Source organism: Giraffa tippelskirchi, chromosome 11, assembly GCF_054371585.1.
Source record: "Giraffa tippelskirchi isolate mGirTip1 chromosome 11, T2T-mGirTip1v1.2.pri, whole genome shotgun sequence".
In the NCBI taxonomy this organism is placed as follows: Eukaryota; Metazoa; Chordata; class Mammalia; order Artiodactyla; family Giraffidae; genus Giraffa; species Giraffa tippelskirchi.
In genome coordinates, this window is record NC_137285.1 from 122,530,658 (window position 1) to 122,777,375 (window position 246,718).

Consider the following 246,718-nt stretch of genomic DNA (forward strand, 5'->3'; position numbering starts at 1 on the left):
CTCCAGTATTCTTGCCTAGAGAATCCCATGGACAGAGGAGCCTGGTAGTTTCCTCACTCCCAAAAAACCCCTACTTGATCCTTACCAGGTTTCTTAGACCAAAGATTCCTCATATACTTTTCTTCCTCCTAATCAAGAATCTTCTGCATCCTTTTTAGTGCCTCTAGGCCATCACTCCTTTTTCTTCTCTCCTACACCATACCTACTTTCCTCCGGACCTTTTTACTCAGTGATCAAATATCAGGAATATCACAGAAAGAGTATCTTTTTAAAAAATTTATTTTATTTGGTTGTACTAAGTCTTTGGAGAAGGCAATGGCACCCCACTCCAGTACTCTTGCATGGAAAATCCCATGGACAGAGGAGCCTGATAGGCTGCAGTCCATGGGGTCGCTAAGAGTCAGACACGACTGAGCGACTTCACTTTCACTTTCCACTTTCATGCATTGGAGAAGGAAATGGCAACCCACTCGTGTTCTTGCCTGGAGAATCCCAGGGATGGGGGAGCCTGGTGGGCTTCCATCTATGGAGTCGCACAGAGTCGGACACGACTGAAGCGACTTAGCAGTAGCAGCAATACTAAGTCTTAGTTGTGGTATATGGGATCTAGTTCACAGTTCAGTTCAGTCGCTCGGTCGTGTCTGACTCTTTGCGACCCCATGAATCGCAGCACGCCAGGCCTCCCTGTCCATCACCAACTCCCGGAGTCCACTCAAACTCATGTCCATCGAGTTGGTGATGCCATCCAACCATCTCATCCTCTGTCGTCCCCTTCTCTTCCTGCCCTCAGTCCTTCCCCGCATCAGGGTCTTTTCCAACGAGTCAACTCTTCACATGAGGTGGCCAAAGTATTGGAGTTTCAGCTTCAACATCAGTCCTTCCAATGAACACCCAGGACTGATCTCCTTTAGGATGGACTGGTTGGATCTCCTTGCAGTCCAAGGGACTCTCAAGAGTCTTCTCCAACACCACAGTTCAAAAGCATCCATTCTAAGGTGCTCAGCTTTCTTCACAGTCCAACTCTCATCCATACATGACCACTGGAAAAACCATAGCATTGACTAGACAGATCTTTGTTGGCAAAGTAATGTCTCTGCTTTTTAATATGCTATCTAGGTTGGCCATAACTTTCCTTCCAAGGAGTAAGCGTCTTTTGGCTGCAATCACCATCTGCAGTGATTTTGGAGCCCCCAAAAATGTGCCGCCGTGGTCTGAGTTCTCTGTGACAGCTAGTTCCCAGACCAGGGATCAAACTTGGGCCCCCTGCATTGGAAGCTCAGTCTTAGCCAATGGACCACCAGGGAAGTCCCAGTAAACAGTATCTTGTAAGTTTACACCTCATGTACATAAGCTAAGAGCTCCCTGAAGACAAAGAATGTCTTGTTCATCTTTGTAGCTCCCATTACACCTGACACAATACCTGTCTATACCCTCAAAGAGTGGCCAAAGATATGGCCATAGATACACGAAGAGATGGATCTTCATCACAAACCCCTCAGGCCCCGAAATAGCAATAGAAGCAGGTTTTCTTCCACTGACTGTTTTGTTCTAACAGTCTCTGATCCCCACTTCTGGGTCCAGCCCAGGGCCAAAGCCAATGGGTGAGGATGGAAATACCAGCACATTCAACGTTTCCTACACCAACTTCTTCCTGGTGGGCTTTCCTGGATTGTCCGAGTGGAGGCCCTTCTTGGTCCTGCCTCTTACTTTCCTCTATGTGACCATCATCTCTGCGAATGCCCTGGTCATCCACACAGTGGCAGCCCAGCGGAGCCTGCACCAGCCCATGTACGTGCTCATTGCCCTGCTCCTGGCTGTTAACATCTGTGCTGCTACAGCAGTGATGCCCAAAATGCTGGAGGGCTTTGTGCATTATGCTAACCCCATATCACTGCACGGCTGCCTGGCCCAGATGTTCTTCATCTACTTCACTCTCCTTCTGGACTACAATCTCCTGCTGGCCATGGCCCTAGACCGCTATGTGGCCATCTGCCATCCACTCCGCTACAGTGACCTCATGACCTCCCACTTGCTGGGTGTGCTGGCCTTTTTTGCCCTGACACGGAGCCTGGGAGTGGCAGTGCCCTTGGTGGTGCTAACCTCACAAGCTCGATTTTGCCGGACAGCAGTGATCCGACATTTCACCTGCGAGTACATTGCACTGCTGAGTATAGCTTGTGGAGACTTGACCTTCAACAACCATTTGGGGCTGGCCATGCGGTTGGCCACTGTGAGCTTTGATCTAGCCTTGCTGGGGACCTCCTACAGCCGCATCATCTACGCTGCCTTCTGGATATCTTCCAGGGGAGCTCGAGCCAAGGCCTTGCACACGTGCGGCTCCCACTTACTGGTCATCCTCACCATCTACCTCTCTGGTCTCTCCACTTCCATCGTTTTCCGAGTAGCCAAGACTGTGTCTCAGGATGTCCAGAACCTCCTCAGTGCCATCTATTTGCTGCTCCCAGGAGCCTTGAATCCAGTCATTTATGGGGTGAGGACCAGAGAGATCCGGCAACATATAGAAAAGACGCTCTGTGGAAAGGAACTAGCCCGGGAAGTTAGGGAGAAGCCAGAGAGGCTGCAAAATACAAGAGTGAAAGGGAAACTGCCAGGGTGAACTTCCTCAATATGGGAGATTGGGGCTGTGACCTCTGGGAACAAGAGATAAACAGGCAGTACTGAGGGACAGGCTGGAATTTCCTGGGATTACAGGCTCAACAGCGGGTTCACTGTTGGTAAACTATTCCTTTTTGAATCCTTAGAATGCTGTTTTCAATACAATAATAAAATTGTTTTTCCCTATTTATCCGTTAGTTTCGTTTCTCTGTCCTCTTCTCCCTGACTCCTGAGAAAGTCCCCAATAAATACCTGGATATATGGAGCTCCACTGGAAGTTATATAAAGTCATGCAGGCGATCATTTGCCCTGAACACACAGTTTGAAACAAGTAATACAGGACAGACCCTTACCTGGTGCCCAATCTGTCCCAAATGTGGGATAAGACTTGACATGAAGCCCAGTCTGACCAAATATCCTGGTCAGTCTTGATGCCTAGGTCCAGTCTAATGCAAGCACACAGGCTGGATTCGAGTTCAGGCAGTTCCAAACACAGGTGAGGCTCTGCCTAATATCCCCATCTGACACAGGCACACAGGTCAGGCCTATCCCAGGTGTCCAGTCTAGCCCAAACAGTTCAAGTCCAGCCAAGGGGCCCAGCAGTCTGAGACACCCAAACCAGGTCTTCTCTTGGGACTCAATCTCATCCAAATGCCAGACTAGGCCTTTATCTGTACTTGAGCTTGATCCAAACCCATTGGTCAGGACACTTCCCATCGTAGCCAGTGTGATTTACCTAAGTCACCTCTACTTGAAAGATCTCCATAACTGTCATCTCTGGAATGGAGTGTCCTTCAGGGATGTCCTCAAAAGAAGTGTCCTGTGCAGAACTGTCTGTCCTGTGCAGAACCATCTATCCTGTGCAGAACCGTCTGTAAACAACCCAAGTTTTCTCTTCCTCTGTCAACTGATTATATGGAATGTCCCATGAGGCCATGGGTGCAGGCTGGGAAAGAAGCAGGAGTGAGAACCATAGGCATTTGGGCCATTTCTTCAATAGATTACTTGTGCATCCAGGGCCTGCTTGAGCCCAGGCTTGTACATACAACTTCCGTTTGATGATGCTACTATGGAATGCTACTATGTATGCCAATTTTAGGTTTAGTGGGCAGATAATACCCAGTTCATGACAGCAGTTCAGGTTGCATAGGAACTTGATGGTCTTTAGTTAAGCAGTCTCGAGGCACAGTAAGTAGCAGCCAAAAGCTGTCTCTCTCAAGGGATCGAAAGAGGATGGTCACTGATACTTGAGTAGGTTGCATGACAGGCTGGACATGTTGCAGAGACTTCTTTGTTCTGGGCCCCACACAAAACTAGCAGCTTTTAGGGTCATATGGTAAATGGGTCAAAATAACACACTCAAATAAGGAGTATGTTAACATTTTGCCTCCAAAATCCAGAGGACCACTAGGCTTTATGCCTCTCTTTTGGTTTTAAGAGCAGTCAGAACAATATATCCCTCACCATAGAAGGAATATCTCAACATGCCTCATACTACCACTGACCCCTAGAAATTTCACTGATAGAAGGTGCCTTAATTTTTGTCAGACTTATTTACTCTCTGATACACAAACGTCATACTGGTAAGTCTATAGTAGCTGTTTCTTCTTGCTCACTAGGTCCAACTTGTACCTCAATGTAATGGAGCAGTGTGATGTACAGTGGAAAGGAAAAGTGATTAAGATGAACTATAAATTATGATACTGGGCTGGAGAGCTGATATATCCCCGAGGTAGAACACATACATGGTAACCCAGACCCTTGTCTCTTGTATTTGATTAGGAATATCCAGTGATGGTATTCTACATGTCTCTATTGCCACATCACCCCATGGGCTATCAGAGGTCTCTTTACTACTGAAAAGTCATGCTTCAGTTGAGTTCAGTTGCTCAGTCGTGTCCAACTCTTTGCGACCCCATGAATTGCAGCACGCCAGGCCTCCCTGTCCATCACTAACTCCTGGAGTTTACCCAAACCCATGTCCATTGAGTCAGTGATACCATCCAACCATCTCATCCTCTGTCGTCCCCTTCTCCTCCTGCCCCCAATCCTACCCAGCATTAGGGTCTTTTCCAATGAGTCAACTCTTTACATGAGGTGGCCCAAGAATTGGAGTTTCAGCTTCAACATCAGTCCTTCCAATGAACACCCAGGACTGATCTTCTTTAGGATGGATTGATTGGATCTCCTTGCAGTCCAAGGGACTCTCAAAAGAGTCTTGTCCAACACCACAGTTCAAAAGCATCAATTCTGCAGCGCTCAGCTTTCGAACGTTGAGCTTTAAGCCAACTTTTTCACTCTCCTCTTTCACTTTCATCAAGAGGCTCTTTAGTTCTTCTTCACTTTCTGCCATAAGGGTGGTGTCATCTGCATATCTGAGGTTATTGATATTTCTCCCGGCAATCTTGATTCCAGCTTGTGTTTCTTCCAGCCCAGCGTTTCTCATGATGTACTCTGCATAGAAGTTAAATAAGCAGGGTGACAATATACAGCCTTGACGTACTCCTTTTCCTATTAGGAACCAGTCTGTTGTTCCATGTCCAGTTCTAACTGTTGCTTCTAACTGTTGCTTCCTGACCTGCATACAGGTTTCTCAAGAGACAGGTCAGATGGTCTGGTATTCCCATCTCTTTCAGAATTTTCCACAGTTTATTGTGATCCACACAGTCAAAGGCTTTGGCATAGTCAATAAAGCAGAAATGGATGTTTTTCTGGAACTCTCTTGCTTTTTGGATGATCCAGCAGATATTGGCAATTTGATCTCTGGTTCCTCTGCCTTTTCTAAAACCAGCTTGAACATCTGGAAAAGGCATGCTTAAATCTCATCAAATTAGACAACCAATTCAGGAAATTTATCCTTAGGATTCCATTCCAACAGAACCATTCTCAGTACCAAAACCTTTATTAGTCAGGGTTCTCATTCTCCAGAGAAAATAAGGTGTGTGTATATATATATATGCACACCTATACTATCTTATCTATATATTCCCTTGACCCTTGAACAATACACGGATTGGTTCTAGGACACACTAAGGGTATGAAAATCCATGGATGCTCAAGCCCCATGATACATCCATGGTTCCACATCCAGATTCAACCAATCAGATTGTGCAGTACTGTCATATTTACTGAAGAAACCCCAATATAAGTGGGTTCATGCACTTAAAACTCATGTTGTTCAATGGTCAACCATCTCTCTCCCCCCTCTCTATATATACACATATATAAAATTGTGGAACTGGGAAATCCAAAGTTGGCAGAGTAAGCCACCAGGATGGGGGCCCAGAGAAGAGCAAATATTGCAGATCAGTCCAATGGCAGTCTGGAAGCAGAAGTCCTCCTTTCTCAGGGGACCACAGTCTTCTTCCTTTTAAGGACTTTAACTAATTGGATGAGGCCACCCACATTTTGGAGGATGATCTGATTTACTCAATGAATTTAAATGCTAATTTCATCTAAAGAAACACCTTCATAGTTCTATTTAGTGTTTGATCAAATATCTAGATACTATGGCCTAGCCAGCTGACACATAAAATCAACCATCACATTGCTTAGGCTCAGAGCAAGCCTAGAGAAGTATGGGCGTGTCCTAGCACAGAGCCAATCTGCAAAGACCAAGGAAAGCTGTCAGAACATTAACTGAACATACTCTGAAGAGCAGACTTCACTGCAAAAACCTTTTGGAAACGTCTCAGAATATTTCAACAACAAAAATCACAAGCATTATAAAGAAACAGGAAAACATACACCATTCAAAGGAACAAGATAAACTGACAAAAACCACTCCAGAGAAAGCTCAGTCATCAGACTTTCCAGACAGACATTAAAACTGTCTTAAACGTAACCGAAGAGCTAAAGGAAAACAATGTAATAACAAAATCAGACTATCAACAAAGACTTAGAAATAATTAAAAGGAATCAGACATTCTAGAGCTGGAAAGAGCAAGAAGTGAAATGAAAATTTACTGGAGGGGTTCAACAGCAAAGTTGAGGAAGAAGAAAGAATAAATGAACCAGAAGATAAGACAACTGAGAGGACTGAGACCAGAGGAAAAAACAGGATGAAGAAAAGTGAACAAAGCCTAAAGGACCTGTTGAGACACTAATAAAGTGGACTGATAAATGCAACATAGAAATCCCAGAAGGAAAAGAGAGAAAGGGGCAAAATCATTATCTAAAGTAATAACGGCTGAAAACTTCCCCAATTTAACAAAAGATGTGAATCTATTATACCAAGCAGCTCAATAAAACCCTATTTAGGATAAATTCAGGGATCCACACCAAGACACATTATAATCAAACTGTCAAAAGTCATTAGTACAGTTAAACAGAAGATTACCATATATTCCAATCATTGAACTTCTAGTACATATCCAAAAGAATGGAAAGCAGGAATTCAAACAGACACTTGTGCATCAATGTTAACAGCAGCATTATTCACAATAGCCAAAAGGTGGGAACAACCCAAATGTCCATTAAGAGATGAATGGATAAACAAAATGGGGTATATGTATATATATATATACATACACAATGGGGTATTACTCAGCCTTAAAAAGATATGAAATTCTGATATGTGATACATAAATGAACCTTGAAAACATTAAGTGAAATAAGCCAGATAGAAAAGGACACATATTACGGTCCCTTCTACTTGAGATACCTAGAATAAGCAAATTGAGAGAGAGAAAGTAGAATAGAAGTTACCAGGCAATGATAGGAGAAGGGGATCAGGAATTCATTGTTTTATATATAAACTTTCTGTTTGGGATGACGAAAAAGTTCTGGAAATAGATAGTGGTAATGGCTGTACTTTGTATATGTACTTAATGTCACTAAATTGTACACTTTAAAATGGGTAAAATGGTAACATTTAGTTATGCTTATTTCACCAGTTTTTTAAAAAGAGGAAAAAGGCACACATTAAAATCAGAATTCTATATGGTATCTAAGTAATTTGTCTTAAAATTTCTTCCCTGAACTCTCAAAGAACAAAAAATGCTTTTACAAATTTGACCTTTGAAAGAAAATAAGTGACAAAATTAGTCTCACACAGTCATTCAGAAATGTTTATTATCTTTATTTCAGAATGACCTATTAAGACCTTACCCAGATAAAGGCTCCATCAGCACTTCTCACAGGTTATGACTCATTTTGTTTCTATGCACACACCAAAGTTTCCTTACCAAAACTGAAGTCACCAGAAAAGGGGTGCCATATGGGTGATAAAAACCCTACTTAATCACTCCCTATTTGCAAAATGACTTCTTTTGCATTCCTAAAACGTCTACTTTGATTCCCAATATATCAATTAAAAAAAAAATCATTACTTTCACACTTATATAGAAACAGTACTTTAAACCAATTGATCTTTCTGCTGCAAAAAGGTCCAGCAAAGCCTTACCACTTCAAGCAAACCTACTGCACCTATCTATGCTCAAGCAGTAGTTTGGCTACTGAAGAAGTGCTGGTCTCTTCTAAGCCCTTCCTCAGGACCCACACATCAGACATTCATCTCTGTTCTCCAAAGAGCACACCATGGATGCTGTGTTCCTCTCCTTTTCTTCTTCTTTTGATACCTTTTCCTTATCTTTCAGCTTTTCTTTATTTAGAGTAAACTGGATTGGATTAGCAGCTGGTCTTGTCCTTAAATAATACATCCCAGTCTTCAAACCCTAAAAGGGAAGTAAGTACAACTAATTAGGAGAAGCTGTGAGAACATTAAACATTCAAGACCAATGTTTAAAATACATTTCCATAGACCAGGTCAAACTGCTTTATCAATTTGGAATTATATCTTCTCTAGGAAGCCCCAGCTGTTTTTTTATGGGCTTCCCTGGTGGCTCAGATGGTAAAGAATCCGCCTGCAATGCGGGAGACCTGGGTTCGATCCCTGGGTTGGGAAGATCCCCTGGAAAAGGGAAAGGCTACCCACTCCAGTATTCTTGCCTGGAGAATCCCATGGACAAAGAAACCTGCTGGGCTGCAGTCCATGGGGTCGCAAAGAGTCAGACATGACTGAGTGACTAGGCATGGCACAAACACAGCACAGGAAGCCCTCTCAAAAACAATTAAAGAGAGAGGAGACAGACAGTACACGCTATCCTTCACCACTAAAACAAGCTTATCTGTTTCAAAATGTCAAATGTTTTTGTTCTCTAGTCTTTTTTTGTTTGTTTATGTGTATGACTTCCAAGTGTACCTAAGAAAACGTGTCTGCTTTAGATTATAACTATTTAGAGGTCTAGACCATTTCTCTGTTTAAGAACAGATAACGACTATTTCATGGATAAGAACCATCAGCTTCTATTCAGCACCCCCAGTCCTGGAACACAGTACAAGTTCAATAAAAGTTTGTTAAATAAAAGGAAAAAATGATAATCCTATATGGAGAAGGCAATGGCAACCCACTCCAGTACTCTTGCCCGGAAAATCCCATGGATGGAGGAGCCTGGTAGGCTGCAGTCCATGGGGTCGCTAAGAGTCAGACACGACTGAGCGACTTCACTTTCACTTTTCACTTTCATGCATTGGAAAAGAAAATGGCAACCCACTCCAGTGTTCTTGCCTGGAGAATCCCAGGGACGGTGGACCCTGGTGGGCTGCCGTCTATGGGGTCGCACAGAGTCGGACACGACTGAAGTGACAGCAGCAGCAGCATAATCCTATATAAATACCTAGAATATTGTTAGGGAATACGAATACATTAGGGACTTCCCTGATTGTTCAGTGGTTAAGAATCTGCCTCACAATGCAGGAGACATGGATTTGACCCCTGGTTCGGGAACTAAGATCCTACATGCTGCAGGGCAACTAAGCCTGCACCACAACTACTGAGCCAGCACACTCCAGAGTCCAAGCACCACAACTAGAGGGTCTGCGTGCCCCAACAAAAAAGAACCTGCATGCCACAACTAAGACCTGATCCAAGTCAAATAAATAAAAATAAATATTTTTTTTTAAAAAAAGAATACATTATAGACTCACAGGTCCTTACAGCTGGCAGTGACTAGCTAAATGATTGGCTTTTATCCTGTTTTTAAGCTGGGAAACAATGGATATTTTTGAATAGTGGGTTTATGTATAGTTTTATTTTAGGAATGGTAGCAGGACACAAGCTGGCCTAGAGTGGAGATACCAGAAGCAAAGAGATCAGTTAAGAACTTAAGAATAAAGGTGGTGGTGGCCATGGAATAGAAAGAAAGGCATTCAAGAAATAGTACAAAGGAACAATCAACAGCACACAGTGAATGACTACATGGGAAGTAAAGCAAGGATCACAAATAACTCCTATGAGGTTTCAAGCTTCGAATAAAATAATCCCACCCAAAATAAGAAAATTCAAAGCGAGAACTTCATCTAGTATAAACCTATGCGTTAGTTTTAACATATTGGACTTAAAGTGAAAGAACTTCCAGGTGGCAATATTTAATAGGTAGCTAGAATATAAAACTCTGTCCCAATTCTAAAATATTCCTTGTTGGTTGACTTCCTCCACCAACCTGTTTCCAGCCGTAGAAGTGCATACTAGTGAGTTTGCCATAGTTAGGCTCAGCAATATGTATGTTCAAAGATTGGCTTTGATCAATGAAAGCACCTCTCTCGGCTGCCATCTTGAGTACAGTTTTCTGAGAGATTTCCCACACGGTCTTATAAAGCTGCTTCAGGTCATCAGGAATTTCTGGTATGCTCTGAAGAAGGTAAAGCAGATGCTATTGTACTCTGGTTGAAGAAAGCAGTATGATTAATAGAATGATGACCCCCAGGGTCTGGCCGTGATTCTACTTCCAGCTGGATCTGATCCTAGCCATTCCATTTAATACAGTATGATCCTTATCAAGTTTCCTAAGACTACTCACTTCCCACTTGCAAAGTCCAATAAAACCCCATCTAATCAACAAAATATCAATCTGGTGGTAGTTATGTAAGATTCATCTTTAATCGGTTAATGGCCAAAACATTCACTGTTTTAGAGGCACTTAATAAAGGAAGGACAGATGAAAGCTAAGCAATAAATGACCCTTGAGTTTTGCAGAAAATACAAAAACTCAGGGCTGTAACTCACAGAAACATGACCCAAGGAAGCAATGAGACAAAAACCCTTTAAATATGGTAGGACTCCACAAACTCCACTCGAAGTCAATAGAAATAAGGCTTTCTTATTTCTTAGGTCTAGGGTTAGCGTGCATCAAAACATAGACTGGCTAATGCTATAGTTTCCATCAGCAAATACAGAAATGTTACAGGAATCTTTATCTGTGTTGTTGAGCAGACCAATATCTAATAAGTGGCCTCTATCTACAAATAAATGCTTCTTGATTCTCAATTGCAAATACTTTATTGTTAAACACTATTTGTGGCTCTGTCTTTTGAACTATCAGTCTTCAATCTCCATCAAACTTTTTAATTAAGTTTGACTCTAATTTCAGGCTTTACATCACTGGTCACCAAACTCTGATGCACTTTGGAATTATCTAGAGACTCTTTAAAAAATACTGATGCCTGAACTCTCATTCCCAGACATTTAATTGGTATGGGTACAACCTAAGCTTCAGCTTTAATAGCTCTTTAATGTATTCTAATGTGCAGAGAAGTTGGGAACCACTGCTTTATACTGCTGCACAAACAAGAGGGTAAGGCCTAGATATATGACCAGAGTGAACAGCCATTCTTTCTCTGTATTGCCTGGGATAATTGAGAAGGTACCAATGTTCAAGTTAGCTCCTGAAGAGCACATTGTCTTTTTTTGGGTCATTCTGTACCTGGATGGAGCCATTGCATGCAATAATCTGATTTTTCATCTCTTCATTCCACAAGCCCCGCTCAGTAAGATCTTTTAGTAAGTGAGGATTTACAATCTGAAAGGAAAAGGAGAAAAAATGTGAAAGAACAAACAACAACAGGGCCTGAAGAGGATTACAGACTTGGAGTTTAACACTGGATTGCTTGGTAAATTCTATTTTTCGTGAAACTGAGAGACATGTCCCATCACATGAAAGCTATATTCCTCTAAAATCCTGATACCTGTTATTTAAAACATAACATACGGTACTTGCAAAAGTGAAAGAAGCTAACTGCCTAAGCTGGGTATGTAGAATGATTCTTTTCTTGTTTTAAGTATGGACACAATAAATACTTGAGAAAATTATAAATGTACCCAACCCAAACCTTACAGAAATTTACTTCAGAATATTTGTAAATTGACAAATAAATATCTTTTAAATTGAGTGGTTCTCAACCTGCACATGAGAATTACTTGGGAACCTCAAAAAAAAAAAAACAACAACAACAAACAACACTGGTCCTTCCCATCAGAAATTCTAATTTGTAACCAAGGCTGAGAACCACTATCTTAAAAGATACTTCTATACATCTTGAGTATCATCAGCTTAAGCATTTGAGGCTATAGTATATGTATTATAGTTTAGCACACAACATATAGTGTAATATATGACATATACTACATGATTAAAGAATGGTTGCACATTACATGAACTCTAATATCAACAAGTTGCTTTCATACTCAACCCTCAATCCTTTGTTCTTTTTACAGATATTTGTAAAATGTCTACTATATGCTGAAATAACATAAATAATATTAGAGATGACAGCTCACTTTATCAAAACTTTGCCCCCATTCTAAGATAGAGGGGCATCCTAGATATGAGTAGCATTTACTCCTAACATCAGGCTTCTAAGAGACTTTCCAGTAGGTCTGGCTGAAATCTTCTCACCTGAAATTCTCCTGACAAGACTCTGCGAGTGTAGATGTTACTGGTATAAGGTTCAATTGACTCATTATTTCCCAGTATCTGAGCAGTTGAAGCAGTAGGCATCGGGGCAATAAGTAAACTGTTTCTTATACCATACCTGAAGAAAAGGAGATTATTAGGTGTTGGTCCTCATGCCACTATCTGTCAGGAAGACAGCTACTTTAAGTATTGTAGTAAAGCAGTTGCTGTAATACCATACATGCACTACACTCACATGCTGACGTTTGCATTTAACCCCTACAGGGATGCAGCTCTACAGTTTGCCCCTCTCCTAAATGAATGACTGATTCCTAAACAGAATTAGCACAATTTTTACTGCTGACAATCCTTATCATGCCGTGACTTATGTCACTTAAGAATCACAGCACTTGATACACCATCTTGCCCAAAGAAACACTCAAATGGCTGTTGGAGAGTCCCCACCTGTTTCGGGTACACTCATTTAACCCTCACTCTTTTCTAAGAGACTATGTGATCACTGTGCCAGGCTCTTTAAGGAAACTTCATAATGTGAAAGTGGTAAGAACCAAACATCTAGCACCATAATTCTTCATTATACTGAATAGGATAATGAATAGAGAAAATGACACTCAAAGTATAATATTCCTGACTTCCTCTATCACCTAGTTAATTAAAGTTCCTAGAAGAACGCTAACACCTTTTGACTCTATTCAGTGCCAAAGAGTGTGCTTAAAAATGTAGTACCTGAGCTCTGAAAATCTTCAAACTGTCCTAAGCACATCTTTCAAAGCTCAGCCTAGGGACTTCCCTGGTGGTCCAGTGGTTAAGAATCTGCCTTCCAATGCAAGAGATGTGGGTTTGCTCTCTGGTTGAGAAACTAAGATCCTACATGCCTCAGGGCAACTAAGCCCATGTGCCTCAGTGAAGAACCAGCACGGCCAAAATAAGTTAACAATAATAGTAGTAATAAAATAGTAATAATAAAAACCTCAGCTGAAGAGATATCTATGCTAGAACATCTTTTCTGACCAGGCAGACAACACTAAGTAAAACTGTCAAATACAAGTATTTGCATTGCAAATATTTTTTATGACCTGTACCTTTACATATATTTTATTTGTGTACATGTCTTACCTTAGTTTCTCAAGCACAAAGAGCTTGCCTTTGCTACATTCCATACCTCTAGATTCACACAGTACTTAGCATAGAGCCTCATATCCTAATGGAGTGTGTACAACTGAAATTTCAACTTCTCTATGTCACTTTCTAATTGTGAGACATCAAGTAAACCACCAACTATCTCCATGTCTTTATTTCCTCAGTAAAGTGGACAGTGGTTTCCTGTCCACAGAAAGGAAAATGTTTTGAAAAGTCACATACATCCGAACTATGGAATCATCTGTAATCACTAAAAACATTAGGTAGATTTGCATATACTAAAAGAGAAAGATCTCCAAAATAAATCACTAAATAAAAAGTCTTAGAATGTGTCAAGTTTGATCACATCTGCAAACGAAATGAAAAAGGTCTAGAAATATACACACCATTCATGCTGGTGATCTCTGAGAAAAGAAATAAGCTGGTTTTTTGTTTGTTTTGTAGGACAAGTGGTTGGCAGAAGAGGTATAAAAAACGGCTTTTACTTTCTATTTTATTTCCGTACTTGAACTTTATTAACAATGAATGTGTATGTTGAAATTTTTATTTTAATTTTGAAACTTTAAAAAGTTATACATAAAAAACATTTAAACTACAGTATTTTGAGAAAAAAACAAAGTAAAAAAATAGAGTTCAGGGGTATTTTTGTAAAAATTGAATTTGCATGTAAATACACACGTATATACAAACCCAGAAGAAAATCTGAGGATGACAGACAGAAAAATACAAACAGGTTTTTTAGGGGGAGGTGGTATTGGGACCATTTTCATTTTACTCCCTTTTCACTTGTATGTTTTTCTATTGTCTAACATATATTATTTGAGCAATGAAACAATCTGAAGGTAAACGGGTATTTTCAAAGAGCATTTTAAAGCTACTGCTTCCTTCTGCAAACATTAAACACTATGTATATTCATTAACCTGGACATGTCAGACAGTCATGATAGAAAGCAAAAGCAACTTGTTTCATTATGGACTCAGTAAAACATTCTGCCTGCACTCAAATTTCTTATGTTTATCAATTGAAAAGGCCTACAAAGACTCAATTTTTACATTTTTCTTTCCAACAGTTTAATATATTAAGCCCTCCAAAAGCTCTTTAAATTCCCTAATGTAGTCCTATGATAATTAGTTCAGTGAAAGCCATTTATATGCTCAATGTAATTAAGCAGTAAATAAAAGTGGAAAACATTTAAAAAGCAAACACACTTGGAAATATGAATGCTTAATGAGAAAAAGAATTACCTGTTCTTGCTAGTTAAGCCCCTAAAACAAGATCAACTAATAATACCTCCCAGGTATTAAAATGCTTTCACTGCAGGCTGCTGTACATATATTGTCCTAGGAAGTATTTTCACAATAACAGTTCTATAGATAGGTCCTTTTAGTCCCATTTAAAAAAGATGAATTTCAGAAGCTAAAATAACATACCTAGGTTCAAAAGAGCCAGGATGAAGACCCGAACCCTCTTCACTTCAAAGCTACTTTACATCTCTACTTACTTTGCAATCTTCTCCTTGAGAAGGTTCCAGTCCCACAGGTCTGTTGGAGTAACATTCCACATATCATACTGAAGGATCTAAGTAACAAACAACCCAAATTGATGATAAATCATTCGATGACCATCTGAAACTATGACAAAAACCAAGCAAATGACTAACTGCCATGTCCCCATATCCCAACAAATGCTGTCTAGTAAGGAGTATAAGGCCCAGAGATTTTCCTAGACAAATTGCTATGAGTCATATTGATTCAAAGCAGGCTGATTAAGGCTTACCTCTTCCCCTTATCCCTGCTGAGTCCTCTCACAAGACCCATATCATCTCTACAAACCAGGAAATTTTAACAAATGAAAGCGTGTTGCTGAAATGTATTCCCTTTTTATACAATAAAAGAATTACTCTACCCTCTACCTTCACCTTTCTTTACAGCCTTGATCTATCCTATCTCTAAATATTATCTACTTAGCTAATTAACACCTATTTTCAAACAATGTAGAGTTCCTAAATATCAGCAGGAACTATGAGAACTAAATCTAACATCTTATTTTACAGGGAAGAGAATCATCCTACTGGGGATAAAGGCAGTGTGATGGCAGAAGGCTAGGACAGCACTCAGATTCCCACTTCCTGGGGTATAGGCCCTCATACTCGCCTCCTCTTTAGTATATACAGGACCTGGAAACACGATGGACGTCACTCACACAACTGTGACAAATGTGAAGGGTTTCTAAAGATGCAATTGAGGTTGAGAATCATTTTAATTTTTTAGCAAAAAGGGAGATTATCCTGGGTGGCCCTGACCTGACAAATGAAAATGCCCCAAATGGTGACTGGACTGGGCTCTTCTTTAAATGAGGGACTCTCCCTCCTATTGACTTTGAAGAAGCAAGATGCCATGAGCTCGAGAACTGCAAGGAAATGAACAACCAGGTGAGCTTGGAGGAGGACTGAGCCTGAGATGAGACCACAGCCTCTACTGACATCTAGACTGTAGCTTTGCGAGACCCAGAGATTAAGCTAACCCAAGTCTGCACTCCTGACCCATGGAAATTGATACTGAATGTTATGTTGTTTTAATCTGCTAAGTTTAGTTATAGAAAACTAATACCTGGGAGTTCCCTGGTGATCTAGTAGTTAGGATTCAGTGTTTTCACTACTGTGGGCTCAGGATCCCTGGTCAGGGAACTAAGATCCTGCAAGCTATGCATGGCACTGCTCCCTTCCCCACCCATCCAAAAAGAAAAAAAAACTAACTCAGCATTCTTCCTACGTCTTTTAGCAACAATTAGTTTTAAATAAAAGAGATTAAAATAGAATATACTTTTTACTCCAGAGGACAGAAGGACCATATGAGCTTCAGATGTCTGGTGTAACAAACTACAACTTTAGTGGCTTAAAATAACAAAAATTTATTCTCTTGCAGTCTTGAAGGCCGGAAGCCCAAACTCAGTATGTTGGGAAGGCCCCCTCCGTCCCCAGGCTCTAGAGGAGATTCTCTTCTTTGCCTCTCCCAGCTTCTAGTGGCTTCAGTTCTCCTGGGCTGTGGCTACATCTCTCCAACCTCTGCCTCTATGGTTGTGTTGCTCCTTCTTCTCTGTGTCTTTTGTAAGGAAAACTGTCACTGGATTTAGGGCCTGCCTGGAAAATCCAGGATAATCTCCTCAATTATATCTGCAAAGACCCTTTTTAAACCAAATAATTTAACAGTCAGAGGTCCCAGACATTAGGATGTGAGCATCTTTTTGAAGGCTACCATTAAGCCTACTACAGGAACTCACAGGCAAAGAGAAATTTCATCCATATACTTACTCCTTTGCTGACTGGAGAGCCCTCATAGGTTTCATATGGGCCATACTCCTTGGCCAGGTCACAGCTGGCTTCCAAGGCTCCATAATAAATGGTTTCAAAGATCTGCTTATTCAATAACTGGGCCTCTGGACTCTCAAAAGGGTACCTCATCAGAATAAAAGCATCTGCCAGACCTTGTACCCCAATTCCAATGGGGCGATGGCGTTTATTCGATAAGCTTGCCTTTGTGCCAACAGATTTAGAAAAGAAAGAAATGACATTAATGAACAGTAAAACCAACATTCTGTACCAAATGACACACACGCTCTCTCTATTTCAGTCTTCTCACACCATTCCAATGATAACCATTTACATAATGACTAGAAGACTATGATAAACTCCTTCCACCTTGGATTTCAACTATTACCAATAAGCAGAGAAATCTATTCATACCTCTGGGATAGGGTAGTAGTTAATATCAATAATTTTATTCAAGTTTCGGACAATGACTTTGGTGACTTCAGCCAACTTTGTAAAGTCATATGTGTGTTCTGATGTGACATACATATTCAGGGCCAGGGAAGCCAAGTTACAGACTGCAACCTAGAATTTGAAGAAAAAGGGTCAAGAATCACATGATTTTTATTTCAATGACACTACCCTGTAAACCTCTAACCCTTGCTGACATTAAAGTTTTAGTTTCTATCTTTGACTGTTCCTCTTCACCATTCACCAGTTCATTTCTAAATCCCAGTACCTATTCACATGTGTGAACTGTTACATGCACCAGTGAAACAGGTTAAGATGCGGGAAGAACCATATGCTCCATAGTACAATGCTCTATTACCAGACATATGTCACACTGTGCTATAATTTTTTATGTATGTCAGTAGATGTGCACCGTCTAATACAACAGCCACTAAATAAAAACTACATGAAATTTAAAATTCAGTTTCTTAATTGCACTAGTTATATTTCAAATGCTCAGTAGCCACCCAATACAGAACATTTCTATCACTGTAAAAAGCTGTTCCAAATTACACATGTCTACCTCATCCTCACTGAGACTCCAACAGCCCATAACAAAGGATCCAAGCTTGAATTTTAAAAAAACTCTTTAGGTGATTCTTACTGCACTAAATGGTGAGCTTTTTCAGGTTAGGGATATCTTTTTTATCCTTATATTTTCAGGACTAGCACCACCACACCTGGCATATAGCAAATGCTTAATAATATTTAATGAATATACTTCCTTCGCCATTTTGATTATGACTATCCCAATCCAAACTCTCAACTCCTCTCACTTAGACTCCCTCATGCCTTTCATACCTAATCAATTCTACACATGGTGACAAAGTACCCATTTTAAAACATAGCTCGAATCACATAAGCCTGATAAAAGCAAGGGAGAAAAATAAGGCAGAAAATTGGGGCTAAGGATGGAAGGAGTGCCATTTTTAAATAGAGTCGTCAAGGGAGATACCACTGAGAATGTGACATATGAAGAAAGAACTGAAGAAGTTAGAAAGCAAGTCACATGGCTCTCTGGGGAAAAGAGCATTTTACCACTCAAAACTCCTGCAGCAGGAGTATGCTTGATATGTTTGAGAAATGGCAGTGAAATTAGTAGGGTTGGAGTACAGTGAGCAAGGGGAAAAATAAGAACAGATGAGGTGGGATACTCAGTTGTGTACCATCTCACAGGGCATTATAAGGACAGAAATGAGGTAAAGATACATACTACAGCATGGACAAAAGGCCCAGTATTACAAGATTCCATTCATATGGAATGCCCACAACAGACAAATCCAGAGACATAAAATAGATCAGTGTTGCCAGGGGCTGGGTGAAGAGGGGGACAGAGAGTGAATGCTAACAGGTACAAAGTTTCTTTCTAGGGTGATGACAGTGTTCTAGAATTAGTTATCAGTGATATTTGTACAACCTTGTGAATATACTAATAAAAAACCATGGAATTGCATCCTTTAGAAGGGTGAAATTTATGGTATGTGACTTATATCTCAATTTTTAAAAAATGAACAAAGTCTGGAAGTTGGAAAGTCAAAGATAACTATTGTGCTGAGAATGGTATGATCTGATTTTTTGTTTTTAAAAAAGGTCATTTTATTTTCCGTAATAGTCTATCTTATATAACAATATAAGTATATGTCAATTTCCTCCAACTGAATTGTAAGTTTCTAGAGGGCAAGGACTGAGACACGTTTATTTATATCTCAGAGCACCTAGTCCAGTGTCTTACACATGGCTGGTGGTCAGTAAACTTTGTTAAATCAAACTGCAAGCTCAGCAATATGTTCAGCTCACTTACCATGTTCTTTGACTTTTCATCTGTCATGTTTTTAGGTCCTAGAATTCAGGATCTGTTCCTTCCTCCTCATTTTCATAGCTACATCCAATATCCACACAGTCCGTCATCTGACTAACGCAACAATCTCCATAAAACTGCTTCTCACACTAAGCCATTCTATAACCAGAATCAAGAGCTAGCCTTCCCATCCTAGCAACGCTATTTTCCTTTCAGAAATCTAAAAGGGCTTTCCTATGTCTGAGATATTCCAGCTTTCATGTACTTTCTCTCTTCCCTCAACCACAGCCATCCTTCCATACACCAAACCTTAATGTATCTGTTCCATCAAAATAAACTTACTTTCCACTCACTGCACAAAACCTATCCCTGTCTCTGATCTGTCATACCAGCGGTTCTTCCCAAATAGAAAGCTTTTTCATAAACTTCTTTTTAAAATAACCAAATCTACATCCCATTTCCAGCCTTGCCTCTTCTGTGAATGGCCTTAAAGATTTGAGATGAGAATTTTGTCTTGTATTCACTGAAAGGACTTTCATGCTTACATACTTTAAACTGAACGCGCACTCTAACACGTTACTGTGTTTGTCCTAACTCTAACCTAAAGAATTATGTACTGCTATTTTTCTCAAGAAAAGATTATTACAACAATGTGTGTGTAAGAAAAAGTCGACAGTCTTTTCTATATGGCTCAGACTAAAAGATTTTTAAGGGCACACATCACACCTCTTCCTTTCTTTATAGTCTATTTCAGTGCCCTTCTGCTTATAGCAAGCTATGAACACTCCCTTCACTCAACTCAAGGGAAATCAAGCAAGAGATTCACAAACAATTCACAAACTCCTAAGATTCTTCTCTCAGTACCCAAGACAGAAGTTTTTCTACCTACCTCATCTTTGCTGGTATACTCCACTATTTCTGTACACAGGTTGCTGCATTTGATGGTTCCCAAGTTCTGCTGGTTGCTCTTCCGATTACAGGAATCTTTGTAGAGCATGTACGGGGTGCCTGTCTCTGTCTGAGACTCAATGATGGCATACCAAAGCTGCTGAGCTTTTATAACTTTGCGGACATGACCTTCTTTCTCATACCTGGAAGGCAAAGCTAGTATTATTTTAATGTTCCCTAAGAAAATCTTTATTGCAGACAACATGAAGAGAAACACCAAAATATAAAATATTGAAAACTCTTTAATTTCTTACTAAGTTTTGCTAAGGGAAAAAAATTAGGAATGTGATACACATTTTACTATGGCTAAAGCCAGATCCACTAAATCAATAATACCTTTCATGATAAAAAGGAACAAAGACTGAAGTAGTTAAATAGTGCCATTGTGCTACAGCAGTACTCTGGTGCTACTACTTAATGAACTACTGGCACCTGCATCCCAGTTGCTCTCAATTCCTGTGTACAATACAAAAGCATAACTTGCTTTATCAAATGTACTTTATAACAAAGCAAATTAATAACCCTGCTAAATAACTCTGCATTATTTTTTTAGAGGATCAATTAAAACATGATTTAACTTGAACACCTATTTACATGTCCCAAAGATTTCTGTTCTGTTTTTTAATAATTATCTTTTGTTATATTAAAAAAGAAATATTTCCAGGGCCCACCTGGTCTGCTCCTGCACAGAAAGGGTTAACTTTCAATATTTGATTATCAGGGTACTGGGATGCGGGTGGTAAGGAGAGGCAGACTGGGAAGAGGGAGGGAGCTGAACAACAGAGAGGGACAAGCCAATGTGTAACTGGGGCCCTCCAAAACATCCAAAACAGAAAAGGGGGATGGTGCCTGTCAGAGACAGAACCAGTGCTGTCCCAAGGGTTGTCACACTTCTGTTCCCCCTGTGTCTAATGCTCTGGAGTGATCTGTCCTTTCAGACACCTCTGTGAGGTTCCAATGTCAGGATCCATCCTTTCCTCACAGTCCCAGCACATTCAACTCACAACCCAGCTTTTAAGGAGCAGCCCCTCCCCAAGTTAGAGGAAAGCTGGAGGTCCTTCCTGAGCGGAGGGTTTTCTGGGGATGAGCCACTTCTGGGGTCCCCCTTCAGTCCCTAACCAGGTGGTAAATGTGGTGCTGGACACCCCGCTCACTGGTGAAGACCTCGAAGATGTAGGTGGTGCAGAGCAGCAGTTCCCAGGTGTCTCTGGTTGTCACCACCTGGAGGATGGTGAAGTTCTCCAGGATGCTGTTCACTGCATGGCACTCCAGCAGCTGCCGCAGCTCGTGCAGAAAATTCACCAGGTGCTTGCACATGGGTGAGTGCAACATGTGGTACACAAACCTCCCATCCTCCAGCAGGGAATGTTCCGTCTCCACCTTCTCTACCATCTGCTTGCCAAAGGAATAGACCTTGAAGGAACGGGCGAGGATCATGTGCTCCAGGCTCTCATACTGGCTGCTCTCTCCACAGAAGCCACTGCTGCCGCCGGTGGCCCCACCTCCTCACCACGTGGGCCCCAGGTCAGGTCCACCCAGAACCTGACCAGGAAGAAAGTGTGGGTGGCCCCACAGTTATACACCTCCTATATCCCCTCTTTTTTCAGGGAATTTGTCATAGATCTGTCAGATGTCCACACTCTCGAGGCAGGGCACTCCAGGGTTGGGGCAGTGCAGAATGATGTGTACAAACAGGTGCTGTGACCGAGCAGTGCCCAGACCCCAAGCCTACCAGGCTGGGGGTGATGTGGCAGGTGGGGGCAAAGCAAGGGGTGAGAGGGCTTAGGAAGCTCATACCCTGGCAGAGCAGTAGATGGAGGAGTCAGTGACAAGGAGAACAGTGTCTTTGAGAATGGCTTCACATCTGGAACATTCCAGGAGGGCCCAGAAGCCCCGACCAAAACTGGAAAGGTTCTGGGGCCTGAGGGTTGGTGGGACACAGTCTGGCCTGCAGGGAAGGTGCTGAGATGAGCTGGGCAAAGGACACAGTAGTCATTGTCTGGAAAGCCTTGTCCTTGGAAACCTGGTCCACATTCAGCGCCTTGAGCATCAACTGGATTTCCCCAGATTTCTCTTGGGCCAAAGCCTGGACATGACTAGAGACTGTTTGAGAGTTTAGGTCTTCCATGTTCTCAGTTTGATGTCGCAGGCAATCAGTTTATCACAACCATACAACTTGCCTCCACTGAATAGGATTTTCCACTGGCCACAGGGTAGGTAAGTGGCAGTGGCCTCCTGGAAGCTCTGCTCGATGTCTGTACTCCAGACACCTTCTGCATCTGTCAGGGCCCTCATCGCCCCCCACCCCCTCACTGCCCTCCTCATTTCCTTCCGTACTTCCTGTCCAGTCACTGCCATTGGGAGTGTTCCCTTCCCTGGGCATCCTGGCCAGGGGAGTGGAGGTAGGTTTGTCAAGAGTAATTTTTTGGCCACACCACACAGCATGCTGGATCTTAGTTCCCCAATTGGGGATCAAATCTGTGGCCCCGGCAGTGGTAGAGTGGAGTCTTAACCACTGGACAGCCAGGGAAGTCCCTCCAAAGTTTTAAGAAAGACAAACCAAAATTTTGGTGAAGATTCAGGAAGAAAACATACTAAAACAAAATTACTAGTCACATTCTCTTCTAGATGCTTCTGAAGAATCCTAGAAACTAGCTAACGACTGACATAGTTTTGAAATTTACATCGTGTAAATAAGGTTAAAACATTATTACTTTTATATTTTTCCCATACCTTTCATACAGCTTCTCAAACTCTTCTCCCCAAACCTCATCCAGACCAGGACACTCGTTTGGACACATCAAAGACCAGTCCTGCAAAGGGAAGAAGAGTACCAACCATAAGAAATTTCAAATAACCAATCACACATGGTCCATTAGGAATACTGCAAGGGAGAGGGTGGCCTCCAGAGACTGTCTTAAAATTCTTCTTTAGAAATAATATTTAGGCTCAAGTCCAAACATCTAGTTCTGCCTATTTGTTCATGACTTTTCAAGCATTTATAGCATCTGCTTTAGAGAATAAAAATCCAAGAAGGTGAGAATGGCATCTCTTGCTCAGCATGCCTTGCTGTTGCATAACATATAAGTAGATTCTTCCTAAGCATGATTTAAGATGACTGAGGAGAAAACTCATATGAATCAAATTGTTATTACCAACAAGTACCTATCTCTCACCTGATTAGTCTCCACTCGCTTCATGAAGAGATCTGGAATCCAAAGGGCAAAGAAAAGGTCCCTGGCACGCTGCTCTTCCTTTCCTGTGTTCTTCTTTAAATCAAGGAACTCAAAGATGTCTAAATGCCAAGGTTCCAGGTAAATAGCAAATGCCCCAGGTCGCTAAGGGTAAATAAATCATCATTCTTTTCAGAATCAGAATGAAATAAAGGAACTTCATATTTTCCAAAGCACTTCAATAATATCTTCTTGGATCTTCACTACAATTAATGAATTACATGAGATAATACAAATAAAAGTACTATAAAAATATAAAGTAGTAGTATTTCTCTTACAATCCTAGGTGTAAAAAAGAACAATTAACACAAAGAAAATGTAGAACAAGAAAGACTAAATAATTTACCCAAAGTGACACAGTGAACTAGAGATGGAGCTTCCTCTTCAGCTGTCATGCAGCTCACTTTACACTTCGTGACGTGTATGTAAAGCCCAAAAAATTGCTTTAACTTTGACAATAAGTTGTGCTTCTATTAAAGATCACAAAAAGGTGGTATGTCTTATCAAGGTCCTCACAGATTCCATTAGATAGGCTAGATGGTTGCAAAGTATCCTGCTGATAACATTGGAAAAATGGCCCAATACTCTCTATTTTCCCTCTATAAAACAGGCCAAGTTTTGCTTTTTGTTGCTTTTTGCTTTTTTTTTTTTAAATAAAAACCTAGAAAACATATTACAACCCCTTTGCACGGTTAGGTATCAGTATGTGCTTAATCGCTCAGACGTGTCCAACTCTTGCGACCTCATGGACTATAGGCTGCCAGGTTCCTATGTCTATGGGGATTCTCCAGGCAAGAATGCTGGAGTGGGTTGCCATGCCCTCCTCCAAGGTATCAATATGAGTCACTACTTGAGAAATTTTTGGCAAATAAACTGTCTTGTAAGAAAGCTGACTAGATCATTGGCTGCCTGCAGCCAAGGATAAAGTATGTATGTGTAGGAGTGATGGATGATTAATACAAAGGTACACAAGGAAACACATTGGTGTGGCAATGTTCTATGGCTTGACTGGTGTGATTATACAAGTATATAATGATCAAACTGTATACTTCAAGTGTCTATACTTTAAAATAAGTAAAAATTATGCACATTAAATTGATCATAAAAGTGGAAAAAGACAGAGTTGCTAGAAACACACACAGTGAGCTATCTTACTATGAGCTTATATGAGATTTTCAGTTCTGATTTCTAGGACTTTCAATCACAAAGCTTACCTTGTTTCCACCTTGATCCACATATCGAGCTGTGTTGTTATATACTCTCAGCATCGGCACAAGACCATTAGAATTGCCATTAGTCTGAAAAAGAAACAGGATAAAGGCATCTGGAGGAGCAAGAGGGGTTCAGCAAGGAAAAGAAGAAAATGGCTCAACAGCAGGCAAATTACTCTCTCCCAGTCTAGCTTCATCTGCTCCCCATCTCCACCTCTGCTTTGAAAACATAATGCCTAACATAAAATAAAACTGTGGAATAAATTACAAATATGTACAACATTATTTCATGGCATCTCTAGCTTACAATGAGAAATAACAACTATAAGTCAAACAAATCCAAAATCAGGATAGCTGAATTTAAACCCCCATACTTTCAAAAGGTCATCATATAATGAAATACTTTGGGTAGGGTAAAAATCTACTACGGTATATTTTTCCCAAAAGAATTCAAGGCAATTTATAGTAAGAATTAAATGCAGTGGATAAATCAAGACAATAAGGCAAATGGAGATTCTCCAATAAATAAATTCTAGAATGAAGATGAGATACCTATCAAATTTTTAAAATAATCATTCTAACCCAAGGCAAGCCTTTAAACAGCCTAGAAAGACAATGAACACCATATAACAGAATGGTTTTCTTCTGGACTCTCTTTCTATAGGGTGAGATATTGTCTTCATCTTATAAAGGAGGGAACAAACTCAGAGAAGTAAAATAACTTGTACTAGGCCACACTACTAGTAATTAGTAGAGACAGGATTTAAATCCAGGTCTTACTCAAAATCATTACCTTTTTTTTCTTTTGTTTTTTCAATTGAAGTATGGTTGATTTACAATATTGTTATTAGTTTCAGGTATACAGCATAGTGATTCAGTATTTTATACTGAATGTGATTTCAGCATATTATACTCCATTATACGTTATTACAACATAATGGGTATAATTCCCTATTCTATACAGTATATCCTTGCTGCTTAAATATTTTATATATAGTAGTTCATATATCAGTTAATGCCATATCCCTAATTTGTCACTCCCTGCTTTCCTGACCGTTTGGTAACCACAAGTTTGTCTTCTTTATCTGTGAGTCTGTTCTGTCATACATACACATCCATTTGCATTATTTTTAAGATTCCACCCAAAACCATGATTTTGACTCCCAGTGAATAGTGAACTAAAAGAGCTGAAATTTACCTCATAAAGTATTAATGATTAAGCTTGAATCCTGACTCTATCACATATTAAATGACTAATCTCTGGAAGTAATTTAACTTTGTAAGCTTCAGCTTCCTCACTTGTAAAATGAAGACAACAGTGGCTATACTCACAAAGTTACTATAAGGAGTAAAGTTTACTGTGTTTGTAATATCTATCTATCTCATAAGGTTGTAGTAATTCACATAAAACTTTTACAACATTTAGCATATAGTAAGCAATGAATAATAAAAGTTACTATTATTATTGCTAAAGTAAATCAGAATTCCAAAATCTGAGCTAAAAAGGAGCCTAGAGCCCATCTAATCAACCTCTAATAAGAGAGAAGTAGTGAAATCACTCATTCTAAGTTGCATAGCCAGCTATTGATTAACAGAGATCCACGTCTCCCACGCCCCAGCTAATGCTGTCTCACCCACAACCCTGGTTGTTTATGGACTTAAATCCCTCTAGCCCACATATTTTTAGTCACACAACAGAAGCTTACCCCAGCAATGTAGCTGCCAGTAGCTCGAATACAACTCACAGCAACACCAATTCCGCCAGCGGACTTGGAAATCAATGCACACTGCTTTAGAGTGTCATAAATGCCTTCAATGCTATCATCTTTCATACTCAGAAGGAAACAGCTACAGGGGGAAAAGTCATAACTCAGCAAGGAAATGAAGGAGAGTCAAAAAACTACTATATAATTCAAAGAGAGTAAGTTAGGTAAATAAACAATCTAAAACTTACAAATTTTTTTTTTAGAAGGAAAAAAAAATTTTTTTTAGATGTTTTTAGAAGGAAAAAGAACCAAAACCTTCACTGGATATGACACAATAAAACATATCAACATACATTGTTTTATTTTTTTTCTTTTTTTTTTAATTTTTATTTTAACATTTATTTTTTTTTAAATAAATTTATTTATTTTAGTTGGGGGCTAATTACTTTACAATATTGTAGTGGTTTTTGCCTTACACTGACATCAATCAGCCATGGGTTTACATGTGTTCCCCATCCTGAACCCCCCTCCCACCTCCCTCCCCATCCCATCCCTCTGGGTCATCCCATTGCCCCAGCCCTGAGCATTTGTCTCATGCATTGAACCTGGAATGGTGTTCTGTTTCACATATGATAATATACATGTTTCAATGCTATTTTCTCAGAACGTCCCACCCTCACCTTCTCCCTCAGAGTCTGTAAGACTGTTCTATGCATCTGTGTCTCTTATTCTGTCTCGCATATAGGGTTATCGTTACCATCTTTCAAATTCCATATATATGCATTAGTATACTGTATTGGTGTTTTTCTTTCTGGCTTACTTCACTCCGTATAATGGGCTCCAGTTTCATCCATCTTAATAGAACTGATTTAAATGTATTCTTTTTAATGGCTGAGTAATATTCCATTGTGTATATGTACCACAGCTTCCTTATCCATTCGTCTGCTGATGGACATCTAGGTTGCTTCCATGTCCTGGCTATTGTAAACAGTGCTGCGATGAACATTGGGGTACACGCGTCTCTTTCAATTCTGGTTTCCTCAGTGTGTATGCCCAGGAGTGGGATTGCTGGGTCATATGGCAGTTCTATTCCCAGTTTTTTAAGGAATCTCCACACTGTTCTCCACAGTGGCTGTACTAGTTTGCATTCCCACCAACAGTGTAAGAGGGTTCCCTTTTCTCCACACCGTCTCCAGCATTTATTACTAGTAGACTTTTGGATAGCAGCCATTCTGACTGGCGTGAAATGGTACCTCATTGTGGCTTTGGTTTGCATTTCTCTAACAATGAGTGATGTTGAGCATCTTTTCATGTGTTTGTTAGCCATCTGTATGTCTTCTTTGGAGAAGTGTCTGTTTAGTTCTTTGGCCCATTTCTTGATTGGGTCATTTATTTTTCTGGAATTCAGCTGCAGTAGTTGCTTGTATATTTTTGAGATTAATTGTTTGTCTGTTGCTTTGTTTGCTATTATTTTCTCCCATTCTGAAGGCTGTCTTTTCACCTTGTTTATAGTTTCCTTTGTTGTGCAAAAGCTTTTAAGTTTAATTAGGTCCCATTTGTTTATTTTTGCTTTTATTTCCAATATTCTGGGAGGTGGGTCATGGAGGATCCTGCTGTAATTTATGTTGGAGAGTGTTTTGCCTATGTTTTCCTCTAGGAGTTTTATAGTTTCTGGTCTTACGTTTAGATCTTTAATCCATTTTGAGTTTATTTTTGTGTATGGTGTTAGAAAGTGTTCTAGTTTCATTCTTTTACAAGTAGTTCACCAGTTTTCCCAGCAACATTTGTTAAAGAGATTGTCTTTTCTCCATTGTATATTCTTGCCTCCTTTGTCGAAGATAAGGTGTCCATAGGTGCGTGGATTTATCTCTGGGCTTTCTATTTTGCTCCATTGATCTATATTTCTATCTTTGTGCCAGTACCATACTGTCTTGATGACTGTGGCTTTGTAGTAGAGCCTGAAGTCAGGAAGGTTGATTCCTCCAGTTCCATTCTTCTTTCTCAAGATTGCTTTGGCTATTCGAGGTTTTTCATATTTCCATACAAATTGTGAAATTATTTGTTCTAGTTCTGTGAAAAATACCGTTGGTAGCTTGATAGGGATTGCATTGAATCTATAGATTGCTTTGGGTAGTATACTCATTTTCACTATATTAATTCTTCCAATCCATGAACACGGTATATTTCCCCATCTGTTTGTGTCCTCTTTGATTTCTTTTATCAGTGTTTTATAGTTTTCTATATATAAGTCTTTTGTTTCTTTAGGTAGATATATTCCTAAGTATTTTATTCTTTTTGTTGCAATGGTGAATGGTATTGTTTCCTTAATTTCTCTGTTTTCTCATTATTAGTGTATAGGAATGCAAGGGATTTCTATGTGTTAATTTTATATCCTGCAACTTTACTATATTCATTGATTAGCTCTAGTAATTTTCTGGTAGAATCTTTAGGGTTTTCTATGTAGAGGATCATGTCATCTGCAAACAGTGAGAGTTTTACTTCTTCTTTTCCTATCTGGATTCCTTTTATTTCTTTTTCAGCTCTGATTGCTGTGGCCAAAACTTCCAAAACTATGTTGAATAGTAGTGGTGAAAGTGGGCACCCTTACCTTGTTCCTGACTTTAGGGGAAATGCTTTCAATTTTTCACCATTGAGGATAATGTTTGCTGTGGGTTTGTCATATATAGCTTTTATTATGTTGAGGTATGTTCCTTCTATTCCTGCTTTCTGGAGGGTTTTTATCATAAATGGATGTTGAATTTTGTCAAAGGCTTTTTCCGCATCTATTGAGATAATCATATGGTTTTCATCTTTCAATTTGTTAATGTGGTGTATTACACTGATTGAATCATCTTACCGTCTACCCTAGATGCTGAGCCTAGATGAAAGTCTTAGGGATAAGTAAAAATATTAACTTACCTATTCACCAGATTACAAATGTGCCATTATAACATTTTCTGATGTAAATTCCTAACCACATTTATCTTTTCAAGCCAAGAAAAATTAAACATTTATAAAAAAAAAAAAACCCACCAATCCAATAATGAACCAAATTTGATATGTCCATCAAAATTTAGCTCCCTTACAGTCTTTTTGTAGACAATCCTTCTACCTGTGATTTGGCTCTCATCCTCCTACTCCAGGACCCTTATTCTACCAATGATTCCTTTTACCAACTTTAATATTCATCCAAACAAATGGACTTTATCTTTTGACTTTTTCTATTGAATATTCAGACATTCAGAAATAACAGAGAATTTATAACATATACTTTGTACTTACCATCTGCCTCAAGAAATTTGATACTACAAATATAACCTAATATATAATATATAATATATATATATAAAAAATACATGCTGTTTCCATGCTTTCTACATTCCTTTAGCATTTACACATGTTCCACATTTTTTAAAAATTTCTGGTTTCATACTATCTTTCTGCAACCTGCTTTTATTTAACTCAGTATTGTTTTAGAGAGTCATTCCTACTGATACATATAGGACTAGTTTATTTTCATTGCTGTAAGGTATTCCATTGTATGAATATACCAATATATTTGTCCATTTGCCTGCTGGTGGACATTTAGATTATTTCCAACTTGTTTACTATTCTAAACAATGTTCCTGTGAAAGTTGTTAAACATATCTCCTTGTGTTTATATCTAAGGATTGTCTATAGGGTGTAAACCTAGGAAAGGAATTTCTGAGTCAAAAGATATGCCTGTGTTCCACTTTACTAAAGATTCTCCAAAGTGAATGGTAAGTATACTCCATCAATCAATGCATGAGCATGCCCATATGCTTACCAATACTTAGGTCATCAGTCTTTTAATTTGTATCAATCTGTTGGGTATGAAATATCTCATTATGATGTTAACTTTCACTTTCTTAATTAAAAGCAAAGTTTATCATCATCTCATGTGTTTATCAGCCAATCAGTTTCTTTTACAAATTAGCCCATGTTTCTATTCGGTTTTGTGTCTTTTTCTTACAATCTTTCAACAGTTAACATACATTGCAAGTTTTCTCTCACCATCTGAAACCTTTTTCACTGTATTGGGTTTGCCGAAGTTTAAGAAACCCTTCACTCCTCTAAGGTCATATATATTCTATCAAGATGTAGGTTAATAGTTATGATGTCTGCAACTCACTGTCAAATGACTTAGCCAAAATTATTTTTAATTTTAAAGACAAAAATAAAAAAATACATGTATATGACAAAATATCAGTAATTTTTTAAATCTAGGCATAAGTGGGTGTATGAGTGGAGTTCACTCCTTTTCTGCAAATTTTTCTGAATGTTTGAAATTCATGTTAAAAAGCTGGGGAGGAAAATATTTATTTTCTCTCCATGTTCTTCTAAAAAATGTTACTTTCATATTTATATTTTTCTCTTGAATTTATTTCTGTATATGACATGAAGAAAGGAAATCTAATTATACATTTCCCTATAGGATAACCGATTTTCCTAGTACTGTTTTCCCAATGAAATGCAATGACATCTGTTACTCATCAAGTTCTCATATACTCCACAAAGTAGGGTATTTACTCTAGGATAGATAAACACAGCTTTATAGTAGTCTTGATTCTAGCAAGACTTTTTCTTCAAAACTATCTTGCTATTTATATTAATTTCTTGTGGCTGCCCTAACAAATGCCACTAACTTGGTGGCTTAAAATAGAAATTAATTCTCTCACAGTTTAGGAGATAAGAAGCTCAGCATCAGTTTCACTGGGCCAAAATCAAAAACATTTCTCCAGAGGCTCTAGTGGAGAACATTCCTAGAGGAGCCAGTTTCTGGGCTCCTCTGCTTGTAGCTACCTGACTCAAATTTGTCTCTATCTACACACTTTCTTCTTTTCTTCTGTATGTCTTATATTTCCCTTAGCCTCTGTCTTATAAGGATATTTTTTATTAGATTCAGGGCCCACCTGAATAATTTGGGATAATCTCCCTATGTCAAGATCTTTCTTGGAGGGGGGAAAATGACAACCCACTCCAATATTCTTGCCTGGAAAATACCATGGACAGAGAAGCTTGGTGGGCCACAGTCCATGGATTTGCAAAAGAGTCAGAAACAACTATCTGACTAAATAACAACATGGATTTGTCAGCTTCTGTTATGTGGATACTCTAAGAAGCTAAATAATTAAAAGCATTATTTGTGATTAAAAAAAAAGATCTTTCTTAATCATACCTGCAAAGACTGTTTTTCCTTATAAGGTAACATTTATAAATTTTAGGGATTAGGATCTGGTGTATTTGAGCAGCACTAGATATTCTTAGCCATTTGCTCCTCCATATAAACTTAAGAATCAGCATGTTAAATTCTGACTAGAATTACACTGAATCTGTCGATTAACTTGGGAAAAACTGACACTGTTATAACATTAAATCCATTTATGAATATTCAATCACCCTTCCTTTGTTTTATAACATCCTTCAATTACATTTTAGAATGTTTTTCCTTAAAAGCCTTACACATCTTTCATTAGATTTATTCCTGAGTACCTTCCAGTATTATACATTTTAAAATTTAAATCTTCTTTTTTTGGTTTTGTTTTTTAGTTGCTGTGTCCAACTCTCTTGCAACCCCATGGACTGTAGCCCACCAGGCTCCTCTGTCCATGGGATTTCATAGGCAAGAACACTAGAATGGGTTGCCATATCCTTCTTCAGGAGATCTTCCCAACCCAGGGATTGAACCCACATCCTCTGCATTGGCAGGTGAATTCTTTACCGCGGAGTCACCAGGGAAGCTCCTTAAATCTTCTAACAGCTAAAGTACAAAAATTCAATTAATTAATTTATGTTGAATTTATATCCAGATATTCGACTGAAGGGCTTCTCTGGTGTCTCAGATGGTAAAGAATCTGCCTGCAATGCAGGAGACCCAGGTTTGATACCTGGGTCGGGAAGATCCCCTGGAGAAGGGAATGGCTACCCACTCCAGTATTCCTGCCTGGAGAATCCCATGGACAGAAGAGCCTGGCAGGCTACAGTCCATGGGGTTGCAAAGAGTTGGACACAACTGAGCAATTAACACACACACACACACACACACACACACACACACACACACACACACACTCTGCTGAAATCCTTTTACTTCTAATAACTTGTCTGTAGATGCTCTTGAGGAATCATTAGTTTCATTCCCTCATTTTCAACCATTTTTTTTTCTTATCTTACAATTACAATGCTGGTTCAGGCCTCCACTACAATGCTAAAAATAGAGGTCCAACAGATCTAAGTTTTTAGTGGCTATCTTTTACCAAAGAAAGGAAGTTATTTTCTACATCTATTTTGCTATTTTTTTTATGAAAATACTAAATGATATAAAATGTTAGGGCAATGAATTACATTAATACACTTTTTGATGTTAGCATATCCTTGAATTCCTGGGATAAACCAACTTGCTTAGGGTGTATAGCTTTTTTTTTTTTTTAATAAATTACTGGACTCTGTTCCAGTGTTTCCTTTCTCAGAAAATGACACCATAATAAATCCTGTTACTTTACCCATAAACTCAGGAACCACTCTTGACTCATATTCAAATCACCGATTCTATCAATTTTACCTCCCAAATCTCTTGAATCAGTCTACTCTCAACCTCTACTTTCACTTCCCTAACCCAAAATACTACACTCTCTCATACAGACTATTGGAATCCTCTAATTATTATCAGAAAATACTTTAGTGAGATATAATTCACATACCATTCTATTTCCCATTTAAAGTGTACAACTGATGGGTTTTAGTATATTTACAGAGTTGTACAACCATCACCAGAAACAAGCTTAAAATTTCACTACTGGCATTTGTCTCTCGTCAATTTGTTTACCACAATGCAATAAGAGAGTTTTTCAGAAAGTAAATCTCATTTAATGACTAAATGTTTATCAAATTAATTTATTCTAGTTTCTTCAGGTCAAGGTTTATTTCCCTAGTCAAAAGTGTTTTAGAATGTTAAAAATGACTATGGATGACACATACCTAGAAAGTTGTGGGCGGTTGGTACCAGCATTGAAGAGAGTGGGAGAGGCATGGGTAAACCACTTCTCAGAAAGAAGGTTGTATGTTTCAATAGCAGCATCAATATCTTCTTTGTGAATCCCCACAGATACCCTCATCAACATGTGTTGTGGTCTTTCAGCCACTAAAAACAAGAGAAATTTTTCACATGAAAACTAGGCTGAGATACGTACTTGAGTCTAAAAAAAGGAACAACAAAAGACAATTCAAAAAATTTCATACCAATAAGCAGCAAGATTATTCATAAACTAAACCTAAAGTTTAAAGTGTTACTTTGAGTTTAAATAGAAATATTAAGACAAATAGCTTGAAGTTCTATTTTCAACATAATGAACAGAAAATATAACACACAAACACATTCATGTCTCACCCTTCCCATTGATCTTCAACAAATAGGATCGCTCCAGTGTCTAGAAAAAGCAAAACAACTGAAAAACTTCCAGAGCATAGTTTTTAAGACATAGCAGATATATCATTCACAATATGCAACTATTTAAATCTACCCAGTTTTTAAAATAATCTTAAATGATAAGAACATCATATTTAGATTTACTAGCTTTAGCTTAGAACAATATCAATTGACTATTTTTTTCAGAAAAGAATGTCCGAAAATTTCTGGAAAAAGCCAATTCTACATTAATATGTATAATGTTAAGAGCAGAAGTTGTGGTATTCATCATATCATAATGGTTCATATCATATCATTAACATTTATAAAATGCTTATAACAGGCTAGGTTGATCAAAGCGACATACACACATTCACTTAAACTTTAAGAGCATTTGATGTTGAAATTTTATTATTATCCCCATTCTAAAGATGAGAAGACTGAAGGACAAAGGGATTAAGTACCTTGCTAATAAGAAATGAAGCAATGATTTGAACCCAGGTGGTCTGACATCAGCATTCACATTCTCAATCACTACATTAACACTGTTTACCAAAACAAAAGTACCTAGAAAACCACTTAGCACATAGTAGGAATTCAATAAATAGTTGTTGCATAAACAGAATAATATTGAATCATTCTGGCAAATTACCTGCATAACTCCACAAGTATCCAGAAATAGTATTTGGAAAATTTGAAAACTGCAAATGAATAAGCTATCTTTCCTTAATTCAAACAATCACCACTACCCTAACCCCACTAATCCCTCAGGACCATCCCAACTCCCAGCAAATTACTACCTTTAAAATTACATCACTAAAACATAAACAAAAACCTGTATTTCCTAACTGAAGAAGGAATTCCCACTTATTTGAAACCCATTATTTACCTTAAAGCCAAAGTAATTATAAGAGAAATCTCGGTCATAGATAATTGCAGAATTCAGGCGCTGGTGAAGGTTTAAAAAAAAAACACAAAACCCCATAATTAAGATAATTAGACTTATTTTCACAAAATTTGCTACTTTTCAGCCCTGATTTCAGAACTAAAATTGATACAGGATACACGAGATAACACTAAGTATTATTGTTGTAGAATAGAAATCCATACCAAATGTTAAGGAAAAAAATTATACAAATTGAGTATCCTAACTAGGTTTAAAAACACATACATTAAAAGACTAGAAGAAAACATAAGTTGTACATAAGTAAAAATGTAAATGAGACTTTCTAAACTTTCCCTGTTGTGTTTACAGTATCTCTAAAAAGGGAAAGAATATGAGCATAAAAGGGACTATATTATCATCCTAAAACATATTTTTAGATTAGCTATTAATCCAAAAGTATTAGAGCCATATAAATACTAATACATATCTTTATTTTCCATTTTAAACTGCACATAACAATATATGATAAACAATTACATTAATTCTAAGGCTAATCAAACCCATAGTCCTTTAACAGGTTTTAAACAAAATATTACTGTAACAGTGATGTTTTAAAGCAGAACTGGTCATTGTTACAGAGCTTTTGTAGGCTATAAAGCCATTTAAAGGAAACAAAGCAATTAGGTACAAATAATCATTTTGGATAGAGGAACATAGAGCCAATTTTTCAAAATACTATCAGTGTTTCCATATAACGATCCATGTCCAAGGACTAGAAAAATCTATACAAAACTCCTCACTTTCTTTTAAACTTTTAAGGGCATCTTTGTTGCCAAAGGCAGGTAGGGGCTTTGCATGATTAATGGAGAACTGAGATACTTGATTATCAAAATTTATATTTTAGATACAGGTTTTTGATGTCATTTATTTTTGTTTCTCACCTGTCTTCAAGATTATACCCACGAACGAACACACAAACAACTCACTCAGTTTTCTCTCAGTCTCTTTAACATCACATACATATTTAGAGATAGCCAACTAATCACTGTATTACCTACAGTTAAAATTGATTTCTAATCTGTGCAGATATGCATGGTAAATAAATTCTGTGTGCAAAAGGGCTGGCTGGATCTACCCATCTTTCCCTCTGTCCTCTGGGATGTAGTTAAGAAAGGAACTGAAACACAAATGGATAATTTTTAAGTTGCTGAGCAAGAAGATCTTCCAAAATTTTACCTGAGCAACCTTTTTGGAAGTCTGTTTGGCAATGTCTACCAAAATTTTGAATGCATATACTTTTTGGCTCAGCAATTCCACTTAAGGGATTTACCTCACCAACATATTCATCTATGAGCAACACACTACCATATGAGAATACTGACTGCAGCGATAAATGGAAAACAAATATTCATCCCTAGAACAATTCTTACATATATATATAATGATGATATGGCTATAGGATATAATGTTATGCAGGTGTTAGAAAGAATAAGGTAAATTCATAAATGCTAATAAAGAACTATTTCTAAGATATACCTGTAAGTGAAAAAATATTAGAAAGAATAGTATGCACAGTACATTACCGCTAAAAGGAAAAATAAAGGTACACATACTATGTGTTACAGAACAATTCTGGAAAGATACATTTTAAAATGACAAAGTGCTATTCTTTCTAGACAAGAAAACTAGGATTCAGAGAAGGAGAATTACTTTTTACCTCTATCTCTTATCACAGTGTTTAAATTTTTTAAAATGTGTTCATTGCCTTAAAAAAAACCTATAAAAATTTTTTCACCAGAAAAGCATTATACATACATCTTTATTTGCCAAAACAATATCCAATGTTGACTTGGCCACCATGGGAGAGTGTTTGCCATTGTGTGGGTTTATATAGTTGAAGAGGTCTTCCATTACATCTAAAAACAAAACAACAGAAAATTAAAATACCAAAATCACTTAACAGCAAATTCAACCTTCAGGTTAACAATTTAAAACAGTGGTTCTCAACTGTTTTTCATCCCAACTCACCTTAGTACCTAGCAAAGACAGTGCTCAATGGACAAATATATGTTATATAAATATACGTTAAAACTTACGTAAGTAAAATAAAGAAACTCTTAAAGAAATAACTTTCTAGAGTTGGAGTGAGCATATGCTCTTATAGTTTGAAAAAGACTGCCAGATGATTCTAACACCATACCCCATTAAGGATTTATTAGGTGAAAATAAAAAAAGCATAAATTATAATCTCAAGTTTTCTTATCCTAACAAAACAGAAACTCAACTTAAAATTCAAAATCTATCATCTCAAGGATTTTACTTCTATAAATGCACATTGAGCAATAAGCTCTCTCTCTTTCAGACATCATAACAGATATTTGGTCCTCTGCGTTTACATATAATACAGACACATACAAAGCTGGCATTCTGACACTGACTTGAATCCATGGAGCAATTTTGGAAGATCTGATATCTTTACTCTTACAAATCTACTGAAGAGGGAGATATAATGTTTAAAGTCCCACACAAAAGATCTGGAATTGAAAGCCAAAATATTTCTACTCTCAGTCTACCAGCTGACTTCTTACATATCACTTTTTATATACTTAACAACTTATTTAACCTTCTTTTGCCCACATTCGCTGAGCTGTAAAATGGGATTGATGACTAATGATGACAAAAGACTGATGGTAACATTTTGTTTAACCTAGGAATTATCAATAACTTTTTTTTTCCAACCACACTACCACCAAGCATCTAAAGAGGGGCTTCAAAAAAAAAACAAAAATAGAGAGAGAACAAAAAGATAAAGAAAAGTTTTCACTGACCCTTCCATACAGCAGATGAGCAGCATGGAGAAACAGGAAGTTCTAGTCTCCCTCTGCCACCAACCTGCACACTTTGCTTTTTTAAACAAGGTATAACTTTTCTTTTGATACTCAAGGTTTCATTCTAGTACGCTTATACATTTTCTGAGAATACTAAATTCTTTCTTTTTCTTCTAGACTCACCACTGAATACTTTCTTGGTTTCTTTGTGCAAGTTAGAGACGGCAATTCTTGCTGCCAGGATGGCATAGTCAGGGTGCTTAGTAGTCAAGGTTGCGGCTGTCTCAGCAGCCAAAGTATCCAGTTCCACAGTAGTGACCCCACTGTATAAGCCTTGGATTACTTTCATGGTGATCTGAGCCTATAAAAGCAAAGCTAAGAATTACTTGTGCTTTTCCAAGAACCAACATCTTCCTTAAAAGAGCAAAGAAGAAAACAATCAAATTTATTATCAAAATAAAAGACAATTTCCTTATATGAAAAATCATCTTTTAGAATTGTACATTGTGGAAAATTTAGTAATGAGACTTCATAAGTGAATAGAGCTGCTAGAAAATGCATACTACATATACAATGAAGCGTCCAAAGAAAGAAGGAAAGGGGGAGGGAGAGAAGAGAGGGGAGAGAGGCAGGAAGTAGGCAAGGAAGGAAGGGGTGAAGAAAAGAAGGAAGTTAGTTTTAAAATCTAAGTAGAGTTTTACAAAGATTAACAGACACATAGGGAAACAGCTGAAAACAGACCAATTTTTCTATAAGTATTTTCCCATCTTTCATTCAAATTTTATGTAATAATGGTTCAGGCCATATACTTACCTATTTTCCCCCAATTATTCCTAAGGACAAGTACAGGAAAGCAAACAAATCAAACTTGAATCAGTCTAGTGAAAGGAGATGAAAGTGTAAGTTAGACTTGGGGCTGATCAGAGATAAATCCACATACCTATGGACACCTTACCTTCCACAAAGGAGGCAAGAATATACAATGGAGAAAAGACATGTGGTGCTGGGAAAACTGGTCAACCACTTGTAAAAGAATGAAACTAGAACACTAACACCATACACAAAAATAAACTCAAAATGGATTAAAGATCTAAACGTAAGACCAGAAACTATAAAACTCCTAGAGGAAAACATAGGCAAAACACTCTCTGACATAAATCACAGCAGGATCCTCTATGACCCACCTCCCAGAATACTGGAAATAAAAGCAAAAATAAACAAATGGGACCTAATTAAACTTGCACAACAAAGGAAACTATAAACAAGGTGAAAAGACAGCCTTCAGAATGGGATAAAATAATAGCAAACGAAGCAACGGACAAAGAATTAATCTCAAAAATATACAAGCAACTCCTGCAGCTCAATTCCAGAAAAATAAATGACCCAATCAAGAAATGAGCCAAAGAACTAAACAGACATTTCTCCAAAGAAGACATACAGATGGCTAACAAACACATGAAAAGATGCTCAACATCACTCATTATTAGAGAAATGCAAATCAAAACCACAATGAGGTATCATTTCACGCCATTTCACTTTTGGCTGCTATCCAAAAGTCTACAAGCAATAAATGCTGGAGAGGGTGTGGAGAAAAGGGAACCCTCTTACACTGTTGGTGGGAATGCAAACTAGTACAGCCACTATGGAGAACAGTGTGGAGATTCCTTAAAAAACTGGGAATAGAACTGCCATATGACCCAGCAATTCCACTCCTGGGCATACACACCGAGGAAACCAGAATTGAAAGAGACACGTGTACCCCAATGTTCATCGCAGCACTGTTTATAATAGCCAGGACATGGAAGCAACCTAGATGTCCATCAGCAGACGAATAGATAAGAAAGCTGTGGTACATATACACAATGGAATATTACTCAGCCACTAAAAAGAACACATTTGAATCAGTTCTAATGAGGTGGATGAAACTGGAGCCCATTATACAGAGTGAAGTAAGCCAGAAAGAAGAACACCAATACAGTATACTAACGCATATATATGGAACTTAGAAAGATGGTGACAATACCCCTATATGCGAGACAGAAAAAGAGACACAGATGCATAGAACAGTCTTTTGGATTCTGTGGGAGAAGGCGAGGGTGGGATGATCTGAGAGAATAGCATTGAAACATGTATATTATCATATGTGAAAATAACACATAAAAAAAAAAGAATTGGGGCTGAGCCACTGGATAATGTAATGGCTACTCTTTAACACCTCCCTGGTGTGAATGGCTTCCCTGGTAGCTCAGACAGTAAAGAATCTGCCTGCAATGCAGGAGACGGGTTCCATTCCTGGGTCAGGAAGATCCCCTGGAGAAAGGCATGGCAACCCACTCCAGTATTCTTGCCTGGAGAATTCCACGGACAGAGGAGCCTCGCAGGCTATAGTCCGTGGTGTCGCAAAGAGTCGGACACGACTGAACGCCTTTCACTTCACTTCTTTAACACTTCACAAAATATCTCAACTTTCATAATCTTCTCTGACATTTCACAATTACCTGTGAGATGGGTATTATAATTATCACCATTTTACATGAGGAACCAGGTTACTGGGACTTGCCCAAGGTTTTTAATGTCTAAGTCTTCTGGCTCCATATCCCATTCAACCTCACTACATTTCACTGTTTTCAGGACCATACTGTAAGAGTCACCCCTTTTAAAAATACACAATGTCCAAGTCAAGAAAGACAAATTCTAAGTTGTATGTTGCTGCCGTTCAGTCACCTAGTTGTATTCGACTCTTTGCAACACCATGGACTACAGCACACCAATCTAAGTTGTATATATGAATGTATTTACTGAATCTTGAAAAAAAAAAAAACAGATCAGGGAATTCCCTGAATGTCCAGTGGTTGGGACTCCGAGCTTCCACTGCAGGGGTTCAATCTCTGGTGGGAACTAAGGCTGCACAAGCTGTGTGGCCGCAAAGGAAAAAAAAAAAGATAAATCCCACAGAAAATGAATGCCATTTCAAGTTGACCAAAGCATGCCCCTCTCAAAAAAAAAAAAAAAAAGTGTAATTACTAGTTTAAAATTTATCCCAATTACATTTTAGACCTAAACTCAAGTTTCTCCTGATCACTTTCTTCTCAGAAGCTAAGTCATGTTCAGTAAAAGAGTAGTGAAGTCTTCTAAACACTTTCTGGTGCTACAAGGCAAGTAATCAGAACTCAGAATAAAACAACATCCATGTGCTAATAACCACTCCAGATTTAAAACATGCAGATTTGTTCATCTACCCTAGAACACTCATGTTGGCTCCAGCACCCTTGCACTCTGAAATGTATGCAAGTGGCAACAGAACACCTAGGAGTCAAGATACCAATATTCTTCTTCCTACACTCTCACTCACTTGTACAAGTCATCCCCCTTCTCTTTGAACCTTTCTTATCTATAAAACAAGGGAGATAAAATAAGATGATCTCTCAGGTTTGTTCCAACTCTAATATTCTAGTATTCTAATTATTGTGTAGTATTCTAATTATTGTGTAGTATTCTAAATGTAAAAGGGAAATGATAATAAATATATCTTAAAGCTGTATAAAATTATTTTCTTTTGACCATTTGGTCAATTCAGTATTTATCAAGCATCTAATTATATATGTGTTAAGCATTGTGGATATCGCAAGAACAAGATACAGGCCTCCCCAACAATTCTAGGGTAGGATAGGAACATATAGTTAAATTCTATACTAGGTGGTTAATATTATGAGGCCAGTGCAAGGGCTACAGTAATACAGATGTTGTTGTTCAATTGCTAAGTCATATCCAACTCTTTGCGACCCCATGAACTGCAGCATGCCAGGCTTCCCTGTGCTTCACCATCTCCCAGAGTTTGCTCAAACTCATGTTCATTGAATCAGTGACGCCATCCAACAATCTCATCCTTTGTTACCCCCTTCTCCTCCTGCCCTCAACCTTTCCAGAATCAGGATCTTTTCCAATGAGTCAGCTCTTCGAATCAAGTGGTCAAAGTATTGGAGCTTCAGCTTCAGCATCACTCCTTCCAATGACTATTCGGGGTAGTAATATAGATAAAATATCTAAATAAGGATGGGGCAATATGGGTTTTAAGAAAAAGACTAGTAGAGACTCTATTTAGTAAGATCATTTTGAAAGTCATGTGGAATATGGATTGGAAGATGGCAAGGTGAGGAAGACCTGGAGGACACTTTAGAGACCACTATGGACAGCAGTCTAGATAAGGGATGCTGCAGGTCTAGAGTAGAGGAGTTATAGAAGCTGAGGAGAAAAGCAAAGCAACTTGCTTATGGCTCTCCTGAATTTAAAGGTTGGCTGTGAACTCTATATTACTTTAATGTATCCTTTCCATATGGATAACAAAAAAGCAAATTTCAAACCAATTTCTACCCAAATGACCACAATTTCAAACAAGTTTTATTACAGATTTTTCCACTTGTGAATAAAATAATTTACTCAAAGAAGCCCCTGAAATGTTTATGTCAAGTTTTCCTCTTTTCTCAGCTTTATAGTTCTCTGAGAAGTCAGAACTCACAGCATAGACCAAAATTTAGGGGAAAAAGTGAGTTTTTTGTTTGTTTGTTGTCTTTTTGTTTTGTTTTTTTGCCATGCCACATGGCTTGTGGGATCTTAGTTCCCCAACCAGGGACTGAACCCGGGCCACAGCAGTGAAAGCCCAGAGTCCTAATCACTGGATCGCCAGGGAATTCCCAGAATAAAAAAAAAGTTTTAAACAATAATTCACATTTTACATCGAAGGCTGTAAGAGAATACCAAACCAAAATATGTATATATAGCAAGAGAGTGAAGGGGAAGAGAAAAGAGACAAGTAAATGGAATCACATGAAACAAGCAACCTAAGATATAAATCCTATTTACTCACAGGATCAACAAAGTCCATATTGAGTCCATAACAAAGCTTCTGGATTCGGGATGTAATTTTGTCGAACATAACTCGCTCTTGGCGGCCATCTAAAGAATCAAACCATACAATTCATATTAGCACTTACTAAGACAGCAACACCAAAGAATCAAACATAATCAGCATGTAAACTTTTTAAACTGGCCAAAATGAAATGCTATTTCGTAAATAAAAGGCTCAGACCCCCAAGAGATTCATTGGGAGATTATTTTTTCATCTTCAAAAAGGAGAGATTCTATACTGAGTCTTCCCTTACATTACATGTCAGATGGATTCTTGCAATAAATTTCCCTAATGATCTGTTCCCTCCCACCCTTGTCCCAAATGACAGGCATAATTATTCTTTAAAACTTAAGTCAAAACAATGTCATTACTCCCCTCCCAAGAGTGGTTTATAGTCTGTTTCAGAATCAAAGTCAAAATCATTACAATAGTCCACAGAATCCTACATAACCTGCCCTGTGAGCCCCCTCCCCCACGTCACTTCCTACACTCCCACCTGACCCTGGCAACACTGACTGCTTACTATGTATACCTCTATTAGATCATTGCTCAGTGTCAACTTCTCAATAAGGTTTTCCTTAATCACTCTATTTTAAATTGCAATGCCCCAAACACAGCCTTGCCCCTCTTACTCTCCTATGCTTTATTTTTCTTCAGAGCACTTCTGATCATCTAACATGCTCTATATTTTACCTACGTATTTGTTTATTGTATGACTCTTTCACTCATTCACTAGAATACATTTTCCAAAAGGAAAAAGATTTTGTGATTTATTTATCAATGTATTTATTCCCCAGTGCCCAGACCAAAGCTCAAGGCCTAGCACATAGCAGGTACTCAAATAATTATTGAATGCTAAATGATTTATAAACCTGTCTCCGTCCTAACACCTTCATGATAAATACAGCTTATGTACTCTCCTAGAGTAATTAATGATTTGAATTTCCTTCATACCATGTAAAGAAGTACTTCTTTCTACTTGTAACTCAAAACAATCTTCCAGAGGCAACCTCTTATTTTTTATTTTGGGGATGCTGCTGCTGCTGCCAAGTCGCCTCAGTCGTGTCCGACTCTGTGCGACCCCATAGACGGCAGCCCACCAGGCTCCTCCGTCCCTGGGATTCTCCAGGCAAGAATACTGGAGTGGGTTGCCATTTCCTTCTCCAGTGCATGAAAGTGAAAAGTGGAAGTGAAGTCGCTCAGTCGTGTCCAACTCTTTGCGACCCCATGGGCTGCAGCCTACCAGGCTCCTCCGTCCATGGGGTTTCCCAGGCAAGAGTACTGGAGTGGGGTGCCATTGCCTTCTCTGATTTTGGGGATATGGAAGCACATACATATGGACCTTTTATATAGTTAGTCCTTTCAAGATTTGGACTTATATCCTATAGCTCTTTCTTCTTCCTAACAAAAAGTCCAGCTGGCCCAAGGACTTTCTCAAATGTTTGATAAAGAATAATGAACAATAAGATACTGCTAGTAACCCATCATCAATAAAAGAAGTTAATTTTTCTTAAACACTAATACATTAACTAAGATAGCCCTTCTCTTTCTGATTACCATTGTGATCTCCTTTTCTAACCAGACTCACATATGCATTGTTTAACTCTGGAATAGAGTAAATTAGCTGGCACACAACAGGACTGAGCCCTTAATGCTCTACTAACTGGTTAGGCAGATAGGTGACCACAAGGCAGTATTAGCAAACTCAAAATCTGCAGCTGTCAAATTAATCAGGAAACTGACAAAAAATACAAAAGCAACTCTCTAAATTCACACTGGGAAGGGGAGGCACACTAAAGGGCTAAAGGATCAGTGATCTACTGTTCTCTAGCCTATCATTCCACTTGATCATTTTTTTTCAACCCATAAACTGATTTATCATATCACTAATCCCTGCTTACATTATCCTCTTCTCTCAAACAAGGCCTTCCTTAATTTGGTCCCACATCTCTTCTACTGATCCTTGTGAAATATCCTACATCCCAATAAGGCCTCCCATTCCCACATCCATATAACTGCTTATACCTTACTCTGCCCAAAAGTCCTTCTTCCGCCTTTCCATACATCTAACTCCTACCCACTCTCTCTCACCAAATCCATGAAACCTGCCCCAAACACTGTAACTCACATTGCCCTCTTCCTCCTTTGAAATCCTCTAAAACACTACTTGTCTGATTTCCTCTTGGATATAAGCTGTCTTTTTAAATTCCTCTCTTCAGGAAGACTTTGCTAATACTGTTAAGACTGAGTATATGCCTCTTCTGCAAGACATGAACTTTCTATTCCCTCTACCTACAAAGTTCAGCTCACATATCTTCACACAGCTGGCTCTTAGTATTATTCAGAGCTCAGCTGAAATATCACCTCCCTACCTGAGGATCCAATCCAAGGTTACCTTCTCATTCATCTTTATCACATTACCCCGTTTTACCACCATCATCTCACAAACCACTATCTGGAATTAACTCATTCTTACTTGTTTCTTGCATAAATTTAACTACTGTCACTCACACCAGAATGTAAACTCCAATGAGAAAAGGAATTTAGCTTGTTTTGTTCACTGCTGAATCCGTAGTACCTAACACAGTTCCCAGCATAAAAGAGATGCTGAATATAGTCAGTCCTCTGAATCCATGGGTTCCACATACATAAATAGTACATGATCTGTGATTGGTTGAAGCCCTGGATGCTAAACTGGAATTTGCACATGAATCCACAGAGACTGAGGGATGACCATGAGACTTGAGCATACATGGATTTTGGTATCCACAGCAGGTCCTGGAACCAAATGCCCCATGGATACTGAGGAACGACTGTAAATACTTTCTGAATAATTGAATGCATGAGCTGCTATAGCCTGTATTTTACATATTAGAATACTGATCATATTATGTTAATGTTTTTGTCTATTTTTCTCAATTGATTGTAAGATCTTTGAAAGCCAGAACTACTTCTGCCTACTCACAACTGTAACCTCAGTGCCAAGCACAGGAGCACTGTAAAATAATACAGTGGGCTGTAAAGGGAATTAGAAAGGGTGGGAAGGAAGAAGGGAGAGGAAGGGTGGTTCGGGAGAGAGAGGATCTGGGATAGAAGAGATTATCAGAGTGCAAATAGATGCTTTAGAAAGTATTATTTTGCAAACTTTGTTGCAGTTTTACGTAAATACTTATATATACATGTGTGTACTCAGTCATAATGGAAAATAATTTTTATTGTAGGTTACAACCCAAAGTTTTGAAAACACTATACTGAATTTCAAAGCACACTTTACAACTCGGCTACATTGCATTGATTCCAATGGTTCTCAACTTTTAATCTTAACCTCCTTGAGCAATATGATGCTGTCCCACCAAGAATAACAAGACAGCAGATAAGAAAAATTCATCTACCATTCCCTTCTGTTATCTAACACTTTTCATATAGACTATTCCTATATCCCTAACAGCCCTAAGATAATGGAAGATGGAGATGCCTTCTCCCTCTGCTATTTACCTCATGGTGCTTGACAAGACATTAGTACATTCAGTAAGCATTTTAAGTTTACTGCAGTTGCCCTCCTGAATAATTACACTATGATTAGCAAAAACTGCATGTGTTAGTCTGCTTCTATACTATCATCCCAAAAATAAGGGGAGGAGAGAATATCCTAAACAAATTAAAGATCAAAAATAAAATAAATCTAAGTACAACTTTGTATATGAACAAGCCTTGCTGAATGTTACTGGCAGTCCAGCAGCAAACCATCTGGATCAAATTATGTTCTCTGAAGGAATGAGAAACAAAATAAGACCTGCCTTTTGTTGTAGGTAGTACTTTCTAAACCACAGTATTTGAAAGTGGACCCAAAAGGTTAAAAATGCAATACAGAGGTGTTACCCACTCCAGAGATTTATGACCACAAGTTTTTGATTCATCTGTTACAGATGTAGCTTAAGAGCTTCTCATCCTTCCATATCTTTTTCTAAAGGTCTAAAAAAACTGAATCGTTCCCTCTCACTTACAGGAATCAACCAACAAAAGTGCACGTGTTTCGGTCTTTGGTCTCAACAGCTAACATGGGAAACTAGAGAAATGTAGAGAATGATGTTTCAAAGATACTAATGACAAGAAGGGCCATAACTCTATCTCTAGGCTGTAAACCAACTAGTTACAACCAAATCAACTACCTTCCTACTTACAACACTCATCATATTCTATATTTTAAAGTATTAGGTTGGTACAAAAGTAATTGCAGTTTCGGACTGTAAATTTTAAATCATTATAACTAGGCTCAAACACATCTTTATTAATCAAAATAGGAACCATTACAATCAACACATTTTTGCTAATGAGAAATAAGTTCCTTTATTCCTGTAGTGTAAAAATCTGTGCTTAGATTCGATGAACTCTTGGAAAGCATTTTCTGCCTCCTCAGGTTGTGGAAGCATTTTGCATGAAAAAAGCTATCAAGATGCTTTAAGAAGTGGTAGTCAGTTGGCGAGAGGTCAGGTAAAAATGGTGGATGAGGCAAAGCTTTGTAGCCCAATTCATTCAACTTCTGAAGTGTTGGTTGTGTGACGTGCAGTTGGGCATTGTAGTGGAGAAGAATTGGGCCCACTCTGTTGACCAATGCCAGCTGTAGGCGTTGCAGTTTTCGGTACATCTCATCGATTTGCTGAGCATACTTCTCAGATGTAATGGTTTCACCAAGATTCAGAAAGCTACAGTGCACCAGATCAGCAGCAGATCACCCAATAGTGACCATGACCATTTTCTGGTGCAAGTTTGGCTTTGGAGCTTCTCCATTCAACCACTGAGCCGTATAAAATCACCAGTTGCCGTATAAAATCCACTTTTCATCACATTTCAGTCTGATCGAGAAATGGTCATTGTTGCATAGAATAAGAGATGACAACACTTCAAAATGATTTTTTTTTAAAATTTTTGGTCAGCTCACGAGGCATCCACTTACCAAGCTTTTACACCTTTTCAATTTGCTTCAAATGCCAAACGACCACAGAATGGTTGACTTTGAGTTCTTCAGCAACTTCTTGAGTGGTTGTCTAAGAGGATCAGCTTCGATGATGGCTCTCAATTGTCATCAACTTCCAATGGCTGGCCACTAAACTCATCTCCAAGACTCTCTTTGCAAAACTTCTTTAATCACCACTGCACTGTACATTCATTAGCAGTTCCTGGGCCAAATGCGTTGTTGATGTTGCAAGCTGTCTTTGCTGTTTTACAACCATTTTGAACTCAAAAAAAACGCTCAAATTTACTTTTTCTCTAATATCATTTCTATAGTCTAAAATAAACAGCAAATAATCCTCAGCAAAAAAAAGCACAAAGTGAGAAATATGCATTAAAATGATGTATAACATAACCACATTTATTTAACAATGTATTCCAATACCAAACAGTAAAGTCAAAAATGTAAAACCGCAATTACTTCTGCACCAACCTAATAATTATCTCATCCACTTTTGGAGCATCTATTCACAGCAGGTTCCGTACTAAGTTTGGGCATACAGTCCCCATCTTTGAAACACTCACACCTAGTGGACAAACAGTCAGTCAACCAGTATTTACTAAGTGCCTACAATTTTGAAATAACGTTAATGCTTTAACAGAGGCATATTGAGTAGACTCAAAACTTGTTCCTATCTGTTCCATATGGTTCTCTGTTAAAAGTATGCTTTGCTCTTGTTTTTCCAACCTGATTATAAACCTTTTCCTGAGGCAAGTCTGTCTCCTCTTAAAATTAATTTCACAGAATCAAACAAAGGACTGACACAAAGGAAGTCCTCAGCAAGTCTAACGGAAAATGTGTCGAGGAAGAACACAAGTCCTTGGCTCTCCCTGGTCCCCACCCTGTCAGAAGATGTCTTGGCCACCCTACCCTAATTCCCTATCGCTTCCTTCAAAGGTAAAGCCAACTAGTCCCGATCCCAAACTCCTCTGGGACTACTCTTCCCAACAACGGGAACACGGAGCGACAACTCTGTGGAGATGTCTGTGTCTGAGACTGAGTTTTTCACCCGACAAAAAGAGATCAGGAAGCTGGTAGGTGCCCGTGTAGAATGCAGAGCCCCTGATTACCTAGCTTCCCCCGGGCCTAGGCTAGGACAGGTGACCAAGCTTTTTTTTATTGTTGTGGCCAAAAACAATAAAACTGTTGTTGGCTACGGGTTCGAAGTCCGGCATCACCAGCATCCAACTGGGTGACCGTGCAGTCCGGAAGCCGCTCTCTGCGAGAAACGGAGCTAATAACCCCTACCACCGTGGCTCGCGGAGAGGAATAAAGTACCTCCTGCAAAGTGCTGGGCGCACACAGTTACAACTCGCTAAGGGAAAGGTGTTACTACTCTTTAGAAATGCGGCTGGATGACAGAGCCGGGGGGCGCAGATTGAAGCTCAGAGGGGGGTTGGGGACAGACTGACGAAAGGGCAGGAGGCCGAGCAGCTGACAGGGCGGGAAACCGCTGCCGGTAGCGCGGGAAGCGGTAGAGGCGGGCGGGCGCCACTAACTACAGGGCGGCGGCAGCCCGCATCCCTCACCCGCCGCCCCGTCCCCGGCCTCTCACCTCGCTTGATCACATGCATCGCAGCCAGTAACAGGCGCTGAGGGATGCGACACGAGACTGCAGCTCTGAGGCTCCGGTGCGATCGAGAAGGTGGCCGAGCACGGAGGGTCAGGCTCGAAGGTTTGCTCGGGTGCAGGGCCTGGAATTAGGACCAGAGAGCACTTTGTTCCACAGAGCAGAGGAAGGCAATCCGAATCCCGTTCCCGCTCCCGCCAGCCGCGACGCAAAAGTAGCGCGACCAAGCTCGAGTGACGTCACGAGACGCAGCCAGCGCCGCGGCCGGTGGGCAGGGCTAGCGTAGCAGAGAGTCGGCCTGGCCCCACAGCCGCCATGTTGAGTGTGGGCAGGGCCGAGGAGATGGCGCCTCTCTTACGACTGCGTTGGAAGTGAACGCGCCTGGCGGGAACGCAGATATCCCGCCGCCATGTTGGATGTGGGCACAGCGGAATCCGGGGGCCAGCTCGCCAGGTCTTGCTCCGCCGCTCTCGCCGGCAGTTCCCGCGGAGGTCAAGAAGGTTCGAGTGTATTGGAAATAGCAAAACTCCAACCATCCACTCTTTCTTGTCTTGATGGTTGTTACATTATGATAACCCAAGACCGCCGTCTAAGGTGGGCTCTAGCCAGAGATACGTAGACGGAGGCTGGGAGCCGCAGAGCCCTTCTTAGGTGGGCCTGAGTCAGGTTGGGCGAGAGCCTTGCTATGCCAAGGAAGGGCCTTTGGGTTTTATCCTGATAGAAATGGGAGCGAGCTTTGGCACAGTTTGAATCGGGCAAGGCTATGATCCGTTTGCTTTTAGAATTATCAAGTTGGTGGTGGCAGAGATAGGGTCAGCAGTAAGGCCTTGGGGAGGTAGAATGGACAGGACTTGGTGACCGAACATGGGGAGTAAGCATAGGTGAGACATGACTCACACGTCTGGTGTAGAACCTTCAGTTTGGGGCTAGGCAGACTAATTTTTATGAAATCTCATGTGGCACCTCCACTGTAAAACCTTTCATTGGTTCCTTACTGCCGTCAAGGTGATCCCAAGGTTCCTGTGAGGCATAGCAATCAATACCTCAAAGATACTGGTGATTTGGTTCTCATAGGGACAGAGTTAAGGGACGAAATAGGTAATTAGTTAATCCCACTAGGGGACTGTAAGTAGAATAATTATGGGAGACCCCTATAAGTTAATGATTACTCAAGAAAGCAGACTTGCTTAGCAACAAAACCATGCAACACAAGCATGAGACATGTCCCCAAACAATAAAACAATGATGGCAGAGCCCCACATCCTGCCCCATGAGCTCAGTAAGTTAATGATCCCTAGGACATGCTCTCTGCACACATTAAAAAAAAAAAAATGTTGGACCTAGCTTGACTATGTAGGAAAACACTCCCCTGCTCAACTTGGAGGAGGAGCTAATGATGTGTACTCAAGAAAGACAAAAAAGTTCTCCTCCTCCCAGCTTTTCCTTTGATTATAAAACTGTAGCCCAGTAAGTTCTTAGGGCATGGCACCCCCCTCACCAGCCGGCTTGTAAGCCTCACAAGCACCCTATTTTAGTAAATCACCTCTTATATTATCACTTTGCCTCTTGCTGAGTTCTTTCTGCACTGAGACATAAAGCACCAGGAGTTCTTCAGAGCCCCCTGAAATGACACCGAATGGTTTCAGTTCCAGACCACTGCAATACAGCAAATATCATCATAAAGCAAGTCACGAAATTTTTGGTTTTCCGGTGCATATAAAAGTTATGTTTACACTATACTGTAGTCTTTTATGTGTGCAATAGCATTGTCTAAAAAAAGTGCACAGCTTAATAAAAAATAATTAGTGCTAAAAAACATTAACCACCATCTGAGCCATCAGCAGTGGTAATATTTTTGCAGGTGGAGGGTTTGAACTACTGCAAGAATTACCAAATGTGACACAGAAACATGAAGGGAGTAAATGCTGTTGGGAAAAAAATAAGACTCCCTTGCCACAAATCTTCAACTTGTAAAAAGTGCAACACTTGCAAAGTGCAATAAAATGAGATATGCCTGTAATTCTAAAAGTCATAGGTGATCAGTGAAGCTATATGATAGACAGGATCAAATAGGCTAGAGGTAGGGTTGCCAGGTTAAGCTAATACAAATTTATCCCTAACATTTCATAGGACATAATTATATTTTAAAAAGTTATTTGTCTAATATTCAAATGTAACTGAGTATCCTGTATTTCATCTGATAACCCCACCAGAGAGTTTTGGATAAGTGTATCAGAGTTTCATTTTCCCTTGACAGAAATGTCCCTTCATCCTATCTGCTATGCCACAAAGCACAGAGAACACAATGAGAGTCAAAGCCAGCAGAGGTTAAAATCTCCTACATGCTTTATTGGACTTCAAAGAGTCTTATGAAATAACACAGAAAAACCCATGTGAGGTTGTCCAGGGGGTACAAGGCAGTCTGCAGCCTAGACCCTCCTAAGACCAGCCCCAGGTGCCCCCACCCCAGGCCCAAAATAGGATCCCAGAGTAAAGACGGCAGGGAGTGGGGCAGAGGGAAAATACCTTTACAGCCATAGCAAAAACAGGTAAGGGAGAGAGTTGTCTAGAGGGTGGGAAGGGTGAGGGGGAAGCGGTCACACAGCCACCTTGACCTACACCAGCTTCCTCAGCCACCCCCATCCCTAAACCGGCTGTGTCCTTGAGCCTCTGGCCCAGGCTATGCAGTAACATGAACACGGGTCTGACAGGGGGAGTATGTGGTGCAGGCACTTGGGAAATTCAGGAGATTTCATTTTTCAATTTTAAAATGTCTTTTGGTTCAAATGTAACACCCTGCCCAACAGCTTCGGGGCCCCATTAGAGCCCTCTATCATAGCTGAGGCTCCTATGGTTGGGGAGCTGACTGTCCTGAGCCTTAGGAGTAATGATGCTTGGGGAACATTTGGGCAGCATCTCTTACAGACAAACCCTCCTGCAGTGTGGGGCAGTGGGGATAAGAGAGAAGGTGTGGGTGAGAGAAGAGAGAAAAGGTGACTGCCTTGTAGCCCACATCTCTGGCTCCTGCTCATCCTCAGACTAGAAGTTGCTTCCAATCTATCCCTGAGCCTAGCCTCTCTTCAAAACTCAAGTGACTTTGTTCTCTGGGAATTGATTTTACTCCCCCATGGACCCCTGGAGTCCTAGTAAGCTCCAAGCCGAGGTTACCTCTGGCCCGCCACACTTCCAGAGAACAAACCTCAAATATTAGGTCCTAGGCCCCAGTCTGGGGCAAAGAGAACCATCGTCAGTGGCGGGATGGGGGGGTGCGGGGGGGGTGCGGGGGGTGGAAGAGACCTGAGGTACAGGTGTCAGAAGTTACTCCCCCTTTCTCCCCCACAAGCTGCTAGGGGAAGTTGGGGAGTGGTGGGAGGGAGAAGCCTGAAAGCAGGAGACAGAGAGTAACAAGAAACCAAACCTCAAAACTGGGACAGCAGAGACACGGAAGCTGAACCCCAGAGGTGGAGCTGGGAGCTGAGGGGACAGCAACTAAGACATGCACTGAAGTGGAGAGGGAGTGACAGCAGCAGCCCATGGTTGAGAGGGAGGCAGGCCATGGTGGTCAGTTAATAAATAATGTTGAAGGACCCAAGGATGTGGGAGGCAGGTATGTACAGTGCCCAGGCCCTGGAGCCAGCCCCTCCCAGGCCCTGTGCTGGGGGCCAGGTATCTTGGAAGGGAGGGGAGGGGAAGCAGAAGACCAGGGAAGGACAAGTTGTCCCACCACTGCCACCCCCATCCTGCCTACTTCTTAAGAGGCTTCTTAAAAATTTTGAGGGGAAACTTCTTCCGGCCTGGGCTGGAGTCTGTCTCCTCGCCTATGGAGCCATTATCCTCCTCAGCCGCAGCCTTCTTGCCAGCCAGGTGGGGGATACGTGTATTTCGGCTAGCCTGGAGGGCTCGGCTGTCCCCAGCTGGAGATGGTGTGTCTGGGTCTGGGGGACTTGGGCTGTGAGAACGGGAAGAATCCAAATGTGGAGAACCACTAGGTAGGGCCGGGGAACTCAGCTCCATCAGGCTGTGGGCCTTGTCCAGCCCGTGGTTCAGCGCCAGCAGTGCTTTCTTGGCCAGGGCAGGGCTGTCAGGCAGTTTCTCCACCAGAGAGCCAGGGTGGACCCCCTCAATCAGCCGGTGGCTGCCATTGGAGGTCATGGCACTGAGAGCCTCATCTGCAGCACGGATCATCTGAGGAGGCTTGGGGGCCAGACGCTGGCGGTCACTCATATGGAGGGAGGACTCCGAATCGGAATGGGTCAAATCCCTGCAAGACAGGTCAGAAAGGAAGAAAGGGACACACAGAGGATGGGGGGCAGGGGGGAATTTGAAGAGGAGAGAGGGACCACGTAGGAAGACAAGAGCAGGGTAGGAAAATGGGGATGGAGAGAGAGGCAGGAGAGAGAAAATAGGGTGACCAGCAGGTGGGAGAGGGAAGAATGGGAAACAGGGAAGTTGACATGGCACAAGAGAGGAGGTAGGAATAGGGAAAAAGGATAGATTGGAGAAGAGATAAGGAGAAAAGAGTAATATGGGGGGGGGCATGGGGAACAAAAGGAGAAGCAGGTAGAAATACAGAGGACCAAGGGAAAGAAAAAAAAAGAGGGAAAAGTGATGGAGAGAAGAGAGAGATAAGAAGCAAAAACAAACGTCATTATACCATTATCTCTCTGGCTAAGGGCTTTCTAAGGTCTGGGCCCCACCCCTGATGAACAGCCAGGCCTTAAACTGATGCAGCCTTAAGGCTTCAGTGCTACAGGCATCCTCCTCAGCAAAATCTCTGCTTCCAGAGCTGGTTAGACTTCTTAGGACTCAACCCTAAGCTAACATACATAACTCCTGTCCCACCTGGGGACACATCCAGTCTGGGCCAGGCCCCGAGGAACAGGGAAACATGCAATCAGTGGCCCTGACCCAGACTGGGGAGAAAAAGACTATAACAGCCTTGCAAACAACCCCTCATCCCCCAGAAAGGCCAAGATGCTGCCTCTTCCAACCCTCTCAGGATTCAAAGAAGGTCACAGAGAAGTGTTTTGGAGTTCAAAGTTGGCTGGCAGTAGGAAGACTGGGGTCTTTTTCAGAGCTCTGCTGACAGGGAGAATGTATGGAGGTGCAGAAAGACAAGATGTTGGCCTTTAAGGAGCAGTGGTTCAGAAGAGCTGCCCACTGGAAGTCCTAAGGTCTATGCCTGAGACTTGCTGTGTGACCTTGGACAAGTCATATAACCTTGCTGGTCCTCAATTTTGGCCAAATGACGATAACATCATTTTGCAAGACTGTTTAGAGGCCCAAGTATGTTGGCAAAGCACTTGAAAATGTAGAAAGAATTGTGGGAATGAAGATGATGAGGCCAGTCAAGCAGGAAGACCCTTCCATGGGCCACTCACAAGAGGCTTCTTTGCAAGGCTGAGCTATGGGGACATGGCATTGCACACTGGACATGCACACAGAGGTGGTCCATCATAGTCGAGACCCTTTAAAGGGCTGGCTATTCCTAAGAAGACCATGAACTAATTCTGGATGCCACTCCTCCTGCCTTACAGACAAAAAGGTAGATACAGGAGTCCCCTGCCAAAACTTTAATCCTTCCACTTTCCCAGAGGCCCTAGAGCCCATGGCAGAGGCAGAGGAGAGGGCTAAGGGAAATGTTTAAACATCCACATCAGAAAACTAAAGGGAAAGGGTCATGAGTGGGAGGGGAGAGGACAGCACAGCAGGACCTGGAAAGGAGAAGGCTGTGGGTAAAAAATTAGGGAGGGCACCAGGTTCCAAAAACAGGCAAAAGCAGGAGGCTGGCTAATAGTTATTATAGGTTTAATTCTCAGTTGGAAACAATTAACCAAGCAGCCACTCTGTGGGCCAGTACCTTCCTAGAGACATGGAACAGCAGAGAACAATCTCAACTCCAACTTCCATTCCAAATACTGTTCCAGCCACCTACTCTAGTACTTTACCAAGTGTCTCCCATTTGCTTCCATATTTCTGATGGTGCCCTCTCTTCTATCTAAATGTGTCCTTGTTTCTCTAAGTCCCAAGAGGATCCTCTCCATATCCTGCCTTTTCCACACAGATATGAACCTCTGAGCAAGGTGCCAAGGAAATTCTGGGGAGCAGTCACACTGGGACAAGGGGCCTTCTAGACCGAGGAGGTGAGAATTCTAGGAGACTGCCTTTTCAATGACAAGGAAGGAAGAGAGGTCAAGAGGTTGGGGTCCACTCAGACTCACTCCTCCTGGCCTATTGCCCTACTTGGTCGTGATTCCCAGCCCTCCATGCCTCCATCATCAACAAAAGCTGAGACTTCCAAAGCAAGAAAAGAACCTAGGAGGAAGCCTGGGTGGACATGTGAGGGAAAGGGCCCACTGAGCAAGCTCACTTTCCCTCTCTGAATCTCTGAGACAATCCAGGTCAGGGGTGTCCCTCCCCAAAGGCTGGGCTGCCTTGGGCTCCCGTCCCAAGCTACTAACCTTACTAGAGAGCCTGTTTGCCTTTAGAGATGATCCTCTGATGCATGGTGTGAAAGAAAATTCAGTAGTGAACAGGCCAGGCAGATGCAGGTACTTCTCCCCTCCCCCACCCCACTGCCCTCAGCCTGGGCCTTTGAGCATGAGATTCACAGCATCCTCTAGTACCCCCAAACCACTTTGATCCTGCCCATCTGTACTGGGAAGGGCAGTCTCCCTGCCTAGGCTTCTGGATGAAAATGAGGATGAGGATGAAAATGAGCAACTCTGCTGAGTGATAACACTAGGAAAGGCTGTCCTTTTGTGAAAGAGAAAGGAACAGACTTCAAGGATAACCATCCAGAGGTCCGAGGGGCAGAGCTAGAAAGACTGGTGTCCAGAGTGACGCAGGACCAAAAGGAAGCAACAAGGTAAGCTGCAGCTCAGAGGCCAGGACTAAACCGTGGTCACAACTTCAGAGATGAGAGGTGCTTTCTGAAGATCTTTCTGAGGGTCCTCTAAGCTTGTTCAGGCAGGGTCAAGGCTACTATCTCTTACCGTAGCCTGTCACCTTGAGGTGTGAGCAGGGCAAGTCCCTGCAGCTGCCAGACCAGGCTGTGGGAGAAAGCCTGTCATCAGTTCTTACACAGTTTACTTACTGAGACCTTGTGGAAGCACAAACATAACTAACAGAACATCCTGGAATGGAAAGCCAAGTCCTAGTCTGTGTTCTGCTTCTAATTAGCTTTGGGACCTGGGGAAAATTACTTAACCTGCAGAATCTTAACTCCTTCTCTGAACAGGAGTGTTTTTATGCCTACCTGACATAAACCTAGCTTGTCCAAAATCCTTAAATCTGTTTCCTCCTCCCTTCTGAAGAGTAATTTTATGAAGGGTACTACAGTTTTCCTGTCACCCAAGCTAGAAACCTGGACATCATCCTAGACGCCTCCTCCTCCACCCCTCAAAGTCAGTTACCAAATTAATATTCTTGTTTTTACCCCAAAACCTCATTACCTCCCCTGGTGGCCTACTGCAGTGACTTCCAAGTTCCTCTAGTCTCTCCGTTCTTTCCTTTATACAGGCTATAAAATGTTATTTCTAAAATGCAAATATGACCAGTTCATTTCGTTCTCAAAGCCCCTTTGCAGTTCTGCGTCTCTTAAAGGGTAATGGCCAAAGCTCCTAACCTTTCAGAGCCCTGCATCATTCTAGCCTCCTTTGCTACCCTGTCCCATCAACACATAGCTAATGTTCTAACCACACATAGATCAGATCCTCGTGAACCTCCAAGCCTATATATGTGTTCCCTGTGCCTAGAATACCCAATCTTCTTTTCCTGCACACAGGGTGTTGGCACAAATGTCATCTCTTTCGTGAAGCATTCCACCCAGGTTCACACTGTTAGTTATTCCCTCTTCAACACCCCATAGCACTTATCAACTGTTCCAGAATCATTTATGTACCTCCCCCAGACCAGACCATAATTCTTGATGGCTGGGATTGTATCTTATCATCTACGAATCCCCACGCCCAGCAGAGTCTGGCAGAGAGTAGGTATCCATAAATGTTTGTTGAGGGGATAAAGGAAGTGAGGACTCCACTGAGATAACAGATGTGAAAGTTTAGGCCAAAGTGCTATAGGACCGTGAGGGAGGGGGTCTGTTACTCATTTTTAGAGTCAGCAAACCCCAAGGACAGAAGGCAAGAAAGATGTAGGGCATTAGGCTGATCTCAAGGAGGGGTCCCAGGCTGGGAAAAGACAGGACAAGGAGAAGGTACCCCATTGCACAGCCCCCACAGCCCACCAAGCAGCAGCCAGCAGGCAAAGGCCAAGGTAAAGGCAGCAGAGAGGCACGGACGGGAAAAAGGGGAGAGAAGAGAGACAGCTGATACCCCAAGCTCTCTGAGTGCCAAGGCATCACAGCGGTGCTGTCAAAAGGGGGTGGGTCAGGATAAGGCTCCATCTGGAGGAAATAGGAAGTGCTGTGGTGGTAATAGACAGGGTGGACATGGACGGTGGTGATGGAGGTGGTGGTGGTGGTAGTGGTGGTAGTGGTGGTGGTGGTGGTGGTGGTGGTGGTGGCAGAGGAGCAGGAAGAAGAAGCAGAGGCAGGTGGAGCGCTGGTCCCGAGGCCTTCAGAACTGAAAGACTGTCCAGATGAAAGGCTGCGCATTCGCCGCAGAGAGACCCGGCTTGTCAAGAAGTGGCCAGCCTCGCCCTCTACCAACCTCTGAGACCCCAGGCCATGCTGCGGCTCCGTCAGGCGCTGCCGGACACTGCTCTGCAGGCTGGGAGCTGCAAGGAGAGAGAAAGAAGAGAGTGTAAGGAAGGGCCACCTGCTCTGGGCTGGCTGGGAAGCAAGTTTGCCTATGGAGAGATGCTTGCTGGAGACCACTCTGGGTCTTCGGTGCTCAGTCTGGAGAATGGGGCACCTCCTCCCAAGAACCTCCCACAAGGGATCCTAAAGGAGGGGCCAGTTGAAAATGAAGTGCCCAGGTCAATTTCGATGGCAATTCCAATGGAAGGAGACCTAGGGCCAACATTACTAGGAAGGGAGATGGTAAGGCAGTTAGTGGGAGGACACAGGCAGGACAGGGTAGGACAGGGGTTTGGGACAAGGTCCGGGACGGCACAAAGAACCAGCCTTTTTAGCAAGCCAAAGTCGGGAAATATTCACAGTTCGGAAAAGGATTTATACATAAACATGTTCATCACACCTTTATTAATAATCATATGAAAGCAAAAATAAAGGTGGAATGACAGGAAAATGATAACAATCCAGTTACTGGAAGGTTATACAGCTATTAAAAATGCTACTAATGCGAATTCCCTGGTGCTCCAGTGGTTAGGACTTGACACTTTCACTGCCAGGACTCGGGTTCAACCCCTGGGAAACTAAGATCCCGTAAGACCTGCAGTGTGGCCCAAAAAAAGTGCTGCTTATGAGAAGACTTTTAAAACACAGAAAAAGGCCTATTAAAATGCTCAGGGGAAACAAAAGGATACAGATTTTCATGTACAAGGAATACAATACAATAGAATACAAAAGACAGGAGTTTGAAACCAGGTCTTTCTATTTCTGGCTGTGACCTTGAGTAACTTACTTCCCTATTTTAATTCCTAATTTATAAAATCCTGCAGAGTTGTCGTGAGGCTTCAAGATAATATTTTTAAAGTAACTGACACAGTCCATGGCACTCAGTAAATGAGAGTGGTTATCATTATCTTGACTACATAAAAAATTACTTAAAAATTCACAAACAAAAGACTGCTCAAATATAGTGGGAACTACAGGTGCCTTTTAAAGCCCATATTTACCCTTTTTACTTTCCAAACTTCCTCTAGTAAGCATTTACACAACAAAGAACCAGCTCTTGGATCAATGCTGCAAATCAGGCTCTTAGAAGATGGTGGCCACCATGCCAAGAGAAGGGGTATATGGGTACCGGGTAACTTAGAGACGTGCTAGAGCATTCCTCTTGGGCTCACTGCCAGCTCCAGTTGAAAATGGAATTCACACCTTTGTTTTTCTCCTCTGCCCTGATAGATGGGCCTCCCTGCCTTCTCCCTAAAGATGGGAGAAAGGGCCAGGTTACACGGATGGCAGAAGCCTTGGAAGGGCCACCAGGAAGAGAGCACAGTTCCACGGTGATGGAGAGCTAGTGAGGTAGGGCCTCTAATGGCTGGTGGCTTTCAAAACATGAAAGGGAGGCTTAAGGGGAAGAGGAAACGTGGAATAGGGATGGAGAAAGAGAGACAGAAGGGGAAGCAGAGAAAGAGAAAGGAGGAGGAGGCTCTCTCATTTCTTCTTTCCATCTCAGCCCAGCTAGATGAAGGGCCACTGGGACATCAGTGGAGCTGGGCTGAAAGGAGAAGCCGAAGCTTCCCATCACCACAGCTGTTCCCTCTCCAGGCCTCAGCTGAGCAGGCTGATTCTTCTCATCCCCGAACCCTTCCCTGAAGTTAGTAGGGACTGCAGTGAGGGAACAGGCAGGGGAGTGATGCAGGCAGGAGAAGGGGCCCGTGGGGTGGGTGTGCTGGTTTAATCCCCAAAGTCAGAAAAACAAAAGCCCCGAAGGGGCTCCTCAAACCCGGGTATTTCCAGAGGGACTGATCGTCTGAGCCGGCGGATGCTGAGCAGAGAGAGCGGTCACTGAACCTACGCCCCATCAGCCAGGCAGCATCTAGGGTCCAACAACCAGGCCGAAAGGAGAAGAGAATCGGATTCACTGAGGGCTTCACCCTGCCCCCGTGGGGTAAGGGAAGGGCCAGGGGCAAGGAGGGAGTGGCTCAGGGCTCATGAAGGTCCCTCCCAACCTGGAGAACACAGGAGTCTTTAGAGCAATACGTCAAAATCAAGTTCTACCTGCTAGTGACCTTAACCTTGTTGGGCCTTTGATGAAAGCCTTGCAAGGCATCAGTCCACAGAAAGAAGAGGCTTGGCCAGAGGCAAACTATGGCTGAAGAAACTTACAAAAACATCCAGCCTGATAAAAGATGTGGCTATCTCAAAGTGAGCCCCTAACCCAGCCCAGCTTTCTGCCATCCGCCCTGCATTCATGGTATATGGGCCCAGGACAAGAGCTTTTCCATAAAAGTCTATTCTGCTTATCTAGAAGAGACTCTGATCCAGAGAAAAATTCAGCGGGTCAGTAGGGGGTGTGTCCCTTCCTTCACTGAAGAATTCCCACAGAGTGCTGTCTCCCTTGACTCTGCTCTACTCAGCTCTCACCACTCACAGGGAGAATGGGGAGAGGGAAGACCCAGGACAGAGGTGGGGGGGGCGGCGATGGCTGAGTTCAGGTGGAAAGCTGGACATGCTTGTGCAGGAGATCCCTCCTGGACAAGAATGTCTTTCTGGCTTGGAGGATTTGGGGCTATGTCACTGTAAGGGACTATTGCTTCCTGGGGTCTCACATGAAAAAACAGAAAGAGACATCATTTATCTACTTAGCAATTAAAAATAAGGAATATAAAATTAAAACAAGTAAAAGCAACAGTCAAAAATGAATGCCATTTTTATGTTATGAACCACTAAAGGAGGTTATTTTTATAAAGGTAGACAGGAACAGAAGGGGGGAAGGAGAATGAAAGGATTAAAAAAACACAAAGAGTGAGGGAGACACACTTAACACAATAGACCCATAGGGCAGATGGAGCATATAGCAAGGGAAAACCACTAACAGGACAACTAGAAAGGAATACCTTGACGCAGGTTGTGCTTTATGAACCCAAGTAATGAGTTAAACCATCTTGGCTTCTGCCCCGTATCTGGCTTAAGCATGGCAGAGGCCGGCAGACTTCCCAATCTGCACATCAAAGCCTCCTTCCCTCGTCCCCACCCAAGAGGTCACCTACACTGCATGGACAAGGGTGACACAATCTCCTCATCCATGTCATCCACATCGTCAGTCATGATGAAGTGGGCGGGGTTGGGGCGCGTACTACCCATCCAGCTGGGGTCTATGTTGAGGGCAGCCACGAGGGAATGGATGCCGGGGTTATTGACAATCTGGAAGCCACAGAGGATCTCAATCTGTTGCCAGCGGTGCAGGCGCTCCCTCAGTGCTGCTGTCACCTCGCTCAGAGCTTGCCTGAAGACAGAAGAAAGAAAATGGAAGGCATGGGCTGGGCCTAAGCCCCAGGAGAAAGGAAGCATCTTCTCAGAGGAACAAGTTGCAGGGCCAGGGTGGGGGTGGGGGCCGGGGGGCAGTATGTGTATGTAAGAAACACACTTAAATCATAGACTTAAGAGCAATGTTTGAGGTAGTTAAGGGCTGGGGCAGGAGACCAGAGCTGTACCTCTTCCAGTGAAGAAACAGAATCGGGACTGGAGGCCCTGGACACCCTCCAACTCTGAGGATGGGATGGACATCGCCAGAGCTGGGCAGCAGGTGCGACTTACTTAGCTGTTAAGATTTTGTGATCCACATCATCCAGGGAAGAGCTGTGGGCCACATGGAAGGTGCCAAAGAGTGTGTTTCTCTTCTTTTTTATCTTCTCAGCCTGCAAAGATGAGGCCCTCAGCTTAAAAAGAGTAGGGAGCAGAGGTTGGAAAAATGAAAAACGTTATTTTGTGGCTGGCTCCCCCTCCTCCTAGCACAGTTTAGGCGGCACAAGAAAAAGGAAGAGAATATGGGAAAGAAAAATGGAAGCCAACGGGAGAGGAAAGAGTAGGGAAAGAAAAAAAACAGAAGCAATGAGAGGAGCCAAGGGACCCTGACTCCAGGAGGAGTCTGTCCCTGTGTCAGTCTGGGGCCAGCAGAGGCTTCCCTCTACCTGCCTCCACTTCATCTTTTCCAGAAGGCAGGTGGGAGTAGCCCTGTGCCCTCGTTCCCTTCTCCAGAAGCTTGAGGACATTCTTAGAAACTGTGCGTCAGGAAAAGAAACAAAACCCAACACCAGGATGTCTCTTTGTCCAACAGAGGGATATAGAGAGGCAGAGAGGAGGAAAAGGGGCAAGTGAAGGGGGTTGGGCAGGGAGGAGGGAAGAGCGCAGCAGGAGGGCAGGTCTCACCCCCTCCTTGGCCACCAGCAGCTGCTTCTCAGCATTTTGCTTCTTGATGTTGTAGTACTGCACCTCCACCTCATGGGTCAGCTGCAGCCACTTCTGAAGGGCCTCTGGAGCGTACCATGAGCTATGCGATTCCAGCTCCTTCTCTGCTTTCCTCAAGGCCTCCCGTACCTGTGAGCCAAGAGGATATGAGTCCTTACTGTTGCCAAGGCCCTCTCCAATGCCTCCGTGTGATACATCAGCCTTCTTTTCTTCCATCTCATCTAAGCTTCACCACTCTCACAAGAGGGAGAAAGGGCAAGGATTATTTTCTGTATTTTATATATAAGAAACCCAGCTTGGAGAAGGAAAGTAACCTACTCAAGGTCAACATATTTAGTGTCAGCCAGAAGTCAAATGGAGATTTTTCTTTCTTTCTTTCTTTTATTTATTTATTTTTTTTGCTGCCAGACTGGAGCATTCTTTTCTCACATATGAGTCACTTCTGGTCATACAGCCAACCTCAGCAATTTTCCCTGCTCTCATGAGGTAGAGGTTATCTCAGTGAATCCTCTTCTTTCTGAGAGATGGGGTCTGTTCTTGGACCCAAGACCTCACAATGTGGCAAAAGCACTTGGGTGGGAGTCTGGAAATCTGACCTGGTCCCTGGTCTGTCACTCAACTGGCTATGTGACCATGTGCTTCCTAAAGCAGATCTTGCTCAGTGTAAGGCCTTGCCCCAGGCAAATCCAAACTGTAAGCAAAGGGATGATCTCAGGAGAGAGTGAGCGCCCCATCCTGAGAGGTATGGAAACAGCTTATGTCAGAAAGACCTTCAAAATGATTGCTACTCCAGGGGGCAACTGGCCTGAACACTCTCCAAAGGCTCCTCTAGCCCAGAGACTTTGTGATTCCCTCATTGAGCAGGGTGGGTAGGCTGTAATGGGCACTCTCTACAAGGCAAGAGAACAACAAGCAAGATTACACCTAACGTGGGTATTGCCAACAGAGGCCAAGATCAGAAAGGACCAATGTGTAAGCAGACATCTCCTCACTGACTTCTAAGCAAGGAGCATAAAATGAAGCAGATGGCCACAAAGTACTGAAACATGAAAGGTCTGGAAAGTACTGTACATACAGAACCCATTATATATGCTGAATTCCTTCTATCTCACCCAGGCTACCAGTATAAACAATCCCCAACTCCCCCATCTGAACACTGACTTTTCACTGTTCAGAATCCCAGAGAAAGGGGATTGAGAGCAGTCTAATGTCCAACTTTAGCCCATGAGGAAGTATCCCACAGCAGGTCTGGGGTCCTCCCCTGAGCCTAACATAGACCAGGAAGGAGGGCCTTAGCTAAGGACAAAACACAAGCTTCCTTGGCTTTTTGTTCCTTGAAAAGGAAACTACAAAATAGCCCACTCCTGGCTTTATAGATTTAAAATGAGCGACTAATACACTGAGTCTGGAAATGTAGGATCAAGTTCTACATTAAAAGCGTTGAAGGAATGGGATCAGCTAAAGGGAGAATGGAGAGAGAAGAGAGAGCAAGTAGAAGGAAGTATGACAGTTGGGGAGGCACATGAAAGAGCTGGTCAAACACGCTCAAAAATTGTGTAATGAGAGAAACAATTACAAAACAGGGAACAAGGGAATCAGAGGTAAAGAGATAGAGACAGACACACCCATTTTCTTTATTGAGCATTTACTGCACTCTGGGGCTGTGCAAGAGAATAGGTAGCTAGGCCAAAGAGTGGAATAAAATCTCCCATAATGTCACAATGCTTAGGAGACAAGGCATTGCAAGAAAGAAGGGATCTGCCTCAAGCACACAGCCAGTCCTCTCCTCAAGAGAGCTGCAAAACTTTAAAGTTATGAGGAGCAGGAGGCCAAAGAGCTAACTTAAAAACATCCAAGGGGCAGAAATGAAATCTCATAGTCATTCAGGACTGGGGAGAAATAAATTCATCAGATCTCAATAAAAAGTCAGGAAGCGGCATGCCTAAACACAGGGACAAATGAGGCTTGGACCAACTCTTACTAAACTACAATCCAGTTCCAACACATTTCAGTCTCTCATTGGCTTGAGGTGACCAGATCCTCACCCAGCATACCTAACTAAACCCCATATCTGATGGAAGATGAAAATCAACTGTGGCCTCTATTATTCTTTATGCACACTATCGAACATTTACTAAATTACTAGACATGAGAAGAGGCAGGCAAATAGAAGTAACAATCAAGAGGAAAAACAAGCAGTGCCACAAATGATCCAGATGTTAAGAGTTACCCATCAAGGACTTTAAGACAACTATGTCTAAAATGTTAAAGAAAAATATGGGAAAATTCTGGACAAGGAACAGAATCAATAAAAGAGAAAAATGAGCATTCTAGAAAAATACATTATCTGAGAGTAGGATTCCACTGTATGAGCTAAATACCACAATGTTCTTGGCAAAATACAGGATTAGGGAACTCAAAGACAGATTAATATAAAATAACCAAACCAAAGCACAGAGGGAGGGAAAAAGGAACAGAACAAAGCATAAGAGACATGTGGAATAGAGTTAAAAGGTCTAACATAAATACTGGATACCCAGAAGGAGAGGCGAGAATGGAGCAGAAGCAACATATGAACACTGCAGAGAATGTATATTCTGCAATTGTTGGGTGAAATGCTCTATATGCAGCAATGAGGTCAAATTGATCAATCATGTTTAAATTTTTATATCCTTACTGATACTTTTGGCTGCTTATTATTGGGAGAGGGATGATAAAAATCTCTAACTTTGATTATGAATTTGTCTATTATCCTTTTAGTTTTTTTTAACTTTTGCTTTATATATATATTTATTTATTTATTATTTATTTATACATATATTTTAAACTATATTATTAGGTGTATCCAAATTAAAAGTTGTTATATATTACTGTTTAATTCACACATTTATCTTACATGAAATGTCCATTTTTATCTCTAGTAATACTTTTTTCTCTAAGTCTATTTTGTCTGACATTAATATAGCTACCCCTGCTTTATTTCCCTTAGTGTTTATCATATATTAATATCTTTTCTCATCTTTTTACTTTTAACCATTTTGTATCCTTATTTCTAAAGCATGTCTGTTGTAAACAGCATATAGTTGGGTTTTGTTTTTTATCCAGTCTGACACTCTTTGCCTTTTAATTGTTTTCTGTAGTCTGCTTACATCATCCAAGTTTCAACATATTTGAAAGGACTGGAACCTGTGGCCAAAGCACATGTTCTCTGAACACAGCAAAGTTAAACTGGAAATCAATGAGAAAGATAAACAGAAAAGTCCCCAAGTGTTTGACAATTAGGCAACACACTTTTATATAACTATGGGTCAAAAAGAAATAACAATGGAAGTTAGGAAATGTTTTTAACTGAATGTGATAATGAAAATATGAAATATCAAAATTTAGTAAATGCAGCTAAAGCAGTACTGATGTCTGGAATTTATAGCTCTAAATGCATGTATTAGAAAAGATTAAAGGTTTAAAATCTATAATGCAATCTTCTATTTCACAGCTAGAAAAATAAGAGCAAGTTTAAAAAAAAAATTTAAGTGCAAGACTTCTATACTGAAAATTACAAAACACTGTTGAAAGAAAATTTAAAAGACCTAAATAGGTGACATGATAAAATGTCAACTCCCCCCCACATTAATCTATAGATTCAATGTAAAAACAGTAACAATCCCAGCAGACCATACTGTAACTAGCCAACACAGAAACAAGAAGAACCTAAAATAGCGTAGGCCATTCTGCAGAAGGACAAGCTGGAGAACCCCAATGCCAGTTATCAAGACTTGCTGTAAAACAATGTGAGGTAAAGATAGACAAATAGACCACAGAACAGAGTATCTACCTAGGAAAATATTAATCTGAAATAAGTCATCTTCCTAAATGTGAAAAGTAAAACAATAAAGCTTCTAGAGAAAAATTTAGGAAAATATCTTGGAGTTAGGGAAACATTTCATAAACAGGCTACAAAAAAGCACCAACCATTAATAAAAAAAGATGGACTAACTGGTCTTCGTTAAAATCAAGAACATCTGCTCATTAAGACACAACTAAGATAGCAAAAGAGCAAGCCACAGTCAGGGAGAAAATATTTGCAATATATATGTATATATATTACATCTATTTTAAAACTCTTACAAATAAATTAATAAAAAATACAACCCAATTTTTTAAATTAGAAGATTCCCAAATAAAGTCATCAATACATTTATAAAAAGGTATTCAATATTATTGGTCAATAGGAAAATTAAAATTAAAATCACAATAAGATACCATTACATCCATATCATAATGTATAAAATGAAAATGCCTAAAAATACTGAGGCTGTAGCTCAACTAGAACTCTCACGCTATCACTGGTGGCAGTACAGATTGGTACAATCATTTTGGAAAATCGCCAATTTCTGAAAACTAAATTTATGAATGCCCTGTTACATATCCAAAAGAAATAAGTGATGCCCACAAAGAAGTTTAAAAAAAATGCAAACAACCCAAATGTCTATCAATAGGAGAATGGATAAATAATTTATAGTATATCCATACAATGGATTAACACTCAGCAATAGAAATAAACTAATTATCACTACATGCAATAATATGGTTGCCTCTCACAGACATAATGTTCAATGAAAGAAAGCAAACACAAAAGAATACATATTGTATAATGCTATTTCCATGATGTTAAAAATCAGGTGAAGCTAATCTGGTTTAGAGGTTATGACTGTAGTTACCTTTTGGGTGGAGTATTGACAGGGAGAAAGGGGAAGCAAAAGTGAGCCCTCTGAGTGCTTACGAGATTCTGTACCTTGATGTGGATGGTGGTTACACAGGTACATGCGTATGTAAAGCGTGCCAGGTGTATACTTACGATCTGTATATGTAAATACCTCAACTAAAAAGGTATTCACTGTGCTTTCACAACCGTAGTGATCATTTTCGCAACTTTTCCACTACTCTTGACCAGACCTTTGGCTCCTGCCCTTTGACCCCAGCCCCTCGGGATGTCCAGGATTTGTAGACTTGCCTACCTGCTCCAACTCCTCCTCTGCATATTTCTGGCGGCTCCGCTCATTCTCCGTTCCCTCCCGCAGCTCCTTCAGCCTCTGGGCTTCCTGCTTGGCAAGGTTGATCTCATCGCGCAGCTTCTTCTCCAGGTGCACCTTTTCCACCTCCACTGTCCGGTGCTCCTCCTGGGCTTTGTGCAGCCTGGAGACAATGCAGGGAGCTGGAGAAGGCCAGGCAAGGCGGTGCCAGCTGACTTGCCATCAGGCATGGCATCCAAGAGGAAGATGAAGCCTCCAGCACTCAGAATATATTCCCCTTACTCTGCCACCTCCCTGGCCCTGGTGAGGCAGCTCAGGACCAACAGAAACCACGTCATTACCCTTCATCATTCTGCTGCCAGTAACAAAGGCTGTGAAGCCAAGGTTCCGGGGTATCTGAATCCTTCCTTCTAAAGTATCAGGGAGACAGTGAAGGACAAGAGAGCCTGGTGTGCTGCAGTCCATGGGATCGCAAAGAGTCAGACACGACTTATTGACTGAACAACAAGATGTCTCACATACTCAGATCATAACAACTACTATTTTACAAGGTCTTCCACATTTGTCCTCTCTGCAGATAATGATATATTGTACAGTTATCAGCCTGGGACAGGTATGGACACAAAGCCTTAGGAAACAAACGGCAGACAGAACTGAGACCAGAATTCTAATCTTTATGTGTTCAAATTGCACAGTTACTACCCTTATACCAAGGTATCTGGAAGGTGCAATCAATGTAGAATACCCTGCAACCTAGACCAAAGACCCAGGGAAAGCCTGATGGTGAAATATGCTGAGGGTGATAGTCATGGGGAGATTTAAGGAAGATGAGAAGGGAACTATTGAGCTGTACCTCTTGGACTCCTGAGTACCTAATTCCAAAAGCACAGAAACATGAAATTCATGCCAAAGGGGCTGGGCAGGATTTGGGGGAGCCCCTCGTGTCCCTGACCTTAAGTTCCCTTCCTAAGCACATTCCTTCTAAAGGACATCACTTACTAATGAAAATGTGCCCTTGGACCCACCCACACATTCCCTCTGTTTACTGACAAAATCCTTCATCCTCCAGCTAAGCTTCCTTCCTTCTTCCCTTTCTTTGCACTACATATCTATGTTTATTCATTCATTCCTTCACCTATTCCTTCACCTAGTACTTTAAGGTGTCTACTAAATGCCAAGCCCTGTGTGCCTGCTAGATATATGGAGATGAGTGAGAAGACTGTCCCTGCCACTGAGGTGCTCGTGGCCTAGTCCAATATAGACAAGTAAACAGATAGGTGCACACAGTGTGATAAGTTCTATAATAGAGAAATAAAGTGTTGGGTAGGCCCAAAGGATGGGATGATCAACTCTGCCTGAAAGGAGTAGGGAAAGGTGAGGCCTGGGTTAGACCCAGAAGAAAGAATAAGCATTAGCTGGTCCCTCTGGAAGAGGGAAAGGACGTAGCTACTGTCAGGTCTTCCTACCTTAGCAGGAACCACTGTGTTACAGGATAAGAGGGGAAAGGAAGAGGAAGAAAACAAGTGATATATGGCTTAGACTTGAGATACAGAAGAGGGAGGATAGGCTGCAGAACAAGTAGGGCCCACAGAAAAGAGCACTGACCACTGAGTTAATTAAGCAGGGAAACGGAAGAGGCAGAAACAGAACTGAACCTCTAACAAAATCCCAAGTCCAGATTTGTCAGTGACTGAAGCCTCAAAAGATGTGGTGACAAGTAAGGAGGGAAGAGGAAAAATGCCTAAGCTGCAAGCTTTCTGCAGACAAATTTCAGCCTTCTGTGCACTTTGTCCCTGGAGTGAAAAGGAATTGAACCTCATCAAGGCACTCAGCAGGTGGCGCTATGTGCGCAGCTAAAAACAAGTCAGGGGCGCCATTTCCAGCACAGTCTCCTTGCCCTGAATATCCTCCTTTATTGTACCCTCCCATGACTCAACTGCTTGAGATTAGAGATTCAATTCTTCACTGAAATATTATCCTCTCTGAAAGCAGCCTCTTCAGAAAAGTCTATGATATGCCTGTCTTCTTCATACAATAGGGAGTTCCTTTAAAAGTAGAATCAAAACTGACCCACTTTGGATGTAATAGAGATGAAGATCAATAAATACTACTGGATGAAGAAATGAGCTAATAAATGTACAATCAAGCCTGGGCCCACCCCGTCTCCTTCACAGAAGACTGAGCATCCTGAAGGCAGCAATCAGTTACCATCACAAGTAAGAAAAGCAGGCAGTCTGACCATAGCTCGGCTCCTCGCAGCTGTGTGACTGTGGACAAGTCTGTTCCCTGGACCAGGCCCGTTTCTTCCTTTTTGAATGAGACTCAAAATTCCTGCCTGCCTCAAAGAATTATCCTGAAACCCAGTGAAATCCTAACTGGAATGCACATGTAGCATTACATTTATTCACCTAAAGCATCAGGAACTCTGGAAAAAGCTCTTTGGTGACTGGCAAGGTAGGCGTGCCAAAGTAAGGAGGCACAAAGAGGCACATGGGCCCCTGTGTCAGAGAAGGATATGTGTGCACACAGGTGTGAGCCTGTCTTGGGTTGGGAGGAGTATGCCTTCGTTTCTCAAAGTGCCACAGTGGCCAGTTAGCTCTGGAGGCCTTGGGGAGCAGGGACGGCTGGGAGTTTAGTTTTATCCCCAAACTTGGAATGCCTCCTGCCTAGATTCTTTGCCTTTGGAATGAAAACAGTACATGTTTTTCAGACAAATGAAGAATGGGGACTGCCCACATAGCAGCATTTAGCCCCCAGTTGGAAAAGGGCCCGGGAACAAGGGGCCCAGCAAAGTAGCCAGGAATCAGCTCAAAGATAAAACTCCTCTTGCCTCCTAAAAGCCCATGGAAACGAATCTGCTAGGGCTGCCTTTACTGAGGCAGCACCCCGTGATTAAAGAAATTCCTAACTTACCACTTACTGACACTCACCCTCTCCGAGGCTTCATTTCTTCAACTCTAAAATTGGGATAACAATACCTACCTAAGAGGGTTGTGGTGATTACAAACAATAATGCTTAAATGTACTTAACAATATCCAGTTCTTAAGAAAACACTTCCCCATCCCTCCAAAGAAAATAGTATCTATCATTTAAAAGTAACAGAAAAGAGAGACTTCACTTCCTTTTCGTAGATTCCTGCAAAGACTTCCCAACAGGAGTCTCTAGGCTGTCAGAATCATTTTCTAACAAACACTCCTGAAGTAGGCCTCTCCTTTTCTCAAAATCAAAATGAAGCAAAAAAGTCAAATACCCACATTGATTCTCTATTGCCTTTTGCATCCTACTCACTTTTCCATGTGAGTCCGAAGGTACCAGGGATCTGGCCTCACTCAACCACAACTACCAGGTTAATCTTTCCTACCCATCTTTCAAGGCCACATCCTCAGACTCCACATCCACTCATCTCCTGCCTCTGTGCCATTCCAGTCCTTGGAGCCCTCTTCCCATAGGCTGGCACTGAGTCACTGCTCCTTCTTAAGCATGGGCTCTGTGGCCCAGGAGCAGTGACTTCCTTCCAATTACCCACACAGACCTGGTTCCTAGCTGTCAGGAAGTACTTAGGTCGGCTGGCTGACTGTCACCTTCCCTTCACAGCTAGATCTTCTACAGTAGTTTCTAAGCCATGCTTTATTCAAACAGAATCTCAGACTATCAGAGCTAAAATGTCCTGGTATGCTCCTAGTTCAACTCCTTTACATTAAAATATGTCCCAGAAAGGAAAGGGATTTACCCAGTCATACAACAGTGGGTGCTTCCCAGGTGGTGCTAGTGGTAAAGAATCCACCTGCCAACACAGGAGATGCAAGAGACATGGGTTCAATCCCTGGGTTGGGAAGATCCCCTGGAGTAGCAAATGGCACCCCATTCCAGAATTCTTGCCTGGAAGATTCCATGGGCAGAGGAGTCTGGCAGGTTACAGTCCATGGGCTGCAAAGAGTCAGACTGAGCACAGCACACATACAACAAGTGAGTACTCATGAGACTTAGATGCCATGCAAGACAGCATGAAAGGTATTAGGAAGACAGATTTGTGAGGTTTCTTTGGGAGACAGGGAAGGACAGTTAATTATGTCTACTTCTATGGAAAGGGAAGCAGTCAAGAGGTGGAATGGAGGACGGAATGACCCAGACAAGCCATCCAACCAGGGAAGCTCAAGACTTTCCAGCAGCTCCATACTTCTCCCTCTGAAGCTCCGGGGGGGAAAGGATAGAAATAAGCTTCTGCTCTGGGGAGGAACACTTGCCTGTGTGACTGGAATGGCAGGAACCTAGGCTTCGACGCGGGTTTGGGAGGATGACACAGCCTGGGCCGCCATGTCAGCAGGGTCTCGTGAGCCAGACGGCCCACATCTCAGGTGGAAACTGGAGGCTCCCGAGAGCTGGCAGCACCAAGGTCAGGGGGAAGGGACAGGGCCTTACCTTTCCTGAAGGTCATGTAGACTCTGCTCAGCTCGGTGTAGGCCCTCCAGGTCCTTCATCATCTTCTTCATGTGCTCCTTGGAGTAACGGTTCTGGATATAGGCAAACCAGCAGCCACCCACACCGATAACGATAGACACCACCAGCATGAAGTCCTTGAGGTGGTTATGGCGGGTCACTGCCAGAGAGGAAGGGCACAGTGAGTCAGGTTGCCCACTGCCTGCTCAGCCTCGCACACTCTGTGTCCCCTCCTCCACGAAGCCTTCCCACTCAGGAGGAATTGGTTTCTTAGATACACACTCACCACACTCTGCTTATTTTTCTGCCAAGGCCTAGTTTGGAAAGGATGAGAAACCTTAGAGCAATACAGGAAGCTCACTGGATCACACTTCCCTAATGTGCAGTGAAGAGCACTAGTGCCTCCTCAGTATATCCCAGCCATTCTGGGCTGCAGTGAGCCCACGTGCCCAGATGCAGTGGCTTCTACCTTACAAGGTAAGAAACACTAGGATACTACAGTAGGCAGAAGCAGGGTGGCTGGTACGGGTATAAGCAAAGTCAATTAAGCCTGAGGATTGGCTGTGGGGCTGAGGTTACTGTAGGAACTGGGTCTCCTAGACCACGAGGCTATCCTACATGCAAGGTACAAAGACTAAATCATACAGGGGTCTGCAAGTCTCATCTACAAAGAGCATTTCTATCTAGGCTGTGGTTCAACCAGAGACCAGGTAGAATAGGAGTAGCATCAGGATGTCCAGGAACAGAGGGACAGGTCTAGCTCCAGAGAACACCTGGCAGCTATTGGTGAAGTGCCAGGGCCCTGTCCACCAGCTGGGGTTCAAAGCAATGCTTTGCTCTGGAGAGAGCAAAACTGAAAAGCTAAATAAGGAATAACATCAGAAGATAAGAACAAACGCCATGTCCCAAGAACCGAGCTGACCAGAAGAGGGGCAGTCCTAGAGCCTGAGACTGGTCCTCAGTGTGCCAGACCTAGGCTCTGGGCCACAGCACAGAAGACTGAAAGAGATACCAAGAGGGAAAGAGGCTGCTATTGTACGCCCTGCCTGCATTGTACTCCACTAGAAATAGAGCAGCGATGGCTCAGAAAAGCCCCAGACAAGGGGAAAGAGGTGATACCTCCTGTGCACAGTGGGTCACCTGGTGTTGGGGAAGGGGCGAGGGGACTGACAGGATCTCAGTGCCCGGTAAGGGGCTGAGGGAGACCCAAAAGGACCCAGTGGAGCCACCAAGTTGGGGCAGAGTCTAGACAGCAGGAAAAGACACACGTAGCTGAAATTCCACCTCATGAAGCTGATGCCCACTTTGACAAAAAGGGTTATATTCATAGCTCCTCATAGCACATGCTATTTCCATCCATGAGAGGGGAGTTACTAGGTCCAGGGTGTAGCCATGTCCTTCACATGTCTATGCCAGACTATACAGAGGAACTGGTGGCTTCCTTGGTGGCTCAGATGGTAAAGAATCTGCCTGTAATGCAGGAGACCAGGTTCGATCCCTGGGTCAAGAAGATCCCCTGCAGAAGGGAATGACAACTCACTCCAGGATTCTCGCCTGGAGAATCCCATGGACAGAGGAGACTGGTGGGCTACAGTCCAAGAGGTCGCAAATAGGCAGACATGACTGAGAGACTAACACCTTCACAGAGCAACTGAGGGCCCTCCAGCAGCCACCCTCCAGGTTCCTGGCAGGTCTACACTTGCAGCCATGTTCACATCCCCACTTCCCTGTCCTTAGATCACAAGAAGCAATATCTCTGCAGCATAGTGAGTTGCCTTCCTTTCTGGAACACACCTACTTCCTATTCTGCCTCCACCACAGGCTAGGGTACTCTTTGTCTCCCCTGTTTATTAAGGACTTTTCATCTTGGATTCCCAGGGTTTCTCACCTCCAACATCCCCAACATTCCTACCCAAAGTCAAAGGTACTACGTTCCAACAATTCTTCATGTGACTAGCACCCTCCCCCTATTGCCTCTAACACTTCAAAGCCCTTGAGGTGGGCATACAGATCAGGTGCCAATCAATTCTACTCAGTCCCTTATTCTACCTTGTCGAGATCAATTTGAAACAAGATCCTATTTTTTCCAGCTTCATATTCTCATCCAGCTCATGAATAAACATATTGAATTACCAGGGACAAGGATAGGATCTATCCATCATGTCCTCTTCTAAGGTAATACTATTCCACCTATCAGTACCCTCTGCATCTCTTCAGTGAGTTTTGACTCCACTTAAATACATAAGCATTCATCCCCTCTATCCTTCTGCCTTGTCAGATGCATAGCTGAAACTCGGACATGCTGCCTGTCAACATCTTGTGGGCTACCAAGCTTGGTGGGAAGAAAATGAGTCTAATCTGGTTGATTTACTCTGTGGCCCCTACCGATCATCACTTCTCTGTAGGCCAGCGCCAAGCACAGCACCGACCAGCACATAGAAGCCACTCAACAAATATTTGTGGGGTTGAATCTTCACTGATAAGCCTTAAGTGTGATATTTCCCTCTTTTTAATCCACATAAAAAGGAATTTTTTTTTTTTTTTTTGGCCTGGAGGCATGTGGGGTTTAACTCCCTGCCAGGGATCGAACCCTCACCCCCTGCATTGGAAGGCGAAGTCTTAACCACTGGACCGCCAGGGAAGTCCCAAGGAATTTTTTTTTAAAAAAAGAAGGGAAATAGAGAAAACATAAAATGTATCAGGTATTTATATTAATATTTCAAATTCTCACAACTAATCTATACAGTAGAGTATTCTCGTGTTGTAGACCAGAAAAGTGAGGTTCTATAGAGGTACTGACTTGTCAGAGTCCATAAAAAGTGACAGAGCTGGAATTCAAATCCAGATTTGCCTGACTGCATGGTCTTTCTCCTACACCCCACTTTCTCATACTTATGTAGCAAGTATTGTTTCTGCTTTATTACATGCAAACATGTCTCACCAGGGGACGCCTATATCCCCTGATGAGTGCAACTATAAGAATTACACGGCCTAAGTTTCCCCCCTCAACCCACTGGGAGCTGACTGTGGCACTGCCATCAGAGAGTGAAGATCCAAAGGCTGAATGGCCAGGCCTTTGAGGTTAAATATAAGGCCTCGTGTAGAGAAATTCTTACTTCAACAAAGGAAGCATCTTGCACGAAGTATTAGGAAGTCTGAGTTCTATCCTTGCCTCTGCCTCAATTTGTTATGAAATTCACTTCCCCCATCTCGGTCTCAGCTTCCTCAGCTGCAAAATGCATTATCACAGAATTGCTAAAAGATTAAATGCCTAGTTGTAAATGAAAATACTTTGAGGTGTTAAGAGAAATAGATGTGAGAATTGTCAGTTCCCTTCAGTGGGATCCACAGTCCTAGTTCAATTAGTTCAGTCACTCAGTAGTGTCCAACTTTTTGTGACCCCATGGACTGCAGCACACCAGGTCTCCCTGTCTATTGCCAACTCCCAGAGTTTACTCAAATTCATGTCCATTGAATCGGTAATGCCATCCAACCATCTCATCCTCTGTTGTCCCCTTCTCCTCCTGCCTTCGATATTTCCCAACATCAGGATCTTTTCAAATGAGTCAGTTCTTCACATCAGGTGGCCAAAGTATTGGAGCTTCAGCATCAGTCCTTCCAGTGAATATTCAGGACTGATCTCCTTTAGGATGGACTGGTTGGATCTCCTTGCAGTCCAACGGACTCTCAAGAGTCGTCTCCAACACCACAGTTCAAAAGCATCAATTCTTTGGCCCTCAGCTTTCTTTATAGTCCAACTCTCACATCCATACATGACTACTGGAAAAACCATAGCTTTGACTAGATGGACCTTTGTTGGCAAGTAATGTCTCTGTTTTTTAATATGCAGTCTAGATTGGTCATAACTTTTCTTCCAAGGAGCAAGCGTCTTAATTTCATGGCTGCAGTCACCATCTGCAGTGATTTTGGAGCCCCCCAAAATAAAGTCTCTCACTGCTTCCACTGTCTCCTCATCTATTTGCCATGAAGTGATGGGACCAGATGCCATGATCTTAGTTGTCTGAATGTTGAGCTTTAAGCCAACTTTTTCATTCTCTTCTTTCACTTTCATTAAGAGGCTCTTTAGTTCTTCTTCACTTTCTGCCATAAGGGTGGTGTCATCTGCATATCTGAGGCAATTGATATTTCTCCTGGCAATCTTGATTCCAGCTTGTGCTTCTTCCAGCCCAGTGTTTCTCATGATGTACTCTGCATATAAGTTAAATAAGCACGGTGACAATATACAGCCTTGACGTACTCCTTTTCCAGATTTGGAATCAGTCTGTTGTTCCATGTCCAATTCTAACTGTTGTTTCCTGACCTGCATACAGATTTCTTAAGAGGCAGGTCAGGTGGTATTCCCATCTCTTTCAGAATTTTCCAGAGTTTGTTGTAGTCCACACAGTCAAAGGCTTTGGCATAGTCAATAAAGCAAAAGTAGATATTTTTCTGGAACTCTCTTGCTTTTTTGATGATCCAACAAATGTTGGCAATTTGATCTCTGGTTCCTCTGCCTTTTCTAAATCCAGCTTGAACATCTGGAATTTCACAGTTCACATACTGCTGAAGCCTGGCTTGGAGAATTTTGAGTTCTAAGGGAATCCCTAATGGTTAACTCTATGTGTCACCTTGAGTGGGCTAAGGGGTCTGGATAGATGGTAAGAATTATTTCTGGGTGTGTCTGTGGAGTTGTCTTCATATGAAATTAATATTTGAATCAGTAGACTGAGTTAAGAAGGTCATCTTCATTAATGAGACTGGGCATCAACCAGTTGTCCACATGGCACTAAAGGTCCGAGCAGAATCAAAAGGCAGAGGAAAGGCAAATATGCTCTCCAGCTTGAGTTTTACACATCCATTTTCCTCTGCCCACCTACATCAGCACTCCCGGCTCTTGGTCTTCAGACTCACAGGGATTCACACCATCAGTTCCCCTGGTCCTCAGCCTGCAGACTCAGATTGAATTATAACCCCCACCTTTCTTGAGTTCCAGCTTATATACGGAAGACTGTGGGACTTCTTGGCCTCCAAGATAGCATGAATCAATTTTCATAATAAATCTCCTCATATATATATCTATATACATATCCTATTGGTTCTGTTTCTCTGGAGAACCCTGCCGCTGCTGCCGCTGCTAAGTCATTTCAGTCATGTCTGACACTCTGTGACCCCATAGACGGCAGCCCACCAGGCTCCTCCGTCCCTGGGATTCTCCAGGCAAGAATACTGGAGTGGGTTGCCATTTCCTCCTCCAACGCATGCATGCATGCTAAGTTGCTTCAGTTGTGTCCGACTCTGTGTGACCCTATGGACAGCAGACCACCAGGCTCCTCTGTCCACGGGATTCTCTAGGCAAGAATACTGGAGTGGGCTGCCATTTCCTTCTCCGGAGAACCCTGACTAATGCAAAAACCTATAAACTATTGTGTTAGGAAAAAAGAGGAAGAAATAGGGAAATTAAGAATCTAGTATGTGCCTTATTCATGATGTTCTTCCTATCATAACTCGAGTCCCATTCTTCAATTCCTACCACCTTCCCAGCCCACCACAGTTTACAGAGACCTGCTCATTCCTTCTCCTCTGGACTAGGATTCCCTGACTAACCCACTCTCTGCACAGCTAAAAACATGTATTGTCTCAAGGATTGCCCTGTGTGCTTTTCAGCTTTCATGACAGTCACTGTGGGTTCCTCGGGACCAGGGTACAAGACTTATTTATCTCTGTAGCCTCACACTTAGCATAGAGCCTGACCAGAGCAGGCACTTAGCAAAGGTGGAAAGGAGGCAAAAAGGAAGAAGAAAGGGAGGTTCTAGCAGGAAAGGGGAGGTACAATATAAAGTGCATACAGAAGGCAAATACCAGCTCCTGGGAACAAGAAGAGTCTGGTAAAGTGGGAGTCTGATGTATGATGCAGGGAACCCAGAGCCGGTGCTCTGTGACAACCTGGGGATAGGGTGGGGAAGGAGGTGGGAGCGGGGTTCAGGAGGAGGGGACACATGTATGCCTACGGCTGATTCACGTTGATGTATGGCAAAAAACATCACAATATTGTAAAGTAATTATCCCAAATTAAAATAAATTAATTAAAGAAAAGAAGAAGAGTCTGGCGAGCTCTCCTCACAGCCTCTACCGGAACTCAGCTCTCAGAATCCACCTGTCACCAGTGAACACAGCCACAGAGAAACCACACAGGTTTCATGAGAGCACACATGGCTGGCAAGATGAACAGAACTAACCCAGAGAAGCTGGTTAGGGCCTAGGGAGCCAGAGGGTGGCAAAATTCCCAGCCTGAGTGCTACAAATAGATTTTAGCAAAATGAGGTCAACTGTTAACACAATCAGGCCTGAGGCAAGGGAGGAGGGTGTAAACAAATGAGATGCTGACATGTGAACAGAGTGCGGAGTGATGGTGAGAATTTTCAGGGTGCCAGTTTTCAGGGTGAGAATGTGAGGCTCTAATAATTATCACTTTCTGGAATCCCCTCTCCCCATGTATTCTGTCTGCTTCTCTACTGCCCACAGTCCCCTGTGCCTGACAGATACAGATACTCACCCCTTACTGCCACAGGTATGTGCTAGGAATTTCTTTTGTCATTCACACAGTCTTCTATGCTGAGGTGTCTGTTTAACCTGTAAGAACTATTTCTGGGCCCTCCTTTCTTCTGGTTGTAGCCCCCCCAAAAATGCCTTAGCTGCCCCACCTGTACACAGACACTACACGGGGAGCAGTTCTCCCCACAGCTAAGCTGAGCCAGACCCTTCCCCTACTCCCCCAAGCCTGTAGCTCTGGAGAGGCCCAGCCTCCTTCTGTGTAACTTCCACCTCCTCCTTGCTGGGCCTTACGCTGGCGATGACAGATGAACAAAGCTGTGTCTACCCTCAAGGAGTTTCCAGTTTAAAGAGTAACAGAAAGGAAAACAGATCGTTATACAGAAAGCAGATACAATTACTTTTCTGTGCTCTTGAAACTAACACAATACTGTACTAGTATAATCAATTATACTTTCAATAAAAGGGAGGGAAATCTGAAATAAGAAACAAAAAAGCAGGTACAAAGGGCTGTGGATCCCCAGAGGAAAGTGGAAAGGAAGAGGGAAGGGTTGAGCATGCCCAGGAAGAGGCTGGAAAGGCATCTTAGAGCAGGAACATAACAAAAAGGAGAAAGTGGGTAAGAACAGAGCAAGCTGTGCCAGACAGGCAGCCCCTCCTGCTCACTGATGGCTTCCCCTATTACCTGAGCCACTGCGGAAGGAAGACAAGGTGCAGTCTTTGTCTTTTCCTCTGCACAAGTCCCCCCAACCCCCATGATTACTGTGCAGGCCTCTTTCTGCACCTTTCTCAGTACTCCTAACAGCGCAAAGGGCACCCAGCCCTGAGCCCAAGACAGTGATACACACTAACAACAGCACTACCACTCAGGGGAAACTGGGACACAGAGAACCTTAGGAATGAGCCCAAGGTCACCAAGTGACTGAGATATAGAGCCAGTCTGTTTGATTTCAGAGCTGGGACTCTTACATCTTGTCTCCTCTAACAGAAGTGGAGGGTAGGATAATATAGTAGAAGAGAGAGCTGAAATATAAGTTAAAAACCTAGGTTTGAGTCACGGCTCTGCTGTTTAAAACTCGCCTCATTTGAGCCTCAATTTCTCCCTCAGTGAATCATTTGCTGCCATAATGAGAGATCAGCTGAGACCCCAAACTGAACACTGTCTTTGGGCCTCTGGGTCTCAGAGCACACCTGACACCTGGCCACCGGCACTGTCAGGAGAGCCCCAGCTGGGCCAGCCTCGAGCCAGCTCTGCTGGCGGAAAAGACGGGAAACACCTGCACTGCTCTGTGGAGGGCCGAGCTGTCTTCCATGGTCAGGACTCCAGGCTGAGCCAGCCTGATCCTCCTTCCCTCTTCCCAAGCTCTGAGGCTGCTGCAGGCAGATGGATCCACTCACTCAGCAGACCCCCCGGCTACTGTAAACAAAATTGTGATTTGCAATTTCTCAAGCCTCAGACCAGCGGTGAGATTTCATTAAGACTGGGCAAGGTAGCCACAACTGGCAACTGAAACCAGCCCAGGTGCTCAGGGGGTGTTCAATGCAAGCCAGTGGGGAGGCCTGAGACCACAGCCTTAACAGCTCACCCTGGATGCAGAATCCAGGTCCAACCTAGCACAGGCCATCATTCTAAATCCTGCATGGGTGCTGGACAGGGAAGAGCACTGACTAGGGGTTTTAGTCCATGTGCAAATGGGAAAACACAACCTAGGGGACACAGGTCAAGGGATTCTCTGCAGGCACCCACCAGGGGCGGCCCACTCTTGCAGAAGTCTCCTGGCAAACAGCTTCCTAGTATTTTCCTTAGGTTCCAGCTGGCAATTTTCTAATTTTTCTTTAAGAAGCATCAGCAGGAAAGTATAAAAAACAATCTCTGCCATCAGAACACCTGCTGGATTCATCTTAGCTCCCAGAAAGACACCAATTCTATCTGAGTTCTTGAATGACCAAGACCATTTCACAGATGAGGGAAGCCAAATCTAGACAGGAGAAGTGCACTGCCAAAGGTCACATGATAAGACAAGGGCTGAACACAGAAGTCCTAAAAGTACAGGATACAGGCAGTAGGGGGAAAGAACAGGCCTCCTATCTTTTACACAGAATCCTTATCAACCTAAGGGTTTCTCCCCCAAATCATGGAACATCAGAGCTGAAAGGAGTCATAAGGATCCTTCAGTTAAGTTGTTTCATGATACAAATCAGCAAATACATACTGAGAAAAAGAACCTACGCAAGGTCACACAGTGAGTGGCAATTTTGAAAAGAGACCAAGGTGCTTCCCTAGGTTTATAAGAAGTTCTCTAAATGGAAGTCTAAAGGTTATAAAAAATCAAGTTGTAATAATGATGATGATGACAATGGGAGATATAATCCACATACTCTAAAATTCATTCTTTTAAATTAAACAATTCAGTGATTTTAGTGTATTCACAAGGTTGTGCAACCATCAGCACAATTAATTTTAGAACCTTAATCATTACCCCAAAAGAAATCCCATACCCATTACCAGCCACTTCCCATTTCCCACTCACTCTAGCCCCTGCCAGCCACCAACCTTAATTTGATCACTATGGATTTATCTATTCTGAATATTGCATATAAATGGAATCATACAATACATGTTCTTGTAGCATGTAATCAGAACTTCACTTCTTTTTATGGTTGAGTTATATTTCATTGTATTTATATACTATAACTATTTATCCATTCATCCATCAATGTATATATGGGTTGCTTCCACCTCAGCTATTGTGAATAATGCTGCTATGTACATGTACTTGTTTCAGTACCTGTTTTCAATTTTGGGGTACATTCCTAGGTATGGACTCACTGAGTTATATGGTAACTATGTTTAACTTTTTGAGGAACAATGAGACTATTTTCTAAAGTAGCTGAACCTTTCTCATTATCACTAGAAATGTACAAGTGTTCTAATTTCTCCACATCCCTGCCAATACTTACTTTCTGTTCTTCCCTCTGTTTTTGCTTTTATTGTACCTATTCTAGTGGGTGTGAAGTATCTTCTTAACTCTAGTACCTCTGCTCCGCCTACCTCAGAAAGAGTTTTCTGCTGACCTCTGATCTCCCTTAGATTAGGTCACAGGCAACCTAGAGGCTAAATGAAATGAATCTAGGAGAAGATACTCCTGTCCTGGTATCGGCCTAACCCAATTCACTGGGGCTCCCCTTGCTGGCTCTGACCTCCGGGACCGAGTACCATGTACCCAGGATTATGATTCTCATGCTCTCTAGACCTAGATGATTTTTCCATTTGCAATTCTTACTTACTTTAACTTGTTTTTAACACACCCTTTCAGATATGGCAAATACTATTTCGATAAAGACTGTGTGTGTGCTAAATTGCTTCAGTCGTGTCTGACTGTTTGCAACCCTATGGACTGTAGCCCGCCAGGTTCCTCTGTCCATGGGATTCTCCAGGCAAGAATACTGGAGTGGGTTGCCATTTCCTTTTCCAGGGGATGTTCCTGACCCAGGGATCAAACCCATATCTCTTACGTCTTACGTCTCCTGCACTGGCAGGTGGGTTCTTTACTGCTAGCACTAGCTGTGTTAACAGTCTATTAGTATATCTCAGAAGACTAAAGAAGATTTCAGGCTGCCAAAGGCCTCCCGTAACTGCAGGGTGACATGGGAGAGCCTCTGAAAAAATAACCTAGCTTTCACTGCTGGGTTTGATTCTTCTGGTATAAATGTTTTTGCTGGTGTATACAAAGAGAGGGGGGTAGGCTGTTAATAAAGAAAGTTTAATAAGGCCACTTCCCATTTTTCAAGAGTCAGCTCAAGAGTGATCCTCTCCATAAAACTTCTTGGTCTCCAACTGAAAACTCCTTCCTACTTTGTGCTCCCATCTGAACTATGGAATGACTTACACGACTGCTATACCACTGTATCTGTTGACCATTTACTGAATTTGTTGACACGCCAATCTTCATTTAGATGGAACTTCTTGAGAGAAGAGACTCTGTCATTTAGTGGTGCACAGTAGGTGCTTTAAAAATGTGGTAGATGAATAAAAGGCCAAAGCTCAGTACAGAGGGTGGGCCTCACATTAAGACTAGAGCCTTCATTGTGTCATTTATTCAAAACTTATAAATGAATGATAAGAAAAAATGTGTCCTAGGACCAAAAAGGCTTCCCTGGTGGCTTACACAGTAAAGAATCCGCCTACGATGTAGGAGAGCTGGGTTCGATCCCTGGGTTGGGAAGATCCCCTGGAGGAGGGCATGGCAACCCACTCCAGTATTCTTGCCTGGAGAATCCTCATAGACAGAGAGGCCTGGCGGGCTACAGTCCATGGGGTCACAAAGAGTTGGACATGACTGAGTGACTAAGCACATAGAACAGGACCAAAAAAGGCAACAAAGCAGATGAAAATGGTCTCCCATGTTGCTCTGTTTCACACTTACAAAAGGTATAGACCTTCTGAAGAAGACAAAACTATGGAGAGGTAAAGAAAAATCAGTGATTGCCAGGGGCTGAAGAAGAAAGGAGGGTAAATAGGTGGAGCACAGAGGATCTTGAGGGCAGTGAAAAACCATTCTGTCTGACACCGCACTGGTGGATACAAGTCATTACACATTTGTCCATACCCACAGACTGCACAACACCAAGAGTGAATCTTAACGTAAACTACGGGCTCTGGGTGATAATCTGTGTTGGTGTAGGTTCAGCAGTTGTTACAAATGTACCACTGTGATGAGGACGTTTTTAATGGAGGAAGGATATGCATGTATGGGGGCAGAAGTATATGGAAAATCTCTGTACCTTCCACTCAATTTTGATGTGAATCTAAATCTACTTAAAAAAATAAAGTCTAGGGACTTCCCCAGCGGTCCAGTGGTTAAGACTCTGTGCTTCCACTGCAGTGGCATGGGTTCAACCCCCGGTAAGGGAACTAGGATCCCACATGCCATGCAGCATGGCTAAAAGAAAAAAAAAATTTTTTTTAATGTTTTAAATTAAAAAACAAAAATTGGAATTTCTTGGTGGTTAGGACTCAGGCTTTCACTGCTGTGGGCCTGAGTTTGATCCCTGGTTGGGGAACTAAAATCCCACAAGCCCTGTGGCCAAAAACTAAAATAAATAAATCTTAAAAAATAATAAAATAAAAATAAAGTCTATTAAAGCTTTTTTAAACCAAAAAAGTATGGACCTATCCACCTCTATTGAGACATCAGCTTGGGCACTTGTCAAGCCACATGCACAGACAGGGAAATGTCACACTGCCACTGACCCTGCCTGCCGGCGGCTTCTCTGGACTGATGTTGGGCTTCATAGTATCCTGCTGCTGGCATCCTCCACTGGGGTCAGGCTGGTGCCAACAGCTCCCAAAGGACACAGAGTAGGCCCTAAGAGCCTTCCAGTCAAGGCGAATTTTCTAAAAAATCTTACTACTCTGTGTTGAGTTCACTTAGAATAAAAAAGGATAGCAAGGTTGATTATTCCCACCTCACAGATGTTCAGGAGCTGAAGCACCTAATCCCCTCAACTGACCCTTGGCTGAAGAGACCAACCTGCCCTAGTCTAAGCGTATCTCTGTTGCTTCAGTGAAACCTGGCTTAGCCCTGTTTGGTTGTTCAAGGACACGAAATGTTCAGCAATCAGTCCGTGGCTTCTGCACGTCCACAGTGACAGCAGGAACAGCTGGACAACACTCAGCCCCCTTCGGGTTGTTATCCCTGAGCATACCATTCATATTTAGTGTCTGTATTCTCACTCAGGTTGTTTTCTCCACCTAGACTGCCTTCTCCTGCCTCCTCCATGGAATAAAGCCCTACCCATCTTTAAAGGCAGAGGTCACATGCCACCTCTTTTATAGAACGCCTTCTTTAACCTTCCCATGTACCTCTCTAGAACATTCATTTTATCCCTTTGGGGCAGACCCAGGACCTCAACCCAGTCTTGGGGTCCATGGCACATCAGCAGCCTTCCCTCTTCCCAGGACTCACAGAGAGGAGGCCCAAAGAGCACCGTGTCCAGGGCCTTCAGCTGCAGCTTCTGCCGATGGCTCCGGTCTGTCATCTTCAACACAGTCCCTGTCATGGTGGTATTGGTTACAGCGAGCCTGTGGGGGCAAAGAGTAGGGGCTCAGTTCCCTGCCGGCAAAGCAGGAAAGATCCTGGTAGGATTACCCACCTCCCCCAGGAACACTTCCATGACTTCTAGCCCCCGGTGCTTGCTCCCCTCTGCACTCTAGCATACGGAGTCTACACCAGTGGGTCTCAACAAGCAGTAAAGAGAGCACGTAACATTCACCAAGAATTTGTTCACCTTTCTCCCCATGTCCATAATCTCCTGAATATCATATTTTCTAAGGATGAACTATCTGTGACCATTCCCATACTCAACTGTAAATTTTCTGTTGGGCTTCTCCTCCCAGGGATTATCCACCAAACACTTGTCTCCACACTCCCACCATCTGTAAATGCATTCTCCTATCCAGCCCAGATCAAAACATTACACCACATGACCCAGTGATTCTGAGGGCCTCTGAATTTACCTGATCCTAACTGTCATTAAATATAAATCTGCTGACAAAGAGCATTGCATTAGTCTTGTCATCTTGTATTTGAGTAACAGTAATTGACTCCCAATCACATTACTATATTTTTTATGTTCTTCAATCATACTGTTAATAATAACTTAATAAGAGAGGACCTATAAACAAGGAAATGGTGTAGGAAAAACTGGACTTTGTTTCTCTTCTGCTCGAATTTAGTGGGTATAGAGTGGAGAGGAGTACAAGACATGAAAGGTTGAAAAAACCACTGGTCTGGGTCCCACAAGTGAGCATGATCTACTATATTATGGTTTGTGTTCTTTTCTGATTCATAGCTTTGTTTCCCTAGATAAAGAGGAGCTTCTGACATCAGTGTGTCATTTACACTCCTGCCTGGGCATGCAGGCATAGCTACTTCTTTCTCTAGTCCTGGGAAGCAACCAAGCCCATCTATAAAACAGGCAGTGAGATACTGTGATGTGGGTGAGGGTGGGGTAGAGGTGGGGATGGTCAGGAGATCCAGCTTCTGGCCCCAGCTCCATCAATGACTCACTTGTCTGACATAAGCTGCTTAATCTCTTCCCTGGGGCCTCAGTTTCCTTCTGTGTAAATGTAAGTAAATCAGATGCTTCCTACAAACCTGGGAGTTCTTGGGGCTTGCTTTAGAGCACTTCTAGAGCACCCCGGGCAATGAAAGAGACAGCTGCTGGGGGGCAGCCAACAGAAGAAAAGAGAAGCAGCACAGGCTTTGAAGCCTACTCAGATCTAGGTTCAAATCACAGTTTTGCCTCTAACCAGCCATGTGACCTTAGAAAACTTACTTAGCCAGGTTTATCACCTAGACACAATAATACTACCTTACAGGACTGATGTAAGAATTAAATGATACTGTATATAAAGTGTTGAGTAGAGTGCCTGGCATGTACTAAGTACTCAGTAAATGGCAGCCATTAGTACTCTTCCCAGGATTGATAGAAATATTAAATAAGAGAATAGATGTGAAGTGCCCATTATGCTTTATAGCAAGTGCACAGTAAATATGAGAAGAGAAGTCTACAGATTCTGCCCTGAAAGGAGTGAAACTTCATTTAACACGTGAGAGCAACCTGAAGTCAGGCCAACCCCAGCCCATTCCCTACATCCCAAGTGAGAAAACCCACTCCCCTCCTGACCTCGGCATGGCATGGCCACTGAGCTGCAGCTTGCGGAAGGTCTCCTCATACTGAGGCAGCTCCACATATGTGATCAGCCACTGCACCACCTCATCCACGGTCCAGTTGTATACTGCAGGAAGAGATAAGTAAAGCCATGATTCCGGAATGCAAGCAATGCTTGCAACGTACTGTCATAGTCACAGTGACCTTAACATTCACCACATCTATGTGTTTTTTCCCATAAAATCCTAACTATGAAAGGAATACATACAGTACTTTTTGTTTTCTTGGGCTCCAAAATCTCTGCTGATGGTGACTGCAGTCATGAAATTAAAAGACGCTTGCTCCTTGGAAGAAAAGCTATGACCAATGACCAATCTAGACAGCATATTAAAAAGCAGAGACATTACTTTGCCAACAAAGGTCCATCTAGTAAAAGCTATAGTTTTTCCAGTAATCATGCATGGATGTGAGAGTTGGACCATTAAGAAAGCTGAGTGCCGAAGAATTGATGCTTTTGAACTGTGGTGTTGGAGAAGACTCTTGAGAGTCCCTTGGACTGCAAGGAGATCAAATCAGTCAATCCTAAAGGAAATCCACCCTGAATATTCACTGGAAGGACCGATACTGAACCTGAAGCTCCAATACTTTGGCCACCTGATGTGAAGAGCTGACTCCTTAGAAAAGACCCTGATGTTGGGGAAGATTGAAGGCTGGAGGAGAAGGGGATGACAGAGGATGAGATGGTTAGATGGCATCATTGACTCAATGGACATGAGTTTGAACAAGCTCCGGGAGTTGGTGATGGACAGGGAAGCCTGGAGTGCTGCAGTCAATGAGGTCGCAAAGAGTCAGACACGACTGAACAACTGAACTGAACTGAACTGATAGGGAATGGATTTTTTCTTGTACTATCCTGGTGCATCTGGGATAAAATAATCCTGAATTACTATATCATATATTATATTATATATTTTTATAATAATAATAAAATGATACAATAGAATCCATTGTTTACATAGCACTTACTTTATAACAGGCACTGTGCTAAGCACTTCACATATGTTAGCTCACTAATCTTTTCGACAACCATGTGAAGGATATATACCACTTTATCCCTATTTTACAGAGGAAGAAACTGAGGCACAAAAAGGTTATGTAACTTTCCCAAAATTATCCAGCCAGGAACTGGTAAAGCCAATATTGAACTCAAGCAGTCTGGCTTCATGACTTGCCCTGGCCATTATGTCATAAACATCACATGCATATGCTGCTGCTGCTGCTGCTGCTAAGTCGCTTCAGTCGTGTCCAACTCTGTGTGACCGCATAGACGGCAGCCCACCAGGCTCCGCCGTCCCTGGGATTCTCCAGGCAAGAACACTGGGGTCGGTTGCCACTTCCTTCTCCAATGCATGAAAGGAAAAGTGAAAGTGAAGTTGCTCAGTCGTGTCCAACTCTTAGCAACCCCATGGACTGAAGCCTACCAGGCTCCCTCATCCACGGGATTTTCCAGGTGAGAGTACTGGAGTGGGTTGCCATTGCCTTCTCCATCACATGTATATAACATTCTTTAATTTATATAAGAATATATATGGAGGATATATATACACATACAAACACATACATATATTCTCCCTGACACTGCAGGAAAGCTTCATACAAACTTGAGCCAAGAGATGGATCCAGGTGACATCACTTAAGCTCTGAATGAGATCGTACCTATAGATAGCCCTATTCGTATATTTTTCAGTTCTGTGCAAAAAATAAATTTCCCCTTTTGCTTATATCAGGTTGAAAAGATTTTATGTCACAACAGGAGTCAATTCTAACTGAAACAATTACTAAGTGATCATTTATAATATGGCAAATCACATCATATGGTAACATGTGGACCATTATACCTAATCATTTCCTCAATATTATAAGACTGTGATTTTTTTAAAAATGGAAAACCATAAAAATAATAGTTTAAAAATATTTTTAATAGTTGTGTGGTATTTAGGCACAGAGATAACAAATTTATCTCCATGTTTTGTCAAGAATCAACAATAAAGGAATAGAAGGGGACTTAATACGCAAGGAATATGTTCAAACCAAGTAAAGGTCAAATGAAATCATGATGCATTATATAAAACAAAGTTTCATAGGAGCTTGAATAGAGAAAAATAGTGGGAGGACTGAGTCACCCTATAGCACCCAGTAATACAGCCATGCTGAACTTAAAGAACCTTGGGTGGAAGCAGTTGGGTTTCGGCAAAAATGTGTCATTTTATTGGATTTGAAATGTGCTTTTATTTAAAGTATCAGTGTGTTTTTGTTTGTTTATATTTGTACACAAATTTTATATAGCAACTTAAACTTTTATTTTATGTTTGTACATATTTGAATGTTATTAAATAAAACCAGCTTTGCAGGCCCAAGATAAATGATTTCCCTTAAAAGGAATTTGTACATTCCTCAAGTTTGAAAACTACTGCTGTGAGCAGCAAGAAGCCAAAAAAGTTTTGAAGCAGAATGAAATGGTGAGATTTATTACCGTCCTCTTTTAAGATCTGTATCTTTCCCCAAAACTGTCCTGCATGAGAATGCTTTCTAATTTCCCCTTAATGGTCAGGAGAAATTGAAGGCAGGGACCATGTCCTCTTCATTTTTGCTCACCCCTTTTGTCTCTAAAATAGTGCTTTTTAAAATACAGTGGCATCAATAAGAATTTACTCAAAGAATAACTATCCTAAATGAGGCGTTCCAGAAATGTTCTGAATGTGTGCCACCAAACAGCAACAACAATCTTCCCAGACAAATATACAGCTCAGGTGGAGGTTAACTTCTGAAACGCTTGACCAAAAATCAGCTTTCCTGATTGTAGTTGTTCAGTCAGTCATGTACGACTCTGTGACCCCATGAACTGCAGCACTCCAGGCTTCCCTGTCCTTCACTGTCTCCCAGAGTTTGCTCAAACTCATGTCTACTGAGTCAATGATGCTACTGGTATTTCTCTGGTAGGCACACCTCAGATCTTAGGTTGCTTCTGCCACTCTATATAAACTAGAGAAGTTACAAGTCTGGGCCCTGTCCCTTTATCCTTCTCTTCCCCCACAGTGGAGCCCAGCACATGGTATAAAGCAGACACTCAGAAAGAACGAAACAGTGGAAGACAAAAATACTCTAATCTCTCTATGTCCCCCAAAAAACTGCTGGGGCTCAGGAGAAAAGTTCTAAAGCCAAGAGACTTTGGAGGTAGCTTAGACCATTCACAGACGCACAAGAAAGGTTCTGCGAGAGGAAATGAGGCAGATCTAGTGCACTCGACTGCATCCCAGAAAACAAGGTCCTGGAGGCCTAGGTGGAGACTGCTTAGTCACTGCCTGGTTGAATTTCTTATTTACAGACCAGAATACATTGGAAGGAAGAGAGAGATTAATTTCCAAGAGATATGCTCAAATCATAGGGCTTAGGAAAGGAGGGATGACAGAATAGGCATTAAAGACGTGTTGAGGAAAGTACAATGGATTGGCCTTTTATTCCTGAAAATAAATATATCTCCACATACTTTGTAAACATGATCACCTGCTATCGTCCAGAGTGTTAGGTAATGAAGACCTAGCAGAGTGGCACAAGATGTGAGGTGGACAGACAAGTGCCAACCTGCAAAGTGCAGGGAACACATTCCTGCCTGTATTGTCAAAGGAGCTTGGCCTCACCCAGCATGACGTATGGAGTAGAAAGGCCACGTCATGTCTTGTTGCTTCAAAGGTCCAAGGCCAGCAGTGTCACAAGAGTCTTTTGTCTACAGGGAAGACATCCTGATACAGGCCTGAGCATAGACCCTTGGCAGGCAGGAACTCCTCTGTTTACGCCCTACACTGCAGTGGAGACAAGCAGGAGTTAGTCTAGACCAGGGTTTCTCAGTCTCTGCAGCACTGACCTTTTGGACAGGTTAATTCTTTGTTGTAGGGGGCTGCCCTATGCACTGTACAACATTTAACTACCCTGGCATCTACCCACCAGATGCCAGTAGCATGCTGCCAGTCATAACAATCAAAACTGTCTCCAGATACTGCCAAATGTACTCTGGGGAACAAAACTGCCCCCAGCTGAGAACCACTGCTCTAAACACATGCCAGAGGGTCTATAAGGAGACCTCCAATGAGGATAGTCAGTCTCTATAGAGCTAAGCTTTGTGGAAAAGGACAAAGACTCTAACATGTTAGGACAAACCTCAAAGCAGCTGTTTTTTGGGCTTTGCGCCCACATATTATTCTGTTATCTGGCAGATGCCCTACCTAGGTAAGGCTTGGCAGTATGGTGTTGCCCACTCAGAATCACTGAGGTCTGAACAAAGGAAGCCCGAGTGAGCTGTGTCCTTGTCAGAGAGCAGACCTGTGTCCCAGCATGATATCTCACCAGTCAGTCAAGGCGGGGTGTCAGGACTTGTTCCTAAGGTTCAAGTGCCAAAAAGCTAAAAATCTTGTTCTGCTTTCTCATTCCAAAAGAGAAAATGGGAAGAATCCCCGGCCCAAAGTGAGGAAGAAGGCAACACCAAGTACAGAGAGCTGTGGCTGTCAGTAAGGGGAGACAGAATTTGGCCAGGAGAGCTTAGTACCGAGAGAGATGCCAAGTGATTCACATGACCAAATCCCAGGAGGACATGCAAGCAAGAGACAGTCTTCTAAAGTCATGATTCTCTCATCCCCTTAAGCCTGTCCATTTGGCTCCTAAAGACATCAAAGACTACATCTCTGAGCAAAATGACAAACAATATTACACAAAATCGGAGAAGGCCAACCCCTAGAGGTTTCAGCAACACATAGTCCTTCATAAAAGAGATGCACAAGGTGACTAACTTTGTAGTCTCCAACATTTTTAATGACATAATCTGCATGTAAAAAAATTCAAGTACACATTACCATATATGAATACACATTTATAAATTAGATATATGTACTGACATTAGGTATATTGTAAAAATATATAAAATTTAAAGAATGAGATAAAAATAAATGTAATATAAATACACACTATTATATTCTCCTGTTGACCTCAGTTGATTGTCTTGTGCAGTTGGAAACCACTAGTCTTTGAGCCATGTAGATGCTTGAGGGAAGGGCATTTCAGGCAGATGGAAGAGTAAGTATTACTCCCTAGCACATGAGCTATAGCAATACCTCCAGGGATACGCCAGAACAGATCTCTGGTCTTGGCTAATCCTTTTTCTTGTCAAAGAAAGAATAAGCAGTAAGAAATGGGCTCCTGAATCATAATGTCTTTCCCCTGATGAACCAGTGGTGCCTCCAGATAGAGCCCTCACTTACCTTTGTAGTTTCAAACTCACAACCTGAAGAACTATGTCTGGCAGAAGGGTTACCAGTACCTTCTCTGCCTCTCTTTCACACAGCTGTTAGTCACTTACTTAGTTACTCAGTCAGCCTTTGGTCAACTTTTTGGTCACCTCTAGCACCATGGTTAAGGATTTGGACTCTGGAACCAAGTGATTTGGATTGAATTTGAGATCTGCTACTGACTAGATGTAAGGTCATGGACAAGTTACTTAACTTTTTTCAACATCATTCTGTCACCTATAAAATGGTGAGAATCAGAGTTCCTACGTCATAAGAGTGTAGTGAAGCTATCAGAAGTTCCTAGCATATAGTAAGTGCTAAAAAAATAATTAGCTATTATTATCACCATTCATTCATTTACTAAGCTTTCACTGGCTTCTACTCTAATAGATCCCTGGTTGGTTACAAGATACAGAGATCAGTCTGAATGATCTCCATCATCAAGGGCTCTTTTCTAGAGAAGGAGACATACAGGAAATTAAATGAATATAATACAGTGTGACAAGTGCTAGGTAAGAGCAATGTATGGGATGATGTGGACGCACAGAGGAAGGAGTGACTGATTGCCAGAGTGAGTCAGAAAAGGCATCACAAAGCCTAGATTCTGATCTGGCTACTCAGGAGACAGCATTCCAAGACACCTACAGAATCTCATCAAAGGGGCCCTTCCTAAAGACAGTTTGTAGCCTAGACTTGTGATTTTTCTCTAAGTGGTTTCCTTCTGGCTCTTACCAGCAGTTTGCCATCTGAGCCTAGAATGAGGCAGATACCATGTTAGTTTTCTAACATGGTATCAATACCAAGCCTTAAACCATTATTGCAAAAAAGAACCTGGCCCTTTCACCTAAGACTCATGTGATAGACCCACTAGGCTGCCTGGCAAAAATCAGCTCTGCCAGTGTCCAAAAGAACATACTAGTGAACACCAAAAGAAGCTACTTGGCTAGCAGAGACCAGATTAGAGAAAGACTAGCAGCATGGCTGCAGAATATTAAGGGAACCTAAAGTTTGGAATGTTGAATGAGTCAAATAACTTGTATAAGATCACACAAAGGCAGACTTCTGTCTTCTACATCCCTGCTCTGGGCCAGCTCCTGTGCTGTGTGTTAAGATATGGAATCATATCTTTAGGGAATGGAATCATATAGGGACTTCCCTGGTGGTCCAATGGTTAACAATCTGCTTTGGAATGCAGGGCATTCAGGTTCCATCCCTGGTGGGGAAGTAAGATCCCACATGCCACAGAACAACTAAGCCTCCACACCGCAGAGTCCCTTGGACTGCAAGGAGATCAAACCAGTAAGTTCTAAAGGAAATCAGTCCTGAATATTCATTGGAAGGACTGATGCTAAAGCTGAAGCTCCAACACAATACTTTGGCCACCTGATGCAAACAGTTGACTCATTGGAAAAGACCCTGATGCTGGGAAAGATTGAGGGCAGGGGGAGAAGGGTGCAACAGAGGATGAGAAGGATGGACGGTATCATCGACTCAATGGACATGAGCTTGAGCAAAGTCCGGGAGTTAGTGATGAACAGGGAAGCCTGATGTGCTGCAGTCCATGGGGTTGCAAAGAGTCAGACATGACTGAGCGACTGAACAATAAATTAAAGAAATTGATACTGTAGTTTAAAAAAGAAAACAGAAAACCTTCCCACAAGGAAAACAGCAGGCTCAAATTGCTATACTGGTGAATTCTACCAAATATTCAAGGAAAAATACACCAGTTCTGCATGAAGTCTTATGAAAATTGACAAATACTTCCCAACTTATTTTATGAGGCCAGCATTATCCTGATATCAAAGATAAAACAAGAAAAGAAAATGACAAACCAATATCCCTAAACCCCTAACAAAGGTCCACAAGTTTGAAATAAAGTTTTAGCAAATATGAAATATTAGCTTTTAATGGAGACAATCTGTAAAAAAATACAAAATTGCTATGCTGTATGCCTGAAACTAATAAAATACTGTAAATCAACTATATCTCAATTTAAACATTTTAATAGAAAAATAAAAATAATAAATTTTTAACAAGTAAAATCCAACCATATATTTAGAAAATGGCCAAGTGGGTTTTATCCCAAGAATACAACTAGTTTAACATGGAAAAATCAGTCAATATAATTTGTCATATTAGCAAACAAAAGCAGAAAAACCAGGCAATCAACTCTGAAAACTCACCGGATAAAATCCAATATCCAGGACTTCCTTGGTGGCTCAGCGGTAAAGAATTTGCCCCCAACATAGGCGATGCGGGTTCCATCTCTGATCCAGGAAGACTCCACATGCTGCGGAGCAACTAAGCCCATGCGCCACAACTACTGAGCCTGTGCTCTAGAGCCTGGGAGCCACAACTACCGAAGCCCTCGAGCCCTAGAGCCATGTTCCTCAACAAGAGAATCCATCGCAATGAGAAGCCCACGAACCATATCTAGATAGTAGCGCCCACTCACCGCAACTAGAGAAAAGCCTATTCAGCAAACAAGACCCAGAACAACCAAAAATAAAATAAAGAAAATTTAAAAAGAAAATCCAACATCCATTCCTGATCAAAGTTCTCAGCAAACTAGGAATAGAAGGTAGCTTCCTTGATCTGACGAAAGGTTTTTATAGAACACAAACAAAAACAAAGAACAACAACTAATGTTTGAACAAAGCTAATGTTATATTTGAGGGCTTCCCTTGTAGCTCAGTTGGTAAAGTATCTGCCTCCAATGCAGGAGACCCAGGTTTGATTCTTGGGTCGGGAAGATCCCCTGGAAAAGGAAATGGCAACCCACTCCAGTATTCTTGCCTGGAGAATCCTATGGACAGAGGAGCCTGGCAGGCTACAGTCCATGGGGTCACAAGAGTTGGACACAACTTAGCATTATATTTAATGTTATATTTAATGGTGAAAGACTAAATGATTTCCCTTTAACATGAGAAACAAGATGAAGATGTCTGCTCTTACTGCTTCTCTTCAACACAGTATTGGAGATACTAACCAGGGCAATCTGATAAGAAAATTATTTTTTAAAGGCATCCAGGTTGGAAAAGAAAAAAATTAAACTTTCTTTACTAGCAGACACAACTGTCTAATTTGAAAATCTGATGGTATCCTACTAGTAAGTGAGTTTAACAAGATTGCAGAGTACAAGATCAATATATAAAATTAATTATGTTTTTCTCATAAAGCAACAATCAAAAATTAAATTTTTACCATCACTTAATAGTAAAATTTGGGGTGGCCAAGTGGCACAGTGGTAAAGAATCCACCTGCCAGTGAAGGAGACACAAGAGACAGGGGTTTGATCCCTGGGTTGGGAAGACCCCCTGGAGTAGGAAATAGCAACACATTCCAGTATTCTTGCCTGGAAAATTTCATGGACAGAGGAGCCTGGGAAGCTACAGTCTAAGGGGTCGCAAAGAGTCAGACATGACTGACTGACTGAGCATACACACACACAATAGTAAAATTTATGTTATGTATATTTTATGACAATTCAAAAAATACTACTCACAATACAATCAAAACCTGTGAAATACTTAGAAATAAATCCAACAAAAGATATGAAAGATTTGTATCCTGAAAACTGATCCTGAGAGGGACTTCCCTGGTGGTCTAGTGGCTAAGATTCCGAGCTCCCAATATAGGGGGCCCGGATTCAATTCTTGGTCAAGGAACTAGATCCCACATGCCACAACTAAGACCCGGCACAACCAAAGTAATTAATTTTAAAAAACATACTGAGAGAAAATGTACCTCCTAAACAAATGCAGCGATATACTCTGTCCATAGGTCAGAAAACTAAATGTTGTTAAGAGGTCAGCTCTCACAAACTGATCTACAGATAAAATCCCGTAGGGATTTTTTTGTAGAAATTGACAAGCTGAATTGAGGACAAACAGCCAAAACAATTTTGAAAAAGAAAAACAAAGTTGGAGGGCTAACACTATCTGACTGAAAGAGTTACTATAAGACTATTGTAATCAAAATACCATGGTACTGACATAAAGACAAATAGATCAGTAGACCAGAACAGAGTCCATAAGTAAACCCACACTTATATGGACAACTGATTTTTTACAAATAGTGCAAGGCAACGCAGTGGAGAAAAGACAGAATTTTCAACAAATGGTTCTAGAACAACTGGGACATCCATAAGCACGAAAATAACTAAAATCCATACTAACACCACGTACAAAAATTAATACAAAACAGATCATAAGCCTAAATGGAAAACTTAAAGCTATAAAACTTCTAGAAAGAAATATAGTAGAAAATGCTTGCATAAGTGTGGATTAAGCAAAAATTTCTTACAAATGACACCAAAAGCATGATCCATAAAAGAACTAACTGATAAATTGAAGTTCAGAAAAAGTAAAGCTTTCTGCTCTTTAAAAGATACTGTTAAGAGGATGATAAGACAAACCATAGACTCTTGGGTCAATGCCTTCGCTCACTACAAAGGGCATAGTTACTGTTTCCACTGGCTCAAACAAACAATTCTATTTCTCAAAGATTCTACAAAATTCACTCAACTTCTCTTCCATTAAAGAACTGCCACTCCCCTTACCTCAAGGATCTTAAAGGGATTCGAATTTATAGCACCCTCCAGCACCACCCCCCCCCACACACACATAACTCTCTATCACTATCGTACATAAGTCTGTGACCCAAACTATGCCAATCTGATTCTCCCTCCACCATATCTGACTCTTGAACAAAGACACTTAGAGATGAAAAATGAATATAGCTGAGTTATATGAGAGTTACCAATTAGAAGAGGCCAATTCCCCAATCCTGGATGCTGGGATTCCTGGAGTTGTCCTTATTCTCAATTCTTCCTCAGCCCTACTAGTTCAGCTCTCCCTTATTTAATGACTTAATTGTGTATAATAAAGAATTTGGCTGTTTTTTATCTTAAGGTCAATTTCCTTGATGATAGGAGTATCTTTGTTATTTGTGGTGGGCCCTGGATCACACTTGAGTTCATGCTAATAAGAGAACTCTGGATGGGGGCTGGTCACCAGAAAGATCAACCATGTGACTAGAGAATTGGGACTTTGAGTCAAGTGATATCAGCCCAACCTTTGGGGAAGAACAGGGAGCTGGAGATTGAATTCAATCATGTGGTCAATAAATCATGCTTATGTTATCAGTTCAGATCAGTCACTCAGTCGTGTCTGACTCTTTGTGACCCCGTGAAACGCAGCACACTAGGCCTCCCTGTCCATCACCAACTCCCAGAGTCCACCCAAATCCATGTCCATCGAGTCAGCGATGCCACCTAACCATCTCATCCTCTGTCGTCTCCTTCTCCTCCTGCCCTCAATCTTTCCCAGCATCAGGGTCCTTTCAAACGAGTCAGCTCTTCGCATCAGGTGGCCAAAGTATTGGAGTTTCAGCTTCAACATCAGTCCTTCCAGTGAATATTCAGGACTGATTTCCTTTAGGATGGACTGGTTGGATCTTCTTGCAGTCCAAGGGACTCTCAAGAGTCTTCTCCAACACCACACTTCAAAAGCATCAATTCTTCAGCACTCAGCTTTCTTTATAGTCCAACTCTCACATCCATACATGCATGACCACTGGAAAAACCACAGCCTTGACTAGACAGACCTTTGTTGGCAAAGTAATGTCTCTGCTTTTTAATATGCTATCTAGGTTGGTCACAACTTTCCTTCCAAGGAGTAAGCATCTTTTAATTTCATGGCTGCAATCACCATCTGCAGTGATTTTGGAGCCCAGAAAAATAAAGTCAGCCACTGTTTCCACTGTTTCCCCATCTATTTCCCATGAAATGATGGGATCAGATGCCATGATCTTAGTTTTCTGAATGTTGAGCTTTAAGCCAACTTTTTCACTCTCCTCCCTTCCTTTCACCAAGAGGCTCTTTAGTTCTTCTTCACTTTCTGCTATAAGGGTGGTGTCATCTGCATATCTGAGGTGATTGATATTTCTCCCGGCAATCTTGATTCCAGCTTGTGCTTCCTCCAGCCTGGCGTTTCTCATGATGTACTCTGCATATAAGTTAAACAAGCAACGTGACAATATACAGCCTTGATGTACTCCTTTTCCTATTGGAACCAGTCCATTGTTCCATGTCCAGTTTTAACTGTTGCTTCCTGACCTGCATACAAGTTTCTCAAAAGGCAGGTCAGGTGGTCTGGTATGCCCATCTCTTTCAGAATTTTCCACAGTTTATTGTGATCCACACAGTCAAAGGCTTTGGCATAGTCAATAAAGCAGAAATAGATGTTTTTCTGGAACTCTCTTGCTTTTTCGATGATCCAGCGGATATTGGCAATTTGATCTCTGGTTCCTCTGCCTTTTCTAAAACCAGCTTGAACATCTGGAATTTCATGGTTCACGTATTACTGAAGCCTGGCTTGGAGAATTTTAAGCATTACTTTACTAGCGTGTGAGATGAGTGCAATTGTGCGGTAGTTTGAGCATTCTTCGGCATTGCCTTTCTTTGGGATTGGAATGAAAACTGACCTTTTCCAGTCCTGTGGCCACTGCTGAGTTTTCCATATTTGCTGGCATATTGAGTGCAGCACTTTCACAGCATCATCTTTCAGGATTTGAAATAGCTCAACTGGAATTCTATCACCTCCACTAGCTTTGTTCGTACTGATGCTTCCTAAGGCCCACTTGACTTCACATTCCAGGATGTCTGGCTCTAGGTGAGTGATCACACCATCATGATTATCTGGGTCGTGAAGATCTTTTTTGTACAGGTCTTCTGTGAATTCTTGCCACCTCTTCTTAATATCTTCTGCTTCTGTTAGGTCCATACCATTTCTGTCCTTTATTGTGCCCATATTTGCATGAAATGTTCCCTTGGTATCTCTAATTTTCTTGAAGAGATCTCTAGTCTTTTCCACTCTGTTGTTTTCCTCTATTTCTTTGCATTGATCACTGAGGAAGGCTTTCTTATCTCTCCTTGCTAGTCTTTGGAACTCTGCATTCAAATGGGTATATCTTTCCTTTTCTCCTTTGCTTTTCGCTTCCCTTCTTTTCAGAGCTATTTGTAAGGCCTCCTCAGACAGCCATTTTGCTTTTTTGCATTTCTTTTTCTCAGGGATTGTCTTGATTCCTGTCTCCTGTACAATATCATGAACCTCCATCCATAGCTCATAAGGCACTCTATCAGATCTAGTCCCTTAAATCTATTTCTCACTTCCACTGTATAGTCATAAGGGATTTGATTTAGGTCATACCTGAATGTTCTAGTGGTTTTCTCCACTTTCTTCAATTTCAGTCTGAATTTGGCAATAAGGAGATAGGAGACCCCAATAAAAAATCTGGACAATGAAGCTCAGTTGAGCTTCATGGTTGCATTATGACTCATGTGCCAGGAGGCTGATATGTTCTGATTCCATGGGGAGAGGGCACAGAAGCTCCACATTCAGGACCCTACAAGACCTTGCCATATGGGTGTCTGTCTTCCTTTTGCTGATCCTAATTTTTATCCTTTATAATAAAATTGTAATCATAGGCATAACACTTCCCTGAATACTGACAGTCATTTAATAAATTATTAAACCTGAGGGGATTGTGGGAACCCCTGCTTTTGTAGCCAGTTAGTCAGAGCACAGGTGGTCTGGAAATACCTAAAGCTTACAGCTATTAATAGTTTGATGTCTGAAGTGAGAGTAGTCTTGTTAGGTACTGTGCTCTTTTCTTATGAAGTCTGCACTAACCCTGGATAGTGAGTGGCAAAATTGCATTACATTATTTCACTTAATGACTCTCTCTGCTTCATCTTCCTCATCTGTAAATGGAGACAATTGTAATAAGTGTACTTCATAAGCTTTTTGTAAGAAATAAATGAGTTAATATACATAAAGCACTCAGAACATTGCCTAGCACATGTTAAATATCAGTTTTTTAGTTGTTATTGTTGTTTTTATTATTAAAGTTCAGAGCTGGCTAATGTAGAAATTATCAGACTTTTTGGCTTAAATCTAAATAACACAGAGAAAAGACTGGCTCCAACATTAGTCAGAAAATGTTAACAACACTAATCACATAGACAGTACTGACATTAGTCAGCTAACGTTCTGAATAGAAATGACCACTGCTGATAACTACATCATCTAGCAAAACCCAGGCGGCAAGTTTGAGCCAGTGCCAGAATAGTACATGCTTTTTGTAGCCCTGGAAATTGTAACTCTAGAGAAATTAGGAGCTTTACTTGGAATAATGAAACAAATTGTTTGGAGAAATAGTACATAAGATTCTCACTTTTAGTTTGTCAAATCATCAGGCATGACACATGGTGAGCAAATCCAAAAATTGTATGTATGTATCATTTCTAGCTTAGCTATGAGCAACATCACTGTGCATTGAAATATTTTTCTCTGCTCATCAGTGATGGGTACCAACTCTTAAAAACTCACTCCATCGTCTTTCATCTTCCTGTCATTTAGAACATGTTTGGAAGTGTTCCAATTAGTTGCTAAGTCCAGAAATAAAGTCCTTTCCAGAAAATTGCCTTGAGCTGTTTTCCAATATTATGATTTAGTCCCTCTGTTTCTGCACTCTCTCGGTCACTTTTCCTTCCCAGTTCTTCTCTGTGGCTTTCAGAGAAGGCCAGGAATGTTCTCCCTGCCATCTTTCATTCTAAGTTCTTACTTATGACATCCACTCTTAACACCCAGGCGCCATGGCCTCAAGTTATTACAGAAAAAGAAGAAAACTAAAATTAAATGGTAGTGTTAGAAGATTTTTCCTGGCAGTGCTGGTATCATTCCAAAGATCATTTCTGTGCTTGATCTCTCATCAGTAGACAGCCTGAGTTGCTCAGGTGCTATTAAACAAAAGCGCCCCAAGGAACTCAACTTCTAATGATTTCCAGTAAGCTGTGTATATAGCTAAGTTATGATTCTTCTAAACTGATTTAAAAAAAAATAGAGCTAACAGGAAGCATCAGCCTATCCATCCTACAATCAGGATTAGCATCTAGGTCTTACTGTTTAAATGTAATGTTTTCCATCTACATTATAGATGATCCCTTCCAGAACTGAAATTCCATAATTCTAGGTAAGAATTTAAACAAAAACAGAAACTGCCTCATTCCTACCAAAACTGATCTTCTCTACAGCCAGATCAGTGCTTTCAATCAAGGTGGTATGGAAAAACAATGGCCTAGAGAGCAGAAGGCCCAGGTCTAAGTCCTGGCTCCACTATTTACTAAATACAATGAACAAATAACTTTATAAATCTAGGCCTAAGATTCCTCATCTGAAAAACCAGGGAGCTGGTGGTCACTTATGTTTAATTCTTCTTAGCATCAAGACCTACCCTCAGAGAGCCAAGGGAGAGATTGCTTCCATTCTTGTTCATATCAAAGGACACTTTAGCCACAGACACAAATGGAAAGGAGGCTAAAGCACTTTTTTTCCCTTCCCTGTCAAGTCTCACACAGTTAGACATGCTCATTCATTTGGAACTCTGAAGCAAATGCTCTAGGAAAAACAACCCTTCCCCAAAGAAAAGGCACTCTTAGTTTTGTGGGGTTTCCCAAGTGGCCCAGGGGTAAAGAATCCACTTGTCAATAAAGGAGATGCAAGAGATGAGAGTTCAATTCCTGGGTCAGGAAGATCCCCTGGAGGAGGGCATAGCAACCTACTCCAGTATTCTTGCTTGGAAAATCCCATGGACAGAGGAGCCTGGCGAGCTACAGTCCATGGGGTCACAAAGAGTCAGACACGACTGAGAGACTGAGCACACACTCATGGTTTAGCATCTTACACACGAAAAGGATCTAAAGGGCTAAAGCTTTAGTAAGTTCAACGTGAGTCTGCAGAGTGATATGACTGCTAAAGATACCAGGAGCTAATGAGACTGCATTAACAGACACACAGGGCAGCTCTGCGCTGATCAAATCACACCTGTGGGTCTGCGTCCAACTCTGGGAGCCATGATCTAAGAAAGACATTAATGAAAGTGTCTACACGAAGGAGACCAAGATGAAGAGTAGGATGGAAAAAAAAATGCTTTCTTCTAACTAGGTCTATTTTACCTGGAAGAGAAGACTCAAGACAGAGTCTTAACTGTACTTTGACCCAACCTTTGAATCACCCATGACTCAACAGAGCCAGGACCAAGTGGGGATCTTCAGAAGAAAAGGGCTGCTTCAAAAAGCCAGCAGGCTCCCTGTCTCTGGAGATGAAGCAGCCAAAGCTGGGGGATTCCTCTGGGGAATGGGGGGAGCTGGTGAAGAGAAGGGTAGGGAAATAGGATGGTTTTCAATAAGAATTCTACTAAAGAACAAACCCAACTTTCTTTGGAGCATCTTTCCCCATTCTCAGCACAGTGACTCTACTCAAGTGTTATTCAGTCTCGATATAGTCTTTTTTCAGTGACTGGACGTAGAACCATTCCAGTAGTTTGCTCTTTATTAAGCATTTTTACTCATGTCCTTTTAAGGCCAAATTGCTACCCATCTTCTTCTCTCTTCTTTAAACCTTCCAGGAACTAGGATTGACAACCAAACTATTAATTACCTTCTGAAGACTTCCATGCCTTCCACAGGTCCTCCACGCTGATGAGCTTATCTTCACCATGGAAGGTGCTGTGTTTCACTGTTGGGTCATGGTAATTGAGGTCTTCCCTCAAGAACTGCAAGGGAAAAGCACACAAGTCACAAGAGACACCTGGGCGCCACCCCACTAAGATGTCCTCACAGGTCACAGCACATCCCGTCTGCCGGATGCACAAGTGTAGCACATCATCTATATGTCCTTCCACGGGAATATGTCCTACTTGCCAACCAGACTGCCTTTTCTTCTTTGTTACATGTTTCACTCAAGAAAAAAAAATATAAAATAAGAAATTCCTTCCTCATATTTTTTAATCATGGAAAAAGGAAGAGGAATTAACAACTTTTGAGTGCTTATTTATACACTAAGCAACATTCCAAGAGCTTCTATTTTCTCATTTAATCTTCACAACCAATAGATTATATCATACCTATTTTACAAATGAGAACAGTAATATCTACAAGAACACAATTTGCCCCAAATTTTGCCTCAAAACATTGAGTTTAAAGAGATTAAATTACTTGCTGTGAAGATTTTAAAATATGTCCCCAAGTCTTTGACGATCCTCCCACAAAAGTTGAACTCTTCCCTTGAACACAGACTGACATTAGTGACTCATCTTCTAAAAAACAGAATGTGGCAGCAATGATGTTGAATGACTTCCCAGGCTAGGTTAGAAAAAGCAATATAGATTCCACCTGGTTCACTCCCTTTTGGGACACACGCCTTGGGAGCACTGAGCCCACATGTAAGAAGCCTGGCCACCCTGAATCTGTCATTCTGGAGAGGTCATTTGCAGAGACTATAGATAGCTAGCGATGTCTGAGCAGGCCCAGATGTCTGAGTCTACCAGCCCAGGAGTCAGACAAGTGAGTGACTGAGACTTTAGGTTATTCTAGCCCCCAGTTTTTGAGTTACTTCACCTGATGCCAAGCGGACACAAAGGAGCTGTGCAAGAAGAGGGAGTCAAGTGACGAACGTAGGCTGATGGAAGCGATACCTAAAGGAAGGGCCAGATGCTGAGTGGAACCTCTTTAGAGAACAAAGAAGTGGGGCTGCAACCATCAAGCCTTAAGGATAGGAAAGGAGTGTACTGTAAATACAAAGAGTCAGAACCTACAGAAACAGACCATTTCCTGTGTGACTTTGGGGCAAGCGACTCAGCATCTCTGAGCCTGTTTTCCCCTCAAAATGAGGGCTAATTATCCCTCTCACTTGAGTGTGGTAAGGATTAAATAAGTCATGTTTGCAGAAGTCATAAACTGCCTTTGCACATGTCTTTTAATAGCCCACAGAGCATTTTATAAATTGAAACTATACTTAAAAAATCAAATTTCAACTAAAAAGTCCAACTCTCTTTAAAAAAACAACCTAAAGGTCTAGGAACACTGAACTCCAGTGACAACTCTAGAATTTTATTTAGGAGAAGCTTAAGGGCTGCAGTGTGATGAGAAGGGAGGGTGGTGGCTAAGGGACTTGTCATAAGACTGTGCTTGCATAGCAAGCACATTGTTCTTATGTAGATTGTTCATTAAAAATTAATATTATAATGCAAAATTTTATAAAGATGCTTTTGTTTAAATTTTACTTAAAATTAAGAAAAATTTAACTGTCCATATCAAACAATATGATGTCACAGTTGGGGCAGCTTAGAGGTGGGGGAGTGGGTACTGAGGAAGATAATGAGGGCTTCTTGATCAAAGATGATACTTCTGTGCTCCCACGGCCCCTGTGTATACCTTCATCAGTTTTGTTATGGGTCTATCTCCCCTACCAAACTGTAACACCCTTTGATAGACAGTTCCAGTTACCTAGCTATAAACACAGCATTGGAAAATGTTGTGTAGAACCAGAACTCTGATGTCCCATATACTTGAAGCGGGCATTATCCCATATCACTCTGAACTGTCCCACATTCACCTAATAGCTAAAGTCTAATTTAAGACCAAGTTTAAAAGCAATGAAAAAGCAAAAACAAAACCAAAGAGGCAACTCTCAGCTCCCACAACAAGGATTTACTATCTCAGACTCAGAGCAAGCAGCTCTTCTGTCAGGAAGATCTAAGAGGCTCCGTGAGAGTCCTGCCTCACCAGGGGGAATGCAGCACTGGCCAGAGCTGCAGCTCAGCAGCTCTCTGAAGAGCCAAGGGACCAGTTGTCACTAGGTATATTTAGTTCTGTGAGCTCAGAAAAGTGATTTCCCTGGCAGTGGCACAAAGCATGCAACCCCATCCCAAGTGAAGCAGTAGTGAAGGGGTGTGGGTGAGAGCAGACAGGAGGGGAGACATCTCTCCAGAATTCCCAACAAAATAGGTCCATCCAGCTTCATCAGAGAACAGAATTCACTGAGGTAAAGCTGGAAGAGGAGCAGCACATCTTTGGGTGCAGGAATCAGGCAGGGCTCCTGGGTTCTTCCCTGGAAGCAATTACTCCTCCTTCCCCTTTTCACCTTGCTCGCCACTGCTCACCTTCCATGTTTCCCAAACCACACCACACCACCTGCCCTCTCACTTCTCCATACATACAATGTTAATAACCCACAACACACATACCTCAGATCTGAGAAGCTTCTCAATTCTTGTGTACCACTTGAGTATCTAGCAAGGACCCAAATTTTAGCTACAACAGCTCTGCACACCATTGGTACTGTATGGTGGGACATGAACATGTCGGGGGTGAAGTGTCTGTTCTCAGTGAAACCAGAAGCTATTGCTCAAGGTAAGGGAGAAGACAGTCATTTCTCACTCACCTTTGTATATCTAGTCTTACTCCTGCCAGCCCATCTACCATACTACTCACCAAAATGAGATTTGTAAAGTATAAATCTAATTATACCAACACTCCTACTTAAAACCCCACGACTCCCCATAACCTCCAGGATAAAGCCCTAGCTTCTTGGGCTTACATCCAAGGCCTGTTCCAATCTGGCCCATAGAGTAACTTCTCAGTCAGTTTCCTGGCCATTCTCCCTCCCTACCAGACATCTACACTCCAGGCCAGGGGTTGCGAAACTACAGTCGTGGGCCAAATCCATCTTGCTGCTTGTTTTTGTAAATAAAGTTTTATTGGAATACAGACACATCATTCATTTATGCACTGTCCACAGTTGCTTTCATGCTTCAAAGGCAGAACTGAGTTGTTGTGACAGAGACTATATGGACAGTAAAGCCTAAAATATTGACTATCTGGCCGTTTATACAAAAAGTCTGCCAACATTTGCTCTAGATACATCAAGCCAATTCAGGTTCCTTGAACAAACCATGCTCCTTTATACTTTTAAGCTTTTACACAAGATGCTCCCTTTAATATATATCTCCTCTTCCATCTGCTGAAGAAAAAGTCTCTGCTTCTGTGAAGTTTTCCAGATCTCTCCCAAGCAAGTTAATTGCCCTATCCTATTTGTTCTCTTAGGTCTTAGAGTCATACATCTAAGACAGTACTTATCCCATTATACTATAATTGCTATTTAATTACTCCCCTTTTACTCCCCCTAAGCAACTCAAACACAGAAACTGTATTTTATTTGTCATTTATCTCTTTATCCAGCACCTTGCAAATTCTCTGGAACACCTAAATAAATAAGTAATTCAGCTCTGTAAGCCAATCTCCAGGTGTAGAGCCTGGCACAGAGCAGGGAATGTGGTTATTAAATAACTGAATGAGCGTCTCTCACTTGAGCTTGTCCTACAAGACCCAGAAGAATGCTTAGTTTACAATAGGTAGTCAATGCATATTATGTCTACTATATAGAAGAAAGAAAAGGGTCCCCAAATTGCCAGCCAATCTAAAACAAAGATATTCATCTAGGAGCCAGGGGATTATACTGGCTTGGGTTCAATATAACATGATGGTTTCAAGCTTGGTTCTAGAGCCAGTATTATAACTGGTATTATAAATGGATTAATTCACATAAAGAACTTAGAATAGTACCTGACACAAAATAAGGTCTCATATGTATGAATTGAGCTCCACTAAATATTAATACATTTAATATATTATAAGAGGAATATAAGGATACTAAGAACATTCAACCCTGGAGCCCACTATTACAATGATGCTAATCTCTCACGTGTAAAGAAGACACAGAAGAGGTAGAAGACAGATAGTTCCTAAGTGCTTGCTATTCAATATATCAAGACCATGTGCCAAGCAATCAGCAATAGACAAGGCACTGTAATCTACTGCCTTCTAAGGCCCTTTCTATTCTAGTCAATGATTTTTACTTTGAAAGCTTTAACTTCATTTAAAATAGAAATTTTACAACCTTGGCAAGACCCTACCTGCTTTATTTGCCATATCAACTGTCACTTCTTCCCATCCCCAATGATAATGAAATACTTGAAATTCCCTGAAATTACCAGGCTCTTGACAGGTCTCATGTCTTTGCACATACTATTCCCTTTGCTAAAACACTCTCCTTCTCCTAATCATTCCAAATCATCTTTTCAGATTCTTATGACACATTAGCAACTCTGTACATGGGTAAAACTAACTTAACTCTTCCTCTTCTGTGACTCCATCATAACATCCACTTATCCTTTTTATATCCTTATCTGTTTACACAGCTATTTCCACAGCCAGAGGAACTTCTTCTAGGCATTAACTTCACCTTTCCTTTTACTTCCATATAATCTAGTACCCAGCACACATGCAGGTACAGAGAATCTCTCTGAGGTCAATAATATAGCTTAGTCCTTGTCATGGAATTCTCCTTGATGTGCCCAGGCCATGACATTGGTCATATGATGCAGATCAAACTTTAGAGGTAGCATCTAAAGTTGCAACTTGCTAAGTACCTGGCCAGAATGGTAAAGACTAATAAATTTATCATTTCCAGTCTTGAAAACTATCAGGACCAAAGTATCCAAAAACAAGCCAAGGACTACTGCCTGGGGATTCTTATGAGAGAAGGATGAAGATGGATCACTAAAAATATTTCCCCAGAGAGAAAGGATTATCTTCTTAATTGGGATCAATTCTGCTACATTTGGGCTTCCCTGGTGGCTCAGTGGGTAAAGAATCAGCCTGCAATACAGAAGACTGCCTGCAATGCAGGATACCTGGATTTGATCCCTGGGTTAGGAAGATCCCCTGGAGAAGGAAATTGCAACTCACTCCAGTATTCTTGCCTGGGAAATCCCACGGACAGAGGAGCCTGAGGGGCTACAGTCCATGAGGTCGTGAGAGCTGGACACAACTTAACAACTAAACCACCACTGCTATATTTACATAGGATGAATACACAGCATGGTACAGAATGTGCTATGGGTAAGAATGTTTTTAAAAACTGATGAGTTAGAGGGGACTTTTGGCTTGACAGTGTAAGGAGCTCCACAGACCCACTCTCCAGTAGAAGTGGCAAAAATTACTTTCTAACAGCAATCATTTAAAGTCTCTAGAAATGGTCCTAGGGCATACAGCAAATGAAGAAACATTTGCTCAAGATCTACTAAAACTCAGGAAGAAGAGTCACAGTCTGTAGTATTTTAATTAACACTTGCTCTCTCTCTTCCTCCCTACTTCCAAATCAGTAAGACAGAAACTCCGTTCCAGACTGGTGCAGCCAAGAACAGAAGGCTCCCTCTTCCCCAGGCTCCCAGCTGGAGGGCTCTCTACCTAAGAGAAGCAGATGGCAGCATGTCTCCTCCCATCTTCAGTTACCTGTTGCTAAAGTTAAGTTCTAGGTGAATCCAGCCAAGAAGTGGGCCTTGCTACTTCCACCTAGGCCCCACTTATGGGGCAAGGACTTCACCTTGGATGCAGAGCCACAGAGGATATTGGGGCATTGATTGCCATTTTCCTAGCTTATAAGATAGCAATTATACTCTGGGAGAGGTAAGCCAAGAAGGGTACTGCCACCCTTCCATCAAATGCTCGGCTACTAAGGTGGGGGTGTCAAAGAGAAGCCATTATCAATTGACCTTCAACTCCAGAACCATAGCTCAGAGATTTTGCCTGGTGGGAGAAGGAGGATTTAAACAAGGAGTTTTTAACCTCTCCCCAAAGGAAATTATTTTATTTGCAACAGAATGTGAAGAAGTTCAATACTAAGGGCTCTCTGAAAAACAGTAAAAATTGTGGTGAAAGGCAATTGAGAGGAGATGGGTGGATTCATTAGAGATATAAGTTAAACTGTAGGCTAAAGAATTTGCTGATGAGAACAAGGAAAAGAGACAGCTGGGAGGAGCCCCCCTGGAGTAGGAACAAATCTCAAACACTGACCTCAGGAACTATCCTTTCAAAGGAGCTCTAATATGATTGGATCAGTCTGTGGAGAAAACTTCTGCCCCAGGGCATTGTTGAAAGCAACAGAGTAATAATCAGATGACAAGTAACAGCGCTTAACAGCTGAGTGTGGCCAGGAAAAGACCAAGTTAAAGACAGCCCTGCCAAAACCACTGCCATTCAAAGGTGACTGCAGGCATATCCAAGGCTGCTCCCTCTGAGAAGCAACATCAGAGGCTTCACATTAGAAGGAGGTGGTGGGAATAGACCACTGAAATAATCTTTCTAGTCACCAAACAAATAAACAAGTAAATAATAACAAGCCTCAGAGGGGTTGGGAGTTGTAGCCAGAGTTGCTACAATATACTATCAAAAAATCTACTTTCTAACAACATATATATTGTGCATGTATGTATATGTGTGTGTATGTGTGCATGCCAAGTTGCTTCAATCATGTCCGACTCTTTGCAACCTGAGGGACTATAGCCCACCAGGCTTCTCTGTCCATGGGATTCTCCAGGCAAGAATACTGGAGTGTGTTGCCGTGCCCTCCTCCAAGGAATCTTATCAACCCAGGGATTGAACCCACATTTCTTATGTCTCCTACATTGGCAGGCAGGTTCTTTACCACTAGCACTACCTGAGGACCCCGTGTGTGTGTATACACACACACAAATACATATATAGATATCTCTCTATTTCTCCCCCCCATATATATATATGGCATGCAAAATAACAAGGAAGTGTGTACCATACACCAGAAAAAAAGCACACAACAGAAATTGTGAGAGCAACCAAATTTCAAACTTAACAGAAAAAGGCTTCAAAGTAACCACTTTAAATATGTTCAAAGACAAAAGGAAACCATAAGCAAAGAAGTAAGGGAATGTGTGATGACAATGTCACATTAAATAAGGAATATTAACAGATAGAAATTACAAAAAAGAACCAAAGGGATGCTCTGGAGTTGAAAAATACAATCACTAAAATGAAAATTTCAGAAGAAGAGCTCAACAGCAGCTCTGAACCAGCAAAAGACAGAAGTAGCAAATTTGACGATGGACTTAAAGAGACTATTACACAATCCAAAAAAACAGAGAGGAAAAAAGATGAGAAAAATGAACAGTTTCAGAGGAATGTGAAATATCACTTTGCTCACATGCATAATGGAAGGATCAAAAGGTGAGGATGGGGAGTTCCCTGGTGGCCTACTGGTTAGGATTCTGAGCTTTCACTGCTGTGGCCTGGGTTCAATCCCCGGTCAGGAAACTGAAATCCTGAAAGCCACAGAACATGGCCAAAAGAAAAAGGAGAGGATGAAAAGAAAGGAGCAGGGAAAAAAAATTAGGGTTTTTCCATAGCGCAGGAAAACCAAACAAACTTTTTGGCCAACCCAATACAAAAAAATAACACCTGAGAATTTCCTGAGAATTTATTGAAAAGCATTAATCTAGTCATCCAGAAAGTTCAACAAACTTCAAAGAGAATAGGATAAATGCAAAGAGATTCACAGACACATCACAGAAAAAGCTAAAAGCCAAAGGCAAAGAGAAAATCTTAAAAGCAGCAAAAGAAAAATAATTCATTACACCTCAAAGAAGTTAAATAAAATCAACAGCCTGCTTCTCATCAAAAACAACGGATGCCATATATCTAGAGAAAAAACGTGGTCCAAAAGGATACATGCATCCCAATGTTTGCTGCAGCACCGTTTACAATAGTCAACACATGTTAACAACCTAAATGTCCATTGACAGAGGAATGGATAAAGAAGATGTGGCACATATATATATAATGGAATATTACTCAGTCATTAAAAAGAATGAGATAACTCATTTGTAGCAAGATGGATGGATTTAGAGATCGTCATACTGAGTGAAGTAAATCAGGCAGAGAAGGAGAAATACTGTATTACATCCCTTATATGCAGAATCTAAAAGTAAATAATACAAATGAACTTATTTATGAAACAGATTCACAGACTTAGAAAACAAACTTATGATTCCCAGGGGGAAGGATAAGGGAAAAGGATAGTTAGAGAGTTTGGGATGGACAGGTACACTCTGCTATAAAATGGATAACCAACAAGGACCTACTGTATAGCACAAGGAGTTCTTCTTAATGTTATGTGGCAGCCTGGATGAGAGGGAAGTTTGGGGGAGACTGGATACATATGTATGTATGGCTGAGTCCCTTTGCTGTCCACCTGCAATGATCACAACATTGCTAATCAGTTACACTCCGATACAAAATAAAAAGTTAAAAACAAAGAAACAAACAAGAAACAACTGATGCTAGAAGGCAGTGGGATTGCAAGTTTAAAGTGCTGAGAGAAAAAAACTGTCAACCAAGAATCCTGCATTCAGCAAAACTATCTTTTAAAAGCAAAGGCATAATAAAGAAAAACAAACACTGAAAAATTCATTGCTATCTGACATACCTTATAAAAAGCCTTAAAGGAAGATCTTAAGGTAAGTAAGGGATGCCAGATAGTAATTTGAATCCACATAAAAAAAAGATTTTTTAAATAAATTCATTCATTCACTTAATATATATTGAGTATCAGCACTGAGCCAGGGACTGTTCTAGGCACCAGGGAGTTAGCAGTGAACAAAACAGTTCCCTTGCCCTTTTGGATTAAATGATGGAATTCAGAAGGGGATTATGTCCTTAAAAATAAAAAAACAAGCAAACAAACAAAAAAAGTATAATGTATAATGTTATATTAAAAAGTATATATATATATATATATATATATATACACGTATAACATATATAAAAAAGTACAACAATGACCAAGATGTCAGAAATGCAGTGTACTTGCAGATTTCATTATTAAGTAGCATAGTCTGGGAAAGACCTCACTAATAAGAAGAATGAGAAAACACAAACTATTTGGAAACATGAGGAACTTATCAAAGAGGATATCTGGGGAAAGAATATTCCAGACAGAGGTAAGAGCTAGAAGCAAGGCTCTAAGATAGGGGAAAAAAAAAAAAAGGAACATTTGAGAAACAGCATGGAGTGTGACTGGAGTAAAAAACTAAGGGAAATATATAAAGAGGAGGAGATCCTAATGATAAGTGGGAGTCAGGTCACATAGGACCTTGCTGACTCTTGTGTTAACTTTGGCTTTCACACTAAAGGAGAAATGAGGCTATGACAGCCTTTTGAGCAGAGGAATGAAATGATCTCATTTACATTTTTTTAAAGCTCTCTGGCTGCTACACTGAGAATAGATTACAGACATGGTGATTTGTTAGGAGGCTGTTGCATCTCAGTGCCTGCAGGGGAGTAGTGGTGAGAAATGAATAAATTTTGGACACATTCTGAAGGTAGAACCCACTGGACTTATCAATGGATATGGTGCATGAGAGGAATTAATGGAGAAGGCAATGGCACCCCACTCCAGTACTCTTGCCTGGAAAATCCGATGGATGGAGGAGCCTGGTAGGCTGCAGTCCACGGGGTCGCTAAGAGTCGGACACGACTGAGCGACTTCACTTTCACTTTTCACTTTCATGCATTGGAGAAGGAAATGGCAACCCACTCCAGTGTTCTTGCCTGGAGAATCCCAGGGACGGCAGAGCCTGCTGGGCTGCCATCTATGGGGTCGCACAGAGTCGGACACGACTGAGGTGACTTAGCATGGTATTTTTTGGCCCAGGCAATGGAAACAATGGAGTTGCCTTTAACTGAGATGATGAAGCTGGGGAAAGAGCAGGTTTTGGATGAGGTGATATTTAGAACATAGTTTGGATCATGGCAAGCTTCAGATGCCTTTAAAATTCTTAGAAGACAAGATCAGGGTAATCACCATGATCTTGGATTTGGCAATGGATTCTTAGATCTGACATCAAAAGCATACAATAATTACAAAAAAAAAAATTAAACTGGACTTCATTGAAGTTTAAAATTTTTGTGCCTCAAAACACACTATCATGAAAGTGAACAGTTAACCGTAGAATGGGGAAAATATTTGCAGATGATGTATCTCATAAGGGATAAGGGACTTGTATCTAGAATGTAAAAAGAATTTTAACAACTCAGTAATAAAAAGACAAATAGCCCAATTAAAAAGTGAGAAAAGGATATATGAATAAAACATGGATGGACCTGAAGATTATCATATTCAATACTGAGTGAAGTAAGTCAGACAGAGAAAGACAAATATCATATGATATCATTTATATGAACAATATAAAAAAAATTATACAAGTGAAGTTACTAACAAAACAGAAACAGACTCACAGACTTAGACAATGAACTTACAGTTACCAGGGGAGAAGACTTGGTGGGGGATAGATTGGGAGTTTGGGATTGACATGTACACACTGCTATATTTAAAATACATAACAAACAAGGACCTATAGTATAGCATAAGAAACTCTGCTCAATATTATATAATAACCTAAATAAGGAAAGAATTTGAAAAACAATAGACACATGTATATGTTTAACTCAGTTTGCTGTATACCTGAAACTAACATAAAATTTTTAATCAACTATGCCCAATATGAAATAAATTTTTTTTTAATTTCTCAAAAGAAGATATACAAATGATCAATAAGCACATGATAAGATGTTTGGCAAAATTAATCACTAAGGAAATGCAAATCAAAACCATAATAAGATATTATTTCACATCTACTAGGAGAGCTATAATTTTAAAAATCAGATAAAAACAAGTGTTAGTGAGGATATGGAGAAATTAGAACCCTCATGCACTGCTGACATGATTGTAACAACATTCAGTGACACTTTGGAAAAAGTCTGGCAGTTCCTCAAAGGGTAAACATAGAATTACTATATGACCTAGACCCAGCAATTCCACTCCTAAGTATACACTCAAGAGAAATAAAAACATCTGTCCACTGGGAATCCCCTGCTAGTCCAGTGGTAAGGACTATGTGCTTCCACTGTCATGGCCTGGGTTCTATCCCTGTGTGGGGAACTAAGATCCCAGAAGTTGTAAGGCATGGCCAAAATAATAATAATACAAAACTTTTTTAAATTTTAAATAAAAACATAAAATAAAAGTAAAAATATGTTCACAAAAAACTGTACCATGGCAGAATTATTCACAACAGCCAAAAGGTAGAAACAACTCAAATGTGCATCAACTGATGAGTGAATAGCTAAATGTAGCATATCCATACAATAGAATATTATTCAGCCATAAAAAGGAATGAAGTTCTGATATATGCTACAACATGGATGAACTGGAAAACATTATATTAAGTGAAATAAGCCAGTCACAAAGAACCACATATTATATGACTCAAATATGAGATGTCTAGAATAAGCAAATCTTCAGAGACAGAAAGTACATTAAGACTGAGGGAATAGGAGGGCAGGAGGACAATAGCCAATGTGTACTGGTTTTCACTCTGAAGTGACAAAAATGTTCAAAAATGGACTCTGGTGATAGTTGCATATATCTGTGAATATATTAATATCCATTAAATTATATATTTAAATGAGTACAGTATGTGAATTATATCCCAATAAAGCTGATTTTTAAAAAATGGTAGGTTCAACCAGGGGCCAGGCAACTCTTTCGTAAATAATCAGTTCAGTTCAGTTCAGTTCAGTCGCTCAGTTGTGTCCTACTCTTTGCGACCCCATGAATTGCAGCACGCCAGGCCTCCCTGTCCATCACCAACTCCTGGAGTCCACCCAAACCCATGTCCATAGAGTCAGTGATGCCATCCAACCATCTCATCCTCTGTCTTCCCCTTCTCCTCTTGCCCCCAATCCTTCCCAGCATCAGGGTCTTTTCCAATGAGTCAACCCTTCACATGAGGTGGCCAAAGTATTGGAGTTTCAGCTTCAACATCAGACCTTCCAATGAACACCCAGGATTGATCTCTTTTAGGATGGATTGATTGGATCTCCTTGCAGTCCAAGGGACTCTCAAGAGTCTTCTCCAACACCACAGTTCAAAAGCATCAATTCTGCGGCGCTCAGCTTTCTTCACCGTCCAACTCTCACATCCATACATGACCACTGGAAAAACCATAGCCTTGACTAGACGGACTTTTGTTGGCAAAGTAATGTCTCTGCTTTTAAATATGCTATCTAGGTTGGCCATAACCTTCCTTCCAAGGAGTAAGCGTCTTTTAATTTCATGGCTGCAGTCACCATCAGCAGTGATTCTGGAGCCCAAAAAAACAAAGTCTGACACTGTTTCCACTGTTTCCCCATCTATTTCCCATGAAATGATGAGACCAGATGCCATGATCTTAGTTTTCTGAACGTTGAGCTTTAAGCCAACTTTTTCACTCTCCTCTTTCACTTTCATCAAGAGGCTCTTTAGTTCTTCTTCACTTTCTGCCATAAGGGTGGTGTCATCCGCATATCTGAGGTTATTGATATTTCTCCCAGCAATCTTGATTCCAGCTTGTGTTTCTTCCAGCCCAGCGTTTCTCATGATGTATTCTGCATATAAGTTAAATAAGTAGGGTGACAATATACAGCCTTGACGTACTCCTTTTCCTATTTGGAACCAGTCTGTTGTTCCATGTCCAGTTCTAACTGTTGCTTCCTGACCTGCATACAGGTTTCTCAAGAGACAGGTCAGATGGTCTGGTATTCCCATCTCTTTCAGAATTTTCCACAGTTTATTGTGATCCACACAGCCAAAGGCTTTGGCATAGTCAGTAAAGGATCAGACAGTAAATATTTTAGACTTGGTGAGTCATAGTCTCAGTTACAACTACTCAACTCTGCTCTTCCGTGAAAGTAGCCAGGGACAAGAAGTAAACGAGTAAGAGTGGTTCTGTGCCAATGAACCTTTACTTATGGACACCAACATCTGAATTTCATACAGATTTCACATGTCATAAAATTCTTCCATGGATGTTTTCCCCCAACTATTCAAAAAATGTAAAAGCTATTCTTAGTTTGCAAATGTTATAAAAACCAGGAAGGGGATCACAGAGATGCCCCTGGACTAAATGCATCTAATTCTCCCTCCATTTGGCTTCAAGTACTAAGGAAACTTCTCTCCCTTAACAATCCCCGTGAACAAGAGTCAATTTTTATTTCCTTTTCAGTTTTCTCCCCATAACACTACCACTCCTATGTATGGCTTTCCAAGACCCTAGGAAATACAAACCCAGCCAAGCACTCAACAGCAGGAAAACCTCCTGGACCCCATTTCCAAAATAGAACACCAACTTATACCAACTTGGTAAGAGTTTAGGGCTCACCATGTGTTCCTTATAATTGCCAATCAGTGTTGGGCACCGAGTAGGTAGAGGAAAAGGCTTGGGAACAGAGAATATAAGAGAGTAAGGCAAACTCATGTCCCCTTTTTAAGAACACTCTGGCTCCTAATCAATTCTAAGAGGGAGAATGTAAGCTTATGTGTCAATGAGCAGCATTAAAAAAAAAAAATCCTTAAGAACAAAATCTCATATTAGAGCATAATGGTACCACAAGTGAAGGCAGAAGGGAGGAATGAAGACAGGAAGCCTCTATTAAGAGGCATTTGTTCATTCATTTGCCCAACCAGCATTTACTGAGCAGTGACCACGTGTCATGTCCTATGCTGGGATCTGAGGACACAGGGATTAATCATACTGAAAAGCACCTGGATGAGTCAGATATATAGCAGAAAGTCAGTCCTTGAAGGCAAGAACTACTGTTCTATGTGGAGGAAAGGGCTATGGTTCAATCCCAGAGAAACACATCTCCAATCCTCTCAACCCCACACTGCCTAAGACCTCACAGTTTTCCACTGAACTAACCAGGAAGCTTGCTCACCACCCAGAGATATCAGAAGGCTTGTGAAGGGACATACGGGAAAAAAAAATCTCACAGATACAGACTCGAATCCCATCTGAACCACTTACCATACCACTTTAAGCCTGTAAAATGTAAACGACCTCACAGTTACAATGGGGAGACAATGAGATTATGGAAGGCACAGTCCCTCACACTTCCTACATGTAGAAGGTGCTTCATGAATGTTTGGCTATTCTGAAGCTGGGTCGCTTGGCTCATACTGTGAGAAATGATGTATCCTGAGTGCACCAGCACTCAGCCTCTGAGTTCCAGCAACTTCCAATCTCAGCCCCTCCTCCTCGAGATGCAGGACTGCTAGGTGACAAAGGGCCTAGTTCTCACTAGTCATGCCATGTTGCCGAGGTGCATGCCTACCTAACCTACACCTGCAAAGGCCTGATGCTGCCGGGCACTAAGGGAGAAAAGAGGACAACCTGGGTAATAACTACCACTATTGAAATGTTCATACTGCATTATAGTTTACAAATGCTTCTTTACATCCATTATCTTATTTGAGCCTTATGCATATTGATATTACTAGTATCACTATCTTGTAGATGAAGAGACTACTCTCTAGACACCTTCCTACTTGAAGGAAGCGTCTCCCTTTTTTTTTTTTTTGCCTCCTGCCTTTCCTCACAAAGTTCTTCTTTCCTGGAATGCTCTTCCTTCTTTCTTCATTGGTAAACCCTGCTCTCCTTTAAAAGACCAAGTTCCAGTTTTACCTGCTCAGCAAGGCCTGCTCCTGACATACCTTTAGTCAGAATTAGAGCCATCTCTGTTTAAAATCCTTCAAGCTCATCATCTTTGGGATAAAATCCAAGTTTCTCAGTATGGCTAGAATCTGGCCGGCTCATGCCTGCGTCTCCAACCACATTTCCAGCCTCTCCCTCCCTGCTCCACCATTACTTTCCATGCTCACAGTAAAAGAACCACTGAGTCACAGATCCCTAAGGACATCATACTCATTCCTTCACTTGCTATACCCTTCTCATCCCCAGGTTAACTCCTATTCATCTCAGGCATCATCTCTTCTGAGTCATCTTTCCTGATATCCTAGAATGGGTTAAATTCCCTATTCTGTGTTTACAAATCATGCAGTGCTCATCTCTCACCACAATACCTACTAGGACTGAACACACAGTCTTTCTGGCTCACTGATATGTGAGCTCTCTGCAGATAGAAAAGTTGTCTTCCTCATTAGTCTTTGCATACTTAGCATCCAGTACAGAGCAGACAGTAAATATGTCTAGAGAAGGAAGACAGAAAAAGAGCGTGGGAAACACAAGAACAAATAAAGGGGGTGGTGGCGATCCTGGGTCCTCAAGTGAATGAGACACTGCACTGGAAACCAGTTGTTTCTAATGCAGTTAGGTACACTGAATGGGATGCACACATAGATACAGACATGCAGAGAGGCTGGCATCAACATACACACAGACAAGCAAACACCAATCAGGTATGAAGACAAGCAGGACCTTGGAAGCCAGTGGCCAATTCCTCCGTAGACAGGAAGATTCAGAAGCTTACTTAATACCTGAAACAGAACTTTTCTCTCTCTTCTGGATTGACCATTTTTGGCAGTAGACTACCCTTGCATTCTACTACCATGTTATAGTGCCCAGATCCTGCCTGGACTAACAGCATCTTTGGGTCCCTGATTATACTTCTGGCTGTTTTTACCCCTAAGTCCTGCACACTGTACTGCACCCTCACCTTTCTCTCCTAATCTTCTGCTTCATCTTTGACCTGGTTTATGTGTCTTCTCTCAGCTCCTTCCTTGGCTCAGTGTTCCTCCCCTCCTCCACTTCTTCTGCACACCACCAGGGAAGCCTTCACATGCACACAGACACATCTAAATACAGAAAGACACATACAAATACAGAAAGGCACAAAATGATGTATACATACAGACAAAGACATAACACGATGGCACAAACAGACATATACACCTATATAGACACACACAGAGAAGCCTTACAACTAACTCTTGCCATTAATAGGACTGCCATCCAGAACAGACAAAGCAGACTCACCAACAAAGAGGGAATGAAGGAAAACAACAGTCTGCTTGGTGAGAAAGAATTTCCCTATCTATCAAAGCAAACCACCATCTGGGTTTTCCTGGAAACATGAGCGAAGCCATCTGGGGGAGCTGCTGCTTCACCCTGTATCTGTCTAAGGCACTGGGACAGATTGCAAACGATGCCTACTCCCTCGGATGTGTAGCTCAGCTTGTCTAGCAACAGCTACCCTTCCCTGAGTACTGGCTGACAATGTGTCTTCTGCTACACCAGCACATGTTAGATTACCTCACCCCTATTCCTCTTGAAATTCCCAGTTTCCTGTGCACGCCACCATTACAGCCCTGAAGATGTGATGTTGTCATTGCCAGTTTACATATCTGCCTTTCACTAGCCTAAGGGCTTAAGAATGGCAAAGGGTATCTTACTTTCATCTCTATTCTATTTTACAGATGAGGAAAGCGAGCCTCCAAATTATTTGGTCATATAGCTAGTACACTGGCAAGCTTGCATTTGAACTCAGGTCAGACTCCAAAGTTCATGTTTAGGGTTTTTAAAAGTCAATTTCCAAATACTCTAAGAAACCCACAAAATCACCAAGAAGCCCTCATAAAAGTTAGAGCAAGGCCACAGAATTTGGACTCAGTGGGGTTGCAGCCTGGAAGCTGACTGTGAGCCAGCCCTGGTAAGTGAATGCTACAGGCATCCATTAAGTAGGTATTTACAAGGAAAATGAGGATAGGTCCTTTCCCTAGCCGAAAGAGTAGGTTTCACCTGATGAATGATACCGTTCACTTATTCATCATCTCTGTTCTGTCCAAAGGGCCCAAGCAGACTTAAGTTTGTGCTCTGTCCGAATTAAGGGCAGGGGTGAGCATATTCCACAAGGCAGGAGATAAGATGGTGACTGCACCAGGAGATAGGCAGGGAGCTAGAAGGCAAAAAACCCACGAGGTGCCTCCATACTGTAACAGTCCTTTAGGTCAAAGAAGAATAATTGCAGCAACAGAAATGTATACATCAAAACTTATGCTGAGGTTATCTGAATAACTGTGTGTAGTTATTTTCTTCTGCCCTACTTTACATGTAGTAAACATAAAAAAAAAAAAAAAAAACAAACCTTCAGGCTGTCAAAATTGTTCCAAGAGGAAGCAAGGAAAATCCACGTTCCGGACTGGGTCCAGGGAAGAACTCTGCTTCTGAGGGGCAGCATGGTAGCAGCAGTAGAAATTAGAGGATGGCCCTGAGCACAAGGCAAACCCAGGAAAAATAAAACTGGGGATAATTAGCCAGCTGCCTTTGACATCTCCCTTTATGGAGTTCCATATGATAAGGGGCTAGAATTTGATTCATGTCCCTGGTCTATGGGTGAGAGGGAATTATTACCTGGGTTCTCCCTTAGCTTCCCTAGAACTACCACCAAAAAATGAAGGGACGAAGGGCAGGAGGAAGAGGGAAAGGAATTCTCCCAAGGCTCTTCAGTCTGGTGTCCTCAAAGCCATCTACACCTGCCTAAAAACAGAGGCAACTTAGCTGTCAGCTAGCTAACCAGGGACCTCTGCTTCCAGAAACCATGGTAATTCGGACTTGGAAGTACCTCTGCATATCTGTCAAAGTAACGAGTGGGAGAAATAAAGATAGAAGTCAACAGGGTTTTCAATGTGTTTTTTTATAGAACCCTAGGGATTCTTATGGGTTGGGCTACAGAAAGGCAAGTAGGAGGTGACCACTACTTCAACCAATGTAGTGACACTTTTATTTTTTTAACCTCTTTACTGAGTTATAATTCACTACCAACTTAGTATACAACTCAAGGGTTTTTAGCAAAATCACAGAGGTGTACAATCACAAGTCTGAAATACTTTCATCAGCCTGAGGGAGATCTGAGTTGCAATAACCCCAAAAAATGGATAACTATGAGCTACTTCAGTCTCAGTTTCCTTACCAGTTGTATGGAAAAATTACTATCTACCCCACAGTAGAGGTTTCTTGTAAAGATGATGTGAGCGAAGTACCCAGCACCATCCAAGCACATCACAGACGTGTAGGAATAGAAAAAGAAATAGTAATACAATTGCTGGCAACTAAACCACAGGCTGGGGACTCTCTATACAAGAGGTCATTTCATCTTTGCCATAATCTTTCAAGGTAAGGATTACTATCCCTATTTGACAGCTAGGAAACGTAAGCTTACAGAGAACTTTCCAAAGTCATACAACTATTAATTGGTGAAAGTACACCTAAAACCCTAATTTTTCTTGCTCCAATGCCTGTGCATTTCTTTGCTTAGTCACACAGCCTTTCAGCAGTCTCAGTGTTTTCCTTTCTTAAACAATACCCCTCTTATATGTCTTTCTCTAAGTCTTTCCTAATGTTTTGACTATAGTGATTTTACCTCCATTCAGATTCTATATGTGATTCACAGAACAGGGCAGAGGGGCAAGGAAGGGGTCACAAACACATCTGGAGCCCAGACCCTAGCAACTCCTAGACACAGCCCACCATTGACTTAGCTGCTATCCTGGCCAGGAACTCACAAGTCAGAAGTACTCTGTCCCCCATATCATGGACCAGCTAACTCTATACTCTCACTCTGTCCCAGAGAAACAATTTAAGAAGCACACAGCAATAAGATAGGATCTTTGCTTTCAAATTGAAAAACACATAACTCATCACCTTTGTGTGTAAGGCCCTGTGACAAGCACTGTGGGAGAAGCAGTGATGGATGAGACCTGCTTCCTGTTCCTGGAGGCACTCACAATCTGGTAGGACAGACAGATAAACCCAACTAATTACAATATGGAGCAGAGCAATATGCCAGATGAGGGCTTCATGCCCAGTACTCTGGAGTATGGGAGAGGAAGGGTTACTTCCCAATGTAGGGGAACAAAAAGGATTTCTTGGAGGAAACATTTAGTCTAGGGCCAGTAGTTCTCAACTGGGAGAAATTCTGTCCCCTAGGACAATTGACATGTGCTCAGTTGCTCAGTGGTGTCCGCATGACTGCAGCCCACCAGGCTTCTCTGTCCATGGAAAATATCCAGGCAAGAATACTGGAGCAGGTTGCCATTTCCTCCTCCAGGGGATCTTTCCAACCCAGAGACTGAACCCTCGTCTCTCTCATCTCCTGCACTGGCAGGAGGATTCTTTACCACTGCACCACCTGAGAAGCCAATTGACAATTGGTGATAAAAAAAAGTTTTGGGTTATCACAATTTGGTGGGTTTGGGAACATGGTGGCTGCTATTAGTGGCCAGTGTGTAGGGTTGGTGCTAAATATCCTACAATCTGGCCCAAAATGTCAATAATGCTTGCAGCTGAAAAATCCTGATCTAGGCCTTGGTGGACAAGTAGAATTTTCACAGGCAAAACTGGGAGGCAGAGCGATGCCCAGATTTATCTGGAGCAAAGGCATAGCGATATTAGGAGCATGATTGAGATGGCTGCAGCATACAGTAAGAGAGAGCAGGGTAACAAGGACTAGTCAGGTGCTGAGCTAAAGTCAGACTGCAGGAGCACTGATGGGCAGGTCAGAACTTAGTTTAGTAAGTGAAGGTAGGCCACTCTCTTATCATTTCATCATCTCTAAACAGTTAATAAAACCTAGCTCTTAGAGTGGTTGAGAAGTAAATGAAACTGTATATGTACTTAGCCGGCAGAGGACTTGGTACGTTCTTTGGATGCTCCTTTTCCACCATACTCCCTTCACAAGGTAGACTAAGGTTCAGAGCTGTGCTCTAGAAATTCCAGTAGTAGTGCAAACAGTGTCAGACTTTATTTTTTGGGCTCCAAAATCACTGCTGATGGTGATTGCAGCCATGAAATTAAAAGACACTTACTCCTTGGAAGGAAGGTTATGACCAACCTAGATAGCATATTTAAAAGCAGAGACATTACTTTGCCAACAAAGGTCTGTCTAGTCAAGGCTATGGTTTTAGTGGTGATGTATGGATATGAGAGTTGGACAGTAAAGAAAGCTGAGCGCCGCAGAATTGATGCTTTTGAACTGTGGTGTTGGAGAAGACTCTTGAGAGTCCCTTGGACTGCAAGGAGATCTAACCAGTTCATCCTAAAGGAGATCAGTCCTGGGTGTTCATTGGAAGGACTGATGTTGAAGCTGAAACTCCAATACTTTGGCCACCTCATGCAAAGAGTTGACTCTTTGGAAAAGACCCTAATGCTGGGAAGGATTGGGGGAAGGAGGAGAAGGGGCCGACAGAGGATGAGATGGTTGGATGGCATCACTGACTCGATGGACATGGGTTTGGGTAGACTCCGGGAGTTGGTGATGGACAGGGAGGCCTGGCGTGCTGCGATTCACGGGGTCACAAAGAGTCGGACACAACTGAGCGACTGAACTGAACTAACTGCAAAAAGGCAAACTTTTAGGCAATAATACAATCAAAATCATCAGGGTACAAAGCAAGTCATTCTAATAAAGTGCTAAATGAGCGATGGAGACTGCACTGCAGGAGTTAATACTGAGATGAGAGAGATCAGAGGGGTGAGAAAGTCAGGGAAGGTTCACAAAAAGTGAGGTAGGGGCATTCCAGAGGATACCTAAGACTGATACAGACAGAACCAGGGGTTGGAGGAAGGGATATGAGAACTTAATCCCCAGAAAGGAGAACTATCTAAGCAAAGAAAGGCACCTGGAATAAACATGGAATGACTATGACCCAAAGAAAGACAAGTGTCAGATCAGAGTGGTAGGAGATGTGTCTGCTGCTGCTGCTGCTGCTAAGTTGCTTCAGTCGTGTCCGACGCTGTGTGACCCCATAGACGGCAGCCTACCAGGCTCTTCCGTCCCTGGGATTCTCCAGGCAAGAACTCTGGAGTGGGTTGCCATTTCCTTCTCCAATGCATGAAAGTGAAAAGTGAAAGTGAAGTTGCTCAGTCGTGTCCGACTCTTCACGACCCCATGGACTGCAGCCCACCAGGCTCCTCCATCCATGGGAGTTACCAGGCAAGAGTACTGGAGTGGGTTGCCATTGCCTTCTCCGAGGAGATGTGTCTAAGGCTGGGAAACTGCCTGGCGGTCCAGTGGTTAGGACTCGATGCTTTCATTGCCATGGGCTGGCTTCAATCACTGGTCAGGGAACTAAGATCCTGCAAGTTGGCAGTACAGCCAAAGGAAGAAAAAAAGGCTAAGGCCAGATTTGAAGGGATGGAGTGCCAGGCACAGGAAGTTGGATGGAATAATAAAAGGAAACTCAAGTGTAACTTAGGAAGATCACTGAGAGCATGGATATGTGCTGGTGGAGGAGAAACTAGAGGCAAGAGAATACTGAGAAGAGTCCACAGCTACCCAGATACAAAGAAATGAGGTCCTAAGCCTGAGGAGGGAATAACAGCTATTATTAGTCATGATGATAACTTATGAGCATAATGCAGCTATTTATCCTCATCCAAATTAGGGCATGCTGGCCACAGCACTGGCTCTGTGCGAGAAGCACACAGGGCCCTATGGACCACTGCCCCCCCAGTCCATCCCTACTGATCCTCTGGCTATTTGCAAGTGGAACTGCCAGCTGCCCCCCTTAGGGTTTAGTTCGCCCAGGCCTGGTTCCACCTGGGGCCAGAGTCCATTCTTCCCCAACTCTCACAACCTCTGAGGACCTAGCATGCCTCTTGATGGAACAATTTAAAACAGGTAAGAAGCAAGTCAACTTTCATCCTGCTGAAGTCAAGGAGATCTGATGACCCTACCACAACACAGCCTTGTTCAAAATCCTCTAGCCTTCCAGATAGGTAGGAGGAAAATACAAGTTCTCACCTAGACCTTTTCAAAAAATTAAGGCATAGGCAGGAGGCTGAGTGAGCTGACAGAGAAGCTATGGCCCTAGAAACATGTGTCCCTGCTCTATCACCCCCCACTTCCCTTAACATCAGCCACTTGGATCAACTGCCTCCTGCAGTGGCCTGGTTCTCGGCACGTCGGCCAAGCTGCTGGGGGTGGCTCCCAGAGTTGAATGCACTGATGCCCTGGGATGATGAGGGAACTGATTTGGAATTCTTGTGATACAGGCTAGCCATCACTATCTGTACCATCATGCTGCTGCTGCTGCTGCTAAGTCGCGTCAGTCGTGTCCGACTCTGTGCGACCCCATAGACGGCAGCCGACCAGGCTCCTCCATCCCTGGGATTCTCCAGGCAAGAATACTGGAGTGGGTTGCCATTTCCTCCTCCAGTGCATGAAAGTGAAAAGTGAAAGTGAAGTTGCTCAGTCGTGTCCGACTTTTCACGACCCCATGGGCTGCAGCCTACCAGGCCCTTCCGTCCATAGGGTTTCCCAGGCAAGAGTACTGGAGTGGGGTGCCATTGCCTTCTCCGACCATCATGCTGAGGGAGGGATAAAACATGAATTTGGAACCTATCATATGCCAGCCTTTGTACTTGGTGCTTTGCATACATTAACTTCTTACAACAATCATGTAGCGAGTCATCTTCCTCAAATATTAATAGCTGAATAACTGAGGCTCAAAGAGGTCAAGTGATTTGCCTATTTGTCATATAGCCAGTAAGAGGCAAAGCCAAATTTTGAACATAGGCCTATCTATATCAAAATGCAAGCTCTTTCTGAAGATAACAACAAAAACTTTCATGGAGACTCTTCTATATGCCAGGCATTCCACTAAGTATTTTATATGCACTATTTCTTTTTAATCTTTATTTATTTGGCTGTGCCGGGTCTTAGTTGCAGCACTCTGGATCTTTGATCTTTCTTGAAGCAAGAGTGATCTTTGGGTGCAGCATGTGGGACCCTTAGTTGCAGCATGTGGGACCTAGTTCCCTGACCAGTGATCAAACCTGGGCCCCCTGCATTGGGAGCGTGCAGTCTTAGCCACTGGATCACCAGGGAAGTCCCTGTGTGCATTATTTCGTTTAATTTTCGCAATAACTTCATGAGGTACCCAACATTATCACTCCACTTCTAATGAGGAAACTGAGGCTTAAAGAGATTAAGTATCTTCTCAAAGTTTCCAAAGCTGGTAAAGGGAGAGCCAGGTTTAAACCTAAGTCTGTGTGACTCTGCGGCACAAGCTCTTAACCCTATGCTATATTCTACAGCAGACACAACAGGCACTAACGGAAGCTTAAGTATTATTTTGCAACTTCCCAGTTCAGTTCAGTTCAGTCGCTCAGTTGTGTTAAACTCTTTGCGACTCCATGGACTACAGCACACCAGGCTTCCCTGTCCTTCACCAACTCCCAGAGCTTGCTCAAACTCATGTCCATGGAGTCAGCGATGCCATCCAACCATCTAATCCTCTGTCAACCCCTTCTCCTCCTGCCTTCGATCTTTACCAGCATCAGGGTCTTTTCCAATGAGTCAGTTCTTTGAACCAGGTGGCCAAAGTATTGGAGCTCCCGTTTCAGCATCAGTCCTGCCAATAAATATCCAGGACTGATTTCCTTCAGGATTGACTGGTTTGATCACCTTGCAGTCCAAGGGACTCTCAAGAGTCTTCTCCAATACCACAGTTCAAAAGCATCAATTCTTCGGCACTCAGCTTTCTTTATGGACTAACTCTCACATCTATACATGACTACTGGAAAAACCACAGCTTTGACTATATGGACCTTTGTCAGCAAACCAATGTCTCTGATTTTTAATATGCTGTCTAGATTGGTCATAGTTTTTCTTCTGAGGAGCAATAGTCTTCTAATTTCATGGCTGCAGTCACCATCTGCAGTGATTTTACAGCCCAAGAAAATAAAGTCTGTCACTGTTTCCATTGTTTCCCCATCTATTTGCCATGAAGTGATGGGACCGGATGCCATGATCTTACTTTTTTGAATGTTAGTTTTAAACCAGCTTTTTCACTCTCTGCTTTCACTTTCATCAGGAGACTCTTTAGTTATTCTTCGCTTTCTGCCATAAGGGTGGTGTCATCAGCGTATCTGAGGTTATGGATATTTCTCCTGGCAATCTTGATTTCAGCTTGTGTTTCATCCAGCCTGGCATTTCGCATGATGTACTCTGCATATAAGTTAAATAAGCAAGGTGACAGTATACACCCTTGATGTACTCCTTTCCCAATTTGGAACCCGTCCATTGTTCCATGTCTGGTTCTAACTGTTGCTTCTTGAACTGCATACAGGTTTCTCAGGAGGCAGGTAAGGTGGTCTGGTATTCCCATCCAGTTTGTCATGATCCACACAGTCAAACGCTTTAGTGTAGTCAATGAAGCGGAAGTAGATGTGTTTCTGGAATTCTCTTCCTTTTTCTATGATCCAACAAATGTTGGCAATTTGATATCTGGTTCCTCTGCCTTTTCCAAATCTAGCTTGAACATCTGGAATTTCTCGGTTCATGTACTGTTGAAGTCTAGTTTGGAGAATTTTCAGCATTACTTTGCTAGCATGTGAGATGAGTGCAATTGTGCGGTAGTTTGAACACTCTTTGGCATTGTCTTTCTTTGGGATTGCAATGAAAACTGACCTCTTCCAGTCCCGTGGCATTACAGCTTCCCAGGCTTATACAACCTATGCATCTTCATCCCCCAAAATGTGTGATCACACCCTTGTGTAAGACTCCCAGCTCAGTCTAACAGCATGCTTGCTGCAGTGATATTAGTCAGTCATTCCACATACGAACATTAAAATACAAGTGTCAGATGTAGGTAGCTTTTCTGGAAATATAGAGGAAACAGAAAAGCAGCAATAATTAGCATTCACTGAGCTTGAATTGTGTGTCATTGCTATGCTAGGAACACTCTTCTTAATTAACATATGATGAAATTAACTGTAGTGGAGGGGGGTGGAATATCTTCTTATGAGCCTTAGTACATATGTAAATTCTTATAACTGCCCCACAACCCAGACACAGGACAGTTTTATTACCAAAAAACAAGAATTGTTTAATGGCTGAACAAATGTCCTTTATTTTCTATGTAGGCACCACAGAAGAAAATAAAACTGCCCTCAAACTGTCTGGTCCAGTCAAGGGGCCAGTGTTTTTAGGAAGGCTCTTGTCTGCACACCTGAGACTGTCAGAACAGGCTGAAATGCCATACCATGGCTGCAAATCCTTTGCCCAAAGGCAGTGTCCCCACCAGAGGTCTCAGTAGAACACAGGTCATGAATTCCCACCCTGCCAGGCTGCAAGAACTCCCTGTCAGCTTTACAAGGAGGACATCAGTGTCAATAGTGCTATCTTGCTCATCTGAAGGGCCTTCAATCCTAGGCTGCCTAGGATAAAAGCAAGCAAATATGGCACTTGAGAAGCCAAACTGGCTTCCTCCACACAAATGACTACATATTTTCTATAAAATGGTGGCTGAATCTCAGTGCACAATAAGTCTAATTTCATAGCTCATAGCAGAGATAAAACAATTAGAAATGAGAATGAATCAAAGAAAAGACAGGAAACTATAAAAAGAAATCACAACAATGCATATAGAATTGCAGGCACTAGGGTAACAGTACAAGAGGTTGTGCAGACCTGTTCTGAATGATCCAAAGAAAGTTAAGACTGTTCACAATAGTCTGTAAGAAGGAAACCTGACCTCAAGAATGGCTAAAATTTTTAAATATCTAGAAATGAGGTTAACAGTTCAGTTATCTGAAAAACTTACTGATATGAGGCTGAATAAATGAGGTCTGAATATAGTATCCTTGCAGACTGCTGCTAGGCTCCTTGGGTAATCAGCAGTTCTCTTAAATGGGTCATAAAAAATCTCAGGTCCTTGATCGCCAGCACAACCAGGGTTCATCTCTGCTGTCTCAGAGTCCATAATCCGATGTTCCAAGCTCTGAGCTGTCCACCCAATGGGTCTAGTTAGACCCTGAACTCCATATATGTTCAGACTGTCTTAAACATATCGACTTTGCTACCACGACTATCTGTTTCAAAAAGAAAGTTGCTTGTGACTGATCATGAGAAACCCAGACTGGCAGGCCCCTCTGCCTACCAGAGGCCTGAGACTACAGGGAGAGTAGATGAAGCCCAGGCAGACAGAAGCTCCGCTGAAAAAGAACAGCTCACCACTGGCACAGGGAAGAGCAGGGTGACAGCTTTTGGATTATTTTAGAACAGTTTGTGCTGATGAGCTTTTTGTTGTGGTACATTCCTCTAAAAAGAACATTTTCTTCCTCCCCTCATTGACAAAGTAATTCAGCAGAAAGTGAAAAAAGAAAGAGGAGCAGATGACAAAGATATCCAGGAATTTGTGGATCTTGGAACACATCACCTTCTTGACTGTGGTGCCATGCTCCTCCCAGTCGGGTGGCCAGGTCCTCGGAGAGACATCAGGAAACCTCTCGGCCTCTCTCACCACCAGGAACATGGCACTATTCCCAGCACAGACAAATAAAATTTGGGTCCTTTGAAAGCCAGTGACACTTCTAGATGTGACCAAAAGCTCAGATACGTTCATCATGGCTGTTGTCCTTAAAAACCTACAGCTGCCAGATCGTACACGTATCTCAGCCTGGTTGCCTGGGCCCCCTTTCCTTTTCAGGTTTTTGTCCTGTGGTTTTCTACCACAGTCACTTGTCCAACCAAACCTACCAACCATGCTTCTTCTTGCCTCCACATCTTTGCTCACACTCCTTCCTACTGCTCAGGCTGCCCCACCCCTTTTCACTCTATCCCAATTCTATGTTTCCTCCAGGAAGTCTATTTTTCTCCTCTCTTCAGACATTATCTAGTTCAATCTGATACAAGGATCCCCTCGGTAGACCAATCAATGGAGGGTTGTGTTCTACTTGCCCACCTTCAGTGACAGGGAGTTCACTACCTACCTACCAAGGAAGCCTCTTCTATGATGAGCTAGCACTGTTAGGCGATTCTTTACTCCAGAAGAATATGCCTATATTTTACTTTCCCCACAGTGGTCCTGTCCTGCCCTTAGAATAAGAGAAACAATACAGCAGTACTTAACAGCATAGGCTTTGAAATCAGATCTGTGCTCATACTCAATGTGTTTCTGAACGAAAATGCTTAACCCTTCCGAAGTTCCAGTCCTTGACGATAATACCAATTTCATAAGGCTGTTAACAAAAGAGTAACTATGCAAAGAGCTTAACACTGTCCCTTGCATCGAGTAAGAATTTCATTAATAATGTTAACCATTATCATCTTTTAAGCCTGATCCCTCTACTTCTATTTTATTTGAAGATAGGAATGATATTATCTGAATCTTTTCTTTTCCAGGTTAAAGTTTCTTCATTAGATTGTAAATTATACAAGGACGGATGTATCACTACGGAATTATATGTATTTACCGTCACATCCCCACGTCTAGAACAGTACCTGGCACATATATAATCGATACTTATAGACACTGAATTGTACTGAATGCTCTCCATTTTATGGTTTCCACACCCCTCATCAGTCATGTCACTCCTCTGTACAGGCTTTCACTGCTTCAAGATGTTTCTGACAATGTGAAATCCAAAACTGAATTCAAAATTTAAAAGTGGACTAACCAGCAGGAAGGAGAGACCAGAATTACCTCCTCTCTCATGATATACACCATATCACTACTAGAGATTTGGCATAACTTGGCAGCTTCATCAAACTGTTGGCTCAAATTGAGCCTGAAAACAATTGAAATTTTTAAATCTTCTCACACATGATGACTTTGTACTCTGGGCTCTGTGGAACTAGAGCGGTAGCAATGCCCAAAGGTGAAACAATAACAGGGCTCTTCCATCCAGAGATTCCTCTCAATCTCACTGTCTGGACCACTCAACTGATTTCTAGCAGTTGCAGCCTGGAATTCAGAATGACCTTTCTAAGAACCTCTGTTTCTTCTTCACAAACAGAGTATAAGTTTCCAAATAGCAAGATCTGACTACCTGGCCTTCTCCTCCACATGCCAGCAGAGGGTTGAACACAGAGTTAGGACAGATGGGTGCCCTCCACCTACAGCAGGAGTACAATCAGGATGCAAACTATACAGACCAGCCTCAGGGTTCCCTCTCCCTCTCAAACAGAATAGCTCTGTCAGTGTTGTGCTTCCAGCTGGTAGGCAGACGGGGGCTGGTCCAGGCACAGAGAGGTAAGCCCTGCTCTCTGACAGGCCGGCTCCTCGAGGCTGCTCTGCTGAGAATCACCTTCCCTGGTAGGGAAGTGACCCTAGAGAACAAGCCAGTAGCAAGAACACCTCTCCCCAGGGAAAAGCCTGTCTAGACAGCTTCAGGGACTGTTCGCACAGGCAGAGAAGAGAGCCATGCAGGGTGAGGGAGCTCACCTCATCACTTTCTTCCACATCCACGTCACCATTGGCATCATCATCCATCAGCTTGTGGATGCTGCGGACTGCATCAAAGCTGAGCTTCTCATCCTCACTGTGGCACAGGGGCTTGTCAATCCGGCAAAACTCTGTACAGGAAAAGCAAGAGACAATGTTACAGGGGACTGCTGCCCAGCTCTATTACCCACCTGTCTCACTGTCCCTAGCTTCTAACATCTGACTCCACTTAACAGCGAGAAGAGTGTTTCTTATTAACTGTCTTCCCCATTTAGGAACAATGCTTTATTATCCTAATAGTCTCTTGGCAGGGAAGTCAAGCATAGGACTAGGATTACACTGGGATCTACACAAAGAACATGAATAAATAACTCAACAAGAAAAAAAAAATACAAGTGAGAGAAAATACAAATAGTCAATGAACACAGGAAAAGGTCTCACTAATAATCAAAGAAATACATATTCAAAAGAAACAACAAATAAATGTAAATTAATACAATCTTTCTAGAAATAGGAAAACAGCCCATTTGTCCCAATGCCAGAGTACTACATAGTTTTCCTCTTTGTTCACTTTGTTGCTGCCCATATACATAATGCCAGTCACAGGCTAACTAGGGAAACCCTCCACATCTCATGCCTTCTCCGAGACAGCCTTCAGCTGTCTACCTATTAGATGTCTAAGGTCCTGAGCATACCTGACACAACTGCATGGGAGGTGTGGAGTGAAGCTTCCTCTGCCCACCACCATATAGTTATACAGCAACAAAACCTCCCAGTCCATTTCATGACACCTAATCCTCTCATGAACCTGGAAAACACCTAGCAGAAAGAGCCCAGAATCTAGTTGTAGTTCTACTATGTGGCTCTAAGGAGATCACTTCCCTTCTTCAGGCTTCGAGTCCACTATTTGAAAAAGACATTTTAACTAAAGTTTTTGGTATTTCTTCCAATTCCTAGAGTGTAAAATTTCTCTTTTCTTTTGACGTTGATCTTGATAACTACTTTCTAGGCAAAACACTCTTCAAATCATCCCCAAAGAAGATAGAAGAAAGATCCTATTTCCCAGATAATAGAAGTAGTCACAGAAGAGGAAGCAAGGACAAGGTGAAGAAGCTGTGGCTGTGAAGCCTTCTAGAAAGCCCTGATCAGAGACCTGAAATGCTCTAATCCATCTAATCATTTACTTATCTGCTGGTCAGAAACAGAGACAAGATCGGACAGGTCACCTCTCTATCACTTGCTAGTCACTCAAATCCTTTTCAAAATGAGGAGGGTTATAAATATTAAATTTTTTAAGCCTCAGATGTAACTCAATAAAAATGTGTTGAATATTGAAGCTCACAAATGTTAACGGATGTATCCCAAGTCAAAAGCCACTACAAAGGCACAACAAGAGCCCAGGTCTGCTGACTCCCAGGCCAGCACTTCACCTGCCTGCCTTTACACCAAGGTAACCAGATAGTTTTAAGTTAGTTGTATCTTCTGGAAGCCACGGATGGTAATGCTGGTAAGAACCACACTGAAAAAAATGGCCTTATAAAAGAAAAAAGTAAGATAAATAGTATGCATACAAGAGAAATAAGTACTTCCATAGACCCTATGTTCCTCTTCCTCTGTCCTGGCAAGCTGGAGTGGGAAAGGAAGGTAGGGTAAAGGCGTGGTGGACACTGAGGCAAAGAGTAGAAAATAGCCCAAAATTAAGGCACTGTTTCTCATTGCGTCACCAACAAGAGCTCTTAACATGATTGCTTCATTCATGGACTCCTATCCACTCTTATCCAGTGCTTATCCCAAACAAACTGCAGTAAGTAATGACTAGTTCAGAGATGAAGCACACAACACTGAGATTAGCATAACCAACATAACACTTTCCTTCCCTTATTCCTGTATTTATACTACTCAAAGGCATATATAATTGCCTGTAAGAGCTTGTTTGATCAGCATATGATATGCCCACTCAAACAACATTTATTGAGTACTGTTTATATGTCAGGATCTATAATCAGCACAGGGGATGAAGAGATGAAGCAGACCTCATCTTTGCTCTCAAGGAGCTCAGTTATTAAGGCGAGGGACTCTGCCAGGACCAGCTTGGGTGAGCCTCACAGTGTTGCTGTACCTGCTTTTATAATAGCATTTATTGACTCATATTTAAATTATATGTGCTCATGTCTGTTTTTTCCACTATGCTTTGGGTATGAATGCCTCAAAATATAATATATTAGATTTGAAAAAAAAAAGTGGGGGAAATAGGCAATTAAAATACCAAGTGCTAAGTGCCATAATAGAAAGAATTGAGGTTATGCTAGGAGTCAACAACTTCTTCTGTAAAAGGCCAGACAGTAAACAATTCAGGATTTATGGGCCATACAGTCTCTGTTGCAGCTATGTAACTCTGTCATTGAACACAAAAGCAGCCAAAGACAAAACTTGAGTAAGAGAACTCAACTGTGCTCCAATAAAACTTTATTTACAAAAACAGATAGTGGGCTGGATTTGGCCCTTGGACCATACTTTGTTGACACTGTTTCTGGAGCTCCCTCGGTAGTACAACTGAAGCACACTGGATCAACAGATTTTTGACCCAAAACAAAGAAATCTAATCTTTTCATTAGCCTGTATCCACACACAGGATTATCTGAAGTAAAGCACTTCTATTAGGCTTTTAAAAATAATGGAAATAGTTTACCAAGCTCTAGGGACTGAGGTCTCCAGGCTGGGCCTGATTAGCCTACAACAGGTCCAACAAGTATGGGCTTCAAACATCAGGCTCTAGTTTGTAACCTGATCAGACAGACAGGTGACCTTTGCTTCTGGCATCATTTGGCACAGAGAAAGATGAAAAGAATTGAGGATAAAGGAATACAAAGTCTTGATGCCCTATATTGCCATAGAATCCTGTCCAGAAAAATCACGTCAGACAAAATTCACAAAAAATCCCTTCAGTGGAGCATTGCCTATGCTTTTCTCTCTCCTTCCTGAGATCTGTACTATCTTTCTTAATACATTCCAATCTGGCAAGGTTTCACAGACCCATCTGGAAATTACCTTAAAAAATCCACACATTTAGCAACACATTATTACTACAGTGCAAGAGCCCTGCCCTTGGAGTCAGAATACATATGTCAAAATTCTGGCTTCATCAGTTACAACCATATGATATTGGACAAGTTGTTTAACTTTTCCCAGCCTCCAATATCTCACTTGTAAAATAAGGATAATTAATTCTGCTGCATATGGTTTTTGTGAGAATTAGGTAAGATTACAATTGTTAAAGCACTTAGCATAGGGCTTGCATGAAACTGACACTTAATACATTTGTTATCTCCTTCTTTCCTCCCAGAGCAGCAAGTGAACAGTTCCCATCTTTCGCTAACTTCAGCCACTTTCCCTCTATAGACCGTAAAGAGTCAAATAAAGGAAGTATAGTCCAATCAAATTGCTCAAAAGAATGTTCTAGGAGAGCTGGCAAGTGAGTGTCTGACAACAGCCTGTCTTCCCCCAGTATTTACATGTCTATCACTGGTAACGTTTATCACACAGTGTTGTTGTTCAGTCACTCAGTCATGTCGAACTCTTTGCGACCCCATGGACTGCAGCATGCCAGGCTTCCCTGTCCTTCACCATCTCCCAGAGTTTGCTCAAATTCATGTCCATTGAGTCAGTGATGCCATCCAACCATCTCATCCTCTGTCCCCATCCCCTTCTCTTCCTGCCTTCAATCTTTCCCAGCATCAGGGTCTTTTCCAAGGAGTTGGCTCTTTGCATCAGGTGGCTAAAGTATTGGAGTTTCCGTTTCAGCATCAGTCCTGCCAATGAATATTCAGGACTGATTTCCTTTAGGAGTGACTGGTTTGATCTCCTTGCAGTCCAAGGGACTCTCACGAGTCTTCTCCAACATCACAGTTCAAAAGCATCAATTCTTCAGCACTCAGCTTTCTTTATGGTCCAGCTCTCACATCCATACATGACTACTGGAAAAACCATAGCTTTGACTATATGGACCTTTATCAGCAAACAAATGTCTCTGTTTTTTAATATGCTGTCTAGGTTGGTCAGAGCTTTTCTCCCAAGGAGCAAGTGTCTGTTAATTCCATGGCTACAGTCACAATCCACAGTGATTTTAGAGCCCAAGAAAATAAAGTCTGTCACTGTTTCCATTGTTTCCCCATCTATTTGCCATGAAGTGATGGGACCAGATGCCATGATCTTAGTTTTTTCAATGAGTTTTAAGCCACCTTTTCAGTCTCCTCTTTCACATACAGTGTTATACTTGTTTAATCCATCTTCCCCATAATGGCTTGGGACCATATACCCAGCAGCAAGAAAAACCCAGGTTCTTGATAGATGTTCAACATATGTTTTTTTAATGAATAACTAAATACTAGTTCTACAATCATTTAAGAGATTTTTGGAGGCAGAAAAGAGAATTTTAGGTAGAGAGAAGAGCATAGGACCAAGTTTAACTTTTTTGATCTTAGGACCCCTTTTTATACTTAAAAACTGAAAATCCCCAAACTGATTGATATTTACTATATTAGAAATTAAAACATAAACCCCATATATATTATAGAAGCATGTTTTATGAAAAAATAATTGTTTTCTGCAAAAAAATTCATGAGGAGACCGGGACTGTTACACATTTTTATATATCTCCTTAATGTCTGGCTTGATAGAAATAGCTGTTACCGCCTTATTATATCTATTTCTGCATTCAGTGTGTTGTTTTGCCTTCAATCAAAACATAGATATGCAGTTGGAAAAGCAGGAGTATTTTAATAATCTTTCAGATAATCATGGTCAGTCTTCTCTGATACTTCACCAAAACTTCAACAAGTAGTAGGTTTGTTAAAGGTTACAATGTGAAATCTGAAACTATACAGGTGAACTTTTTGTACTCTGTCACAGTAAAATCCATCATCTATCTTGCAGTCATCTTGCACTTTGAATGGATCTTATATCCACGGGTGATTCTGAAACAACATATACTAATCATTTGGAAACTAGTGATTCAATGAAGTTAAGCAGTTTTCAAATTTGACACAGTTCATTTATACAATATCAAAATAATCACAATTATCAAAAAAAAAAAAAAGCTGTAAATCTAAGGAAGCTGTCAAGCTTACTGTGGCAGATACAAGTTTTCCAAAACTTTTATTTCCAATTAAAAGCTGGAAGTTTATTATTGGCAACAAATACTACAAGTTGTTCTTAAAGTAGCAGACTTGCTTCATTCATTTTCAAGAAAATGTCTGCCAAAAACATAAGTCTCAGGAATTGCGATTTGTTAGTTATTCTTTCAAGTAAAAACAGTGTTCCCTGAAAGAGGGAGGTAGTTTGGCTCAATTGCACAAATGCATTTCCTTGAGATAAACATCAGGCTTCAATATGCAGCATAAGTGCTTGAAGTGTACTTCCTGTTTTATCACACTGAATACTACAGAGACAATTCAATAAAATTATAAAATTTTTAATTCTGAATTAAAAACTTAAAAAATCTGACAGTGTATGGAGCGGAGGGATGCAATGGTTACTGGCACAATTTTGTGATAGTCTTGATTCTTGTTAAGATGCCAGCAATTTTACCTACTAAGTTCTTCTGCACCAACAGTGCAAATGTGCACAGGATGGGGAAAGCAAATAGTATCTTAGTATTATTATTAAAACGGTTTTGACCTTCTGGATCCCCCAAAAGACCTTGGTGGCCCCCAATGGTCTGCAGACCACACTTTGTGAACCATGGGCAGACAAAATGACAAAGACCTTTCCCTCACATCCAAAGCTCCTCTCCTTTCTCTAAACAGACCTAATCGTTTACTGCTCTGTGCTCCAAGCACTTTTACCTAACTCTGTTATATTAATTCTCATGCTCTGAGTTGTTTGCATGCCACAGCCAGAAAAGGGCAAGAACTAAATTTGACTCACTCTATCCCCTAGGGCCCAGTATGGCACTATCCTAATAACCACCTTGTCAAGTATGAAATCAGTAAATGCTGGCTGAATGAATGAATGCATGAATGAATGGATTCATAACAAACCATGTCTCCCCAAAAGACAAGAGAATTCTTGAGTGTAGCCTACCAATTCCTACCACCAATATCCAGCATCCACCTAATGCCTCTCCCTCTCCCAGCCACTTTCATTTCTCATCATAAACACTAACTCATCCCCAGAGAACACATATCTGAAGGCATGCAAAGCAGAGCCACTGTAGTTGAGCTGGACAATGGATTGTCTGATGTGAGACACAAGCCCAGAGGGAAAGAAGTGAGAAACAGCCGTCAAGGAAGAAAGCATAGTGAGAGAGAGGAGAAGGACACTGATCAGACTGTTCCTCGGCGCTTGGCTGGAACCTGAGGAGAATCTGGAAATGACTACATTTTACAAACAGGGGTTTCACCTCTGAAAATAATTTCTCCCCTTCATTCTCCACCCCTCAGCCAGAACCGGCAGGGCTCTGTAGTGACTCTGATGGGATCAGAATCCACACTTACCCATAGAAAGGGCGCCAAAGAGTGTAAGACTGAGAGCATGAACCCTGAGAAGACGTTCAGATTTGATCAAGACCATGAGGTTGCAGAGATAAAACAGCCTGGAACCTAGAATGAGGATAGGACTGGAGGGAGAGCAGGGGACCCTCTAGACAAAAATGTAAAGGCTGAGAAGGGGAACTGGCTTGGGACCTGGAACTGGCAAGAAAGGTCCCCCCTGGAATACAGCACATAGCAGGCCTAACCACAGAGGAAAGAGGCATCAGATTCCTGGGCTGTGTAAAACCCAGCCTACCTGAGGGATGTTCCTGTCCTTGTTAGAACAGCATGTTCAGCTGCTCAGTTGTCTCTGACTCTTTGCAACCCCATGGATTGTAACCCACCAGGCTCCTCTGTCCCTGGAATTTTCTAGGCAAGAATACTGGAGTGGGTTGCCATTTCCTCCTCCAGGGGATCTTCCTGACCCAGGGATTGAACACACATCTCCTGTGTCTCCTGCATTGGCAGGTGGATTCTTTACCACTGAGCCACCTGGCAAGCCCCAATGAGAACATCACATCCTCATATTCAAGAAGAGGCCTAGCTCTTCTCAGCAGGGAACAGGAATTGAGAAGAGCTTTCCTTCTGGACAAAACTGGCACTGCTTTCAGCTAACCAAGCAACATTAACCCCAAAGGCTTCTGACCATGCTCATTTCTCCTCCAAGAGAGAACACATCAAAAATAAACTATATAGCACCAAGAGTGAACCCTAGGGTAAACCACGAGCTTTGGGTATGTATGATGTGTCAGTGTGAGACTTTATTTTTTTTTGGCTCCAAAATCACTGCAGATGGTGACTGCAGCCATGAAATTAAGTGACGCTTGCTCCTTGGAAGAAAAGTTATGACCAACCTAGACAGCATATTAAAAAGCAGAGACATTATTTTGCTGACAAAGGTCCGTCTAGTCAAACCTATGGTTTTTCCAGTAGTCATGTATGGATGTGAGAATTGGATTACAAAGCTGAGGGCCAAAGAATTGATGCTTTTGAACTGTGGTGTTGGAGAAGACTCTTGAGAGTCCCTTGGACTGCAAGAAGATCAAGCCAGTCAATCCTAAAGGAAATCAGTCCTGAATATTCATTGGCAGGACTGATGCTGAAGCTGAAACTCCAATACTTTGGCCACCTGATGAAGAAGAACTGATTTCTTGGAAAAGACCCTAATGCTGGGAAAGATTGAAGGCAGGAGGAGAAGGGGATGACAGAGGATGAGATGGTTGGATGGCATCACTGACTCTATGGAAAAGAGTTTGAGCAAGCTCCAGGAGTTGGTGATGGACAGGGAGGCCTGGCATGCTGCAGTCCATGGGGTCGCAAAGAGTTGGACGCAACTGAACTGAACTGAACTGAACTGAATGTAGCACCTACTACCACCTCACATGATACATTTGTTCACTGATTTGCTTATTGTCTGTCTCCCTCCAATAGATGTAAGGTTCACAAACAGGGACTTTTTTTGTACGCTGCAGTATCCTCAGGGACTCATATACTGCCTGGCACATATTAGGTATTCAATATAGATTTGCTGCATGAATGAATGAACAAATGAATGAATCTTCGCCTTTCTTTATGTGCAGACTTCTCCTTTCTACCTGACTATTAAACGTTGGAGTTTCAAAGAATTTGGGTTTAGTTCTAGTCTCTCTTCTCATACTGCACTCTCTCCTAAATAATCTTATCTCTCCTCACAGCTTCAACTACCATTTGAAGAAATTACTAGGTATTACCAAGTCCCAAAAAACAAAATGATGTTTCTGATTCAAGTTTCACTTTTGGCCCACAGAAACCCAGACTCCAACTACCTACTAAACATCTCCACATGGATGTCCAAGAGGCACCTCAACTCATAATGTCTAAACCTCAACTCATTACCTTTCCCCCAAACTTCCTACTTCACCAGTTGTGTGTGTCAGAAACCTTTAACATCTCACTCCCCCACTCCGCACATTCATTTAGTCACCAAACCCAGTTCAAGATTCCTCAACTATTTCAAACCTCATTCTCCACACAGCATGTCATTCTCAGCAGAGATATTCTAAATACTTAATGAGCAGTCAATAGCAGGAACTTGTGTCCCTTGCATTGGCAGGTGGATTGCATATAGCAGGAATGCTGGCTATAGGCACCGCTAGTACATAACAGCTGCACATCTGCACAAGTCCTTTCACTTCCTACAACTTTTCAAATGCTTTTCATTATTCTTAAGATAAAGTTCAACTTCCCTACTGTGACCTGCCAGGCCCAGAACAATCTGCCACCTGCTATCTTTGTGGTCTCACGTCCAGCAACTTCTCCTGCTTCGTGTAACCCTTCTTTGATGGGTCAAGTTTCTTCTCTCCTTTCTACATAGCACAGAGATTCTCAGCTCTGGAAGCATATTAGAATCACTTAAGGAGCTCTTAAATTGCTGACACGAAGCCCTCAGTATGTCTATGGGTGAGACTGCGGTATGGCTTTAGGGGCGGGTTTTTTTCTTTTTCTTCTTTAATTGAGAAATAACACACATAGGGGACTTCCTTGGTGGTCTATTAGTTAAGAATCCACCTTGCAATGTGGTCCGAGAGGATTCTACATCCCACAGAGCAGCTAAGTCTGTGTGCTACAATTAGAGAATCTGTGCATTGCAACAAAAGATCCCACATACCACAACTAAGACTTGACACAGCCAAATAAATAAATACTTAAAAAAAAATAAATAGAAATAACACACATAAAGTAAAGTGCATAAATAAACCTAAGGACGAGACTTCCCTGATAGTCCAGTGGTTAAGAATCCACCTGCCAATGCAAGGGATACAAGTTCAGTTCCTGTTCTAAGAAGATCCCACATGCTGCAGGGCAACTGACTCTATGCACCACAACTACTGAGCCAGCACTCTAGAGCCCATATTCCACAACAAGAGAAGCCACCACAATGAGAAGCCTGGGCACTGCAACTAGAGAGCAGCCTCGCTTGCTTCAACTAGAGAAAGTCCATGCACAGCAACAAAGACCCAACGAAGCCAAAAATTCATCAATCACTAAATTTCAAAAATATAAGGATCAATTAACATATATACATTATATATATTATATATTATAAAACATTATATAAATATATATCATTTATTTATAATTATTTTCATGTTATATTATACTATAATATTTTATATTATTTATATTTAATTTTCTATATTATATATTACATTACATATAATACAATTATAATATGCAATATATAAAATATTATAATATATAACATACAAAATATATAATATATAAAATATACATAATATATTATAACAAAATATATTATAACATATATTATATAACAATTAAGTAATTATTATATAATATACATAATTATATAATAATATATATTTTATTATATAATATATAATATAATAAATGATGTATTATATTATAATATATTATATATATTATAATATATTATATACATGATATATACTTATATAATATAAATATATATCATATATAATATATTATATATTATATATACATATTAATATATACTATATAGACAATATATAAAATATACAATATATTATATATGTATATGTATGTATATTATATATGTATACATATATATGTATATTATGTATATACATGTATAATATATGTATATTATATATGTATATTATATATGTATACATATATTATATATGTATCATATATAATATATATCATATATATTGTATATTATATACTATATATTTTATATATCATATAAAATATATCATATTATCATATACTATATTATAATTGTATAATATAGTATATGATACATAATATACATATTATGAGATATATATTATATATGTAGTATATATAATATAAAATATATAATATATATAATAATATGTAACCTATATAGTATATATGATATTATATTTATAATATCATATATATTATATATAATATATAATATATATATCATATATATTATATATATTATATAATATAATATATATGATATATATTATATATCATAAATATATATGATATATATATCATATATATTATATATAATATAATTATTATAATATATGATATATATGATATATACTTATATAATATAAGTATATATCATATATAATATATTATATATTATAATATTATATTATATATATATTATATACATTATATATTATAATATCATATTATATAATTATATTATATAATATAATAATTATATAATTATATAATAATATAATATATTATATTACAACAATAATATAATAATTATAATTAATAAAGCAATAATAATAATTATATTATAATAATATAATAATTATATAATAATATAATAATAATATAATAATATAATTATATTATATAATTATATTATATATTATAATATTATATTATATTATTATTATATTATATATTATATTATATATATTATATATATTATATATTATAATATTATATTATATATAATATCATATATAATATATTATATGATATATACATAATACATATATATATTATATGTATAATATACATATAATGTATAATGTATAATATATAATATACATACAATATATTATATAATATATTATATATCATATTGTATATATTGATATGTATATATCATATTTAATATTATATATATGATATATTTATATGGGAATATAAATATATATCAGATATATAATACATTATATATATGATATATACATATCAATATATACAATATATACAGTATATAAAATATAAAATATACAGTATATTTTATATACTGTATATTTTATATATTATATATCATACAATATATATCATATATTATCATATATATTATAATTATATAATATATGACACATAATATACACATTATGTATAATATATATGAGATATATATTATATATGTAGTATATATAATATAAAATATATAATATATATAATAATATATAACCTATAGATTATATATTGATAATATATTAATAATATCATATACAATATTATATATTATATCTGATATATACATATCAATATATATAATATATACAATATATATTGTATATATTATATATTGTATATTTTATATATCATATATTTTATATATTATATATCATATATCATATATTATCATATATAATATAATTATATAATATTATATATGATATGTAATATACATATTATGTATAATAGATATGAGATATATATTATATATGCAATACATATAATATAAAATATATAATATATATAATAATATATAACCTCTATAATTTATTATATATGATATTATATTAATAATATCATATATAATATATATTATATATTATAATATATAATATAGCATAATTATATAATCTATTATGTATATTTTATACATAATATATACATTATAATAAATTATATACTATAATATAATATATAATAAATAGTATATTATATATTATTATAACATATTATAATATATAATAATTATATTATATATAATTAATTATTATATAATATATATTATATGTTATATATTATAAATATAGTGTATATTTTATATATTATATACCTTTTATATATTATATTATAATTATATATAATATATAAAATATATATTATATGTATATACATATATTATATTATATATATATTACATATAATATATATTATATATAACATAATATAATATATATTACATGTAATATATATTATATATAATGTAACATTATATATAAATAATATATAATATTGTATTATTACATATCCATTATAATTATATTATATATTATGTATATAATATATAAAAATATACATAATATATAAAAATATATAATATATATCCTTTAAACTTCCACCAAAATCAAGATATAGGGCATTCCTTACACTGTAGGAAGACTTTCCCCTTGCCCCTCTCCATTCAGTACTACCATGACCCCACAGTGGTAATCACTATTCTGACTTTCAACATCACAGATAAGTTTTACCCTTTTTTTTTTACATTTATTAACATGGAGCATGGGTATTTTCATGAGTATTTCTAGTTGCACACAATAAAATGTCCCAAATTTTAAGTGTAAACAGTTTAATGTGTTTGACAAACATAAGCATTCACGTAACACTACCCTGTTCAAGACATAGAACACTTCCACTGTCACAAAATGCTCCCACTCAGTTCCTCAGTGCCAACCTTCATCCTCTTCCCCACACAGTCACTGATCTGATTTCTTTCATTACAAATTAATTTAGCCTGTTCTGGGCCTCCCTGGTGGCTCAAACAGTAAAGAATCTGCCTGCAATGCAGGAGACCTGGGTTTGATCCCTGGTTTGGGAAGATCCCCTGGAGAAGAGAATGGCTACCCATTCCAGTATTCTTGCCTGGAGGGCCTCTTAGAACTACTAACTCTTACTCTCCAAGGCCAACAAAGCGGGGTTGGGGGGCGGGCAGGATGGGTTCTTTTTGTCTATTAAGGGCAATCACAGAAGCCGTAACTGAGCTTGTGCCACTCCCCAAGAAGAGTACAACAGAACTTCCTGGGTTTGCTGTAACTTCTTCAGTGCCCAGCACTAGCCAAAGACCCTTTCTCTACTAGGGCTTAAAAACAAAATTTAAAAGACACTAGGAGGGCACTCAGTCACCCCTTTGTGTCCCATTTCTACCGTCTTCCTCCTCCCAGTATTCTTTTCTTCAAATTTTGATCTAACAAGAAACCTCTTTCCAGAATAAGATGGCTAATCCTCAAAGTTAGTCCCCACCAAGCAGGCCATGACCTCAATAACTGAGGCTTCTGGTAGAGGAGCCTTCTTGCTGTTCTGATTCCCAGTGTATACTCCTGGGTCCCCTCCATTCCTACCCCAAATTATTAAAATATATACTGAATAATAGAAGTGGTAGACGTAGGTCTTTGAATCCAACTTTCTTATACTCTGACTACTCCTAAGGATTAATTTTCTGCTCTTAAAAATCAGTAAAGTTCTTTAAAAACAGTAAACCCCTATAAAAATATCAATCATTCATTCGTCAGTTCTCTAGTCTTTGCTTTACCTGTGAGTCTGATGTTCCCAACTACAGCAAGAGGAGTCTGATTTTTCTGGCGTCCCTTGTTTCTGGCCCAGGGCTGGGCAACACAGTACCTGGCCTAGTGACAACTGAAAGCTGTGGACAGATGTGGAAGATCTGCTTTCTCAGCTCTGGATCCTAAACATCATAGGTCTTTACATTCTAAAGGTATCTGAGCCAAGAAGTATGACAGTCCCAGAGAAATCCAACACACACTTGTTCAAAAGCCACCCCCAATTCTCTGACCTGGAGCCTGACCCAGACATTCCTGTGTCCTGGCCAGTACTTGTCAGGGTCTGAGATGGCCCAAAAAATAATTACAAACAACTCAAAAGAGTATTCTGCTAGAAAGAGTTTTCTAACAATGCTGGAGTGGGTTCCAAGGACCTGCCCAGATAGGGACTCTGCACAGTGCCCAGGGCAGATGTCCAGCCTATTAGTGGATCCTCTAGGATTACACCCTCAGGTTCAGAAGTGGGGCTGGCTCCCAACAATCAGTGCTTATCACAGCAGCCCCGAGAGCACAGTGATAAATGCCTTGAAGATATAAACACTGAGGAGCCAGGCACACCATGGCGTGGAGTAAAAACAATGTGGATTCCAGTTTCCATAGCAATAAGAGGTCATCCTCAAGTCTCCCAGACCCATTGCTGGCTGGCTTACCAGGGAACACATTCCTAGGCTCCAAAAGAGACCAGGACTAGGAAAGAGCTTCTCACCATCTTTCTGCCCCATGTAATCCACCACTTGGACAATACAAGGAAGCTAACTGACCCCCCTTCCTATTTTCTTGAGAGAAGATAATCAAGAACACCTACTGAAAAACCTGGCAGTCTGAAGGATCACTGCAAGAACCAGGTTCACAGCCTTCCTTAGCCTACGCAGTTGTCAGCTATAGCAGCAGAGCAGTTCTGCACAGGGACTGTGAGGAATGAAGTGTGCCTGAGCCTCCTCACAGTCCAGGCTCCCTGACTCTGATCCCTCATGTGCACAAGCCTGCTGCGATTTCTGAGGAAGGGCCTCTCTGGCAAAGCACATTCCATCTCACAGAGAACAGAGCTCAGGTCTCGATGTTTCTTGCCTGGGTCACTGCAGTCGCTTCCTCACTGATTTCTCCATCTCTGCTATAGTTTCCCTTAAACCCATCCTCTACCAAAGCAGTCAGTACAATTTTTCTAAAATTCAGATCTGACTAGACCACAGTCTTGAATAAAATCACTTACAGGTTACCATAAAAACCTGTACCCAAATATTCACAGAAGCTTTACATGTAATAGCCAAAAAATGGAATAGGTCTATATGTCCTTTCATTCGGTTACATGTTAGTACTTACATATTACTCAGCAATAAACAGGAATGAAGGAATGATTCACATAACTACTTGGGTGAAGTTCCAGGGAGTTAGGCTGAGCAAAAAGAGCCAATTCCAAAAGGTTACAAACTCATGATTCTATTTATGTAACATTTTTTAAAGGACAGAATTTTAGAAATGAAGAGTAGAGGGATTAGGGACATGGAAGGGAATGGGAGGGAAGGGTGTGATTATAGAAGGACAACACGAAGGAACTCTCTGGTGGTCCGGTGGTTAGGACTCAGTGCATTAGCTGCTGAGGGCCCAGGTTCCATCCCCAGTTGGGAAACTAAGATCTCACAAGCCATATGGGCAGTTAAAAACAAAAAACTAGAACAACAATATGAACGATCCTTATGGTGTCGGACTAGAACTTGGTACACACAAACACACACACACAAGTACAGGTAAAACTGAGGAAATCTGAACAAGATCAGTGGGTGGTGCTAATGTCAATATTCTGGTTGTGATATTATACTACAGTTTATCAAAATGCTACTGTGGGAGAAGTTGCACAAAGTTTCCCAGTGATCTCCCTCTATTATTTCTTAAAATCACAAGTAAATCTATAATTATCTCAACAAAAATTTTAATTAAGAAACTTCTTTGCAGTGTTCCCAAATTCCTACAACTGTGATTCCTAGCTTTTTTTTAATGAGTAATTCAAAAAAGCTCCATAAATAATAGTTGTACTTTTAGTAACCCCCAACTGAAAAATGACTGTGGAAATAATATGGATTCACAAGACACTCCTCAAGGACCTTTACAGGGCTTCAAATCCCCAAGACTGGAAACCAATGGAAACCTATGGCCCATATAATGAATATAAAATAACGAACCATACAAGGCTCTTCAAGGGGCAGTCCCTAACCAAGTTCTCTAGCCTTATCCCTCACCACTCACTCACACACCCCCCACACTCCCATCACACTAAACCACTTTCAATTCCATAAATAAAATAAAAAAGGAGACTCACTCTGCAGCTTTGTACATGATGTACCCTCTGCCTGCCATATTCTTGCTCCATTCTTCACCTGACTAACTCCTACTCAAGTTTCAAGATTCTATTCAGGCTTTTTGCAGTTCCTCTAACAGGTCTCTGCACTGAATCTCCCAGGGTTAGATTAGAGCCTCTCTTGTGCTCTCGTACCCCCTGTGCTGCTGCCCTCCATCACACTTAGACCAATGACAACCTCTTGATGCCTCATTTCATTTTCTCTTTTTTTTTGGTCACACTGCACAGCTTGTGGGAATCCTACCTAGTTCCCCAACAAGGGATCAAACCTAGGACCCTGCAGTGGAGCACAGAGTCCTAACCACTGGACCACCAGGGAAGTCTTCTCATTTCATTATCTTAAAACAAGTAGAAAATAATATATACCCACCTCATAAAGTTGTGCAAATTAAGTGAGTTACTACATCTAAAGTACAATACTTCCAATAGAGCACGGCACATAGTAAGCGTTTGATTACTACCAAGTGATTTTTGTCTAATTGTCACACTAAAAGATCCAAACAGAAACCAGTATTTGCATCCATCTCTAGGTATAAATAGCACATAGTACGTGCTTGATCAATATTTGGGAAAAGAAGTAAGGGTTCTAAGTTTAGGTAAGGAGGTAGAACTTAAGTCAACAGTAGAAATGGCGATCTAGAGAATTAGAAATTACTACTAAAAGCAAGAGGTGAATACAGGGTACAAGCCAGGAATAAGATAGCCATCTCAGAAAAATAAGCACTATTACAGATTACTGGAAACTTGGGGGAATAAACAGAACTGAGAACTGCTAAATTATACATATCTCCTAACCGGGCTTTGACTATACTCAATTATCATGAAGAACTCCTCTGACTTGTCATTGTAACTTGTTAACATTGAGCTGAAAATTTGCTCAACCTTTTGGAGGCACTGTTTCTTCATCTGTAAAATGTGGCATAAAGACCACAATGTTCTAAGTATTTAAGATTATGCAAGCAAACTTTACCTTGCCCACTGATTAAAGTAAAACTAGTTTGGTCTAGATAAATGTTATGTCTTCTTCTTGCCTTAAAATTTTTTTTCTCTTAAAAACTTAAAAATAAATCTCTTGAATAATAACTACCTAGCTGAAGGGAGAAGGAAGAGATGTATATGAAACTGACCTATCCAAAGTGCCAGCTTGTCAGAGGATATAGGTGGGTAGCTAACCCTACTCTCCCCCTAGCTCTTCATATTTAAGGCCTGCTGGCCCTACAAGGCCCTGGGAAAGTCCATCTCCACCAGGAAAGCTTGAACCACTCTAGGTCAGAGCACTGAGTCCAGTCTGGGCCAGGCACCACCTCATAAGGTTTCTTTTGCTCATAATTGAATTATATCCCAGGTGGCCTGTTAGCTCCCCTGGAGTGGGACTTGAGAGTCCTACCACTATTTCCGCAAGAACAGAATTAAGGACATTCTAACTACCTAAGGGAGAAAGGGAGAATGAACAAGATAGGAACTATGCTGCAACTTCTACATATGGTGTCTCTTTTATTATTCTGTAAATTGGTACCTTTATTATCCCCAATATAAGATGAGGAAACTGAGGCCCAGATACAGTACATGATCTACTCAAGTCACATAAATGGTGAAAGTAGGGGTGGAACTGGGATATTATCTATCTACAGAGTCTTGATAAGAATAAACACATATTGGTGCCCACTTGGTTACCTACCATACAGCTGATTTGTTAGGCAATTCAGTCACACCAGCCTTCCACCTCAGCTCCTTTTTGCTGCCAATTTGGGCCTGAGATACCTGTTTGATTTTCTTTCTTACTCTTATTTTACCCCACATGGGAAATGTGAAGGGAGCTCCCCAGGGTCCCTTCCACGGTGAAGTATGTGGAAAAAATAGGCTAAACAAAGGATGCTTCGGGGGAATTAAAAAAAGGAGGCAAATATCCATATCCTATTATATCAAAGCCAGAAAGACTCACTAGTTAAATTCTCTGGTTTTACAGACGAAGATATTGAACCCTAAGAGGCAAGGTCATTTGCCTAAGGTCACATAGCTGAGTGGAAACTGAAATCCTGTCTCTCAACTTCCAAATTAGTACTCACTTTGGTCTACCCTGCTCCAAGCCATGGAGACAGAACTGGAGTATGACCTGTCAGGCCTGTCACTAAGCGAAAAACCCAAACGCTGTAAACACAGGAAATGGGCTGGGATGAGGTTCAGAGGGAGTAGCAATCTTTGCCAAGTTAGAAGTGTTCAAGCGTTTCCTGTCCACAGCTGTTAACTGTCACAGAAATGCTCCAGAAAGTAATACAGGCAGAAAAAAAAAAAAAAGAAAGACTACGGCCTAGAATTGACTATAAATTATTCGGCCAACCCACTTAGTTTTACAGATGAGGAAGCTAAGACTACCCCCAAAAAGAAAAATGACTGGACCCAACTCACACCATAGAATTCAAAGATCCTTAGAAACCACTTACTTCGTTCAAATCCTTCACTTTAATGATTAAGTGTCTGAGCCCCAGAGAGGGAAAGAGCCTTGACCAAGGTCACACAGCTAGACTTGTGTCAGAGCCAGCACTGGAACTCGGGTCTTCTACCTCACAGGCCAGTGTGCTTCCCACTAGTTAGAGTGAGCAAGATAAAGGGCTCTGCCTCAGATAATTTGAGTGCTATTTTGGCCTTGAAAAAAATACATGTCAGGAAACTGAAAATAAGCAGGATATACTAATAGCTAATGAAGAAAGACAAGGGCCAAACAGAGTAAGCTTAGAGGAGCCAAAACAAAAGTGGTCTGGTTGCTTAAGACACTCTGGAAAACTAAGAGGTAGAAAAATATTCTGGCTATTCTAGGAACTTAGAATCCAAAGGAGAACAATCAGGGAAAACAGAAAAGGCCAGAAACACTAAGGGAAATTCCAAGGTAATGCTTCCTTCTTCTGTCCTAAGTCAAAATATCCAGAAAACATCACCGCAGGAGCAATCCTTGGTTCAGCAGGCCACTAAGGGGTACAATAGTAATTGGCAGATTTCTGGGCCCCCATTCTACACAGCTCGTGGGTATGGAGGGAACTATATTTACACAATTCCTAGCAGTTCATATATATTCAATCTTCACATCAGCCCTGCATGACAAGGACCATGACTGCCATTTAACAGATGTGGAAACTAGGGCTTAGAAAAGACAAGTCTCTTGGTCACAGTCACAAAGTTAGTATTGTATATGGCAAATCAAATTGTTGTTTAGTTGCTCAGTTGTGTCCAACTCTTTGCAACCCCATGGACTGTAGCCCACCAAGCTCCTCTGTCCATGGGATTTCCCAGGCAGGAATTCTGGAGCAGGTTGCCATTTCCCACTCAAGGGGATCTTCCTGACCCAGGGATTGAACCACATCTCCTGCATTGCAGGTGGATTCTTTACCGCCTAGCCACCAGCGAATCCAGTATTCCCACTTAAACTCTCCTTCCAGAAATTCTTAGCAAATGTCTGCTGTTCCAATCCTATGGGATACAATGAGGAAATAGATATGCCCCTGGCCTACTTGCGTTCCAATCAGAGATTGGAGAGTTAAGTAATTATTGTAACAACACATAACAATTTTGAATGCTTACTAATATGGCAGGTGCTATTCTAAGCTCTCCATGTATACTGCTGCATTTAATTTACACAGGAACTTAGTGAGGTGGTTACTGTTTTGTTTGTTTGTTTGTTTGTTTGTTTGGTCACACTGCATGGCTTGCAGGATCGTCATTCCCTGACCAAGGATTAAACCCAACCACAGTGGTGAAAGCACGGAGTCTCAACCACTGGACCACCATGGAATTCCAAGGTCATTACTATTATCCTCCTCATGTACAGATAGGAAAATAAGGCACAGAGAGACTGAGTAACTTGCTTAAGAGCACACAGCAAGTAAGTTGTACAAGTAAGGATTCAAACCCAGGCAGCTTGACTCTAGAGCTCATACTCTTTTTTTTTTTTTTAATTTATCAAGTATAGTTGATTTACAATGTTGTGCTAATTTTTACTTTACAACAATGTGATTCAGTTATATATATATTCTTTTACATATTCTTTTCAACTATGGTTTATCACAGGATATTGAATATATTAGTTCCCTGTGCTATACAGAAGAACCTCATTGTTTATCCATTCTGTCTATAATAGTTTGTATCTGCTAACCCCAAACTTCCAAGCCATCCCTCTCTCCCACCCCTCCCTTGGCAACCACATGTCATTCTCTACATCAGTGAGTCTGTTTTGTAAATAAGTTCATTTATATCTTACTTTATATTCCACATATAAGTGATACCATATGATACTTATCTTTTTCTGACTTACTTCACTTTGTATAATAATCTCTAGGTCCATCCATGTTGCTGTAAATGGCATTATTTCACTCCTTTTATGGCTGAGTAGTATTCCATTGTATATACGTACCACATCTTCTTCATCCATTGACCTTTCAGTGGACAGTTAGGCTGCTTTCATGTCTTGACTATTGTGTATCGTGCTGCTATGAACACAGGGGTGCATGCATCTTTTTGAAGTATAGTTTTATCTGGATATATTCCCAGGAGTAAGACTGCTGGATCATATGGCAACTCTATTTTTAGTTTTTTTAGGAACCTCCATACTGTTTTCCATAGTGGCTGCACCAATTTACATTCCCACCAACAGTGTAGGAGAGTTCCCTATTTAGAGCCTATACTTTTAATAGCCACTTCCAAATAGGCAATGCCAAGGCACCTTGGTTAGGGCTCTGATAGAGGGAGGTCAGAGGCAATGGAGGGCCTTGCTGGGATAACTGTAATGAAGAATGACTATCAAGAGGCTGGAGAGCACAGAAAGGTCAGAGAAACCTGAACATCAAGGACTGGGCTACAATAGTTGATTCCTCCAAAGACAGGAAGACTCTGGTGAGAAAAGATGGAACGGTGACCACAGTCATTATACTTTTCTCCTGCTCTGATAAGGGCACCTCTGTTCTGCAGAGCTTTATCATCCAACATCTCACCAATCCTCACTACAGTCAATGGAATCAGGAAGGGCAGAGATTCCCAATTCCCACTTGACAAATAAGAAAAATGAGAACAATAGAGCAGCAGCAATTTGTCCTAGATATGAGTTGGTGGCAGAAGAAAGTCAAGTCTCTTGACTTCTGCTCTTTCTACTAACCTACTCTGACTCTAGATCAGGAAAATCCAAAACATGGTACTGAGGAAGAGTTTAAAACTCTAGATTTCTCTGAACATTCTCTTTTCATCTTACCATCACTCCTGCCACTCCATTCCCTCCACCACTCACTGCATGTGCACACAGAGTTCTTGAACTCCCCTTACATATACCCATGCTCCCTCCCTTGATGCTCAAAGTCAGTGATTCAATCAGTGAGTTAATCAACCACAAAGCCTTGACTGCTATTAGACTCCATGTCCTCAGGGAAACATTCTCCTCCATCAGTTCATCCTCAGCATGCAGATGTTTAAATGGCAATTAAAGAAAAGAGAGAAATGCTGAAAAAGGAAAGGCCAGGGAGAAACACCCTATTAGGGGAGAACATTTCAAATGATTCTTAAGTCTGCACAGGAGACATCAAATTTAGCCCCAGCCTGAGGCCCCACCACAAAATCAACGCAGTTGAGGTCTTGAGCTTTTAATAAGGAAAAGAACTAAATATCCACCAAAAAATCTTAAATCATCCATTCATTCATTCTTCATTATTGATGTTTACCTTGTATACAACTCAGGTGCTAGACACACACACACACACACACAAAACAACAACTTCTGCCTGCAAAAAGCATAAGTTTTAGTTTATGCTCCATTGTTGTAGAAAAAGCCATCTTTTTACTAACTCATTTGCTTCTAACACTTATGTGAGTTTTATATATACAAGTGGTAATTTGTGTTCTTCAAGTCTTAGTAATATAACTATGTGAGTTACACAGAAAGGAAGCATGAAAGAAAGGTATGTTTGATCTTTGATATATTTTTTCATCTATTTCAGAAAATTTTTTTAGAAACTTGAGTTGGCCTGAGGTTCCTTTTGGAAAGAGCTATGTTCAGCAGTAAATAATCTTTTTTTTATTAAAAAAATAATCAATAGATTTACCAGAAAAACAAGAACAAAACCTTACCTTCTAGTGGAGACAGCAGGCAATCAGGATATAAAAAAAGGGCTACAATCAAGGCATATACCAAGTTTTGTGGAAGCAAGATGAGAAATTCTCCTTTAAGGGGCAGGGAAAGGCTTCCCAGAGAAGACTGATTGGCCATTGACTTGGCCTTAGAGAATATGGAACATCTGTATGCTGGAACGCTGGGGTTGAGTCCTGCACAGACAGGACTGGAGAGGTCTCTAAGGGCAAACTAAAGAGTCCTAGGTTTGGAATTCCCTGGAGATCCAGTGGTTAGGACTCTGCTAAGCTGTGCAGCGTGGCCTAAGTTCCTAGCAGAGGCATTGCCTTGGGATAGAAGGAATAAGCTATAGCCTTGATTGCTTCAAAAACTATTATTACCCCTCTGGGGCATCTGCTTTGGGTAAAGCTCATCAAACTGTGTAATGGCCCAAGCTCTATCTTGCACTCAAACAGACCCAAAGCTCTGAGCATAAGCTTGAGACTCTGCAAGAGGCTTCTCTATCTTGCCTTCACACACTTCTTCCTGTCTTGCACACAGCCTCCCACAGAAACCAGAGCCACCTTATCTCACAAAGAGCTCTGCTGGTGGATACCACCATTAATGGTCTTAAGACTTAAAACTTAAAGCCAGCCAATATGAAAAATTGTTTCATTCAAATGCAACCTTTAGTGATTTAACCTTGAGCAAGCCAAAGATGAAAACAAAAGTCCTTTTAATGCTGCATAAACACAGAGCAAAGCAAACAACTCATACCAAACCACAGTTCATTCAAGGGAAGCTCCAAATTCGGTAGTCCCTGCCACCCTACCGCCCCATCACCAAACCCATGTTCCAGCAAGGCCCAGCCTAGGCACACAGCACAGGCAGCACTGGAAAAAAGCATGGGGTGGGGGATGGGGAGCAGGTCCTCAGACCCCTTCCTGAAGCACTATCTAAATGGAAAAGAGTAACTATAACTTTCCCATACCCTACCCCAGCCCCACAGAATGCCAGTTCAACCTGGCCCTTGTGGGACTTGAAAATCTGCAAAGAAGCTAGCAATGTGCCACCTAAGTACCACAGACCACACTTCTCAGAAAATGGGAGCTACTTTTGCAATTCACATGATGAGACCACCACACACAATCTAGAAACAAGTGGCTAGTTAAGGAGCGCTGCTCTGGAATAGAGAAACTGGGTCCAAGTTTGGCTACTAACTTGATCATATTCTATATCCATTCTCACCTCCCTGAAGTCCCCAGTAATCATTCCCCAACCAACCTTCAAGCCCAATCCACCTACTGTGTCTTCTGGGGACACCTTCCAGTTTCTTACAGTCCTCAATCACCCTATTTGATTCAGACAACATTTACTTACTCAAAAAAATGTGCAGTGAAGTTTTTTCTATGGCAGCACTGTTTACTGTGGGTACTGTGCGTTTCCCTCACCAGAACTCAAGTTCTTTGACAAGGCTGCCCAAGGCCTACACTTCTACTGCCTAACTCCACCAAGAATTGCTTCCAAATGCAACAAATCTATTATCCTAGATGATTTCATGTGGACACACCCTAAAACCCAAGCCCAAGCTCCACATTCCAAGCCCACTGCCTATTCTCCTCTCTCTCCTTCAGCCTGCACCTCCCAATCAGATCTTGTTTATCACCACTTTTGCAGGTTCACCACACTGATGACTCTTCATTAACTAGAGCAGAGGTCTTCAAAGTACAGATGCCAATCCCTCAGTTAATAGATCAGCTTTTTTTTTTTTTTAATTATCAGAGTTGATCAGTAAGGGCATACACTATTTTCAAAAAGTTTTCTTTCATTTAAAGAATAGTTACAATAATTACTGGAGAAGGAAATGGAAACCCATTCCAGTATTCTTGCCTGAGAAATCCCATTGACAGAGGAGATTGGCTAGCTACGGTTCATGGGGTTGCAAAGAGTCGGATACAACTTAGCAACTAAAACAACAACAACAAACAATAATTATGTGACAATTACTATTCTACCACTTTTTACTTTTTATCTCATTCATCACAACAACCTTACAAGGTATCATTATTATCACCTCCAGTTTTCAGATCAAGAAACAAAGGCACAGAGAAGTAAACTAAGTGGTAGCATTTAGAGGCAGGTAGTCTGGCTCCAGAATGCAAACCCCCAGCTACTATACTACACTGCAGAGTATAAAATGGGCTTTTCTATACATATATACACACCAGTATACAGAGCTAAAAAAAAAAAAAAAAAACACCTTCCCTTCCCATGATAACATCTCCTTTAGATAAAGCCTAAACTTCTGTTGCTTTAGGTTTACTCCTCACTGCTTCTTTCACGTGCCCTCCACTCCCACCAGACTGATACATTCACGGGACCTGACGGTTCCCATTCCTCCTTTTCCCATCACCGTTCTTCCACTCTTTCCTGCCCCCAAATCCAAATCAACCTTTCAGGCTTAGGTCCTCTAGAAAGGCTCCTGGAAAAGGTGAGGAGGGAATTACCACTGGTTTTATGACCACCATATATCAGACATTATGCAGGTACTTTAGACTCATTAAACCTCATTTGTTCTTCACAACCCTATAACACTGCTATTACTATGCCCGTATCACAGAAAAGAGAAAAGTATTAATAGTTCAGAGGGTTAACTTATCAATGGCCCACAATACTAAAGCACACACTCTTTCTACACACTATACCTTCTAAGCCCCTTATGACTTATTCCCCATGTTTAAATATTTATAGGTATACAATTTGATTTTTGTATTTTATTAAAAACTGTCTCACATTATTTTCTTGTTTATAGATGTGCCTTATCTCTCCAGCTGAACTCGGAGCCTCTTACCCCAAGGACTTCTCCTACAGTACCTAACACATAGCTAAGCACACAGTAGCTACAAAATTTTACCAAACCAAAGCAATGTGTCTGGCCTTAGCTAAAAGAGAAGACACTTGTGTTCTGGATAAAGCTGCTGAATACCTGTGCCTTAATCACACATAACTATTAATTAATTTCTTCTAGAGCTAAGGAAAAAGTTCCCTTAACAAAGAAAATCACCGAATGAAGTCTATGAGTCACTCTTGTCAGCAATAACATGAAGATCCCAGAAAACAAGTAACAAAAAAAGAATCACAGTGGGTGGAGTGTTTTTCCCTTCCCACTTTGTAGGGAACACAATTGGGATGATGCTCTCTAACGAGTGCACACAGCTTCAGCTATGGAATGAGGGAATCCCAAGGGAAAGGCCAGCAGAACCCAGCCAGTCCTAAAGTTGCTCACAGAAAGCCCCCAGAAGGCTCAGAATAATACAGTAGCAAAATACTGGCCAAGGAAACAATGTAGGCTCCAGTTCTGGTTCATTCATTTATTCAACAATATGTATTAAAAGTACTAAGGATAACAGTCATCAAGCGTGTAATTCTGGACCTAGATTTCTTCACCTCTAAAAGAGTTTAAAAAAGACTTTACAAAAATGATCTTTACAACCCAGATAATCATGATAGTGTGATCACTCACCTAGAACCAGACATCTTGGAATGTGAAGTCAAGTGGGCCTTAGGAAGCCTCACTACAAACAAAGCTAGTGGAGGTGATGGAATTCTAGTTGAGCTATTTCAAATCCTAAAAGATGATGCTGTGAAAGTGCTGCACTCAATATGCCAGCAAATTTGGAAAACTCAGCAGTGGCCACAGGACTGGAAAAGGTCAGTTTTCATTCCAATCCCAAAGAAAGGCAATGCCAAAGAATGCTCAAACTACTACACAACTGCACTCATCTCACACGCTAGCAAAGTAATGCTCAAAATTCTCCAAGCTAGGCTTCAGTAATATGTGAACTGTGAAATTCCAGATGTTCAAGCTGGATATAGAAAAGGCAGAGGAACCAGAGATCAAATTGCCAATATCCGCTGGATCATCGAAAAAGCAAGAGAATACCAGAAAAACATCTATTTCTGCTTTATTGACTATGCCAAAGCCTTTGACTGTGTGGATCACAATAAACTGTGGAAAATCCTGAAAGAGATGGGAATACCAGACTACCTGACCTGCCTCCTGAGAAATCTATATGCAGGTCAGGAAGCAACAGTTAGAACTGGACATGGAACGACAGACCGGTTCCAAATCGGGAAAGGAGTACGTCAAGGCTGTATATTGCCACCCTGCTTATTTAACTTATATGCAGAATATATCACGAGAAACGCTGGGCTGGATAAAGCACAAGCTGGAATCAAGATTGTCGGGAGAAATATCAATCACCTCAGATATGCAGATGACACCACCCTTAGGGCAGAAAGCGAAGAAGAACTAAAGAGCCTCTTGATGAACGTGAAGGAGGAGAGTGAAAAAGTTGGCTTAAAGCTCAACATTCAGAAAACTAAGATCGTGGCATCTGGTCCCATCACTTCACGGGAAATAGATGGTGAAACAGTGGAAACAGTGTCAGCTTTTATTTTTTTGGGCTCCAAAATCACTGCAGATGGTGATTGCAGCCATGAAATTAAAAGACGCTTACTCCTTGGAAGGAAAGTTATGACCAACCTAGAGAGCATATTTAAAAGCAGAGACATTACTTTGCCAACAAAGGTCCGTCTAGTCAAGGCTATAGTTTTTCCAGTGGTCATGTATGGATGTGACAGTTGGACCATAAAGAAAGCTGAGTGCTGAAGAATTGATGCTTTTGAACTGTGGTGTTGGAGAAGACTCTTGAGAGTCCCTTGGACTGCAAGGAGATCCAACCAGTCCATCCTAAAGGATATCAGTCCTGAGTGTTCATTGGAAGGACTGATGTTGAAGTTGAAACTCCAGTACTTTGGCCACCTGATGCGAAGAACTGACTCATTGGAAAAGACCCTGATGCTGGGAAAGATTGAGGGCAGGAGGAGAAGGGGACAACAGAGGATGAGATGGTTGGATGGCATCACCAATTCAATGAACATGAGTTTGAGTAGACTCTGGGAGTTGGTGATGGACAGGGAAGCCTGGCATGCTGCAGTCCATGGGGTCGCAAAGAGTCGGACATGACTGAGTGACTGAACTGAACTGAAAAAGAGTTTAATGAGCACTTTCTTACCCATTTCACAAGCTGTTGAAGGGGTCAAATGAGAAAAGGAGAGAGCAACATCATGGACAAAATACAAGCCTGTGGGTTTTTTAACTGTATAAAGCATATATAACATGGTGGCTCAGTCGCTCAGTTGTGTCCAACTCTTCGCAGCCCCATGGACTGTAGCCCAGGGGCTCCTCTGCCCATGGAACTTTGCAAGCAAGAATATTGGAGTAGGTTGCCATTTCCTACTCCAGGGGATCTTCCCAATCCAGGGATCGAACCCGCGTCTCCTGTGGCTCCTGTATTGCAGGCAGATTCTTTACCACTGAGCCACTGGGGAAGCCCCATACAAAACAAAAGAGGCTCTATTTCATATCTGCATTTCTCTGGCCTAAGGGGAGAGCAGCAGTGGGGAGAAACAGGGAAGTGAGGTCAGTGGTAGCCTCAACTGCATCATATTACCCACTTTACTGACCCCCTGTTGGGCCCATAAGATTTCCAGGAATTACTGTACAAAGTCAGTTCTAAAATTTGCAGGATGGAAAAGCCTAGAAGACTCATAGAATCTCAGAGCTAGAAGTGCCTTTCACATGAAACACATCCTAACCCACATCCATTTCTCATCTTTCTTCCATCCCATCACCAGATAACTGTGATGGCACTACCGATCTGAGAGTCTCAGATATCAAACAGCATTTTATAAGCCAGACTCTCTAGTTTCAAAAATTATGTTTAGTGTCCTATTGCCATGTCTGAGTCTATACAAAATTCTTGTCTAAATTTTGTGTAGGACTCAGTTACATGATAGTGTAAAAAAAAAAGTTCCTGTACTCAACTTGGACCTAAACATAAAAGGAAAGCAGTACCTTCCTGAAGCTAGTATGGTGTTATTAATAGCACAGATGTTTAGTAAGAGTTTCTCCATGGAGGAAAGTGTTTCAAGATCCACACTCAGATGACATGGTCCAGCTGCCCCTTCTTACATCTTCTAATGCTAACCTCACTCATTCTGGATAGTGGTCTTATCATATTAAGGAATTCAGCATTTCCTCACAGTGGCCCTAGGCAGCTAGTCTCTGTTTAACAGCTGTAATGTGAAAGCACTCCTATCTCTGCGTGGCCCACTCCAAAGACCAGGAGTTACAGTACTTCAAAAAAATCTTCCTTGTGTATTAAGGACTGGATTAAACAACAATTCAAACTACTTTAGTTAGAGAAAAATGGCCATTTTAAAAGTTATCAGCCCCTCTCTGTCTTAGAAACATCAAATCATCTTGGGACACATCATTGTTCCTGAGGGGCTTTTTTAGCCCCCATTAATTAGATAAATATAAGGCAAGTAGGCACACGTCACCTTTGAGGAAAAGGATGCAACAGGATCTGTGACTTGGCAAAGACCATTCCCAACACCCTTTGATATGCAAAACTGGGGAAAATGAATAAGAATATGCACATGGTTCAAAGTCCCCCTGGAACAGACTGAAACCCTGACCACCTTTCCTTTGAGGTTCAATACTATTAGAATTTCTCAGACTGACTGAGATTTTAAGTCAAGTTAAAGGAAGGAAGGAGCAGTAAGAGCCTACAGTAAGTACTCACTCCTGAGGAAAGAGAAAGTCCGAATGGGTGTTTCAAACTCAATACCATAACCCAAATGATCATGGAAGAAGGCTGGCTATGAAACACTTCAAGACCCAGCCAACTAGAGACTGAACAGGCTCCCTTCTCCAGTGGATGAGTATACACGGACATTACTTGGAGGGGTCAAGCACCACAGAGCCTAGGCCAAGTGACACTCAAGGAGAACTATCATCCTTCCTCAAAGAACCACTGTCACTTATGCAGAACCAAGTCCTCACGGCTACACTAAATAAGGAAACATTCCGTGCAAAGTCTGTTTTTAAAAGCCACACTGTGTTATCATTAGCAGAAGCTAAAATATGGGGCCCACAACCAGACCAATACAATTCTCTAGTCCTCTATCTGGAACTAAGCCTGACCCCTTAGATTTCTTGAATAGTTTTACAAAGAGAAAGAGGGAGGACAAAAAGCCCCAAGAGAAACATACTAAATTTCCTGATAATTTCAGTCATTCAAGAGATTAATCTTAATATTGGAAAGACATTTGACCTTATTTGTACTTCAAGCAAATGACAAGCTGATGAGGTATTTTATATTCACTGCACTTTAATTTTTCCAAAATATGCAACACTGGTCCACCCAAAAGGCTCTAGTTATGCCTTCTGGAGCCACACAGAAAATTAAGACTTTTTTTTCTCTTCCAAAGAACAGCCTTTCAAGGACAAGAAGACAATGATTACATTTTCTCCAGGGCTTCCAAACCTGGCTCCTTCAACTCCTCTTCAAAGCACTAGATTTCAAGGCCCCTCTCCATCTCACCTCCTTTACATATGCTCTGGCCTGTCCATGTTGCCCTTATAGTGCCCAGTGCCTTTCGCTGTAGCCTACCACAGACAGCAGTCTCAGACCATATGAGACTACTGTGTCTTATTACCTATATTTCTATATCTTGTTCTGCGAGCCTTGGAGCCAGGCCCTTTTTCAGACACTATATTATACCCTGTTAGCAGGCTCCCGAGTCCACCCCATTCTTTATAGGCATGGAGAGGCAGAGGCTGGGCATAGTAGTTCTGCCTACTCTGGTCTTGAGATTCTAGGGGTACTTATCGCTGTTTCATCCCTCGCCACTGCCTCCCTCTGGGCTTCATGCTCCTTGAGACCCCTTCAAGGCTTAGACTTCAAGCCTGTGACATCTTACTCTTTAACGTACTTGTCCACCAGGGCAAGACAGGCAATGGCAGGACCACGAAAGAAGGATGGAAGGCAGAACAGCACTGCAGTTGAGAACATGGGCTCTGGAGTCAGACAGCCTGGGTTCAAATCCTGGTATTATCACAAACCACAAGACCTTGAACAAATCCCTTAAGTCCTCTGTATCTCAGATTCCTCCTTGTAGAATGAAGACAATAACAGTACCCATTGATGGAAGTGTTCTGTACCTTGATTGCAGGGAGAGTATACATATTTTTACAGAGGTGTATATATTTATCAAAACTCAAACTGAACATTTAAAATGAGTGCATTTTACTCTATGTAAATTATATCACAATAAAGTCGATTTGAAAGGCTCAAAAAAATTATAGTAACTACTCATGGAGGATTGAGAGAATTTAAAGAATTTTGAAATACCTAAAACAGTTCCCTAAATCACAGTAAGCACTCAAGCAATGTTATCTACTTGTAATGGAGCCAGCAAGGCTGCACCTCATCTCTATGTCCTATGATTGCTACTGGAGAGCAAGGGAGGAGCCTGAAAACCTGAAGGCATCCTCAGCGGGCTGAGATGTGGTATTTTCCCAGAAGTTTCATTCCAGATCTGGCTTTCACCAGATAAAACACCAGGGTTACAAACCACACCTCTTCCATGCTCCAGCCAAGGTTGCGTTTAACACTAGGAAAGCCAAACCACAGGAATCATCACCAAAACCAAAGATATTCCAGTGAAACTGGGAGGGATCTTCTTTCTTTAGTCTCCCTCTGGCTTAGCCCATGAAGTCTTCCTGGGCCAACTTAGGTTTCTGTTCAGTGCTTCACCCCATCTTCCCTGAATGTCTTCTCTGCTCAGCCTATGCAGGAGGAGGGAGTGACAGAGGAAAAGATATCAAGTTTCCTGGCTCCCTCACACCCACCAAGTTCACAATCTACAGGAATTACAAATAGAAAGAGGAAACTGATATTAGCGGCAACGAGGCACAGGGGAGAGAACACTCTGCAGGAAGCTGGATGACTGGTGTCTAGCCTCAGCTGACACTTACTAGTCACATGACCATGAGCTAGTCCCAGGTCACTGTGAACTTCAATTTCATCCCCTATAAAATGAAGGGATAGGAATAAACAATCTCAGTCTGTGGCCTGACGATGGTAGAAAAACAAGTGTAATAGGACTTGTTTCAGGCTCTCAGTCCTATGAGAAATTGCAAAGTGAGCCAATGAGCTAATGTAGAAGAACTGATTGTCTCAGACCCAGAAGGGAGTAAGCGGAGTGAGTGCCTCGTGGCTGTGGCTGCTGCAGCAACAGTGATGGTAACCAGTTCAGCTGCTATTACAGGGAACAGGTTCATTTCCATTTTCTCACCTTGCACTGCCCCACAAGACCAAACCTGCAAATTAAGGATTCAGGATGCCAAGAGTGGCTCATTTCTGGCATTTCCTCCCTATTCATTCCCTGGATCAGGCCCAGGGGCCTAGAAGAACACTGTAAGGTGAAGGGCAAAGCAGGCAAAGATAACATCTATAGAGCATGACACTGTTCTCTCTGGAAGTCAGCTACTGCAGCGCATGTTTGAAAGACTATGGGGCCTAGAAGATAACACACTGCAGTGAATTATGCAAGAGAATCCTTTTTTAGTTTATGGAGGTACACAAGATAGTTGTACAACCATCTAATTCAGGCCTCAAGGTAGTTCAGTTCAAATTTCTTGATATCCTAGTCTCCCTCTGGCCCTGTGCCTGCTAAAGAGAGATGAAACCAACTCAGACTCTTGCTCTTAAGAGGCTCAAGATGTGGACAGGGAAGCGGTGAGGAACATGGTACAACAGAGGCCTGTACAGAGTGCCATGGGGGCACAAAAGTAGGGGTGCCTACCTCCACAGAGAGAAGCACTCAAAGGCAAGTCACTGAAGAGGTAACATCTAAACTGAGTCTTAAGGGACTCCCCTGGTGGTCCAATGGTCAAGAATCTGCCTTTCAATGCAGGGGATGCTAGTTTGATCCCTGGTCAGGGCACTAAGATTCCACATGCTGCAGAGCAACTAAGCCTGCACACCACAACTACAGAGTCCAAGTGCAACAGCTGGAGAAGCCCACATGCCACAGCAAAGACCCAGTGTACCCAAAATGAACTATATACTTTATATATATATATAAACTGAGTGTTGAAATGATGAGGAGGTAAACATGGAGCAGAGAAGACACAAAGGACATCTTCCCTCTTTTCTAGGGATGGAAAGGACAGAGGGAACAGAATTCAGGACCTGCAAGCAGTCTGGGGGAGTTGGAGCACAAGCTAGGTGAGTCCAGAGGCCTTCTGTTACTTAGATCCTACTTCTCAAACAGGACTGCAGAGCTGCCAAGATAAAGGAAGGAAGGAAAGAGTACTGAAAAGCAAGTGAGGCAGTGAACACACACCCCCATTCCCCTCCCGCCTTCCCCCAGACTCTGCCTGACACAGCCCTCTCTCACACCATACATATCCCTGACAACTCCAGGAAGGAAAAGCCCTTCCCACTCTAAGGTCAGCAGCTCCAGACACCCCAAGTGAAGCGGCATGTCCTCTGCTAAAAGGGAAAAACAAGAACCGTGGGGTCCCTGGCAAAGGGACATTGAATTCTAATTTACAAAGAGCCAACCAACCCTAGCAGCCATGCAACTCAGAAAGGCTGAAGGAATATGATCCCATCACCCAAGCCCAGATCTAATGCCTTTTTCACCCAAACTTGATGCTTTTGAACTGTGGTGTTGGAGAAGACTCTTGAGAGTCCCTTGGACTGGAAGGAGATCCAACCAGTCCATCCTAAAGGAGATCAGTCCTGGGTGTTCATTGGTAGGACTGATGTTGAAGCTGAAATTCCAACACTTTGGCCACCTGATGTGAAGAACTGACTCATTTGAAAAGACCCGGATGCTGGGAAAGATTGAGGGCAGGAGGAGAAGGGGACGACAGAGGATGATATGGTTGGATGGCATCACCGACTCAATGGACATGAGTTTGGGTAAACTCCGGGAGATGGTGATGGACAGGGAGGCCTGGCGTGCTGCAGTTCATGGGGCTGCAAAGAGTCAGACACGACTGAGCGACTGAATTGAACTGAACTGATCTTCAGTGAGCCATCCCCAGCCTCTATCCTACTGAGAACGCTATGGGAGCTGGAGAGAGAAAGGCAGCCCAACAAATCCAGAACTGATTTATCCTTTAAAATGACTAGCTACAGTTACATCGTTGCCTCCTGCTAAATACAAAAATAAATTTTAGATTGGAAAAAAATGACTCTAGAGCATCTCTGAAGCAGGACACATTCCTGAGCCTCAGCCAGGCTGAGGATCCTTAGGTTACTAACACAGGGCGGCCAGGCAGATAAGTCAAAACTGACAAGACCAAGGAAGCCATGGAAACAAGATGACATGCGAGACCTGAAGTCTATGACCACACTGGGAAACAGCTGGGAGTGGGAGAGAAGCACGGACTTCAGTCAGACCCAAGCTCTAATCCCAAGGCACCACTCACTAGCTTCACCGAACCTTCAGTCTTCTCATCTGTAAACAAGAAGAACAATGCATTTACCTCAAAGCATTACTGAGATTTTCAAATAAAGAATATAAACCACTAGCCTGCGGCACACAGTCAGAGTTTAAATAACTTCTCTTCCCCTTACCTAGCCACAACAAAGCACTGTTACACAATTAAGGAGGGGTGACCCATTCACAACACAGTCTATATAAACAGTACACCCTGAAGTTAGGCAATGCACAATCCAAGGCAGCTAGCCACTGAGACTTCTGTCTACAAGCGGAGCCACAACTCGGAAAATCAGAGCTAAAACACTACCAAAGATGCATTCAAGACAATGGATGGGCCTGAGACCACACAATCAAGTCAACTAATAAATACAAGGCACCAGGGGTACAGAACCCTGACAACCATTGTAACTCCATCTTAGCCAGAAAGCCTCTTCTATGCTCCTGCTGGGGTAAAAGCCAATTTCTTCACCTCCATCAACCTCGAGTCTGTAGATGAACACAGATTAACCAAGGATCTGGGAAGTGTGAAGCCAGGGATGAAAGCAAATGCTACGAGTTTGCAGCTGAGGTCTACATCCTCTTTGCTTGACAGGTGGGCCAAATACTCAAGGGCAGGCAGTGCCACTAAAGGTGTTAAGTCTTGTCACATGAGACCCAGGAGATTGAGTCCAAGACCTAGGATGACCTTAGCACCCTAGTTACCAAGGAGTAACGCCACCACTCCTGACTGTCTCCAGGGCAGGTAGAGACCATGTCTGATTTTTTCATATGTCCCCAGACACTAGCAGTGCACGACGTAAGCCACCAGCTGTAATTGGTTGCTTAATGAATGAACCAACATGCATGTGGCCTTATCCCTATCACTGGCCTCTAGGTCTCTGCATATATTCTACCTGCGGCCTAGAATTTGCCTTTCTGAGCCCCATTACTTAGGTACTTTTTCTCAATTTTCAGGTCTCAATTTAAATATCAACTACTAAGGTAGTATTGAGGTTTTTTCTGACACCCTAAACAATATTAAGTTCCCCTGCAATGTGTACCATCTCATCACATCCCTTAATTTCCACTGCATAAGTCATCAGACTTCACTGTGATTATCTGCTTCATTTTTGCCTTCTCTGCTACACTGTAAGCTCTAGTAGAGCAGGAACCACCTCTGTCTTGTTCATTATGCTGATTACCAGGGCCTAGTGCAGTACCTGGCAGAGGGAAAGCCCAATGTTAGAATGACTGAACACATGAATGAAGGAATGAGAGAGCTCCAGTACAAAATGACTCTGGAGTGACTGGGGATTCAAAACTGTCTACTCAGCCCTAAGCTGTCAATGGTTACTTTTTGACTCGAATCTTAATAGAGCCTACAAATATGTGGAAGATGACAGCAGATTTGATAAACAATAGGACAAAGAACAGTTTGTGTCACAGGAAGTAGTAAGAAGAGATAAAGTAGGAGTTATGGGACTTCCCTGGTAGCTCAGTGGTAAAGAATCCCCTTGCCAGTGCAGGAGGCTCTCATTTGATCCCTGATACAGGAGGATCCCACATGCCAAGCAGCAACTAAGTCCACGTGCCACAACTACCAAGCCTGTGCTCTAGAACCCGGGAGCCACAACAGCTGAAGCCTGTGCGCCCTAGAGCCCATGCTCCAAGAGAAGCCACAATGAGAAGCATGAACACCACAACTAGAGAGTAGCTCTCAATCGCCACTAGTAGAGAAAAGCCCACGCAGCCAAACATTTTTAAAACATAAATAATTTTAAAAAATGTTTTTAAAGTAGGAGTTATAAAGCAGAAACCCCACCTTGGAGTGCCTTAAATGCCATGCAAGGAATATGGTTTATTAGCCTACAGGACAGCCACTATCTGACTTGAGTTCACTAAGGGCACAGAGGCCTATGCTAGGTACCATCCTGCTACAGCCATCCACTGAGTTCCCCCTGATGCCCACAGACTGACAGGGCTTCTCCCCCTCCCTTCAGGTTCACTCCGATTTCTCTGAGCCAAATGGGCTCATTCAATAACACAGGTGCCCCCAAGGATAATTTACGAAAGAAAGTTGTAAACTTTACTGTCATTTAGGAAAAACAAGATCAGAAGGCCTAGATTCAAGGCCTAGATTTTGGCTGTGTGACAGCAGGGTCAGTTCAGTTCAGTCGCTCAGTCGTGTCCAACTCTTTGCGACCCCATGAATTGCAGCACGCCAGGCCTCCCTGTCCATCACCAACTCTCGGAGTTTACCCAAACCCATGTCCATCGAGTTAGTGATGCCATCCAACCATCTCATCCTCTGCCATCCCCTTCTCCTCCCGCCTCCAATCCTTCCCAGCATTAGGGTCTTTTCCAATGAGTCAACTCTTCGCATGAGGTGGCCAAAGTATTGGAGTTTCAGCTTCAACATCAGTCCTTCCAATGAACACCCAGGACTGATCTCCTTTAGGATGGACTAGTTGGATCTCCTTGCAGTCCAAGCAGGTTAGTCAATTTCATAGAGGAGTTTTAGTAATCTCCTCTATAAAATAACAATAATAGGGACTTCTCTGGTGGTCCAGTGGTTAAGAATCTGCCTTGCAATGCAGGGGATGCAGGTTTCATCCCTGACTGGGGAACCAAGATCTCACATGCCATGGAGCAACTAAGCTGGCGCCACAGCTACTAAGCACTCATGCCACAACTAGAGAGTCCATGTGTTGCAACAAGAGATCCCACGTGTCACAACTAAGACCCGATGCAGCCAAATAAACAGATAAATATTTGGGGAAAAAATAATAATAATGCCTGTCTCACAAGGTTGTAGAGAAGGTTAAGATAACACACTCAAAGGGCCTAGTTCAGTGTATTTCATATAGTGAGGGTCCAACATAGGTTTACTTAAAAAAAAAAGTCCTACCTAGGACAGAAGGCTATTATTTCCTCCTAAGTACTGAACACTTTCACTTGACCTAATATAGCACAGAGACCCACAAGGCCAGAGGTTACTCATAAAGAGTTGGGCCTGCCTTACCTCCTAAAAGGGGATGGGCATATTGCCCTGTTTCCATTCTCTCTTGAGCTGTCTGAGCACTGAGGAAATTAGCAGCAGGCAGGCTGCTGGGAGTGGGGAGGTAGGGAAAGAGCTGAGACTCTCCCAGAACTTGAGCTCTATTAATAGCCTGGTCACGTGTCTTACAGAGGCACAGGATTGTCTATAAACTTGGTAACCTATGGACCAAGACAGGCAACTTAGGACTGCGGTGTGTTCCGGACCAAAGACTGCAGAATGGGGTCCACTCTGCAGTGAAGTGTGGTAGCAAACTAGAGCAATAAGAACTAAGGTGTTGACTCTTCATACGATTCAGGGAAGGAAACTGCAGAATAAATTCTTCACCCTCCCCAACCCTGCTAACTTTATGTTACAGGAGACCTAAGATGAGGCTCAGTGTTCACAAGAGTTTGGTTTGCCCTTGAGAATATATTTAGATGCTCTCTTGAGCCCTGACTGCGTCACCTTGGACAAGTCACTACCCTCTAGGCTTGTTTCTTTTGAATACATCTGAAACTCAAGAAGGGAAGGCTAGATGAACCTGCCTCTTGATGAGCTTGCTCACAAATCTTCATCACGAAGTCCCAGCCCTGATTTGTGAGAACACAAAGTCTACAACACTGTGTTCTAGAGATGGAGAGAGAAGGATCTCCAGTATACTGCCCTCTGCAACCAGCCTCAGCCACTCCACCAGGAAGAGAGGCAAGGACCCTTAGGAACCAAGAACTGGCCACCTCAACCTCTCAAGTCCCTGCCCTCCAGCATCAGAAGGGCCTCATCCTATGGCCCCCAGGGAGGGGCTCAGTGAATATAAGCAAACAACCAGAATGTGGGTGCAAACTGTCAGTTCCCTTACAGTTTCTTCAAGAGAAGACATGGCACAGAGGAAAAAGAAGAGAGAACAGATAGGGGAGTTAAGGGACCTGTATTTTTTGTCTTTCCCAATCTCACATCACCATCAGGGGAAAAACAGGATATCTGTAGGAAACTTACCTACTTAAAGTCATCAAGTTATTAGATTTAAATACACATACATGTACAAAACTGTCTGTGGGCGTATGGTCTTTTCTTTATTCCACAAAAAAACCTCATGAGGAAGACTCAAAAAATGATGGCTGCCAGAATGCCAGGAAAGGATTTAAGTCCTTGTCAGCACTTTGTGTATGATATACACACATACATATATGCAACACATAAACACACAATCACAGATAATCATGCATCCCAAGACTAAACTAAAAAGTCCACAGAGCACAGATAAGCCAAATGAGTTTAAAAGACAAAACAGCTCCCAAGCCAGTAAAATGCAACTGTTATGTAGGGTTCGGTTCAGTTCAGTTCAGTCGCTCAGTCGTGTCTCTTTGCGACCCCATGAACCACAGGACGCCAGGCCTCCCTGTCCATCACCAACTCCCTGAGTCCACCCACACCCATGTCCATTGAGTCGGTGATGCCATCCAACCATCTCATCCTCTGTTGTCCCCTTCTCCTCCTGCCCTCAATCTATCCCAGCATCAAGGTCTTTTCAAATGAGTCAGCTCTTCGCATCAGGTGGCCAAAGTATTGGGATTTCAGCTTCAGCATCAGTCCTTTCAATGAACACCCAGGACTGATCTCCTTTAGGATGGACTGGTTGGATCTCCTTACAGTCCAAGGCACTCTCAAGAGTCTTCTCCAATACCACAGTTCAAAAGCATCAATTCTTCAGTGCTCAGCCCTCTTTACAGTCCAACTCTCATATCCATACATGACGACTCGAAAAACCATAGCCTTGACTAGACGGACCTTTGTTGACAAAGTAATGTCTCTGCTTTTCAATATGCTGTCTAGGTTGGTCATAACTTTCCTTCCAAGGAGTAAGCGTCTTTTAATTTCACAGCTGCAATCACCATCTGCAGTGATTTCGGAGCCCAGAAAAATAAAGTCAGCCACTGTTTCCACTGTTTCCCCATCTATTTGCCATGAAGTGATGGGACCGGATGCCATGATCTTAGTTTTCTGAATGTTGAGCTTTAAGCCAACCTTTTCACTCTCCTCTTTCACTTTCATCAAGAGGCTCTTTAGTTCTTCTTCACTTTCTGCCATAAGGGTGGTGTCATCTGCATATGTAGGATTATATATGTATTAATACACCTAAAGAAAAAATCTGTACTTCATCAGGGAGCTTTGGATAGCTGTGGAAGCTGAGAAAAACCAGAGTCACAAATACACATACCAGCCAACATACAAATAGGTCCACTGGCAGAATGAACCCAACACTCATTCATTCCACAGTTTTACTGAGCACCTCTTATATACCAGGCACAACCATAGACCCTGAGAATAGTGACCCTAACACTGTGAAAAAGAGAGAAAAACTAAAAAAAAAAAAAAAAAAAAAAAACAAGAGAGGGAGCCAGTAAAGTTCAAACATTTCAGTTGCTTTCCATCCCTACTGTGATATGAATGCATCAGGTATGAGATGAATGCATCAGCTTGGATAAGTATCAGCCAGAGTCCTTAGTTGCAGGAACAACTTAGCTGGTAAATTCAACAACTAAAACTAATTCTGTATAGTCTAAGAAGAAAAAAAAAACATTTTAAGAACATCTCAGACTCACCTGGAGAAGTGGAAAACCCAGGAATGGATGCCAAGAATAACACCTAAAATCAGGAAGCAGAACTAGTCTGGTCAGGACACCTCTGCCTCCACTGCCAACGTCTACTATCCCTGGCCACCAGGATCCAGCCTGCAACACCACTCCACTGCTCCTCTGGAATCTCAATCCTGCTACACACACCACCACCACCGCAGTCCCTGCTCCCCTGCACCACCAGCTCTTCAAAGTCCATGGTGAGTGGATCAGACCAAAAGAACCTATGGCGAGCTAAAAAAGAGGCTGAAAGTAAATGTCTAACATTTTAAGTAGAGAAATTCTTAAATACAGGAAAAGGTAATAAACATTCATTTTAGCTACCTTGGTATTATACACAAAACACTGGATTCATCTAACTAAAGCCCCTAATCTAGATTCCATGTTTACCATAAGCTTTATGATGAGGATTTGGTGTTCCATGTTGCCACCCAACGGTAAAAACGCACTGGTAATACCAACAGACCAGACCATAGGCATTCCTGAAGTTTTTATATAGTAGCATCATGAACTTGGTTAAAAGAGTCAGCTTGAAGAGGTAAATATTCTCAGTGTACTGACAAAAGCTGAACCTTCAAAAAGTGAAATACTAACAAACATTCATTGAGCACTTCATATGTGCAGATACTATCCTAAGCACTTTATACGGATTAACTAATTTTTCATAACAATCATATATAGGATATCATTCTCCTATTTAACATAAGAGAAAACTGTGACACAGAAAATTTAAAATAAGCATGCTTAAGAATACACAACTAATAAAACAAGGAGTCCAGAATTTGAACAAGGTAGTGTGACTCCATCTTTTTGTCAACTCCCCAAAGTAAATCCCCACTTAATGAAGCCTGTTAGGTGGTATCTTGCTCACTGCAGTGCTTCTGGTGGGTTACAGAATGGCAGGAAGACACAGACCTATAACCTCCACTCTATGGTTCCAATCTTGATTTACTTAGATACAAACTCTTATAGGAAGAGAGATGGTTATCCACACAGGACAAGAACAGATGAAGCATCTAAGCGAGGCTTTGTTTGGCCTGCAGATTCTCAAATCATAGCTGCTGATAGTATTAGTCACACAAGATAGTCTTTGCTGGACTTCAAGCTCAATTCTTCTCATTGAAAAATCTTATAAAAGGTTGCTACAGACAAACTTTTATTTATATTCAGGAATTATGCCTACATTCAGAAAGAATTTACACAGACAATACATATTAAGAAAGCTAGCTCCAAAGTGGGATGCTCAAGACTTTCCAACAAAAGTACAGAAAAGAAACATTAAAACTCTAATTTTAACCTGTTTTTAACCTTAAAATATAAGAATTATGCTTTACTAATATTAAGTATAGATAGACGCAAAGTCCGATGCTGTAAAGAGAAATATTGCATAGGAACCTGGAATGTTAGGTCCATGAATCAAGGCAAACTGGAAGTGGTCAAACAGGAGATGGCAAGAGTGAACATCGACATTCTAGGAATCAGCGAACTAAGATGGACTGGAATGGGTGAATTTAACTCAGATGACCATTATATCTACTACTGTGGGCAAGAATCCCTTAGAAGAAATGGAGTAGCCATCATGGTCAACAAAAGAGTCCGAAATGCAGTACTTGGATGCAATCTCAAAAACGACAGAATGATCTCTGTTCGTTTCCAAGGCAAACCATTCAATATCACGGTAATCCAAGTCTATGCCCCAACCAGTAACGCCGAAGAAGCTGAAGTTGAATGGTTCTATGAATACCTACAAGACCTTCTAGAACTAACACCCAAAAAAGATGTCCTTTTCATTATAGGGGACTGGAATGCAAAAGTAGGAAGTCAAGAAACACCTGGCATAACAGGCAAGTTTGGCCTTGGAGTACAGAATGAAGCAGAGCAAAGGCTAATAGAGTTTTGCCAAGAGAACGCACTGGTAATAGCAAACACCCTATTCCAACAACACAAGAGAAGAGTCTACACGTGGACATCACCAGATGGTCAACACCGAAATCAGATTGATTATATTCTTTGCAGCCAAAGATGGAGAAGCTCTATACAATCAGCAAAAACAAGACCAGGAGCAGACTGTGGCTCAGATCATGAACTGCTTACTGCCAAATTCAGACTTAAATTGAAGAAAGTAGGGAAAACCACTAGACCATTCAGGTATGACCTAGATCAAATCCCTTATGAGTATACAGTGGAAGTGAGAAATAGATTTAAGGGACTAGACCTGATAGACAGAGTGCCTGATGAACTATGGACAGAGGTTCGTGACATTGTACAGGAGACAGGGATCAAGAAAATCCCCATGGAAAAGAAATGCAAAAAAGCAAAATGGCTGTCTGAGGAGGCCTTACAGATAACCGGGAAGAGAAGAGAAGCGAAAAGCAAAGGAGAAAAGGAAAGATACTCCCATCTCAATGCAGAGTTCCAAAGAATAGCAAGGAGAGATAAGAAAGCCTTCCTCAGCGATCAGTGCAAAGAAATAGAGGAAAACAACAGATTGGGAAAGACTAGAGATCTCTTCAAGAAAATTAGAGATACCAAAGGAACATTTCATGCAAAGATAGGCTCAATAAAGGACAGAAATGGTATGGACCTAACAGAAGCAGAAGATATTAAGAAGAGGTGGCAAGAAAACACAGAAGAACTGTACAAAAAAGATCTTCACGACACAGATAATCACGATGGTGTGATCACTCACCTAGAGCCAGACATCCTGGAATGTGAAGTCAAGTGGGCCTTAGGAAGCATCACTACGAACAAAGCTAGTGGAGGGGATGGAATTCCAGTTGAGCTATTTCAAATCCTCAAAGGTGATGCTGTGAAAGTGCTGCACTAGATATGCCAGCAAATTTGGAAAACTCAGCAGTGGCCACAGGACTGGAAAAGGTCAGTTTTTGTTGCAATCCCAAAGAAAGGCAATGCCAAAGAATGCTCAAACTACCGCACAATTGCACTCATCTCACATGCTAGTAAAGTAATGCTCAAAATTCTCCAAGCCAGGCTTCAGCAATATGTGAACCGTGAACTTCCAGATGTTCAAGCTGGTTTTAGAAAAGGCAGAGGAACCAGAGATCAAATTGCCAATATCCGCTGGATCATTGAAAAAGCAAGAGAGTTCAGGAAAAACATCTATTTCTGCTTTATTGACTATGCCAAAGCCTTTGACTGTGTGGATCACAATAAACTGTGGAAAATTCTGAAAGGTATGGGAATACCAGACCATCTGACCTGTCTCTTGAGAAACCTGTATGCAGGTTAGGAAGCAACAGTTAGAACTGGACATGGAACAACAGACTGGTTCCAAATAGGAAAAGGAGTACGTCAAGGCTGTATATTGTCACCCTGCTTATTTAACTTAGATGCAGAGTACATCATGAGAAACGCTGGGCTGGAAGAAACACAAGCTGGAATCAAGATTGCCGGGAGAAATATCAATAACCTCAGATATGCAGATGACACCACCCTTATGGCAGAGAGTGAAGAAGAACTAAAGAGCCTCTTGATGAACGTGAAGGAGGAGAGTGAAAAAGTTGGCTTAAAGCTCAACGTTCAGAAAACTAAGATCATGGCATCTGGTCCCATCACTCCATGGGAAATAGATGGGGAAACAGTGGAAACAGTGTCAGACTTTATTTTTTTGGGCTCCAGAATCACTGCTGATGGTGACTGCAGCCATGAAATTAAAAGACGCTTACTCCTTGGAAGGAAGGTTATGGCCAACCTACATAGCATATTTAAAAGCAGAGACATTACTTTGCCAACAAAAGTCTGTCTAGTCAAGGCTATGGTTTTTCCAGTGGTCATGTATGGATGTGAGAGTTGGACGGTGAAGAAAGCTGAGCGCCACAGAATTGATGCTTTTGAACTGTGGTGTTGGAGAAGACTCTTGAGAGTCCCTTGGACTGCGAGGAGATCCAATCAATCCATCCTAAAAGAGATCAATCCTGGGTGTTCATTGGAAGGTCTGATGTTGAAGCTGAAACTCCAATACTTTGGCCACCTCATGCGAAGAGTTGACTCATTGGAAAAGACCCTGATGCTGGGTAGGATGGGGGGCGGGAGGAGAAGTGGACGACAGAGGATGAGATGGTTGGATGGCATCATCGACTCGATGAAGATGGGTTTGGGTAGACTCCGGGAGTTGGTGATGGACAGAGAGGCCTGGCGTGCTGCAATTCATGGGGTCGCAAAGAGTCGGACACGATTGAGCGACTGAACTGAAGTGAATATTAAGTATACAGACTAACAATGACGCCCTCTCTGAATCTGTCAAATGTTTCTATAGCATTTATTACATATAAGATGTCCTGAAAATAGAGTAGGAGTTCCACAGTGTCTGAGGGAGAACAGTGTCTGTCTGCACTCACTCGTGGGCTCTCAGGATACCATGACATACTGAAGTTAATACATGTCTGACTAAATAAACTTACGAATTATGGTTTCTATTTTTTCCCAACTAAACCAACCTCCATCACACAGATAAATGATTTTAAAGGATTCTTGCAAGTAAATAAACAAAAATAAAAAATAATTCCCATAGGTTGAAGATAATATTAAAATTACACACAAAAATAAATAACAAGAAAGTGACAGAGCTGACCTTTCTAGTCATAATTTAAGCTCTCTATCAGCTACAGGGTAAAAACAATCTAATTGGTTCAAATAATAAGTTGGCCAAAAAGATTCAAACTTAGCTTTAAAAAAAAGTCTCTGGAAAGATGGATTTATATTTATTATTAACAACAAACTGCATCCTTAGTGTATACTGTGACTTAATACATTACACTAATTTGGGGGTCAGCAAACATTTTCTATAAAGCGCCAGACAGTAAATATGTTAGGCTCACAGGCCATATCTCCTCTATTCTATTGTGACTAAATAATTCTGCCATTATAGTGCAAAGGTAGTCATAGATAATATACAAGTGAATATGGCTTTATTTATAGAAGCAAGTGCAGTTTGCCAATCCTTGTATTAAATAAAGATGAAATAAAGCTATTGTGATTAAAAATACATTTAAAAATTAAATCTAAAGATAAACTTCTATAAATATTCTGTGATGTTTAAAGTCTAGAGACACTCAATTCAGTTAAGAAGTTTCTATATAGGCTTTTCACTTAACTGTGAAAACTACAAGGCACAGATCACTGGTGAAACACTATTTCCTTCTTGCTGCAGTGAAAAATAGGATTAAATAGGACATGAAAAGCAATCTTTTTTAAACTTCATTCATTTGCCAGCAAATGTAATTTGAACAAACATTTCTTAAGATTAAAAACAAAATTACAAACTATGATGCACGGGAAATTGCTATACAGTAAAATATGAATTTTCCTTCATGTTCCAATTAAACATATCTGCTACATTCTGTTAAACAGTGAAATTCAAAAGGAATTGCCTTTGAAGAGCCACTAAAGGAAAAATACACAAGAAAAAATAACCTCTGTAGTATAAGAATTCTTTTATAAAACAGTTTTATTTTAAAAATAATAAATAAAAATAAAGTTTTTTTGAAAATAAGTGTAACCACTGATAACGCATCTGATATAACTGTTAATTTAAAGGAATTCTAGGTGAGATTAAAGAAACAACACTCACACAAAATTTTTTTTCAGAATCATCTATAAGGAAGCTATTGTAGCAAAGATACAACAAAGAGGAAAGTGCTGAGTGCTAAGAGATTTCCTTAAAATGATTTATTTCATTTTCAGAAAAAGACCTTTAAAATTTAGTAGTTCCATTTACTACAGCATCAAAAAGACATCAAATACATATACATATGTATATGCAGGCGTGTGTGATCAGTCACTCAGTCATGTCTGACACACTGTGACCCCATGGACTGTATGTAGCCTGCCAGGCTCCTTGGCCCATGGAATTTTCCAGGCAAGGATACTGGAGTGGGTTGCCACTGTCTACTACAGGGGATCATCCTGACCCAGAGATCGAACCCACATCTCCTGCATTGGCAGGTGGATTCTTTACCACTGTGCCACCTGGGAAGCACCACATATGTAGATAGATATACATAAAAGAAAATTCATTAATCATTGGGGAAACACAAATTAAAACCACAATATGAGAATACTATACACTAACCAGAATGGCTAAAATGAAAAAAATAGGGAAATCCTAGATGTTGAAAAGGATGTCAAACAATGAGAACTCTCACATATAGCTTGTGGGACTGTGTATTAGTGTCTCCTGTTATATAACAAATGCCCTAAAATTAAGTTGCTTAAAACAATAAACATTTATTACTCACACTATTTCTGAGAGTCAGGGACAGAGAGAATGGTTTAACTGGGTGGTTCTGGCTCAGGTCTCACACAAGAATTCATAAAGGACTATAGCCACTAAAGACCTGATTGGGGGACTTCCCTGCTGGCCTATTGGTAAAGAATCTGCCTGCCAATGCAGGAGATAGAGGTTCATTCCCTGATCCAGGAAGATCCTACATGCCATTGAGCAACTACTGAGCCTTTGCTCTAGAGCTCAGGAGCCACAACTACTGAGCCCATATGTCACAGCTACTGAAGTAGTCATGCCCTAGGGCCCGTGCTCCACAACAAGAGAAACTACCACAGTGAGAAGCCCACGCACCGTAACTAAAGAGTAGTCCCTGCTTGCTGCAACTAGAGAAAAGCCCATGTAGCAACAAAGACCCAGCACAGCCCCCAAAATAATAATAACTAATTAATTTAATTAAAAAAAAAAAGACTTGACTGCAGCTGGAGGATCTGCTTCCAAGATGGCTCACTCCACAAAAAAAGGAAAATTACAGGTCAATATTACTGATGAACATAGATGTAAAAATACTCAACAAAATACTAACAAACCAAATCCAACTATACATTAAAAGGATCATCCACTGTGATCAAGTAGGATTCAGCCAGGAATGCAACAATTATTCAATATTTGCAACTCAATCTATATGATACACCACCACATTAACAAACTGAAGAATAAAAACCATATGATCATCTCAATAGATGCAGCAAAAGCTTTTGACAAAATTCAACACCCATTTATGATCAAAGCTTTCCAAAAAGTGGGAATAAGAGGGAACTTATCTCAACATAATAAAATGCCAGATATGATAAACTCACAGCTAACATTATTCTCAGCAGTGAAAAATTGAAAGCAATCCCTCTAAGATCAGGAAAAACGCAAGGATGCCCACTGTCATCTCTTTTATTCAACATAGTTTTGGAAGTCCTAACCACAGCAATCAGAGAAGAAGAGGAAATTTAAAAAATCCAAATCAATGAATTTGGTAAAGTTGCAGGATACAGAATTAATACACAGAAATCTCTTGCCTTCTGATACATTAACAATGAAAGATCAGAAAGAGAAATCAAGGAAACAACCCCATTTATCATCCCATCAAAAAGAATAAAATATCTAAGAATAAACCTACCTAAGGAGAAAAAAGACCTCTATTCTAAAAACTGTAAGAAGCTAATGAAAGAAATTGGAGATGACACAAATAGATGGAAGGATATACTATGTTCTTGAGTTGGAAGAATCAATACTGTTAAAGTGACTATACTACTCAAAGCAATCTACAGATTCAATGCAATCCCTATCAAATTACCAATGGCATTTTTCATAGAACTAGAACAAAAAAATTCTAAAATTTATATGGAAGCACAAGAGACCCCCAAATAGCCAAAGCAATTCTGAGAAAGAAAAACAGAGTTGGAGGAATCAGACACCCTGATATCAGACTATACTACAAAGCTACAGTAATCAAAACAGTATGGTACTGGCACAAAAATAGAAATACAGATCAATGGTACAAGATAGAAAGCCCAGAGATAAACCTACACACCTATGGTCAACTAATCCATTACAAATGAAGCAAGAATATACAATGGAGAAAAAGTCTCTTCAGTAAGTGGTGCTGGGAAAACTGGACAGCTACACATTAAAAAAAAGAAAGAAAGAAAGAAAGAAATTAGAACACTCTCTAACAACATACACAAAAACAAACTCAAAATGGATCAAAAACCTAAATGTAAGGCTAAACACTATAAAACTCTCAGAGGAAAACATAGGCAGAACACTCTTTGACATAAATAGCAGCAATATAATTTTGGATCCACCTCCCACAGTAATGGAAATAAAAACAAAAATAAACAAATGGAATCTAGTTAAAAGCTACTGCACAGCAAAGGAAACTATAAACAAAATGAAAAGACAATCCACAGAATGAGAGAAAATATTTGCAAATGATGCAACCCACAAGGGATTAATCTCCAAAACATACAAACAGCTCATACAGCTCTATGTCAAAAAAACAAACAACCCAATCAAAAAATGGGTGGACCAAAATTAATATTTTTCCAAAGAAGACATATAGATGGCTAAAAAGCACATGAAAAGATGCTCAACACCACTAAATATAAGAAAAATGCAACTCAAAACTACAGTGAGGTATTACCTCACACTGGTCAGAATGGTCATTGTCAAAAAGTCTACAAACAAGAAATGCTGGAGAGGGTGTGGAGCAAAAGGAATCCTCCTACACTGGTCATGGGAATATAAACTGGTACAACCGCTATGGAGTAAAGTATGGAGGTTCCTTAAAAAACTTAAAAATAGAACTACATATAATCCAGCAATCTCACTCCTGGGCAAATATCCAGAGAAAACCATAATCCTAAAGGATACATGTACCCCCCAATACTCATTGCAGCACTGTTTACAATAGCCAAGACACGGAAGCAACCTAAATGTTCATCAATAGAGGAATGGATAAAGAAGATACAATACATATATATGGTGGAATATTACTCAGTCATAAAAAAGAATGAAATAATGCCATTTGCAGCAATGTGGAAGGACCTAGGGATTATCATACTAAGTGAAGTGAAAGACAAATATGTGATATTGTTTATATGTGGAATCTAAAAAAAATGATACAAATGAATTTATTTACAGAACAGAAATAGAATCACAGATGTAGAAAACAAACTTATGCTTACCAGGGGATAAGTGGGAGTGAGGGAAATATTGGGAGATCAGGACTTACATATACACACTACTACATGTAAAATAGATAACAAATACAGACCTACTGTATACCACAGGGAACTCTACTCAATACTCTATAATGACCTATATGAGGAAAGAATCTTAAAAGAAGAGGGGTATACATATAACCGATTCACTTTGCTGTACAGCAGAAATTAACACAACATTGCAAATCAACTATACTCCAATAAAAATTAAAAAAAAAAGAAAACGATGGCTCACTCACACTCCTAGCAAGTCAGTGCTGGGTGTGGTCAGGAAGCCTCAGTTCTTCTCCATGTGGGGAGTTCCATAGCCTGCCTCAGTGTGCTCACAATACATGAGTGGGCTTCTACCAGAGTGAGTGATCCAAGAGACACTGAGACAAATGGTAGCACCTTTTATGACCTAGTCATTGAAGTCATACAACATCAGTTCAGTTCAGTTCAGTTCAGTTGTTCAGTCATGTCCACCTCTTTATAATCCCATGGACTACAGCATGCCAGGCTTCCCTGTCCATCACCAACTCCCAGGGCTTGCTCAAACTCACGTCCATCAAGTCAGCAATGCCATCCAACCATCCAATCCTCTGTCATCCCCTTCTCCTCCTGCCTTCAATCTTTCCCAGCATTAGGGTCTTTTCCAAAGAGTCAGTTCTTCGCATCAGATGGCCAAAGTATTGGAGTTTCAGTTTCAACATCAGCCCTTCCAATGAATATTCAGGACTGATTTCCTTCAGGAAATCCTTTAGGATGGACTGGTTGGATCTCCTTGCAGTCCAAGGGACTCTGACAAGAGTCTTCTCCAACACCACAGTTCAAAAGCATCAATTCTTCAGCACTCAGCTTCCTTTATGGTCCAACTCTCACATCCATACATGACTACTGGAACAAACCATAGCTTTGACTAGGCGGACCTTTGTCAGCAAAGTAATGTCTCTGCTTTTTAATATGCTGTCTAGGTTGGTCATAACTTTTCTTTCAAGGAGCAAGCATCTTTTAATTTCATGGCTGCCATCACCATCTGCAGTGATTTTGGAACCCCCAAAAATAAAGTCTCTGTTTTCACTGTTTCCCCATCTATTTGCCATGAAGTGATGGGACCAGATGCCATGATTTTCATTTTTTGAATGTTAAGTTTTAAGCCAGCTTTTTCACTCTCCTCTTTCACTTTCATCAAGAGGCTCCTTAGTTCTTCTTCAGTTTCTGCCATAAGGGTGGTGTCATCTGCATATCTGAGGTTATTGATATTTCTTCTGGCAATCTTGATTCCAGCTTGTGCTTCATCCAGCCCAGTATTTCACATGATGTACTCTACATATAAGTTAAATAAGCAGGGTGACAATATACAGCCTTAAAGTACTTCTTTCCCGATTTGGAAGCAGTCTGTTGTTCCATGTCCAGTTCTAACTGTTGCTTCCTGACCTGCATACAGATTTCTCAGGAGGCAGGTCAGGTGGTCTGGTATTCCCATCTCTTTCAGAATTTTCCACAGTTTGTTGTGATCTACACAGTCAAAGGTTTTGGTATAATCAATAAAGCAGAAGTAGATGCTTTTCTGGTATTCTCTTGCTTTTTCAATGATCCAGTGAATGTTGGCAATTGATCTCTTGTTCCTCTGCCTTTTCTATATCCAGCTTGAACATCTGGAAGTTCATGGTTCACATATTGCTGAAGCCTGGCTTGGAGAATTTTGAGCATTACTTTGCTAGCATGTGAGGTGAGTGCAACTGTGCGGTAGTTTGAACATTCTTTGGCATTGCCTTTCTTAGGGATTGGAATGAAAAATGACCTTTCCAGTCCTGTGGCCACTGCTGAGTTTCCCATATTTGCTGACATATTGAGTGCAGCACTTTCACAGCATCATCTTTTAGGATTTGAAATAGCTCAACTGGAATTCCATCACCTCTACTAGCTTTGTTCATAGTGATGCTTCCTAAGGCCTACTTGACTTCGCATTCTAGGATGTCTGGCTCTAGTTGAGTGATCACACCATTGTGGTTATCTGGGTCATTAAAATCTTTTTTGTATAGTTCTTCTGTGTATTCTTGCCACCTCTTCTTAATATCTTCTGCTTCTGTTAGGCCCATAGCATTTCTGTCCTTTTTTGTGCCCATCTTTGCATGAAATGTTCCCTTGGTATTTCTAATTTTCTTGAAGAGATCTCTAGTCTTCCCATTCTATTATTTTCCTCTATTTCCTTGCATTGATCACTGAGGAAGGCTTTCTTTTCTCTCCTTGCTATTCTCTGGAACTCTACATTCAAATGGGTATATATGTCCTTTTCTCCTTTGCCTTTAGCATCTCTTCTTTTCTCAGCTACTTGTAAGGCCTTGTCAGACAACCATTTTGCCTTTTTGTATTTCTTTTTCTTGGGGATGGTCTTGATCACTGCCTCCTGTACAATGTCATGAACCTCCGTCTATAGTTCTTCAGGCACTCTATCAGATCTAATCCCTTGAATCTATTTGTCACTTCCACTGTATAATCGTAAGGGATTTGAGTTAGGTCATACCTGAATGGACGAGTGGTTTTCCCTACTTTCTTCAACTTAAACCTGAATTTGGCAATAAAGAGTCCATGATCTGAGACACAGTCAGTGCCAGGTCTTGTTTTTGCTGACTGTACAGAGCTTCTCCATCTTCGATTGCAAAGAATATAATCAATCTGATGTCAGTATTGACCATCTGGTGAAATTCATGTGTAGAGTCTTCTCTTTTGTTGTTGGAAGACGGTGTTTGCTATGACCAGTGTGTTCTCTTGGCAAAACTCTGTTAGCCTTTGCCCTGCTTCATTTTGTTCTGCAAGGCCAAATTTGCCTGTTATTCCAGTTATCTCTTGACTTCCTGCTTTTGCATTCCAGTCCTCTATGATGAAAAGGTCATCTTTTTTGGGTGCTAGTTCTAGAAGGTCTTGTAGGTCTTCATAGAACCATTCAACTTAAGCTTCTTCAGCATTACTGGTTGGGGCACAAACTTGGATTACTGTGATAGTGAATGGCTTGCCTTGGGAAAGAACAGAGATCATTCTGTTGTTTTTGATATTGCACCCAATATTGCATTTTGGACTCTTTTTGTTGTTCTTTTGTTGTTCATACACCATCACTTTCACCTTATTCTATTTGTTAGAACTGAGTTACTTGGGTCTAGCTGAGTTAAAGGAGAAGAATTAGGTTCTACTTCTTGATGGGAGGAGTATTAAACAATCTGTGGACATATTTAAAAACCAAATACACTAACTTTGGCAAAGAATGTGGCAGTACCCATTTACCCACTGTGGAGGACAGGTATCTTACCAAGGCCTCTGTGTGCTAATCTCCTCTTACGCATGCTGTGTGATTAGCATGATGTTGTCAAAGTAATAGATCAAAGTGATGTTCTCTGAGATGGCCAAATGGTCCAAGTCTCTTCTGACTACATTATGAAAAAAGTAAAAGTTTGGAAATGTTTACATAGCCTCCAGCAAAACTATGAAGGTGTAATGATATCTGTACCACGTGAATACAAACGGTTTTTGGTCTTTTTTCCAACTAAGATAGAAAAGAACACATTCACCAAATCAATACCCACATACCAAATTCATCTGCTCTAGCAAAGATACCATATTTATCCAACAGTCATAATTGAGGCTACTAAATGAAACTTGCTAAAGTCGAGGGTCTCCAGAATCCATCCAGTTTTGCAAAGAGGGCAGACTAATTAATTAAATGTAGACATAACAGAGACTGCTGCTGCTGCTACTGCTAAGTCGCTTCAGTCATGGCCGACTCTGTGCGACCCCATAGACGGAAGCCCACCAGGCTCCTCCGTCCCTGGGATTCTCCAGGCAAGAACACTGGAGTGGGTTGCCATTTCCTTCTCCAATGCGTGAAAGTGAAAAGTGAAAGTGAAGTCGCTCAGCGGTGTCCGACTCTCAGCGACCCCATGGACTGTAGCCTACCAGGTGCCTAAAGGTGACCAAATAACAACCATGATTCAGGGAAGGAAAATTACATAGAAGAAAGGGAAATGTAACAAAAGAAATGAACAAATCTTCAGAAAATTGGAAATTTTCCAAAGGGGGGGGAAGTAAATCAGTAAGTACTGAATATCTAGGTGGCACTGAGGTAATTGCTATAAAATGGTGTTTAAATCCAACTGCAACAGTGCTATATCTTATAAACATAGTAGGTAAGTCTTTGTGTTAAAAATTTAAAGATGACGATATGCTCTACTAATAAATAACAGCTCTGTATAATAGATGAGCTAAGATGTAAGTATTTAAATCTGCAATTAAAAAGCAGAAACCATCTGGAGACAGGGTGATATTTGAGAAAGTAGCTGAGGATTATGTATGTAGGGAGGAAGGATAAATGATTCAGTATTTCCAGCAGAATCTTTCCCAAAACTGTAGGAACTAATTCAGACTATCAGATAGGCTTGTATCTTTAAGGCACACTTAAAGACTATGCCCTCACTTTAAAAGCATAGAAACTTGGGTGTTTGAAATATGCCTAAAGGTGCCCCTGTGGTTTTTCCCTCAGGGGAATAATGATTAATATACAGCTAAAAGTTTAGCTCCTTCCTCAAATAAATAATTATCTGCTACTATGACATTGGTTCTAAACTGCTGGAAGCACAGGCATTACAGAATTCACAAGGAATTCTGGAAGAAGTTATAAATTTCTTTCCATCACCTTGGAAAACAATATCTATTTCTTAAAAGCTGTCAGTTCAAGTTCAAGACAACCTATGGAGAGCAGATCCTGGTTTGCCAAATCTTTCACGATTAAAAGGCAAGAAGATTTCAGCACGCTCAGAGGCTGGCCTTGATCAGATGAGGTCAGGAGGGAGGTTTCTCCAATGAGGTAAGCCACCTCACTAGAAACTCCACTGTTCTACAAAGTTACAACTTCCTTAAGCCCAGTCCTCCACATATGTCAATGAACATCTCCTGCCTGGATCCCTTAAACGTATTCCAAGGCAGCCACGCCACCCCTAGAGTCGCCTGGGTGGATTCCTCTGTAGAGCTCTAAGATTTTTATTCCTTGTTGGCAAGAAGATCTTCTTACTATACCATCTTGATATTGTGCAACGATTAAAAAATGGCCCAGGCCTAACAGCAAGGGATTGGTTGGAACACAACTGGTGAGCCCAGCCCACAGGAACCAAGCTAGCAATCCCGTAGACAGCAAGTGCTGCCAGCAAAGTCCCAACCCTCTAGCCAGAGGCCACCATCAAAAAGCTAAGTAACCAAGTTAAAAATGAAGCACCAGTCCCTTCATGAGGTGTCTGAAGATCGCTCTCCAGTCTTCTCTCTCTGGAGAAAAGCCCAGTCAGGGGACAGACAACCTTTGAGCTCCCTTTTCCCGTGACCAATTAATAAGAGAGACTAACACCCCTGTATTCGTTAGATCCTTAATGGTAGCACTAATCTCCATCAACCCTCATAGAATATAATATTGCTTTTGATTCATCATCTTGGCCAGAGGAGAAAGCAACAGTTTCAAAAGCTTCCACTTGGCCTTCTCCACTTAGCTCTTATTTGACAGGTCAAGGATCTGATGTGGGTGCTACTCCAACTGTTGAGTACGTCCATCCCAATTATACGTTTGAGGATAGGTCTGTGGGATAATTCTACTTCTAAAAAGTATCATAAGAAAATAATTAAGTAAATACATGCTAACATTACACTAAGTGAAGCTAGACATGATTCCATTTACATGAAATGTCTAGAACAGGCAAATCCACAGAGGTGGGAAGTAGATTAGTGGTTGTCAGGGACTAAAGAATAAGGAGTGACTGTTTAATAGGGATGATGAAAGTGTTCTGGAATTACATAGTGAGGTGCTGCACAAAATTGTTTAAAACCACTGAATTACATACTTTAGAATGGCAAATTTTATGTTATATGAATTTTAGCACATTAAAAAAAGTCAGTTGTTGGCTGCCTGATCACCTGGCTGGTGGATGAGGGCTGCTTTCACCCTCACTTAATTTATGATACAGAATCCAGCTCATGGCTCCATACATTCTAGCGCCCTGAGCCCTTGCAAAATGCTGAGGATACAAATATATTTCATCACTCACATTAACCAATACATTGTGAAGCCACTTCCTCCCGTTTCCTAGGAGTCTCTATTCACATTTGAAAGGCTCGTGGCTTAAAAAAACAAAAAAGCACAGTTTGGTGTCCAGGTTAAGCAAGGTCCTTGGCATCTTCAACCCCCAGCAGTGACTGGCTCTGCTACTAACCTCACTCTCTCAGATTTTCTTTTTAATTTAATTTTTTTTTTGGCTGCTCTGGGTCTTCACTGCTGTATGTGGGCTTTCTCTAGTTGTGGCGAGCGGGAGCTACACTCTAGTTGCAGTGCACTGGCTTCTCTTGTTGCAGCACTCGGGCTCTAGAGAGTGTGGGCTCAGTAGTTCTGGCGCATTGGCTTAGTTGCCCCACAGCATGTGGTATCTTCCTGGATCAGGGATGGAACTCGTGTCTCCTGCATTGGCAGGCGTATTCTTTATCACTGAACCACCAGGGAAGTCTCTACTCTCCCAGATTTGAAGGAAAATACAATCTCTTCTACAAAAAGTCAGAAAGACAGGAAGAAAGGATTCAGAAAATATCACATCTCAAACAAGTATTTGTTGGACAAATTGTCTAGCAGTTTTCAAATTATGCTCTGCAGATCCCTCCTCCCACTAAGGTATCTCGACATGATCAACTTCTTCAAGCAGAGCAGCTCTACTTTGTGGAGTTTTAAACATTAAAAGCATGCTTTAAAAAGAAAAATTTAATGGCTCAATTATGAAGCAGATATCTGTGAACTTTGCTGATTTAACTACCTCCCCACCTCCCAAACCCTCTGTAAGTACATGCACCTTGATCTTCCCTGAGGGAACCATCCCTCCCCTGCTCTCAGTCCACATGACTCCAGAGGAGCTGACCCTGATCCCTGGGCTCCATGAGTATAATATAACTGTTGGCTAATGAAAGTCCAGCATTCTTCTAGCCACAATAATACTTTAGAGTGGGCAAGTGACTCAAGCCAAAATCACACCTAGGACTGCCAGCACCATCAGGAAAGAGGTATTATCTTTCCAAAAGTGGTTGCTTAGCTGGTAGATTACATACCCAAGGCTGATAACTATCTTTGCCTTGGGTGGAGCCTGCCTAAGACCAAAACAAAGAAAACTGAAGCCAACAGGAGAGAGATTAGGTCCAAATGACATCATTCAAGTCCCTGGATCTTACTATGTATAAAAGTAAATGGCTTTTTAGTTACTTCAGTCTTAAGTCCCTCTTATAAGTCATTTGCAAAAGAGTCACAACAAATTTAAAATTATTTGCAAAAAAATATTGAAAAACCTCCATTTGGTCAATAAACCTCAAACCTTTACTATAAATCACAGTTGGGAAAAGAATTTTTAAAAAAAGAAAAACAAAAAAAAATGCTCCTGGTAGACTTAGTCTTCTCCTTAATTCCACATTACATTCCTAAAATTACATAGGATTTTACAGTTTCCATTGATAACCTTACCTGGTCTCCAAAAACAAAAACACCCTGTGAGGTCGGCATTCACCTTGAAGACACTGAGGCCCAGAGAGAAGTGACTAACCTGCAGTCATCGAATTTGAAATCAAGGCTTCTGTCTCCAAATTATACCTTTTTACTCCTCATTACTGCTTTGCATAGTTCTCAGCAAGTCATGCACAAGGCTGGGAACCTGACCAGGCTCAGCACAGACTTGCCACCTGACAGCATTGTTCCCCTGACCCCTGCCAACTTTGCTTTGTTTCAATAAGGCCTCACCCTGCTGCTTTCCACATACCCTGAGATACAGACAAGCTCATAGCACAGCATCCCACTGTCCGCACATAAGGGTGTGTCACACAACTGACTGGCAACACAAAGTCAGTAGCCTTACTCTCAAAGTAGCCCTACAACTATCAAATGCGCATCAGTAGAGAAGGCAATGGCACCCCACTCCAGTCCTCCTGCCTGGAAAATCCCATGGACGGAGGAGCCTGGGAGGCTGCAGCCCATGGGGTCACTAAGAGTCGGACACGACTGAGCGACTTCACTTTCACTTTTCCCTTTCATGCACTGGAGAAGGAAATGGCAACCCACTCCAGTACACTTGCCTAGAGAACCCCAGGGACAGTGCAGCCTTGTGGGCTGCCGTCTATGGGGTGGCAAGAGTCGGACAGGACTGAAGCGACTTAGCAGCAGCAGATAGACCTTATCTAAGGAGGAAGAAATGACTCCTAAGTTATACCTATGATAAGAGAAGCTGCAATTCAGATAACAGCAACTAATACAACTTCTGTAACTACTGGAATCTGAAGATTCAAAAATCATAACTGACTAGAAAAACCCCAACAGCATACATTCAGAGTTTAAAAGTACATTAGGCTTATACTATATGCAAAAACTAATTCAAAGTGGATCAACAACCCAAGAGCTAAACCCATAAAACTCTCAGAAGAAAACAGGAAAACAGGAATAATCTTCACTGCCTTAGACTTGGCACTGGATTCTTAGATATGATACAAAAAGCATGAGCAACAAAAGAAAAAATAGATAAATATGACTCCATAAAAATTAAAAACTACAGTGCATCAAAGAACATTATTAAGAAAGTGAAAAATCAATCTACAGAAGGGGAAGGAATATTTACACACTATATATTTGATAAGGGTCTAGTATCCAGAATATAAAAACAATTCCAACAATTCAACCACAAAAAGACAGACAACCTAATTTTAAACAAATAAAGGACCTGAACAGACACTGCTCCAAAGAAGAGATATACACAGCCAACAAATACATGAAAAGATGCTCAACTTTCATTAGTATTAGGGAAATGCAAATGAAAACCACAATAAAATGTCACTTCACATCCACTAAGATAGCTATAATTAAAACAAACAAACCGAAAAATAGCAAGTGTTGGCAAAGATATAAAGAAATGGAACCCTTATATTTGCTGATAGGAATGTGAAATGGTGTAGTTGCTATGGAAAACAGTTTTGGCAGTCTCTCAAGAAGTTAAACATATATTACCATATAACCCCACAATTCTACTCCAAGGTATATAGCCAGAAGAGTTGAAAACTGGTACTCATACAAGTACATGTACACACACGTCCACAGCAGCACTATTCACAATAGCCAAAAAGTGGAAACAACCAAAGTGTCCATCACCAGATGGATGGATAGACAAGTTGTGGCATTTTCCAGCCATATAAAGGAACAAACTGTTCTGGTACATACTACAACATGGAAGAACCTTATAAACATTATTCTTAAGGAAATAAAGCCAGACACAAAAGGATATAAATTGTGATTCCACTTATATGAAATATCTGGAATAGACAAATTCATGGAGACAGAAAGTAGATCAGAATCTAACAATATCTAGGAAGAAGGGAAAATGGGGAGTTATTGCTTAATGGGTAAAGAGTTTCTGTCTGGGATGATGAAAAAGTTTTGCAAATAGATCGTGGTGATGGTTGCACAACAGTGTGAATGTAATTATTGCCAAAGAGTTATACACTTAAAAATGGTTAAAATCGCTAATTGTACGCTATATATTTTACCACAACATAACAAAAAACTTTAAAAAGAAAACAAAAAGAATGATGTGCTGACCCATGCTACAAAATTTTATGCTAAGTTAAAGAAGCCAGGGGGCTTCCCAGGTGGCGCAGTGGTAAAGAATCCACCTGCCAGTGCAGGAGACGCAAGAGACGTGGTTAGATCCCTGGGTCGGGACGATCCCCTGGAAAAGGAAATGGCAACCCACTCCAGTATTCTTGCCTGGGAAATCTCATGGACAGAGGAGCCTGGTGGGCGACAGTCCATGAGGTCACAAAGAGTCGGACACAATTGAGTGACTGATTGAGTACACATGCACGCTAAGAAGCCAGACATGAAAGGCCACATATCGTATGACTCTGTACAAAACCTCCAGAATAGGTAACCCCATCGAGGCAAAAATGAAGATTCACGGCTGCCAGGGGGCGGAGGTGGGGGGAGAAATGAGGAGAAACTGCTAACTGGTGAGGTGTTTTACTGTGGAGTAATGGAACTGTTTCAGAACTAGACAGAGGTGGTGGAAGTATACAACACTGTAAAAGCACCAAATGGCACTGAATCACTTAATTTAAAATGATTAATTTTGTGTTATGTGACTTTCACCTCAATAAATGCATTGAAAGTACATGAAATAACTCAGGCAATCACCTGGGAAGGAGAAATTAGAGCTAAGCAGCAAGGCAAGGCCAACAATTTCTATGGTCTAGAAATAAACACTTCTTTATAAAAAAAAGAAAGAAAGAAACAGTGAGAGCTGTCTCTGGGCAGTACTGCCACAGGAGTACAGAAAAAAACCTGTAGGGCACCTGTCTTTGAAAAACTCCCAATCTATGTGGCAATCACATACAAAGCAATGACAAAGCAGTGAGATAATTAACAGAGAGAAATATACAACTTAATGGAAGAATAACATTGGAAGGGACTGTCTGTCTATGGGTGGGAGAACAGAGAAGGCTTCAAAAAAGTGGTAATACTGGAGGATAGTATAGAAGGGTGAGTTTACCAGATAGAAACGGCAGGAAGATATTCAAGCAAGATGAATGAGTAAAGCATGAATAAAAACAAGCAAGATACTTACAAGAAAATACACAGGAGTCATATCACGGAATGGCATGAAACTAGATTCCATCAAAGGTTGGATTTTATAATATGCAGAGAATGGGAAAGCAACAGAGATTTCTTAGCAGAGAAAGGCAGGGGTTAGATTAATTTGTTAGAAACATGACTATGGGAACTGCCTGGGTTCGATCTCTGGTGAGGGAACTAGATCCCACAAGCTGCAATGAAGACTTCGCATGACACAAGAAATACCCAGCGCAGCCAAATAGGTAAGTAAATTTGTTTTTAAAGTTAAAAAAAAAAAAAAAGACAGATGACTATGGCAGCCAGTAGGAAGGATGGACAAAAAGAGAACATGGGGCTTCCTCGGTGTCTCAGCAGTAAAGAATCTGCCTGCCATTGCAGGAGACACGGGATCATTCCCAGATCCAGGAAGATCCCACATGCGGAGGAACAATTAAGCCTGGTGCCACAACTATTAAGAGCCCAGGAACCAGGACTATTAAGCCCACACGCTGAAACTATTGAAGCCTGTGAGCCTAGAGCCTGTGCTCCACAACAAGAGAAGCAGCTGCAATGAGAAGACCTCACACCATGAGGAAGAGCAGCCCCCAGTCGCTGCAACTAGAGAAAAGCCCGCACAGCAGCAGTGAAGACCCAGCACAGCCAAAAATAAATCAAAAGAGAAAGAGAGATCATGGATTGGACTCACATCCCTCCTGTTATGCCTAGTTCCAACCTGGACTCCCCAGGACCACCACCAACATGCCAAACTCTTACAGAAAAAAATCAGTCATAGAACGTCAGGCCAAGTCCTACAAAGACTGAAGCAGGATGAGGTTCTTAGTTTTGTAACAGTAACTGTTTTTAAATGAACAGTTCAGTGGCATATAGTACATTCCAGTATATTCTCAAAGTTGTGCAGCCACTGAAGTTCTTAGTTTTGGATGAGGTCCAGGAAAGCCTCTGTGATTTCACTGAGGTCAGGCTCTACCCACTCCTGCCTGGAGTCCCACGGCTGCCATCCTCTCTTCTAGCCTTTCCTGACCTGACCTCCACTGGGAACACAGGCCATATTGACCAGAAGCAAATTTCACCCTATCTCTTATTTAACTTTTCAGCGGCTCTGCTTTGCCCAAGGAACAGTTTCAAATCCTGAATGTGACATACAAAGCTCTCCACAACCTGGCATCTGCTTGTTCCCTCCCTAATCTAAACATGTTGCCTAAAATCCTTTCCTCTCATTATGTTTCCCTTGCAACTTGGAACTGCTCCCACATGCTCTTTTCTTTCTCTCACCCTGGTAATGGTATTATCACCCCCATACACTTTCCCCCCTCTGCTTATCCTACCCTGGGGAAAGTTCTCATCCTATTTTCATTACTTTCTGGGAACAGCTCTGCTCTCAGTCTTATTTTACCCTGGGGACCACTCTGAGCCACACTTTGCTCTTCACTGTTCTCTGGATACGTCACTGCTCATATCATACCACAGGATGATGTTTCTCTACCTCCTCCTCTTCTATTTCTATCATATTACTAAGAAGAACTTTACCCTGAATAATCCACTTCTGCTCCCTCTGTCTGGGCCTCCTATAAGCCCAGAGCTTCACTAGGTTTCACTCTAAAGTTATTGATATGTAGGTCTCAAAGTACATAGTCAAAATCAGAAATGGGAAGCAGAATGGTGGTTGCGGGCCTGGGGAGAAGCGGGAATGGGGAGTTACTGTTTCAATGTGTACAGAGTTTTTGTTTTACAAGAAGAAAAGAGCTATAGGGATGGTGATGGTGGTAATCGCACCACATTATGAACGTATTTAATACCTCTAAACTATGCACTTCATGATTAAGATGGTAAATCTTATGTGTATTTTACCACAATTTTTTAGAATTTTGGAGAAAAGTTACTGGTACCTGAGACTTAGGAGAGAGATACATTATCTCCCAGTCAGCGGAGGGGTTGGCTCCTGGTCCTTTCTCCTTCACCCTCCTTTCTGAAAGAACGATGTACCTCTATTAGGATGGCATGTGAACCCAGACACATTTGACCCTGGAGATAGCTGACTACAGTCTCATCTTACTTTGGGAACAGCTCTGATCTAGGCCTTCTCAGTCACCACACCACAAAGAAAGTCACACTACAGGATACCCTGAAGATGGTTTGCACTCTGACTCTGAGTGACATTAAACCTCAGGAAAGAAAAGTGATATGAAGCAATCAGCCCAAAATAACCTTAAGGCTATTCCAAAATAGGGAAAGAAGGTCTTTCCCAGGGAGTGGGGGAGAAAATTTTCCAAATTATCATAAAACTCTTCTGATTTTCTGCATATACAAGCCAAAGGTGTGTCAAGTGGTGCACACGAAGACCTCACACAAAGGCCTTTTTCCAGGTGTTTTAGGCTTCTAGCTGCAGCAGCATCAGAAGTATCAGTGTGCTTCCACGTGAGTGAATGAACAATGCCCAATTTGGGCCTTCAGTCTTTGCCTTTCTTCTGGTTTCTAGGCCTATGGTTTAAACACTCCATTCAGAAGCAAAGAAATAATATTTAGACTCCATCCTCCCAAAATATTTTATTTGAGTTTGGCAATGTTTTAAGTGGAACAGACCTAGGCTTTCAACTTTCTAGCCATGCAATCCTAGGCACATAACTTTCCTTGTTTGTAAAATGGGAATATTTTGCAGGGTTGTTGTGAAGGAAATTAAACAAATATATATAAAGCATCTACCTGTGTACCTGGCTCAGAATATTTCATTTAACAAATATTTACTAAGCATATGTCATGTGCCAGTCACTGAGGATTCAGCAATGAACAAAAATAACTGTTCTTATGGAACTGACAGAGAGCAGGGGGCAAAGTAAAGGGCCTGACAAACAAATATGTTTAGAAAATGATAAATGCTACAGAGAAAAATTAATGAGAATAGAGGTTAAGGTGTGCTATAGGAGAGGGTTTGCTATTTTTTAATAGGATGACTGAAGAAAGCCTCATTGAGAATATGACATTTGACCAAAGGATCTGAAGGAAATGAGATAATAGGCAATGCAGAGGGGAAAGAGGGGAGAACAAATGCCAAGGAGGCACAAGCACACCTGCCTTGCTCAAAAGAGAGTGAGGAAGCCAATGGGGCAGGGCAAGAAGGTGGAGAGGAGGATAAGCCAGGAAACTGGAGCCTGGTCACTCTAAGGACTTTGGCTTGTTCTCAAAGAGATACAGGAAACCTCTAAAGGATGCTGATCTATATGACTGGATTTACATTTGAAAGGATTGCTCTGGCTGCTCTGAACTGTAGGCAGGCAAGGGCAGAAGCAGGAAACCTATCAAGAGACTATTATTTCTCCAGGCAAGAGACAATGGTAGCTTGGATTAAGGTGGTAGGAGCAGAGGCACTGAAAAGTATCTAATTGTTGATGTGTTTTAAAAGTAGAACCACCATTCCATGTTCGATGCATGAGACAAATGCTCAGGGCTGGGGCAATGGGATGACCCAGAGGGATGGGATGGGGAGGGAGGTGGGAGGGGGGTCCAAGAAGGGGAACACATGTAAACCCATGGCTGATTCATGTCAATGTATGGCAAAAACTACTACAATATTGTAAAGTAATTAGCCCCCAACTAAAATAAATAAATTTATTTTAAAAAATTAAAAAAAAAAAACCTAAAAAAAAAAAAAGTAGAACCAATAGGATCTGATGACAAGAGTGAATGATAAGTGTGAACTTGTTAAATTAAAATGCCAGTTAGACATCCAGAATGTCAATTAAGGGATTGGATATGCAAGGCTAAAGCTCAGAGGAAACATCCGAGATAGACACACAAATTTGAGAGTCATCAGTTAACAGATGATAATTAAAATGATTAAAGTGGTTTTTAATTGTCATTTACTTATTACTCAATAAATGAATTACTCAGTGAATAGTAACTGCTATTACAGGCCCTTTGTTTTCTTAAAGTGCTTGAAATACTTGTCAACTCTTACCACGAATACTTAAACTTCAGTGCCCAACCTCTAACCCCACCCCCAAGCCCTCTACTCCCTTCCTTCCTTTCAAATTTTCAAATAAAATAGAAGATAAGTGGAGGCATTGTGGTGTTAAGTGGTAAAGGCACCAATTTTAGAGTTAGACAGAATTGAGCTTGAATCTTAGCCACCTACTAGTTCCATGACTTGTGAACCTCAATTTTCTTATCTGTAAGATGGTGCTAATATTAGCTATGTTACAGGACTGTTGTAATAATATGACATCCATTCATTCATTTGTTCAATAAATATTCACTGAGTACTCATCACGTGCTCAGGACTGTGCTTAGCACTAGAGTTACAGTAGTAAACAGGCACAGATACTGTCCTCATGAGCTTTTTGCCCAAGCATCCATAATATTTCTAAAGGACCACACAAAAGTTTTAAATTTAAAAAATCATCTAAATAAAATAAATATGTAAAGCACCTCACACAGTGCCTAGGCAAAAAGCAGATGCTAAATAAGTGACTGTACTTATTAATTTACAGTTAAAGCATACCAATCTTCATAAAACTATACACTTAGAATTGAATGACTTTTAGAAATTAAAAGGTCCAATTCCCTCATTCAACAGAGGAGCAAATTAACTTACTTCACAATTAACTTACTAAGGACACCTCCTCAGTCAGGCCATATGCCAGGTATGTGGGATACAGGGCTGAGTAAAAAGTCCCTACCTTATGTCAAGTAAATAAACATGGAGGAGGCGACTTGCCCAAGGTAACCTGGGCAATCACTTAGGCTGGAAATCAAGTCTTCTAATTTTCAGTGTTTTGATCCTTCCACCAATCCAAAATTATTCATTTCAAATAGAAGTACTTCAGGAAGAAGATGGCCCTGTGCCAAAGAAAGTGCCATTCTATGGCTCACTAATTCCTCTCAGGTAGTTTGTTGGAAAGGATAAGCCCTTTGGGCTTAGAGGTGGAATTTTTTTCTCTATAAACCATCAATAACAGGCAGCAGCTGGGACCTCAGAGGCTCTGGTAGGAAGTTACAGAAAGATGGAGAAAATGAGAGTGAAAGCCTACAGTCACTGAAGCCACTAGCTAAGCAGAAAGAAGGCAGGGCAAGGCCAGACCAAGATCTTTCTTCTTCATTCAGAGATTAAGTCGTGTTCCCTCCAAGTTAGGATCAACTTCTGAACCTTGGCTTCCCTGATGGCTCAGTGGGTAAAGAATTCACCTGCAATGCAGGAGACCCCAGTTCAATTTCTGGGTTGGAACTCCATAAAACTGAAGATCTCTTGGAGAAGGGAAAGGCTGCCCGCTCCAGTGTTCTGGCCTAGAGAATTGGGGTCACAAAGAGTTGGACATGACTGAGAGACTTTCACTTTCACTTTCTTTCTGAACCCTACCTTTGTTCCTCCAGCCCATCCATCCCTACTCTCCCTTCCAGGTCTCCTTAGAGTCTCAGCATTGAGTTACTAATGGAAAAGACAGTACTGTGGAGCAGAAAGAACATATCTTGCAGTTTCACAAACCTGGGCTGAAACTTTGGCTCCACCACTAATTGTATGCTCAACTTCTCTGTTTCCACCTCTGAAAAATGGCAACAATACTTAATTTCTGGGAGTTGTGGTGACTGTTAGAATTGGATCTACTGTTTAGATGTATCTAGAAAAACGCCTTGCATACAGAGGTTACTCAATACATGGTGTTATCATTAATTGTTATGAATGTCAAGGTCTCTCTTGTCTACCCTACACTCCTTCTAGTGACTGCAGGCTTCAGCCGAAGCACCATAGTTTAGGGATCCCACAATAATATGGAGCATTCAGAGAGCCAGAGCACCTTTACTTGACCACCTTCCTCTATGTCTTGTCCCGCAACCTATACCAGCTCAGGTCCCCACTCCACTCCCCAACTCTGAATAAAACAAAATCTCTGAGCCTGTCTCCCCTGGTTCCTCTTCAAAATATTACCCTCTTTCCTTCTTTCTCTTACCACTACATTTCTCAAAAGAGAAGTCTGTGCTTGCTGCCTCTAGATCCTCACCTCACATTCACTCCCTAAGCCACAGCAATCTAGCTTCTGTCTCTACTCCTTCACTGAAACTGCCCTCACCCAGGCACCAATGACCCAGCAACCCCAATTCAGGGCTCACCCTACTTGTTCTCAGCTCCAATAAACATTAACCTTCTTTTACAAACTGTTCTCATTCCTGGCTTCCCAGACCATACTTTCTCCTACCTCTCTGCTCCTCCTCAGATGCCTTTCCCAACTTTTCTGGCTACACATATCAGAGTTCCCCTGAGGCCTACCCTCAGCCTCCTTACAGTCCCATTTTTGGGGTTTTACTGAAGCAATTTCATCTGTTCCTCTGGTTTCCATTTTCACTTAGAAGTCATCCTTCCTATATCTACGATCAATCCTACCCCTCTCAGGAACTCCAAAACTCCTATCTTCCCAAGTGAGTGAGTGATAGTCACTCAGTCCTGTCCGACTCTTTGTGAACCCATGGACTATAGCCTGCCAGGATCCTCTGTCCATGGAATTCTCCAGGCAAAAATACTGGAGTGGGCTGCCATTTCCTTCTCCAGGGGATCTTCCCGACCCAGGGATCAAACATGGGTCTCCTGCGTTGCAGGCAGATTCTTTATCATATGAGCCACCAGGATTCTCCTGAATGTTACCCATGACCATCTCAAAATGAACATTCAGTTCAGTTCAGTTTAGTCGGCTCAGTTGTGTCCAACTCTTTGCAACCCCATGGACTGCAGCACGCCAGGCTTCCCTGTCCTTCACCAACTCCTAGAGCTTGCTCAAACTCATCTCCATCAAATCGGTGATGTCATCCAACCATCTCATCCTCTGTCGTCCCCTTCTCCTCCTGCCTTCAGTCTTTCCCAGCATCCAGGTCTTTTCCAATGAGTCAGTTCCTCACATCAGGTGGCCAAAGTATTGGAGTTTCAGCTTCAGCATCAGTCCTTCCAATGAATATTCAGGGTTGATTTCCTTTAGGATTGACTGGTTTGATCTCCTTGCAGTCCAAGGGACTCTCAAGAGTCTTCTCCAACACCACAGTTCAAAAGCATCAATTCTTTGGCATTCAGCTTTCTTTATGGTCCAACTCTCACATTCATCATGACTACTGGAAAATCAGAGCTTTGACTAGATGGACCTTTGTTGGCAAGTAATGTCTCCATTTTTTAATATGCTGTCTATGTCTGTCATAGCTTTTCTTCCAAGGAAAGTGTCTTTTAATTTCATGGCTGCACTCACCATATGCAGTGATTTTGGAGCCCAAGAAAAGAAAGTCTGTCACTATTTCCATTGTCTCCCCATCTATTTGCCATGAGGTGATGACACTGGATGCCATGATCTTAGTTTTTTGAATGTTGAGTTTTAAGCCAGCTTTTTCATTAACTCCCCTAAACCAGCCTCTCCAACCTGTATTTCATGTGTTAATAGCATCACAGTGCTTCCCAGGTGGCAGTAGTGGTAAAGAACCCACCTGCCAATGCAGGAGATGTAAGAGACACAGGTTCAATCCCTGGTTCAGGAAGATCCCCTGGAGGAGGGCATGGCAACCCAACCCCCTATTTTTGTTTGGAGAATCCCATGGACAGAGGAGCCTGGTGGGGTACAGTCCATAGGGTCACAAAGAGCCAGACATGACTGAAGGACTGAACACACAATACCCAGATATCTAACATTTCTTCCTTTAGTCACACAATTTAAATCAACACCCATGACTGCTGCCTTGGTTCCAGGATCATCATTTGCTACTGCAACAGTCTTCTGGCTGGTTTTCCTGCCTCTGGTTTAATCAATCCATTCTAATCCTCCTAAGCACAGGCATCAGAGATGTTCTAAAACATCACTCTGACCATGACATTCTCCATCTTAAATATCTACAGGAAAGCTCAACTCCAATAGGATTTAAGGTCTTCACCATTCAGATTTCCTCCCAAGCAGTCCAGCATGATGAACAACTCCCCATTCCCTGAATATAAATGCACTTCCACATTTACAATGCATAGAATGCATTCCAGGACCCTCTCTGAGGCCTGGCATAATTCTGGTCATCCTTAAAGACCCAGCTTGAATCTCTCTGAAGCCTGTGCTAACTTCTTTGCCAAACATTTAGACCCTCCTTCCTTTCTCTCTTAGTAAGTTTTTCTACGTCCCTCTATTACAGCACTTGTGATACTATATTAATTATACTTTCTTATGTGGTTATCTTCTCAGTAATTTGTGGATGGCTCAAAGACAAGGATCATGTCACATCTCTGTACCTCAGCACACTTGCCCAGTCTCTCAAGATGAGCAATCAGGGGGCTTCCCTGGTGGCTCAGTGGTAAAGAATCCACCTGCCAATGCAGGAGACATAGGTTTGATTCCTGGTCAGGCAAGATCCCACATGCCATGCAGCAACTAAGCCCGTGAGCCACAAGTACTGAGACTGTGCTCTAGAGCCCAAGAGCTACAACTACTGAAGCTTGTGTGCCTAGAGAAGGTGCACAAGAGAAGCCTCGGCAATGAGAAGCCCCTGCATCATGACTAGAGAGTAGCCCTCACTCACTGCAACTAGAGAAAGCCTGCAGAGCAATGAAGACCCAGAACAGCCAAATAAATAAATTAAAATCTTAAAAAAAAAAAAAAGACCAAGTCCACTATCAATTATAACAGGGGATTCTCCCCCGCCATATCAGGAGAGCAAACTCTGATGTCAACAGGAAGTCTTAATAGGTTCAACTTCCCCTCTTGCAAATGCTTCCAGATGCTGCTTGAACTCTTGACTCCAGAAGAGGTATTCCTGATCTGATTCCTGGTGCCCCTCTGCCTGGACTAGGCAGAGGATAGGAGAGATTCCTACAGATTAAAATTATTTGGAAAATAATTTCTAAAATGGGCTGAAATTAGAGGTAGCACCGGGAACTACCAGATCCATCTCAGAAAGTAATTTGTGAAATACCATCTTTCTACACCTGCAAAAGCAACTGAGATGATTATTACAACAACTGTGATGAGTTTTCTTGCCTTCAATTCCACACTTCCTTAGGAAATTGCCCTACACTACATTACCTGCAAAAAGTTGCCCCACTAGCCAGAAATGTATGGTGGCTTCTCGCTGTATGATGTATGATGGCCTAAAACTGTGTAACATGGAGATTAAGGGCAGGGACTCCGGGGACTTCCTTGGTGGTCCAGTGACTATGACTCCTCGCTTCCAATGCAGGGGGCTCAGGTCTGATCCCTGGTCAGGAAACTACATCTCACATGCCTCAACTAAGAGTTCACATGCCACAACTGAGAGTTCTCATGCTGCAGCTAAAGATCTTGCAGACCACAACGGAGATGGGAGATCCCATGTGCCACAACTAACACTGATGCAGCCAAATAAATAATAAATAACAATAGATTTTTTTTTTAAAAAAGCAGACTGGAAAAAATATCACCCAAGCATGAATCTTAACTTCATCATTTATCAACCATATGAGTTTGAGCAAATTATTTAAATTCTCCAGGTCTCAATTTTCTCACCTTTAAAATAGGAAAATAATAGTACCTACCCTCTTAGAGCTGGTATTGAATATAAAGATTAGACATACTGGTGCTGCTGCTACTGCTGCTAAGTCGCTTCAGTCGTGTCCGACTCTGTGCGACCCCATAGACGGCAGCCCACGAGGCTCTGCCGTCCCTGGGATTCTCCAGGCAAGAACACTGGAGTGGGTTGCCATTTCCTTCTCCAGTGCATGAAAGTGAAAAGTCACTTAGACATACTACTAAGAATTAAATAATGAAAAAAGAATTAAATATTAAATAAGCTTAGCATTAAAAATGCTAACAGTGCTTGGCACATGGAAAGAAATTATATGTAAACATTTTCAGGTTTCAATTCCTCTGTCATTCATAGCCTGAGACATTAACTGTTACCCTGACCTATTTCACGTTCTTCAACTCCCCGGTTCCCTACCATTTTAACTTCTGACTTCATCAGTTATGATCCTTTCCCCCTACCCACAATAACAATCCGCTTCTGCCCAGCCCCCCCCGTCCTTAGCTGCAAGTTCTCTCTGGCAGTGCTATCTTCAACTGCCCCAGGAACAAGCCCCCTCAGCAGAGTGCCCATGGGAGATGCCACAGCTAAGAGTGTACAGGATATCACCTTCACCTGAGCACTGGCTATTCACTCCTACCTGCACTCAGGTCACCTGCACATCCAAATGCCTCCCTGAACTTCTGCAATACAAAATCTTTACAGTTTTGGAGACTAAGTCACATCATCTCCAGGAAGCCTGCTAGACTACAGTGACTCACACAAATGTCTGCCTTCTCTCAACTATTAAAATCTTAATTTATAACACACACTTCCATACTCACATAATGTAATCATCTCTACTAGATTAAGTTCCTGAGGCAGGATCTGCTTTCCCATCACTACATTCCCATCACCCTAGAACAGTGACTGGATCACAATAAATGCTTAATAAATATTTATTGAATGTAATCAATCTAATACAACTTCTGCATCTTTAAATAAGGAAACCAAGGTTGAGAAGGTAGAAGTACCTCACTTAAAGCAAAGTGAGACTGGAACCCAGAACTCCATAAGACTGAAATATTGAATGCAATCCCTGCCTATCCAACCCACTTCTCAACCAGCTGTAATTAACAAGAGAGCAAACAGATAGTTCTCTGACTGAACTCAATATTATTCCCTCAGAGCAGAGCACTGACCTCCCCCCTCTAGAAGCAGCAAGCAAGGCCAACTACAGAGGCTTTACTATCTAAATCTCCTACCATTGAGTCAGGGACATAACCAGGGACTTATGGCTTAACCAAGATCTCTAGCTTTCTATAACAATCCCCTAGTCTATGAAAAGAAGGGGAGTCCTAGAGGTACTCTGCCAGTCAAAGGACAGTTTACCATTCTACTTCTTCAAGCCCAACTAACAGAAAATTAGGGAGCTACTTTGTGCTCATTTTACCTCTTGTGTCTCATGGAACACTGGCATTTTACGAACTATCAAGGATGGGTTGTTGGTTTTATTTGGGGGCAGGGGGAGCGGCGATTCCATGATCAAAACATGTAGAATTAGGACTTCCCTGGTGGTACAGTGGATAAGAATCCACCTGCCAGTGCGGGGGACATGGGTTCAATCCCTGGTCCAGGAAGATTCCATATGCAGAAGAGCAACTAAACTACCAAAGCCTGTGCGCCTAGAGTCTGTGCTCCACAACAAGAGAAACCACCACAATGAGAAGCCCATGCACAGCAACTAGAGAGTAGCCCCCACTCTCCACAGCTAGAGAAAGCCTACACACAGCAACAAAGATCCAGCACAACCAAAACATTAAATAATAAAGGAAATGAAATTGAGTTTCTTTTTTTAATGTAAAATTATCTACACTTCAATTTTTTTTTAAATGTACAAAACTCTGCATATCTTTTCTTAGCATATTACAGACTCCCAGCTTTTCCAAACTTGTCCTCAAAGGTCTTTTAGAGACTAATACTTATTGTCTTTTCATATGACAGTGATGCTCTAAAGAACACTTATGTTAAAAGAGTACACTGTAAAATATATAAAGGTGCTGTTACTCCACCATTACCCAAGTGGACAGGACCCGACACTAGGAGAGAATCCCTAGACCACTTGGACTACTAAAACTACACTACTTTCTCCATCACAAAAAATTTGTGGGAAGGTTACCCTAGATTCAGATCTAAGTCTGTTTGACTTTAAAGCCTGTGTCTTTCCATCATTACGTTATATTTCTTGACAGTTGTTCATTCTAATAAATCTTTATTGAGCTTCAGGTGAAATGTTAGGTACAAGGGATACAAGGAAGCATAAGCTTTAGCAATCTCTGCTTTCATGGAACTCATAATTTGGTGACACTCACTACTATGATGGAGGGATTAGGAAAACAGTGATAGAGAGACAGATGGGGGTAACGGGAGCTCAGGAGGACCCTAATCACTGCGGCAGGGGAAGTTGTTAGGTGAGGCTTCCCAGAGAAGTTGGTACCTTGGCTGGTCTAGAGATGAAGGACATCAGCTCTAGAGGGAAAGAGCAGTTTCTACAGGAGGCCAGCTTCCAGACTAGCCAATGAAGAGATAGCAGAGAAAAGAGGGGTCTTTTTCAGGTATATAGCACTTACAGGGGCCAATCAGAGATGGCTGTAGGGAGTACAAACTAGGTCGGGTTGTTACCAGATAAAAAGTTACTTGCCAGTTGCCCTCCTGGAAACAAACCAGGCAGTTTTTACTTTGACAGAATTTTAGACCTGAAAGAAATCTTTGAAATCACCTAAATAAAGCCCCACTTCATTGACAATAAGAGGTCCTAAGACAGCCTGGTTTCATCTATCCCCACAAGTTGAAGATGGGAAAAAAACACGCTAGACAATGATAATTATAATGGCTGACAATTAATGACAGTTTATTGTGTGTCAGAAAGTGAAAGTCACTCAGTCGTGTCCGAATCTTTGCAACTGTATAGGCCAGAATACTGGAGTTGGTCGCTGTTCCCTTCTCCAGGGGATCTTCCCAACCCAGGGATCGAACCTAGGTCTCCCGCACTGCAGGCAGGCAATCTGTTAAGTGTTTCACATGGATTATCGCATCTTAATCATCACAACAGGCCTATGAGGTGGACAATATGATTATCTCCAAGTTAGAGATCAGGAAGTAAGCTCAGAGACGTTAAGTAACTTGCCCAAAGTATTACTAGCAAGTGATGGGACCCAGGCAGACCAACCCCAGGGCTCATGTGCTTCATCACGAGACTAACTGAGGTACCAACTTCTCCGGGAGGCCTCTCCCACCCAAAATGAGGGGGCCTCCGGTGCCCACTGCCCCAACCCCTCTATCTACCCCTTTGTCGCCATTCCCTCTATCAGAGCAGTGAGCGTCACCAAATTGAGTTCCATAAAGGCAGAGATTAGCAAAACGTAAGCTTCCTTATATTCCTCATACCCAGCACTGCATTTGCAGCTCAGTAATGACTTTAGAATAAACAACTGTCAAGGAATATAGTTTAATGATAGACACAGACTTCAAGGTCAAACAGATCTGAATCCAGGCACGCTCCTTCTTAGCTGTATGATCTTAACTGTTACTTAACCACTCTGGGATTCAGAGTGGTAACATTTTTCACCATAAAACTTTCTGAGAAAACTAAGCCAAGCACCTTATATAGTGCCTCACACATATCAATAAAAGTATACTCAATTCCCTTCACCATCCTCCTCCTTTCTCCTTGTCCTACATATATCAGCAGAAAAGAGCACTAGTCTGGGAATCCAGAGTCTAATTAGCTATAATCTTTGTTACTTCTCCTTTCTGGGCTTCAATTTTCTCATCTGCAAAGCACAGAACTACTGGTCTGGAATAAATGAAATAAAATGTGCTTCAGTGGTATAAAAGCCCTGTACAGATGGAGGGAATTTTTGTCATACCACCTATCCAACTTTTAATCAGCCTTGAACCACACTGCACACAAATGTCTTGAAGCTCACAGAAGAAGAGTGATGCCTCAGAGATCAAAAACTAAAACAGGAGAGTGCATTTGCACTGTCACTAGGGGAAGGAGCCAGTCCCACTGAGGAGCTGAGGTTAAGATACTGCCAAATGGCTTCGCCCCAGCAGTCCCTAGCTAATTAAGGCCTTACTCCCCGGCCTTGTCTGCCGGTGACCTCTGCAAAGGCTAGAGAACACCAAGTGCTTCACAGAAGCTCTCCTCTTAGCCAGAGTGACAAGGTACTGCCAGCTAAGGGTCAGCCACAGTTTTTGCTGCGAGGCTCTCACCCTCAGCCTTCCTTGGAACAGAGCCAAATAGGGAGCCTCAGGCTGTCCTGAGGGTATCTGTCCAGAATTCCTAAGAGTCAGCCTAAACACAGCTGCCAGGACTCTGGCTCTGAAACATGTCAGATGTGACACAACTGAGGCCTGGCCAGCCAGGCCCTCTGCACAGATGCTGTGGAATAAAGAGCTAAGGATAAAGGGTTCAGTCTTCCCATTCTCAGCTACGAGTATTTCATCTTAGATGCACCCAAGGCCATTTTGCAAGCTCCTCAGGCTTCACAGGCCCCAGGGACTTAACCACTTCCTTTGCTTGGTGGCTCAGATGGCAAAGAATCTGCCTGCAATGCACGAAACCCAGGTTCAATCCCTGGGTCGGGAAGATTCCCTGGAGAAGGAAATAGCAACCCACTCCAGTATTCTTGCCTGGAGAATCCCATAGACAGAGGAGCCTGGTGGGGGGCTACAGTCCATGGGGTTGCAAAGAGTTGGACACGAATGAGCAACTAACACTTTCTCTTTCACTTTTTGCTTATTAAGGCAGAACTCTCACTCTGCCCCTTAAGGCTTCCTACCCCAAGCCAGGGTCTAAGTTTAAACTGTCACTCCATTTATCTCAATCTTCAATAGTTAAAATGTATGGGCCCTTTTTGTTGTTAAGGGTTTAACTGTTGGGTTGGGAAAGACTATAGGTCAAAAACAACACACATGAGGAAGTGAAGAAGTTTAAAAAGTCTTACAAATCAGTGACAGTCCCTGTCCTCATTTCATAGTTCCTGGTTCCTTTCCTAACTGGTGCTTTTAGACAACAGCTACAAACAGTCTTCAAACTATTTTTAAACAAAGTTTAGACATTGTTTCAAACAATGCATTTTTCAAATTCAGTTCAAATTAAACCCAATTAGAAGTCTCAATATCTATATCTAATTAGGTCTCAAATGAAGTAATGGATCTAGGCAGTAAACATCAATGGCCCCTAAATCATTGACAAAAAGCTGATGGGAACTATTTTAATGAATAGATCAAGTGAACTCTTCCTCAATCTTAACATTACAAATAGAAAATCAGATATTTGAAAATAAACATATTTTCAAAAAAAGGAAAGAGAGAAGAAAGAAAGAAGGAAATTACTGATTCTGAATCTGATCAAGCCTTAAGATTCAAATACTAAATTTATAGACAGTATAGAGGACTTAGGGACATGTTAAATGCCATAAAGAAGGCTGAGCACCGAAGAATTGATGCTTTCGAATCGTGGTGCTGGAAAAGACTCTCAGGAGTCCCTTAAGCAGCAAGGAGATCAAACCAGTCAATCCTGAAGGAAATCAACCCTGAATATTCACTGAAGGGACTAATGCTGAAGTTGAAGCTCCAATACTTTGGCCACCTGATGCAAACAGTCGACTCATTGGAAAAGACCCTGATGCTGGGAAAGACTGAGGGCAAGAGGAGAAGGGGGCAACAGAGGATGAGATGGTTGGATGGCATCACTGACTCAATGGACACAAGTTTGAGCAAGCTGTGGGAGATAGTGAAGGACAGGGAAGCCTGGAGTGCTGTAGTTCATGGGGTTGCAAAGATTTGGACACAACTTAGTGACTGAATAACAACAAGGGAGATAATCAGCAAAATCCAGAAACTGGGAAACTCTTCAGGACAAATGACTCAGTTTCTCTAACATAGAGTTTTAAGGAAAAGAAAAGAAAGAGGGGGAAGGCTATGGATTAGATGAGACTCAAGATTTAGATCAATCAATGTGTAGAACTTCTTTGGATACTAATATGAATAAACCAATTTTTTTAAAAAAATTTTTGAGTCATGAAAAATTTAAACACTGGTTGATGATATTAATGATATCGTTATATTTTTAAGCATAACGATATTGGGCTAACCCAATATTTTGCTTATTTTTTCACTAAAATGTTTGTGAATGAAATGATATGTCTTTAATTTACTTCAAAATAATCCAGGGGGGTGGGAGGATAAAATGAAACAAGAGTGATAAGATTAGCCACGAGTATGTAAGTGTATATGGAGAGTAACAGAAACACCGGGGTTCGTTATACTGCCTCTCTAGTTTTAGATATGTTCAAAATGTTTCATAATAAAAAATGGTTTTTTTAAAGTTAAAAAATAAGCTGAGTGCAGGGGAGTTACAGTTGTGATATGTAAGAAAAGTCCAGGAAGTACGGGCGGGCGCGGACCCCGGGTCTGACAGGAGCGGCATGCGGGGCCGGCCGTGGTAACTGGCGGTGGGAGAGCTGTCCCGGAGCCGGCCGGCCCTGCCATGGGCTTCCTGTCTGACCCGGTGCGCCGGCGCGCCCTCGCCCGCCTCCACCAAAAAAAAAAAAAGAAAAGTCCAGAGGCCTTTCCATGACTCACCTCTCCCTCGGTGATTCTTGAGGCACCTCTGAGAAACCCTATGACACCTTGAAACAGTTTAAAAACCACTCCTGCATTATAAGGAACACAGATACCTGGGTAAGACAGCCTGGTTTCAAATCTTGGCTCCGCTGCCTTAACAGCAGTGTGACACCTTAGAGAAGGTACCCTCTGAGCCTCATCTTACCCTTGTGCAAACAGGACTAGCAATGAGGATAGCAATGAGAATCAAAGAAAATAAGGGACTGAAATCCTTTATATTCTTAACATACATATGATCATTATTTCTAGGACCACTAAGGAGAGAATTTGCCTTTTTTTCTTGACAGTAAAGTTACTCAACCCCCACTCCACCCTAATCTTCACACCAATCCCTTTCAATCCTCAGAAAATACACATAAATTCTGTTAAGACATGAGAGGCAGTGGGAAGTAAGGGCCACTCGGTGGGCAACCTCTGTGTGCCTGACCAGCTTTAGTGTATGTGTGTGTGTGTTTGGGAGCTGTGGGGAGGGCAGATAATGGGAAAGTGTCCTAGAGATTACTGAAAATTTACCTTGAACTTTGGATCTAGGTCTTTAAACTACAAGTCCCAAATGAAAACAATAGGTAAAACATACTGTGATGAAGGCCAACCATTAGGGGAAAAAGTTTAGTGTTAATGACAGGGTTTAGATGCCTATTCTTGACTCAGAAGTATTAGGACCCATTCTTTTTATCAACACTTCATTTTCCTTTCATAGCTCATGTTTTGAAAGACTCTGTCTATAAACAAAGCACATTTATTGAGAAATAATTCAACATTCTCAGCTGTGTTTATTATCACTACTTTTTCTTTTCAAAATGCTGGTTCAGACTTTAACCAACCATATACAATTATCAGAACTTCATAACAATATTGTGAAATCACACGTCTCTCCATTCTGGCTTTGATGCTAAACGAGCAAGAAAGTGAAAGTAAACATGTAGGCCTTCAAGCACGGGGCCCTGCTACCAGTTGCTTATTTTGGCTCTGTACTTGTCCAAGGTCATTCACTCACTGGACAGGTTTATGTCCTATGATGCCATCAACTGCCACTCAAAGTACCAATCAGCATGAGGAAACCAGTGTTGCCACATAGCACTGGCACAATTGAAACAAAAAGCAGACGCTTAAATTCTACACAAGTATACAATTTCCATTAGGCTACTGACATACTGAAAGCAACTTAAATTCATTCATTAGTTAAAAAACAAATATTTAATAAGCATCCCTGTCTAAGACCTTATGCTAGCTGGGCCCTAAGGACAAAACAAATAAGACATAGTTCACAGCTTCAAGGAACTATGAGGGATTCACACAAACAAACCCTTTACTGTTTCATGGATCTCCAATTTCCATAGACCACAGGCCACCAAAATTGTGCTGGAAGGGATGACATTTTTAATCCCTGATGAATATGAACAACTTGCGAAAAGGCAACCTGCCTCAGGAAATACCTCTCAAAGCACAGCTCTACTCTGGAGATACAAACTGGTCCACTACTGGAAAATCAAGAAAAGGGTTTCGGAGATCAAGGTCTTTATCTACAATCAACAGACATTTACTGAGTTTCTATTTTATCCATGGGTACTTCTGCTAGATAAGAAATGAGCAAACTGTGGCCCTCAGGCCAAATCCGGCCGAACACCTGTTTTTGAAAATAAAATTTTACTGGAACACAGCCATGCACGATTATTTGCATATTGTCTGTGACTGCTTTCCTCCAACAACCTGCCACTTCAACAAAAACCGTATGGCCCATCAAGCCTAAAATATTTATTATCTGCTACTTTACAGACAATGTTTGCCAGCCTCTATGCTAAACTCTGAAGCTGCAGAAGTGTATCTGTATCTTGATCTGGCCAGTAGTTACATGGGTATACACATATGTAAAAATTCATCAAGCATTTCATTCATTTTATTGTTATGTATGTAATAACTTCATTTTTTTAATGAAATAAAGAATATTGAAATACTCTTTCAAATCAAAGAAATAAAGAAATTGGTCCCTGCCCTCTAGCAACTCAAAATCTTGTAGAAGGACGTAAAAGTAAACATCTGCAGTCCAATGGTGATTAGAATCATAATGGAGAGCTATGCTAATTACAGTAATGGTACAGAAGAGAAAACAACAACCAAGATAGGAAAGCAAGGCCAAGTCTTCATAGGGAAGATAATTGAAGTATACCTTGAAGAATGAATAGGTATACCAGGAGGGCAGTGGGAGTGCAAGAAAATTGGAGGTGAAAGAAACAGGTCATTCTAGATGGAGGGAATAGCATATGCAAAGGCTCAGAACTGAAGAAAAGAAAAAAAAAAAAGAATGCCTTTCAGGAATGGCAAGTAACTCACAGAAACCCTTTGATAAGGTGCTAGCAGAGCAATGTCAAAAGATGAGACTAGAGCAATACGAAGGGGTCGGACCGTGGAAAGCCTCATATGGGGTGGCCACATAACTTATGATCTAAACAGGTTCACTTCTGAAAGAAAAGAGAACCAGAAAAAGAGCTGTAAACAAGGACTGTTCCAGGAAAATATCACCATCCTAATATGTACCATAGTAAAGAACTTGGACTTTGACCTACAAGGTAGGACAAGTTAATAAAGGGTTTTTTAGAAAGAAATGCCAAGATTTATGCTCTAAAAAGCATAAATGTATGTGAGCACGTGTGTGCTAAGTCACTTCAGTCATATCCAACTCTTTGCAACCCTATGAACTGTAGCCCGCCAGGCTCTTCTGTCCTTGGGATTCTCTAGGCAAGAATACTAGAGTAGGTTGCCATGCCCTCTTCCAGGGGATCTTCTTAACCCAGGGATGGAACCCTCATCTTACATCTCCTGTATTGGCAGGCAGATTTTTACCACTGGCACCACCTATGTGAAAGTCATTCAGTCGTGTCCAACTCTTTGTGACCCCATGGACTATACAGTCCATGGAATTCTCCAGGCCAGAATACTGGAGTGGGTAGATGTTCCCTTCTCCAGGGGATCCTCCCAACCCAGGGATGGAACCCAGGTCTCCGTCATTGCGGGTGGATTCTTTACCGTCTGAGCCAGCAGGAAAGCCCATAAATGTATCTATTTAACGTATACACAGAGAACTTATGTGCCAGGCACTGCCATAAGCACTTTGCAAATATCACTTACCAATCCTCATAACACCTTATGAGATAGATACTATTATTTTCCTCATTATTCAGATAAAAGGCACAAGCTAATTAAGTAACTTGCCCAAAGTAGCACAGTTAATGAATGGCAGAGCCAGGATTTGAACCCAGACAGTCAGGCCCCACAGCTTACACTGTTCCCTTACTCATGACTCAGAATCCTGAGTTCCCAGTTGGTATTAGGCCCCTCTGTACAGGAACCCACCACACCTTACACTTCTTCAGAGCACTCAGCGTATTTCTGAACATTTGTTTAAAAACCTATCTTCCTCACTAGACTACAAATTTTTAAGGGCAAGACTGAGATTATTGTGTTTACCACTGTATTCCCACAGCTTGATACGTTTATTAGCCCTCAATTTAGAAATCATATTAATAACAGCTAACATATATTGACCACTTACGCTGTGCCAGGCACTGTTTGAAGAGCTTTAAGCATATTAATCCATTTAAAAGAGGTTGAATAACTTGTCCAAGGTCACAAAGCTATTAAGAAGTGGAGCCAGGATTCTGGATCTAGTTCAATGCTCTTAACTTTACGCTATACCACCTTTTTATTGGATAAAACTATGAATTAATAAAATTAGTGTCCCTGGTATCTAAACAGTGCCTGCCACTCAGTGGGCATTGAAAATAAATAACCCAGGTGCTAAGGAAGAGACAGCCTGTAACCACATCTCCTTCCTCCCAAAGAGGCAGCCTGGCCCACAGAATATAAGCATATATCCAGATCACTGGGGAAACAGCAACATAGACTTTGGAATTAGAACATGAAATTTCTAATTAGGTTGAGTCCCACTTCTACCAGGCTTCCCTGGTGGCTCAGTGGTAAAGAATCCTCCTGCCATTACAAGAGACGCAGGTTCAATCCCTGGGTTGAGAAGATCCCCTGGAGAAGGAAATAACAACCCATTCCAGTATTCTTGCCTGAGAAATCTCATGGACAGAGGAGCCTGGCGGGCTACAGTCCCTGCGGTCACAAAAGAGTCAGACAGGACTTAGTGACTAAACAACAACCCAATTACACCAATTACTAGATATGTGATCTTAGATTCCTCATTTATAAAATGAGAATAACAATATTTACCTCATTGACTATTGTGAGAATAAGGTAAGTGCAGAATTACATCTAACACATACATACTCAATATACATTTGTTTTTATCATAACATTAACAGTATTGTTTTTATTATCAACATTATTATTAACTTTTGTTTGATTAGTGGTGGACTTAACTATCACTCAGAGTTCCTGTGACATCCCCCTAGGTCCCTTGAGACCCCTTCCCCAAATCTTAACAAAGTCGAGCACTTTATTATATTAATACAACTTTAGAGCTCAAGTGGGTATTGTACACAGAGTATTTCATAGAGCTTTAGATTTCCAACCTAAAGCCTGGAGAGGCGAAAGTCCTAAGGGTGGGGTCCCAATCCCCTTTGCCTAAGCCATGACTTTCAGAAGCAAAATAAGGAAACCATCACCTATGTTGACCAAGATGATAATGAAGGAAATTACATGAGAAAACGCATTTAAATATCAATTAAAAAACAATATCCCCTTGAGCTTAAAATCTAAGCCAAATCTTAACTGTCAGGCTAGAAAGTCTGACTCAATCCAAAGAGAAGCCAAGAGCTTCTGTCAGTATTGCTGGGTCTAACAGGGGTGATGGAGAAAAGTCTTAGGCTTTTCAGGTGCTATAAAACACTCTCAGCAGTCTCTGTGACAAACTGAATTCAAAGCCTGCTGGATGCCCAGTCCTATATTAGGACTAGAAGGATAAGATCACAGAATTAGGAAGTAGGTAGATCTCCAAATATTACCACCTGGACTGGCCCCTGCTTTCAGACTGTAATATACTCAGCTATCATTAGTCTCACTTTACAGATATGCAGCTGAGGTCTGGAGACAATTAACTGACACAGCCCAGGTCAGATAGTGAGAAGCAACAAGGTTAAAAAAAAAAAGCACCTGCACCTAGTCTCAAGGATCAAGTCTTGACGACAAGGTAAGACTTGCGAAATTGGTAAAACATATGGTCTTGAGAAATCTGTATGCAGGTCAGGAAGCAAGTTAGAACTGGACATGGAACAACTGGTTCCAAATAGGAAAAGGATTACGTCAGGGCTGTATATTGTCACCCTGTTTATTTAATTTATATGCAGAGTACATCATGAGAAACATTGGACTGGATGAAGCACAAACTGGAATCAAGATTGCCAGAAGAAATATCAATAACCTCAGATATCCAGATGACACCACCCTTATGGCAGAAAACAAAGAAGAACCAAAGAGCCTCTTGATGAAAGTGAAAGAGGAGAGTGAAAAAATTGGCTTAAAGCTCAACATGCAGAAAACTAAGATCATGGCATCTGGTCCCATCACTTCATGGCAAATAAATGGAGAAACAGTGGAAACAGTGGCTGACTTTATTTTTGGGGGCTCCAAAATCACTGCAGATGGTGACTGCAGCCATGAAATTAAAAGACGCTTACTCCTTGGAAGGAAAGTTATGACCAACCTAGACAGCATATTAAAAAGCAGAGACATTATTTTTCCAACAAAGGTCCATCTAGTCAAAGCTATGGTTTTTCCAATAGTCATGTATGGATGTGAAAGTTGGACTATAAAGAAAGCTGAGCGTCAAAGAATTGATGCTTTTTAACTGTGGTGTTGGAGAAGACTCTTCAGAGTCCCTTGGACTGCAAGGAGATCCAACCAGTCCATCCTAAAGGAAATCAGTCCTGAATATTCACTGGAAGGACTGATGTTGAAACTGAAACTCCAATACTTTGGCCACCTGATGTGAAGATCTGACTAATTTGAAAAGACCCTGATGCTGGGAAAGACTGAAGGCAGGAGGAGAAGGGGACGACAGAGGATGAGATGGTTGGATGGCATCACCAACTCGATGGACGTGAGTTTGGGTAAACTCTGGGAGTTGGTGATGGACAGGAAGGCCTGATGGGCTGCAGTCCATGGGGTGGCAAGGAGTCGAACACAACTGAGCAACCAAACTGAACTGAACTGAACAGGTGGTAAGGGAGATTCCTATAAGGAGCTATACGTAAAAACAAACAACAACAACAACAAAAACAGGTACAGAAGGCCTCAGAGTAAAAGTCGGACACAACTGAGCAACCAAACTGAACTGAACTGAACAGGTGGTAAGGGAGATTCCTATAAGGAGCTATACGTAAAAACAAACAAACAACAACAACAAAAAAAAACAGGTACAGAAGGCCTCAGAGTAAATGTCCCTGCTCACAGCATCCCTCACAAAGTAAAAGGGTCCCTTTGTACTTTTATGACTCCTTTAACACCTACTACCCTATAATATCTATCTACCTATGTCTCCCATTAGATGGTCATTCCTCAAGATTATACACTTTTTATTATCTTTATCTACGACAGCAACATCCAGCCCAGGATACAGATGTTCACCTAGAAAAGGCTCTGACTAGCCCCACTCACCCATACAATACTAAAAACAAGGCACTTGTATCCTATTAGGCATCTGCCAGGGTAAGAGGCCAGATCCTCAAGAAAGAGGTTAGATAAGGCTAAGAGAAAGTTAGCTTGGCCTAGTAATTTAACCTCTCAGTTGTTCATCTGTAAGATACTGACAACAATAATCATCTCGGAAGCTTGTTTTTTAAAAAGTAAATATCTTGACGTTTGACAGAAAACAACAAAATTCTGTGAAGCAATTATCCTTCAATTAAAAAATAAAAAAATAAAGTAAACTGTGCTTAGAGAACAAACGTGGTTGCTGGGGAGTAGGGAAAGGGAAGAATGAGGTGAAGGGTAGTTAGGGAGCTGGGACAGACATGTACCCAGCTGCAATATCTAAAACGGATAACCAACCAGGACCTACTGTATAGCACGTGGAACCCTGCTCAACGTTATATGGCAGCCTGGATGGGAGGGGGGTTTGGGAGGAAATTGATATGTATACATGTGGCTGAGTCCCTTCTCTGTTCATCTGACACTATCACAACATTGTTAATCAGCTATACCCCATTACAAAATAAAAAGTTAAGGAAAAAAGTAAACATCTGAAAGCACTTAACACAGTACCTGAACACAGTAGGCATCAACTGCTAGCTCCCTTCTCATACCCCTCTGAGTTCCTATTTTAAAAAAAAGGAAAGAAAACCCAACATCTATTAAACCACAAGTATTTATTTAAGTGTTTTTTTTTTTAAGTGTTAAGAGTACTGTGTTAAGCCTCAAGAGTAAGACGATGATCTTATCTGAGGCTTCTCTGATAGAACATCAGCATCTAGCATGGTACCCATGATAGGTGCCTGGACCCAGCAAGCACTCACTAAATAGGGAACTCCTGAGAAGATTCTGGACACAGACCACTGCTGGGTCACTTGCCAGTACAGCAAGGCCAAGCCATCTGTTCTGCTAGGCTTAGAGACATGCAGACACAGAAGAGATCAAGTCCCTGGCCAGCAGCAGGTCTACATGTGTACAGAGCCCCTCCCATAGCAGAGCCGGGCCATCGAAGTGACCAGAAAAATACAAGAAGGATCCAGATGAGTTCCTCAAAACTGCTTGAGACATCATATGGCAACGTTCCAAACTACACTATATCTCCATGTAGGACCTGGGTTGGAATATTAAACTGAACACCCAGCGTCACATTTCCTATGCTCCCCATTGAGAAGGAAGGAAAGCCTCCTTCCTTTTAGCACTGCTTGTTTAGAAAAGCTCATCTCCTGGGAAATGGCTGGGCCCATATCCTGGCAAATAGGATCTAGCAAAAGCCTGAACCCCACAAAAGCATCTCAATCATTCCACCTTGCTGGGCTCCAGGGCTGAAAATAGCCCCAAATGAAAAACAAGCTGTGTGGACTACTTATCCAGTTTCATTGCAAAGGCAGGCCTTAAGTTGGCTGAAGATGACAAACCCCTTACTCCTTAACTCAACAGGGCTGGAAGCCTCACCTGTTTCCGGCTCCATAGCAACTGGCATAGCTCTGGCACCTCTCAAGCTTCATCTTTCCAAAACAGCAATGGAACAAGTGCAGGACAGACAAGGGCCTGCTGCAGTCAGCTCAGCACTGCCTGAAGAGGTGGCAGGGAGAGAGAGAGCTATTCCCGAACATAGATCCTCTATTCTTTTGTCAAATCTGAGAGCAAATGAAAAGACCTCCAAAGCAGCCTACACCCCAAAAAAAGAAGCATTCTATATCTCTGCTTCATCTTTTGGCAATGATCATTAACAGGCTTCTCCACCAAGGCCTGTCTCAGGGCGTACTTAAGGGTAGCCTTACCTAATCCCAAGTCAGAGTCAAGTCAGCCTGCAGCCTTACACACCAACTCCATCCCTGTCTATTACACACCCTGATCCATGCCATTAGAGTCAACTGTCTCCAGGCCTGTCTCCTCCAACACATTAAGCACTTCTAGAGACAGGGCTCAGCTCTCATAACGCCAGTGTCTCTAGTTTTGCCCAGCACAGGGACACGCTTAGATTAGGAGCACAAAGGCCTGTTGGTCGTAGCGCGAAAATAAACAGCAAGTGCAACAAACAGGACAGGAAGTGTAAGGACAAGAATGTATCTGCCTTACTCTCCTTGCAGTCCCCACCCAGAACATGCTACCCTCCCGGGGCCCTAGGTTCAGACTTCCTCTCTTATCACCAAACTCACAGCCATCTCTCCCACCTTTGGCTGTGCACGATCCTGTCTGAACCATTCCCTGAATGCTTCTTGACATCCGAGCTGTCTGTTTCATCTCCTGGGTGTGTTTGGGAACTCCTTGAGCACAAGACCCATGGACCAGCCACAGGGTAATCCACCAATAACTGTTTACCACATGAAGAAAAAGAAAATCAACTTCCCTTGATCTTTCAGCAGCTCATCTGTGAACAGGTGAAAAGTGTATCTGTCACTGGCATTTTTCACCTGGTTTCACCTTCCCCACAGGCTGAGATTATCTCTCTTTCTCCATGTTCTCAGCTGGTTCCCAGGGAATTCTCCATAAAGAATTCAGGCCAAATGGTTCGGCACCTACATTTAGCCTACCACTGTGTGACACTCAGGATGTCATCAGAAACGAGATGACAGCTCATTCTTCACATCCCACATCCCTCACGTTACAGGGGGTGACTCATCCATGCCCAACCCAGCCAAAGACAGGAAAAGTCCCCTTGAACCAAAGCACGACTATGATACACCCTCCACCCACCCACTGGCGAGCCCATGCCTAAGATCCTGTTCAGGCTCACATCTCAAACTGGGAACAGGCCCCTAAGTCCTCACCTTGGTGGGCTGAGGTGCTGGGGGGAAATTTTCAATCAGAAAAGAAAATAAATTATAACTTTTTACAATTCTGTTAAAACCAACAGTTTTTAGCACATTCAAATTATCTTTGTTTTTATTTAGATACAATTCATCCACTTAAAGTACATAATTCAGTGGTTTTCAGTATACTCACAAAAGTCGTGCAGCCATTACCACAATCTAATTTCAGAACATTTTTATCACCCCCAAAAGAAACTCCATATCCACTAGCAGTCACTCCCCATTTTGCCTACCCTCTAGCCCACAGCAACCATTCTAATCTGTTTTCTTTCTCTCTCTTTCTCTCTCTCTAAATAGATATAGCTATAGATATACCTATCTTGGGCATATTATTTAGATGGATCATATAATATGTGACCTTTTCACCAAGCATAATGTTTTCAGGGTTCATCCACATTGTAGCATGTATCAGTACATCCTTCCATTTTATAGCTGAATAATATTCAATTATATAGATACACCACATTTAGTTTATTCATCAGTTGATGAACACCTGGATTGTCTCCACTTTTTAGCTATTACGAATAATGCTACTATGAACATTTGTGTAAAAGTTCTTATATACACATGCTTTTGATTCTCAAGACTATATACCTATAAGTGGAATTGCCGGTTCATATGGTAACTCTATGCTTTTTAAAACACTTTAACTCTGCCTTCCTTACTGTCAGGACCTTCCATGGTCAGCACACCTGCAGAAGCCCAGTGGCTACCATCTTAGCTAGTGGTTACTATATTGGACAGTAAAGATATAGAACATTGTGATCATTACAGAAAGTTCTACTGAATAGTGCTGATCTAGAATAAGATAATTAGAACAATTACAGCTAACATTTAATAGATGTTTACAAGGGATCAGACACTGCACTAAGACCTATACAGAGATTATCTCTTTTAATCATCCAAACAACCTCATGTAAGTATCATTCCCACTTTATAGATGGGAAAATCAAGGCTTTTAAGAGTTAAATAACTTGCCTAAAGTCACACAGCTAGTAAATAGAGCCATGATTTAAATCCACAGTCTGACTCCAAAGTCTGTCTTTTTCACCGCTCCAATACACACCAATGCTTATAATAAGATGTGTTAATGGCACAAATGAAGCCCAAAAAAGAGCTAAGGGACATCAAAAGAAAAGTCATATCAGGATATGGGGGTGGCAGAAGACTTCATTTAAGAAGCATGAAAAAGAACCACTAATCTAAATCTATTCATTCTATACTCAAGGCCCATTCAAGCATCATCTCCTTGAGAAAGTCTTCTTAAATTACTCCAGTCCACACTATTCTCTCCTTTTATGTTTTATATTCAGTTGCTCTCCAACTAGTTAAGAAATTTTCTGATTTGTCCATTCCTCCAAAACAATAATAGAGACCATGTTTCAGTCTCTTCTGTGGCCCACAGTATAGCAAAAAGCAGAACTCCAAGCAAGTAGTTCAATCTAAAGGTTTCTGGAGGACTGCTGATCACTGTGTGTGCATGCGTGCTAAGTCTCTGCAGTCATGTCTGACTCTCTGCGATCCTATGGACCGCCAGGCTCCTGTGTCCATGGAATTCTCCAGGCAAGAATACTGGAGTGGGTTGCCATGCCCTCCTCCAGGGGATCTTCCCGATCCAGAGATCAAACCTGTGTTTCTTACATCTCCTGCATTGGCAGGTGTGTTCTTTACCACTAGTGCCACCTGGGAAGCCCGTTGATCACTGTAACTCCCTTTTGTTGGATTCAGACATAGCAGGAAATAAGGTCAAAATGAGAGAAAGCAAGAGCGAGAGTAAGAGAAAAAGAGAAAGAACACAAGCACCGCACTGGAGAGTAATGACATTTTTCTTCCTGGGGGCTAAGCCAAACAGACTTCAAATATTCTAGGCTATTCCCTTTTTTATTTTTTTAACGACTTTTTATTTTGTATAGGAGTATAGCCCATTAACAATGTTGTGACAGTTCAGATGTACAGCAAAGGAACTCAGCCATACATATACACATATCCACTTTTCCCCAAACTCCTCTCCCATCCGGGTTGCCACATAACACTGAGCAGAGTGCTCGCTTCGGCAGCACATATACTAAAATTGGAATGATACAGAGAAGATTAGCATGGCCCCTGCGCAAGGATGACACGCAAATTCGTGAAGCGTTCCATATTTTTGGATTCATGTCAATGTATGGCAAAACCAATACAATATTGTAAAGTTAAAAAATAGATAAATAAACTAATTTAAAAAAAAAAAAAAAAACAATGAGCAGAGTTCCATGTGCTATACAGTAAGTCCTTGTATATTATCCATTTTAAATATAGCAGTGTGTACCTGTTGATCCCAAACTTTCTATCTCTTCCCCCTGCAACCATAAGTTCATTCTCTAAGTCTGTGAGTCTGTTTCTGTTTTGTAAATAAGTTCACTTATATCATTTCTTCTTGATTCCACAGGTATGCGATGTCATACAATATTTTTCCTTCTCTGTCTGATTCACTTCACTCAGTATGACAATCTCTTATGTCCATCCATGTTGTTGCAAATGGCATTATTTCATTCTTTTTAATGGCTGAGTGATACTCCATTGTATGTATGTACCACATCTTTATCCATTTATCTGCTGATGGACATTTAGGTTGTTTCCATGTCTTGGCTATTGTAAACAGTGCTGCAATGAACATGGGGGGCATGTACCTTTCAGACTAGGTTTTTGTCCAGGAGTGGGATTGCAGGGTCATATGATAGCTCTATTTTTAGTTTTTTAAGGAACCTCCATACTGTTCTCCACAGAGGCTGTACCAAGTTACATTCCCACCAACAGTGTAGAAGAGTTCCATTCTCTCCATACCCTCTCCAGCATTTTGCCAACTTATACAGAGCCCCACTTGGAATATAGGTTTCACTCTCAGTGTGGTGAGAACTGTGGTGTTGGGGAATACTCCTGAGAGTCCCTTGGACTGCGAGGAGATCAAACCAGTCAATTCTAAAGGAAATAAGTCCTGAATATTCATTGGAAGGACAGATGCTGAGGCTGAAGCTCCAATACTTTGGCCAGCTGATTCGACGAACTGACTCATTGGAAAAGACCCTGATGCTGGGAAAGATTGAAGGCAGGAGGAGAAGGAGATGACAGAGAACAAGATGGCTGGATGGCATCACCGAATCAATGGACATGAGTTTGAGTAAGCTCTGGGAGATGGTGAAGGACAGGGAAGCCTGGCGTGCTGCAGTTCATGAGGGTGCAAAGAGTCAGGCAGGACTGAGCAACAGAACAACAACTCAGCCCCTGAAGGAGGGCTTCATCAGCCAGTGTTCTGAATAAGGTGACAAAGCAGTTTCTACTGTAAGCCAGTTCCTTGGTCTTCAAGGTGCTGAAATCACCTGGCTGGCTCCCACACCACTCATTCATTCTCTTGACTCAGGAAAGGAAGAGCCAAGCATCAGGCTATCACCACTTAAGAAAGTGTCCATTAACTTTCAACGTCCATTAGCTCACTGAATCTTTACAATACTCCCCATAATCCCCAAAAGGAATTCTTGCCCACATTTTATACACAAGGAAACTCCAACCTTGAAATTTAAGTAATTGTGCTAAGTCACAAAGGTACAGAGACAGAAGAAGAATGCAGATCCTCTGATTTTTGGTCCAGACCCCAGTGAGTTGACTTAAAGAGCCATGCAATGAGAGTCTTTCTATGACCACTCTACCTAAAATAGTACCCTCATCACTCTAAGCCTTTGTACTGCTTTATTTTGTTTTCTAGAACTTATTACTACCTGAAATTATATTACATGTCTACTCGTTTATTGTCTATCTTCCTATTTGACTATAAGACAACAGGGGCTATTATTCTTATTTCTATTATATACAACTGCCTAGGAGAGTTCCTGGCACACAGTAATGCCTTAATATTTATTATATGAATCAATAATTCTCATGCAGCCCCAACTGATCCTCACTACACCATTTCTGCTAAGTAAGCCTATAGTCTACACTCAAATTCCAGTCAATGCTCATTTCATTCAGCACTTATTAACATCCACTATATGCCAGGCATATACTAGGTGATAAGGACAGAAAGGAATCAGAATACAACCCCTGACTCTCAAAATACAATGTAGTGGTTTGAGGCAGACAATGAAAAAGTCTACATTATAGCAATTTTCACAGAAGAAGGCATCTAACTACTGGAAGGAGAAAAAAAGGGCCTGGGAGAGCTTCACAGGGGAGGTGACATTTGACCTGAAGCTAGAAGAACAATTATCATTTCAGTCACCAGAGAAGGAGGGAGGGATATTCCAGACAAAAGGAAAAATATAAGCATAGGCTGAAAAGACACGAAAGATCTATGAATATTGAAAGATTAGTTGAGTGATTTTTTTTTTCTTAAGTTGTAGTGATTTACAATGTTTCAGGTATATAGCATATTGATTCAGAGACATATCTTTTTCATATTCTTCTCCATAATAGGTTATTACAAGATATCAAACGTAGTTCCCTATGCTATACAGTAAGCCCTTGTTATTGATCTATTTTATGTATAGTAGTATGTATCTGTTAACCCCAAATTCCCAATTTATCTTTCTCCCCATCTTTTCCCTTTGGTAACTACATGTTTGTTTTCTGTGTCTATTATTAGTGAGTGATTTTTAGGTCAAGGAAGGTTTGCCCCAAAATAATGTTTTTATAAAAGATCTAATATCCAAAATATATAAAGAAAACTGAAAATTTTATATTAGAGTTCTCCAGAGAAACAACCCATAGGATAAGTATATATGTAGATACATATATAAGAGATTTATTATGGGAATTGGCTCACACAATCATGGAGTTCAAAAAGTCCCATGCTCTGTCACCAGCAATCTTGAGAACCAGGAAGCTGGTAGTATAATTCAGACCAAGTCAATGGGAGGGGGTTGAGGGAGTACGAGCCGTGATGGTATAAGCCCCAGTCTGAGTCCAAAAGCCAGGAGCTCCGTCATATGTGCACAGGAGAAGACAGACGTCTCAGCTCAACAAGTAAGAATAAACTCACCTTCCTCCTCTCTTTGTTCGTTTCAGACCCTCCATGGACTAGATTATGTCCACCAGCACTGGTAAGGGTGATCTTTTTCTTTTTTTTAATATATATTTATTTATTTGTCTGTGCCAGGTCTTAGTTGTGGCATGTGGCATCTAGTTCCCTGACCAGGGATCGAACCCATGCCCCCTACATTTGGGAGCACAGAGTCTTAGCCACTGAATTACCAGGAAAGTCCCAAGGGTGATCTTCTTTAATCAGTCTACTGATTCAAATGCTCATAGATTCCAAAGATACCCTCACAGATACACCCAGAAATAATGTTTTATCAGTTATCTAGGCATCCCTTAGCCTAATCAAGTTCACACATAAAGTTAACCATTAAACAATTCAATAACAAAAAGACAAAACCCATCTTTTAAATGAACAAAAATTTCTCCCTAAGTGATATACCAAATATACAAGTATAGGAAAAGATATTCACAATTATTAGTCATCAGGGAAACACAAATCAAAACCATAATAAGATACCATTTCATACCCACTAGGATGGTAATTTAAAAAACCACAGAAAACAATAAATGTTGGTGAGAATGAAGAGAAATTGGACCCCTGTATATTGCTGGTGGGAGTATAAAGTGGTTCAGCCACAATGGAAAATAGTTTGGCAGTTCCTCAAAAACTTAAACATAGAATTACCATATGACCCAGCAATTCTACTCCTAGTGTATACCCAAAAGAATTGAAAATAGGTACTCAAACAAGTACGTGTACACACATGTTCTTAGCAGCACTAGTTACAATAGTCAAAAGGTAGAAACAGCCCAAATGTCTAGCAACAGATGAGTAAATAAATTGTGGTATATACATACAATGGAATATTCAGTTCAGTTCAGTCACTCAGTCGTGTCCGACTCTTTGTGACCCCATGAATCGCAGCACGCCAGGCCTCCCTGTCCATCACCAACTCCTGGAGTCCAACCATATTAGCTACCCATAGAAAGGAATGAAGCACTGCTTCATTCTGCATGCTACAACATGGATGAACTTCCACAATATTACACTTAAGTAAAAGAAGCCAAACACAAAAAGTCAGAAATATGACTTCATTTATACAAAAAAGTCCAGAAGAGGGATAAATCCATAGAGACAGAACACAGATTGGTGGCTGCAAGGGAAGGGGTGAGGGAGAAATGGGAGAGACTACTTCATGGGTATGGGTTTCCTGTGGGGTTATGAATGTGGTTTGGAACCAGATAGAGACAGTGGTTATAAAACACTGTGAATGTACTAAATACCACTGAATTGTGTATGCAAATGGTTAATTTTATGTTATGTGAATTTCACCTCAATTTTAAGCAAACGATGAATGGCTCATGGCATCATATTCTGAAAGGAAAAACTCAGAAGCAACCATTCCTATATTCAACTGCTCCTTCCTGCCCTTCCAGGAAGCTTGGCGCCCCCCCCCCCCCCATCCTACAGCCATCCAAACCTGCCATTTTAGCAATGAGTTATGTTCCCTTGTTCTCATTTTCTAGTCATTCCCTGTGTCAAGCTGTCGAAAGTCCCCAATGAGAAAGCAGATCTTCCCGATCCAGGAATCAAACTGGGGTCTCCTGAACTGCAGGCAGATTCTTTACCAACTGAGCTATCAGGGAAGCCAAGAGAAAGCAAACTTCCTTATAAATAAGGTCCATGTGTACCTGTTCTGTTTCTCCTACAGTACAGATCAAGCGTGGGTGGAGCAGGGGGCAAGAGGCGGATGACCTCTCTTGAAGCAGCAGTTTGGAGTTGTGCTATCTCTGAGAAAGGAGCTAGAAGCTGGGTGGCCAGAGAGACCAAAGACACAGGCATCACAACAGTATGAATTTGGTTTCTTTCCTTTGGAGTAGGGACAGGGGTTCAAGAAGAATAGAGAAGTATTTAACAAACAACTTTGGAACAAAATCTGGTTTCAGAAATAACAAAAATCTCTCAATAACAAGTGGGTTCTCAACTTTTCCAATGCAACCATTCTAAGGACAAAGTCTTTCAGAAAAGCAATAAAGATTTAACTCCCAAAGTCCTACCCTGAAGCCATCCCCTAGCTATCCACAATCTGTTTTTATTGCCCTCAGGAGGCACTGGAGACTTTGGGCTCAGCATTTAAGCTCAGCCCTGTCAGCCAAAAGGCTATAGCGTAGCAGGCATATATCATCACTGAAGCCTGGAACTCAAGCCATGAGGAGTAACCTGCAAGGGTCACGGGCATATCTTCCCCAGGCTCCTCACGCTTTATATTAGTAGTTATACTGACAGTAAAAGCCACCAACAAATACTTCTTTTCTTAAGGGCCACTATGTGGCCTTTACCTTCCCTGGTGGCTCAGATGGTAAAGCGTCTGCCTGCAGTGCGGGAGACCGGGGTTCAATCCCTGGGTTGGGAAGATCTCCTGGAGAAGGAAATGGCAGCCCACTCCAGTCCTCTTGCCTGGAAAATTCCATGGACGGAGGAGCCTGGTAGGCTATAGTCCATGGGGTCGCAAAGAGTCGGACACTGAGCGACTTCACTATGTGGCCTTTAATTACATTCTCACAACAGCCCTAAGGCTCATACAGATTAATGTTTTGCCTGGGGTCACGAGGCTAATAAACAATGGCAAAGCCAGATTTTAAACTCTGGTCTGCATGCTTCCAAAGTTCATGCCATTGCAGGACACAAAACTGGCCAGCATCACACATCCCACCCCAACTATTTCCTGGTTGTCCATGAGAAAATGCTTTGGCCACTCAAAATAAATGCTTTTCAGTTTAACATTAATCCTAGTAGCTCTGGGACAGAATATCTCTTAGGCAGTAGCAACCGAGGGTACTGACACTAGCAAGAAGTACCTGAGATTGCTATCTAGCCCACTCCACCATTCCCCAGGTCACCAATCAAGCCTCCTAATAAACACAGATATTCTTCCTTGGATGGCCCTTGAAGGTAGAAGGAGAAATGCCAGGGAGAAACGCAAATGTGGAAGGCACAAAACACCAAGCCAGAAATCAGCAGACCAAAGACCTAGTCTCAGTTCTGCCCCTAATTAGTTACGTGAGCTTGGGAAGTCATCTGCCTTCTTTGCATTTGTTTGTTCTGCTATAATCTGGAAATAACAAATTCCTTTCATCATATTTCACAGGTTTGTTATTGACATGACAAGCAAAAAAAAAAACCAAGTCTTAAATAGGAAAGTGCTTTGAAAAGTGTGAAGCACCAATTAATCTGAGGGGTCATTATAATATGATTATCACAAGCTAGCGGAGAGAAGATTAATGTCCATGAAACAATTAGAAGGTGAAACAGTATAGTTAATTAGGCACCAAATGATATGGCACAGCCTAAGAAGATTATAGTTTGGATAGGGCTAGTCTCTGGGATTAGTCAGAGAAAAGAACAGACAGGATTGAAGGGGGCTGGAGAACAAACGGTGGCAGCAAAAAGCAAGAGCCAGGGAAAGAGGGGTGAAGAAGCAAGAGAGCAACAGAGGTGGTTCAGATGCTGTGTGCTGGGAGGTCAGGGTGGCCACGATGGGCAGGGAAGGTAAGGCCAGGCCGGAGAGAAGACAGTCAGGCCAAGATGCTGGGGCAGGATATAGTCAGCAACCGGGGGCAATGGGGGAGAGCAGAGCTGGATTTCACGGCAAACATTTACTGACAGTTAATTTATGATCAGTTAATAATATGATAGGTGCATTATAGATTATAAGGATGCAGAGATGGAATAAGACATGAACCTTGCTCTCGTGACTCTGTATTTGAATCCTACTCTTCTAGTTGCAGTGACATGGACATCAAAGAACAAGCTTTATAATCACCGAATTCTTGGTGGTGCGGGGGGGGGGGGTTGTTTTGTTTTTTTCAGTCACGCTGCTTACGGGATCTTAGTTCCCTGATCATGGACTGAACCAGGGCCCTTGACAACTACAGCGCAGAGTCCCAACTGATGGACCACCAGGGAATTCTCCATAATCACAGAATTTTGGATTCAAGTCCCTGTGCCGCTATTGCTAGATGAGTGATCTTCATCAAGTAACCAAAGTTCTCTAATTCCCAGTTTCCTCATTTGTAATGCAGAAGTAATAATAATCTTTTATAGGATGGTGGTGACTGCTAAATATAAAGTACTTAAAAAAAGAAACTTGGTATGTGGCATCTTGACATACAACAAATGGTAACTATCACCATTATCATTCACCAGCTCTGTGACCTTGGGAAAGCTGCTGAAATTCTAGGGACTTCAGTTTCATCACCTGTAAACTTCACCAGGTTATTGTAAAAAATAAAGGAAATAATTGTTCTAAAGCACCTAGCATAAAGCAACAGCTCAGCAAAGTTCCTTTTCTTCCCTCCATCTCCTTTCCTCAAGTCCACATGTGAGATCTCCCTTGTGGCAATGCTCAGATGCCCAAGGAGGGCACTGAGGACACAGCCAGAGCACCTACAAACTCTATTCTAGAAGGCAGGTCCACTTAACCCCCAAACTAGCCCTAACTTACCCAATGCCTGACTACCCCTGTCCGGAAACATGTTCTTCACCCACTTCTTGCCAAGTGGCTTCAAGTCAGTTGTCTGATGGCCAGACAATTCCTCCCTGCTTACTCATCCTCCAAGAAATTAAACCAGAAGAGAAAGCTCTGAAGTCTAAATGTTGATAAAAGAAAAGGACAGTGGTATGTCCAGTGTCACAGGCTAAAAGGGAGAGGCGCTGACCACCCTTGGTGAAGGGCAGAGAGACCCCACTGGTCTTGTGCACATGTGACAAGGACAAGGAAACCTGCGGCAACGTCCAGCAGTTCCAGGGACGTCTCAGAGCGAGGCCCTCAGCCACCGGAGTCACTCAGGCATAGGGGAAATCAGGTTCTTACCAGCAAAGGTCAACTCGTAAATACCTGATTAACTCATGCAAACACACTCTGCTCCAAGTTCTGTGAGAATTTATAACTGATCCGGAACACAAGTCAAGCCGAGGGCATCTTTCAAAGGCTATAACTAACAATAACTGTGTGTGTGGGGGGGGTGGTGGTGAGAGAGTGTGTGTGTGTGTGTGTGTGGTGGGGGGTGAGCCTAGTCCAGACTCTCTAGGGTAAACTACTCTTTCTGGAAACAGCCTTTGCACAAACCAGAAGTGCAAATGTTACCTTGCCTTGAAAGACAAGAGCCAACCCTCCCACCAAGACCATGGGAAACACAGAAGCAAAGCATATTCATTCCAACACTCCTGCTCAATCCCAAGGACGTCCGTTTGTGGGGCAATAATACCAAAAACTCTAATCTCACACATTAGCAAGACATGGTCAGGTCAAACCTGTGAAGTCATTGGCCAGGGTCCCCGAGCAGATCTGCTTCATCCTCGCTGCTTCCATTATACTTTGCAAACCAGGAAGGGAAATCAAAAGGAACTGCCTTCCACTGAGCACTTACTAGGACTTGTACAAAAGTTTTAAAACTTTTACTTAAAAAAAAAAAGAAAATCCCCCAAAAACCCTCTATGAGAGCTAATCCTAGTCCCATTTTATAAACGAGGAAATTGAGCATCAGAGAGATGAAGCAATTTGCTCAGGGAAGGGGCTGGTGAAGGGCACAGCCCACATATGAACCCAGTCTGATTCCAAAACTCAGCCTTTCTTTCCACAAATATTTATTGAGAGCCTACAAAGTGCCAAGCACTACTCTTGAGTAAAAACATAGCAGGGTATAAAACAGACAAAAACTCTTGTTTTTATGGTGCTTTCATTCCTAAGCCAAGAATCCTCTGTATTTAGCATACCACACATTTAATAGGGACACATCTGTATTTCTTTCTCCTCCACCAGGCAGGACTCAACAGATACAGAATGAAGGGATGAATGTGGCCATTTCACTCACCTCACAGGAATTCCTCTTAGGTGCTGCCCAAACAGATTCAATGACTTATTCATCAACTCAGCACCCTTCTTCCCACCTATGTCACAGGTTTAACCCACGTGCTGTGTTTAGTCGCTCAGTCATGTCCGACTCTGGGACCCCGGGGACTGTAGCCCACCAGGCTTCTCTGTCCATGGGGATTCTCCATGTGAGAATACTGGAGTGGGTTGCCATGCCCTCCTCCGGGAGATTTTCCCAACTCAGGGATCGAACCCAGGTCTCTCGCATTGCAGGCATATTCCTTATTGTCTGAGCCACCAGGGAAGCCATATCTTAAACCAAAAGCTTTCTGGGAGTGCTAGTAAATTGGCTCCAGTCACCCACTGAGTACACGTCTTCCCAGGTGGCGCTAATGGTAAAGAATCTGCCCGCCAATGCAGGAGACATAGAGAAGCAAGTTCCATGCCTGGGTGGGGAAGATTCCCCTGGAGGAGGGAATGGCAACCCACTCTAGTATTCTCACCTGGAGAATGCCATGGACAGAGGAGCCTGGTGGGCTCCAGTCCATAGGGTTGCAAAGAATCAGACATGACTGAAATGACTTAGCACGCACCCAGGCACCCACTGAGTATGACTACAACAGTACTTAAAGGTTTACAAAACATTCTACATACATTGTCTTATTTAATCCTCATAAAATTAAACAAGGTAGGTATTGCTTTCATTTAACATGGAAACAGACACACAGAAAATATTGACTAGTTACTTGTGTCCTTAGACACAAATGAGTAGTGGAACTAACCCTAACCTTGGAACAGTTCTCTCTAGTCCCAGAATGCATTCTTCTCCCCTTGGCCTAAGGACATCTCATATCTATTCTTAATACTGGAGCAATAAAATAGTGTCATGTCACTATCTACATCATTCTGTTTGATTATGCTATTTCAGATTTCCCACTGTATCTAAACAGAACAAACAAAAGAACACTGTGTTTCAGCCTATTTATTTTGGAATTTATTTTTATTATAATTAATATTTTATTACTTTTTCCTGTTAAAGGTGTTTATACTTTGTTATATTCTAATTTGCCATTTATTCCCAAAAGAACAAACGTTTGATGTTAAACACTAAACATATATGCTACATGCACAGAAAAAAGCACAAAAGTACTTTTATAATGTGTCTCAAGTCAAGAAAAAGATAATTCAACTTATAAAAATGCCTTCACAGGCTTGCCTTCTTTAAGAAAGTCTTTATCCTATGAAATGAGGCAGACCAGTAGGCAAAGGCTGCAGAAACCACAAGACCCAAATACAGGGTTAATAACTTAGCCTGCTCCTTGCAAAACGAACCCAAGTACCCACAGTCAGCAGGAATATTCCAGCAACCACGACCAGGCCAAGGGCTATGTCACACCACTGTACTCCAGGGAGCACTGCTCTAACTCTTATTAATCACAGGGAGACTATAAGAAAGAAACTCCAAGGAAAGGGACCTGAGGTAAGAGATGCCTGCTCCTTGGGAACCCAAAAAGCATCTTGCCTAGAAGGTCCTGCTGCCTCCGGAATAACACAGCACACTGGGGCAAACCAAGAAGAGAGAGACCTGACTTTATGTGGGAATGAGCCAGGACTATGCCCCAAGCCTCCCCTTTACCAGTCTGTCAGAATGACTAAAATTTCAACCCTAAAACTTCCTTTGCGTTTTTGGTGAACACATCCTGAGTACCATACCTTGCAGGAGTGGGAGCAGTCAAGTGAGAGAAGTAGATCCATGCCTCACTGGGTATCAGCCAGAATAGAGTGAAGGGCAGAATGTTCTAGAAAGGCAGGCCAAGAAAATAATTCTGGCTGTAGGAATTGGATAAGATTTTCCAGAGGCAAGAAATTTGCTCAGTTTAGAAAGATAGGAGGGACTTCCCTGGTGCTCCAATGGTTAAGAATCTGCCTTGCAATGCTGGGGACACGGGTTCGATCCCTGGTTGGGAAACTAAGATCCCACAGCCACAGAGCAACTAAGCCTGCCCACCACAACTAAGCCCCTGCACCACAAGGAAAGATCCCACATGACACAATGAAGCTCCATCGAAGCCTAATTAATTAATTAATTACTTTTTTTAAAAGAAAGATAGGATATGTAATTGTTTGTGCTGCCTTAGGAAGGTAACCAGAGGCTTTGAGAGAGACCTGGGTTTGAATTCTGGTTCAGCTGCTTACAGGCTGTAATGACAATCAGACAAATTATTTTCCTTTTATGAGTATTTTCTCATCTATAAAATGGGCATTATGAAAAGATATGGCTATATCTCAAGAGATAGCTGTGTGAAACACCAGCCCTGACCTGGCACATGGCAGTACTTAATAAATATCCATATCCCTTTTTCTGTTTAGAACATGAATGCACGAAAGGGAAGACTATCCCAGTGCAATGGGAATTACTTGCCGGCTAACAGAGCAAAGCCCGTTGGGAGCTAACAGAACAGACAGTTGACCTGAAAGAGCACTTTGGAGGTCTGGAGAGTAGCAAATCCAGGCATACCTGGATCCAGGTCTCAGCCTACATCTCTCTCCACCATGAAATATGTGGCAGCCCATTCTGGACAAATATTACATCATCATGCCTTTCATTAGATGAAGACATGGAAACCCACTCCTCAGTTACCCAGGAAAGACAACCCCATGCCAACTTTTGGTACTCCAGGAGGCTGGAGCAGGACCTAGTGCAAGGAAAGTATTGAGTCCAGCTGCCAACATTTTAATTAGTCCAACCTTAAAAGTCTATAACCACAGGAGATTAAAAGGAGCCCCCAGGGAAAGCCTCTGCCCTTTACTCAGTTCAGCCAATTAGAACTGCTCAAGTGCCCTAATTTTTATCACTGAATTCCTAGAGGAATCAGGCCTTACCTAGCTCTGACTTCTGGCTGAAAGTACAGGCACAAGCTCAGCTCAGGAAGAGAAGCCGGGTGCGGGCTGTAAAACAGACAGCATCAAACATCCCTGAGGCCTTGACACCTTTCTTGCATTAGTAAACTAAGAACTGCCCTCTTGAAGGGTCTATCCTCCACCCCAGATTCTCACTTCAAGGGTACCCTCAATCCAGTAACGCTTGTATTTTAAAGGGGGATTCTCCAAAATGAAAATGACTTAAAGCTCACAAGAATCAAGCTGCATGGTACACAGGGGGCAAATGTAAAAATTGAGGCACAGGGGGATAAAGAGTCTTGTTCAAGTTAATGACAAGATGCTATACTCAAAACCCAATAAATGTCACTTTCCCTAAGGCTCAGCCCTCTGCCTTACAACTGTACCATACTTACAACTGTGGCCATACTTTTCTGATAGTCATTAAGAGTTAAAAAGCAAGGTTATAAGGAAAAGTGAGAACCTAGGAGACATAAGGTAGTAAAAAGAGGGGAAAAACCAGAGAACTGTATAGATAATCAGATAATTCAGAAGAGGAAAACTAATGATAATAAATTACTCACATTTGTATAAGACTAAACACTTGTCACATTATCTCATAAAATCTGCATGCACTGACCTTGTGAGATTGGTTCTGTTATTCCCCCAAATACCTGGCATGGGGAAACTGAAGCCCAGAAAGGTCAACAGTATCACAGCCCAAGCAAATTCCTAGTTTAGTGTTCCTTTTTAGTAAACTAGATTTTTCATAAAGAAAGCCATGAAGATTCAAGAGGACTAATCTAGAAAGAGGGAAGAAAATGAAAAAAAGTTTCAAGAAAAACAGTGCGGAAAAAACGCTTTAAGACAGTAGCTACAAAACAGTAAACGGGTATTTTATTAATCAGAAAACCTTGAGAGGGTGTGTGACAAAACGTCAGAAAAGATGGCCAGTTTCAGGCCTGCTCCTATGACAATGAGGGGACACAACCACAGACCAGACCTGCTACCTGATGATACCCAACCAGCCTCCTCCCCATCTCAAGAGGACTCAGGATCATGTGTGCTAACCAAAAAGACGACCACAAGAGGACTCCAGGCGCTAGCTTTGACCAACAGCTGCACCCGGGCACCTCTGTCCCAAGCCAGGGCTTACTCTAGTCTAGCAGGAGTTTCCCCTCAAAACATAGCCTAAATTCAGCTAGCACTCTGCCCCCATGGACTTTGAAGGTTGGTAGAAGCTGAAGGCTGGTAGAAGAGCCTGGGGGAAAGGGATAATAATCATCTTCTCTCAAGCCAAGAACACCTGAAAGGGTATAAATCACTTAATGTTCCTTCTGCAACTTCATTTCACACTAGAAAATTAGAGATGTGTGACTGTGGAAAACTTACCATGTTCCCAGATCTGAAAGCCCTGAATGAAGGTAAGTTAGTTGCCTAGGAAGCCTAAAATGAAAGACCTTCCACGAAAAACTGTGAGTTTAAGTTTGCTCTCACTGGGCCAAGATACTCACTATACATATGGCTCCAAACCAAGTCAAAATCCTAGAATAACACCCTCACACAGCACTTGAGGGTTTTACAAAGTGCCTTATCTTCCATTATCTCTATGAGGTAGAGATTAATACTCTCTTTACGGCAAATTTGGAAACTAAGGCTCAGAGAAAAAGCAACCTGTTCAAAGTCTCACAAACGGAAAATGGCAAACCCTGGAGCTAAACCCAGGTTTTCCCATCTGCAAGAATCTCTGATTTTCCTGCAGTAAAGGCCCAGCTTTGTTAGGAAGCTTAACAGGTAAAAGCAAGAGATCTGGATTCTCAGACTTGGAATCCACCAAGCAGTTCCTGTGTGACCTTAGACAAACCCCTTGACTTCTTTGGGTATCAGAAAACTCATTCGAAAATGGAGTGAAGTGAAACAAGCACAAAGAGAAGAGAATTCTTTGGTTCCTAGAGTACAGTGAAGTGTAGCCCTTGCCTATCACTTCAAATGAAGTCAACCCCCCTAGTCATCACACCCTAGCATTGGCCCTCCTTCAGACTGCCATTTTCTATTACTGGCACCACCAGGGACCTCATTACCCACGCTCAAAACATGGTTTTGACTCTTTTCTTCCCTCCTTACACTTAAACTCTTAAGTCCTATTGAGTCTACCTCCACAATGCAGACCCTGATCCCTGCTCTTGGACAACTGCAAAGTCTCCTGTGCAGACTTCTTGCCTCCAACCTCATCCCATCAATGCCTTGTGTGTAGTCCATGAGATTAATCTTCCTAAAGCAAAACTCACGTCATGTCTTTCCCCTACTCAACACCTGCAAGGACTACTTAGTGCCTACAAAGTCAAGTCTGAACTCTTTAGCCTGACATTGAGGTTCTCCATTATCATTCCTCAGTCTTTTTTTTTTTTTTTTGCCTTATTTTATAGTACTCTCCTTCATAAGTGTTACTCTCCAGCCAACCTGGACTAGCAAATGTCCCAAAGGCTCTTCACTTTGTCCCACTCCATGCCTTTATTCATGATACTTCCTCTGGGTGGAATGCTTCCCAGCCAGAGGAAACTTTCTATTTCTGCCTGGAGCACCTGAAGACCTGCTGCTTCCTCCTCCATACAGCAACCCTGACCTCTCCAGGTGGAGGTGATCCCATTCTCCAACAGGACCATAGGGCACTGAACCTAGATTGCCTTACATGATAAGCTATAAAATGGGAGACCTACTGTGAGGATTAAACAAGATCATGTATGTGAAAGTATTTAACCCAGTCCTGGTATAGAGTATGTGCTCAATAAAGAGGAGCTCTTATTAGGATAAAGAAAAACAAAGGTACACATCTAACTTCCCTATTATACTCAATCCTTTTCCCAGGCAGGGTATAACACACATGTTAAATGTTAACTGAAGAGGTGAAGAACGCTATATATATATATATATATATATATATATATATATACAGACCCTATCCCAAAGCTTATATCCACAAGAGCTCAACCATAATGCTACTTTTGGAGGCCAGACACTGAATACATAGCACTCTGTAGCTATATTCTTCATCAATATGAGGCTCCCATGCAGAATGTATAAGTGAATATACTTTCTCACTCCCTCTCCAATCTCCTACAAATTCTAATCCCAGTTTATTCCGGCCCACTTGGGTGACAGAACAAACTAATGTCACTAATGGTCTGATAAGCTGTATACTTTTTAATCCAAATGCACATCTCTACTAAAATTCACATAGCTGTCTCCTTCCCTCCTACAGTTATTAAACAAAAACAGAAACAGCATTGGCCTTTGGGTCAGATAAACTTAAAATTCAAATCCTGGCTTAGTCATCTTGGGAAAACTACTTAAATTCTCAGCATTACAGTTTTCCCCATCTATACAATGAGAAAAATGCCCACCTTTAAGGGCTGTTGCACAGATGTAAAGTACCCACCTCAGTGCCTACAACAGGTGCTCAATAAATGGTACCTATCATCGCCATTCTTATCACTGAAGTTATTTGAGTTGTCTTAATTACACACTTATCTCTTTAGTGATATGCAATATGAGCTCCAGCGAACTTTGCCCTTGTCAGCAAAGGTTTCTTGAAATAAGACCTGAAGTCTGAGTACCCAGGTACACACTCAGACACAAGCCGCTTTCTAACTTGTGTACGTGTTATACCTGAAGTCCACCCAGCTCCCCTGGTCCCTGCATTCTAGACGCTGGCTCTGGGAACTTGGAAAACACTAGCACATTTGTTTTAACATACACAGTGGTGATGAGAGTTCTGAGAGCTTCATGAGAGCCCTGAGATAACCCAGAAAGGCCAATCACGAGCAGAGCTACTGAATCTCACTGGAGAAAATAAGAGGCATATGAGATTTGGAAGCCTGCCTGCCTGCCTCAGGCCTGCCAGCCAGTGAGATTTCTGGTCATTACCTCGGCCAGAACTCAATACAAGGCAGCCAGGAGTTCTGTAAACGTGGCTCATAGAGAAAGGGACAGGTTCGTCTGGGTTGGGCCATGCTGACAGCACAGCTGGCTCTCTTAGGCCTTTGCTCCTTCACCAATTCTCCCTAGAAGCCCCTCACCAGTGCCTTGAAGGAAAGCTGGTGTGATGTCTGCTCAGGCTGGAGTTCTCTGAGGCCCAGGGAGTTCTCAGAATCAGAGACAACATTTAAAACACCAGTGATCTTCACCGGACTATCCTACCTCCCTACTGCACAACAAGCCCAGTATGAAAGAAGGCTCCCTTCTCCATCCCACAGGACAGGCTAAGGAGAGTAGTTCTGTTCATTCGGCTGCCTCATGCTTGCTCTGTGGTAAACCCACACAGTCCATGGAACCAAAGACAGAGAGCAGCAGGACACAAGGAAGCCTTGCCTCAGGTCTCATATCAGGCCTTGAGGAGCTCAGCCCTGCTCCACTCCTACTACAGCCACTGTCATAGGGCAGCCAGTGCTGCGGCAAATAGAAACTGCCAGCCAGAGTCAAGGGTGGACCCACCCCCAGTGTGACTGATAACTATCTACAGGTGCAGCTTCAGTAGATACTCAATAAATAGGGATGAAGTACCAGGCAGTAAAAAAACACTGAATGCCTACAGAACTTCTCAGAAAGCCCCCACGTGAACTCTACCCCTTACCTCAAAGCGCTCTCTTCAGAGTTTTCCATAGGAACTGATATCAATTTACTTGGCACTCTCCCTCCATGACTATTCGGTCCCAAGATCAACTCATTATTATTCATCCATTTATTCAACAGATATCTACTGGGCACATACCCTCTGATCCATGCTGTGATAGATACTAAGGATGGGTGCTATGGTAAAAAAAAACAGACATGGCTCTTACCCTCAAGAGAGAGGAAAATATGCAGAAAACAAACAAACAAAAAAAAAGGCTTTAAAAGCTATACAACCACTTCATACAAATTTAACCCCATTTTTAAGGGAGGAGACTGAAGTTTGGGTTGTGATGTCAGTAAGGACTCAAGTCATGGCCAGTGCTCTTCATTCTACATCAGGCTATCTCTTGTTTTAAGAGGCATAAGCAGGGTGAGAAGTGCGCACAGAGTGTTGTAAATAGTAAGTGCTACTGGAGTCCAGAGATGAGAGGGAACTTGTGGCTAGCATTAATGGCAGGGAACACTTCACAGAGGACTGGGAGGTTAGGGAGGAGAGGGGAGGACATTCTGGGAGGCAGTAAAATGATATCTGTAAATAAAGGCAAAAGAGAAGAAGGATAAGGTATGTTCTGCAGACCAGGGCAAAGGAAAAAGCCTCGCTAGGCCAAAATGTAGAGAGGGGAACAGAGGAAGACGAAGTGGGCAAAGCGGTCTGGGCCCGAAGGAAACTATCACCCAGAGGAATTTTAGAGCCTGCACCATCTCCAGTCCAAACTCCCCAGCAGAAAAAAAGCACAGTGCTGTTGACTCATTTCAGGTTTTTCCTTGCAAGCCTCTCATTGACATAAATCTGCCCCACTATGATCAACACGACAGGACCACAGCCATCCCTATTCAAGTCTCACCTGCCTTACCAAGTTGTGCCAAAAGAGGCATGCCTTTTGTCAAATTCTCAGTGCTCAGAAAGCACCCCCTCGGCACTTTCCAGGTGATCACGAGCAACCCCACAGGGCTTTAGATACATTTACCCTGCCTGTGGAGGCCCCAAATCTATATATAATGCAACCAGCTGAGCCAAACAATGGTGACAATCTTAGTACAGCACTCTGACCCACCTCCTTCAGGAAGTCTGCCCTGTACATCCCAACAAACAGATCTCTCCTTGCTTTGAACTGAGATTGACAGTGGAGTGTAGAATGCAGATATTAGTCACCATATGCCACAGATACTACTAAGCTTCTTTTTCTGTGCCTCACATAAAAGCTCCCTACGCGGGTAGGGAAGCTCCTCAGAAGCAGTGCTGACTTGACATACCCCCAATTCTGCCCAGTGCAATTTCTGTGAACACTATACAGTATTGTGAACTGCTTTCTGCTCCTCCTCTGTATGGGTCTAAGACCTCCTAACAACCCAAACCAGCTGCATTAGGGTAAAGAGGCTCCACCACAGAGTGGGAACAGCATGTGAATGATAATCAGACAAAATTAGATTATAGCCCCAACCGAGACCTTGGGCAAATCTGTTCCCGTCATATGTCAATTGAGGAGTTTAGGAGCAATGGTACTTAAAGGCCCTGCCAACTCTGACATACTAGGATGTGAAGTCCTGGCACCCAACATCAACAATCCAAAAGGTCGGAGTAAGTTTTTCAGCTGTCAATGTGTAAGTCCCAGTTCAATGGCACTAATATGTCTAGCTCTCCGAAGCCAAATTGGGGCAGTGAAAGCCCCAAGGTCAGTGGCTGTACATTGGGCTCCAGAACCGAAGGTACCAAGCAAGGAGTTGAGAGACACGACTAGAACCTAGAATAAAAATCTAGTTTAGAATTGGGTTTAAAACAGGGGAGGAATACAGACAGAAGGGCCTTGTCAACTCTACATGTCAAAGCAATGAAGTCATACATGAACCAAACAGACATACCACCAAAGGGAGTATAGAAAGACTCCACAAGACTCTAAGAAGCAGGCAAAGGTAGTCAGAGAAAAGTTCAGAGGACTCAGCAACCAGAAGCCACTGTTCCCAAGATCATGGCCCTAGAATGATGTCACAGGCATCCTCTATCATGGCCCCCAGTGATCCCTACCCTCTTGGTATTCATGCCATTGTATAATCCCTTGGGAGTAGAAGGGAGCATTTAAGCTTAAGCGAGGGCTTCTTCTAGCAAGGGACTTCCCTGGTGGCTCAGATGGTAAAGTGTCTGCCTACAATGTGGGAGACCTGGGTTCGATCCCTGGGTTGGGAAGATCCTCTGGAGAAGGAAATGGCAACCCACTCCAGTACTCTTGCCTGGAAAATCCTGTGGACAGAGGAGCCTGGTAATCTACAATCCATGGGGTTGCAAAGAGTCAGACATGACTGAGCGACTAAACTTTCACTTTCACCTTGAGTTCATGATAGACTTACTGACTTGCTTCTAACATACAGAATATGGCAGAAGTTGTGGCACATCAATTGCAAGATTAGGTGATGAAAAGACTACAGCTTCCACAGTGGGCATTCCCTCTTGTCCTAGGGGAAGCTAACTATCATGTCATGAGGCAGCTCAGTGCCAAGGCCCATGTGGCAAGCAGCAAGGCTTACCAACAACAACATAAATGAGCTTGAAAGCAAATACTCACCCCTCAGTGAGCCTTCAGCCCCAGCCCAACAACTTGACTACAGCCTCATGAGACTTGAGCCAGAGGCACCCAGCTAAGCAGCACCCAGATTCTCAACCCACAGAAACTGAATATAATAAATGTTGACTATTTTAAGCCTCTACATTTGGGGATAATTTGTTATGCATCAACACAGGTAGGGACTAGGCCAATCTGGTCAACCATTTCAAGTCTGCAGGTAGGGCTAGGGAAGTGGTTACAGCCGGTAAAAGGAAGGGGGTATAGGCCGGAAATGAAGTGAAATACTAGCACCCAGATATTGTCAACACCGTTCCCGTGGCCTAGAGTAAGCCTTGAGTTAAGGGTCTAATTTGTTCACACCCAGAGTCCATGTAAGTCTGGAGGGTACACCTGAATATGAACTGCAGCAGGTTCAGAGAAGTAACTTCCATTAGAAAGGTGCCACCAAAAGGAGCTGAAGCTCCAACACTCTGGCCACCTAATGCAAAAAGCCGACTCACTGGAAAAGACCCTGATGCTGGAAAAGACTAAAAGCAAAAGAAGAAGGGAGCGGCAGAGGATGAGATGGTTAGATAGCATCAGTGGACATGAATCTGAGCAAACTCTGGGAGATACTGAAGGACAGGGAAGCCTGAAGTGCTGCAGTCCATGGGGTCGCAAAGAGTCGGACACGACTAGAAGTTTTTTGTCCTAACCCTTGCAGAGTTTATATCAAGGAGGCCAGGCACATACACAGAAAACTCCAACAGGGTAGCATGATTGATAAGATTATAGACTCCACCATCCTCCAGAGCAGCACTTTGTGATAGGTGACTAGACTATTCAAACCCCTTTGTTAACATAGCTGTGGCCAGACCAGGGCTTCCCTGGTGGCTCAGATGATAAAGAATCTGCCTGCAATGCAGGAGACCTGGGTTTGATCCCTGGAGGAGGGCATGGCAACCCACTCTAGAATTCTTGCCTGGAGAATCCCCATGGACAGAGGAGCCTGACAGGCTATACTCCATGGGATCTCAAAGAGTCAAACACGACTGAGCGACTAAGCACAGCATGGCCAGATCATTGAGGTTAAGCTCTGCAAGCCAGACTGGTGAAGGATACATTGAAAGATAAAGTATTTCGATAAAAACAACAAGGGCTTGATATACTGATCCCCAGAGTTAGGGTTCTGAGCCTGCCACTTTTTAGCTATGTGACCAACAACACAATTTTCTCAGCTATAAATTCTTCACCTTTAAAATAGGCTTAATGGGAATTCCCTAACTTCACTTTCACTTTTCCCTTTCATGCACTGGAGAAGGAAATGGCAACCCACTCCAGTATTGTTGCCTGGAGAATGCCAGGGACAGCGGAGCCTGGTGGGCTGCTGTCTATGGAGTCGCACAGAGTCGGACACGACTGAAGCGACTTAGCAGCAGCAGCAGCAGCAGCAGCAGCAGCAGCTGGTGGTCCAGTGGTAGGACTCCATGCTTCCACTGCAGGGAGCATGGGTTCAATTCCTGGTCAGGGAACTAAGATCGTGCCTGCTGTGTGGTGCAACCAAAAAAAAACCAGGCATAATAATAAAAACAGCTCTACCTACTTCCAAAGTTAAAGATAAAATAAAACAATACATTGAAAAGGCAAAACAGATCTGAGCTTCATTGAAAATACAGAGTGCTCTGGGTGAGCAACACCTCCAAGGGTTGAGGAAAAGCCCAGAATGGGTACCAAGGTACACGAGAAGGTTTGAAAGGAAGAGAGAAAATGCAATCCATTCAAACAGGCCCTGATTCCAGCTTTTCTAACAAATTTTAACAGAGGTTTTAGGTTGGGCCCAATAAAAACAGAGATAGACAAAGCACAACCCCTCCTCCCTTCTTCCACAAAGCCTTACAATTGCAAGAGAGCAAACATGTGTACAATGTGCCATGTGTTACACTAGAACTTTATATGTAGTATCCAGGGGGTAATAAAGAAAGCTCTGTGTTATTAGTTGACTTCTTAAACTGTGTTGTAGCACATGGGTATTCAATGCATTATTCTTTATATTTAGTTGTATATCTTCATAGATCGTAATTTTTTTTTAATTAGCAGTAACAAAAAAAGAAAGCTCTGTTGGAGACCCAGTTTGGTATCTTTCTCTCTCCCAAAAAAAGTGTGACAGCCAGAGCTACAGGGTTTCCTGGAGAATCATTTCTCACAAAGCGTAGTATACCACAGTATGCCCATGCAGTCACTCAGCACTGTATCTCAAAGCCACTCAGCAGGAAATGAGAGGCCCCTTGGGGCTCAAAGCCAAGTCCTTTGGAGACCTAGGAAACCCTCCCTGTAAGACCTCATCCCCTCCTTGTCAGAGAACAGGAGTTCGTAGCATGAAGGCTCCACATTCCTAAGGGGCCCATGAGAAGAATTCAGGAGGGCTTGTGAATTTGAATGGGAAAGAAATTATAACTTATTTTCAGTATTCTCTTACTGAAAGTTAGCATTTCCTTCAATTATATATTAAAACCAACTACAATATTATTAGCACCACCTACGATTTTGTCACCAACAGAAATTACAGACATTCCCATGCCACATTACATTGGTGAAGATATCTCCAAATATTACACACGATCATCATTACTTCAAAATTATAGTAGTTATCAGACCTGCCACAGATCACACATGACTGCAATCTTCTTGTCTACTGGCCTCCATGTGAGGTAGTTGGCCAACTATGAAGCAACTCTGCCCAGTTATTGTTCAGCCGCCGAAGAGACCCCGTGTGCTCACACTGGTGATCCAGACCTTTACAATACCTCTTTTCCTCCAACAATCCCCAAGTCAGACTACTCCCCACCAGGTTCTCTTATGCCTCCGCCCAACCCCTCCTTCCAGGAAGCCCTCCCCAGCCACCTTAGCCTAGCTCAGCCCACGCAGTGCTCTTTTAATCCTTAGCCTACACTGTCTTCCCTGCTTGCTTCATTAAACCTGTGTATTATGTTGTATTTAATATTCTCTAAATATATATCCCCACCCCCACTCCCAAACTAGACTTCTTTGTAGCCCTAGGTTCCTTCCAATTGGACTTGTGGTTTGAATAACTGATTAAGCCAGGGTCCCTGACTCAAATGTCTTTGTCTAGTTCTACTAATAACCCACTGTGGAATTTCTGTGTGATGCCTCTCTGGACATCAGTTTCTTCACATGTAAAAAATAAGTTGAACTAACTGATGTTTCCACCTCTAAACTTTTGAGTTAGGCAACCACTTTTTATCTCCCCAAGATCTGAGAAAAATTAAGGAGGAAACTGAGAAGCCTCCCCCAGCTCTCCCAGGCAGGGTTAGTCACTTGCTCCTCTGGGCTTCCCACAGCCTTTTATATGTATATATCATACCTCTATTATAGCCTTTTTCACAAACTTTTGAAAGAGTGTATAACCTAGTGGCTGAGGTGGAGGTGGGGAGAAGAGTCATACTGCCAGTGGTCAAATTCTGGCTCTATTCCCTACTATCTGCACAACGTTGGACAAGTTACTTGACCTCTTTATGATTTCATTTCCTTACTTATAAAACAGAGATAACACCAAGCACACAGAATGGTTTTAAGAATTAAAAGAAATAAAATGTTTGGAATAGTGCCTGCTACACAGTAAGCACTAAAAAATGTCAGTTGCTATTATTGTTGATGTTAGTGATGTTATTAATGTCTTACCAGGCACTAGGTTCCTACTTTAGCTAGCTCTCTTTCCTCCTCTCATTCTCTGCCACAGCACTCCATGTTTTCTTCCACAGTGCTTACCACAAGATACTACATTTATTTATTTGTTTTCTATCTCCCCACTAGACTGTAAACTCCATGAGGCCAGAGAACATGTCCGTTTTGTTCATCCCAACACCAGAACTTCCCTAATGATCCACTGGCTAAGACTCCCAATGCAGGGGACCCGGGTTCCACCCCTGGTCAGGGAACTAGATCCTACATGCCACAACTAAGAGTTTGCATACTGCAACTAAGGGCTCGAATACAGCAACTAAAGATGGCACATGCCCCAACAAAGATCAAAGATCCCACCATGTGCTGCAACTAAGGCCCGGCACAGTCAGATAAATAAATAAGCAAACAAACAAATTTTTAAATAAATAAACCCCCAACACCAAACACAGAGTCTGGCCCAGAGCAGATACTCAAATATTTGCTGAATAAAGAGCACATGAACTGGCATTGTCCAATGTTTGCTAAATAAATTAACCTAGTTAAGGATGACTGTCAAAGCTGAGGTGTGGATGCAGATGATGTCCTAGCTGCCCTAGGATTAGAGTGACCCTCTGCCCATCCCCCAATATCAGTCTCAGCCAAGCCCCACCCACCTGCTCTTGGCACCAATCCAGTTCCGGGAGCTACCCTCAGCTAAAATTAGCATAGCCACCAAGATGGTCAGGCCATTTATAGCCTTGGAGGCAGCAGCAGCTAGCTGGGTGGGCAGGCAGGGACTCTGGCCTCCCACTCCATTAGCAGTTGATTGAGAAGCCAACCTGCACTCCGTAGACTGCCTAGATACCTTTCCTCCAAGGCCCTGTTCTAGCTCTGCTGAGTCAAACCACAGTTTCTGAGTAGAGGCCCTCAACCAACACCGGCAGTCACAACTCCAGACTCACATGGGACCCCTCACACACATTCTGCAGGAAACATTTTGAGTTCCTAGAAACAATGAGTCCAGAGACTAAAGGAGGTTCCAAGCATCAATTTCAAGCCAGTTTCACGAGTGTCAGCCCCAGAGCAGCACCACCATCAAGCACAGATCTTTACTGAAAAAGTAATTAAGCACAGCTGGGTATATAGGCACCAAAGAGCCAGAGGTGACAGGAATGGCCTCTCTACAGCTCAGTAAGTTCTCCTAGCAGAGCACCTGCCTTCCCTAGAGAGCTAGACCTTTACGATAGGCAAATACATCCAACAAGACAAAAAATGCAATTTTCTGGCCCCTGCAGAAGACCCTCCAGAGGAAAAAAATACAGCCCTTTTCTTGGATCTTTCACCAGGACCCACTAACTTACCAAGAGGAAACTAACATTCTCTTGCCCTTGTTTAGAGCTCCTTTAACAGGGCAGGGCCTGCGAAGCTGGAAGAAGGGTAGGTCTTAAGAATTAGAAAACTGAGCATAGGACCCAGTTTCTTCAACAATAAAAACGGGGATAATACCACCTGCCCCACATTTTAATTGAGCATTTGCAAGACTTTTGTGGGGAAAAATAGCTGTGTGGTTGTAACATACAAACTTTAGAAAACATACAAATTGACTAGATATGTTGAATCTGACTTAGAAAAGTGGCTGTTTTAAGGGTAAGTAAAACTCCTGTGTTCTGAGGATACAGAGGGAATCGAAAGGCTGTGTAAAAAGCTCCTCACCAAATCCAGTCCATAAGCCCAGACTACCTCTGCAAAAACGAGATCCTATCCGAGTCAGAGACAAAGTCCCAGACAGGCACAAAGGGACAACCTACCAGAACAACAGTGCTGGGGCCTCCAGTTTACCACAAACAGCCATTCCCAGCACCTGGGTCTCTAAGATTTCCTGCCTGGGATTCAATATCATTGTGACAACAGCAAGTAATTTCTGAACTGAGAGGAAGAAAAAAAACAAAAGAGAAGCTTTAGTATAACGAACACAACCAGGCCTCTAAAATACATTGTGTGGAGGGCTGTCTCCGTAAGCTTCATTCGGGGGGTGGTTATGAGAGATGATGGAATGCCTCTTACCTATGGCATACACAAACACACAAATCTTCCTGACAGCTAGCTAGTGCCTAAATTCAAAACTTCATCCCTTTTAGCATGTGTCTAAAATATAGAACTCTTCCTCACTGACCAAAAAAGATATATATATATATATATGTACTCATTTTACATCAGGCACTCATATTTTGGGGTGAAAAAGGAACATATTATTAGTTACAAACAGGGATGTCACTGGGACAGCAGAAATGCTCCTTAGGTCTTCTTCACAGTTTGACCTACATCTGCCTACTAGTCTTCCCCTTCACAGCCCAATGAGAACCAAGCTTTCAGCTAGTTTCAGGGGCCAAGGAGACAATGTGTGGAGAAACAGGATTAATATACAAGGAGGTCCTACCTTCAAAGCTACAGCCTAGGTGCCATGCTTATACATAAGGCAACTTCTGGCCTCACTTGTAAGTCAACCCTTGCGGTACCTATAATCACACCCAGCCCAGTCAAGGAACTGAAAGGGGGATTACCTAAGAAAGGGTCTACCACCAAAGCCAGCCCCGGAATCCACCCATGAAACTTCCTGGCCACCATGACCTACACTCTCTTTCCCTCCTTGTATCAATGGGTATTCACTGAGGCGACCTCTCACTTGAGCTTGCCCACCCATAGAAAGAACCCAGCTATAAACTGTCCTTACTCTGCAGCCCACTGCTTTGGGCAGATCCCAGTGACAGGGTGAGAGACATGAGGGTAAAAAACTGGATTCCTTCTAAGCCTTGTGTAAAACAACTGAATTTTAAAAGTGCTCTTTTTTTTTTTTTTTCCCTGCAACAGAGCACCTGGGCTCCTATTTTTTTGACAAGGCTCCATGAGTACACAGGAAAAAGCCAGACAGATCAAAAATATCATAGAACTCCTACCATCATCAGTCAGAAGAAACAGAGTAACTCAACAAGTGGTCCCAGGGATTATATCATGCCTGTGTCAAGAAAAGTCCATTTAACTCCCTAGTGGTAAACAGCATTCCATCTAAGGAACTGCTTTGATATTTCAAATGAGCACAGCTAGGAGACAGCAGATTACCTAAGGGCAGGGAGGAAATAGGGTTCCCACGCTCACTGGAATAGAAAGGCACACCTCAACACTAAATTACAGAGTAATAGAGCTGGCTCAGTCCTGACTTTCCCTGCCCAGTCCAAGTAGCCTCAACATCCCCTGTGCTGCCAAGTGCTGAAACTGGCCAAGAGCAATAGACTTATCATCTGCCCAGGCCATTATTCCAGACAAGTAGTCCTGAGACAGGGTCTTGACTTGCTGATCTGAAAGGCCAAGGTGCACCAGAAGCAAACCGCCTTTCACTGCCAACAAAAGACATCCTGAGGAGGGATGAGGAAAGTTGTTCAAGAGACAAAGACATCAACAGTAGCTCCTGAACGGAAAGAACTCCCTGGACTCCTAAGAACTGGCAGTGCCACGAGTGGGGTCCTCCATCAATCGCAAGTGTAGAAACCGACGTCCAAACTTCCCCACTTGGGCAACTCAGTTCTTGCCCGTGGCAAGGCCTTACCTGCTGCAGTGGACTCCTCAGAATTGGCCCCCGAGCCGGTGGCCTTCTCGCTATGGCTTTGGCTGAGGCTCTGGCCGTGATGCAGGAGGAGCCCCCAAAGGAGCCACAGGGCAAGACGAGCGCACACATCCATGACTCCAGGTCTCAGTCAACATGCGCCTGATGGAGACACCTCAGGATCTCAGAGGCAAAGTCGAGAGCCCGGGAACCCCAGGCAAGATGCCCTCGAGGTGCCGCAGCTGTCCAGCCACCCGAGAGTCTGCCTCCTCCGACAGCCAAAGGTCAAGTGCTCCAAGTTTGGGAGCCGGAGGAAGGCCGGCGTCTCCGGCCCAACTGTGGGTCCGCTGGAGCTGCGACGGCCTGAGTGCCCTGTCAGCTCCGGCCGCTTCCGGAGAGTTTGGACAAGGTGGCCGCGGAGCCGCTGTCCGCTCCGCAGCCGGCTACACCCCTTGGGGAGCGGGTGGGAGGGCGGGACCTCTTGCGGGCACCGGAGTGGGGGAGGGAGAGAAAGGAGGAGAAGAAGGGGGCACCTGGCTTCGCCCCGCTGGGGATCCGAGAGCAGCGCACGTTCGAGGAGGGCGTGCGACTCCCAGGCCCCCGCGGGCGCGGGCGGCTCGGGGATCCCAGGCCTCCTAGGCCGAGGTCAGCGATCCCGCCCAGTCCCGTGTCCCGGCCGGCGGTGCCCAGGTTCAGCAGGCGGACGCGCACGGGCCAGGCCCGGGATAGAGGCTCCCGGGCGAGCGGGCGGGAGGCGCGGGGCGGGCCCGGGGCGGGCGGGGGCGTGCTCTCCCGCAGGCCCGCCCAGCGCCGCCCGGCCCCCAGCGAAGCCCGGGCCCGCCCCAACGCCGGACTTATCCCGGAATAACCTGTTGTAGGCAGCCGCCCGGCGCCCGCAGACCCCGGAGGGCTGTCCCGGCCCCACCCCCGGCCCGCGCTAGTCTCCGCTAGGATCCCTCTCCCCAGCCAAGGGTCGGGTCCCAAGCCTCCCTTTCGCCCACTAGAGTCTCTCCCGTGCTAACCGCCCGCAAACGGACGGGCTGGCGGGCCCTGACACGCAAGTCGCTCAGGTAACCCAGGCCTGCGGCGGCGGCGGCGATGATGACAGTAGCCCGGATCTCCGGGCCTCGGTGCCGATCCACTCGCCTCAACTCTAGAGCCGGGCAGGGCAGAGGGCCTGGACACTACGACTGCCGCCCGGTGCTGCCCGAGGCGACCACGACCCGGCCAGGTTCAGCCGGGGGCGCGTTCCCAGCCCCCTACTCCAGGCCGGCATCCCAGGCTCCGCCCCTCTCGCCGCGCCCCGCAGCCAATCAGCTTCCGCCTCTCTGCAGCTTAGGAACCCGCGCGCTTAGTCACCCCTGTGCAGCGGCCCCTGGCGGGCAAAGCTGGGTGCTGCGGCCCGGATCCAAGCTCGTTGGGAGGCCCTGCCCCTTTGCAGAGGGTTGGGGAATTAGAGCGAGGACCGGCCCCGGGAGGGAGGCCCATTGGGCCCTGCTAGTGTTTTCAGAAGGAATGATGCCAGAAAACAAAACGAAGCATCCAAACCACTATAGGTAAAATTGCCCCACACATTCCTAAATGGCCAAAGGGCCCCATATCTGCCTTCCTGACCTCCCCCCCGCCATCCAAGCTAAGTAGGATGCCCTCCCTTAATTCCCTCAGCCCGTTTTCCTACCCGTCCCCCAGCCCCCTCCCCTCTGAGGTTTCTGCCGGTAGGGCCTGTGCAGGTTCCTCCCTGCATCTCCGTCTCCCAGCTCTGTGTGTGGCTTGAGGGTGTTAGCGACTTGAGAACGAGCGCCCCTATAAAGAGGGAGGACCGCCTGGGCCTCCCTCAACACAGCCTGCACTTCCTGTTCTCTTCTCAAGTGTGCTGTCAGCAGATCTTTACTGAAACCTGCTCTGTGCCCTGCCCTGTCCTTGGCACCGGAGGCAGGAGAAGGGATTAGGCCCCGGCCCTCCCCTGCCAGTGCTAAGCCAGCTACCTGTTCTGAGCAAGCCCTCTGAAGATCGGGAACACGGATTTGCCCAACAGCTGCCGGACTTAAGAGTTAGGCTATTAATATAAAAATACACCTCCGACGTCATCTACTACCACTCTCCCCATTCTCTTATTAAACTTCAGTCACACTGGTCTTAAGTTTCTCAAGCAGGTGGAATCTCAGCCACCTCCCAGCCCGCGTAGTTACTGTGGCTTCTACCTAAAACACTCACTTCCCCTCCAGGGCTCCCCACCAACTCCCTCACATGGGCTGACTTCTCATTCTTCCAGATACAATTCAAGGGGCTTCCCTGGTGGTCCAGTGGCTGAGACTCTGCACTCCCAAGGCAGGGGGCCTGGGTTTGATCCCCAGTGAAGGAACTAGATTCCACATGCTGCAACTTAAAGATCCTGCGTGCTGCGACAAAGATGGAAGATCCCACGTGCTGCATCCAAGACCTAGCACAGGCAAATAAATGAATAAATATATATTTTTTGAAAGATATAGTTTAAGATCTTCTCCTCAGAAACTCCTACTCAGCCACCTCAGGTCCAGAATTGGACCGTACACATATCTGTCTTCCACCACCCCACAGGATTATGACTTTTCAGAGGTTAGGGCCTGTGCTTTATTCATCTCTGAGAAATGGCCATCCCGTCACAGGCCCTGTACATAGTAAGTGCTCACAAAAGCTGGCTGACATAAGTTAATTCATTTGATTGTACAAATATTTATTAAGTAACGACTGTATGTTGGAAAAATGGCCCTAACAGAAGATAAGCCCCTGATAGACTCAGAGCCAGAAGCCTTAAACTGAAACAGCAAAATGGGAAAATAGCTAATATTGAGAGAAGTAGATGAGAATAACAGGGAATAGTAGGGACTGGGGTACCCTGGCGGCAGGCAGGAAGGTGGACTCAGTATTGCTGGATCATCTTTAAGAGAAGCTGGAAGTCTGAACTTTTAAATGATATAGCCCCTTTATCAACAAGGACCTACTGTATAGCACAGGGAACTCCACTCAACATTCTATAACAACCGGCTCAATGGTAAAGAATCTGCCCGTCAATGCAGGAGATTCAAGTTCCATCCCTGGGTGAGGAAGATTCTCTGGAGTAGAAAATGGCAACTCACTCCACTATTCTTGCCTGGAGAAGCCCATGGACAGAGGAGCCAGGCAGTCCATGGGATCACAAAGAGTCGGACACAACTGAGTCACTAATACACATGCTCTAGAGCCCTAAATTGCAATTACTGAGCCCTCCCTAGAGCCCAAGCTCAGCAATAAGAGAAGCTACTGCAATGAGAAGCCTGCGTACTGCAACTAGAAAGTAGACCGCACTCTCCACAACTAGAAAAAAGCCTGCGCAGTAATGAAGACCCAGCACAGTCAAAAATAAATTTTTAAAAATTATTTTTAAAAATTTATAAAAAATATTCTGTAATAACCTTTATGGGAGAATAATCTGAAAAAGAATGGATATATGTATATGTACAACTGAACCACTTTGCTGTACACCTGAAATGAACACAACATTGTAAGTCAGTTATACACCAATGTATGGCAAAAACTATTACAATATTGTATGAAAAAAATTAAAAAAAATAAATAAATAAAAATTAAATTTAAAAAAATTTAAAAGACAAAAAAAATGATACAGCCCTTTAAAGGTATAAAACCCTTTATAGGCCACATAAAGCACATCTGTAGCCTAAATTGATCTCAGACTATAAGTTTGTAATCTCTCCCTGAGCCAGTCCACCAGCCTGTGCACTCATTTGTCTAAGAGAACACAAAAGAAAAAAAGAAAGTAAATCAAGCTTAATGCTGCTAAGTCACTTCAGTCGTGTCCGACTCTGTGCGACCCCATAGATGGAAGCCCACCAGGCTCCCCCGTCCCTGGGATTCTCCAGGCAAGAACACTGGAGTGGGTTGCCATTTCCTTCTCCAATGCAGGAAAGTGAAACGTGAAAGTGAAGTCGCTCAGTCGTGTCCGACTCTTAGCGACCCCATGGATGGAATACAACTCTTTTAAATTCAAGTGCATCATTTCACTTAACTACCATGTGATTTCTTTGGCGGTTTGGGTGCAAAACCCATCTGGTACAAAGAGCTGGGGTCTTGGAGGCAGGAAGCAAGGGTCTATTACCAATTCACACCAAGACCTTGAGACTCTCAGAGCCTGTTGCATTTCCTGTGAGGCTAAAATGGTGTCTGGGAACTAAAAATAGAATTACCATGTGCTCCAGCAATTCCACTTCTGGGCATATGCCAAAAGAAATTGAAAGCAGGGTCTCAAAGAGATATTTGTATACCCGTTTTCACAGCAGCACTATTTACAATAGCTGAAAGGTGGGAGCAGCACAAGTAAATGTCCATAAATGGATGACTATATATATGCGATGGACTATTATTCAGCTTTAAAAAGGAAGAAAATTCTATATGCTACAACATGAGTGAAGCTTAAGGACCTTAAGGACATTATGCTAAGTGAAATAAGCTAGTCACAGAAGG

At 41.8% G+C, this 246,718-nt stretch overlaps 3 protein-coding genes, 1 long non-coding RNA gene, 1 other non-coding gene and 1 pseudogene across 25 annotated transcripts in view; 2 read left to right on the forward strand and 4 right to left on the reverse strand.

The window, feature by feature from the left end:
* Positions 1 to 2,806, forward strand: part of LOC145525737 (olfactory receptor 52E8-like) — an 11,435-nt gene extending 8,629 nt beyond the window's left edge. Inside the window, exon 2 of the mRNA XM_081539262.1 lies at positions 1,582 to 2,806. Coding sequence (XP_081395388.1) covers positions 1,598 to 2,617 — 1,020 coding nt within the window. The 5' untranslated portion in view covers positions 1,582 to 1,597 and the 3' untranslated portion in view covers positions 2,618 to 2,806. The remainder of the gene's footprint in view (positions 1 to 1,581) is intronic.
* Positions 2,807 to 7,671: 4,865 nt separating this feature from the next.
* On the reverse strand, positions 7,672 to 49,054 carry RRM1 (ribonucleotide reductase catalytic subunit M1). 3 transcript variants are annotated; one of them, XM_081539285.1, is made up of 19 exons: positions 48,835 to 49,054; positions 42,227 to 42,315; positions 37,546 to 37,723; positions 36,350 to 36,450; positions 34,538 to 34,597; positions 33,631 to 33,670; positions 33,222 to 33,384; positions 26,223 to 26,364; positions 24,520 to 24,603; positions 23,249 to 23,410; positions 22,806 to 22,885; positions 20,014 to 20,215; positions 17,252 to 17,401; positions 16,820 to 17,041; positions 15,011 to 15,087; positions 12,351 to 12,486; positions 11,379 to 11,474; positions 10,119 to 10,307; positions 7,672 to 8,291 (listed from the first exon to the last, which is right to left on the reverse strand). In XM_081539285.1, the coding sequence occupies exons 1-19, from the start codon at positions 48,851 to 48,853 to the stop codon at positions 8,106 to 8,108; spliced, it is 2,376 nt and encodes a 791-aa protein (XP_081395411.1). In that variant the 5' UTR covers positions 48,854 to 49,054; the 3' UTR covers positions 7,672 to 8,105. The 3 variants fall into 3 exon arrangements, with proteins under 3 accessions (XP_081395411.1, XP_081395412.1, XP_081395413.1); XM_081539286.1 differs by having other exon boundaries at positions 10,115 to 10,307; XM_081539287.1 differs by lacking the exons at positions 34,538 to 34,597; positions 36,350 to 36,450 and having other exon boundaries at positions 33,631 to 33,672; positions 37,630 to 37,723.
* On the reverse strand, positions 21,112 to 22,547 carry LOC145525741 (transcriptional enhancer factor TEF-4 pseudogene; annotated as a pseudogene).
* Positions 49,055 to 51,177: 2,123 nt separating the features above from the next.
* STIM1 (stromal interaction molecule 1) lies at positions 51,178 to 243,521 on the reverse strand. Of its 19 annotated transcripts, none has more exons than XM_081539269.1 (14): positions 243,368 to 243,521; positions 242,225 to 242,383; positions 129,657 to 129,787; positions 101,379 to 101,493; positions 85,556 to 85,667; positions 83,833 to 83,948; positions 71,297 to 71,474; positions 66,862 to 67,039; positions 61,808 to 61,975; positions 61,196 to 61,296; positions 60,649 to 60,884; positions 59,382 to 59,474; positions 57,519 to 57,585; positions 51,178 to 53,110 (listed from the first exon to the last, which is right to left on the reverse strand). In XM_081539269.1, exons 2-14 carry the CDS (start codon positions 242,355 to 242,357, stop codon positions 52,594 to 52,596), a joined length of 2,145 nt encoding a protein of 714 aa, XP_081395395.1. In that variant the 5' UTR covers positions 242,358 to 242,383; positions 243,368 to 243,521; the 3' UTR covers positions 51,178 to 52,593. The 19 variants fall into 19 exon arrangements, with proteins under 19 accessions (XP_081395395.1, XP_081395396.1, XP_081395390.1 ...); XM_081539270.1 differs by having other exon boundaries at positions 243,244 to 243,521; XM_081539264.1 differs by having other exon boundaries at positions 57,183 to 57,585; positions 61,196 to 61,317; positions 243,244 to 243,521.
* On the forward strand, positions 216,013 to 216,119 carry LOC145527999 (U6 spliceosomal RNA). The gene has a single exon (XR_014070079.1). It is a non-coding gene; the product is annotated as a U6 spliceosomal RNA (small nuclear RNA).
* On the reverse strand, positions 219,056 to 222,990 carry LOC145525742 (uncharacterized). Its single transcript, XR_014068383.1, has 2 exons — positions 221,515 to 222,990; positions 219,056 to 219,883 (listed from the first exon to the last, which is right to left on the reverse strand). It is a non-coding gene; the product is annotated as an uncharacterized LOC145525742 (long non-coding RNA).
* Positions 243,522 to 246,718: the final 3,197 nt, after the last annotated feature.

Bases quoted from the DNA above. Each gene is read 5' to 3' on its own strand.
- RRM1 (XM_081539285.1), bottom strand. The intron at 15,088-16,819 runs GTAAGTATATGG...TTTGTTACTTAG, and splicing joins GCTCTCCAGTCAGCAAAGGA to ATCCTTCAGTATGATATGTG. The intron at 12,487-15,010 runs GTAAGTAGAGAT...CCTTTTCTTCAG, and splicing joins CTCAAGGAGAAGATTGCAAA to GTATGGTATAAGAAACAGTT.
- STIM1 (XM_081539264.1), bottom strand. From the start codon at position 242,357: ATGGATGTGTGCGCTCGTCTTGCCCTGTGGCTCCTTTGGGGGCTCCTC. The intron at 59,475-60,648 runs GTAGGTGACCTC...GTTGGACCCTAG, and splicing joins GTCACCCTTGTCCATGCAGT to ATGCTGCCTGGCTGATGGGG. The intron at 53,111-57,182 runs GTATCAGCTGTC...CCTGTCTTGCAG, and splicing joins TGGCACTCAGAGAGCTTGGG to GGATTTGACCCATTCCGATT.